This window comes from Aquarana catesbeiana, linkage group LG03 (genome assembly GCF_042186555.1).
Source record: "Aquarana catesbeiana isolate 2022-GZ linkage group LG03, ASM4218655v1, whole genome shotgun sequence".
NCBI classification, from domain to species: Eukaryota; Metazoa; Chordata; class Amphibia; order Anura; family Ranidae; genus Aquarana; species Aquarana catesbeiana.
In genome coordinates, this window is record NC_133326.1 from 590,363,907 (window position 1) to 590,652,264 (window position 288,358).

Here is a 288,358-nt window from a genome sequence, read left to right on the forward strand (position 1 = left end):
TGACCTGCGTGCTTTGGCCAATCACAGCACAATCTGCTGTGAGAGCCATGATTGGCCAAAGGCAGGGTGTATTTGCCCAATCATGGCTCAGGGGGCTAAGTCCATGCCCCACACTATATAAGGCTGCTTACGCGGCGGCCGTGCACAGTGTGATAATAATGTGGAGAGGAGAACTTGAGCTAGATTAGACAGGTTAGTTAGTGGCGTGCAGGCAGTTTAATATATATATATATATATATATATATATATATATATATATATATATATATATAGTGCAGAGTATATAATCGTGCATTGAAGTGGTTAAGGGGAACACTATCACAGAAATAAGAAAAAAAAACAGCATGGTGTCCACCCCCAAATTTATACCAGGCCCTTTGGATCGCTCATAGATTTTAAGGGGAGCTCCATGTCAAAATAAAAAAAAAAAAATTGGCGTGGGGCCCCTCCAAAATCCATACCAGACCCTTATCTGGGCAAGCAGCCTGGCAGTTAAGGAAAAGGGGGAACAAGCGAGCACCCCCCCTCCTGAACCAACAACCTGGCCAGATGGTTGTGGGGGTCTGCGGGCTGGGGGCTTATTGGAATCTGGAACCCCCCTTTAACAAGGCGGCCACCAGCCAGATCCCCCCATGTGAATGGGTATAGGGTACATTGTACCCCTATCCATTCACCAAAAAGTAAAAACCACAAAAGACAGTTTTTGACAATTCCTGTTTAAAAAAATTAATAAAATAAAAAGTGTCCAGCGATGTCCATAAATCTTCAATCACGCCGCCCGATGGACCTGAAAAATAGAAAAAAAAAAGCTCCGCCTTGATGGGAGGCCTCCCAGTGACTGCTGTCTCTTGGCTGTGACAGCTGTTATATAGGCAAGGGAGTGGCCACCCAGTGACGTAACTGAGTGACTCCGCCCCTTCTGACATCATGTGATGTCAGAGGGGGCGGGGTCATCCGGCTACATCAGCAGGTGGATCCACCTTTGCCTATATAACAGCAGTCACAGGCAAAAGACAGCAGTTGCCCTCCCATGGAGGAGGAGTTTTTTCGTTGCATGATTGAAAATGGATGGAGATTGCAGGGCACTTTTTATTTTTATTTTTTTATTTTTAATAAAGAAATTGTCAAAAGCTGTCTATTGTGGTTTTTACTTTTTGACACTTTTTTGGTGAATGGGTAGGGGTACAATGAACCCGATACCCATTTACATAGGGAAGGGGGGCCAGGATCTGGGGGCCCCCTTGTTAATGGTGGCTTCAAGAATCTGATAAGACCCTACCCGCAGACCCCCCACAACCACTGGGCCAGGGTTATTGGGATGAGGCCCTTTTCCCCATCAACATCAGGACAAGGTGCTTTGGGGGGGACCCCAAAGCGCCCTCCCCTTGTTAAGGGAAAATGGTCTGGTATGATTCAGGAGGGGGGGGCGCTCGCTCGTCCCCCCTTTACTGGCCTGCCAGGCTGCTTGCTTGGATAAGAATCTGGTATGGGTTTTGGAGGGGATCCCACGCCAATTTTTTGGGAACAATTTTTTCTTCAATTTTTCATCTATATTGCCAGGACATTTTTGACATTTTTTCCTTTAGAAATGTCATTTTTCTGTGGGACTGTTGTACACATCACACAAATACACCACTTTACAGGCAGATTAAGGGGACCCCCCAGGCACGATATTTAAAGGAATATTTCATTTTATTGTTCCACTTTAAAGGGGTTGTAAACCCTCGTGTTTTTTCACCTTAATGCATCCTCAGTGACTGGCTCCCCAGCCCCCCCTTTTACTCACCTGAGCCCCTTAATTCCTACGCCGGAGATGTGCTCTTCTCTTCTGCCCATTGTCTCAGCTCTTGATTGGATAGATTGATAGCAGCGCAGCCATTGGCTCCCACTGCTGTCAATCAAATCCAATGACTGGGGCGCCGGGGGTGGGGCCGAGTCCGGCATTCTGCGTCTATGGACGCAAATGCTGGACTCGGAAGCGCGCCCGCAAGGTAACCCCCCAGTAGTGCGCTTCTCCTAGGGGGTTATATGATGCGGGGAGGAGATAACAGTGCCCCTGGGGGACCCCAGAAGATGATTATCAAGGCCACTCTGACAAAACGAACTGCACAGTGTAGGTAAGTATGACATGTTTGTTATTTAAAAAAAAAAAAAAAAAAAAAGCTTTACAATCACTTTACGCATTATTAAAATCACTGCTCCTGAAACAACGGTTGTTTTAAAAACTTTTTTTTGCATTCATACATGTCCCCTGGGGCAGTACCCAGGTCCCCATATGCTTTTTATGGCAATAACTTGCATATAAGCCTTTAAAATTAGCACTTTTGATTTTTCATGTTCGTGTCCCATAGACTTTAATAGGGTCCGCATGTTCGCACAAAAAGTGCGAACTGAACCAGGGGGTGTTCGGTCCATCCCTATTTAGAGGCCAAGGTCAATGATTTTTCCAGAGGAATAAGACTTAGGAACCAATAGGAGAAACCCATAAGTCTTGCTCACAAAATGTACATAGATCTGAGCTAGGCAGGCTTTGTAAAAGGGGCTTACTGTATATGCCCATACAAATTACTGTACTTAGATTCCTCACTAAATATTTTAATTGGATGGAAGTTGAAATCCAATTAGTTGCCATGGGTAACATTTCTAGTTTTCCTTGGTTCAATTTTCTAGTCTTTATCCCCAAGTACACCAGAAACACCTCCCCTTTTAGAAAATGCTGAATCGGTCAATTTGCTAGTTTAGGCTTAAGTCACATTTTATTGCGCACTAAATAGTAAAAACAATAATGGAGGCTGGAAGTGGAGAAATCAGTGTGTTCATGGGGGTAAATAAAAAAGGAGAGATGTTGAACCTTATCTCCTCTGCTCCTAGAGAAGGTGCATTTCCTAAGGAGATTCTATCAAGAATGTTGGTCTCAATCAGAACTGTCCTTTTAAAGAAGAAAGTGAATACTCTCCTGCCATCCATGCTACTATACAGCACTCTGTTAATGAGAAATAACTAACTAGTTATTTCTTCAGAAACTGACACTTTCTATCAATCTTCCTGGTCTTCTTGTTCACTAGAACATTCAGTGGTTCCTCCTGTTGAACCTTACATCAACACTGTGACTAGTAATGTAGAGGTTGGCACAAGAGGTTAATACTCACTTTCATCTTTACAGGGACAGTTTTGATTGAGACTCTGTCTTTGTTGAGTCCTATTAAAGTAAAATTTAGATTTTAGTCAGTATTGCTCCAACATGCCTAGTTTACATATTCATCAATTTTGAAATAATTCCCCTCCCAAGTGGGTTGTATTTGTCCTACAATCGGAGCCAAAAAATAGGCTATATTTGCCAAAATGTTAGTATGTAAAAGCTAGATATATTCAATCTCTATTTCCTAAAATGTTAGTTTCAGTCCAAATAGAAATTATTACCTTATTTTTTTCCAAGCATAAACCTTGACTGCCATTTAAAGCCATAGAAATACCAAACAAAAAATGCATCAGTGCACAGTTAGAGCATTTTTTCTTTATTTCTGTTAATGCATCCAGAAATTAGAAGTCTTGTGGAAAGTCAAAATAACACATTACAAGGGCAATCCAAATGATCAATGGTATGATAAAGTATGTGAAAGGATGATGGAGAATGGAGCAGTGAGTTGGCCCTGTCATAACATAAATTTGGATCGGTCAAAATGGAGGTGTCCTTCAGCTGCAAGATGGCCCTGGCAGAGCAAACAGGTTGGATTTTTATGGCTGGCTGGAGATGCTAAAATCCGTCATCACAGGCAGTTGGGAAAACATAAATGATTTCATGTAAATATTTAACCACTTCAGCCCCGGATTTACCCCCTTCCTGACCAGGCCATTTTTTGCGATACGGCACTGCGTCGCTTTAACTGAAAATTGCGCAGTTGTGCAGCATTATACCCAAACAAAATTGATGTCCTTTTTTTCCCACAAATAGAGATTTCTTTTGGTGGTATTTGATCACCTCTGTGGTTTTTATTTTTTGCGCTATAAACAAAAACAAGCGACGATTTTGAAAAAAAAACAATATTTTTTACTCTGCTATAATACATATCCAAAAAAATATATATAAAAAACTAATTTATTCATTAGTTTAGGCCAATATGTATTCTGCTACATATTTTTGGTTAAAAAAAATTGCAATAAGCGTATATTGATTGGTTTGCGCAAAAGTTATAGCGTGTACAAACTATGGGAAAGATTTAGGGACTTTTTAAAATTGTTTTTACTGGTAATGGCGGCAATCTGTGATTTTTACAACTGTCATTTATGCCAATAAACACCCCCTCCTAAAAAATGGGTGCACTTGAAGGGAAACCTCAAAATTATATTAAAGTAACTCTTGTTGGTGTTGGAGCTTGCAGGCTCCATCCCATCGATTTAACCACTTGAAGACTGGTATTTTAAATCCAATTCCTGTTAGTAGACATGTGCAACCCGTTTTGGTCCGAATACAAATTTTGGGTTATTCAGGAATTCGGATGTATCTGAATCTCCAAATGAAATAGTATCTAATAGTAATGAATTTTGTGGAAATTCTTAAAAATGTGTTGAGTTTATTCGCTTTCTAACAAATGAAATGTAAACAAAACAATACCGGCAAAAGAAAAAAAAAAAAAAAAAACAGCATGGGCCCCCAATCCATACCTGGCCCTTTGGGTCTGGTATGGATTCTAAGGGGAACCCCAGGCCAAAATTAATTTAAAAGAAAAAACGGCATGGGTCCCCCCCAAAATCCATACCAGAGCCTTATCCGAACATGCAGCCCAGCAGGCCAGGAAAAGGGGGGCGAGCAAGCGCCCCCCCGATCCATACCAGGCCACATGCCCTCAACATGAGAAGTACTTTGGATCAGGGGGGCTCTGCCCCCCCACCCCAAAGCACCTTGTCCCCAGGGTTGTGGGGATGAGAGCCTCATCCCCACAACCCTGGGCTGTGGTTGTGGGGGTCTGCAGGCAGGGGGCTTATCGGAATCTGGAAGCCCCCTTTAACAAAGGGGGCCCCAAGATCACAGTCCCCCCAATGTGAATAAGTATAGGGTACATAGTACCCCAGGCTGTTTTTTTCAGAATTTTTTATTGCTGGCATTGTTTTGTTTACATTACAGCTGTCAGTGGGGAAGCCTGCTGAGGAGGCATCAGTTGTTGAGGGTGCAGCGGCTGGCTTCCTGGCCTGGCCGGCTTCCTGGCCCGCTGCTTAACCGGTTCCCAACTGGCGCACGCCGATGTACGTCGGCAGAATGGCACGGCTGGGCAAATGGGCGTACCTGTATGTCCCTTTGAATTTGCCGTTGTGCCATTGCATGCGCGCCGCCGGAGAGCTCCGTGAGTCGGGTCCCGGGTCCCGTGGACTGGAACGCCGTGGGGATACCCGCGATTGCCGCGAGCGGAGAGGACAAACGGGGAGATGCTAATGTAAACAAGCATCTCCTCATTCTGCCTAATGACAGTGTCACTGATCTCTGCTCCCTGTGATCGGGAGCAGAGATCAGTGATGTGTCACACGTAGCCACGCCCCCCACAGTTAGTAACACTCCCCAGGACATACTTAACCCCTCCCTAGCCCTCTAGTGGTTAACCCCTTCACTGCCAGTGTCATTTACACAGGAATCAGTGCATTTGTATAGCACGGATTACTGTATAAGTGACAATGGTCCCAAAAATGTGTCAAAAATGTCCGATGTGTCCGCCATAATGTCGCAGTCATGATAAAAATCACTGATCGCCGCCATCACTAGTAAAAAAAATGAATAATAAAAATGCCATAAAACTATCCCCTGTCTTGTAAACGCTATAACTTTTGCGCAAACCAATCGATAAACTCTTATTGGGATTTTTTTTTACTAAAAATATGTAGAAGAATATGTATCGACCTAAACTGAGGAAAAAAAATGTTTTTTTAAATAGTTTTTGGGGATATTTATTATAGCAAAAAGTAAAAAATAATGCAATTTTTTCAAAATTGGCTCTATTTTTTTTGTTTATAGCGCAACAAGTAAAAACCGCAGAGGTGATCAAATACCACCAAAAGAAAGCTCTATTTGTGAGAAAAAAAGAACGGCAATTTTGTTTGGGAGCCACATCGCACGACCACGCATTTGTCAGTTAAAGCGATGCAGTGCTGAATCGCAAAAAATGCACCGGTCAGGAAGGGGGTAAATTCTTCTGGGGCTGAAGTGGTTAACAACCAGCTTATCTTCACATGGAATTCTAATTGGTTTATCATTTTTCAGCCGATCCAAATTTGAATCATTCCGAAAATAAATATAAAATTAATAAAGGAAATTAAATTTAACAAAAACTAAACAAATTCCGAAACTACACTAAAAGAACTCTGAAACCAAATAAAATTAGTAACCTAATATAACCAAATATATCTGAAAAAAATACATTTTTCCGTTCCGTACTATCCAGGCCATTTTTCAATCAGTTTTCAGCGGTGTGATACTTAGCTGACTAAAGCCTCATACACACGATCGGATTTTCCACAGAAAAAACCTTATGCCGCGTACACACGGTCGGACTTTCCGGCGGACTTGGTCCGGCACACTTTCTGACGGACTTTGTCCGCCAGGTGCGCCGGACTTTAAAACGGACGGACTTGCCCACACACGACCGGACTTTTCCGGCGGGCTAGGTCCGCCCGTCTTTCCGACGGACTTTCGCCGGAGTTACGGCGGACTTTCAGAATGAACGGACTTGCCCACACACGGACAAGTCCGTTCATTTTGAACGTGACTCGGGTACGACGGGACTAGAAAAGGAATTCAATCTCGCCGCTTTTTTTGGCGAGATTGAAACCTTGCGAGCCCCGTCGCAGGCCCTTAGGTCTGGTATGGAACTTTAAGGGGAACCCCCTACGCCGAAAAACCGGCGTGGGGGTCCCCCCAAAATCCATACCAGACCCCGATCCGAGCACGCAGCCTGGCCGGTCAGGAAAGGGGGTGGGGACGAGCGAGCGCCCCCCCTCCTGAACCGTACCAGGCCGCATGCCCTCAACATGGGGGGTGGGTGCTTTGGGGGAGGGGGGCGCCCTGCTGGGCCCCCCACCCCAAAGCACCTTGTCCCCATGTTGATGAGGACAAGGGCCTCTTCCCGACAACCCTGGCCGTTGGTTGTCGGGGTCTGCGGGCGGGGGCTTATCGGAATCCGGGAGCCCCCTTTAATAAGAGGGCCCCCAGATCCCGCGCCCCCACCCTATGTGAATGAGTATGGGGTACATGGTACCCCTACCCATTCACCTAGGGAAAAAGTGTCAATAATAAAACACACTACACAGGTTTTTAAAATAATTTATTAAACAGCTCCGGGGGTCTTCCTCCGGCTTCGGGGGTTCCTCCGGTTGCTCTTCTCCCGGCGTCCGGTTGGTTCTTCTCCGCTCTCTTCTCCCGGTGTTCCAGTTCTTCGGCCGGCTCCTCTGCTGTCTTCAGGTAGCTCTCTTGCCAGCAAAGGTCCGGGCTTCTGGGCTTCTGGGCTTCTGGGCTGCTGGGCTTCTTCCCTCTTCTCTTCTCCAGATGTTGACACGACGCTCTCTCCGGCTGGACTGCTCCCTGAGGGCTCCGTTGTGACTTATATAGGCGGAGACCCCGCCCCCTAATGATGTCACAGTCCCTGGGCATGCTGGGACTGTGACGTTTTAGGGGGCGTGGTCACCGGGCGATGTTGACCACGCCCCCTAAAACGTCACAGTCCCAGCATGCCCAGGGACTGTGACATCATTAGGGGGCGGGGTCTCCGCCTATATAAGTCACAACGGAGCCCACAGGGAGCAGTCCAGCCGGAGAGAGCGTCGTGTCAACATCTGGAGAAGAGAAGAGGGAAGAAGCCCAGAAGCCCAGAAGCCCGGACCTCTGCTGGCAAGAGAGCTACCTGAAGACAGCAGAGGAGCCGGCCGAAGAACTGGAACACCGGGAGAAGAGAGCGGAGAAGAACCAACTGGACGCCGGGAGAAGAGGAACCGGAGGAACCCCCGAAGCCGGAGGAAGACCCCCGGAGCTGTTTAATAAATTATTTTAAAAACCTGTGTAGTGTGTTTTATTATTGACACTTTTTCCCTAGGTGAATGAGTAGGGGTACCATGTACCCCATACTCATTCACATACGGTGGGGGCGCGGGATCTGGGGGCCCTCTTATTAAAGGGGGCTCCCGGATTCCGATAAGCCCCCGCCCGCAGACCCCGACAACCAACGGCCAGGGTTGTCGGGAAGAGGCCCTTGTCCTCATCAACATGGGGATAAGGTGCTTTGGGGTGGGGGGCCCCGCAGGGCGCCCCCCTCCCCCAAAGCACCCACCCCCCATGTTGAGGGCACGCGGCCTGGTACGGTTCAGGAGGGGGGGGGGCGCTCGCTCGTCCCCACCCCCTTTCCTGACCGGCCAGGCTGCGTGCTCGGATCGGGGCCTGGTATGGATTTTAGGGGGGACCCCACGCCGGCTTTCCGGCGTAGGGGCTTCCCTTTAAAATCCTTACCAGACCTAAGGGCCTGGTATGCCCCGCGCTCGCCGCAATAGGAAAATTTGTTTTTCCTATTGCAGCGAGCGCGAGATGCAATACCCTGCCCTCGTGTTGTATCTGGTCCGTCGGACCAGCATACACACGTGCGGGCTTTCCGTCGGACCAGCACACAGACGAGCGGACTTTCCGCCCAAAACTGGGTCTGACGGGAAGATTTAAAACTTGTTTCAAATCTAGGTCCGGCGGACTTTGGGGAAAAAGTCCGCCGGAAAAGTCCGCTGGCACCTACACAGGGGCGGATTGTCCGGCACACTCTGGTCCGCCGGAAAGTCCGACCGTGTGTACGCGGCATTAGACTTTTGTCCGAAGGCGTGTGCCTGGATTTTTTTCTTGCATACAAACGGTAAACAATTGTCGGCCAACAAAAACACGAATATAGTGACGTACTAGACATACTACGAGCCAAAAAAGAGGAAGTTCAATTGTCAGGCGTCACCTTTTGTGCTACTTCTGCTAATTTCGTGTTAGTAGAAGTTTGGTGAGTGTTGATTCGCGCTTTTCATTTCACACTTTTCAGTTTGTTTCTGAACGGCTGTTCGTCAACCAGCCATGTTGCAGAATCGGAGGAGATACGGTGTTCTTTATTATTGGCCTTGGAGTTATTGCTTTGACCCAAGTCCAGTCCAGGAACAGGCGGAGGAGGATTTCTTGGACCAAAAATTGGTTGCTTTATTAATCGTGACCAATTATGTCATATGCCTTTGCTGCGGGACCTCCATGAGAATAATCCGGATGATTTTCGGAATTAACTCCGGATGATGGACCCCTGCTTTCCCCAACTCTTGGCATTGTTGACCCCCTATATTAAGAAGCAGGTCATATGCATGAGGCTTTTATTTTATTTTTTGGTTGAATAATGATTTGATATGGTATATTTTCTATGTTTTTGGATTCATAAGTTCTATTGACAGATAGCATGCCTAATTTTATTTGTTTTCTTTTTTTAATGCACAATAAAAAAATTGTGGAGAATAATACTTGGCTATGTGTTTTACTTCAAATGACAGTTTTGGAGTAGGCAGTTACATTTTAAAAAATACAATGTAAAATTAACAAGGGACACCAACATAGTTATTCTTTGATCGTAAAAAATACAGGATAATGGTGTTGTGGTAACTTGCACCAAAAAAAATAATAAGCATAATAATATTATTCTTAATATCACTAGAAAAAAAAAGCCTTTGAAAATTCGTTTGCAATATCTTCATCAGTATCACCAGCAAAGTAACTTCATTATTATCCCATTAAAGAGGAAGAGAATGTGCGCTGCATTTGGAGATTTCATAATTTGCCACATCACGAATGTTAATTCTCCATTACGAGCGCTAGTTTACAAGACCGACTGCTTCTGGCTCGTCCTTGCTTCCGAGCATGCGTGTTTGTACTTTGCACTTTTCTCCAACGGACTTGTGTACACACGCTCGGGAAATCTGACAACAGACATTTGTCCATGGAAAATTTTAAATCCTGCCATCCAACAATTGTCCACGGAAAATCCGACAACAATTGTCCGATGGAGCGTACAGCCTGTCATCAAATTTTCCGCCAACAGCCTGTCATCACACATTTCCCATCAGAAAATCTGATTGTGTGTATGTGGCTTAAGAGTTACTTGGTCATGCAACACTGCATTACACTGCATCGGTAGGCTGCATTAACTGACTTCTCTCAACCAGTTTAACCGGTTCAATACAGGGCAATTTCACCCCCTTCCTTCCCAGGCCAATTTTTAGTTTTCAGCGCTGTCGCACTTTAAAGGACAATTGCGCGGTCGTGCGACGTTGTACCCCAAAAAAATTGACGTCCTTTTTTCACCACAAATAGAGCTTTCTTTTGGTGGTATTTGATCGCCTCTGTGGTTTTTATTTTTTGCGCTATAAACAAAAGAAGAGCGACAATTTTGAAAAAAACACAATATTTTTTACTTTTTGCTATAATAAATATCCCAATTTTTTTTAAAAAAACAAATTTTTTCCTCAGTTTCGGCCGATACGTATTCTTCTACATATTTTTGGTAAAAAAAAAATCGCAATAAGCGTATATTGATTGGTTTGCACAAAAGTTATAGCGTCTACAAAATACGGGATAGATTTATGGCATTTTTAAAAAAAATATATTTATTTATTTTTTTAGCGGCGATCGCGATTTTTTTTCGTGACTGCGACCTTAATTCTCGGACACATCGGACACTTTTGACACATTTTTGGGACCATTCACATTTATACAGCGATCAATGCTATAAAATTGCATTGATTACTGTGTAAATGTGACAGGCAGTGAAGGGGTTAACCACTAGGGGGCGGGGAGGGGTTAAGTATGTTTCCTAGGGAATGATTCTAACTGAAGGGGGAGGGGACGTACAAGGGGAGGAGACCGATCAGTGTTCCTCCATTCTGGGAACACAGATCGCTCTCCTCAGAGCTGACAAGCTGTGGATCTGTGTGTTTACACACACAGATCCATATGCCGGCCCGGTTAACGGGCAATCGCGGGTGCCCGGTGGACATTGCGGCCGCTGGGCACACGCACCGGGTCCCGAGCAACGTGGCGGGCACGCGCGCGCTCCCGGTGGTGCGCGCGCGCCCCCTAGACGGCCGGGAATCCCAGGACGTCATATGACGTCCACCCAGGATGGGAGATCCCATCTGTGGACGTCATATGACTATGGGCGGGTAGTGAAGTGGTTAAACGCCATTGTTTCACCAGGTTCTCAACCTGGAAGTCACTTGTCTGGGCCATCACCTGACTAACCCACAAGGCATAATTAATAAAGCCATGCTGTGCCCGCTCCCCTCTTGTGGCCAACCCCTGAACAAGATTAAAAGTAGTCTGGGCTCTGAAAGTTATATTCACCAAATTCTGGTACAATCAAGAATAGGGAAAACAAGCCCTGCTCCAGGTTGGTCCACTGATCCATCACTACTACCACACTTAATAGTTTCTGGCCCAGCTCACAGCAGTCTTCACAAAGAAATAAGACATTTTGGTCGACTGCACATCTAAAATTATCTTTATTGTAGAATCTTCAGTAAAATCACATCACCACAAACACCGTAGGGGAGAACATCATATAACAGCTAGCACTTTTTGCGCTAATTTGGTGATTATTCCAAGCACTAAATTAGTGTGAAACGCGTTAGTATTATATGCTCTTCTCCAACACTGTATTTGTGGTGATGTGATTTTACTGAAGAGCCTACAAAATCTGGGCCGACCAAAATGAATTTTTGCTTTTTAAAGCCTAGTACAATCAAGTTTGCATTGTTTGTAGAAAGAGCTGCCAAATCTTTTGTAACCTGGACATACATAGCTGCTTCTGCCAAGCAACCAACACCTCAAATACTTGGACCAGCTCTGGGAAATCAATAGAGACAGATACAGTGGAGATCTCAGGTGGTGCTAACATAAAAACTTTATTGCAAATAGCAATTAAAATAAACCTGTCCTAAATCTGGACAATTTGAAATGGATCCTGTTGTTACCAGGGACACAAGCTTTTGGTGTGTTTGAAAAGATGTAACAGAAGGCAAAGAATGGCTAGCAAACAACATCTTTTGATCTTTTTTTATTCAGTCATCTCATGTGATTAGTCTGCGCATTGTCCCCAGGATGTTCTTGATATATGATCAGATTTCTTTGTTAAGTACATGAAATGAAATGAATGTTCAGGCTAAATAATTGTAGTTGCAAATTACCGTACTGATAAATCAGAATTCACAAATAGATGCCACCAAAAAGACAGCATCCAGACTTGTAATTTTCATCTTAAGACACTAAACATTTGTGTTGACTTTTTCTTTTATGCAAAATACAATTTAAAATGTGTTTGTGATATGATAGGAATTAACAGTTTACTGTACAACTAGATGTTAAAGTTGGACTCCAGGCAAACAGCTAAAAAAAAGGGAAGAAATACATAAATCTAAGACGTTTTACTTGCCAATTTATATTTATGTTTATCCAGTTCTAAAATTATGCAACTCTGCCTCACAGTACAATCCTGACTGGCAATCCTAACATATCTTTCAGTATACGTTCTGCTGTAGAGGGACAGCAAGAGGCTGACACCAGATTAAATTTAGGTATGTAAACTGCTTGCCTTTAAAAATAAATGTAAAGATGTATTAACGACTACAGAGCTGCATTAATTGTAAATGTATTATTTTTTTTAACCACTTTACATACAGAACTGCGTTATTTTAACTGACAATTGTACGGTCATGGGACACTGTAGCTAAATTAAATTTATGTCCTTTTGTCCTCACAAATAGAGCTTTCTTTTGGTTGTATTTGATCACCTCTGTGTTTTTTATATTTTGCGCTATAAACAAAAAAAGACTGACAAATTGGAAAAAAAAACAATTTTTTTTTCACAATAAAGTTTATTGTATAAGTAAAGATAGCTAATAAAAAAAATGAAAAAATCTAATTTCTTTATCAATTTAGGCCAATATGCATTCTCCTACATATTTTTGGTGAAAAAAAATCCCAATAAGTGTATATTGATCAGTTTGCGTAAAAGTTATAGCGTCTACAAACTATGGGATATTTTTATTTTATTTCAATTTTTTTACTAGTAATGGTGGCGATCATTGACTTATAGCGGAAATGCGATATTGTGACGGACATTGTGCTCATCAAATGCAGCCACTGTGCCCATCAAATGCAGCCACTTGTGCCCATCATACACAGTCATTGTGCCCATCATATGCAGCCATGTGTGCCCATCATGTGCAGCCATTTTGCCCATCATATGCAGCCACGTGTGCCCATCATGTGCAGCCATTTGTGCCCATCATATGCAGCCATTTGTGCCCATCATATGCAGCCACTTGTGCCCATCAAATGCAGCTACTTGTGCCCATCAAATGCAGCCATTTGTGCCCATCAATTACCCTCACTGTGCCCATCAATTGCTGCCACTATACCCATCAAATGCAGCCACTGTGCCATATCAAATGCTGCCAGTGTACCCCCCGCCCGCCGGCCTTCTGTCTGCACTTACCTGTCTCGATGGGACAGCTCCTCAATGTCTTCTCCCGTCCTCTGCTATGATTGGACGCCTGGCGTCCAATCACAGCACCTGTCGTTTCAGCCAATCAGGTGACGGGTAACAGATCTGAGCACCTGATTGGCGGAGAGGCGGTTTAGTGTTAGGAAAGCGAATATTCATTCGCTTTCCTAACACAGCTGAGTGACCTGAGAGCACCCAGCATGGCACTCGCAGGTCACCTTTTTTGATGCCTATCAGAGCCTACAGCTCTAATCAGGTGCTTCAAAACCACCCTCCGCCGCTGTAATTCAGACGCCCTGTGCCCGAAAAGGGTCATGCAATGCATGAATCTATCTATTGGTGCTAGAGGGGTGGTAGGAGAGAGGGGGCAGTGCCAGTGCGCCCTTATGGATGCACCGCCACTGGGAAGAGGTTAGCACCAGGGGCGGTTACTGTTTCTGTGTACTATGGGAGGTGCTGATCCATGTCCCTGCTTTGCGTACAGACACCTGCACTCTGTATATTACTCATATCGGTAAAGCTATTGAAACAGTTGTCAGGGATTTTTTTTATCCGATGCAGTCCATTTTAAAAGGCCATAGCACCAGAAAAGTGTCTTTTGGGGAATTATTGAATTCCCACGTCTGTTTCTGTGTTTATTTTTTAGAGAAATTGGGTATACGTTTGTGTTTGCATGCACTAATGATAATTTAGTGTATTTTTTACTGGAAATATAGCTTGGGTGGGGGTTAAAGCAATCTTTAGGCCTAAAATGTGCATTTTTCATGTGTGCAAAAATAAAAATAAAATGGCTCTGGTAGCAAAAAGGGCTGAAGAGTAACAAGTGTTACTAAACCCACAACAGTAAAATCAGTCTGTATATGCAATAAAGCATGCTTGTTATATTCACTGTGGAACCTAAAAGGCTATTTGATCCTGTCTTCTCTGACCCTATCCTTCTTCCAGAGTCCCCAATATATCTCCTGATAGTACAGAGGCTAGAGTACAAGCTGCACATGCTCAGTTTGATGTATATTTTTTTTCTTGAGAGAGTGCATGTGATCAGCACAGGGCCAATCAGCACTGTCCACACAGAGAATCAGGGGTCATGCATCCTTTAAGGACAATCATGGGAGAATGAAAACTCCTCCTTCAAGCTTTAACCAGACGCTGATAGAAGTCAAAAGACTGCTCTAATTGCTGATGAGAAAAGGTACTTAGCAGTTTATATTTACTAAAACTATTGCAGTTCCATGTTCTGTGTACTGTGAGAGACCAGAAATAGTGAATCCGGGGTCCTGGGTTTAGTAACTTGTAAACAAACAGGCAAAGAATCCTGTGTGACGCAATTTACCAATTATGACCACCACCAAGCATCCCTGGCTCCTTTCTTTATACAGAAGCTAGCTGGGGATCTGTCCTTTACAGTGGGAATAGCTGCAGGTGAATATTTTTAGCGCAGCTCGTCTTTGTTTTGGTGGGTCATTGTGCTGGACATGGCTCTACATTGCTGGACGACATGACTGACTTTGTATTTACATTGGGGGACATTGTTTATTATTTTTTTAATGAAGGATTTTTCTTTACAGTGTGGGTGTTTTTGTTTACAATTTACATTTTTTTTGTGAATGAGTAACAAGGGATACTATGTACCCTGTACACATTCAGCTGGGGTAGTCAAATATCTGGGTCTCCCTTAAGAGGACCTCCAGATTCTGATAAGTCCATCCAGATACCCACATGAGTTTTTTTTTTCAACAACAAAATAATTAATATAAACACTCGAACCATGGAAAAAAGTAATTTATTAGAAAATGAATAAACACACAATGTCCCATGATATAAATCTAATAGCAATCATGTTGTCCAGCTTGTACATCCACATCGATCACAATGATCCACTTACCCAACCCCTACTTACACAACAAACTTCACCTGCCGCTACTCCCATCACAAATGACCGACTGTTGTATGTCAACAAACAGACCTGTATGTCAACAAACAGACCTGGAATGCCAGGTGACATATTTGACCAAGAAGGGTCGTGACCCCAATCAGGTAATAACGTCACCCAGGATCCCCAGCCATTTTGCTTGCAAACAGAAACAATCCAGCATGGGGGCACTGTCATTTAGCATGGGTGGTACTCCTACCCTAACATTAGTGCTACTGCCAAGCTAATTCTGGTTCTACTTCCACTAACTACAGTTGTTTTTATCACAGAAATAGCACTAGTATCAGTGGCAAATGCCCAGCTTATTTCTATTTAGAAATAAAATGGCTGGGGACCCTGGGTGATGTCATTGATCAAATTTGGTTGTTAATATATTTGGTCATTGATGTCACCCAGCATCCCCAGCCAGTTTGTTGACATATAGCAGCCAGCCTGGGATCTGTCATTTATAATGGGAGTATTGACAAGGGGAAGACTGTTGAGCAAGGCAGGTTGTCATGTCTACAGGTCAACATCATCAGGTGAATTATGTGATTTTTTTTTTGCATTTATATTGGGGGTGGGGGGCATTGTTTCTTTTTTTCTAAGAAAGGACTTTTTAAACTGTGTGGGTGTTTTTATTTGGAGTTCAGCTTTAAAGAACATAACAAATCTTTACCTTTGTAACATTCGCTGTCTGCTGCAAAGTCTAAGATATTGCTGATTTGGTATGCCTTTAGAAAGAAGCAGTACTCCGTCATATAGACTGCAATAAAAAGATTCTTAAATGTCCTGACCTATCATGATTTATAACAATGGTGCACTATCACCACCACACGCTGAGTCCTGGCACTTGCTACTGTTTAGGACGCCAAGATCCTGTGTATCATATTAAACTGTCTATTCCAAGTGCTTGTAAATACTGTTGGCTTTAAGTGTTTGCTGTTTTTTTTATATAGAAAGCCACTTCAATGTTAATATAACCAAATGTGCTTTAATGTTTTTATTTGTGAGTTCTGAAACCAGGGTTTGACTCCACAGCCCACAACAGTCTGCTCACAAGAGTTATAAATATCACATGCAAAGATGTATCATCTAAATGAAACATACTGTTTAAAAAGTTTGGTTAATTAGATATAATACAATAGCAGGCTGAGATAGATACCCTCCTTAAAGGGAACCTGTCATGAAAAAAGTATTGGGGCTGCCATTGTGGGCCCTTATGAAAAGGATAGATGTCTAGCGTTAATACTTTTGAGTCACAGACCTGGAACAAGCATGCTATTAAGTGTCAGAATTTTCAGAATGCCTTATCTTTACATCTTTTCATCTTTTTAGAATCTCAGAAAGCATTAAAACCAAGTTATCAATATAAAATCCAGGAAACTAACATTCTCAAAGGGGATGTCAGCAATGGCAGCCCCTATACTTTTCTCATCACAGGGTCACTTTAAAGTGACATTAAATGATATCCTTATTCTCCAAAAGTAATCCATATACATCCACTACTTGGTTCTGTGATGAATTTTTTTCGTGACATTGTTCCTTACTTAATTTTACTGCCCCCTTGCAAAGTTCTCCATGAGTTCCCAAGCCTCTCCTTTTTCTCTTCACTTCCGCTTGTTTGTAATGAGCAGTGCACATTTGTTGTGGTCATGTGCACTGCTCTATGCACACTACACATCCCATAGTCTATAGTCCATAGTCCATAGTCAATAGTTCATAGTCCATCTCAGAACAAGAGGGTGGCTATGTTCCTACATACAGTGAGACCTTGGAGAACAAACTTAACAACCCTCCAACAGGAAGCTGGTGCACATCAGCAAAAAAAAAAAAAAAAATGGATTTGGAGATTTGGAGGAGGTTGGGAGCAATAGAAGTAGAAGTTACTTTTCTACGTTAGGAATATATAAATATAATATATATTTTTAAGCCAGAGTTTAGTGTCACTTTAATGGCTCTTAATGTAACATAATCTAAAGACATAGAGACTTAATTTAAGTTTAGAATAGTTTTTTCCCTTTTAAACAATGCAGTAAGTGTAAAACATAGATTCAGTAAAATCATTAATGTATTGACATGGGTGAGTTCTCAGGGGATGTTGCCAGTGAACTAAGGTTAGGTACAGGAAGCTGGGGGATAAACAGGGATGAAAGATGGGTGGTTGGTTTTATACTTAGGTTAATGAAGGTTACCTCACTGCATGACTAGCGGCAATTAAAAAGTATTGCATGCATTTTCTCTCTTGACTGCTCCACCAACTAGAGTCCAAATGAGTGACAACATGGCTCACTTATTAGCTGCCTAAAGCAAGGAATGGACAGAAGGGTAGAGAAATAGCTAACAGCCTTTGTGGTTTGCTTACCTGGCTCTCCAAATTCAGAGAGATTGTGCAGGTCCATGGCAAAGTGTTTGTGCCCTCTCCACCTCGTAGTCTCCCTTGGCTCACTGCCACATTGATTCTCCAGCTGAAGAGATGAGGGCAAGCAGTAGATAAAGCCTCATGGCCAGCAGAAGGAGACTGTATGACTGGGAGTAGGGATGAGCCGAACACCCCCCTGTTCGGTTCGCACCAGAACATGCGAACAGGAAAAAAGTTCGCTCGAACACGCAAACACCGTTAAAGTCTATGGGACACGAACATAAATAATCAAAAGTGCTAATTTTAAAGACTTATATGCAAGTTATTGTCATAAAAAATGTTTGGGGACCCGGGTCCTGCCCCAGGGGACATGGATCAATGCAAAAAAAAGTTTTAAAAACGGCCGTTTTTTCAGGAGCAGTGATTTTAATAATGCTTAAAGTCAAACAATAAAAGTGTAATATCCCTTTAAATTTCGTACCTGGGGGGTGTCTATAGTATGCCTGTAAAGGGGCGCATGTTTCCTGTGTTTAGAAAAGTCTGACAGCAAAATGACATTTCAAAGGAAAAATTCCATTTAAAACTACCCGCGGCTATTGCATTGCCGACAATACACATAGAAGTTCATTGATAAAAACGGCATGGGAATTCAACACAGGGAAACCCCGAACCAAAATTAAAAAAAAAAAATGACGTGGGAGTCCCCCTAAATTCCATACCAGGCCCCTCAGGTCTGGTATGGATATTAAGGGGAACCCCAGCCAAAATTTAAAAAAAAAATGACGTGGGGTTCCCCTTAAATTCCATGCCAGACCCTTCAGGTCTGGTATGGATTTTAAGGGTAACCCCGCACCAAAAAAAAAAAAAAAACGGCGTGGGGTCCCCCCAAAAATCCATACCAGACCCTTATCCGAGCACGCAACCTGGCAGGCTGCAGGAAAAGAGGGGGGGACGAGAGTGCGCCCCCCCCTCCTGAACCGTACCAGGCCACATGCCCTCAACATTGGGAGGGTGCTTTGGGGTAGCCCCCAAAACACCTTGTCCCCATGTTGATGAGGACAAGGGCCTCATCCCCACAACCCTGGCCGGTGGTTGTGGGGGTCTGCGGGTGGGGGGCTTATCGGAATCTGGAAGCCCCCTTTAACAAGGGGACCCCCAGATCCCGGCCCCCCTGTGTGAAATGGTATGGGGAAGAAGAGAAGAGGATGAAGAAGAAGATGAAGGGAAGAGCGGGAGCCTCCCCCCATGCATGGGTGCGGAGCGGCCCGAGGAGAAGAAGATAGAAGACGCCACGGAGGAGATGCTGGACGAGAACGCCGGAGGAAGAACCAGAAGAGCCAGAAGAACCAGAAGAAGATGAAGGAAGATAGAAGAAAGAAGAAGCATTTAAATAAAGGAATTGTCAAAAACGGTCTCTTGTCATTTTTAACACTTTGACAGCTTTTTAGTGAAATGGTAGGGGTAAGTACCCCCTTACCATTTCACACAGGGGGGGGCGGGATCTGGGGGTTTCCTTGTTAAAAGGGGCTTCCAGATTCCGATAAGCCCCCCACCCGCAGACCCCCACAACCACCGGCCAGGGTTGTGGGGATGAGGCCCTTGTCCTCATCAACATGGGGACAAGGTGTTTTGGGGGGCTACCCCAAAGCACCCTCCCAATGTTGAGGGCATGTGGCCTGGTACGGTTCAGGAGGGGGGGGCCTCACTCTCGTCCCCCCCTCTTTTCCTGCAGCCTGCCAGGTTGCGTGTTCGGATAAGGGTCTGGTATGGAATTTAGGGGGAACCCCACGTCATTTTTTTTTTTAATTTTGGCCGGGGTTCCCCTTAATATCCATACCAGACCTGAAGGGCCTGGTATGGAATTTAGGGGGACTCCCACGTCATTTTTTTTTTTAAATTTTGGTTCGGGGTTTCCCTGTGTTGAATTCCCATGCCGTTTTTATCAATGAACTTCTATGTGTATTGTCGGCAATGCAATAGCCGCGGGTAGTTTTAAATGGAATTTTTCCTTCAAAATGTCATTTTGCTGTCAGACTGTTCTAAACACGGGAAACATGCGCCCCTTTACAGGCATACTATAGACACCCCCCAGCTACGAAATTTAAAGGGATATTACACTTTTATTGTTTGACTTTAAGCATTATTAAAATCACTGCTCCGGAAAAAAACGGCCGTTTTTAAAACTTTTTTTTGCATTGATCCATGTCCCCTGGGGCAGGACCCGGGTCCCCAAACACTTTTTATGACAATAACTTGCATGTAAGCCTTTAAAATTAGCACTTTTGATTTCTCCCATAGACTTTTAAAGGGTGTTCTGCGGCATTCGAATTTGCCGCGAACACCCCAAATTGTTCGCTGTTCGGCGAACTTGCGAACAGCCAATGTTCGAGTCGAACATGAGTTTGACTCGAACTCGAAGCTCATCCCTAACTGGGAGTTACAGAGTTACAGGTATAGCGAGAGGGAAGGACTGGACCTGGCAAGACTGTGTTAAGCAGCAGGGATGAGCTGAATGTGCCTGTATTCAGTTCAGGGTGGGTTATTTGCACTAACATACAATTTTTCAGGACAAGCTTTTGGGGTATGTCCCCTTCTTCAAGGTCCAAGCAGTACTGATTCACAAATTTTTAAGCAGAATGTTACAGCTACAATCAAATCAAGTAGGGTGGGATTACCAAACATTACTGAAGTTCAGGTGTGAATCCATTGCCCATTGAAGTCAATTGAAGCCGAATGTTAAAAAAATCATAATGGCTATTTTCTAGGCTAAAGGTAACGAATTATGAAACAAATGGTATGGAGGGCTGGGCATTGCCTTGTGGAACCTGCACTAAACCCCTAGTTTTTTTTTATTTATGTTTGGTGGGGAGAAGCTATTTTATTTTATTAATGCTTAAGGGGCAAGAATAAAATGCAAGATTTATTTAAATAACATATCTGGGGCATGCCTTATTCTAGATGAGGGTCTGGTAAGATAATAATAGGGATCTGAAGTTCCAACTAAAATGACTGTACATACCAGGTCTCCAAGTTCATGAAAACATGGGCGTGTTAGCGCCTGAGGATATTAATGAGTTCCTAAACCAACTTCATTTCCCATGGACACATCCATAGAGATTAATCTGGCTTCACCATTGGAAGACAGGCGTCAGATGCCACCAGGTGACTGATAGACGTCATACATTATGCTGAGCCCAGAGTGAGAATGCATTCTCTGCTCCTCTCACTGGACGCAGAGAAGGCGTTCGACAGGATACATTGGGTGTACCTTCGGAAAGCCCTCCAGAAATATGGATTTAAAGGACAAATATTAAATGCCTTACTAGCCATATACTCCACCCCCTCAGCCCAAGTATTCTCAGCTGACATGCTGGCCCAAACATTTCGTATAACCAAGGGCACTAGGCAAGGCTGCCCATTATCCCCACTTATTTTTAATTTGCTTATGGAACCCCTAGCGGAACATATCAGACAAAAACCCAATATATCAGGATTTGAGATAGGCCAAATGTCCCATAAAATTAGTCTGTTTGCGGACAATGTTATTCTCATACTCACTAACCCGACTTCTTCCCTGGCAGAGGTACAAAAAATCCTCCATTGGTTCAGTAGAATATCTTACTATAAGGTAAACGCAACAAAATCGTATGTTCTATATTTAGGTATAAATGCCACAACCAGAAATTTACTCCAAGCCCAATACCCATACACTTGGGCAGAAAATGATATAACTTATCTAGGAGTACAATTAACAAAATCAAGGAAAAACCTTTTCACTTATAATTTCAAACCATTTATTACCAAACTCCAAAAAGATATCCAACACCTTGCAAAACACAAACAATCCTGGTCAGGCAGATTGGAAGCATTCAAAATGACACACCTACCACAACTAATCGACCTATTTAAAACCATCCCCATCCCGGTATCATATTTTAAATCTCTCCAAACCATACTTAACACATTTTTATGGCAAGGGAAGAAACCTAGTTGTGCTCAAACTAAACTCACTAAACATGAACTTGCAGGAGGGGTGGGATACATTGATTTTGAAGATTATTACTGGGCATCAATCCTGACCCAACTACAAGACTGGTTTCAACCACATCCCAGCATTTTATGGGGTTAAATAGAGGCAGCAACCTTTAAACACACTAATTTACGAAGATGGATATTAGGAACCCCTCTTGGCTACCCTATTCCAACAGCAATACCCCCCACAAAGAGAGCCTCTGCTCTAGCTTGGAAAAAACTAACTATCTTATATTGTTTTTTTATTGGTTCACTTAGCAATTATTCTTTTTGCAGTGTTAGCAGCTCATACTTTAGAGCAAGCGCAAATTTATCACTGTTTTGTTTGTATCTTAGGAACAGCACAACATAGCACCTTCTCCCCACCTCTCCCAATAGAAATAATTCACCAGCTCTCTATAGACCTATCTCTGGCTCACTGGGCAACAAAGGGCATCAAACACATACAGGACCTATTCCAGGGAATCAACCTATTGACATTTCCTCAAATACAAAAGAAATTCAACCTTCCCACCACAGACCTCTTCACCTACTTTTGAGTAAAATACCGCATCTCCCACATATCAACCCCACTATACACTCTACCTCCCAAGACATGGACATATCTGACCAACTCCAAAGTGAAAATTAAAGGCAGTTCCCTTTTCTTTAACACCTTTCACCAAAAACATGTATTCGATAAATCAAACTCACACCTACACTGGGAATCAGACGTGGACCATAACTTCACTGATACACAATAGCAGGTAGCATTCTGTTCTATCTACAAATCCACCCAATGCGCTACGCTTTGGGAACTCACCCAAAAAATATCCCTACGTTGGTACCTAACACCCAAAAAATTTGCATCATTTGGTAACGCTACTTCAAACACCTGCTGGAGATGTAGTACAGTGAAAGGAGACCTACTACACATTCTGTAGTCCATCCATACAAAACTATTGGACATCTATCTTTCACATCTTGTCGGATATCACACAAAACCAGATACCTCCTACACCAGCTCTAGGACTACTAAATCTGACGATAGAAACGATCACAACCCCCTCAGATGGGTGATAACTCATATTCTCCTAGCAGCTAGACTAAGCTTAACCAGACCCTGGAAAACTAGCCAACCACCAACTGTAGATAATACTCTTGACCTAGTTAACCTGCACTACAATTATGAACTAATGTTAGCTTCTAGCAAAGGCATGATTACTAAAGCAACATCAGAATGGCTCCCTTTACTCACAGTGGACTAGAGCAGCGGTATTCATATAAATCCTGTATATCTGATGGCAAAACCTGTACTATATACTTTTAAGAATGGACATGATTATTGAATTGTATTAAATGTTTTGATGTAATAAAAAATGTAACCCACTTTAACAGTATAGATCTTCCCCGTATTTCTGAGCGGAACTACTTGTTTTGAATTTATGAAAATTTGGAATGTAATCTCTATTTCATTCTTGTAACACAAGTAAAAAACCAATAAAAATATTGAGGAAAAAAAAAAAAGAAAATACCATTATTTAAAACAAATCATTTTTTATTTTGCTAATAAAAAATTGCCAGGGTTCTAAAAACATTGGCGTGTTAGAAACAGTTCCAAACAACACCCACATACCAGACTCTCAGCATGGATGTGGGGTGATGACTCTCTGCACGCCTGGGATCTGTTTGGGAATCTGATACAGAGCTGAAATTGACCTCTGCTTTAACAAAACCACTCTATTTTTCTGTCAGTCGGGGCAGCTGCGTCTGGGTGCTTTGGCTAGGTACAGAGAAATAGGGGTGAGAAGTAGAAGATTTCCTATGGGTAGAAGATGTCCTCTGGGATAATTCTGAATTTAATTTGTTGAGGGGCAACTGTTGGTACCATAGCAATATGGGTATAATCAGTGTCAACTCTGTCGTTGTATGCAGCTCCTGAAAATATTTGACTTGTATGGTAGATCAGGGGCCATGTGAGGGTAAAACTGCGGATGAGACCAGGATGGTCAGGAATTTATATAAGGGGGTTTTGACATTTTCTACAAAACCCTTTAGGATTGCATTTATAATTTGAGGTCTTGGAAAAGATTTTAAGTAGGCAGTATTTAGATACAGAATATTAATACTATCAAACCTTGAACAGTTCAACGTTGACAAATTAGCATATTTCAAAAAATATTTGAAAGAGTAAGACAAGGACAGAAGAAGGTTAGGTTAACATAACATACACTATATTACAAAAAAGTATTGGGTCATCTGCCTTTACATGCATATGAACTTTATTGGCATCCCAGTCTTTGTCTGTAGGGTTCAATATAGAGTTGGCCCACTCTTTGCAGCTATAACTGCTTCAACTCTTCTGGGAAGGCTGTCCACAAAGTTTAACAGTGTGTCTATGGGAATGTTTGACCATTCTTCCAGAAGCTCATTTGTGAGGTCAGGCACTTATGTGAAAGAGCAGGCCTGCCTCACAGTCTCCACTCAAATTCACCCCAAAGGTGTTCTATTGGGTTAAGGTCAGGACTCTGTGCAGGTCAGTCATGTTCCTCCACCCCAAACTCACTCACCCATGTCTTTATGGACCTTGTTTGTGCACTGGTGCTCAGTCATGTTGAAAAAGGAAGGGGCAATCCCCAAACTGTTCCCACAAAGTTGGGAGCATTAAATTGTCCAAAATGTCTTGGTATGCTGGCGCCTTAAGTGTTCCCTTCACTGGAAATAAGGGGCCAAGCCCAAACCCTGAAAAGCAACCCCATGTCATAACCCTCCCTCCACCAAATGATTTGGAGGGATGATTAAACACTTTTTGTCAATATAGTGTGGATGAGCGAGTTTGGGGTGGAGGAACTTGACTGGCCTGCACAGAGTCCTGGCCTCAACACCTTTGGGATTAATTAGGAGCGGAGACTGTGAGCCAGGCGTTCATGTCCAACATCAGTGCCTGACCTCACATATGCGCTTCTAGAAGAATGGTCGAACATTTATATAGACACACTTCTAAACCTTGTGGACAGCCTTGCAAGAAGAGTTGAAGCTGTTATAGCTACAAAGGGTGGGCCAACACAATATTGAACCCTACATACTAAGACTGGGATGCCATTAAAGGTCATGTGCGTGTAAAGGCAGGCGTTCCAATACTTTTGACAGTATAGGATATATACTGTATATATATACAGCATCTCACAAAAGTGAATACACCCCTCACATTTTTGTAAATATTTTATTCTAACTTTTCATGTGACAACACTGAAGAAATGACACTTTGATACAATGTAATGTAGTGAGTGTACAGCTTGTATGGCAGTGTAAATTTGCTGTCCCCTCAAAATAACTCAACACACAGCCATTAATGTCTAAACCGCTGACAACAAAAGTGAGTACTATATTTACAAAAATGTGAGGGGTTACTTACTTTTGTGAGATACTATATATATATATATATATATATATATATATATATATATATATATATATATATATATATATATATATATATTTTTTTTTTTTTTTTTTTTTTTTTTTTTTACACCCACACAGTATATTATATATTATTTTAGTAAATTATTTAATCTTGTTTTTTAAGTGTCTTTTATGTACGGGTGGTATTCTGAGTTGTCACAGCCAACTTTTTTAACCTTTTAATTTTAACAGGCCATAAAAGAGAGGTCACTTTCCTGCTGCCAGTGGTCACACTGCCGCAGACCTAGTGGGAAACTCTCCGTCTTTTCGGCTGTCAATGCAGATCTGCTAACAAATATATCAAAAGCAAATTGTTTTCCTATTTCTAGGGCAGGCACCTAGCTGAGCCTTTAATGATTATATCTTGGAGCAAATTAAACACTTCATGAGTTGTTGACACTTGCACACTCCCCTGTATTTTTTACCAAATCGTTTAAAGAACAGCCAGTTAACCTCTCTGTTACACACAAAAACAAAAAAAAATAGAGTTAAAAGGTGTCAAACATATTTAAATTTAATTTACACATTTTAATATATTATAGGACAGTAACTCTAGTCTAATGTTGGTTTCCATTATTAACATTGATACAAAGATCATTGTACGTTGATCCAAGACAAGTTAAACGTTCCAGCTATCCACTCTTTTTACTGTATACTGTATGTGTTTATACAGCAGTAATTTCTGAAATTGTATGATATATATATACATATATATATATATATATATACACACACACGATATTACCAAAAGTATTGTGACACCTGCCTTTAAATGCACATGAACTTTAATGGCATCCCATTCTAATGCCCCGTACACACGGTCGGATTTTCCGACGGAAAATGTGCGATCGGAGCATGTTGTCGGACATTCCGACCGTGTGTGGGCTCCATCGGACATTTTCCATCGGATTTTCCGACACACAAAGTTTGAGAGCAGGCTATAAAACAAAACAAAATCCAATCGCGTCAATTCTGACCGTGTGTGGCCAGTTCCGACGCACAAAGTGCCACGCATGCTCAGAAGAAATTCCGAGACGGAACAGCTCGGTCTGGTAAAATGAGCGTTCGGAATGGATACAGCACTTTCGTCACGCTGCAATGTTTTAAATAGTATAATACAGCGCACTCTCTTCTTCTTTATAATGTGAGAAGAATGAAGTAGTTTTGCTGCTCATATTCATACAGACTTCTCACAAACTTCTTTCTTTATTCTTTATCGGGATTCCCTCAATATATTTTGATTTGTCACATCTGACCAATTTTTTGTTTGGTTGTTTTTAATTTTTTTTTTTTAATTTTTCAAGGCTGTTTAATTTTTTTGGGGGGTTTGTATTTTTTTCAAGGCTGTTTTTTTTTCTTTTTTTTAGTTTTTACTCCAAAATATTTTTGTGTGTGTTTTGTGTGTCAAGTTACCACAACACCATTGATATCCTGTATTATTTAATCTCAATGAGATTATTTGGTGTTGGTGTCCCTTGTTAATTTCACATTGTATTTTGAAATGTACCTGCCTCCTCACCAACAAACTGTTTTTTTTAAGGAAAACATACATAGGCGAGTATAATTGAAACAAAAATTCCTTTATTAAGGGCTCAGAACCAAACAAAGAGGGAGGCAACGCTGGAGAAACAGCAGAACTTGGTGAAGCCTTTGGCCCCCGGGCAGACATCAATTATTTTACAGCAAAATTGGTGGCCTAAGGAGTCCATATCTAAGGGAGTGCAGTCTGGTCCAGAAGTCCCAGAAATCCGGAAAGCAGCAGATGACATCTGTGTCCCCAGGCTGTGGTCATACAAGAGTCTGCATCTTCTGACAGACCAGACTGAACCCAGGGCCATCACTCTCTGGTCTTCCTTCCACGCTTCCTTCCACGCTGTGGCTGTGGTGGTGGAGTTGTGGCAGCAGGAGGAGGAGGAGGGGGATGGGCCAACTCACTCAGGTGGGTATTGGGTGTGATTTTGCCACTCCCCCCCTTACTTAGGACTTTATACAGAAGGTCCTCACACAGCTTGCGTTGACCCTCCTGCATGGCCTGCAGTTTGGTGCCAGCCATGCAGGCAAAGGCCTCTTCAGGAGTGGGGGTGGCTCTGAGGGAAGCAGAAGCCTCCTGAATGAGCCTGAGCGCTGAATCCTGAACGTGACTCCCCTTCCTGGGTCTTTGGTATGGAAGGCGGAGGGGAGGAACCTGCGATTCGGTCAGGCTACGACTGGGCCCAGGCTTCTCCTGGCTGCCACTTAGCCCCACCTCCTCCTGGCTGCCACTAACCCCCGCCTCCTCCTGGCTGCCACATTCCGCAGCCTCCTCCTGTGTGGAACCTTCCACAGCCTCATCCTGGCTGAGGTCTTCCTGTGTATGAAAAAGGGACATCGTTTTAGTTTTTTATTCATCAATCACATACAATTTTCAGCTCATGATTGTTGCAAATTGAATGTTAACAAATATAACAGACTATCCTTCTGAGCCCAGCATTTTTCATTCTTGTCCCAATTATTTTTGGCCACTACTGTCTATTGATATGTAAAACACTTTCTTAAATCAGCAATTAGTGATCAATAATAACATCTAGTAAACATCATTTATTTATTGTCCAGAAATCTGTAGAACAATGCTATACCTGACTCCATCTGGGCTCCTCCACTTCTTCCTGGCTGGAAGTCCCAGGTTGGACATCGGAAGCCTCAGCTGGGGTGGAAGGAAGAGTGGAAGGAAGGGTTGAGAGGGATTCCCTGACTCCAGTCTGGTCTGACAGAAATCGCAGTCTCTCATAGTACCACAGTCTGGGGACATAAATGTCATCTGCTCCAGCTCCAGACCCCTGGGAATCCGTGACCTTCTTGCGCTCCCTAAGATAAGTGCTCCTCAGGCCACCAATTTTGGTTTTTAAATAGGGGATGGTTATCGTGGGGACCACCGGCTTCACAAACTCTAGCAGTTTCTCCAGCGCTGCCTGCCTCTTTTGTTTATGATTATAATGTGGATGTTTCACCTGCCACAGACAGGGCAGCTCCCTGTACTTGTCTATGAACGGGGGAGGAAGTTGTGGTCATTGAAGCCATCCATTTTATCTGCAAAACACAACATGAGACAAACCCTAATGTCAGGCAAAACTCTCCTAATCTTGTTACAATATAGGCCTCAATCTAGAAGCAGTATAGGCCCAAGTTTAGATCTTACCTTCGTTATCACGATCGGCGCCTCCGATACTCCTTCCTCCACTCACAGATCGTACGTACTACGCACGCGTGTTACGCTTTATACACACTGCGCATGCGTGTAACTCCGCCCGCCCCTGACGTTCTTTCTAGTCTATTCCCCGCCCCTTTTTGTTCGGCACAGTGGGGGAAGAGCACATGGTGGAGACACAGCAGGTGCGTGCTAATTATAGCAACGAGGAGGAGGGGGAGGAAAGTCCGGAGCCAGAAATGTCTGGATCCAGAAGGAGATTTAAGGCCACAAATATGTCCTTTGGGGAGATGTTGGAGATGGTCGACATCCTGAAGAAGGCCGACTATGATGGGAAATATGGACCTTACCCCAACCCCAATGTCAGAAAGGCCAAGATCGTGGCGAAAGTGGTCAAGAGCCTGCACCGGAATTTTGGGGTACGATGATCGAAAAATTAGCTCAGGAAATGGTGGTCGGACCTCAAATTAAGAGAGCATGAGCAGTACAGAAAGATCCGGAGAGTGCTGCAAAAAAGTAAGTAGTTGTGCTGTGTTCCGATTCTTTTTATGTTTATTACGTTCGTGCTGCTCCATGTGCTTTTCTTAACTGTTATCCATTTCTAAATGTGAACTTTCGTGTTCATGGGCACAATATTCGTTCAAACATTTTTCGTGCGGCCTAGAAAACACCATTGTTTTGGCCATATGCATTTGCCCACATTTTTTAGGGCCTACTTGTCTGAAACTAATTTGGTTGTGTAGATGTGTTTGTTACTAGAATGAAATGCAAACTAGATTCTGTGTAAGGAGAGGACACTCAGCAGCTGGTTACTAGGGATGAGCCGAACACCCCCCGGTTCGGTTCGCACCAGAACCTGCGAACGGACCAAAAATTTGCACGAACGTTAGAACCCCATTGACGTCTATGGGACTCGAACGTTCGAAATAAAAAGTGCTCATTTTAAAGGCTAATTTGCATGGTATTGTCCTAAAAAGGGTTTGGGGACCCGAGTCCTGCCCCAGGGGACATGTATCAATGCAAAAAAAACTTTTAAAAACGGCTGTTTTTTCGGGAGCAGTGATTTTAATGATGCTTAAAGTAAAAAAAAAGTGAAATACTCCTTTAAATATTGTACTTGGGGTGTGTCTATAGTATGCCTGTAAAGTGGCGCGTGTTTCCCGTGTTTAGAACAGTCCCTGCACAAAATGTCATTTTTAAAGGAAAAAATCTCATTTAAAACTGCTTGCGGGTTTAATGTAATGTAGGGTCCTGGCAATATGGATGAAAATCAGTGAGACAAACGGCATGGGTACCCCCCAGTCCATTACCAGGCCCTTTGGGTCTTGTATGGATATTAAGGGGAACCCCGCACCCAAATTAAAATAAGGAAAAGTGTGGGGCCACCAGGCCCTATATACTCTGAACAGCGGTATACAGGCGGTGCAAACAAGACAGGGACTGGAGGTTTGTTGTTAAGTAGAATCTGTTTGTAATTTTGAACTGGTACATTTTTAACGTGTTTAGCTCCAGACAAAAAATCTTTTTTAAGCTTTTTGGAAAACATAGGGAAGGGTTATCACCCCTGTGACATTTGTTTTGCTGTCTGTCCTCCTCTTCAGAAGATTTCACCCCACTTTTTGTCCCAATGACAAATGTTTTTTGAAAATTTTTTTTTTTTTGTGGAACAAGGATTGGAAATCATCAGTGAAAAGGAGAAATGTTTTTCCCATATTAACTCTTATGCCCCGTACACACGGTCGGACTTTGTTCGGACGTTCCGACAACAAAATCCTAGGATTTTTTCCGACGGATGTTGGCTCAAACTTGTCTTGCATACACACGGTCACACAAAGTTGTCGGAAAATCCGATCGTTCTAAACGCGGTGACGTAAAACACGTACGTCGGGACTATAAACGGGGCAGTGGCCAATAGCTTTCATCTCTTTATTTATTCTGAGCATGCGTGGCACTTTGTCCGTCGGATTTGTGTACACACGATCGGAATTTCCAACAACGGATTTTGTTGTCGGAAAATTTTATCTCCTGCTCTCCAACTTTGTGTGTCGGAAAATCCGATGGAAAATGTCCGATGGAGCCCACACACGGTCGGAATTTCCGACAACACGCTCCGATCGGACATTTTCCAACGGAAAATCCGACCGTGTGTACGGGGCATTACAGGAGAGAATTTCCCTTCCTAGGGGTAGATTTCATCTCACTTCCTGTTGTCTCCTTCCGTTTGCAAGTAGGAGTCGTTTGTAAGTTAGATGTTTGAAAGTAGGGGCCTGCCCTATATACTCAGCAGAAATTTGTGCCTTAGGTGTTGTTGTGGCCACAACACTGTAAGCCCTCACAGGGCCCTGCTGTGAAATATTAGATCAAGAATTGTAATTACATGCCCCTGTTGAGCAGGGGCAGAAAAATTGGGCCTTTGGTGCTGGTGGTGGTGCTGGTGCCACAACACTGTAAGTCCTCACTCGCTCTTGGTGGGCGCAGAAATGGGCCTTGCTGTGAAATATTAGATCAAGAATTGTAATTAAATGCCCCTGTTGAACAAAGACAGAAAAATTGGGCCTTTGGTGGTGGTGCTGGTGCCACAACACTGTAAGTCCTCACAGACACTCTAGTTGGAACACAGGAACGAGCCCTGCTGCAAAGTATTGCATCAAAAATTGTAATTACACGCCTCTGTTAAACAGGGGCTGAAAAATTGGGCCTTAGGCACTGGTGCTGGTGCCACAACACTGCAACCCCTCACAGATACTCTAGTTGGAACGCAGAAACGAGCCCTGCTGCAAAGTATTGCATCAAAAATTGTAATTACACACCCCTGTTAAACAGGGGCTGAAAAATTGGGCCTTAGGCACTGGTGCTGGTACCACAACACTGCAACCCCTCACAGATTCTCTAGTTGGAATGCAGAAACGAGCCCTGCTGCAAAGTATTGCATCAAAAATTGTAATTACACGCCCCTGTTAAACAGGGGCTGAAAAATTGGGCCTTAGGCACTGGTGCTGGTTCCACAACACTGCAACCCCTCACAATTACTCTAGTTGGAACGCAGAAACGAGCCCTGCTGCAAAGTATTGCATCAAAAATTGTAATTACACGCCCCTGTTAAACAGGGGCTGAAAAATTGGGCCTTAGGCACTGGTGCTGGTGCCACAACACTGCAACCCCTCACAGATACTCTAGTTGGAACGCAGAAACAAGCCCTGCTGCAAAGTATTGCATCAAAAATTGTAATTACACGCTCCTGTTAAACAGGGGCTGAAAAATTGGGCCTTAGGCACTGGTGGTGGCGCCCAGAACCAAAAATGTTCTTACAAGCTATCAGCGTGATCATTGAGGAGGAAGAGGATAATTACTCAGGGATAGTCACTCAGCATCAGCATAGGCAGTCTTTGAAGGGATCTGAAAAAAATTATTCGGTTACATCAGCATCAGGTGCTTGGTAGCTGGTGGTGATCCAAGACTGATTCATTTTTATGAAGGTCAGTCGATCGACCGAGTCGGTGGACAGACGCACCCTGTGATCGGTTACAAAGGCTCCAGCAGCACTGAATGTGCGTTCCAAAAGAACGCTGGATGCAGGACAGGCCAGTAGCTCAACTGCATACTGTGCAAGCTCTGGCCAGTGATCCATCCTCAAGACCCAGTAACCCAGAGGATTTTCGGTGGGAAAGGTGTCCAAGTCAGATCTTGCCCCTAGGTATTCCTGCACCATGTAAAACAGACGCTGCCGATGGTTGCTGGAACCAATCATACCTTGGGGCTGCGGACCAAAAAATTGTCTGAACGCATCGGTCAGACGGCCACCTTCTCCACCGCTCCTTCTTTGACTGACCGAAGCCTCAGCAACACGTTGTCCAGAAACAGGAGTTTGTAATCTCCCAGTCTCTGGGAACGCGTTGCACAGACCTTTCTGCAAGGCCTCCCGAAGATGTTTCATCCTCTGCTCCCTCTGCGATGGCAAGATAAGGTCCGCAACCTTACCCTTGTAACGTGGATCAAGGAGGGTTGCCAGCCAGTATTGGTCCTTCTCCTTGATACCACGAATACGAGGATCCTTACGCAGGCTTTGCAGGATCAGGGAGGCCATGCAGCGTAGGTTTGCTGAGGCATTCGGTCCGGAGTCCTCTGGGTCACTAAGGACGACATGGTCTGCAGCCACCTCCTCCCAGCCACGTACAAGTCCATGTGTTTCTTGGGACTGATCCCTTAAAGACTGCTGCTGATGCGGAGTGCCAGGCTCCACCTCCATGCTGACACAATCTTCCTCCTCCTCCTCCTCCTTCTCGTCCTCTTCCTGTATGATCGGCGGGCACGCAGGAACACTGTCTGGATAAAGGGGGCCTTGAGAGCTAAGGAAGTCCTCCTCTTCCTGCCTCTGTTCTGCCTCAAGTGCACTGTCCATTATTCCACGCAGCGTGTGCTCCAACAGGTGGACAAGGGGGACAGTGTCACTGATGCATGCACTGTCACTGCTCACCATACTCGTGGCCTCCTCAAATGGTGACAGGACAGTGCATGCATCCCTGATCATGGCCCACTGGCGTGGGGAAAAAAAAACAAGCTCCCCCGACCCTGTCCTGGTGCCATAGTCTCACAGGTACTCATTGATGGCCCTCTGCTGCGTGTGCAGCCGCTGCAGCATGGCCAACGTTGAGTTCCACCTGGTGGGCATGTCACAGATTAGGCGGTTCTTGGGTAGGTTAAACTCCTTTTGGAGGTCCGCCAGCCGAGCACTGGCATTATATGACCGGTGGAAATGCACACAGACTTTCCTGGCCTGCCTCAGGACATCCTGTAAGCCCGGGTACCTTCCCAAGAAGCGCTGCACCACCAAGTTAAGGACGTGAGCCAAACAGGGCACATGGGTCATTTGTCCCTGTCGGAGGGCAGAGAGGAGGTTGGTGCAATTGTCGCAAACCACCATTCCTGCCTTAAGTTGGCATGGCGTCAACCACCTCTGAACCTGCCCCTGCAGAGCTGACAGAACCTCTGCCCCAGTGTGGCTCCTGTCCCCAAAGCACACCAGCTCAAGCACCGCATGGCATCTTTTGGCCTGCGTACTTGCGTAGCCCCTTGAATGGCTACGGAGCACCGCTGGTTCCGAGGACAAGGCACAGGAAGAGGCCATGGAGGAAGAAGAAGAGGAGGGGGTGGAGGAGAGAGGTGTGTCACAATCATTAGTAGTGGCATTTTGGAGGTGTGGTGGCGGAACAACCTCCAACACTACTGCACCTAGTCCAGCATCCTTCCCAGCTGCCAGCAGAGTCACCCAATGCGCAGTGAAACTTAGGTAACGTCCATGTCCATGCCTACTGGACCATGAGTCAGCGGTAATATGCACCTTACTGCTGACCTCCCTGTCCAGCGAGGCATGGACATTGCTTCCACATGCCGGTAGAGAGCCGGAATCGCCTTCCGTGAGAAAAAGTGGCATTTGGGTACCTGCCACTGAGGAACCGCACATTCCACAAACTCACGGAAGGGGGCAGAGTCTACCAACTGAAAAGGCAGCAGTTGAAGTGCTAGCAATTTTGCCAAGCTAGCATTCAACCGCTGGGCATGTGGATGGCTGGGAGCGAACTTCTTTCAGCGGTGCAGCAGCTGGGGCAGGGAAATTTGCCTGGTACAATCTGATGTCGGTGTACCAAAAGCAGATTGCCCACAAGTACTTGGCTGTGACACACCTAATTCTACACCTTCATTCCTCTCAGTGCAGGTCTCAGAGAGGACTGAAGGTATAGTGGGGTTGGAGATCTCAGCTGATGAGGAGCAAGGAGAGGTCCTCTTTGTTCTTTGGTGTGGGTCTTTTAGATACGCTTGCCAACGAACTGCATGGCAGGTCAACATATGTCTGGTCAAGCATGTGGTACCCAAGCGGGAGATGTTTTGGCCATGTGTGATACGCTTGAGATATATGTTGCAAATAGCAGCGGTGCAATCTGATGCACTCATCTCAAAAAAGGCCCACACCAAAGAACTTTTTGAATAACGCGCAGAGACTGCAGCGCCCTGCATATGTGGAGCTTTGGGGTGTGATGCAGTCAATGTGCTGCCCTTAGGCTCGCCCCTGGAGGGCATCCTGCCTTGTTGGTGATGTGCCGCCTCCTCCTCCTCCTCTCTCCTATCAGGCACCCACGTTGAGTCAATGACCTCATCATCCCCTCCCTCCTCATCACTAGAGCAAACCTGGCAATATGCTGAAGCAGGGGGAGCATGACTGCCAGATTGCTGTCCTTCTTGGGCACCCCCTCTGTCCATGCTCATGTTACTGCCTTCATCTAGCTCAGTATCATCATCAGAGCCTTCCAAACACTGGACATCCTCCTGGAGCATGTACCCAACACTGTGGTCAAACAGTTCGAGGGACTCCTCGGGAGGACATGGTGGGGCTAGGGAAGGAGTCACTGATGACATTGAGCCGAGGGAAGAGGCCGCTGCTTTGCCAGACAAAGTACCCTGAGCATGGGTGAGAGAGGATGAGGAGGATGAGGACGGCTCTACCAAGTCTTCCGCATGTTGCGGCTCAACACGGCCAGCTGCCGAAAAAAGGGCCAAGCGTGTCCCACGGCCACGTGCTGATGAGGATGCACCGTCTCCACGACCAGCACTAGACACAGAGCCTGCTTGCCCTCTCTTATTGGCTTGTGACTGTCTACCTCTCCTTCTTGGCCTTCCAGACATACTAATGGCCTGTAGCTTCACTTAGCTGGGATATATATATATATGTACTGAGAACACCACCAACCTTCTACAGGTAGCTTTAGCTGAATACTGTGCAGAGCTCGCAAAAAAATAACTTGTAGGTTTAGCTGAACACTGTAAGGAGGACGCACCACACTAACTTGTAGTTTTAGATGAACACTGTGAGCAGGACGCACTACACTAACTTGTAGCTTTAGATGAACACTGTGCAGAATCTCGCAAAAAAATAACTTGTAGGTTTAGCTGAACACTGTGAGGAGGACGCACTGCACTAAGTTGTAGCTTTAGATGAACACTGTGCAGAGTTCTCACTACACTAACTTGTAGTTTTAGCTGAACACTGTGAGCAGGACGCACTGCACTAACTTGTAGCTTTAGCTGAAAACTGTGAGGAGGACGCACCACACTAACTTGTAGTTTTAGCTGAACACTGTGAGCAGGACGCACTACACTAACTTGTAGGTTTAGCTGAACACTGTGAGGAGGACGCACTGCACTAACTTGTAGCTTTTGATGAACACTGTGCAGAGTTCTCACTACACTAACTTGTAGTTTTAGCTGAACACTGTGAGCAGGACGCACTGCACTAACTTGTAGCTTTAGCTGAAAACTGTGAGGCGGACGCACCACACTAGTTTTAGCTGAACACTGTGAGCAGGACGCACTGCACTAACTTGTAGTTTTAGCTGAACACTGTGAGGAGGACGCACCACACTAACTTGTAGTTTTAGCTGAACACTGTGAGCAGGACGCACTACACTACTTGTAGTTTTAGCTGAACACTGTGAGCAGGACGCACTGCACTAACTTGTAGCTTTAGATGAACACTGTGCAGAGTTCTCACTACACTATCTTGTAGGTTTAGCTGAACACTGTGAGCAGGACGCACTGCACTAACTTGTAGCTTTAGATGAACACTGTGCAGAGGTCTCACTACACTAACTTGTAGTTTTAGCTGAACACTGTGAGCAGGACGCACTGCACTAACTTGTAGTTTTAGCTGAACACTGTGAGGAGGACGCACCACACTAACTTGTAGTTTTAGCTGAACACTGTGAGCAGGACGCACTACACTAACTTGTAGTTTTAGCTAAACACTGTGAGGAGGACGCACCACACTAACTTGTAGCTTTAGCTGAACACTGTGAGCAGGACGCACTGCACTAACTTGTAGCTTTAGATGAACACTGTGCAGAGTTCTCACTACACTAACTTGTAGTTTTAGCTGAACACTGTGAGCAGGACGCACTGCACTAACTTGTAGTTTTAGCTGAACACTGTGAGGAGGACGCACCACACTAACTTGTAGTTTTAGCTGAACACTGTGAGCAGGACGCACTACACTAACTTGTAGTTTTAGCTAAACACTGTGAGGAGGACGCACCACACTAACTTGTAGCTTTAGCTGAACACTGTGAGCAGGACGCACTGCACTAACTTGTAGCTTTAGATGAACACTGTGCAGAGCTCGCAAAAAAATAACTTGTAGGTTTAGCTGAACACTGTGAGGAGGACGCACTGCACTAACTTGTAGTTTTAGCTGAACACTGTGAGCAGGACGCACTGCACTAACTTGTAGCTTTAGATGAACACTGTGCAGAGGTCTCACTACACTAACTTGTAGTTTTAGCTGAACACTGTGAGCAGGACGCACTGCACTAACTTGTAGTTTTAGCTGAACACTGTGAGCAGGACGCACTGCACTAACTGTAAATAGTCTAGCTGCCTGACTGTGGTACTAATAGGATCAAAAGAACACCAGCAATTTTCTTCAGGTAGCTGTAAATACTGTAACAAGACAAGCCTGCCTGTCAGTAAGAAGATAACAGGAACGGATCTAGCTAAACTGAATACAGTGTATATATATATATATATATATATATATATATATATATATATATATATATATATATATGCAACACCTGGGATGCATATATATACACAATACACTGTAAGTGCAGCTAACTCACTGATTGTCCTGCCTAATCTATCTAACTCAAATGAAATGACACTGTCTCTCTCTCTATCTATCTCTCTTTCAACGCCGGAACACACACTACACAGGGCCACCGTGCAGGCGGCCTTATATAACTTGGGGCGTGTTCTAAACCCCCTGAGCCATAATTGTCCAAAGCCACCCTGGCTTTGGCCAATTACAGCTCTCTCTACTGACGGCACTGTGATTGGCCAAGCATTCGGGTTATAGTGAATGCTTGGCCAATCATCAGCCAGCAATGCACTGCGATGCCACAGTGAATTATGGGCCGTGATGCGCCACACGAATTTGTCGCGAACGGCCCATAACGTTCGGAATTCGGCGAACGACCGAACAGCCAATGTTCAAGTCGAACATGGGTTCGACTCGAACACGAAGCTCATCCCTACTGGTTACACATCTGGATGCTGGAGCACTAGTGTGGGACACAAGAACACCCTTTTTATTAGGGGTCCCACACAGGTGTTCCAGTGGATACTATAGGGGTGTCTCCATCTGTGAAGTTGTACAAAACAGGTAAAGTATTGAAGCTTGACAAAGGACAAGAAAAATGCAAGATCTTGGAACTCTGCCAAAACAGACAATTGTACCCCACTTCCAAGCAATGTTTCATATTTATAGTTCTGCCATCAAATATCTGTGTGCTAAGTATACCATTTTTTTTTTACATAGGGGAGAAAAGACTCAGAGGACACCCCTCATCCGAGGAGACCACAGACCCCCCACCTCTGGAAGAAGGGGAAATCCATCCAAGACAAACAGAGCAGGAGGAGGAAGACATGGTGGAAATTGGCACCACAACAGTTGAGTGTCTGCAACCACAGGCTCAGGTAAGAGATGGATGCCGGCATATTTATAATACATGTTTTTTTTTTTGGTTTCTATCTTTTTAGGTGATCGTGATGTTGTGGATCCAGATCCTTTCACCCCAGAAAGTGCACAGATCCTGATCGGGGAGATCATGGGGTTTAATAGGGACTTGAAAAACATCAAGAAAAACATCAATGATGTTATTCAAAAAAATAAAAACATCATTGATGTTTTGGGGAAAGTTTAAAACCCCTCAAAATCCCTTTGTTTTTTGGTGTGCTACAATTTTTTAACATTTTTTGTCAAATTGTAGAAAAGCCAAATTTTGAAGAGGCACACAGTGTGTCAACATGTGCTATCTGCCATCACGGGAGATCAATGGACGCGTTTTGGGGGTGCAACCCCTTCCTCAATAATAAAGTAGCTGAGAGGAAGGGGTTGCACACCCAAAACACGTCCCTTGATCCCCCGTGATGGCAGGTAGCACATGTTGACATTCGGCTATTTGTGTGCATCTTCAAAATTTGGCTTTTCCGGGGGTGACTTCACCCCATCTGAACGCAATATCAAACACAGTTTGTTAATCAAGAATGTGTGGATTATTGTCTCAATGCTCCAACACTTTTGTGGTGCTCTAATTGGTGTTTTCTGTGACAATGGGTGTTATTTCCTAAGGGCAAATCCACTTTGCACTACAAATGCAGTTTCAAGTGCACTTGTAGTGCAAAGTGTCTTTGCCTTTAGTAAATAACACCCAACAGTGCTTTGTAAGGTTATACAATCACGCCATTTTCAGGACTCACCACATTTCTGTCAGGGTCAGCTAAAACAAACACAAGTAGTAAATGTCACCAAAGATTTGCTTTTTTTTTTTAATTTGAAAAAGGTTTTACACATTGTCTGGCATATTGATAGCCCCCCTACCTGCAAAGAATTCAAGGTATCTTAGCCGGACATCACAGGCACTCAGGTGGGGCAAGCCAGGATGGCCACTTTCAAGCGCCGTCAGGGTTGGTTCATTTTGAATTCTGGCCTCAGGCCCAACTGAGCTAGCATAGTTGGCAGAATGTTGCCATAAAAAGTTGTGTAGAACACAGCACGCCAGGATAATGTGATTCAGTTTGTACTCCGCCATATGTATGGGTATAAGAAATAGGCGGAACCGGCTGGCCATGATTCCAAATGTGTTCTCCACCACTCTTCTGGCTCTGGCCAGCCGGTAATTAAAAACCCTCTGGTCCAGGGTGAGGGTCCTCATCGGGAATGGCCACATAAGATGGTCCCCCAGCCCAAAAGCTTCATCCGCAACGAAGACGAACGGGAGTCCTTCCACATTGTCTTCTGGAGGTGGCAAGTCCAAGCTGCCATTCTGGAGCCGACACCACCGCCAACATCACAATACTATTGAACCCCTTATAATTATAATAGTACGACCCCGAGTTGGGTGGTGGGATGATGTGGACGTGTTTCCCATCAATTGCCCCTCCACAGTTAGGAAAGTCCCACTTCTGGGCAAAGTGGGAGGCCACAGTCTGCCATTCCTGTGGCGTGGAAGGAAACTGTGGAGTAAAACAAAAGAAAATTAGTCTTTTTGCACATAATCATGGAAAGCAGATTAGACACAAACGTTCTTGGCCAACATCAAGATACCATTTATTTATGGGAATTTTTAAAGACCAAAGTATAAGGTACACCTATCAGATCCCCCCTCTCATGGGCCATTTCTAACATTATGGGGGGGGGGGGCTCTTGGACAGGTAACCCTCTCCACTTCATTGAGACATGAATGCCTATATAATGTGTATTACTTTGAACAGACCCTCCTTAGTTATACTATTGGCAGCCCACTGGACAGGTAAGAAGTGTCATAATACAAAGATATAAATAAACACTGTACACATTTTAGCACATTTGGACATTCTACTATTACCTATCAAGATAATAATAGGATACCAAAACTTTAAACAGTACCATTTGAAAGTATACAGGCAGGCCCTTGCACTACATGCTTTGGGGAATTCATCCATAAATCTGAGCACAGAAGAGATGGGTATAGTGTGTATGGGTTTGGCAAAGTCAGCAGATAGATGATTGAGGATAGATAGAGAATTGGTATCAGCTGACTTAGCAGTTGGGGGGAGGGAGGGTTCAAAATGATTTGGGGACCCACCAAAAAAAGCCTCTGGCACTCTGCCTGAATTTGAAGCACCAATCACATTTCAAAACATTTTAGGGGTGTTTGGGGTAAAGCACTACTATGGAGCTGATAAAATACATTGTTAAGTGACTACATGAGGTGAATATAGGGCAGGAGACCATGCTGGGGAGGTAGGTGAAGGCAAATATGTATGAAGGACAACAAAAATAATTACATAAAAATCCATCATGCATGAGGACAAAGGGAACATTCACAGAATATTACAATCATGGTAATTAGGGAATGAGGAAAGAAATACAATATATTAGCAAACATTATATACAATAAAATGTGATATTAAAGGATAAAAATCTTACCTTAATATACTCCTTCTGCAGGACCTGGATGATGGCAGAACAGGTCTCTGGGATAATGATCCCAGGAGCCTGGGGGGAGATGCCTGTCGAGAACTTCAAGTCCTGCAGGCTTCTCCCCGTCGCCAAGTACCGCAGGGTGGCTCCGGAGTGATGGCTTGCCTCATGCAGGTATCCTGCCTGCTAATATAGGGGGTCAGCAAAGCCAACAAACGGTGAAATACAGGGTCCGTCATCCGGAGAAAGTTCCTGAAATCATCAGGATTATTCTCACGGATCTCACGGAGCAAAGGCATATGACAGAACTGGTCACACTGAAGCAACCAATTCTTGGTCCATGAACTCCTCCCCACCCTGTTCATGGACTGGACTTGTGTCAAGGTCAGGACCCCAACACCACAACCACGCACGGCACGAACTCTACGAGGAGTACGTATACACAACATGGCTACAAAACGGTCGACTGCTCAGAACGAAGTAACAGAACGCACTGAAGAACAGCAAGGCCTGTGAAGAGCGACCTGAAAAACATTAATGAACGAACAAGAACACAATGACTCAGATAAGTCACGCGTAGCTTGCTTGCACGCACTGAAGAGCAGATACAAACCCACAAGCACAAACTGAATAGCAGAAAACGATCTGAAAACCACGAGTCTGAAAAATCACGAATCGTCTCTCACCAAACTTTTACTAACACGAGATTAGCAAAAGGAGCCCAAAGGGTGCTGCGCTTGGTTCTGAAATGGCCTTTTCTAGTCTCGTCGTCGTACGTGGTGTACGTCACCTCGTTCTTAGCGAGCGGAAATTCCGACAACTTTGTGCGACCATGTGTACGCAAAACAAGTTTGAGCCAAAATCCGTCGGAAAAAATCCATGGATTTTGTTGTCGGAATGTCCGGGCAATGTCCGATCGTGTGTAGGGGGCATTAGTTTTCCCACCCTCTGCAGCTATAACAGCTTCAACTCTTCTAGGAAGGCTTTCCACAAGGATTAGGAGTGTGTCTATGGGAATGTTTGACCATTCTTCCAGAAGTGCATTTGTGAGGTCAAGCACTACTGTGGACAAGAAGGCCTGCTTTACAGTCTGCTCCAATTCTTGCTTTGTGCACTGGTTAGAGGAGGGGGGATCATGGTGTGGGGTTATTTTACAGGGGGTGGACTTGGCCTCTTATTTCCAGTGAAAGGAACTCTTAACCACTTAAGGACCAGCCTTGTTTTGGAATTTAGTTGTTTACATGTTTAAAACAGTTTGTTTTGCTAGAAAATTTCGTAGAACCCCCAAACATTATATATTGTTTTTTTTCTAACACCCTAGAGAATAAAAAAACACACAGAAACTCCGCGCTTAGGGGTAAGAAAGAGAGAGAAAAAGGTATGCAGCCTCCCCTAATAACCCCACAAGCGGGCTAATCAGTATAAGTAAATAAAGGATGGGGTGAATGGCGCTCCCTTTTAGGGGGGTGTGTGAACTCAATGTGCAACAGCAATACTATTGAGATGATAAACAAATATTGTAAATGACCCCTAATAAAAATTCCTGGTGCAAACTAATCATACAGTGAAAAAATCATACGGTGAACAAAAATCAGCAATAAAACCAGTTGGAATTATTTAAACCATCAGTAAATAGTATATGACACCAGCATATATTCTGATGTGATCTGCAGTGCTAAACTATTGTGCAGTCCATACAAAAAAATTATGCGTATATAAAAAACTGTTATTGCAAGGAAAGTGAGAAAGTCTGCAATACTCCAAAGATTTGGTTTAGCAGAAAAAAATATGGCTCCCCACTCACCAGCTCCTTATACCCCCGCAGGGGTGACAGGCAATATGGAATATCATAGGAAGTTCTCCAGATAGTTCCCTATGGTCCATTTGGCAATAGCTCCTGGTACCACTATCCCAAGACTTTCGGATCGATCATCTGTTCATCACAGCCTCTGTTACCATATCCAGGGAAAGGATCTCCAGAGATAAGTCCTAATATGAAGAGATAACACTCCATAGTGTAGTATGTTTAAATAAAATGCTTTTATTAAAATACCCATAAAACAAAAGTACTTCCCAAAAGGGAATAACAGGATACCAGGAAAATCCGCCTTGCAGTGTGCGGTCCAGCTGTGTTTCAGGCTCCCTGGCTCCGTACCGGAAGTGACGTAAGTGCGTAGCCCCGTCTTACGCATTTCATCATCGACGTTTTCAAAGGTGGCGCCATCTTGCTACACCTCACAGTATATGTAGCGAGCGGACATGCAAGATCCTCCCTTCTTCCATTGCTGCGAAGGACATGATTGGATAATCAGGATGAACTGGAGCCTCCCCCAGAGATAAACCCTCTTAGAGAGTGGGGGAGCATAAGCGTCCATCTAAACTAAATGGGATGGGTTGAGTTTAGATTGTCACCAGATTTCTTGGAATTTTTTTGCAACATATTTTTTTCTGCTAAACCAAATCTTTGGAGTATTGCAGACTTTCTCACTTTCTATGCAATAACAGTTTTTTATATACGCATATTTTTTTTGTATGGACTGCACAATAGTTTAGCCCTGCAGATCACATCAGAATATATGCTGGTGTCAGTGAACTATTTACTGATGGTTTAAATAATTCCAACTGGTTTTATTGCTGATTTTTGTTCACCGTATGATTTTTTCACTGTATGATTAGTTTGCACCAGGCATTTTTATTAGGGGTCATTTACAATATGTGTTTATCATCTCAATAGTATTGCTGTTGCGGGGGCGTGGCCAGCAGCCGAGGTGAATGGCCGCAGTGTGAGAGAGCTCTGATACCCGCGGGCACACCGGAGCTCATAGAGCGACTCTAGAGCCTCTAAAAGCAGCGATTTTCGCCTCTACCAGGTCGGGCACACACTGGGAACATGTCCAGGAAGCGAAAAGATACCGGGAAGATCAGCAGAATGACGGACTTTTACATGCTTCCCCACAGCACACAGTCCCAAGATGGCGCCGGTAAGCATAACGGCGGAGAGCGTGGCAGGCTCTCCAGCTACAACAACAGCAACTCACAGCGCTCCATACCCCATTCTCACAAGGGACACAAGGAGAAATACACTAACTCCCAGACATCTTCCTCTTCGTCCAGCCCAGTCAAAGCAAAACAACAACACCTGCAGGGAGATAACATGGCTGAAGAAGAAACAGACACATCTCTTAATGACACCAGGGAGCTCCAGGACTCCATCCTGGAATTTCCTACCAAAAACCAGCCGGTCATTGACACAACCTTAAAGGACATGTTAGTGTCCCTCCGTAGCACCCTCCATGCGGACATATTAACCCTTACAAGCCATTTTAAGACAGAATTAAAAGCTGTCAACAATAGGGTTACTCATATAGAACACAAAATGGGAGAATTTGCGGGTGCTATAAATGAAGTGATTGATGCTCATAATGAAAAAGACGAAGAAATACACCAACTAAAGTCCAAAATGGCCGACCTCGAAGATCGTTCGAGGAGAAATAATATAAAAATCAGGGGGATACCCGAGACGGTAAAACCACCAGACCTAAACGCTTACTTTCAGAATATCCTGCAAGAAATGCTTCCTGACGCTACAATGACAGATCTATCTATAGACAGGATTCATAGACTGCCGAAACCTAAACATCTACCTGATCATCTACCAAGAGACACAATAGCAAGGATTCACTTCTATCAAACTAAAGAGAAGTTTCTTCAATGCATGAGAAATTCTGACAACGCACTACCATGCATCCAAGGCCTCTCCTTCTTTACTGATCTATCGGCATATACAATGCAAAGAAGGAAGAATCTGGCCACTATCACCAAACCGTTAAGGAATCACCACATCGCTTATAGATGGGCCTATCCAGCAAAGCTGCTCATTACAAAAGATGGGAAAACGTTCCCTATCCAGACAGTGGAAGATGGCATATGGTTACTGAAAGACTGGAACATCCTGGACAAGGCGGAGGATCCACCATCAAGTGCCTCATCTCCACGTCTACATTCTCACACCTGGCCACAAGATGCAACTGACTGAGGCTAAAATTACAAGTAACCACCAATTTACGAAGTTGTGCTCCGGTGCGCCCGTGGAACGTTATTCAGTTCTCCTTTCGCTCCTGAGAAGTTACGGGATAATATCCCACCAGATTCAGTTGAATCGTTACAGTTTTTCTTTGTTAAGAACTATTCTTTCTTTTTAATTTTAATTGGAGATTTTTCAATTTTGCCGTATTAATCTCTGAAAGAATACATTCACAGCTTCACAGCATTTGGACTCTGGCTCACTATTAAAAGAACTTTCGCACAAGCAATCTTACTGCAATACACATTTCAACAGGACAAACAACCCAAAAGGATTTCCTAAACCCACTTCTCAAGATTAACATCATGGGATTTAAAATCTCCTCGTTTAACGTTCGCGGACTGAACAGCCCTCAAAAGAGATCAATGCTTTGGAAAGAAGCCCGACTCCTACAGAGTGACATTCTTTGTCTTCAAGAGACCCACTTCTCGGCATCCAAACCTCCGAAATTCTCCCATCAGAACTTTCCCACTATCATCTGCTCCAATGCCCCAAAGAAGAAGAGAGGAGTGGCAATCCTCATCAAAGACACTATTTCCTTTCGTCAGATCTACAAGGATGTAGATGTAATGGGTAGATATATTATATTGGTTGGTGAGGTAAACAACACAATATACACTATAGTAAATGTCTACTTACCTAATGTGAAACAAATTTCCTTGTTGAACAGAATTTGGAAACGGGTACGTGAGGTGCGAGAGGGGTACACCATAATTTGTGGAGACTTCAATGCTATTCCAAACAAAACTCTAGATGTCTCGGCCGAGACCCCGAAAAGTCGGGAAAGAGTGACCCTTTCGCGCTTCATGGCCTCAGAAAGTCTACATGACGTGTGGAGATGTCAACACTCGACAGAGCGGGATTATTCCTACTTCTCGAGTGTACATCGCACATACTCAAGAATTGATTTCTTTTTGGTGGATAAATTTCTGTTACAAAATATTAGTATGTCCAGCGTACACAATATTACATGGTCAGACCATGCTCCGGTTTCCATTATGGTGGAGGGATCTCGCACTGAGACAAGAGCAAATAGATGGAGAAATGATACCTTTCTTTTTTCACATCCAGACCACAAACATACAATTAATAAAGAACTACACGAGTTCTTCAAAAATAACACCGGTTCAGTGCCAGATCCCTTTACGGTCTGGAATTGTCATAAAGCCTACATAAGAGGCATCCTCATGAAAATGAGCAGTGTAGCTAAAAAGCAAAGAAACAAAAAATTAAATGACCTACTCCTTCAAATAAAAAACCTAGAGTCAATAAACAAAAAAGCTCCAGATCCCAAAACCAGCTCACAATTAGACCAACTCAGACATGATCTCAGAATACTACTTATCTCCCAACACAAACATATAGTTAAAAAATGGAAAGCAAATTATTACAGTCAGGGAAATAAAGCAGGTAAATTACTAGCAAATCAAGTAAAGGAAAAAACCATCAAACAAAAAATTCCATTTATCTTCCACCCAAACACAGGCATTAGGTTATCCAATCCAAAAGATATTGCTAATGCTTTTAGAGATTACTATAATAATCTATACAATCTGAAAGACGACACTACAAACCACCAACCATCCCCTGAGATGATCCAGAAATTTTTGGATTCTATATCATTGCCCAAATTGAATTTAGACCAATTACAATATATTAACGCACCAATCTCTATGTCCGAATTAAATAAAACAATTCTATCCCTCCCTAACAACAAATCGCCAGGCCCAGACGGTTTTTCAGCAGAATATTATCGGACATTTCACTCCATACTAGGCCCACACCTAATTAATATATATGCAACAGCCATTTCTACATCCTCATTCCCCCCAGAAATGTTAACCGCCACAATTGTGACTCTACCCAAACCTGGGAAATCTCTTGACACCCCACAAAACTTCAGGCCTATATCCTTGCTAAATGTAGACCTGAAGATATACGCAAAGATCATAGCCAACAGATTGGCACAATTCCTGCCCACATTAGTTAAACATGATCAAGTTGGGTTTATCCCAGGCCGTCAGGCACCAGATGCAACACGCAGAATTATTAACCTACTTCACGCAGCGGAATCCTCGGGTACGCCTTCTCTGCTTCTATCATTAGATGCAGAGAAGGCCTTTGATAGGATCCACTGGGGATATCTGAGACTTGTTTTGGACAAGTTTGGCTTCTCAGGGGAAATAAATTCAGCCATTCTAGCACTATATACCAACCCCTCTGCGATGGTATACACAGAAGGAATGTTCTCAGATAGTTTTAATATCACCAACGGGACAAGACAGGGCTGCCCTTTATCCCCCATCATTTTTGCTTTATTAATGGAACCCCTAGCCGAAAAAATTAGATCACACCCAGAAATTTCAGGTATCAAAATCTCCAAAGAGGCGCACACCATATCACTTTTCGCGGATGATGTGATTCTATCTCTTTCTAATCCCAGCACCTCTTTACAAACAGTACACAATATTTTAAACCACTTTAATCAAATTTCATACTACAAAGTTAACGCTTCCAAATCCAACCTACTTGCCATGAACATAGAAGAGAAACTACGTAATTCCCTATCATCACGCTTTCCGTATCCATGGGCAGACAAACCTATCCAATACTTAGGGATCCAATTGACGACACCAAGCAGCAACCTATTTAAAGTGAATCTAGCTCCATTCATTTCCTCCATCCAACCAGAACTAAATAGATTAAAGTCCTTTTGTTTGTCTTGGATGGGAAGACTGGCAGCATATAAAATGCTTATTCTACCAAGAATACTGTATTATTTTAGAGCTCTTCCAATCTCTATACCAGCAAAATTCTTTACAACAGCCCAATCGCAACTACATAAATTTGTATGGGCAGACAAAAAACCGAGATGCTCGCGGTCTTATCTTTCGAAACATAAAAAGGCAGGTGGAATGGGACTCCCAATTTTAAGAGACTACTTCGCTGCTTCCATACTAGATCAAACAAAATATTGGTTTCAAACACAGTCCTCTAAACATTGGGCCACTATAGAACAAGCCTGGATGAACCCAAATTCTCTGAGATCCACATTACTAGCATACTCTTTTTCAAACACTTGCCTCAAATCTAATTACCCTACCATACAATTAGTACTAAATACATGGAAGAAATTCTGTTCTGAAGTAAGACACAATACAGACCTTACAGAAATTCCCACCCCGCTTAACTCATTATGCACACATATTACAGATTTAAATACAAAACAATGGGAACATAAAGGAATAACCCTAATCTCAGATATGTACGACCGAGAAAAATTAATTCCCTTCAACACTCTAGCCCAAAAATACTCTCTTCCTACATCTGACTATTACATGTACATAAGAATCACAACATTCCTAAAATCTCACCAGATGCAACCTATTAAAATTCCACATAAGGCATGGGCATACTGGAACGACAAATCTATCCCAAGAAAAGGAATTTCCTTATTCTATACTTTAATACAACAAAAAGAATCATACATTAAATTGCCAGCACATCAAAAATGGGAGTCAGAACTCTCTATGTCCTTCTCAGAAAAACAATGGCTAGAAGCTATTAAATCCAATAACAGTTTCACGAGATCTACAGCATACTGGGAGACAACCCAAAAACTACTACTTAGATGGTACTACACCCCCTATCTAACTGCAAAATTCTCCAATATCGGCTCCAACGAATGCTGGAGAGGATGCGGTAGAGTGGGTACCCTTCTTCACATGATATGGGAATGCCCAAACTTGCGGAGCTTCTGGAGAGCAATATTCAAATTAATATCAAAAATTACAGGCTTTATAAGGAAAGGTGAAGCAGAATTAGCCATTTTAAGCATACACATAGACCAATACCCTCCTGCTCTCAGACCAATAGTGATACAAATTCTGATGGCAGCTAGATTGACAATCACTAGCAAATGGAAATCTAACAGCTCACCGAATATTAGTGATGTTACTAGGAAAATTGATGAGGCTTTCAAATACGAACAAATTATGGCAAATACACAGGGAAACACAAACCGTTTTTACAAACAATGGGATCCTTGGATTAGTTTCAGGAAAATTACATAGAAAAAGTCTATGTGTACTCCCTTTCCCCTTGCTCTTTTTTTTTTTTTTTTTTTTTTCACGACTATGCAACAGGAGCCAGAGTCCTAACCTCCTTTGTTAATATTGTATTCTTTTCTGTTATCCCTTTTATTTTTTTTTATTATTTCTCATATATAATTTGAGATAAATAGTCTCCAATCTATTACTACATTGAGTGTTAATATGGTTGTTTGATTATAATCAATCTACGATTGTTTAGACATAAGCTGTGGTTTTAATTTAAAAGCTTATGGAGATATGTTAATAATCTTGCAGAACTGTGATAATATTTTTTGAAAATACCTTGCATGGTATAATATTGTGAATTATTTTCTTGAAAAACCTTCAATAAAAAAGATATTATAAATAGTATTGCTGTTGCACGTTGAGTTCACACACCCCCCTAAAAGGGAGCGCCATTCACCCCATCCTTTATTTACCCTAGAGAATAAAATGGCGGTCATTGCAATACTTTTTTTCACACCGTATTTGCGCAACGGTCTTATAAGTGCGCTTTTTTGGGAAAAAAATTAACTTTTTTGAATAAAAAAATAAGACAACAGTAAAGTTAGCCCAATTTTTTTATATTGTGAAAGGTAATGTTACGCCGAGTAAATTGATACCCAACATGTCGCGCTTCAAAATTTCACCCGCTCGTGGAATGGCATCAAAATTTTACCCTCAAAAATCTCCATAGGCGACATTTACAAAATTCTACAGGTTGCATGTTTTGCCTTACAGAGGAGGTCTAGGGCTAGAATTATTGCTCTCGCTCTAACGATCGCAGCGATACCTCACATGTGTGGTTTGACCACCGTTTTCATATGCGGCACTACTCACATATGTGTTCACTTCTGCGTGCGAGCTCGTCGGGCAGGGCTTTTTAAACATTTTTTTTTTTTAATTTTACATGATTATATTTATTTTTACACTGTTTAAAAAAAAAAAAAATGTGCCACTTTTATTCCTATTACAAGGAATATAAACATCCCTTGTAATAGAAAAAAGCAGGACAGGTCCTCTTAAATATGAGATCTGGGGTCAAAAAGACCTCAGATCTCATATTTACACTAAAATGCAATAAAAAAAGAAAAGACATTGAAAAAAATGTGCCTTTAAGATGTATGGGTGGAAGTGACGATTTGACGTCGCTTCCGCCCTGCAGTGTCATGGAGACACTGGCTAGGCAACAGGCGCAATCGCCTCCGCCGCTGCCGACGGCTCCGGTAAGCAGCAAAGGGCACTGGATCGCGGCGGGAGGGGGGGCACCCTCTCCCACCACCGATAAAAGTGATCTCGCGGCAAATCTGCCACAGAGACCACTTTTATCTTGTAGCCGACCGCCGGCCGAAAACGGGGATACCAGGGTTATGGCAGTTAGCTGCTGCCATAACAACGATATCCGTCCCCAAATAAGGGACGTACATCAGAGTGCGGAGGTCGGTAAGTGGTTAAGGAGTCAGCATACTAAGTCATTTTGGACAATTTCATACTCCCAGCTTTGTGGGAACAGTTTGGGGATGACCCCTTCCTGTTCCAACATAGCTGCCCACCAGTGCACAAAGCAAGGTCCATAAAGACATGGATGAGCGAGTTTGGGATGGAGGAACTTGACTGGCCTGTACAGATTCCTGACCTCAGCCCAATAGAACACCTTTGGCATGAATTAGAGCAGGGACCGTGAGCCAGGCCTTCTTGTCCACATCAGTGCCTGACCTCACAAATGCGCTTCTGGAAGAATGGTCAAACATTCCCATAGACACACTCCTAAACCTTGTGGACAGCCTTCCCAGAAGAGTTGAAGCTATTATAGCTGCAAAGGGTGGGCCAACTCAATATTGAACCCCATGGACTAAGACTGGGATTCCATTAAAGTTTATGTGTGATGTGTGTTTAAAGGCAGGTGGTAATACATTTGGCAATATAGTGTGTATGTATATATATATATATATATATATATATATATATATATATATATACACACAGTATCTCACAAATGTGAGTACACCCCTCACATTTTTGTAAATATTTTATTATATCTTTTCATGTGGCAACACTGAAGAAATTATACTTTGCTACAATGTAAAGTAGTGAGTGTACAGCTAACAGGGTAAATTTGCTGTCACAACACACAGCCATTAATGTCTAAACCACTGGCAACAAAAGTGAGTACACCCCTAAGTGAAAATGTCCAAATTGGGCCCAATTAGCTATTTTACCTCCCGGTGTCATGTGACTCAGGTGTGAATGGGGAGCAGGTGTGTTAAATTTGGTATTATCACTCTCAATCTCTCATACTGGTCACTGGAAGTTCAACATGGCCCCTCATGGCAAAGAACTCTCTGAGGAGCTGAAAAAAAGAATTGTTGCTCTACATAAAGATGACCTAGGCTATAAGAAGACTACCAAGACCCTGAAACTGAGCTGCAGCACGGTGGCCAAGACCATACAGCGGTTTAACAGGACAGGTTCCACTCAGCACAGGCCTCGCCATGGTCAACCAAAGAAGTTGAGTGCACATGCTCAGCGTCAAACACACCTCCAAGATGACCACCTTGCTAAAGAAGCTGAGGGTAAAGGTGATTGACTGGCCAAGCATGTCTCCAGACCTAAACCCTATTGAGCATCTGTGGGGCATCCTCAAATGGAAGGTGGAGGAGTGCAAGGTCTCTAACATCCACCAGCTCAGTATTGTCATCATGGAGGAGTGGAAGAGGACTCCAATGCCAACCTGTGAAGCTCTGGTGAACTCCATGCCCAAGAGGGTTATGGCAGTGCTGGAAAATAATGGTGGCCACACAAAATATTGACACTTTGTGCCCAATTTGGACATTTTCGCTTAGGGGTGTACTCACTTTTGTTGCCAGCGGTTTAGACATCAATGGCTGTGTGTTGTTATTTTGAGGGAACAGCAAATTTATGCTGTTATACAAGATGTACACTCACTACTTTACATTGTAGCAAAGTGTCATTCCTTCAGTGTTGTCACATGAAAGCTATAATAAAATATTTACAAAAATATGAGGGGTGTAATCACACACACACACACACATACATATATATATATCTATATATATATATAGATATATATATCTATATATATATACAATTTAAAAAAATAACTTGCATAAACAAATTATATATACATATACCTGTATCTATCTATCTATCTATCTATATATATTTGACCTGAAAATGTAACTCAAAGGTAGAGGTTAATATCTTGTTTATTCATTGCACATGTGCTAGGCAGTTTCCGTTAATGGGCTCCCATACAGTATCCCATGGACCAACTGAAGGCAGTCTTTCAGAAGTCTATACAGCAGACAAAAGTAGGCACAGTATTGTGGGTACATAGTTGCCAACATTGCAAAAAAAATATGTGGGACACTTTTTTGGCTGTAGGCGGAGCCGTGCAATAATTAGGGGGCGGGGCATTCGCTTGTAGGCGTGACCTAGCAAAAAATGACAAGTGCGGCGCGCGAAGCGCGCAGCAGTGAAAAATGGGCGTGGCTCACGCGTAAAAGTGGGCGTGGCTTAAATGGGCGTGGCACAAGAGGGTGTGGTTAGAGTCTGAGATGAATGAGGGATGGAGAGGGAAAGGGGGAGAAGGAGAGGGGGAGAGGGGGAGAGGGGGAATGACGGGACAGCAACCCCAGATCCTACACAATAGAAATATGTGTATTCTAGAAAGTTTAACAATCAGCAGATAAAGATACTCCAAACGCCAGGTGTTAACGCTTCAATCATCCCGGCACCATGGTTGTTATGGTGTCAGGATGATTGAAGCGCATTATTTCTATTATTACATTGTAATATAAAATTAAATCATTCAACTCACCATAATGCCGAATCAGTGGGATCCCTGAGCGTGTCACTAGCCACGTCGTCTGCCACCAGCAGAGTCTGTCCTTGCATCAGGTGCCCCCGGCAGAGTCTGTCCTTGCATCAGGTGCCCCCGGCAGAGTCTGTATAGACCCCCTCAGTGCAGACCCCCTCCATCAGTGCAGACCCCCTCCATCAGTGCAGACCCCCTCCATCAGTGCAGATCCCCTCCATCAGTGCAGACCCCCTCCATCAGTGCAGACCCCCTCCATCAGTGCAGATCCCCTCCATCAGTGCAGATCCCCTCCATCAGTGCAGACCCCCTCCATCAGTGCAGATCCCCTCCATCAGTGCAGACCCCCTCCATCAGTGCAGACTCCACCTCTATTAGTGCAGACCCCCCCTCTATTAGTGCAGCCCCCCTCTATTAGTGCAGCCCCCTCCTCTATTAGTGCAGCCCCCCTCTCAGTGCAGCCCCCCTCTATTAGTGCAGCCCCCCTCAATTAGTGCAGCCCCCTCAATTAGTGCAGCCCCCCCTCTAAAAGTGCAGACCCCCCCCTCAATGCAGCCCCCCTCTATAAGTGCAGACCCCCTTCAATGCAGCCCCCCCTCTATAAGTGCAGACCCCCCTCAATGCAGCCCCCCCTCAGTTAGTGCAACCACCCCTCAATTAGTGCAGCCCCCCCTCTATAAGTGCAGACCCTCCCCTCAATGCAGCCCCCCTCTATAAGTGCAGACCCCCCCTCAATTAGTGCAGCCACCCCCCCGTCAATGCAGCCCCCCCTCTATAAGTGCAGACCCTCCCCTCAATGCAGCCCCCCCTCTATAAGTGCAGACCCCCCCTCAATGCAGCCCCCCTCTATAAGTGCAGACCCCCCTCAATGCAGCCCCCCTCAATTAGTGCAGCCACCCCCCCTCAATGCAGCCCCCCCTCTATAAGTGCAGACCCCCCCTCAATGCAGCCCCCCCTCTATAAGTGCAGACCCCCCTCACTCCCCGCTCACCCCACTTCAGTGCAGGTGCGGCCGGCCAGTGTTCTGCCTGCCGAGAAAGTTCCCCTCAGCAAATATGGACCCCCTGTACTGCGCAGGCACAGCGCTTGCGCAGTACTGGGCAGGGGAACTTAGTTTCGGCAAGACACGCCGCGCCGTCGCAGTTGTCTTCTCCTTCAGTGGAGAGGGGAGGGGCCGTGCAGCCGCTTCATTGGCTGCACGGATCGAGCCCCCTTCCTCTCTCCACTACACAAGACAGTTACTAGGGGGAAGATAGAGCGGTGGCGCCGGCCGCCATTTTGCTGGAGCCAGCTGTTCCAAAACAAAAAAAAACATTCCCGATTTTCCTTATGGAAAATCCCGATTCGGGACACCCTCCATCCGGGACGAGGGTCCCAAAATCGGGATTGTCCCGGGAAAATCGGGACTGTTGGCAACTATGTGGGTAGGCACTGTACTGTAATCAGCTATTTCAGAAAAAGAGGATGTAAACAAAACAGGAGCATTGTGGGTCGGTAGCTACAAGTATCAAAATTCATATCGGAGTCATATTTGATTTATTTTTATCTCTAGATGTTGGAGAGGGTATGGGGGCTTATACAAAAATGTTTAATTCCACTTTGACGATTACTTCTCTTACATTTGCTGGTAAAGGTTCATTCTCACATAAACTATTGAAAACAGATCCTTACCAGTGTGTGATAAATCCTTGGAATGGTATGTATGTATAATCTTGTAAAACATCTCCATTGCACAAGAATCTGTATACCACTTGCTATCTTCCCCTGCCCTCGTTTGTTCAAAGAATCATTGTTGCTGAGCCTAGCCAAGCAGGCTTTCGAAAAATGATTTTACCAAAAATAAATAAGGAAAATAAAATCTGCAGCTGCAGTGTTCATCAAAACAAATAGCTAATGGGTTTGTACCTTTCATGAGTTTATAGCAGAGAGATAAAGGTTGAACTCCTTTTTTACACATCGTGAGATTTCCTTGTAAATTTAAGACATGCTTGGGGCCGTTATTTCGTTGAATAAATGTTGTCATTTGCTTGTCATCTTCACAGCCTTTCCTGAAGATTAGTGTGAGATTTTATAGCTCCGATGGAACGTGCTGTTCTGTGTGTGCATGTATATGTTTTTTTTCCCCTTCTTTACTTCTCGTGCGTTTGCAAGAAGCTTGTAATCGAGTGGATTAAAAACATAATTGGAAACTAGGTAGAGATAAGCAAGTGATGAACTATATGGCTGTGGTGTGCCAAAGCAGCACCACAGCACACAAAACACAGTCTTAGATTGTAAATCCATCCTACATTAATGACCGCTGAGAGGACTGGAAGGTACATCTTCGGGCTGGAATTGATTTCAAACAGAAAAATCACGCGACTGCTGATATTAATCACAGGACAGTGGAGTGCTTTTATCCTGCAGAAATAGTTGCCGATTCAAACTGGCCTAAAACTTTATACGATTTCCGATCCATCAGTGTCTGCCAGTGTATACAGGCTCATATTTAGCCAGAAGTCTTCTGCTGTAAAACACCTTCAACTTGTTGTGGGATTTCATAGAAGTCTTAGAGGTGTAATGAGGATTTAAATATAAACTACAACATATTTATGAACCGGGAACATCATCGCTGTATTTCCATTTAAGGCTGTATTCACAACTGAGCAGAGCGATTTTCTGGTGTTTTTATTTGAGAGTTCTGAAAACATATACAAGCATTTTACAAGTGTATTACAAGTGTTTTACATGTGTGTTCAAGCTTCACTTGTTTTTATTTTAGCCAATAGAAAGCACTAGGGGGAGAAGATTAGTGGTAGAGAGGTGCTGTTTGCCTGGAAAATGTGCAACACTTGTAAAATACTAATGCCGCACAATTTCAGGTGTTTCCATTGAACTCTATGGGGCCAAAAATGCTCCAGTTTGCCTGAAAAGAAGCTCAGGTACTTTTTAAATGACAGGCATTTTGCTACAGGCAACATTCTATTCAATTCTAGTCTCAGCTGATCAGAACATCTTTTTCCAAGTGGCTTCTTCAAGGCGCGTTTAAGGTGGTCAGATGAGACTAAAATTTTATTATTTGGCCTCAACACCAAACGATATGTCTAATGGAAATCTAATACAGCTCACCATCCAAATAACACTATTCTTACAGTAAAGCATTGGGGTGGTAATATCCTGTTATGAGGGGGTTTCTCTGCAGCAGGGACTGGAGCACTTGTCAGGATAGAAGAAACATGGATGGGGCAAAATACCATCAAATTCTTGTGGAAAATCTGCTGCCCTCTGCCACAAAGTTGTCAATGGGAAGAAGGATTATCTTCCAACATGACAATGACCCAGAGCACACAGCAAAAATTTCCACACAGTGGTTAACCAGTTCAGATCTGTGCTATAGCCGAATGACAGCTACATCGCGGACCTGCTTTGCAGTGCGCTCTGTGATCAGCGAGTCTATGTGACTCGCTGGATCACAGATCGGAATAAGAGGTTGATCCCGACCCCTTACCACGTGATCAGCTGCCAATGGCATCATCATGTGATGTCAACAAAGGCGGTAATCGGCTATTTTTTTCTCCTCGTGCTGACAGCGTGAGGAGAAAAAAAAAGCTGATCACCGGCGGCTGTGAGAGGGACATCAGTCCCAATCACGGTGAGCTGCCGCCAGATCATCTGTGCCCCCTGCCAGTGTCACCTAGCAACAGTGCTGCCTACCAGTGCCCACCAGCGCCACCCATCAGTGCCCACATTGCCACCCATCAGTGCCCACAGTGCCACCCATCAGTGCCCACAATCAGTGCCTCAACAACAGTGCTGCACATCAGTGCCACCTATCAGTGCCCATCAGTGTCACCTACCAGTGCCCATCAGTGCCACCCATCAGTGCCCATCAGTGCCACCTATCAGTGCCACCTATCAGTGTCCATTAATGCCATTTATCAGTGGTACCTATCAGTGCCCATCAGTGCCACCCATCCGTGCCCCCCATCAGTGCACCCATCCGTGCCACCCATCAGGGCCCATCAGTGCCATCTTATCAGTGGCCATCAGTGCCACCTTATCTGTGCCCATCAGTACTGCCTTATCTGTGCCCATCAGTGCCACCTTATCTGTGCCTATCAGTGCTGCCTTAACTGTGCCTTAACTGTGCCTATCAGTGCCCACCAGTGCAGCCTATCAGTGCCCACCAGTGCAGCCTTTCAGTGCCCACCAGTGCAGCCTATCAGTGCCCACCAGTGCTGCCTCATTAGCGCATATCAATGAAAGAGAAAAATTACTTGTTTGCAAAATTTTATATCAAACTATTAAACATGCTTTTTTTTTCAAAAGTTTCCATCTTTTTTTGTTTGTTTAGTAAAAAATAAAAATCCCAGCTGTGATTTAATACCACCAAAAGAAAGCTCTATTTGTGGGGAAAAAAATGATAAAAATTTCATTTGGGTACAGTGTTGTATGACCGCGCAATTGTCATTTAAAGTGCGTCAGCACTGAAAACTGAAAGCTGAAAGCAAGAGGTTAAAGGAGAAAGGGTGAATGTCCTTCCATGGCATAGTCAGAGCCCAGACTTAAACCACATTGAAAATCTGTGGAATGACTTGAAGACTGCAATCCATAAACGGTCACCATCAAATTTAACTGAACTTGAGCAGTTCTGCAAAGAAGAGTGGGCAAATATTGCAAAGTCTAGATGTGCAAAGTTAGTAGAGACATATCCCAACAGACTAAAGGCTGTAATTAAATCAAAAGGTGGTTCCACAAAATACTGACATAAGGGGGTGATCCTTTTTCCAAATAGTGATTTTTTTTTCTGACATGTTGATGTTGTATCTTTCACTTGGATGTTATAAGTTGCACTGAGTACATACAGCTGGATAAAACAAAAACGGTGTCTGTCTTCATTTCAGACTGCAAAGCAACAAAATGTAATTATTTTAAAAGGGGGGGGGGTTCTTTTCTATACCCACTGTACTTTTTATTGGGACTCTTACAACCCCGGGAGCACTGAAGAAGGCAGTAATTGGCTGGAAATGTATATATGCACAAAACAATGACTATAGAATTATTCTGTTCAGCTTTTTTTGTTCTTACCTGCAATATCTCCATACTATTTTCTCTCCCTACATTTTGCTATTATTTTCATTGATCTAGCAACATAGCATCCCTTCATTGTTTTATCTCTTTTCTCTCTCCTTTGTAACCTAATTAATTTTTTCCTCCATTCCCTAGTCATATCATATTCACACCTTTGTGCTTTTTTATTTGTTGCCATGGCTCTCTCACTCACTGCTGGATTATTTATAGTTTCCCCAAATTTTAGCATCATTACAATATAAAGTAAGCTTTCTCACCCCTCCACTGACCCTGTTTAGTTGCCATCAGTCCTATATTTATATCTAACCTAGGTGTTTATTAAAAACTGATGTTTTTCTACAGAAAATGGCACTTGGAGTATAGATATAGGGGTTTAATTGGGAAATATGACAAATGAAGCCTTCGACACTATTCATTATTGTGAATCAGGTGAATGTGGCAGCCAGTGAACAGTCATTGAATATCACAAGTGCAGTATCCTAAATTAAATAAAAAAGCTCTGTTAGATTACAGTCAGGAAGCAAACTTTGAAGATGGGCCTTGCCTGGCAGTGTGACTTCTTGTACCCTTGCAAACTTATGCAACAAAAAACTATTTTTTTTAACATAAATTGCTAAAACAGTTTGAGCATTTTTGTGTTCTGACTAAATGGTAAGTGTACTGCTACATTTTTTGTATTATATAGTTTATGCACCTCTATTGCTAGTTATACTATACATCAAGTGCCATTTGTACAAATAAAACAGTCAAAACAGCTTTTAAGCCAGCACACCAATTTCCCAGCTGGAGCTGTCCACGGTGCTAAAATGTTGTTTTTACAAAATTTTTTGCATTGGAGGAGTTAACTGTCAGTTTGTTTATTATGATTATTATACAGGATTTATAGAGAGCCAACAGTTTGCACAGTGCTTTACAACATAGGGGTGACAATACAATTCAGGAGGAATCAAAGGGCCTTGCTAGTTAGAACTTACAATCTAAAAGGGAAGGTCAAATGATACAAAAGGCAATAACTGTGGGGGATGAGCTGATAGAGATAAATATTCAAACAAACAAACAAAAAAAAAAAACAGGCCTGTCTCCACCTACATAAGTTGTAGGTATGGCTTTCCTTCTTTATATGGTTTAAGTACCAATCATCTGGTTGTATGTTTGTTGGTCTGGATCTGCTGTAAAATGTGCAATTGTCTCCAAGCTGGTGTGATATGGGTGGGAGCCTATGATTGCAGATTATGCAAATAAAGTGAGTTATTGTAAAGTGCCTTCAAAATACCTTGGGTCCAATGAAAATCATGCTGAACTATGTTAAATATTTTTATTCTACATGCAGTGTAATGTGCCCACACTGCATGGGTTAACTGTAAGATCAATTTTGCCTAGGGGAGAAGAGTGTGGAGATAAGATATACTTACCTAATCGGTTGCTCCTCCGAGTGCAAGACTGATCCCGGCCGCTCCTGCCCCCCCGACGCCAGCAGTCTTTTGCATGGACTGTTTCTGAGTCTGACATCATCATGCCCTTAGACCAGCTCTGGATGTGAGGAGGACAGGAACAGTCCACTACTGGATGGGGGGGGAGAGCTGTTTTCCGGAGGATCAAAGGATTAAGTAAGTGTAGCCTTTTGGTGCACCCCTGGACAAAACAAGCAGTTAACCCATGCAGTGGGGCTACAGCCCCACTGCATAAACAAAAAATAAATAAATCCCAGAGTTCTTCTTTAAACTGTATTTTTTGTGTTAATAAAAAAGCTTATTTTGTCAATAGACTCCATTTACATATGATATGGTTGCTTAAGGGACCAGGTAAGGGGCAGGGCCGGATTAGCATAGGAGCTATTGGAGCTGCAGCTCCAGGCCTCTTACCTTAAAATAGACCCATTTGCCCAAACCCCCCCCCAAAAAAAACAATCAACTTCAAGGGTCGTGGCTTGGCAACATGGTGGGAGACCTACCCCACCACTGGTCAAAATTTGGGGCTCCTGTCATCTATGGTTCCAGAGATATGGGGCTCCTTGCACAGCCTGTCAGAAGTTACATACAGAGCTGCCAGTTTAAATACAAGCTGGCACACTCTGCAGCAGACTGAGAGGATGAGCTCACAGTGCCTCTCACTTCTTGTCAGAGGCACTGAGCTCAATGAACAGCTTGGAGCCTGCAGAGTTTGACAGGCATCACCACCTGTCAAACTCACCTTTTTATTTCAATGGGGCCACTCTGCAACTGTAAGCCAAACTTGCTCGCAGTAGCAGCACAGTCCAACAATGTAAAACTACCATTCAGCAATGTAGAAAAAAAAACAAAAAAACAAGGAGGCGGCAGTAGCACCTCTTGAACGCCTGTCAGCTGCTGCTATACCACTTGTTGAAAAGCAATCCACCACAGATCACTTTTCAGAGGACAGTAAGCTTACCACAAATGCGAAAGAAACTTGAAACACATCATCCATTTCACACTCCCCACCAATCAGGTCACTCCCCAGCCACTCCCCATGTTAGCCACCTCCCTTCAACTTATATCACAGGTGACCATTTCCCAACCTGCAGATGACAGACCCTACTCCAAAAGATATCACTCCCAGTTACTTCCCCCACCCTCTGATTGATATCCCTCCATGACCACCTCATGCCTTCCTGCTGAAAGACCTCTCTCCCCAGCCTGTCCCCACACACCCTCTCACCTGCTGACCTGTGGATGAGGGAATCACTCCCGTAGTGTTATTGTGTTCTGCCAGTGGGGAGTCTTCCCTACCCACAGAATACAATGATCAGTGTTGCTAACTATAGCTGGCAGCACTGATTGTTTTGGGAAAAACCTGACAGGCTGGTTGTACTCAAGTCGATCAATAGATTGACTTGTGTACAACCAGCTAGCCCATACATGGATTGACTATGGCTGGTCTCTACTTAATCGGCTTAATTTCAATCCACGTATGGCCCACTTAACCACTACGCAGTCTCTAAACATCCTTCCACAAACCTTTACATTTTTCTTTCCCAGAATCCTTCATCCTCCTCACCTGTACACAGTGCCCGCTGTCATACCCTCCACACTCCTCTCTTATACATAGTGCCCACTGTCATACCCTCCACACTTTTCTCCTGTACATACTGCCCCCTGTCATACCCCCCATAATCCTCTCCGTACATACTGCCCACTGTCATACACTTCTCTCCTGTACATACTGCTCACTGTCATACCCTCCACACTTCTCTCTTATACATAGTGCCCACTGTCATACCCTCCACACTTCTCTCCTATACGTAGTGCCCACTGTCATACCCTTCACACTTTTCTCCTGTACATACTGCCCCCTGTCACACCCCCCATAATCCTCTCCATACATACTGCCCACTGTCATACACTTCTCCCCTGTACATACTGCCCACTGTCATACCCTCCACACTCTTCTCCTATACATACTGCTCACTGTCATACTCTCCACATTCCTCTCCTGTACATAGTGCTCACTGTCACACCCTCCACATTCCTTCCTGTACATACTGTCCACTGTCATACCCTCCACACTCCTCTCCTGTACATACCGCTCACTGTCATACCCTCCACACTCCTTTCCTGTACATACTGCCCACTGTCATATCCTTCACACTCTTCTCCTGTACATACTGCCCACTGTCTTACCCTCCACACTCGTCTCCTGTACATACTGCTCAGTATCATACCGTCCACACTCCTTTCCTGTACATACTGCCCACTGTCATACCCTTCACACTCCTCTCCTGTACATACTGCCCACTTTCATAAACTCCTCTACTGTACATAGTGCTGGCTGTCATACCCTCTACCCTCTTCTGTGCATACTGCCCACTATCATACCGTCCACACTCCTCTCCTGTACATACTGCCAACTGTCATACCCTCCACACTCCTCTCCTGTACATACTGCGTACTATCTTCCTCTTCACACTCCTCTCCTGTACATACTGCCCCCATAATACCTTTCACACTCCTCTCCTGTACATACTGTCCCCATCATACCCTCCACACTCCTCCCCTGTACATACTGCCCACTGGCATACCCTCCACACTCCTCTCCTGTACATAGTGCCCCCTGTCAACCCTCCACACTCCTCTGCTGTGCATACTGCCCACTGTCATACCCCCCACTCCTCTCCTGTACATAGTGCCCACTGACATACCCTCCACACTCCTCTCCTGTACATAGTGCCCACTGCCACACCCTCCACACTTCTCTCTTGTACATAGTGCACACTGTTATACCCTCCATACTTCTCCCCTATGCCTCTTACCCACAAAAACAGTTCTTCAAAATCATATTAAATATCCTCAATGTTACCAGCTCTAGAATGGGTACACTTTTGTTAGTTCAACTAAAGGAAATCTTCTCAGTCCTTATATTTGTTCTGCCCATTATTAGTACTCATTTACTTTTGTGATTACTACTGTGATGTATAGAGAAACATAGGGGATGTCAGCTACACTAAATATACCACTGGTAAAAAAGTGTCCCTGAAAATATTTTTGAAATGTTGGCAACTATGCACTTGGGCACTGCCCAAAGGCCACCGGGTCAGTAGGGGGCCCCATGAGAGGCTCATGGGATCCTGTGATATTAAAGTGGTAGTAAACGTCACTAACATTACTACTTTTTAGAGGCCCTGAGGTAGGTTATGCCATAATGTACTAGTATGCACAGCATATTAGCACATTAGGGTACACTTACCTTTCAGACTGAGCCCTCCAGTGCTGCGCTATATTCAATCTGGCAGGTCCCAGGTGCTTCCATCTTCACCCGGTCTTCCTTTGGGGTCTGTGCCTTCGGTCACTTGCCTTGGCCGGGCTGCATTGCTGTCACTCCCGCGCATGCTCATGCGCATCCTCTCTCTCTCTCTTCCCCCCTGTCTCATCCTTCCTCCCTTACCCCTCACCCCTCTCTCATCCCCTTTCTCCCTCTCTCATCCTCCCTTTCTGTTTAATTTAATTTGTTATAACAAAAAATGGTTTGCATTTTTATTTTTTTATTATTTTATAAAAGCCCCACCAAAATCCTCAGCACAAGGCCCATGAAGTTCCTAATCCAGCCCTGGTCAGGGGTCAGACAGAATAATGTTTAATATTCTAGATAAGATGCTAAACAAATAAATCACACAAAATATGATCTCTATTAGTCAAAACGTCTTAACTGTAGGACGTACAGGTTGTCATTTTTATTTGTAAGGCTGTACATTCACTACAAGTAGAATATATATATATATATAATAAATAATAATGAATATGAATAATAATAATAAAGCATACACAAGAAAAATGGGAGAGGCCCAAAAGTTATTCATCAAAGAGGACAGACCGGTGAAAACTAAATATCTTTATTGATAATCCACAAATAGACCTGTAATAAATATATACAGTGTTTGTATACTACACCCACCTCCAACACATATGTTAAAATTAAGACCAAAGTCTTACTGGGACACAGGTTGCCATCACACCCGATACAAACACCTCATACACACCTCACGTACAAACACTTGAATAACCCTGAACCAGATCTGGAACTAATTAATATAGTAGTCAATTGTTACTAATTCACAAAGTGAAATATGAAATGAAAGGTTCCATAATAAGACTGGGTTGAGCGCTCAACTAAATACTCCAATGTGGATATAAAGTGCTTGTCCTTCTTGAGGTATGGAGAAGTTTCCCTCGAATGTCAGGTAAGCAAATGATACAATAGTTCTTAGCCAACGGGATATATATCAGAGGACAGATGTAAGAGGGGATCAGTGGTCATGGACTAATAAACATAAAGGTGACACCAAACAAGGGAAACAAACAAAATATGCTATGAGTGAAGCTCCCCTTCTGATGCATGGGGTTGGATACAGCTCACCGTTTGATGTCTTGTGTATGGAGTCGTTTCCCTGTTTGAATCAAGTCCATGTAACTATAGAAATGAAAAGAGTAGTGGACCCGCGCAGTGGAGAAGGTGAAGATGTGATTGTAAACACTTTGGAACTGCTGCCACCCAACATGCAGTCACCATAAATGGGGACAGCTGGATTAATTAATAAAGTAGAAGGGTATGGCGCTGTTCCTTTATCCAAATTGTGATTTCCTATCTATGTGCTATATACTTCATAAAATAAAACCTAAAAGTATCAAATTCCATACATGGTGTTGCTGTACATATCATATATTCCAAATGGCACCTTGTGGACGTGCATACCAGTGTGAAAGAGGTGATCGGAGGTGGGGGAAGGGGGAAAGGGGGAGGGGAAAAAGGTGGTGGAAGGGGGGGGGGAAGGGGGGTGTGGAGAGGTAAAAAGTTAATGAAAAAATCCACTAAGTATCCAAAAAACAATCTAGTATAGTGAGAACATGCTGTCAAAATCATAAAAAAGTCCTTATTTGTGCAATAACTTGGCACATGTGATGTTCGTGTTTGTAATCCTTCTGCTGTTAAAAATCCGTACTCTAAATGTGCAGCCACTCACCAGCTCACTTCACCCCTGCAGGGGTATCAGGCAGTCACAGTTTAAGCCACTGTGCGGCAATCTCTGGCAGACTCAGGATCGTAGTGTGTCATAAAAAGAGAGAAGGGGTGCCCATAGTGTAAAATCGTTTTTTTTAAAAAAGATTTATTTAAACAAGTGGAGAGGTACTCACAATTTAAAAGTATGTATCAGGTAAAACAGACAAAAATCACGGTTAACCATCAGCTGTTGCGAGCAAGTTGTTTTGGGAAGCACAGATTAGGCCACGCCCTACGCGTTTCATCATCAGGACGTCTACGGGAGCGTGACCTGTACTGTGCCTCCCCACCTTTATATAGCGTGCGGTGTCCCCTTGTTAATTCTTTAATTGGCATCCATTTTGCCTGTGATTCCGCGGACCGGAAACCGTCCGCGGTCATTTTGCCTATGATAATGCAGACCGGAGCCTAATTTCCTGTGTGGGAGAATGTAAATACATCGGCGTCCATTTTCCCTGTGTTTCTATGGGACGGTTTTTTTCTTTTTTCTTGTGGCCATTTTGCCTGAGATCCTGCAGACCGAAGCCAATTTCACATGTGTTCTGCCTATGTATGCATAACCTCAGAGATGCTAGCGGCCATTTTACCTAAGATTCTATGGACAGGGGAGACCACAGTGTTATATACCTTGTAATTGATTTACCTTTGGTTCGTTTCAAAGGTGACACTAATCCAATAGTGCTATTTTCAATCCCGGTGTCGCCCCTGTTCCCTATCCAGGTATTTTAAATTGGGTGTCCCGCATGTTATAACCAGGTGGAAATTTTACATAGCTTCCAGCTTGCGCATATCCCAATAAAATCAACTACAGCATATTTAAAATAACCAACATGTATAAATATATGCCTATTTCAATAAAATCAACTACAGCATATTTAAAATATACGTGTAACCATCTAGAACAAACCGACATGTATAAATATACGTTTATGAAAAAGAGTGGGATAAAAATTATAATGCAGATAAATTATTGTGCTATTCCACATTAAATGTATATACCAAAAATAAAATATAAAATATAGAATGTGTGCATGTTTGTATATATGGGTATGGGGAAAAAAAAAAAAAAAAAAAAAAAAAAAGAAAGAGGGGAGGGGGGTACTTTTTATATTCTTATAGGGACAGTGAACTTCTTATGTCATGGTCATCTGTATATATATCAACTAATGAACTGTTAATCTGTATATGTTCACTATATATCCATTTGTTACTGATGTTATAAGTCACTATTTCTATAGTGCTCAAAGAAAGAAGAAGAAGAGGGGTGTATGTAATACAACCCTTCTACTTGGGGTAGGTATTCATCTTTATATGTTTTAAAATTATTTGGACCTATGTCAAAACTGTTAAAAATATTTGAGATTAAAAAATAAGATTAAAAAATATTTAAAATTAAAAGAGAGAATGAAAGATTACCTAATTGGTCTGAGTGCAAGATTCATATCCCCTGTATTGTGAACCTATAAATCCATATTACAAATATATATTTGAAGGAGGTATCTAATCACGTATGAACTGCACAATATAGTTTTCCCTTAGATACCTCCTTCAAATATATATTTGTAATATGGATTTATAGGTTCACAATACAGGGGATATGAATCTTGCACTCAGACCAATTAGGTAATCTTTCATTCTCTCTTTTAATCTTATTTTTTAATCTCAAATATTTTTAACAGTTTTGACATAGGTCCAAATAATTTTAAAACATATAAAGATGAATACCTACCCCAAGTAGAAGGGTTGTATTACATACACCCCTCTTCTTCTTCTTTCTTGGAGCACTATAGAAATAGTGACTTATAACATCAGTAACAAATGGATATATAGTGAACATATACAGATTGACAGTTCATTAGTTGATATATATACAGATGACCATGACATAAGAAGTTCACTGTCCCTATAAGAATATAAAAAGAACCCTCCTCCCCTCTTTCTTTTTTTTTTTTTTTCCCCATACCCATATATACAAACATGCACACATTCTATATTTTATATTTTATTTTTGGTATATACATTTAATGTGGAATAGCACAATAATTTATCTGCATTATAATTTTTATCCCACTCTTTTTCATAAACGTATATTTATACATGTCGGTTTGTTCTAGATGGTTACACGTATATTTTAAATATGCTGTAGTTGATTTTATTGAAATAGGCATATATTTATACATGTTGGTTATTTTAAATATGCTGTAGTTGATTTTATTGGGATATGCGCAAGCTGGAAGCTATGTAAAATTTCCACCTGGTTATAACATGCGGGACACCCAATTTAAAATACCTGGATGGGGAACAGGGGCGATACCAGACCATCAACATTTGCTGTGTGCTATGTTGGTGATCCCATGAAGTCAGTCATTCATGTCCTACTGACACCATCCCCAGTATTTTTGTTTTTGTTTTTGTTTTGTTTTTGTTTTAAGGGCCATTTTTTGGACTGGCGGGTGTTGGTGGTGCCTCCTCTCCCTTCTTGGGGTGAGTCTGACCCCTCGCGGCTTCCCGGCAGGAAAAAGGGGGGGGGCATGCGAATTCCTTTGCGTGCCCCCTTTTTTGCTCACCGCTGCAGTTAAGGTGAGCTCTATCCTGCCGGCGGCGTCCCGTGTTCATCTCCGGACGTTTGACGGAGTGCGACAAAAACGCACAACGTCATGACGTCACGCGCATTGCGGCGGAGATGACGACAGTGGTCGGGGCCTGTAGGCCTTCCGGGACGCCGAGGGAGCCACACAGGGGCCGCTCCATCAGCGGTTCCAGCGCCAATCCCTCCGGGTTTTTTTTTTTTTTTTTTTTTTTTTTTTTTTTCTTGGGGGCGGTGTGGGTGGGGGGTTTGCACCTGCACATGATTATCCCATTTGCCTGAATTTTGATATAAAGGGAGACTGGAGGCCTGATAATTAGATCATGATCTCCTACAGGCCAGGATGAATGCTACTGCTGCCAGGTTCTTTCTACACTAGAGCCCTTATTTTTGCATGATCGCCACCAAGCTTATCACATTGAACCTATCAACAAGTCCAACATTACCTTCAGCCTACACGATTTATACAACTGATAAGGTAAACTTTTGGTTATTTCACCTTCATTCCACACAGCACTCTCCACCATCCTACACACACACTTTCACATTTTGATTGGCTTTTCACTTTTTTAGTTCACTTTTCATTTTTGTTTTCACACAGCAGGCACCAAACAAGCACCATGTCATGTTACCACACCATGCACCACCTCATTCACACCATTCTCCACCACACAATGCACTCCTCTCCATTTAGGCCATCGTTGTTGCTGTGTTTTTTTTGTTTTTTTGTTTTTTTTTTTTCACACACACATCTTTTTCCCTCTTTTTCACCCATTTTATCCTTCTTATTTACCTATCCATTACAATAGTATAACAGACCTACCATACCACTGCATTGTTGGATCACACGATCATTAAATCTTATCGATTACATCCATGGAATGGAATTAACATTTCAATATATTTACATAGTAAAAATCCTATCCAACGCCAGTCTCCACATAGACAAATTGGAAACACTCAGTACATTACCAAGTTAATTATCAAACTTCCTCTAACTAATACATGGCTATTCTTGGGTTTCTGTTGCAGGTGTGGGCTCCTCCCCCTCATCTCCCCTTCCCCCCCCCCCTCCCGGGGGGCGCGCTAAGTGTGGCTCCTTGTAAGCCCCCTGAGGCTGGCTCTCCTGGGAGAGTGAGGGTGGCCCCCCGAGCCCTCCGGTGTTTCCATTGGCCCTCAGCACATATCCTGGACTAGAGAACACCCATTCCACCATTTAGCAGTAAAGACTCATTATCTTGGTCTAATCCAAGTGATGCACAATAATATATATATTTATCTATTTGAATTTAATTGATGTAATTCTTTTTTAGATCCAACTGTCCCCCTGAAGAGACCATATACAGGTCGAAACGCGGCGGGGCTTGCTATTTATGTAACATTATGTAACCTAATTATGTGTATTAATATGTGTTTGTTACTGCACTGGGGAATAAGATGTGTGTTACTGTACCAGATGATTCTCTATACTGTACTTCAAACCATGATATTGGATAAAACTTCTTATACATCTATTAAGAACTTCCTTTCATTATGTGCATTGCTGTTTTAAAGCCCCATGGGGAAAATTATTTTTCTTTAATCCAATTTTCGGGGTGCGCAGCCTTTCTTATCTCTTTTTTATGTGTGTCTTCCTTTTTTCATCTCTCTTTTAATCTTATTTTTTAATCTCAAATATTTTTAACAGTTTTGACATAGGTCCAAATAATTTTAAAACATATAAAGATGAATACCCACCCCAAGTAGAAGGGTTGTATTACATACACCCCTCTTCTTCTTCTTTCTTGGAGCACTGTAGAAATAGTGACTTATAACATCAGTAACAAATGGATATATAGTGAACATATACAGATTGACAGTTCATTAGTTGATATATATACAGATGACCATGACATAAGAAGTTCACTGTCCCTATAAGAATATAAAAAGAACCCTCCTCCCCTCTTTCTTTTTTTTTTTTTTTTTTTTTTTTTTTCCCCATACCCATATATACAAACATGCACACATTCTATATTTTATATTTTATTTTTGGTATATACATTTAATGTGGAATAGCACAATAATTTATCTGCATTATAATTTTTATCCCACTCTTTTTCATAAACGTATATTTATACATGTCGGTTTGTTCTAGATGGTTACACGTATATTTTAAATATGCTGTAGTTGATTTTATTGAAATAGGCATATATTTATACATGTTGGTTATTTTAAATATGCTGTAGTTGATTTTATTGGGATATGCGCAAGCTGGAAGCTATGTAAAATTTCCACCTGGTTATAACATGCGGGACACCCAATTTAAAATACCTGGATAGGGAACAGGGGCGACACCGGGATTGAAAATAGCACTATTGGATTAGTGTCACCTTTGAAACGAACCAAAGGTAAATCAATTACGAGGTATATAACACTGTGGTCTCCCCTGTCCATAGAATCTTAGGTAAAATGGCCGCTAGCATCTCTGAGGTTATGCATACATAGGCAGAACACATGTGAAATTGGCTTCGGTCTGCAGGATCTCAGGCAAAATGGCCACAAGAAAAAAGAAAAAAACCGTCCCATAGAAACACAGGGAAAATGGACGCCGATGTATTTACATTCTCCCACACAGGAAATTAGGCTCCGGTCTGCATTATCATAGGCAAAATGGCCGCGGACGGTTTCCGGTCCGCGGAATCACAGGCAAAATGGAATTAAAGATTAAAGAATTAACAAGGGGACACCGCACGCTACATAAAGGTGGGGAGGCACAGTACAGGTCACGCTCCCGTAGACGTCCTGATGATGAAACGCGTAGGGCGTGGCCTAATCTGTGCTTCCCAAAACAACTTGCTCGCAACAGCTGATGGTTAACCGTGATTTTTGTCTGTTTTACCTGATACATACTTTTAAATTGTGAGTACCTCTCCACTTGTTTAACCACTTCCCGCCCGGTCAATAGCATATTGACGTCCGGGAAGTGGTTGCGTTATCCTGACTGGACGTCATATGACGTCCAGCAGGATAACATGCCGGCGCGTGCCCGCGGGAGCGCGCAGCGCGGCGATCGGCGGCGGCGCGTGTCCCTCGGACACAGCGCTTCCCGGATCTAGGTAAACAGCCAGTTCTATTGGCTGTTTACCCCGTGATCGGCTGTGTCAAAGTCACAGCCGATCACCTGTCACAATAAACAAAGCATCCAGTGTAGTGATCGAGGAAGGCGAGTGTCCCTTGGACACAGCGCTTCCCCGATCGGTAAACAGCCAATGAAATTGGCTGTTTACCAGGTGACCGGCTGTGTCCAATCACAGCCTGTCACAAATGTAAACAAAAAAGTTGCTGTTACTATCTGATCCCTGCTCTCTCCTCACACACCGATCGTGAGAGGAGAGAGCAGAGATCAGTGAGTGAATCAGTGTCTGTCTGACATTACTGTTATTACTGTACTGTGCACAACACGGCCCCCCCAATAAAGAGGACCTGTCACACAGCCCAGCCAATCAGCCCATCTGTCAATCAGCCCATCTGTCAATCAACCCATCTGTCAACCAGCCCATCTGTCACAGGCCCACCGCCATCGGTACCGCCACACAGGCTACCAGTACCGCCATCGGTACCGCCACACAGGCTACCAGTACCGCCATCGGTACCACCACCAGTAACGCCACTAGTACCTCCATCAGGCCCACCATCTATACTGCCACACAGGCCGCTACCAGTATCGCCACTAGTGCCGCCATCGGTACCACCACCACCCGTACCACCGTCAGTACCGCTATCGGTGCCACCACCACCCATACCGCCACCTGTACCGCCATCACCACCTGTACCGCCATTGGTACCGCCACCACCTGTACCGCCACCGGTACCGCCACCGGTACCGCCACCACCACCTGTACCGCCACCACCACCTGTACCGCCACCACCACCCGTACCGCCACCGGTACTGCCACCACCACCTGTACCGCCACCGGTACCACAATCACCACCTGTACCGCCACCACCACCTGTACCGCCATCGGTACCACCACCACCCGTACCGCCACCGGTACCGCCACCACCACCACCACCACCACCACCCATACCTCCATCGGTACCACCACCCATACCGCCATCTGTACCACCACACAGGCCCGAAAATAAGAATTGCCATAATGTCACAAAGGGTTTACACACCTGAGGAGGCATATGAGATTCTTGCCATGTCGGATGATGGGAGCAGTGGGGAGCTCACATCATCTGGTTTGGAATACGAGCCAGTGGAGGATAGTGGATCAGAGTCCGAGTCCGCGGAGGAAACCGTCCCTCCCAAAAGATTGAGATCAGGACCAAGATCAGGAGATCTGCCCACCACCAGCAGCGCCAGACCCCAGGAAGAGGAAGAGGAGCCCAGTACAAGCACTGGAATTACCACCAGCAGCGCCAGACCCCAGGAAGAGGAAGAGGAGCCCAGTACAAGCACTGAATTACCCGCCCAACCCGAAGAACCCCGCCCCAGTCCTACCTTCCCGATGCCCTGGCAAACCCCTTATGGTTGCCTGCCAACTCAAGACCTGCTATCATCCCCCCTTTCACCGCACAGCCAGGTGTGCAGCCCGACACTACAAATTTTTCTGAATTTGATTATTTTTCTTTATTTTTCCCCCAAGATTTTCTACAGGATATGGTGGATCAAACTAATTTATATGCATCCCAATTTATTGCTGCCAACCCCAATTCTTCCTACGCCCGCATGTTCCAGTGGCGATGTGTCACACTGGATGAATTTAAAATGTTTTTGGGCCTAACATTCAATATGGGGCTTACAAAAAAGAATGAAGCCCATGCATATTGGTCCACCCACCCCATCCAACACATGCCCATATATTCCGCTGTCATGTCCAGGACAAGATACGACATGATTATGCGTTTTCTCCACTTCAGTGACAATTCCCAGTGCCCTCCCCGAGATCATCCCAACCATGACAAATTGTTCAAGATACGTCCCCTAATCAATTCCTTTTCCCAGCGATTCAGAGAAGTTTTCATCCCAGACCAAAAAATTTGTGTGGACGAGTCCCTCATACATTTCACTGGCCGACTGCACTTCAAGCAGTATATACCAAGCAAGAGATCCAGGTATGGGGTGAAGTTAAATAAATTATGCGATCGAGCCACTGGATATGTCTTCACATTCCAGATCTACGAAGGCAAAGATTCCCAGCTCCAGCCCCATGATTGCCCCACATATATTGAAACCAGGGGAAAAATTGTCTGGGAGCTGGCATACCCCCTATTCAACAAAGGATACCATTTATATGTCGACAACTACTATACCAGCCTGCCCCTTTTTCGTCACCTTTATAATAAAAAAACCCTGGCCTGTGGTACCTTCAAAAAAAACCGTAAGGGATTCCCAAAAAATCTGCTAGCAAAAAAATTAAGAAAGGGAGAATCGGCATTCATGAGGAACGAGGAGGTGTTGGCCATGAAGTGGAGGGACAAGAAAGATGTCCACATGCTCTCTACCATCCACAATGACACCGTGGTGGAGATCCAAAGAAGACGCGGCCCCATTGTAAAGCCCGAATGTGTCCACGACTACAATATGTATATGGGGGGGGTGGATTTAAACGATCAGATGCTACAGCCCTACTTATCAAACAGAAAGTCCCGTTACTGGTACAAGAAAGTTGCCTTTCACCTTTTTCACATGGCCCTTTTTAATTCGTTTGTCTGCTACCAAAAAGCAACTCAAAACCAAGTCACCTACCTCAAGTATTTTGAATCGATCGTCACTGCCCTCATTTACCCACAAGGTCCCGCCCCAGGAAGCATTCGCTCGGATGCTGTGAGTAGACTTCACGAGCAACACCTTCCCTATAGCATTCCCCCCACAGAATCTGGAAGAAGACGCCAAAAAAAATGCCGTGTATGCAGCAGAGGAGGAGTAAGAAGAGATTCCAGCTATTATTGTCCCCAATGTCCCTCCCAACCTGGCCTGTGCATCGGAGATTGCTTCAAAAATTATCATGCATTCATCCAATATTAGTTCCCTGTATTATTACCAGACTGCCATTTCCCCATTTGCCTGCTACCATGTTAATTAACTGACCCTGGCCTGTTTACCGACGATGTCTTTGCTTGCCGTTTCTGCACGTTTCTGACTTGCATGTGTACCAACCTCAGCCTGTTTACCGACGATGCCTCTGCCTGCCGATTTAAACCACGTTTCTGACTTCCACGTGTACCGACCTTGGCCTGTTAATCGGCCTGTATACCTGTGCGTGCCAGCGTGCGCCTAAGGTGCGCCAGCATGTGCTGGCATGCACGTTAGCGCTGTGTGGCGCCAGTCGGCCTTAAAAAAGAACTGCAGCTGCACCTGTGTGGCACTGTTTGATCTGCAGCTCTGTGCTTGAAAAACCCGTGTTCTGTTTGCTGATCTTCTGTACGGACCCAGCTCTGATTGACCTACCTGCTCTCTCTAAACCCAACCTCGGCTCGCCTGACCTTGCTTAAACCTCCTGCTTGTTTACCTGCTGCTAGACCTCTGCCTGTTATCTGATTCTGCCTCAGCCTGCTGCATTACCTGCCTGATTACCTGCTTGACCCGGCTTGTCTGCCTCCTCTGTTGCCTGTTGCCTAGCTCTGTGTGTTTGCTGTGTTACCAGCTTATTTCATCCAGTTCCAGTTGCCGCTGTTCCTGCATCCATCAGCTCTTCAAGTCGCTGACCTGCTACTGTTCCTGCTGTCATCTGCAGTTCTAGCCATCCGTGGAGGATCTTCACCCTGCTGCGGTGCCAGCTGCTACAACTACCACAGGCACTCCTATCCCGCTGTGCTCACAAGACCACTGTTCCCATTCCGGTGGCTCCTGAACCAGAGCTGTAAGAGAGGTCTCCTCCTACAAGTCAGGCTCTACTACAAGGTACCTAACAGATACAGTATAACTTTTAATCATCCCAAGCAATACAAGTTTCATTTGTGGTGAGATACTCTCTAAGGCCTACTTGCTGTTAAAAGGATGCAGAGACAGAAGCATTCTGGTAAGGACATGGTGAATAAAACAGCTTTTTTTCAAAACAAATTTTTCACAACAAATTTTGCTAAAATCTTTGGAGTGCATATAGATCACATATATTGTGTTTTTTCCCTAAACAACAGAAGTTATATTTTATTTACACTCAAGAAAGTTCCCACAGGTGAAGAAACAGATATATTTGGCTGTAAAAGTTTTCATTAATCCAGGTTATTGTATGCAACTGGACTTGTTCATAACACCTTCCCACTCTGCCTATAGCAGATTGATGGCCAGGCCTTTCATTCTTCTGAGTGGACGTCATATGGGTGCAGTGTCAACCAGACACAGCTGATGACTGATCACTATACTGGCCCGCTGCTAGCATCATGTGATCGCTGTGACCAATCACAGCAGATCAAATGACAATTGTAAACAATGGATGTGTCAGGAAAGGCACTGTCAGGAGAGGCACATTCCTGTGCACAGAATGCCAAGAAGCTTGATCCTTGGCCAATTCACAGGTCCGCATGCACGGGCGCACGCACCTGTGCAAACAGGTGCGTGGCCGAACAAGTGCATCAACAAGTGCATAAGCATGCACAAACACAAGGCGGGCTATTTAAGTTGCACCATGGCCTTTGGTCTTTACCGTTTGGTCTACTACGTTTCCTGAATATCTGCTACCTGTTCCTGTGTTTACTTCCGGTTACCGACTTGATCTGTTCCTGTACCAGCCCCTGGCTTGTCTTTGTATTTTTCGGCTCTGCCTGCTCCTTCTGCTAAGCCGCCCATCTGCCTGCTGTTACTGAACCTGTCCTGACCTCTGAGTACTCTTCTGCCTGCTGCATTGTACTTGATCTGCTAACCAGTTGCTAACCAGGACTGCCTGACCTTGCTTACAGATTATTTCCCTGCAGGGTCTGCTGATCTGTGTCTCCTGCTCCAGTCTATCTACCAGTACTTTCTTCCTGCCACTCTGGGATGCAGGGCCTGCTCTTCAGCAATGCACAGCCTGCTCTTTAGCAATGCACAGCCTGCTCATCAGCATCCTGCAACAGAAGACCAGCCAGGCACTTGTGCCCACTTTGTGCTCTGGCTCTCCTGTCGACTTACCCAGGGCTCCTGAGCCAGAAGTAGAAGAGAAGCATGCCTCAATACATTACCACCAGGTATGTTACAGGATGGCTTTTTTTCATGCCATCCATTGTGTTGCTAGCCGTGATTGGTCACAGTAATCACATGGTATAGACAGGGCCAATCACAGTCTATACACGCAATGTGATTAGTTTTGGCCAATCACAACTAACCACAACAAAAGTCACTGAATTAATCAGTTTCATTCAGTAAAAATTGTTGCTTTTTATGCCAAAGAAATTGTAAATGTGTAACAAGGGGTATCAAGTAAATTATACTTGGGGGATGCAGATATCCTGACCCCCCTACATTAAAGGAGACTTTCAGATTCTGATAAGCCCACCCACCACAGTTCCCCAAATATTTTTTGGGGACATGATGTGGGGAAAAGGCTTTGACCCCATCAACATTTATATAAGGTGCAGGGGGAGGGGACTGGTTGAGAGGACTAGCAATGTACTGCCCCTAAAAATCCATACCAGCCCTTTATCCCAGCATGCAGCTTGGGTGGCCAGAAAAGGGAACCAGCATGTGCAAAGCCACCATCCCTCCTGAACTATGCCAGGCCACATGCCCTCAACATTAGGAAGGTACCTTGCAAGACAGAACGACAAAGCATCCCCACCTCTTGCAAGTCACCTTGTCTCCCTGTTGATGGGGACAAGGTCCTTATCCTCACATTCTATCCCCAAAAAGGGCTGTGAGAGTCTGCGGGGGATTGGGTGACTTATTATAATCTGGAAGCCTTCTTTAGAACAAGGGGACCCCCCAGTCATCCATCCTCCACTAAGGGCTACATATTACCACTGTTTTATCATGCAAAAAAAAACAAAAAAAAACAAAACACAGACACAGTAAAAAAAAAGTCCTTAATTTAACCTTTTGTGGACTGGCCACCATACATATAGGGCCAGCATGCTCACCTATTGTGCCAGAAGGATGTACCAGTATGTCTATGTTCCTGCGATTGCGCAGGTTCACAGTGGATCACAGACAAAGGATACAGAAACAAAGGGAGTGGCTCTGTACTAAGTGATTCCTGTGACCAATCACAGAATGTTAACACAGTCTGCAGCTAGCAGCCATGTGCCATTTGCTGGTTCATGATCGGGCAGCACATTTTGTATTCACACCTTGATTGGTGTGTAAGAGCAAAGACAGACTCCTGACCACCAGTCAGCATTAATTCAATGCAGTACTGTGCAAGCAATAATAAGTCCTACCCCATTATAAACCCCACTCCTGTATATGTCAGCCCCATCCTGCTTCTGATGTGACAGGAACGTCAGTTGCAGCCACTACCACGCCAGGTGGATCAAGTCAAAAATCTGCAATCTTGGGGGCCTCTCATCTCGGAAGGACCAGCTGTTAACCCGCTGTGCTTTAACGGCCAAGGTGACGCCAAGACGTGCCAGGATTTCCTGCTTGACCTTCTCGTATTCTCTTGTATCCGCAGACTCCAAATCGTAATAGGCCTTCTATGACTCCCCAGTAAGTAAGGGGGTGACCCAGTCCTGCCCACTGGGTTTTGGATCAGCATTCCCTCTCAGCTGTTCTCGCAAAAGTAACCATAAGGCCTCTGGGTCATCCTGGACAAGAAGCGACCCACATGGATGGCTGAGGAGCTGTCTCCAACACATTCGGCTTTAGCGGGATACTTTTGTGCGAGCCTCTGCACCACCTCAGTCAGCGCCTTTCTGTCCATTTCCACAGCACTGGCCATTTTTTCAAACATCCATTGTGTTTGTTTTTGTGCAGCACCAATCAGTTGTTGAAGTAAAGAGTTTGAGGGGAAAAGGCTTTGACCCCATCAACATTTATATAAGATGCAGGGGGAGGGGACTGGGGGAGAGGACTAGCAATGTACTGCCCCTAAAAATCCATACCAGCCCTTTATCCCAGCATGCAGCTTGGGTGGCCAGAAAAGGGAACCAGCATGTGCAAAGCCACCATCCCTCCTGAACTATGCCAGGCCATATGCCCTCAACATTAGGAAGGTACCTTGCAAGACAGAACGACAAAGCATCCCCACCTCTTGCAAGTCACCTTGTCTCCCTGTTGATGGGGACAAGGTCCTTATCCTCACATTCTATCCCCAAAAAGTGCTGTGAGAGTCTGCGGGGGATTGGGTGACTTATTATAATCTGGAAGCCTTCTTTAGAAAAAGGGGACCCCCAGTCATCCATCCTCCACTAAGGGCTACATATTACCACTGTTTTATCATGCAAAAAAAAAAAAAAACACAGACACAGTAAAAAAAAAGTCCTTAATTTAACCTTTTGTGGACTGGCCACCATAAATATAGGGCCAGCATGCTCACCTATTGTGCCAGAAGGATGTACCAGTATGTCTATGTTCCTGCGATTGCACAGGATCACAGTGGATCACAGACAAAGGATACAGAAACAAAGGGAGTGGCTCTGTACTAAGTGATTCCTGTGACCAATCACAGAATGTTAACACAGTCTGCAGCTAGCAGCCATGTGCCATTTGCTGGTTCATGATCGGGCAGCACATTTTGTATTCACACCCTGACTGGTGTGTAAGAGGAAAGACAGACTCCTGACCACCAGTCAGCATTAATTCAATGCAGTACTGTGCAAGCAATAATAAGTCCTACCCCATTATAAACCCCACTCCTGTATATGTCAGCCCCATCCTGCTTCTGATGTGACAGAAACGTCAGTTGCAGCCACTACCACACCAGGTGGATCAAGTCAAAAATCTGCAATCTTGGGGGCCTCTCATCTCGGAAGGACCAGCTGTTAACCCGCTGCGCTTTAACGGCCAAGGTGACGCCAAGACGTGCCAAGATTTCCTGCTTGACCTTCACGTATTCTCTTGTATCCGCAGACTCCAAATCGTAATAGGCCTTCTATGACTCCCCAGTAAGTAAGGGGGTGACCCAGTCCTGCCCACTGGGTTTTGGATCAGCATTCCCTCTCAGCTGTTCTCGCAAAAGTAACCATAAGGCCTCTGGGTCATCCTGGACAAGAAGCGACCCACATGGATGGCTGAGGAGCTGTCTCCAACACATTCGGCTTTAGCGGGATACTTTTGTGCGAGCGTGTGCACCACCTCAGTCAGTGCCTTTCTGTCCATTTCCACAGCACTGGCCATTTTTTCAAACATCCATTGTGTTTGTTCTTGTGCAGCACCAATCAGTTGTTGAAGTAAAGAGTTTGCTTGCTGCTGTGCAGCGTTAGACAGCACCAACTGTTTCAGGATGTCCTCCATGTTCAGTCACTCCAGGTACTGGCCCTTTACGTAGTAACTTACTATAGCTGCCCTCAGGCCTTTACCATATGTAAATGGGGAACAGGTAGCAGGTACCATGGCCCCTTGGATAAGCAGTCTCTTAGGCACAGATACCAAATCCAAGGGGGTAGTGACTAAACAGTGCATTGTTTATTTGTGATATTTACAAGTCTATATACAGGTGCTGTACAATGTTTTAAAAAAATAAGTAAATAGGACAAAAAACTTCCAAACAAAATCCTAGCTGTCTCTGGTGAATAGGGATGAGCTTCGAGTTCAAGTCAAATGTAAGTTTGACTCGAACATCGGCTGTTCGACCGTTCGTCGAATTACGAACATTATGGGCCATTCGCGCCAAATTCGAGTGGCACGTCACGGCTCATAATTCACTGTGGCATCGCAGTGCATTGCTGGCTGATGATTGGCCAAGCATGCACTATGACCCGCATCCTTTGGCCAATCACAGCGTGGTAAGAACGGACAGCCATAATTGGCCAAAGGCAGGGTGGCTTTGGCCAATTATGCCTCAGGGGATTTAGTACACGCCCCACACTATATAAGGAGGCCTGGAAGTCAGCCTTGTGTAGTGTGTTCCGGCGTGCTGAGAGACAGAGAGAGAGAGATACAGTGTCATTTCATTTGAGTTAGATAGAGCAGGCAGGCGAGTCAGTTAGCTGCAGTCAGTGTATTTAGTATATATATGTATCCCAGGTGTTGTATATATATATATATATATATATATATATATATATGTACACTGTATTCAGTTTAGCTAGATCCGTTCCTGTTATTCTTTTCCTAATATACTTACAGGCAGGCAGCTGCAGTATTTTCAGTCAGTGTACTGTATCCTGTTCACAGTGTGCAACTAAAGCTAACTGCAGACAATTGCTGGTGTTCTCTTCCTAATAATACCACAGGCAGGCAGTTGATTCAGCTAGCTGCAGTGTATTAGTGTACTGTATACTGGGCACAGTGTGCATCTAAAGCTCACTGCAGACAATTCATGTTGTTTTCTTCCTAATAATATTACAGGCAGGCAGGCGATTCAGCTAGCTGCAGTATAATCAGTATATATATACATCCCAGCTTTGTGCAGCTACATCTCACTGCAGGCCATTCCTTGTGTACCTATTCCAATACATCAAAGACAGTATGTCTGGAAGGCCAACAAGGAGAGGCAGACAGTCACAGGCCAATAAAAGAGGGCAAGCAGGCTCTGTGTCTAGAGGCAACAGTGCTGGTCGTGGACACGGTGCATCCTCATCAGCACGTGGCCGTGGGGCATGCTTGTCCTTTTTCTCAGCAGCTGGCCGCGTTGAGCCATAACATGCCGAAGAGTTGGTAGAGTGGATGACCAAGCCCTCCTCATCCTCCTCATCCTCTGTCACCCAGGCTACCTTGGCTGCCAATGCAGGTGCCAAAGCGGCCTATTCCTTGGACTCAAGGTCATCATCAGTTACTCTTTCCCTAGCCCCACCGGAGGAGTCCCCCGAATTGTTTGACCACAGTGTTGGGTACATGCTGCAGGAGGATGCGCAGCGTTTTGAAGGCTTCGATGATGGTACCCAGCTTGAGGAAGGCAGTAACGTGAGCCCAGAAAGAGGGGTTGCCTGAGAAGGACAACAAACTGGCAGTCATGTTACCCCAGCTGCAGCATACTGCCAGGTTTGCTCCAGTGACGAGGAGGGAGGGGATGATGAGCTCACTGACTCTACGTGGGTGCCTGATAGGAGAGAGGAGGAGGAGGCGGAGGAGGAGGAGGCACATCTCCAACAAGGCAGGATGCCCTCCAGGGGCCAGCTTAAGGGCAGCCAACTGACTGCATCACACCGCAGAGCTCCACAAGTGCAGGGTGCTGGTGACTCTGCGCATTATTCCAAAAGTTCTTTGGTGTGGGCCTTCTTTGAGACGTGTGTAGGAGATCGCACCGTTGCTATTTGCAACATATGTCTGAAGCGTATCAAGCATGGACTAGACAGCAAGCGCTTGGGCACCACATGCTTAATCAGACATATGTTGAGCTCCCATGCAGCCTGTTGGCAACACTACCTAAAAGACCCACACCAAAGAACAAGGCGGACCTCTCCTTGCGCCTCCTCATCAGCTGGGATCTCCAACCCCACTATACTTTTAGTCCTCTCAGAAACCTGCACTGAGAGGAATGAAGGTGTAGAAACAGGTGTGCCACTGCCAAGTACTTGCGGGAAATCTGCTATCAGTACACCAACGTCCAATTCTAGCAGGCAGATTTCCCTACCCCAGTTGCTCCACCGACAAAAAAAGTTTGCTCCCAGCCATCCACATGCCCAGCGGTTGAATGCTAGCTTGGATAAATTGCTAGCATTTCAACTGCTGCCTTTTCAGTTGGTAAACTCTGCCCTCTTCTGTGAGTTTGTGGAATATGTGGTACTTCAGTGGCAGGTTCCCAAACGCCACTTTTCCGATTCCGGCTCTGTACTGGCATGTGGAAGGCAATGTCCATGCCTCGCTGGACAGGGCAGTCAGCAGTAAGGTGCATATTACCGCTGACTCATGGTCCAGCAGGCATGGACAGGAATGTTACCTATCTTTCACCACGCACTTGGTGACTCTGCTGGCACCTGGGAAGGATGCAGGACAGGGTGCAGTAGTGTTGGAGGTTGTTCTGCCACCACGCCTCCAAAATTGTACTAGTGGTGATTCTGCCACACTTCTCTCCTACACCCCCTCCTCTTCTTCTTCTTCCATGGCCTCTTCCTGTGCTGATTTGTCCTCGGAACCAGCGGTGCTCCGTAGGCGTTCAAGGGGCTATGCAAGCACGCAGGCAAAAAGATGTCATGCTTGAACTGGTGTGTTTGGGGGACAGGAGCCACACTGGGGCAGATATTCTGTCAGTTCTGCAGGGGCAGGTTCAGAGGTGGTTGACGCCATGCCAGCTTAAGCCAGGAATGGTGGTTTGTGATAATGGCACCAAGCTCCTCTCCACCCTCCGACAGGGACAACTGACCCATGTGCCGTTTGGCTCACGTCCTTAACTTGGTGGTGCAGCGGTTCTTGGGCAGGTACCCGGCCTTACAGGATGTCCTGAGGCAGGCCAGAAAAGTTAGTGTGCATTTCCGCCGGTCATATAATGCCAGTACTCGGCTGGCTTACCTCCAAAAGGAATTTAACCTGCCCAAGAACCGCCTAATCTGTGACATGCCCACCGGGTGGAACTCAATGTTGGCCATGCTGCAGCGGCTGCACACACAGCAGAGGGCCATCAATGAGTACCTGTGCGACTATGGCACCAGGACAGGGTCAGGGGAGCTTTTTTTTTTTCCCTATGCCAGTGGGCCATGATCAGAGATACATGCACTGTCCTATCACCATTTGAGGAGGCCACGAGGATGGTGAGCAGTGACACTGTCCCTCTTGTCTACCTGTTTGAGCACACGCTGCGTGGAATAATGAATAGGGCACTTGAGGCAGAACAGAGGCAGGAAGAGGAGGACTTCCTTACCTCTCAAGGCCCCCTTTATCCAGACAGTGTTCCTGCGTGCCCGCCGATCCCACAGGAAGAGGAGGAGGATTGTGTCAGCATGAGGTAGAGCCTAGCACTCAGCATCAGCAGCAGTCTTCAAGGTATCATTTACAGTCCAAAGAAACCCATGGACTTGTATGTGGCTGGGAGGAGGTGGCTCCGGATCATGTCGTCCTTAGAGGACTCCAGACCGAATGCCTCAGCAAACCTACACTGCATGGCCTCCCTGATCAAAGCCTGCAGAAGGATCCTCGTATTCCTGGTATCAAGGAGAGGAATCATTACTGGCTGGCTACCCTCCTTGATCCACGTTACAAGGGTAAGGCTGAGGACCTTATCTTGCAGTCGCAGAGGGAGCAGAGGATGAAACATCTTCGGGAGGCCTTGCAGAAAGATTTGTGCAATGTGTTTTCAGAGCCTGGGAGGTTACAATCTCCTGGTCCTCCTGGACAACGTGTTGCTGAGGCTTCGGTCAGTCACAGAAGGAGTGGTGGAGAAGGTGGCCCTCTGACCGATGCGTTCAGACAATTTTTTAGTTCGCAGCCCCAAGGTATGATCAGTTCCAGCAACCATCGCCAGCGTCTGTTTCACATGGTGCAGGAACACCTAGGGGCAAGACCAGACTTGGACACCTTTCCCACCAAAAATCCTCTGGGTTACTGGGTCTTGAGGATGGATCACTGGCCAGAGCTTGCACAGTATGCAATTGAGCTACTGGCCTGTCCTGCATCCAGCGTTCTTTCGGAACGCACATTCAGTGCTGCTGGAGGCTTTGTAACCAATCACAGGGTGCACCTGTCCACCGAATTGGTCGATCGGCTGACCTTCATAAAAATGAATCAGTCTTGGATCACCAGCTACCAAGCACCTGATGCTGATGTAACTGAATTAGCCGATAGCTTGTAAGAACATTTTTGGTTCTGGGCACCGCCACCAGTGGCTAAGGCCCAATTTTTCTGCCCCTGTTTAACAGGGACGTGTAATTACAATTTTTGATGCAGTACTTTGCAGCAGGGCTCATTCCTGTGCTCCAAGTAGAGTATCTGTGAGGGGTTGCAGTGTTGTGGCACCAGCACCAGTGCCTAAGGCCCAATTTTTCAGCCCCTGTTTAACAGGGGCGTGTACTGTATTTATTGGTGGATAACACTCACTTTTTCACCATGAAAATTGGGTGCAAATAGCGTGTGTGTGTTATACGCCAATACTTCAATTTCAGCTGCCTTGGAGGCACCGGGGGGGGGGGGATGATTGCCCTCAGATTGCATACAGTGAGAATTTCCTGTTTACTTGGCGGCCTCTGTAATAGGAAGTCAATAGATATATGCCGATAAATACCGTAATTACAATTTTTGATGCAATACTTTGCAGTAGGGCTCATTCCTGTGCTCCAACTAGAGTATATGTGAGGGGTTGCAGTGTTTTGGCACCAGCACCAGTGCCTGAGGCCCAATTTTTCAGCCCCTGTTGAACTGGGGTGTGTAATTACAATTTTTGATGCACTACTTTGCAGCAGGGCTCATTCCTGCGCTCCAGCTAGAGTATCTGTGAGGGGTTGCAGTGTTGTAGCACAAGCACCATTGCCTAAGGCCCAATTTTTCAGCCCCTGTTTAACAGGGGCGTGTAATTACAATTTTTGATGCAATACTTTGCAGCAGGGCTCATTCCTGCGCTCCAACTAGAGTATCTGTGAGGGGTTGCAGTGTTGTGGCACCAGCACCAGTGCTTAAAGCCCAATTTTTCTGCCCCTGTTTAACAGGGGCGTGTAATTACAATTTTTGATGCAATACTTTGCAGCAAGGCTCATTCCTGCACTCCAACTAGAGTATCTGTGAGGGGTTGCAGTGTTGTGGCACCAGAACCAGTGCTTAAAGCCCAATTTTTCTGCCCCTGTTTAACAGGGGCGTGTAATTACAATTTTTGATGCAATACTTTGCAGCGGGGCTCATTCCTGCGCTCCAACTAGAGTATCTGAGAGGGGTTGCAGTGTTGTGGCACCAGCACCAGTGCCTAAGGCCCAATTTTTCAGCCCCTGTTTAACAGGGGTGTGTAATTACAATTTTTGATGCAATACTTTGCCGCAGGGCTCATTCCTGTGCTCCAACTAGAGTATCTGTGAGGGGTTGCAGTGTTGTGGCACCAGAACCAGTGCTTAAAGCCCAATTTTTCTGCCCCTGTTTAACAGGGGCGTGTAATTACAATTTTTGATGCAATACTTTGCAGCGGGGCTCATTCCTGCGCTCCAACTAGAGTATCTGTGAGGGGTTGCAGTGTTGTGGCACCAGCACCAGTGCCTAAGGCCCAATTTTTCAGCCCCTGTTTAACAGGGGTGTGTAATTACAATTTTTGATGCAATACTTTGCCGCAGGGCTCATTCCTGTGCTCCAACTAGAGTATCTGTGAGGGGTTGCAGTGTTGTGGCACCAGCACCAGTGCCTAAGGCCCAATTTTTCAGCCCCTGTTTAACAGGGGTGTGTAATTACAATTTTTGATTCAATACTTTGCCGCAGGGCTCATTCCTGCACTCCAACTACAGTATCTGTGAGGGGTTGCAGTGTTGTGGCACCAGCACCAGTGCCTAAGGCCCAATTTTTAAGCCCCTGTTTAACAGGGGCCCGTAATTACAATTCTTGATCTAACATTTCACAGCAGGGCCCATTCCTGAGCCCACCAAGTATAACTGTGAGGCCTTACAGTGTTGTGCCAACACCACCACAACGTCCACCACCAAAGGCCCAATTTTTCTGACCCTGTTCAACAGGGGCATGTAATCACTATTCTTGATCTAATATTTCACAGCAGGGCCCGTTCCTGTGCCCACCAAGAGTAACTGTGAGGGCTTACAGTGTTGTGGCAACAGCAACACCTAAGGCCCAAATTTCTGCAGAGTATATAAGGCAGGCCCCTACTTTCAAACATCCAACTTACAAACGACTCCTACTTGCAAATGAAAGGAGACGACAGGAAGTGAAAGGAAATCTGCCCCTAGGAAGGGAAATTCTCTCCTGTAAGAGTTCTTTGTTTCACTAAAAACCCCAAATTTTCAAAATCCAATTGTCATTGGGACAGAAACTGAGGTGAAATCTTCTGAACAGGTGCACAGACAGCAAAACAAATGTTACAGGGGTGATAATCCTTCCCTATGTTTTCCAAAAATCTTAAAAATAGATTTTTTGGCTGAAGCTACACGTAAAAAATGTACCAGTTCAAAATTACAAACAGATTCTACTTAAGAACAAACCTACAGTCCCTGTCTTGTTTGCACCGCCTGTACACTGCTGTTTGGAGTATATAGGGCCTGGGGGCGGCTCCACGCCTTTCCTTTTTTTTTATTTGGGTGTGGGGTTCCCCTTAATACCCATACAAGACCCAAAAGGGCTGGTAATGGGCTGGGGGGTTCTCAATGATTTTCATCTATATTGCCGGGACCAGACATGACATTAAAGCCGCAAGCAGTTTTAAATGACTTTTTTTCCTTTAGAAATGTCATTTTGAGCAGGGACTGTTCTAAACACGGGAAACACGCGCCACTTTACAGGCATACTATAGACACCCCCCAGGCATGATATTTGAAGGAATATTTCACTTTTATTTTTTCACTTTAAGCATCATTAAAATCACTGCTCCCGAAAAAACGTCCGTTTATAAAACTTTTTTATGCATTGATACATGTACCCTGGGGCAGGACCCGGGTCCCCAAATCCTATTAAGGACAACAACTTGCATATTAGCCTTTAAAATTCGCCCTTTTGATTTCTCACTTTCGAGTCCCATAGGCTTTAACAGGGTTCGAAAATTTGCACAATCTTTCGATCCGTTCAAATGTTCTGATGGAAACCGAACTGGGGGGTGTTCAGCCCATTCCCACTGGTGAATATAAATTGACCAAGGGGAGAGGACCAAGACCGGAACTAGATCATGGATCAGAGTAGACATGTGCAGAATGAAAAAATTTGTTTTGTTTCGATTCGTTACTTACATAAATTAGTTTAGTTAACCACTTGCCGACCAGCCCCCATCATTATACTGCCGCAGGTCGGCGCGTTCCTGTGAACCATCACCCTTTGAACGTTCCCCGTGAGCCCCCTGCAGGGCGCATGCGGCACACGCTGTGATCACCGAGTCACTGAGACTCGGGTCATCACAGATCCGAGTAGGGGGCCGATCCCGGCCCCTTACTCGGGGGTTTACCCCTCATGTGGTAAGGGGCCAATCCCGGCCCCTTACCACGTGATCAGCTGTAAGCCATTGACAGCTGATCACGTGTGTAAACAAAAGTTCGGTAATCGTTTTTTTTTCTCCTCACGCTGATAGCGTGAGGAGAAAAAAAAGCCGATCACCGGCTTATTTGCAAGGGACATCGATCCCGAAGAGGAAGGAGGCACATCTGCCTCATCTTTGCCAATCAGTACTCCCTGTCAGTGCCACCTGCCATTGCCACCTGCCAGTGCCCACCAGTGCCACCTATCAATGCCCATGAGTGCCACCTATCAATGCCCACAAGTGCCACCTAACAATGCCCACCAGTGGTGCCAATCAGTGCCTCATCAGTGCCACCTAGCAGTGCTGCCTATTAGTGTAACCTACCAGTGTTGATCAGTGCCCATTACTGCCACCCATCAGTGCCCATCACTGCCACCCATCAGTGCCCATCACTGCCAGCTATCAGTGCCACCTATCAGTGCCACCTACTTAGTGCCACTTCTCAGTGCCCACCAGTGCCACCTATAATGCCCTTCAGTGCCACCCATCAGTGCCACCTCTCAGTGTCACCTCTCAGTGCATACCAGTGCTGCCTATAAGTGCCCACCAGTGCTGCCTATCAGTGCACACCAGTGCCACCTTATCGGTGCCCATCAGTGAAGCCCATCGGTGCCCATCAGTGCAGCCCATCGGTGCCCATCAGTGTAGCCTCATCAGCGTACATCAATGAAGGAGAAAAATTACAAAATTTGCAAAATTTTAGAACAAAATATTAAAAAATATCATTTTTTTTTTAAATTTGGTCTTTTTAAATTTTTTTAACAAAAAATAAAAACTGCAGAGGTGATCAAATACCACCAAAAGAAAGCTCTATTTGTGGGAAAAAATGATAAAAATTTAATTTGGGTACAGTGTTGTATGACTGTGCAATTGTCATTCAAAGTGTGACAGCAAGAAAGCTGAACATTGGACTGGGCAGGAGTGGGGTTTAAGTTCCCAGTAAGCAAGTGGTTAAGCGATGACTGCCGGCCACGCACAATCGTGATCTCGAGCACGAGAGCCAGAACAGGGACGTGTGTGTGTAAACACACAAATCCCTGTTCTGTGAGGAGAGAAGAGACAGATCTACTGTTCCTACTAGCTAAGAACAACGACCTGTCATCTCCTCTACTCAGTCCCATCCCCCTACAGTTAGAACACACACAAGGGAACACAGTTAACCCCTTGATCGCCCCCCAGTGTTAACCCCTTTTCTGCCAGTGACATTTACACAGTAATCAGTGCATTTTTATAGCAATGATCGCTGTATAATTGTCAATGGTCCCAAAAATATGTCAAACGTGTCCAATCTGTCTGCCTTAATGTTGCAGTCCCAATAAAAATCGCTGATCACCGCCATTACTAGTAAAAAAAATATTAATAATAATAATAATGCCATAAATCTTTCCCCTATTTTGTAGACGCTATAACTTTTGCGCAAACCAATCAATATATGCTTTTTGCGATTTTTATTACCAAAAATATGTAGAAGAATACATATCGGCCTAAACTGAGGAAAAAATTAGCTTTTAAAAAAAAAAAAAAATTGGGGATATTTATTATAGCAAAAAGTACAACATATTGTGTTTTTTTCAAAATTGTCTCTTTTTTTGTTTATAGCGCAAAAAAAAAATAATCTCAGAGATGATCAAATACCACCAAAAGAAAGCTCTATTTGTGGGAAAAAAAATGACGTCACTTTTGTTTGGGTACAACATTGCACGACCACGCAATTGTCAGTTAAAGGGACGCAGTGCCGTATTGCAAAAAATGGCCTGGTCATTGAGCAGCCAAATTTTATGGGGCTGAAGTGGTTAATTAGTTTAACAGTTTGATTCATTTTCGGAATTCGTTTTGTTTATTCTTATTTGAATCGGTTTGAATTTTCAAATTCAAATTCGGATTGATTCAAAAAGTTTTCAAATCAATTTCGAATAGTTTTCCAAATTGAAAAGTTTTCGGATTCAAATAGTTTTTGAATTTGAATAGGTTTCCAATTTCCAAAGAGAATAAAATACAATAGAAAATAAAGAAATAGGGGGGCAGGAGGCGGAGCCTAGCGGAGCAGACATGCATTGTTAGAGCTCCACACTGCTGAGGAGAGAAGAGAAGGACAAAGCGGAGCCTGCAGGCTCAAAAGGTATCCATTTGAACCTTTTTGCCCCAGGGAACAAACTGTGAAAGTTTGGGCAGGAAATATGGTACTGGGAGGAAACCGTGGCAGAAATAAAAATCACCTCACAAAGAGCTCACAGGCACTCACTGCAGCTGCAGCAGCTCCAGTCACCTCACAAGATACAGCATCAGGGCGCTCTCACAGACAGAAAATGTCACAGCAAGACTCTCCATTTGAGTCAGATACAGAACAAATCCTCTCACAAACTTCTCCACAAGACTCCTCAGCATCCCCAGTAATATTATTACAATTTGAAAAGATGCTTCATAAGGCTTTAAAACAAACCTCAGACCAAATAACAAAAAGCCTAACCAAAGAAATAAGAGAGCTGGGAAACCGCACCGCAGCCTTAGAAATAAAAATGGATGAAATTGAAATTACAACCCAAGAAAATATAACAGAATTGGAACAATTAAAAAAAGAGAATTTAATACTTCAAACTAAGCTTGAAGATTACGAAAATAGAGCCAGACGTTCAAACTTGCGCATAAGGGGAATACCTGAAACTGTGACAGACCTGCAATCTACTATTACTGCTCTATTACAAGAACTAAAGCCAGATATCCCTATTGAACGTTTAGAACTGGACAGAGTACACAGAGCCCACACAGCCAAAAAGAAAGATGGACCCCCACGTGATATAATCACAAAATTTCATTATTACAGAACGAAAGAACAAATACTAATTGCTGCAAGAGAAGAAAAGGAACTTCATTTTCAAGGACACAATTATCAAATTTTTGCTGACCTATCCCAACTTACTATTACTAAAAGACGATCCATGAAACCCCAACTAATGGAACTGCAACGCCACAACATTATGTATCAATGGGGCTTCCCCTTTTCAGTCAGATTTAACTACCAAGGTACAATTTACAGAAGCAGATCAGCAGATGAACTACAACAAACCCTTTTAAAATTAAATCTGACAGAACCCACAAGCAGCAACACTCCCACACGCAGAAGAATGGCATCATCTTCACCTTCAGGCAGCACCCAGAAAATTTCAGAACAAAATGGGAATCATCATTCTCACAAAAGAGGCCGTTATGCCACATCATCCATGGACCAAGAAGATTCAATGGACTGACATCCTAATTCCTGATATCTCTTCATTTATTATACTAAGAGATGGTTCTCTATAAAAAACCTATATTTATAACTGAATGTAACTGCATTCTGATAGTCACACACTGTGTGGGATCATGTTACATTCCAGTTATATTTCTTATTACTTCTGATTCATATAGCCTTAGAATATATAAGTGAAATAAGGAAATTCTTGTTCAGTTATATATTATCAGGTAATAACAATAGATTTATTACTTTTTAGGACAAATATGTTCAATAACCCAGAAGTAATGGAAGCTTTTTCTTTCTTTTCTTAAAACAAATATATTATTACCTAACTAGTTCCTAGAATTATGTTTTTGTTTATTCTAATCTGAAGCAATGCAACCTCAATTTTATGAGTTAACATATCTAAACAGTTACATATGAATAAAATATGTAATTGTTTACTCTAAAAGGGTTAAAATCCCAAAATAATTCAAACTATCTTCATCAATACCAAAGTTATTAACAATACCTTTCTAACTGAATTATTTAGCCTAGGGCAAGACTAACCATATACAACCACCCTGGAATAAATAATTTCAACAAAAACTATATTCTGCACTCCAATTAATGAAACATCATTTTGATGTCTTTTGACATAGCACTTCTCTCCTGTAAGCGGAAGATCCGTGTACCCCCATTAGCCCTCCTCATTCTCCCAACCATATTATGTGGGAGTGTGACGAAGGCACTTATTCCCCTGAGAGAGATATTTATTCTCTTTCACGGGTAAATTGTGATTACTTGCAAAAAATAATTTATACAATGTATCATCTAATCTCATATGTTTTTTGTTTACTCTTTACTCCAGAATTCACTGGTTTCTTTTCTATCTATTCATCTCTTCAGTCCACACAGGTTGATCTGCGCAGTCAGCTCTGCATAACAAAAAGTAAGTCAAAACTATTTGATCTATTGCCATGGCACCACTGAATATACTTTCCCTGAATGTTCAGGGAATAAATGTCCCTCAAAAAAGGACCAAAGCCTTCCGTACTTTCCATAACAAGAAGGCTCACATAGTATGCCTCCAAGAAACACACTTCACCAAAGATTCTACTCCAAAATATATTTCTCCTTTTTATCAACAAATTTACACGGCTTCTGCCTGTACCAAGCAAAGAGGAACTCTAATTGCATTTCACCGATCCACACCATTCACCTTATCATCAGAAATTAAAGACCCAGAAGGTAGATACCTGATACTCATGGGTTATATAATGGATACAGCAATCACGGTGATTTCCTACTACGCTCCTAACAAACAACCTACACCATTCCTCTCACATATATTACAAGTGATTAATACACACAAAATAGGAACAGTGATAATGTGTGGGGATTCGAACCAGGTCCTCCTCCCATTTCTAGATAAATCACCTTTTACACCATCCAAAATAACCTCTAGATTACCTTTTTCTCAACTTCTTTCCAAATACAATCTGGTAGATTCGTGGAGAGAAAGTAACCCAATGAAAAAGAAATTCACTTATTTCTCGCACCCTCATCAAACCTTCACCAGAATAGATCATATTTTTCTAACAATAGGAATGATACCAGAAATTATTGCATCATATATAATTCCGATTCCGTGGTCTGACCATAATGCAGTATACACTACTATAGCCTCAGCCATACCAAAAGCGCATGACCCAACGTGGTACTTACCGGACATAATGCTCAAACACCCACTACATCAGATGGCCATTGAACAAGCTTTAAAGGAATACATATCAATTAATAATACAACAGACATCTCCCCAATAACACTGTGGGAAGCTCATAAGCCTGTCTTGCGTGGTACAATACAAAGACAAATGGCACTATTTAAACGGGAACGCAAAAATCTAGCAAAAAAACTAGAACTCAATTTTAATGCAGCCTACATATCATTTCAAGATAATCCATCTCAGAGTACAAAATCTCATCTGGAAAAATCTAGATTGGAATACGATCTATTTCTCACTGAGTCAGTTGATAAATCCCTCAAACGCTCCAAACACAATTTCTACATGAATACAAACAAACCAGGTACATATTTGGCTCGGGCATTAAATTCAACTAACAAATCTTTCAAACCAATACGTTTGAAATTATCAAAAAATGTTTACACTTGTAATCCAGTTAAAATAGTCCATGAATTTCACTCACATCTCGCAACTTTATACAAGACAAACAATGAATTTAATCCTACAGAGGCTGAATCCTTCTTCTCAAAAATAACCTTACCTGAGTTATCTCAGAATCAAAAAAGCAGTTTGGATGAGCCTATAACTATAGATGAAGTTGCTAACGCCATAAAAGACCTAAAACTTAACAAAAGACCAGGCCCAGACGGCTACTCGGCTTTATACTATAAAACATTCTCAGAAATACTCTCTCCCATTCTCACTGAAACTTTTAACAAACTTCTAGATGGACATTCTTTTCGGCAAGAAACACTAATGGCAATTGTTTGTATGATCCCAAAACCCCTTTCTGATGATACTTCCTGTGTGAATTATCGGTCTATCTCTCTGTTAAACCTCGATATTAAATTATTAGCAAAAATAATAGCAAAACGCCTCAATAGCATTATAGGAAAATTAATACATAGAGATCAAGTAGGCTTCATGCCAAATAGACAGGCAGGCGATAATATACGCAGGGCAGTGTTATTGGCACATATTGCTAAAAAACGGAAACTATCTCTCGATATTAAGAGGGCATTTGACACAGTATCCTGGCAATATATGCAATATTCATTACAAAAATGGGGTTTTGGACCCCACTTTTTAACATGGATCAAAGCATTATATAATAAACCCAAAGCCTATATAAAATATGCTGGATACAAATCTGAAGCCTTTAATATCGAAAGAGGTACCTGACCGGGGTTGCCCATTATCTCCCTTATTATTTGCCCTTATACTCGAACCCATGGCCCAATACATCAGAACAAACCAAACTATAACTGGCATTGAAGTAGGAGGTATTACACACAAATTATGTATATTTGCAGACGATATATTACTTTTTCTATCATCACCACAGGTCTCTGTTCCTAACTTAATACCAGCTCTTGATGGATTTTCAGCCCTATCCGGCCTTATGATTAATCCTAAGAAATGGCTAGTGCTTAATATTTCACTCACAAACATGGAATTGATCCCGGCTAGGGCTGCACTCTCATTCACATGGGCAGAAAAATCAATCCCATATCTTGGAATTCATTTAACAGCATCTCATTCTGACTTATTCTCAACCAATTATCCTCCTGTATTAAGACAGATCACAAATCTAATAAAACAATGGTCGCAACTTCCTTTATCCTAAATAGGGAAGATTAATGCAATCAAAATGACTATTCTACCCAAATTGCTTTATCTATTCAGAGTCCTCCCTATTCCAATTCCTTCCTATTTTTTGAGAATAGTACAAAAAAGAGCAACTTCGTTTATATGGGGCTCTTCTAAACCACGTATACCTATACACACACTACATCTTCCCAAAAATAAAGGAGGCCTGGGATACCCTAATTTTACTAACTACTACAGAGCAGCACATTTAGCCAGTCTGTCCAAATACCATGCAAAACAGGAAATCCCATTATGGGTATTTATAGAGGCTTCAGAAAATGACCCTCTATTAATATCAAATTTATTATGGCTTGATCCTAAAGACCGCTTTAAAATTCATAATCCCATAACTAAACACTTCTTATCTCTCTGGGATAAACTAAAAACCAAATATCAGTTACAATCTCCACACAATCCTCTCCTTTCTTTTATCTGAAATCCGGCCTTTTATCCGGCATGGATCTACCCAAATTCTTTTAAAGCTTGGACAACATCAGGCATTCAGACACTAAATGACTTCAGCATCTAAATCATTCCTTTCATTCCCATTGCTTAAAGAAAAATATGATCTACCAAACTCTGAGATATTTAGATATCTCCAAATCAAAAATTTCTATACACCATTCCTAAAGGGGGATACACCATTATCCCAATTATCCATTTTTGAATCAATCTGTACAAAAGATCCATTTGCTAAAGGTACAATTTCATCACTTTATAATCAATTATATGGAGTAGCAAATGTTAATAGACCCTCTTACGTTCAGAGGTGGGAGGAGGACCTGGAACGAACTTTAGAAGACACGGACTGGTCTAACATATGGCTCACATCTAAGTCATCTTCACCCAACATCTTAGCACTGGAGACAAATTATAAAGTCCTAACTCGCTGGTACCTTGTACCCCCTAGAGTGGCAAAATATTCACCTAATACCTCAGCTCTTTGTTTTCGAGGATGCCCAGAAATAGGCACATATTTACACATATGGTGGACGTGCCCAGTAATCCAAACCTTCTGGAAGGAAGTCTTCGTGATTGCATCTAAAATATTTAAAAAAATAATACAACCAGATCCATATTTAACTTTACTCAATCTAAAACCGGAATGGTTAACACTCTCTCAATTCAAACTTATGATCCAACTAATAACGGCTGCAAAACAAACAGTGGCCAAGGCATGGAAATCTCCTACATTGGTACTAGCAGAAACAATTCACAGAATGAATAATACAATGTCCCATGCTAAGATGGTAGCCATAGATCAAAATCAAATTCCAAAATTTGAAAAACTTTGGCATCCTTGGATAAAACAACAGTTCCTGTCAAAGTTCAATGACTCTGTCCTGTTGCCATGGTAACAGATTAAATGACTTACAGAGACACCCATTCTAAGGCTTCAAAGAGAACTAAAAAGAATAATAAACTGACGAGCGGGACAACCTTGTGGACCATACCTCTACCTTTCAACCCTTTTTCTTCTTTCTCTTTCCTTTTCTCCACCTTACGATTAAAGCTCATTATCAGAATTTATTTGACCTATATACACTCTACTTGTAAACAATATGTATATTAGGTATAACTCATTTAAATACCTACAAAAGTAACTAAGGAAATTATATATATCTTTAATTTAGGTTTACGTGAACCCAATGTTTAATATTTGAAATTTCATGATATTTACCTATATAAACCCTACTGTAAAACAATGAGCTTACTTTATAGATCCTTGTAAACTTACTTTATGTATCTTTATAACATTGTATACTCAATAAACTTCTTTTGACAAGGAAAATAAAGAAATAGAATAGAAAAAATAGAATAGAATAGAAAAGAATATAACAGAAAATAAAAGAATAGAATATAATAGCGTAAAACAGCGGCGCCGCGCATCCTCGCCTCGGGGGGTTTTCATGAGGCTTCCCAGCTGACGGGCTCCGTAACACAGCTGAGCACCATTATGGCGCCAGCTGATTGGAGCCTGTCTACCATTTAAACCGGCCCCACTCATTCCCAGATAAGGCGCTTCAAATGCCGGATGCTGGGATGCGTGGCTAGCCGAATTTACAAACTACTAACTCCAGGTATTCACTTGTTACTTTCAAACCTTTAGATTCGGGGATATGGCTATACCCTCCCTTTGTCTTTTCTATTTTTACATCTAAGAGATTTATATCCCTACTTGCTGCTACCTCTCTGCTGCTTTCTAGACTGCAATATCTGTGTCTCTTGAAAGTCAGATCCAGCATATATTGCTAATCCAGCACTAGATACACCTCCTATACACCTTCCACATTCTCCTTAACCCTGCACTATTTCTTTACATGTTATTTTTGTTTGGTAGCAGTACTATTATGCTAAACGAGTTAATACCAATTAAAGGTTCTAAATATTGAATTATATAGCTCTTGACAGGCCTTATAAAATTTATACTCATTGGCATATATTAAGTATATTCCCTCTGCAATGAGCCTTTAAAAGTATTATATACATAAAATACTCTGATTATTTATTTCATTATCTAAGTACCCCCCATACTAGCCTGTCCCCTAATTCTTTTCAAGGCATATAAAATGGATCCTTTTTTTACTTATGGTACCTTAACTTTTTGTTTTTAGGTACATCGCTTTGGCCTATGCGCATCCGGGTCGGGCAGGGTAGGTGAATCTGTATACCTCCTTGTGGAGACATGTTGCTCATCAACACCTAGCTTTAACCACCTAAGAACAGCACCCGTACCCACAACAATACAGCTGCTCACCATCCCTTCTAACACATCTTGCCTTTTCATGTGGTCTTTTAAAACCTCTTTCAGAGTAACCAATGAAATTCTTTCAGGTAGGTGATCAATTGATCATTCAACCTTCAAATGGCTATCCATTGGTAGTTTTTTACAACATCTGATTTATGTACTACTTTTTTTAATTAATCTAGATGAACCCCTCTTTTCAATCATGCCCCTGAAGAAGGACTGAAAAAATATTAAGCACCCCGAAACACGTCGGGCTTGAAAAGCGTTTCTCTGTATACCTTATCATTGCTTACTGTTTTTATGTAAACTATGCTAACTATGTAATATGTTTTTGCTACCTAGGATATCCACAATGTTTTTAGCAAATGTATTTCTTCATTAAATAAAAATATCCTTTTATACTTTATATTAGTTTGTACTTTCCTATATATTCTACTTTTTTGCAAGTACCAGGAAAGTCCACTTAGGGGAACCTTTTTCTTTTTTCTGTTATCGATTTATTGGATGTGGCACGGCTTTTCCCTCTTTCCTAGGAGAGTTGGTCGCTCTTCTGCTATAATAGCATAAAACAGAACAAAATAGGATAGAAAATAAAAGAACAAAATACAATGGAATAGAATAGAATAGAAAGGAATAGAATAGAATAAAAAAGAATAGAATTAAATAGAAAGATTATAACCATCTTCTGAAATTTGAAATAGAATAGAAAAGAATAGAATTAAAAAAACAATAGAATGGAATAGAAATAATATAACCATTTTCCAAAATTCAAATAGAATCAATTCAAAATTTGAATAGAATAGAAAAGAATAGAGTCAAATAGAAAATAACACAATAATATAGAAAAAAACAATAGAATAGAATGAATATAACTATCTTCCTATTCTAATCTAATCTTTTCTATTCTATTCTATTATATTCTATTCAGATTCAAATTGATTTTATTTGAAGTTTGGGAAATGGTTATATTATTTCTATTCTATTTTTCTATTTGTTTATTCTATTCTTTTCTCTTCTTTTATTTTAAATTCTATTCTATTCTTTTCTTTTCTATTCTATTCTTTTCTATTCAAATTTATTATATTCGAAATTCAAATTTCGGACAATGGCTATATATGGTTATTTTCTTTCTATTCTATTCTATTGCTTTTATAATTTATTCTTTACTATTATAGTCTATTCTATCCTTTTTTTCCTATTCTATTCTTTTCTTATGTATTCAAATTCAAATTTATTCTATTTGAAATTTGAATTTCAGAAAATGGTTATATTCTTTATATATATTCTTTCTATTCAATTCTATTCTATTCTATTCGTTGCTATTATATTCTCGTCTATTCTGTTCTTTTATTTTCTATTCTATTTTGTTCTATTTTACTCTATTATATTCTATTTGTTTATTTTATGTTGTATTCATTTCTATTCTATTCCTTTATTTTCGATTCTATTTTATTCTCTTTGGAAATTGGAAAACTATTCGAATTTGAAATCTATTTAAATTCTTTTTCGAAAACTTTGAATTTGAAAACTATTCAAAAATGATTCAAAAACTATTCGAATTCGAATTTTGGCCTAATTTTTTTGTTATTTTGGATTCGTTTAAATTCTGTACTTTTGTAATTTTGAAATTTGGATACATATGAATTTCCAAAAAATTAATATTCGTTCGAATTTAAATTTGGAACAAAACAAACCGTGCGTGTCTAGATCAGAGATCCCTAAATGTATAGGGACAAAGGAATAAAAACGTTTGGGACTTTATATGAGGCATAGGACAATTTAAGATCCTAGTCTCCATCCCTAAATTGCGAAACTAACTGAAGGGGAGAAACATTGGGACTTCATGTGAAGCATGCGGTGTAAATGGATACCAAATATGTCTGGCAAATATCTCATAGTAGTAAAAAAAACTATATCATATAATACAGTATAAGCAAGGAACTATTTTATATAGAATAAAATATTTTATTCCATACATGTAATTAGGGATGAGCCCGATGTTCAAGTCGAATGTAAGTTCGACTCGAACATCGGGTGTTTGCCTGTTCGCTGAACAGCGAACAATATGCAACGTTCGTGGCAAATTCGAAAGCTGCCGGAACACCGTTAAAGTCTATGGGACACTAACATGAAAAATAAAAAGTTCTGATTTATATGCAAGTTATTGTCATAAAAAGTGTTTGGGGACCTGGGTCCTGTCCCAGGGTACATGTATCAATGCATTTTTTTTTTTTAAAAAGGCAGTTTTTTCAGGAGCAGTGATTTTTTTTTTTTTTTTTTTTTAAATATTTTTTTTTTTATTGAACATTGTACAAGGTATGATACATACAATTGTGTATTGTTGATTTTCTTTTCATAGTACTATAACATTCTACACATTTTTCTCGTTTCAATAACTGTATCTTACGTTATGTTAAGTATATGTAATATTCCTGTTGTGGTATGTATTCATGGCCTCTCCATCTTTGGACTGAGCGATCTCTCATTATGGTCGCATCCTCCGACTTGAGGCCACGTTTGCTTCATCTTACTGTTAGTGCTTTTAGCGGTTACAAATACCTGACTGATTGTATTGGTAAGTTAGTATTTTCTTGTACCTTTATAGATAGAGTACCTCTAGACTTAATATTTATTTAAGGTAACTTATAGAAAAATAAGGAAGAGAAATAAAATTAACAAAAAAAAAAAAAAACAAGTAAGCAAATAAAACTTGACCCAACAGACTCATTGCTTCCCCTAGGTAGATGGTTCAATTCAACTTATTCTTACTCTCAGTAAATCAATCGCCTTGAGTACCATGAGTTCCATGGAGCCCATAGTTTGAATACCTTCTCATAATTCCCCATAGCTGATGCGTGTAAAACTTCATATGTACCGTAATTGTGGACTGTGGTTATTACTTCTGATATGGATGGGGGTTCTATTTCCATCCAGTGTCTAAGAATTGTAAGCCTGGTTACCAACAATATGTGTGAGATTATTGTTCTGAATTGGTTTGGAATTGAATCTAGGTTCATTGATAGTATTGCCATTGATAAGCTTAAAGGTGGGGTTTGTTGCGAAAAATTTCTTATTAAACTTTCTATTTGCCTCCATAGTGGTTTTATTTTAGGGCAGTTCCATAGTATGTGGGATAACGTACCGCACTCCCCACATAGTCTCCAACATTCAGGAGAGGAGTTGTGATAGATTTTTGATATACGACTGGGTGTGAGGTACCACTTATGGAATATTTTTTGCTGCATTTCCCTTAGGTTGGTGCTTTTAGTGGAGTTGTATATATTGTTGAAAGTTATTTCCCATTTTTTTGCCGGGTAACATTGTCCCATTTCTGTTTCCCAAGCTATTATGTTTGGGGATTTTGTGCAAACCTTTTTTTCTTGGAGACCCAAATAAAGGGTTGATATCCCTTTTAATTTCGTTGTGGTTTGTGATAGAAATTGGAGTATCTTTGTTGGCAGGTTGGTAAATATGTTGGGGTGTTTTTTCAGGAGTTGAGTGATCTGTGTATATTTGTAATATTCTGTGTGTGGTATGCCAAATTCCTCCTGTAACGTGTTGAATGCTTTGATGGAATTGCCCTCTACTAGATCTTCAATATGTTGTATACCCTTCATCTTCCATATCTTTAAGTTAATATCTGGAATGATATGGCTGAGTGCGGAAATCTGAAGCTTGAGTGGGGCCACCGCTCCCGTCCAATCTGAATGATTTCTAAGGTAACCCCACGCTCTTATCGTTGCTAGTATGGTTGGGGATAGCTTTGCATCTAGGGAGAAGTTCATATGGGCTGTCATGAGAAAGTCTTTCAATGATTTATTTTTTATTTGGATTTTTTCTGTCTCTGCCCACAATGTAGACAGATCCGTCTCCGGTGTCATCCAATTTCTTGTTTGCGCTAGTATGGTTGCAAAGTAATAGTCCTGCATGTGTACATGTCCCACTCCTCCTGCTGTCCTATGTTTTATTAGCTTGGTGAAAGCACATCTTGCTTTCTTCCCTTGCCATATGTATCTGTTTATTATAGGTTGAAGGGACTTAAAGAAAGAGTTTGGTAATGGGATTGGGAGGGACCTAAATAGGTAGAGTATCTGTGGTAGAATTTGCATCTTGAAAGCTGCAAGTCTGCCCAGCCACGAGAGTTCAGTTTTAGCTAGTTTTTTTAGTTTGTCGGGAAGTTGTTTCAGAAAGGGGGTGTAATTGGCTGACAATAGATCTCCAGATTTAGGAGTTAGTATAATGCCCAAGTATTTTATTCCCTCTTTTTTCCATATGTATGGGAAATTTTGTTCTAATTTATGACTAACCTGTGGTGTTATTCCTAGGTTTAAGATATAGGACTTAGATTCGTTTACTTTATAATACGATACTCTATTGAATGTTTGTAGGGCTCTGTGGACTGATGGTAGGGAGGTTTCTGCATTTGTGAGCATCAGTATGATGTCATCTGCGAATAGGCTGATAATATGGTTTCTCTGGCCTATCTGTACCCCGGAGATGTTTTGGTGTGTTCGTAGGTGGGTTGCCAATGGTTCCATTAATAAGTTAAAGATCAGGGGGGAAAGGGGGCACCCCTGTCTCGTCCCATTAGTAATCTGAAACGGGGCAGAAAGCGCTCCTGCTACGAGTACTTGTGCTGATGGATGAGTGTATAGGGCCATAATGGCAGAGTATACTGTACCCTCAAACCCAAATTTTGCTAATACCCGGGAGAGAAACTGCCAATGAATTCTATCAAACGCCTTCTCTGCGTCCAAAGCGAGGAGCAGAGAAGGCGTTCTACATCTGTCCGCAATATGGATTACGTTGATCAGTCTTCTAGTGGCATCTGAAGTTTGCCTGCCCTTTGTGAATCCTGATTGATCTATGTGAATAATTTCAGGAAGAATGTGCATCAACCTATTCGCTAGTAGTTTTGCATAAGTCTTAATATCCATATTTAATAGGGAGATAGGTCTGAAATTCTGTGGGGAATCAGGAGCCTTCCCTGCTTTAGGTAATGCTATTATGGTTGCTTTCAACATCTCCTGAGGGAATGACGAGGAGGCAACAGCAGCACCGAACATCTCTGTCATATGTGGGGTTAGTATACTACTAAATGCCTTATAATACTCCCCTGAGAAGCCATCTGGACCTGGGGACTTGTTTATAGGTAGTAACTGAATGGTAAGACTGACTTCCGATTCTGTTATAGGGGAGTTCAATGTATGAAGGTGTTCTGCGGTGAGTTTAGGTAAATGTATAGTTTGTAGGAATGTTTCTATATTTTCTATATTAGGTTGCGGTATTGTGGAGTCATTTTTAAGATTATATAGGGAGCCGTAATAGTGGCTAAAGGCATCGGCTATTTCTTGTGGATGTTGGTGCTTGATTTGTGTTTTTGGATGGGTGATATATGGTATGTGTGTTTTATGTCTGTGACCTTTTAATTGATTGGCAAGTAGTTTCCCTGCTCTATTACCACTAGTGTAGTATGTCAATTTTAGCTTCCTGGAGGCCTTTTCGAAGTCCTCCAATAGAGTTAGCCTAAGCTCTGTACGAAGCGTATTTAGTTGGTCTATTAATTCTTGAGAGATAAGTGTCATATTTTGCTTCTCTAAAATTTCAATTTGGTTTATGATTTTCGTTGTCCGCTGTTGCCTCATCCTCCTTAACCTCGCCTCTTGTTGCATCAACACCCCCCTTACAAATGCCTTGTGGGTATTCCACAAGGTGAATGGATCTGAGACCGACCCCTTATTAAGTGAAAAAAATTCCTTCATCTGCTGCTCTATGTGCAGCTTGGTCGGGCCATGCTGGAACAGCCTGGGGTTGGCTCTCCATATGTAAGTGCTTTTAATTGTAGAAGGTTTCCCCACTTGTAGTTCCACTGGGGCATGATCCGACCAAGTCACACTATGTATTTTAGCATTCCTACATTTAAACAGCAATCGCTTATCAACCAGAAATAAATCTATTCTACTGTAAGATTTATGGCAGTGGGAAAAAAAAGAGTAGTCTCTTTCATTAGCGTTGAGGCATCTCCATGCATCATACAATGAATACTTGCGAAGTATTGGTTGTAGGGTTGGTGGAGATCTTTTAGGATTGGATGTTGAGTCCAGAACAGAGTCAGGCACCATGTTGAAGTCTCCGCATATCACTGTTGCTTCTTGGCGTATCTGTTCAATTTTCTTGAGGACTGAGTGCAGGAATTTGGTTTGCCCTGCATTTGGGGCATAAATGTTTGCCAAAGTGAAAGTTTCAGAGTTAATGTCACACACCATAATTATGTAGCGGCCATGTGGATCCAGTAAGATCTTATGTAGGATGAATGTGATAGTGTCCTTAATTGCTATCATCACCCCCTTCGTTTTGTTCTTTGCGTTTGCGCAGAAAATATGGGGGAATCTCGGATGGGAGCATTTAGGTGGTGAGTCAATATGAAAGTGGGTTTCTTGTGCGCATAGAATGTCGCTGTTTTTTTTGTATCGCTTCCTTCCATAAGGACTTTCGCTTGGCCGGGTGGTTTAGTCCCTTTGCATTAATGGTCAGGAAATTCACTGCCATGTATTTGGTTTATGTGATGGTGTGAATGGTTTATAATATAAGTTGCACTTACTTCACTTAGATGCCTGATCTGTATGTTGGTTTTTTGCTGGGCTTGGAGATTTTCTATAGATGTCTGTTCTTGATTGATGCGACATCCTCCCCGGTGTGAAGCAATGGTCTGGATTGTCAGGGTGAGAAGAGAAAAAAAAGGAAAAAAGAGGAGAAAAACAAAAAAAAACTTGTAGGAACCGAGGTTCAACATTCGTGGCTACGTGCCAACTAGTAAGTTCGTTAAAGTGTGACTCTGAGTCACTCAGGTATTAACTTGTGGGTAATAAGTTTAAACAAACTTAACGGAACGGAAATGTGTACTCCAACGCGGGTCGTTGGTAATGTGATTTGCCCATGCTGGTATTAGTGGTGAGTGCGGGCATTCCTACGATCGACCGTACGCCATTCTGGACCCGGGCTTGTGTTGGGGCTTCTTGCCCTAGGGGGTGACTGTTTGTCTGATATTATCCCCCAGGCGCTGAGTAATGCCATGCCTTTAGCTAGGGAGTCCATCACATACTCCTTACCTTCTTTGGTTACGATCAATTTGGTTGGGAATCCCCATCTGTACCCAATCTTATGGTTTCTGAGTGCTTTAGTTAGGGTTGTCATATTTCTCCTTTTTTGAAGCGTGTATTGTGATAAGTCTGCGTAGAATTGCAGGTTTGAGTATGGCGATGGAATCGCTTCCTTCTGTCTTGCAGCCGCCATTATTCTTTCCTTAGTTTGATAGAAGTGTAGGCGCAGGATCACGTCCCTCGGTACATCATCCCCTAGGTAGGCGGGTTTAGGTAACCTGTGAATCCTGTCCACTGTGAGGTCTAATGTTGTTAGATCTGGTAGGATGGCTGTAAATAGCTGGGTGGCATAGTCCCTCAAATCTTGTTGTTTAACTGTTTCTGGGACCCCTCTGATCTTCATATTATTTCTTCTGGATCTGTCCTCAATGTCCGCCATTTTGGCTTTGATCCCTTCTAAGTCTTCATCTCTAGCTTCATTTGCATCTACCAGGTTATTTATTGTTGTGGCGTATTCCCCCATTTTATGTTCTATATGGGTCACTTTGTTAGTTACTGATTTGATCTCAGTGCTGAATTTGTGCATACAGGAGATCGTGTCTGAATGTAGCGATCCTCTCAGTGATACTAACATTTCTTTTAACATAGTGTCTATGACAGGCTGGCCGTTTGTAGGGAATGAGTCAATGGAGTCAGGTAGCTCCCTGGTATCATCACCTGAGTCAGGGGGAGAGCTCACCTCAGTGCTGTCATCCATGGCATCCGCCTTGAATCTGGACTTCTCTGGGCTCCCTGTTGATGGGGTAGCTGGGGGAGACCTTGAGTCTTTAGGAGGGCTGCTTCTTTTTTGGGATTTCATCTGTTTGCTGTTGTTATTAGCCGCGGATGTCGGCGTGGATGTTGGGCCGGCGCCATCTTGCCTGGCCTCATAGGAGTAAAACTCCGTCAGTCTCATCGGCCGATTCCCTTCCTTTTTTCTCCTGGTCATGGTATCGGTGTGTTCCCCGGGATCTTGCGGACCGGAACGCCGTGGTTTGGGCTTGGTATCGGTCCCAGGCAAGGTGCTGTGAGCCGCGTTGTTCCCGCTGGTGTTGTAGCTCTGCTCTTACACGTCCATCTTGGACTCCGGCTGGCTCCGCCCAGCAGTGATTTTTTTAATGCTTAAGGTGAAACAATAAAAGTGAAATATTCCTTTAAATATCGTGCCTGGGGGGTGTCTATAGTATGCCTGTAAAGTGGCACATTTTCCCCATGTTTAGAACAGTACCACAGCAAAATGATATTTCTAAAGGAAAAATTGTCGTTTAAAAATGATCGCTGCTGTAATGAATTGTCGGTCTCGGCAATATAGATAAAACTAATTTTTAAAAAAGAGCATGGGTTACCCCCCCAGTCCATTACCAGGCCCTTTGGGTCTGTTATGAATATTAAGGGGAACCCCAAACCAAAATTTAAAAAAAAAATGCATGGGGGTCCCCCTAAAATCCATATCAGGCCCTTCAGGTCTGATATGGAAATTAAGGGGAACCCTGTGCCAAATTTTTTTTTAAAGATGGCATAAGGGCCCCTCCAGATCCATACCAGACCCTTTAGGTCTGGTATTGATTTTAAGGGGAACCTTGCACCAAAATTTTTAAAAAATGGTGTAGGGGTCACCCACAAAATCCATACCAGACCCTTATCCGAGAACGCAACCTAGATATAGATAATTGAAAAAAAGAGCATGGAATCCCCCCTCAATTACCAGGCCCTTTGGGTCTGGCATGAATAATAAGGGGAACCCCGAATCAAATTTTTTTTTTAAATTGCGTGGGGGTCCCCCTAAAATCCATACCAGGCTCTTTAGGTCTGATATGGATTTTAAGGGGAACCTTGTGCCAAAATTAAAAAAAACTGGCGTAGGGGTCACCCCCAAAATCCATACCAGATCCTTATCCGAGCACACAACCTAGATATAGTTAATTGAAAAAAAGAGCATGGAATCCCCCCCTCCATTACCAGGCCCTTTGGGTCTGGTATAAATAATAAGGGGAACCCCGAATCAAAATTTTTTAAAAAATTGCGTGGGGTCCCCCTAAAATCCATACCAGGCCCTTCATGTCTGATATGGAAATTAAAGGGAATCCTGAACCAAATTTAAAAAAAAATGGTGTAGGGGGTCCCCCTCAAAATCTATACCAGACCCTTATCTGAGCGCGCAACCTGGCAGGCCGCAGTAAAAGGGGGGGACGAGAGAGCGCCCCCCCTCCTGAACCGTACCAGGTCACATTCCCTCAAAATGGGGAGGGTGCTTTGGAGTAGCCCCCCAAAGCACCTTGTCCCCATGTTGTTGGTGACAAGGGCCTCATCCCCACAACCCTTGCCTGGTGTTTGGGGGGGTCTGCGGGCAAGGGGACACGAAGATCCTGGCGTCCCCCTGTGTGAATTGATAACGGGGTATAAATGTACCCCTACCATTTCACATAAAAATTGTTAAAATGGTAAAAAAGACAAGAAACAGCTTGAGACAAGTACTTTATTAAAAAATAAAAAAATAAAAATGTCCCACGAAGTAAGTTCACGCCTCCCAACAGACCGAAAAAAAAAGCCGCAACCGAGGGAGGGGGGATGTCCTCGCCTATGCGGACTTCCACTAGGCGCTTGGCACCAAACCCCCTCACAAGGAAGCACAGATGGAAAAACTCAATGCCGACACAATGACACCAGCGAAGCTGACGTCATGTGTAGGATGCTGGGGGCGTGGCGTCAATGCACAGAGGAACAACTGCACCGAACCCACGCGTCCATAGAAGCAAAAGGGGAGGGGAAAGTGTCTGGAGTGCCTCGCAGCTCCCGAGATGTGAAGAGTAGCCATTGTACAACTGCGCACATCATTAAGACAGCCATCACAAGACCCTAGGCATAGGGGGGCTAGGTATATCAACATAGATAATACTCTCCTAAACCTATTCCATGCTGATGGACCAAAGGCCAAAGGCAAAGGGGCTGATGAATATTCCGGGTGGCCTCCAGCCTCCGTCGCTCTATTCACAGACTCCTACCTGTTCCCTAGTAGGGTGGGTTCTTTTCATTACCCTCTCCCTTTACTATCCCCCTCTCTTATGCTGATACCAATTGCTAATTATTATTATCTATTAACCGCTTCAGCCCCAGAAGATTTTACCCCATTCCTGACCACTTTTTGCGATTCGGCACTGCGTCGGTTTAAATGACAATTGCGCAGTTGTGCTACGTTGCACCCAAACAAAATTGGTGTCCTTTTTTTCCCAAAAATAGAGCTTTCTTTTGGTGATATTTGATCACCTCTGTGGTTTTTATTTTTTTTTTGTAAACAAAAAAAGAGCGACAATTTTGAAAAAAAACGCATTATTTTTTACTTTTTACTATAATAAATATCCCCCAAAAATATATAAAAAAATATATTTTTTTCCTCAGTTTAGGCCGATATATATTCTTCTACATATTTTTGGTAAAAAAAAAAATCGCAATAAGTGTATATTGATTGGTTTGCGCAAAAGTTATAGCGTCTACAAAATAGGGCATAGTCTTATGGCATTTTTATTATCAATTTTTTTTATTAGTAATAGCGATGATTTGCAATTTTTATTGGGACTGCGACATTATGGCAGACATGTCAGACAATTTTGACACATTTTTGGGACCATTGGCATTTTTACAACGATCAGTGCTATAAAAATGCATTGATTACTGTAAAAATGTCACTGGCAGTTAAGGGGTTAACCACTAGGGGGCAATCAAGGGGTTAATGTGTTCCCTATTGTGTGTTCTAACTGAAGGTGGGAGGGAACTGTGTAGGGAAAGAGATAGATCGCTGTTCATACTCTGTATGAACAGACGATCTGTCACTTCTCCCCTCAGAGAACCGTTCTCCGTGTGCCCCGAGCGATTGCGGGAGCCCAGCGGTGATTGCAACCGCCGGGCACTCACATCAGCTCTGTGGGAAAGCAGGGGGGTGCGCACATGCCTCCTAGTGGCCACAGCTCTGTGGGCAAGCAGGGGGTGCGCACATGCCTCCTAGTGGTCACAGGGCGAAGCAGCATTACATAATGTTGTTTCGCCCAGCTGTGCCATTCTGCCACAGTACAACTGCGGTGGATGGTTGGCAAGTGGTTAATATCTTTAGATACTATATTGCATCTGCTCCTGATGAGTTTAAATATTCCATGAAACACGTTGAGATAATTGATGCCACATACGTGTTTACATACAAGGAACAATTCAATTATATATTGTACTATGCTGTTACCACTGTAGATGTTTTATATTTATGCTACTCATATGGACCATAAGAGTCTGGCAATACCATGTATTACTATGTTACTATGCTATGATGTATTGCATGTATGGAATAAAATACTTTATTTTATATAAAATAGTTCCTTGCTTATACTGTATTATGATATAGCGTTTTTTACTACTAAGAGATATTTGCCAGACATATTTGGTGTCCATTTACACCGCATGCTTCACACAAAGTCCCAATCTTTCTCCCGTCTAGTTAGTTTCCTAAATGTATATGGCAGGAGCCTGGGAGATGTGTAAACCACGAACAGGACTTTTCCCAGCTCTCTCTGGGACGCTCTGCTACATACCCAATAGTAGTGCTATAAAAAAGAAAAAAGGCACCAAACCAGGTAGTAAGGGCAGACTTGATATATATATATATATATATTGATACCCAGTATGGTTGGTAGCTAGGCAAGCATTACATGAATTAATATTGGTAATAACACATACAAAGTGATTAACAGTAAGGATTAGGCATAAGGTGATACTTGACATTAGGGATGAGCTTCGAGTTCGAGTCAAACTCATGTTTGACTCGAACATTGGCTGTTCACCTCGAACATCAGCTGTTCGCCAGTTCGCTGAACAGCAAACAATTTGGGGTGTTTGCGGCAAATTCGAAAGCCGCAGAACACCCTTTAAAAGTCTATGGGAGAAATCAAAAGTGCTAATTTTAAAAGGCTTATATGCAAGTTATTGTCATAAAAAGTGTTTGGGGACCTGGGTCCTGCCCCAGGAGACATGGATCAATGCAAAATAAAGTTTTAAAAGCGGACGTTTTTTCAGGAGCAGTGATTTTAATAATGTTTAAAGTGAAACAATAAAAGTGTAACATCCCTTTAAATTTCATACCTGGGGGGTGTCTATAGTATGCCTGTAAAGCGGAGCATGTTTCCCGTGTTTAGAACAGTCTGACAGCAAAATGACATTTCAAAGGAAAAAAAGTCATTTAAAACTAGTGTAAGGAGTCTATTCAGCTCATTATATGGCTGTCATAGACACTTATGGTCTTGCTTGGTCTTAGCTCTCCTCCTGATTTTCCAGAGGAGAATGGTACAGCATAACATCAGTATTTTAGTAGAGGGAGAGAAAAAAAACAAGTCAATAGGGATGATTTACTAAAACCGAAGAGTGAAAAATATGGTGCAGCTGTATATAGAAACCAATCAGCTTCCAGGTTTTATTGCCAAAGCTTAATTAAACAAGCTGAAATCAGAAGCTGACTGGCTACCATGCACAGCCGTACCAGATTTTGAACTCTTCAGTTTTGGTAAATCAACCCCAATGTATCCTTCTTCATATTTCTGTAGCCTAGTACCTAGCTACAAGAAATAGCAAGAGAAGTGAAGGGAGAACAGAAAGAATGAATATAGTAGGATCAGGGTGGTCCTTGCCCTGCAGGTTTTCAGATACAGGTATTTTTCCAGCTTTTCCAACTTCTTTTCCAGCTGGAAAAGTGACATCACCAAATCTCACTTCAACTCTCATGAGTGTAGCAGTCAAGACACAGGAAGTGCGGGTTGAAGACACAAGAGTTGCACTGCTATTACAGACACAGTAAGCATATGTAAAACTTTCACAGTACTGCTTAGGTACATTTAACATTTATGGATGTTCCCTACAGGATAGAAAATTCAAATTTATGAGTTCATGTCCACTTTGAACTTGCAGTTCAACTGTAATAATTCCTTACACACACCTGTGGTTATTGCTATTGGGCAAGTGTGCACATAGGCATTGCTAATGTGTGCTGTATTTGTACTTATCTGTCTCTGTCCTTAGTTGCACCCTTTGCCCCTAATCAGTTATTTGAACAGCATGCATTATCACCCCATTGTGCAAATTTTGTATCTGCCTTCCAGACTATTCTTTCATGTCCTATTTTGGGATGTTCTTGCCACAACTAAAAAAGATCATTGTAATTTTGATAGAAATTACAATACTAGCCCATTTGCCTGTCTCTTCAAAATTGCCTGTATCTAAAGAGTACATCTATAAATAACACCTGACATATATTACTCACAGAAAAAAATCAAGGTTATCACTCAGGCAAATTAGACTTTTAAATTTCATTGTACCAATTTCGTACTACAAATCCCCTTCGTGACATCTCTCACATACGACACCCCCCCATCACTGAATGTTAAAATTCCAAAGGAAGGAGCACAGGTCTAACACTTGTGCAACCTTGCTAAGTCAATTCATTTTTCTGCCTGTCAGCTACAACAAAATTAAATTAAACCTCTGGTATACATTTTGAAGGCTAAAATTTTACAACTGCAGAAATGCCTTGTTGTTAGAAATTATTTCTATGAGCCCCGTGTATGCATACAGGCGTCTCTAATAGAAACCTAAATGGTAATTTACAGGAAACCTGGCCCAGTAGGAACAGAAACCATCTGCTTGTTGGATGGAATTTTGTGACTTCAGGCTGCCATTCCCTCTCCCCATGTCCAACCAATGAAACCCTCTAGTTGCAAAGGATTCTGGGTAATTGGCATTGTGGCTAGGATTCTGCACATGTAATTGTAACAAGACATGAGGTCTTTTTGGCAGCCTTCCTGTACTTTCTGTGCCATCTGGTGAGCATAAACACATACATAATACAGACAATGGAGGCAATCCAGCTAGCTAACTGTTGGTGTTCTTTGAAAAAAAAACTGGTTTCAGTCAAGCAGGAGAATTGGTTAGTTAACCTTTTAAATGGTTAGACCACCTCAGAACAGACTAAAATATGTTCACATTTATGGAAGCATTCTTCATGTTTCATGATAGCTTTTATCTACTACTATTCTACTATTACTATTCATACATATGTATGTAACAAGAATAATGCCCCGTACACATGATCGGACATTGATCGGACATTCCGACAACAAAATCCATGGATTTTTTCCGACGGATGTTGGCTCAAACTTGTTTTACATACACACGGTCGCACAAAGTTGTCGGAATTTCCGCTCGCAAAGAACGTGGTGATGTACACCACGTACGACGAGACTAGAAAAGGCCATTTCAGAACCAAGCGCGGCACCCTTTGGGCTCCTTTTGCTAATCTCGTGTTAGTAAAAGTTTGGTGAGAGACGATTCGCACTTTTTCAGACTCGTGGTTTTCTGATCGTTTTCTGCTGTTCAATTTGTGCTTGTGGGTTTGTATCTGCTCTTCAGTGCGTGCAGCAAGCTACACGTGACTCAGTCATTGTGTTCTTGTGCGTTCGTTACTGTTTTTCAGGTCGCTCTTCACAGGCCTTGCTGTTCTTCAGTGCATTCTGTTACTTCGTTCTGAGCAGCCGACCATTTTCTAGCCATGTTGCGTATACGTACTCTCGTAGAGTTCATGCTGTGCGGGGGCTTGGTGTTGGGGTCCTTACCTTGACACAAGTCCAGTCCATGAACAGGGTGGGGAGGAGTTCATGGACCAAGAATTGGTTGCTTCAGCGTGACCAGTTCTGTCATATGCCTTTGCTCTGTGAGATCCGTGAGAATAATCCTGATGATTTCAGGAACTTTCTCTGGATGACGGACCCCGTATTTCACCGTTTGTTGGCTTTGCTGACCCCTTATATTAGCAGGCAGGATACCTGCATGAGGCAAGCCATCACTCCGGAGCAGAGGCTTGTCGCCACCCTGCAGTACTTGGCGACGAGGAGAAGCCTGCAGGACTTCTCGACAGGCATCTCCCCCCCAGGCTCTGGGGATCATTATCCCAGAGACCTGTTCTGCCATCATCCAGGTCCTGCAGAAGGAGTATATTAAGGTAAGATTTTTCTTGTTTAATATCACATTTTATTGTATATAATGTTTGCTAATATTTTGTATTTCTTTCCTCATTCCCTAATTACCATGATTGTAATATGCTGTGAATGTCCCCTTTGTCCTCATTCATGCTGGATTGTTATGTAATTATTTTTTTGTCCTTCATACATATTTGCCTTCACTTACCTCCCCAGCATGGTCTCCTGGCCCTATATTAACCTCATTTGGTCACTTAACAATGTATTTTATCAGCTCCATAGTAGTGCTTTACCCCAAACACCCCCTAAAATGTTTTTAAATGTGATTTGTGCTTTAAATTCAGGCAGAGTGCCAGAGGTTTTTTTTTGGGGTTCCCCAAATCATTTGGAACCCTCCCTCCCCCAACTGCTAACTCAGCTGATACCAATTCTCTATCTATCCTCAATCATCTATCTGCTGACTTTGCCAAGCCCATACACACTATACCCATCTCTTTTGTGGTCATATTTATGGATGAATTTCCCAAAGCATGTAGTGCAAGGGCCTGCCTGTATACTTTCAAATGGTACTGTTTAAAGTTTTTGTATCCTATTATTATCTTGATAGGTAATAGCAGAATTTCCAAATGTGCTCAAATGTGTACAGTGTGTATTTATATCTTTGTCTTATGACACTTCTTACCTGTCCAGTGGGCTGTCAATAGTGTAACTAAGGAGGGGCTGGCCAAAGTGATACCCATTATTTAGGCATTCATCTCAATGAAGTGGAGAGGGTTACCTGTCCAAGAGCTCCCCCCACCTATAATGTTAGAAATGGCCCATGGGGGGGTGAATATGATAGGTGTACCTTATACTATGGTCTTTAAAAACTCCCTCAAATAAATGTTATCTTGATGTTGGCCAAGAATGTTTGTGTCTAATCTGCTTTCCCTGTTTATGTGCAAAATGACTAATGTTGTTTTTTGTTTTGACTCCACAGTTTCCTTCCACGCCACAGGAATGGCAGACTGTGGCCTCCTACTTTGCCCAGCGGTGGGACTTTCCTAACTGCGGAGGGGCAATTGATGGGTCGTCCCATCACCCAACTCGGGGTCGTACTATTATAATTATAAGGGGTTCAATAGTATTGTGATGTTGGCGGTGGTGTTGGCTACTTATGAGCTCCTGTATGTGGACATGGGGAAGAATGGCCGGATGTCCGATGGTGGAGTCATCGCCCAGGCGGAGTTCTACAGGCGTCTCCAGAATGGCAGCTTCGACTTGCCACCTCCAAAAGACAATGTGGAAGGACTGCCATTCGTCTTTGTTGCGGATGAAGCATTTGCGCTGGGGACCATCTTATGCGGCCATTCCCGATGAGGACCCTCACTCCAGACCAGAGGGTTTTTAATTACCGGCTGGCCAGAGCCAGAAGAGTGGTGGAGAACACGTTTGGAATCATGGCCAGCCAGTTTCACCTATTTCTTACACCCATACATATGGCGGAGTATAAACTGAATCATATAATCCTAACGTGCTACACAACTTTTTACGGCAACATTCTGCCAACTATGCTGGCTCAGTTGGGCCTGAGGCTGTAATTCCAAATGAACCGACCCTGACGGCGCTTGAAAGTGGCCGTCCTAGCTTGCCCCCCCTGAGTGCCTGTGATGTCCGGCTAAGATACTTTGAATTCTTTGCGGGTAGGGGGGCTATCAATATGCCAGACAATGTCTAAAACCTTTTTCAAATTTAAAAAAAACTCAAATCTTTGGTGACATTTACTGCTTGTGTTTGTTTTAGCTGACCCTGGCAGAAATGTGGTGAGTCCTAAAAACGGCATGATTGTGTAACCTTACAAAACACTGGTGGGTGTTATTTACTAAAGGCAAAGACACTTTGCACTACAAGTGCACTTGAGACTGCACTGAAACTGCACTTGTAGTGCAAAGTGGATTTGCCCTTAGGAAATAACCCCCATTGTCACAGAAAACAGCAGTTAGAGCACCACAAAAGTGTTGTAGCGTTGAGACAATAATCCACACATTCTTGATTACCAATCTTTTTAATACCAGCACAATCACATGTGCATTTAGAAAAGGTTTTTTAAAACAAACCAACATGTTTGTTGTATAACAATTTTTGGGGTCACATTTGAAAAAGTATAAATGTCCATTTAAGATAAAACAGGCATGTTTAAAATCAACAAGAAAGACACAAATCTTGAACTTACAAAGTTCACATTTGGTAGAACTTGAAGGCAATATCAGACATGAGTATTTACAAACTGTGTTTGATATTGCGTTCAGATGGGGTGAAGTCATCCCTAAAAAAGCCAAATTTTAAAGATGCACACAAATTTACGAATGTCAACATGTGCTACCTGCCATCACGGGGGATCAAGGGACGTGTTTTGGGGGTGCAACCCCTTCCTCACAGCTGCTTTATTATTGAGGAAGGGGTTGCACCCCCAAAACGCGTCCATTTTATCTCCCATGATGGCAGATAGCACATGTTGACACACTGTGTGCCTCTTCAAAATTTGGCTTTTCTCCAATTTGTCAAAAAATGTAAAAAATTTGTAGCACAAAAAAACAAAGGGATTTGGAGGGGTTTTAAACTCTCCCTAAAACATTAATGATGTTCTTCATTTTTTGAAGAACATCATTGATGTTTTTCTTGATGTTTTCCAAGTCCCTATTACACCCCATGATCTCCCCAATCAGGATCTGTGCACTTTCCGAGGTGAAAGGATCTGGATCCAAAACATCACAATCATCTAAAAAGATAGAAACCAAAAAACACCATGTATTATAAATATGCCGGCATCCATCTCTTACCTGAGCCTATGGTCACAGACACTCACCTGTTGTGGTGCCAGTTTCCACCACGTCTTCTTCCTCCTGCTCTGCGTTGCTTGGGTGGATTTCCCTTTCTTCTAGAGGTGAGGGGTCTGTGGTCTCCTCGGATGAGGGGTGTCCTCCGAGTCTTTTCTCCCCTATGTAAAAAAAAATTGGTATACTTAGCACACAGATATTTCATGGCAGAACTATAAATATGAAACATTGTTTGGAAGTGGGGTACAATTTTATATTTTGGCAGAGTTCCAAGATGTAGAATTTTTAGTGTCCTTTGTCAAGCTTCAATACTTTACCTGTTTTGTACAAGCTTCACTGATGGAGACACCCCTATAGTATACACTGGAGCACCTGTGTGGGCCCCCTAATAAAAAGGGTGTTCTTGTGTCAAACACTAGTGCTCCAGCGTCCAGATGTGTAACCAGCTGCTGAGTGTCCTCTCCTTACACAGAATCTAGTTTGCATTTCATTCTAGTAACAAACCCATCTACACAACCAAATTAGTTTCAGACAAGTAGGCCCTAAAAAAATGTGGGCAAATGCATATGGGCAAAACAATGGTGTTTTCTACGCCGAACGAACAATGTTTTATACGAACGAATAATGTGCCCATGAACATGAAAGTTGCCTTTTGAAACTGGATAACAGTTAAGAAAAGCACATGGAGCAGCACGAACGTAATAAACATAAAAAGAATAGGAACACAGGACAACGACTTACTTTTTTGCAGCACTCTCCGAATCTTTCGGTACTGCTCATGCTCTCTTAATTTCAGGTCCGACCACTGCTTCCTGAGCTGATCTTTTGATCGTCGTACCCCGAAATTCCGGTGCAGACTCTTGACCACTTTCGCCATGATCTTGGCCTTTCTGACATTGGGGTTGGGGTAAGGTCCATACTTCCCGTCATAGTCAGCCTTCTTCAGGATGTCGACCATCTCCAACATCTCCCCAAAGGACATATTCGATGCCTTAAATCTTCTCCTTCTGGATCCAGACGTTTCAGGCTCTGAGCTTTCCTCCCCCTCCTCCTCGTTGCTGTAATTAGCACGCACCTGCTGTGTCTCCACCATGTGCTCTTCCCCCACTGCGCCGAACGAAAATGGGTGGGGAATAGACTAGAAAGAATGTCAGGGGCGGGCGGAGTTACACGCATGCTCAGTGTGTATAAAGCGTAACACGTGTGCATAGTACGTACGGTCTGTGAGCGGAGGAAGGAGTATCGTGATAACGAAGGTAAGATCTAAACTTGGGCCTATACTGCTTCTAGATTGAGGCCGATATTGTAACAAGATTAGGAGAGTTTTGCCTGACATTAGGGTTTGTCTCATGTTGTGTCTTGCAGATAAAATGGATGGCTTCAATGACCACAACTTCCTCCCCCCTGTTCATAGTCAAATACAGGGAGCTGCCCTATCTGTGGCTGGTGAAGCATCCACATTATAATCATAAACAGAAGAGGCAGGCAGCGCTGGAGAAACTGCTGGAGTTGGTGAAGCCGGTGGTCCCCACAGCAAACATCCCCTATTTAAAAGCCAAAATTGGTGGCCTGAGGAGCACTTATCTAAGGGAGCGCAAGAAGGTCACGGATTCCCAGAGATCCGGAGCTGCAGCAGATGACATTTATGTCCCCAGGCTGTGGTACTATGAGAGACTGCGATTTCTGTCAGACCAGACTGGAGTCAGGGAATCCCTCTCCACTCTTCCTTCCACACTTCCTTCCACCCCAGCTGAGGCTTCCGATGTCCAACCTGGGACTTCCAGCCAGGAAGAAGTGGAGGAGCCCAGATGGAGTCATGTACAGCATTCTTCTACAGATTTCTGGTCAATAAAGAAATTATGTTTACTAGATGTTATTATTGATCACTAATTGCTGATTTAATAAAGTGTTTTACATATCAATAGACAGTAGTTTAAAAAAATAATTGGGACAAGAATGAAAAATGCTGGGCTCAGAATGATAGTATTTTATATTTGTTAACATTCAATTTGCAACAGTGATGAGGTGAAAATTGTGTGTGATTGATGAATAAAAAAATAAAACTCTGTCCCTTTTTCATACACAGAAAGACCTCAGCCAGGAGGAGGCTGTGGAATGTGGCAGCCAGGAGGAGGCTGTGGAATGTGGCAGCCAGGAGGAGGTGGGGGTTAGTGGCATCCAGGAGGAGGCGGGGCTAAGTGGCAGCCAGGAGAAGCCTGGGACCAGTAGGAGCCTGACCGAATTGCAGGTTCCTCCCCTCCGCCTTCCAAACAAAGGACCCAGGAAGGGGAGTCACGTTCAGGATTCTGCGCTCAGGCTCATTCAGGAGGCTTCTGCATCCCTCACAGCCTTACCCACGCCTGAAGAAGCCTTTGCCTGCATGGCTGCAGCCAAACTGAAGGGCATGCTGGAGAGTCAACGCCTCATGTGTGAGAAACTTCTTTATAAAGTCCTAACTAAGGGGGTGAGTGGCGAAATCGAACCCAATACTGACATGATTGAGTTGGACCATCCTCCTCCTCCTGCCAGAACTCCACCACCAGAACCACAGCGTGGAAGGAAGCATGGAAGGAAGACCAGAAAGTGATGGCCCTGGGTTCAGTCTGGTCTGACCAAAGATGCAGTCTCTTGTATGACCACAGCCTGGGGACACAGATGTCATCTGCTGCTTTCATGATCTCTGGGACTTCTGGACCAGACTGCACTCCCTTAGATATGGACTCCTCAGTAGGGATGAGCCGAACACCCCCCGGTTCGGTTCGCACCAGAACCTGCGAACGGACCGAAAGTTCGCACGAACGTTAGAACCCCATTGACGTCTATTGGACTCGAACGTTCGAAATCAAAAGTGCTAATTTTAAAGGCTAATTTGCATGGTATTGTCCTAAAAAGGGTTTGGGGACCCGGGTCCTACCCCAGGGGACATGTATCAATGCAAAAAAAACTTTTAAAAACGGCCGTTTTTTCGGGAGCAGTGATTTTAATGATGCTTAAAGTAAAAAAAAAAAAAGTGAAATATTCCTTTAAATATCGTACCTGGGGGGTGTCTATAGTATGCCTGTAAAGTGGCGCGTGTTTCTCGTGTTTAGAACAGTCCCTGCACAAAATGTCATTTTTAAAGGAAAAAATCTCATTTAAAACTGCTTGCGGGTTTAATGTAATGTCGGGTCCTGGCAATATGGATGAAAATCAGTGAGACAAACGGCATGGGTACCCCCCAGTCCATTACCAGGCCCTTTGGGTCTTGTATGGATATTAAGGGGAACCCCGCACCCAAATTAAAATAAGGAAAAGTGTGGGGCCACCAGGCCCTATATACTCTGAACAGCGGTATACAGGCGGTGCAAACAAGACAGGGACTGGAGGTTTGTTGTTAAGTAGAATCTGTTTGTCATTTTGAACGGGTACATTTTTAACGTGTTTAGCTCCAGCCAAAATATCTTTTTTAAGCTTTTTGGAAAACATAGGGAAGGGTTATCACCCCTGTGACATTTGTTTTGCTGTCTTTCCTCCTCTTTAGAAGATTTCACCTCACTTTTTGTCCCAATGACAAATGTTTTTTGAGAATTTGGGGTTTTTTGTGGAACAAGGATTGGAAAGCATCAGTGGAAAGGAGAAATGTTTTTCCCATATTAACTCTTACAGGAGAGAATTTCCCTTCCTAGGGGTAGATTTCATCTCACTTCCTGTTGTCTCCTTCCGTTTGCAAGTAGGAGTCCTTTGTAAGTTAGATGTTTGAAAGTAGGGGCCTGCCCTATATACTCAGCAGAAATTTGGGCCTTAGGTGTTGTTGTGGCCACAACAACGTAAGCCCTCACAGGGCCCTGCTGTGAAATATTAGATCAAGAATTGTAATTACATGCCCCTGTTGAACAGGGGCAGAAAAACTGGGCCTTTGGTGGTGGTGGTGCTGGTGCCACAACACTGTAAGTCCTCACTCGCTCTTGGTGGGTGCAGAAATGGTCCCTGCTGTGAAATATTAGATCAAGAATTGTAATTACATGCCCCTGTCGAACAGGGGCAGAAAAATTGGGCCTTTGGTGGTGGTGGTGGTGGTGCTGGTGCCACAACACTGCAACCCCTCACAGACACTCTAGTTGGAATGCAGGAACGAGCCCTGCTGCAAAGTATTGCATCAAAAATTGTAATTACACGCCCCTGTTAAACAGGGGCAGAAAAATTGGGCCTTAGGCACTGGTGCTGGTGCCACAACACTGCAACCCCTCACAGACACTCTAGTTGGAACGCAGGAATGAGCCCTGCTGCAAAGTATTGCATCAAAAATTGTAATTACACTCCCCTGTTGAACAGGGGCAGAAAAATTGGGCCTTAGGCACTGGTGCTGGTGCCACAACACTGCATCCCCTCACAGACACTCTAGTTGGAACGCAGGACGAGCCCTGCTGCAAAGTATTGCATCAAAAATTGTAATTACACGCCCCTGTTAAACAGGGGCTGAAAAATTGTGCCTTAGGCACTGGTGGTGGCGCCCAGAACCAAAAATGTTCTTACAAGCTATCAGCGTGATGATTGAGGAGGAAGAGGATAATTACTCAGGGATAGTCACTCAGCATCAGCATAGGCAATCTTTGAAGGGATCTGAGATTTCAAAAAAAATTATTCGGTTACATCAGCATCAGGTGCTTGGTAGCTGGTGGTGATCCAAGACTGATTCATTTTTATGAAGGTCAGTCGATCGACCGAGTCGGTGGACAGACGCACCCTGTGATCGGTTACCACGCCTCCAGCAGCACTGAATGTGCGTTGGCTCTGGCCAGTGATCCATCCTCAAGACCCAGTAACCCAGAGGATTTTCGGTGGGAAAGGTGTCCAAGTCTGATCTTGCCCCTAGGTATTCCTGCACCATGTAAAACAGACGCTGGCGATGGTTGCTGGAACCGATCATAGCTTGGGGCTGCGGACCAAAAAGTTGTCTGAACGCATAGGTCAGACGGCCACCTTCTCCACCGCTCCTTCTTTGACTGCCTGAAGCCTCAGCAACACGTTGTCCAGAAACAGGAGTTTGTAACCTCCCAGTCTCTGGGAACGCGTTGCACAGACCTTTCTGCAAGGCCTCCCGAAGATGTTTCATCCTCTGCTCCCTCTGCGATGGCAAGATAAGGTCCGCAACCTTACCCTTGTAATGTGGATCAAGGAGGGTTGCCAGCCAGTATTGGTCCTTCTCCTTGATACCACGAATACGAGGATCCTTACACAGGCTTTGCAGGATCAGGGGGGCCATGCACCGTAGGTTTGCTGAGGCATTTGGTCCGGAGTCCTCTGGGTCACTAAGGATGACATGGTCTGCAGCCACCTCCTCCTAGCCACGTACAAGTCCATGTGTTTCTTGGGACTGATCCCTTAAAGACTGCTGCTGATGCTGAGTGCCAGGCTCCACCTCCATACTGACACAATCTTCCTCCTCCTCCTCGTCCTCTTCCTGTGTGATCGGCGGGCACGCAGGAACACTGTCTGGATAAAGGGGCCTTGAGAGCTAAGGAAGTCCTCCTGTTCCTGCCTCTGTTCTGCCTCAAGTGCCCTGTCCATTATTCCACGCAGCGTGTGCTCCAACAGGTGGACAAGGGGGACAGTGTCACTGATGCATGCACTGTCACTGCTCACCATCCTCGTGGCCTCCTCAAATGGTGACAGGACAGTGCATGCATCCCTGATCATGGCCCACTGGCGTGGGGAAAAAAAAACAAACTCCCCTGACCCTGTCCTGGTGCCATAGTCGCACAGGTACTCATTGATGGCCCTCTGCTGCGTGTGCAGCCGCTGCAGCATGGCAAACGTTGAGTTCCACCTGGTGGGCATGTCACAGATTAGGCGGTTCTTGGGCAGGTCAAACTCCTTTTGGAGGTCCGTCAGCCGAGCACTGGCATTATATGACCGGCGGAAATGCACACAGATTTTCCTGGCCTGCCTCAGGACATCCTGTAAGCCCGGGTACCTGCCCAAGAACCGCTGCACCACCAATTTAAGGATGTGAGCCAAACAGGGCACATGGGTCATTTGTCCCTGTCGGAGGGCAGAGAGGAGGTTGGTGCCATTGTCGCAAATCACCATTCCTGCCTTAAGTTGGCGTGGCATCAACCACCTCTGAACCTGCCCCTGCAGAGCTAACAGAACCTCTGCCCCAGTGTGGCTCCTGTCCCCCAAGCACACCAGCTCAAGCACCGCATGGCATCTTTTGGCCTGCGTACTTGTGTAGCCCCTTGAACGGCTACGGAGCACCGCTGGTTCCGAGGACAAAGCACAGGAAGAGGCCATGGAGGAAGAAGAAGAGGAGGGGGTGGAGGAGAGAGGTGTGTCACAATCATTAGCATTTTGGAGGTGTGGTGGCGGAACAACCTCCAACACTACTGCACCTTGTCCTGCATCCTTCCCAGCTGCCAGCAGAGTCACCCAATGCGCCGTGAAACTTAGGTAACGTCCCTGTCCATGCCTGCTGGACCATGAGTCAGTGGTAATATGCACCTTACCGCTGACCGCCCTGTCCAGCGAGGCATGGACATTGCCTTCCACATGCCGGTAGAGAGCCGGAATCGCCTTCCGTGAGAAAAAGTGGCGTTTGGGTACCTGCCACTGAGGAACCGCACATTCCACAAACTCACGGAAGGGGGCAGAGTCTACCAACTGAAAAGGCAGCAGTTGAAGTGCTAGCAATTTTGCCAAGCTAGCATTCAACCGCTGGGCATGTGGATGGCTGGGAGCGAACTTCTTTCGGCGGTGCAGCAGCTGGGGCAGGGAAATTTGCCTGGTACAATCTGACGTCGGTGTACCAAAAGCAGATTGCCCACAAGTACTTGGCTGTGACACACCTAATTCTACACCTTCATTCCTCTCAGTGCAGGTCTCAGAGAGGACTGAAGGTATAGTGGGGTTGGAAATCTCAGCTGATGAGGAGCAAGGAGGAGGAGCAAGGTCCTCTTTGTTCTTTGGTGTGGGTCTTTTAGATGCGCTTGCCAACGAACTGCATGGCAGGTCAACATATGTCTGGTCAAGCATGTGGTACCCAAGCGGGAGATGTTTTGGCCATGCGAGATACGCTTGAGACATATGTTGCAAATAGCAGCGGTGCGATCTGATGCACTCGTCTCAAAAAAGGCCCACACCAAAGAACTTTTTGAATAACGTGCAGAGACTGCAGCACCCTGCACATGTGGAGCTTTGGGGTGTGATGCAGTCAATGTGCTGCCCTTATGATGTGCCACCTCCTCCTCCTCTCTCCTATCAGGAACCCACGTTGAGTCAGTGACCTCATCATCCCCTCCCTCCTCATCACTGGAGCAAACCTGGCAGTATGCTGCAGCAGAGGGAGCATGACTGCCAGATTGCTGTCCTTCTTGGGCACCCCCTCTGTCTGTGCTCATGTTACTGCCTTCATCAAGCTCAGTATCATCATCAGAGCCTTCCAAACGCTGGGCATCCTCCTGGAGCATGTACCCAACACTGTGGTCAAACAGTTCGAGGGACTCCTCAGGAGGACATGGTGGGGCTAGGGAAGGAGTCACTGATGACATTGAGCCGAGGTAAGAGGCCGCTGCTTTGCCAGACAAAGTACCCTGGGCATGGGTGAGAGAGAATGAGGAGGATGAGGACGGCTTGGTCATCCACTCGACCAAGTTTTCCGCATGTTGCAGCTCAACACGGCCAGCTGCCGAAAAAAAGGCCAAGCGTGTCCCACGGCCACGTGCTGATGAGGATGCACCGTCTCCATGACCAGCACTAGACACAGAGCCTGCTTGCCCTCTCTTATTGGCTTGTGACTGTCTGCCTCTCCTTCTCGGCCTTCCAGACATACTAATGGCCTGTAGCTGCACTAAGCTGGGATATATATATATATATATATATATATATATATATGTACTGATACTGCAGCTAGCAAAATCAGCTGCCTGCCTGTAGTATGAGAACACCACCAACCTTCTACAGGTAGCTTTAGCTGAACACTGTGAGGTGGACGCACCCCACTAACTTCTGGGTTTAGCTGAGCACTGTGAACAGGACGCACCCCACTAACTTGTAGGTTTAGCTGAACACTGTGAGCAGGATGCACCCCACTAACTTGTAGGTTTAGCTGAACACTCTGAGCAGGACGCACCCCACTAACTTGTAGGTTTAGCTGAACACTGTGAGGTGGACGCACCACACTAACTTGTAGGTTTAGCTGAACACTGTGAGCAGGACGCACCCCACTAACTTGTAGGTTTAGCTGAACACTGTGATCAGGACGCACCCCACTAACTCGTAGGTTTAGCTGAACACTGTGAGCAGGACGCACCCCACTAACTTGTAGGTTTAGCTGAACACTGTGAGCAGGACGCACCGCACTAACTTGTAGGTTTAGCTGAACACTGTGAGCAGGATGCACCCCACTAACTTGTAGGTTTAGCTGAACACTGTGAGCAGGACGCACCCCACTAACTTGTAGGTTTAGCTGAACACTGTGAGCAGGACGCACCCCACTAACTTGTAGGTTTAGCTGAACACTGTGAGCAGGATGCACCGCACTAACTTGTAGGTTTAGCTGAACACTGTGAGCAGGACACACCCCACTACCTTGTAGGTTTAGCTGAACACTGTGAGCAGGACGCACCCCACTAACTTGTAGCTTTAGCTGAAAACTGTGAGCAGGACGCACCCCACTAACTTGTAGGTTTAGCTGAACACTCTGAGCAGGACGCACCCCACTAACTTGTAGGTTTAGCTGAACACTGTGAGGTGGATGCACCACACTAACTTGTAGGTTTAGCTGAACACTGTGAGGTGGACGCACCACACTAACTTGTAGGTTTAGCTGAACACTGTGAGCAGGACGCACCCCACTAACTTGTAGGTTTAGCTGAACACTGTGAGCAGGATGCACTGCACTAACTGTAAATAGTCTAGCTGCCTGACTGTGGTACTAATAGGATCAAAAGAACACCAGTAATTTTCTTCAGGTAGCTGTATATACTGTAACAAGACAAGCCTGCCTGTCAGTAAAAAGATAACAAGAACGGATCTAGCTGAACACTGTGAGCAGGACGCACTGTACTAACTTGTAGGTTTAGCTGAACACTGTGAGGTGGACGCACCCCACTAACTTGTAGGTTTAGCTGAACACTGTGAGCAGGACGCACTGCACTAACTGGTAATAGTCTAGCTGCCTGACTGTGGTACTAATAGGATCAAAAAAACACCAGTAATTTTCTTCAGGTAGCTGTATATACTGTAACAAGACAAGCCTGCCTGTCAGTAAGAAGATAACAGGAACGGATCTAGCTGAACACTGTGAGCAGGACGCACCCTACTAACTTGTAGGTTTAGCTGAACCCTGTGAGCAGGACGCACCCCACTAACTTGTAGGTTTAGCTGAACACTGTGAGGTGGACGCACCACACTAACTTGTAGGTTTAGCTGAACACTGTGAGCAGGACGCACCCCACTAACTTGTAGGTTTAGCTGAACACTGTGATCAGGACGCACCCCACTAACTTGTAGGTTTAGCTGAACACTGTGAGCAGGATGCACCCCACTAACTTGTAGGTTTAGCTGAACACTGTGAGCAGGATGCACCACACTAAGTTGTAGGTTTAGCTGAACACTGTGAGCAGGATGCACCCCACTAACTTGTAGGTTTAGCTGAACACTGTGAGCAGGACGCACTGCACTAACTGTAAATAGTCTAGCTGCCTGACTGTGGTACTAATAGGATCAAAAGAACACCAGCAATTTTCTTCAGGTAGCTGTATATACTGTAACAAGACAAGCCTGCCTGTCAGTAAGAACATAACAGGAACGGATCTAGCTGAACACTGTGAGCAGGACACACTGCACTAACTTGTAGGTTTAGCTGAACACTGTGAGGTGGACACACCCCACTAACTTGTAGGTTTAGCTGAACACTGTGAGCAGGGCGCACTGCACTAACTGTAAATAGTCTAGCTGCCTGACTGTGGTACTAATAGGATAAAAAAAACACCAGTAATTCTCTTCAGGTAGCTGTATATACTGTAACAAGACAAGCCTGCCTGTCAGTAAGAAGATAACAGGAATGGATCTAGCTGAACACTGTGAGCAGGACGCACCCCACTAACTTGTAGGTTTAGCTGAACACTGTGAGCAGGACGCACCCCACTAACTTGTAGGTTTAGCTGAACACCGTGAGCAGGACGCACCCCACTAACTTTTTTTTTTTTTATCATTTCGTTTTATTGAAAATGAAAGTATAAACATACAAAGCAACAGAGATGAATTGCTTGACAAGTAAGTTACAATAGTAAGTAATTATTTAAAGCACTAGGTGAAATTACAGTGATTTCTGAGTAATTATCGTCAGTATACCGTTACTTATGTAATATAGTCTGAGAAACTAAATTAAAAGTTAACTGAGTTTTTTCATTCTGTATGTTAGTTATGGTACAAACATGTGAACCCATGCTATAACCTAAGGAGAGGTAATTACCGCTCTTTTGTAACCAAACAACATACATTGTAACAATCTTCAATGCAAACTTGGTTTGTCATCTTATGTAAACATCACTTTCATCTTAATATGGAAGATTATAAGAATAAAGAGGAGAAGAGGAGAAGAGAAGAAGAAAAGAATTTTATATCTACGAGACACAGTAGGGATCTAGGGCTGGATCCTCTAGGAAGTAAAACAGAAAAAAAAAAAAAATCATGGTTAGTCAGGAGTAGTCAAACCGGGTTTTGTGCCATGACTGCATTGAAGTCTTGTGATTATTTAAAGGTGAACCAAGGTTGCCAAGTTTTGTGGAACCGTTCAATGTGGCCCCTGTCCTGTGCCAGCGTGTCCTCCATCTCGCAAACATCCCCTACTCTATTCAGCCATTCTGCTGTAGAAGGGACTCTCACTGAATTTCAGTATAGTGGCCGCATTTAGAAGGTGCTTAGTCAGAGAGTGCTTGTACCGTTTAAATGAGAAATTTGTTACGTGTAAAAGGCAGCAAGCTGCCGTAAGATTTATTCTGGTTTCAGTGATTTTTTTAATCAGATTCCTTATTGTAGACCAGAAATTTGCGATGGGAGGACAGTGCCACCATATATGGGCCAATGTACCTAACTCACCCTGACATCTCCAACAAGATTCTGACTTCTGGGGGTTCCATTTATGCAGTTTGTCTGGTGTGTTGTACCAATGCATCAGCAGTTTGTAACTCGTCTCCTGTGATTTAGCGTTTAGGCTGGGTTCACACTGCTGCGGTGCGGGAACGCAGCGAATTTACTGCGGGTTCCCACATCGCACCAACTCACACGGCAGTTCACACTGCCATATGCGAACTGCTGGGGAGTGTCATACAATGTTAATGACACCCCCAGTTCAGCCCGCATATCGCAATGCGAACTGACAATTCGGACATTTTCGGATCGCATAGGTGTGAACACCCATGCGATCCGATTTTGGTCCGAACAAAAAAAAGGGTCCTGTGCGAGTTTGGACCGAATGCGGTGCGATATCAGCCATACTATCTGTATGGCTGATATCGCACAGCACAGACATCGCATGTGATGTGAACAGCTCAGTAAAGAGTAGAAAAAGATAAACGATAAGTAAATAAAAAGGGAGAGTAGATTGAGGGAGCAAATAAAGTACTGGGGGGTCCCTCACCAGGGAGTGCTCTCACCGCCCTAGAGGGGGAGCCCACTGGGTATAATAGTGAGCCCTGAGACCCATAATCAGGCTATTGGGTCACTTTGTGGGGGAAGTGGGAGTCATCAACGACTAAGTGGGGACACACTATCTAAATAAGTAGATGTATAAAATCGAGTTTGAGAGAGAACTCTTTTGAGTCACACACAGCCTTAATGAAATTAACTTAATAAAAACTAAAAGAAAAACTGAACCACTGTATACCCAACCCTAGTAGTAATCTAAAATTCGGGTTGAGGTGGTAGGAGGTTTTATAAAGCATGGACTGAGTCCAGACAAGAATTTTCCAAACTAAGACTAAAGCCCTCCATGTACAGACAGAGAGAATTCGAGTGAGGTACTAAAGGTATTATTGTCCTTTTTAGAGGATCGTTGCTTCCGCCCTGTGAGAACAGCCGTTCTTCGATTATAACTTAAGGTGAACAAGTAGGATAATAACAACTGCATAACTTTGGGGCTGCACATCCGTGCAGTGGGTCTCAAAGTTTAAGGGTGAGGGAGGAAGTCGAAAGTCCTCGAGGCAGATCCATACGAGAGTTATCAAGTTCAAGATTTCTGCAAAGCGCACGTGAACTAATTAACTGTGAAAACGTTAGTGTGCACTAACAACAAATTGGGGTACGGATGTCACATCATTCATCTTCCTGGATTCTGGCATCTTCTGCGGATCTTCTCAGGGTTCCCATTTTGGGGTTTCCAGATCTGCTGTATTTGGATTTCTTGGACAATCTCTTGTCAGGTGAGGAGAATGGTGAGCTCGGTGGGCTTCTTTCAATTGGTGTCCGTAGGAAATCAGCGTACCACTCTGGCAGGTCAATCTGATCCAAATCAAGAGCGCGGCAAAATTCAGGGAGGTCAGCAGGGGTGCGCAGGGTGTGTTGGTGCCCGTTGTTTGAGACCATCAGAGCAAAAGGGAATCGCCATGAGTATCTGAGATCTTTTTCCCGTATTTTCTCCAGCAGAGGGCGCAAGGCGCGTCTATTTTGTAGTGTAATCTGAGATAAGTCTTGAAATAGCATGATCGTTGCTCCATTAAAGACAATTCTCTCATTTCTCCTTGCTTTCCGCATTATTTCGTCTTTTAGCACAAAACTTTGCAGGCAGCAGATAATATCCCTTGGTGGGGCTGTGTCTGGGCCTTTCGGTCTAAGGGCTCTATGAGCTCTGACAAAGTCAATCTCCATGTCCTCAGGTCTATCTAATAAACTGTTGAACACCCTCTGGAGTGCTGGGGCTATTTGATCATGTTCCACCGATTCAGGGATCCCTCTCACCCTGATATTGCACCTTCTGCCTCTATTGTCGAGGTCTTCAATATGTCTGTTCATGTTTATTAGGTGCTGGGATTGCGTCAGTGAGGCCTTTTCAAGCCTGCCTATGGCCTTGCCCTGTGTCTTCCCGCGGCCTCCACCGCCGACATTTTCTCATTAATGACCAGCATGCTAGTCTTTAGGTCTGTGATGGCAGCTGAGAAAGTGGCTTTGATGTCTGCAGCTATCAGAGACATGTCGGCGTATGTTAAGGGGTGATCTGGCCGAGACTTACCCCTGTCTGAGTCCTCCGGGGCCGACTGGGAGTCTTCACTGTACTCCTCTTCGTTGTGAGCCGGCGCCATCTTGGATCTCGTTTTGCTGCCGCTGGCAAGCTGTTTAGCTTTAAAGATATCCGGGATGGTAGAAGCCGAGTGGGGCACCGATCCACGTATCGAGCGGGATTTGGGTGTGTAATGTAGCTTCTTACCCGGCATCTGGTGGCTCTGGGTCGGGTATTAGGTTGCGAGCGGCTGTGTGTGCTGCGGAGCTCTGTTAGTGTGCGGCCATCCTCGTCGCGCGCCAAGCCACGCCCTGCACCCCACTAATTTGTAGGTTTAGCTGAACACTGTGAGCAGGACGCACCCCACTAACTTGTAGTTTTAGCTGAACACTGTGAGCAGGACGCACTGCACTAACTGTAAATAGTCTAGCTGCCTGACTGTGGTACTAATAGGATCAAAAGAACACCAGCAATTTTCTTCAGGTAGCTGTATATACTGTAACAAGACAAGCTTGCCTGTCAGTAAGAAGATAACAGGAACGGATCTAGCTGAACACTGTGAGCAGGACGCACTGCACTAACTGTAAATAGTCTAGCTGCCTGACTGTGGTACTAATAGGATCAAAAGAACACAAGCAATTTTCTTCAGGTAGCTGTATATACTGTAACAAGACAAGCCTGCCTGTCAGTAAGAAGATAGCAGGAACGGATCTAGCTGAACACTGTGAGCGGGACACACTGCACTAACTGTAAATAGTCTAGCTGCCTGACTGTGGTACTAATAGGATCAAAAGAACACCAGTAATATTCTTCAGGTAGCTGTAAATACTGTAACAAGACAAGCCTGCCTGTCAGTAGGAAGATAACAAGAACGGATCTAGCTAAACTGAATACAGTGTGTATATATATATATATATATGCAACACCTGGGATGCATATATATGCACAATACACTGTAAGTGCAGCTAACTGACTGACTGTTCTGCCTAATCTATCTAACTCAAATCAAATGTCACTGTCTGTCTTTCTCTCTCTCTCAATGAACGCCGGAACACACACTACACAGGGCCGCCGTGCAGGCGGCCTTATATAGTGTGGGGCATGTACTAAATCCCCTGAGCCATAATTGGCCAAAGCCTCCTTGGCTTTGGCCAATTACGGCTCTCTGTTCAGGCGGCGCTGTGATTGGCCAAGCATGCGGGTCATAGTGCATGCTTGGCCAATCATCAGCCAGCAATGCACTACGCAATTCGGCGAACGGGCGAACAGACGATGTTCGAGTCGAACATGGGTTCGACTCGAACACGAAGCTCATCCCTACTCCTCAGGCCACCAATTTTGATGTAAAATCATTGATGTGTGCCCTGGGGACCAAAGGCTTCACCAATTTCTGCTGTTTCTCCAGCGTTGCCTCCCTCTTTGTTTGGTTGTGAGCCCTTAATAAAGGAATTTTTTGTTTCAGTTATACTTGCCTATGTGTGCTTTCCTTCAAAAAGGACAGTTTGTTGGTGAGTAGGCAGGTACATTTCAAATATACAATGTGAAATTAACAAGGGACACCAACACCAAGCAATCTCCTTGAGATTAAATAATACAAGATACCAATGGTGTTGTGGTAACTTGACACACAAAACTCACGCAAAAATATTCTGGAGTAAAACCCAAAGAAACACAAAATAAAAACAGCCTTGAAAAAAATACAAACCCCCCAAAAAATAAAAACAGCCTTGAAAAAAATACAAACCCAAAAAAAAAAAAAAAACAGCCTTGAAAAAAATACAAAACAAAAATAAAACAACAAAAAATAAATTTGGTCAGATGTGCCAAATCAAAATATGTTGAGGGAATCCCACTAAATAATAAAGAAATTAGTTTGTGAGATGTCTGCGTGAATATGACCAGCAAAAGTACTTCATTCTTCTCACATTATAAAGAAGAAGAGAGTGCCCTGTATTAAACAATTTTTGACATTGCAGCGTGACGAAAGTGCTGTATCCATTCCGAACGCTAATTTTACCAGACCGAGCTGTTCCATCTTGGAATTTCTTCTGAGCACGCGTGGCACTTTGTGCGTCGGAATTGTCCACACACAGTCGGAATTGATGCGATCGGATTTTGTTGTCGGAAAATTTTATAGCCTGCTCTCAAACTTTGTGTGTCAGAAAATCCGATGGAAAAAGTCCAATGGAGCCCAAACACGGTCGCACATTTTCTGTCTGAAAATCGGACCGTGTGTACGGGGCATATGAGTGATGTACAGTAACCCACAGAACTCATAAATAATATTTCATCTTTCAGTCTGATCTGAGCCCATAAAATTGAAATCTGTTTGGTCAGTATGTGTGCAGCAATGGTGGAGTGAGTGTCACACTATTTGTAAGTGATCAGGGAGGAGAATATCGTGACACATATATTTTTTGTTGCTAGCTCCATCAAGCACTACTCACACAGTATGGCTACCCTGTAATATCTCCTTCTTAACCATTTGATCTCCAAGAAGATTTACCCCCTTCATGGCCAGACCATTTTTTGTGATACGCCACTGTGTTACTTTAAGTGAAAAATGCATGGTCGTGCAACACTGTACCCAAATAAACTTTATGCATTTTATTCCCACAAATAGAGCTTTCTTTTGGCGGTATTTGATCGCCTCTGCGTTTTTTATTTTGTGCGCTATAAACAAAAAAGGCCGACAATTTAAAAAAAAAAAAAAAATATATATATATATATATATATATATATATATATATATATATATATATATATATATATATATATATATATATATATATATATATATATGTATATTTTACTTTCTGCTTTAAAACATTTACAACAATTGTTTTTTAAAAAAAATCAAATTTCGTCATACATTTAGGCAAATATGTATTCTACTACATGTTTTTGGTAAAAAAAATCCTGATAAGCATATATTGATTGGTTTACGCAAACATTATAGTGTCTCTAAACTATGGGATATATTTATGGAATTTTTATTTATTTATTTATTTTATACTAGTAATGGCCGTGATTTGCGAGTTATAGCAGCGGGACTGCGATATTGCAGGGGACATTCTAACAATAACTGACACTTTGCCTGGAACTAGTGACACTAATACAGTGATCAGTGCTAAAAATATCTACTGCCACTGTACTAATGACACTGGCTGGAAAGGGTTTACCATCTAGGGTAATCAAGCAGTTAACTGTGTGCCTAACCAGTATTTGTGTGTCAACTGTGTGCTGCTTTTACTAGGGAAAGTAATTGATTTTAGTCACTGCTTTGCAGGAACACAGAATCCATTCCTTCCCCCGGTCAAACTGAGATATGCCTTGTTTACATAGACATATCTTAGTTCTCTGTGTATTGCCAATGATCAGTGGGTGCCAGAGGACATCAAGTACCTTGCACCCATTGATCGGCTTCTGCTGTGAATTAGCACAGTAGAAGCAGCCAGCGGCGTGTGTGTGCCCCCTGCAGGCTGAAGTCTGGAATCATGTATATATTTATGCTCTACCCGCTGTGCTCTATGGGTGGCTGGCTGTAAATGGACTCCGCTGTCCATTTACATAAGGATACCTCAGATTCAGTCTACCAAAATGGAAAATGACAGTGGCAGTCCTTTAGCCTTTTTTTTTTTTCGCCAACCTGGTCGGATCCAGAGGTAGGCGGGTGTAAACAGACACAAGTCTACTTACACCCATCTGTCCATAGGGCTGCATGGAGCTTCTGACACAATTTTGCTGTGAAAGGATAGATGTAGTGGGCTGTTATATAGGTTTATAATAAAGGTAGCTGCATGGTGTGAAATGTGTAAAACATAAATGTGAAAAGCTTTTCCTATCACTTATTTCTGTTCTCACTCCCTATAAAAACTCTAGCCTTTATTCAAACTGTTCTGTTTACTTTCACATTTTTCCATGCCAAGTCCTTGACCTCTGAACCAGCCATGGATAGGGTAATGGTAAAGGCAGCTATTCCTCCAGGGGATAGATTAATGGCAGCAAGATGACTTACAGCAGTGTCTGTGACTGAAAGAGCAGTGGCTCTTGTGAGAAAAAACCTTGATTCATAAGTCAACATAACTTACATTTGGATGCCCTCATCTTTCCTTGATCTTCCTTTGACCCACTTCAAGACTAAAAAGCTAACTGAAAATTCGGGCATCCACTCATTGCATTGTTTTTTAAGATATTAATTGCATTTAAAGACATAACTTTGCAAGCCAGGATTGGACTATAACTTCTTCATATCAGCTGGGGACTACAACCAGTAGCTGTTACAAAGTTGTTCAGCATAATGTAATGTACAACATAACATGTAAAGTTTTGGGGGTCAGGACTATGTATTGTAAAACATAAAGTACATTGTCAAGTGCAATGGTCAAGAGTATGTAATGTACAACATAGGTTATAGAGATGTAATATACAACACAGCATAGACATTGCAGCTATGAGGACAATGTAACATAAAAGATGGCTCATATAGTGCAGTGGTCAGGACTATTTAACATAGAAATTTGCATATACAATGCAAGGGTTAAAGTGCAGGGTTGGGACTTTAAAGAGCAGTAGTAAATTTCCCTCATACCTTGGTGTTCAGTGGTCTGTTCCCCCTTAATATATTGGTGTTCAGTGATCTGTGCCCTCTTAATACATTGGTGTTCAGTGGTCTGTACCCTCTTACTACATTGATGTTCAGTGGTCTGTGCCACAAAGTATATGTAAACCCTGACCTTATAAAACAAACCCATCCAATTTAAAATAGAAATGAATGGCAAAACATGTGTGTATAGATATAAAAACATTATAAATACTTTTTCCCCCTTTTATAAGTGATCATACCCTCTGTTCTCAGCTGCATAAGAAGCTGGAGGAGGAGAAAAAGTAGTACACTAACCTTCCCAGTGAATGGCAGTGTAGGGAGGGCATGCCAGGACAAATCTTATCATTGGAGGGGAGCAGGGTAAATTCCTAGCATATCTAGAGAACTGACGATGTTGTGCCCTCATGCCTGGTGTGGTCAAATTTTAAGGGGAAAGCAGAGTGACTGGCAGGAACACCAAGGATTTCACACAAAGGAAGCAATACAAAGAGAACAAGAGAATTTTTCATACAAGTACATGGTACTGCCGGCACATATCAGGAATATCAAATTTTTGGTTTTGATATTCTTTAAGTGCATTGATGGTCAGTGGGTAGTGTACATACTGTAAGTGTTCAGTGATCAGTGTCCCCATAATATTAGTGGTCAATGGTCAGAATTCCCTTATATCACTGGCAGCTTTGTAGGTATAAATGCTGACTTCTAGAGTTCATCACGCTGCACCTTCAACAGTAAATTAAATTACTTACATATCAAATATTTAACTGTATTCAAGCACCTAATTTATAAAGGCTTGGAAAGAAAAAAGGAATCTATTTTTTTCTGGCCTTTGGGAAGGTTTTGCTGACTTATGGGTGGGGGGGGGGCTTTTGTGTGTACTAAAGCAGTGCATTTCCAAGTTACAATTCTTGCAGTTGTGTACATTTAAAGGACAAGTTCACCTTCACCATAAACTACACTAATCCACCCTCCCTATCCCCTTAAACTAACCTTCAACCTAAGGTCTCATGCAGACTGGACGTTTTTGGCTGTAGACGTTTTTTTCTACAGTCGTTAAACTCTCCATCATGTTATCCTATGTGTCCATGCACACCTAGGCTGTTATCAGCAGTTTTGGGCAGTGGGTTTTGAGAGACGTTTTTCAGCTGTAAAAACGCTCTAATGCCCCGTACACACGATCGGACATTGATCGGACATTCCGACAACAAAATCCTAGGATTTTTTCCGACGGATGTTGGCTCAAACTTGTTTTGCGTACACACGGTCGCACAAAGTTGTCGGAATTTCCGATTGCCAACAACGCGGTGACGTCAAGCACGTATGATGAGACTAGAAAAGGCCAGTTCAGAACCAAGCGCGGCACCCTTTGGGCTCCTTTTGCTAATCTCGTGTTAGTAAAAGTTTGGTGAAAGACGATTCGTGCTTTTTCAGACTCGTGGCTTTCAGATCGTTTTCTGTGGTTCAGTTTGTGCATGTGGGTTTGTATCTGCTCTTCAGTGCGTGCAAGCAAGTTCCGCGTGACTTTAATTAGTCATTGTGTTCTTGTTCGTTCGTTACTGTTTTTCAGGTCGCTCTTCACAGGCCTTGCTGTTCTTCAGTGCGTTCTGTTACTTCGTTCTGAGCAGCCGACCGTTCTCTAGCCATGTTTCGTATATGTACTCCTTGTAGAGTTCGTGCTGTGCGGGGGCTTGGTGTTGGGGTCCTGACCTTGACACAAGTCCAGTCCATGAACAGGGTGGGGAGGAGTTCATGGACCAAGAATTGGTTGCTTCAGCGTGACCAGTTCTCTCACATGCCTTTGCTCTGTGAGATCCGTGAGAATAATCCTGATGATTTCAGGAACTTTCTCAGGATGACGGACTCCGTATTTCACCATTTGTTGGCTTCGCTGACCCCCATATCAGCAGGCAGGATACCTGTATGAGGCAAGCCTTCACTCCGGAGCAGAGGCTCGTCGCTACCCTGCGGTACTTGACAACAGGGAGAAGTCTGCAGGACTTGAAGTTCTCAACAGGCATCTCCCCCAGGCTCTGGGGATCATAATCCCGGAGACCTGTTCTGCCATCATCCAGGTCCTGCAGAAGGAGTATATGAAGGTAAGTTTTTTATCCTTTAATATCACATTTTATTGTATATAATGTTTGCTAATGTAATGTACTTCTTTCCTCATTCCCTAATTACCATGATTGTAATATGCTGTGAATGTCCTCTTTGTCCTCATGCATGCTGGATTTTTCTGTAATTATTTTTTTTGTCCTTCATACATATTTGCCTTCACTAACCTCCCCAGCATGGTCTACAGGCCCTATATTCACCTCATGTAGTCACTTAACAATGTATTTTATCAGCTCCATAGTAGTGTTTTACCCCAAACACCCCTAAAATGTTTTGAAATGTGATTTGTGGTTTAAATTCAGGCAGAGTGCCAGAGGCATTTTTTTTGTGGTGTCCCCAAATCATTTTTATTAACCCTCCCTCCCCCCAACTGCTAAGTCAGCTGATCCCAATTCTCTATCTATCCTCAATCATCTATCTGATGATTTTGCCAAACCCATGCCCACACACCATACCCATCTCTTTTGTGGTCAGATGTATGGATGAATTACCCAAAGCATGTAGTGCAAGGGCCTCCCTGTATACTTTTAAATGGTGCTGTTGAAAGTTTTTGTATCCTATTATTATCTTGATAGGTAATAGCAGAATGTCCAAATGTGCTCAAATGTGTACAGTGTGTATTTATATCTTTGTATTATGACACTTCTTACCTGTCCAGTGGGCTGCCAATAGTGTAACTAAGAAGGGGCTGTTCCAAGTAATACCCTGTATTTAGGCATTCATCTCTAAATGAAGTGGAGAGGGTTACCTGTCCAAGATCCCCCCCTATAATGTTAGAAATGGCCCATGAGAGTGGGGGGGAGGGGGAATATGATAGGTGCACCTTATACTTTGGTGTTGTAAAATTCCCCTTAATAAATGTTATCTGGATGTTGGCCAAGAATGTTTGTGTCTAATCTGCTTGCCATGTTTATGTGCAAAAATACAAATTTTTTTGTTTTCCTCAACAGTTTCCTTCCATGCCACAGGAATGGCAGACTGTGACCTCCCACTTTGCCCAGCGGTGGGACTTTCCTAACTGCGGAGGGGCAATTGATGGGAAACACGTCCACATCATCCCACCACCCAACTCGGGGTCATACTATTATAATTACAAGGGGTTCAATAGTATTGTGATGTTGGCGGTGGTGTCGGCTAATTACGACTTCTTGTATGTGGACGTGGGGAGGAATGGCCGGATGTCCGATGGTGGAGTCATCGCCCATACGGAGTTTTACAGGCATCTCCAGAATGGCAGCTTGGACTTGCCACCTCCAGAAGGCAATGTGGAAGGACTCCCATTCGTCTTCGTTGTGGATGAAGCATTTGCGCTGGGGGACCATCTTATGTGGCCATTCCCGATGAGGACCCTCACCCCGGAACAGAGGGTTTTTAATTACCGGCTGGCCAGAGCCAGAAGAGTGGTGGAGAACACATTTGAAATCATGGCCAGCCGGTTCCGCCTATTTCTGACACCCATCCATATGGCGGAGTATAAACTTAATCATATAATCCTGGCGTGCTGTGTTCTACATAACTTTTTACGCCAACATTCTGCCAACTATGCTGGCTCAGTTGGGCCTGAGGCCGGAATTCTACATGAAACAACCCTGACGGTGCTTGAAAGTGGCCGTCCTGGCTTTCCCTCCCTGAGTGCCCGTGATGTCCGGTTAAGATACCTTGAGTTCTTTGCGGGTAGGGGGGCCATCAATATGCCAGACAATTTTTGAAGCCTTTATCAAATAAAAAAAAAAGCTAATCTTTGGTGACATTTACTGCTTGTGTTTGTTTTAGCTGACCCTGACAGCAATGTGAGGAGTCCTGAAAATGGCATGATTGTGTAACCTTATACAAAGCACTGTTGGGTGTTATTTACTAAAGGCGTAGACACTTTGCACTACAAGTGCACTTGAGACTGCACTGAAACTGTAGTTGTAGTGCAAAGAGGATTTGCCCTTAGGAAATAACCACCATTTTCACAGAAATCAGGAATTACATCACCACAAAAGTGTTGTAGCGTTGAGACAATAATCCACACATTCTTGATTAACAATCTTTTTAATACCTGCACAATCACATGTGCATTTAGAAAAGGTTTTTAAAACAAACCAACATGTTTGTTGTATAACAATTTTTGGGGTGGCATTATCAAAAATAGAAATGTCCATTTAAGATAAAACAGGCATGGGTAAAACCAACAAGAAAGACAAAAATCTTGAACTTACAAAGTTCACATATGGTAAAACTTGAAGGCAATATCAGACATGAGTATTTAGGAACTGTGTTTGATATTGCGTTCAGATGGGGTGAAGTCACCCCTTGAAAAGCCAAATTTGGAAGATGCACACCAATTTACGAATGTCAACATGTGCTAGCTGCCATCACGGGGGATCAAGGGACGTGTTTTGGGGGAGCAACCCCTTCCACACAGCTACTTTATTATTGAGGAAGGGGTTGCACCCCCAAAACGCGTCCATTGATCTCCCGTGATGGCAGATAGCACATGTTGGCACACTGTGTGCATCCTCCAAATTTGGCTTTTCTAAACATCGCTAAAACATTTTTAAGACTGTAGCGTACAAAAAAACAAAGTGATTTTATGGGGTTTTAAATTCGCCCCAAAACATCAATGATGTTATTATTTTTTTGAATAACATCATTGATTTTTTGCTTGAGGTTTTCCAATTCTAAATTACACCCCATGATCTCCCCGATCAGGATCTGGGCACTTTCTGATGTGAAAGGATCTCGATCCACAACATCACGATCACCTAAAAAGAGAGAAACCAAACAAAAACAGGTATCAAAAATCTGCCGGCATCCATCTCTTACCTGAGCCTGTGGTCGCAGACACTCACCTGTTGTGGTGACTAGTTCCACCACGTCTTCTTCCTCCTGCTCTTCTTGAGTTGGGGGTATTTCCCCTTCTTCCCGAAGTGGGGGGTCTCTGGCCTCCTCGGATGAGGGGTGTCCTCCGAGTCTTTTCTCCCCTATGTAAAACAAAAATGGTATAATTAGCACACAGATTTTTGATGGCCGAAATATAAAGATGAAACTTTGCTTGGAAGTGTGGTACAATTGTCTATTTGGACAGAGTTCCAAGATGTAGCATTTTTATTGTCCGTTGTCAAGCTTCAATACTTTACCTGTTTTGTACAAGCTTCACAGATGGAGACCCCCTGTAGTATGCACTGGAACACCTGTGTGGGCCCCCTAATAAAAAGGGTGTTCTTGTGTCCCGCACTAGTGCTCCAGCATCCAGATGTGAAAACAGCTGCTGAGTGTCCTCTCCTTACAAAGAATCTAGTTTGCATTTCATTCTAGTAACAAACCCATCTACACAACCAAATATTTTTCATACAAGTAGGCCCTAAAAAATGTTGGCAAATGCATATGGCCTAAACAATGGTGTTTTATAGGCCGAAAGAAAAATGTTTGATACGAATGAATAATGGGCCCATGAACATTACATTTGCCATTTTAAACTGTACAACACTTAAGAAAAGCATATGGAGCAGCACGAACGTAATAAAGACAAAAAGAATAGGAACACAGCACAACTATTACTTTTTTGCAGCACTCTCCGGATCTTTCTGTACTGCTCGGGCTCTCTTAATTTCAAGTCCGACCACCGCTTCCTGAGCTGATCTTTCGATCAACGTACCCTGAAATTCCGGTGCAGACTCTTGACCACTTTTGCCATGATCTTGGCCTTACTGATATTGGGGTTGGGGTAAGGTCCATACTTTCCATCATAGTCGGCCTTCTTCAGGATGTCCACCATCTCCAACATCTCCCCAAAGGACATATTTGTGGCCTAAAATCGTCTCCTTCTGGATTGGGATGTTTCCGGATCCGGGCTTTCCTCCTCCTCGTTGCTATAATTAGCTTGCACCTGCTCTGACTCCGCCATGTGCTCTTCACCCACTGCGCAGAACGAAAAGGGGCGGGAAATAAACTAGAAAGAACGTCAGGGGTGGGCGGAGTTACACGCATGCGCAGTGTGTATAAAGCTTAACACACGTGCGTATTACGTACGATCTGTGAGCGGAGGAAGGAGCATTGGAGGCGCCGATCGTAATAACGAAGGTAAGAGACAAACTTGGGCCTATACTGCTTCTAGATTGAGGCCTATATTGTAACAAGATTAGGAGAGTTTTGCCTGACATTAGGGTTTGTCTTGTGTTGTGTCTTGCAGTTAAAATGGATATCTTGAATGATACAGACTTCATGGCAAACTTCATTGACATGTTCAGGGATCTGCCTTGTCTGTGGGAGATCAACCACCCACATTATAGGAACCAAACAAAGAGGAAGGCAGCGCTGGATCAATTGTTGGAAATTGTGAAGCAGGTGATCCCCACGGCAGACATCACATATTTGAAGATCCTAATTGGTGGCCTAAGGAGCACATATGTAAGGGAGCACCAGAAAGTCCAGGATTCGCAGAGATCCGGAGCCTCAGATGACATCTATGTCCCCAGGATGTGGTACTATGTGAGGCTGCATTTTCTGTCAGGTCAGACTGAACCCAGGCCATTGCTCTCCAGTCTTCCTTCCACGCTTCCTTCCCCCCAGCTGAGGCTTCTGATGCCCAACCTGGGCCTTCCAGGCAGCAACATGTGGAGGAGCCCAGATTGAGCCAGGTATAGCATTCCTCTAAATATTGCAGGTTGTCCAATCAATGATGTTAACTAGATGTTAGTTTGGAGTACTAATTTATGATTGTGATTGATGATGCAAAACATTAAACCATGTCCCTTTTTCATACACAGGGAATTCTCAGCCAGGAGGTGGCCGGGCCGAGCAGGCTGCCTGATATGCCGGTCCCCCCCCTACACCTGCAAAGAAAAAGTGGCAGGAAGAGGAGTACCCTAGAGGAGGCTGCCATAGGCCTCTTTTGGAAGGCTACAGAGGCCCTGGGAGCACCACACACTGTGGAGGAGGACTTTGCTGCCATAATTGCCTGTAAAATGCAGCGGATGGAGGAGGGCCAACAACTCATGTGTGAGTCATTCATTTTGGAGGCTCTCAATAAGGGGTTGAGGGCCCAAATAACATCTGATACCCACCTTTGTGACCTCACACATGGTCCTCCTCCTCCTCCAGGTCCTCCTCCTCCTTCTCCTCCAGGTCCTACTAGTCCTCCTCCTCCTCCAGGTCCTACTCCTCCTCCTGCCACATCTCCAACAGCAAAGCCACAGCCAGGAAGGAAGCGTGGAAGGAAGACCAGAAAGTGATGGCCATGGGTTCAGTCTGGTCGGCCAAAAGATGCAGCCTCTTGTGGTACCACAGCCTGGGGACACAGATGTCATCTGCTGCTTTCCCGATCTCTGGGACTTCTGGACCAGACTGCACTCCCTTACATATGGACTCCTCAGGCCACCAATTTTGATGTTCAAGAATTGATGTCTGCCCTGGGGTCCAAGGCTTCGCTAATTTCTCCTGTTTATCCAGCGTTGCCTCCCTCTTTGTTTGGTTCTGATCCCTTAATAAAGGATTTTTGGTTTCAATTATACTTGCCTATGTGTGTTTTCCTTCTAAAAGGACAGTTTGTTCGTGAGGATTCAGGTACATTTCAAAAATACAATGTGAAATTAACAAGGGACACCAACAGCAAACAATCTCCTTGAGATTAAATAATACAGGATAATAATGGTGTTGTGGTAACTTGACACACAAAACACACAAAAATATTCTGGAGTAAAACTAAAAATAAACTAACACAAAGATCAGCCTTTGAAAAAATACAAACCTAAAATAAAAAAAAAAAACAACACAAACATATTTTTGTCAGATGTGACAAATCAAAATATATTAAGGGAATCCCGATAAATAATAAAGAAATAAGTTTGTGAGAAGTCTGTGTGAATATGAGCAGCAAAACTACTTAATTCTTCTCACATTATAAAGAAGAAGAGAGTGCACTGTATTAAAACATTTTTTACATTGCACCGTGACGAAAGTGCTGTATCCATTGCGAACGCTAGGTTTACCAGACCGAGCTGTTCCGTGTCGAAATTTCTTCTGAGCATGCGTGGCCCTTTGTGAGTCGGAACAGGCCACACACGGTCGGAATTGATGCGATCGGATTTTGTTGTCGGAAAATGTTATAGCCTGCTCTCAAACTTTGTATGTCGGAAAATCCGATGGAAAATGTCCGATGGAGCCCACACGGTCGGAATTTCCGACAACACGCTCCGATCGGACATTTTCCATCGGAAAATCCGACCGTGTGTACGGGGCATAACGCTGATAAACGCTGATAAACCTCAATAAACGCTCAAAAACGTTGATCACCAGCGTTTTTTAATGTTTTTGATCCATTAAAAGAAAAAAAAATAATATTTTTTTAATGTCCAGTGTGCATGAGGCCTTAATGTGTACCTTCATTTGGCATCTACACTGGTGTCTGCACCAAAGACTTGAATAAAGCAGTACTGAAGGTGTCTCTGTACCTTTTCAGAGCCAAGTCTCAATTAATTTGAGATATCTACATTTGTCTGATTTATATGTGTACCATCAGGGAAAGAGAGACTATGCAAAAAATACCACTGGCTTAATTTGGTCCTGTGAATTGAGCCCCACCAACAACATTTATCACTTTGTTCATGAATATGAAATCTAAACATAAAGCGTTGGGCTACAGATACAAAAACAAAACAATAATTTCACTTCAATATAACAAAAAAAAGCACTCAGTGTAATAAATGTCTGTGACAAAATGAAAAATGGTGATTTCTTTATCCACAATGGGAAGTGCCTAGAGATCCACACCCTTCAACTAAAGTGATATGGTAAAGGCTCACCAGATGAAAATGACCCTCTAATAAAAAGAAGTCATGTAATCAAAGCCTCAATCAGGTAGATGTCACTGGTGCACCTCTGTTATGATATTTAGATTTGTGTATTTAAGATTATATCCCTTATTGTGTTTACTGCTTAAAGAGGAGCTCCAGGCTCCCCCAAAAAAGTTAAAAGTCAGCAGCTACAAATATTGTAGTTGATGATTATTAATGTAAGAACGTTCACCTGTCCAGGGATCCAGCCATGTCCTCACCCGAGCCAATTGTTCAATCTGCATTGGGTGCTTGCGCTGGCATCTCTAGTAAGGGAAACAGGAAGTTAAGCCTTGCAGCTTCACAGACAGTATGCTACTGCTCATGCGCAAGCTGCGCTGCGCCTTGTGAATAGTCCCAATCTTCTGGGACCTATGATGTGTCCCAGAAGACTGTGAGGGAAGGAGGGGGGCTGAGCAATCTGAGCCGGAAGTAGGAGCGGGTATCTGTTAAAACCAGGTATCCACTCCCCCCCCAAAAGTGCCAAATGTGAAGTGTGGCAGTGGAGGGGGGATGCAAACAAGTGGAACTTACCCTTTTGGGTGAAGTTCCGCTTTAATGTTGTTTACTTATTTTTGATTTATACACTTGCATGGTTTTCTATTTATTTATTTTAATTTAATAATATAAAATGTAAAGTGTATGTAAATGTTAACAATGAGCATATTTGATTTGCTCCCTTTTGTTCTGTTAATGATACAATTTGAAAGTGTTTTGTTATATTTGTTTAAAAAATATCTATTAACCATGCCAGAATTCTAGAGAAGCTGTAATTTCCTGTGCTGCACTCCTATTAGTTACATTGTTTCCAGCTGTCTCTGAGGACTACAGAACATTCCCTCTATGGTATGTAGAAAAGGGGGGGCTTATGTATTCCTGATCTATGGTGACAACACTGCTTTATATGTAAAGTACAGTGAGTGAGCGGTGTCATCTTCGGACAGGAAATTTGGTAATGGCAGGATCACTGGACAGAATTACTGGAAAAAAAGCGTGATTCAATGTCTCATGAGTACAAGGGATCAGCATAGTAGCGAAGCACCTCGCATTTTGACAAGTAGGTGGCATTCTTTGTACTTCTGTCATGACAAGTTTTTTGAATCACAATAAATATTTTATGTTTTATAAGTATTTTATCTAAATAATAAATCAGCATTAATATATTTCCTAGATTTCAGCTGTAAATCCTGAAATCCATTAGTAAGTGTTTATTTGATGCTTGGAATGCCTGTTGAAGAACAAAAAAACTAGTATAAACAAACCATTTCCATTGGATATTAAATATTTTAGAAAGCCCTTTTAGGCATATGGGTGCATACATTCTTGTAAGAAAGGAAAAAAAGAAGAATAACAGCCCATTTATTATGCTCATACAGCTTGGTTATGTGATTTGACATGCGTGAATGGGCCAGCATCTCTAAGACATATCATGAAAGTGTCAGATCCATCTGATATACACAAGAATGTTCTGGTTATGACAACTTCCTTCAGGGAAGCCATATGGGGCAAGTATTTGTCTTTCTTTCTAGAGTATGATGGATTATACCCATTCCACTAAAGACCAGCATGTCTTGAGTATCAAGTAGTAAAGTACACCACGAACATAGTGATTTATTGATGGCCCATTGGTCAAGATCTCAAGTAAAAGTTAAACTGGCTTCTGGGTAAGAACTTTAATTTAAATCTAATTTTTACATACAAGATTTGAAAGCAGAAATATTGGGGTGTAGCCTCTGGCTTAACATCTGTTGTAATATCCTCTTGATGAGCAACAAGCTTGACTGTTTATCTCATCGACATGTGTACAATAGAAATTCAAGTACATGTGTAGAATTTTATGTGATGTAGTCCCTAAATACCACCTAGCCCTTAATTATTGCTGTGCAGTGATTTGGTATTTTGAAGTAAAGTATTTAACAAAATATTCCCTAAAAATCAGTCATACTATTTTATTACTTTCTAAAGATTGCACATCAAGAACTGATTCATCTTGGATTTCTTAACAACTTCAGCCCCGGAAGAATTTACCCCCTTCCTGACCAGAGCACTTTTTACAATTTGGCACTACATCACTTTAACTGACAATTGCGCGGTCATGCAATGCTGTACCCAAACGAAATTAACGTCCTTTTTTTCCCACAAATAGAGCTTTCTTTTGGTGGTATTTGATCACTTCTGCTGCAAATTTCTTCATCAGTTTAGGCCAATATATATTCTTCTACATATTTTTGGTATAAAAATTGCAATAAGCATATATTGATTGGTTTTTTCAAAAGTTATAATGTCTGCAAACTATGGAAAAGATTTATGGCATTTTTATTATTATTTTTTTTTTACTAGTAATGGTAGCGATCTGTGAATTTTTGTGGTACTGCGACATTGCAACGGACAGATCGGACACCTTTGACACATTTTTGGGACCATTGACATTCATACAGCAATCAGTACTATAAAAATGCACTGATTACTGTGTAAATGTCGCTGGTAGTGAAGTGATTAACACTAGGGTCGATCAAGGGGTTAAATGTGTGTTCCCTCAGTGTGTTCTAACTGTATAGGGATAGGACTGAGTAGGAGAGGCGACTTATCACTGTTCCTACTTACTAGGAACCAACGACATGTCTCCTCTCCTCTGACAGCACGGGGATTTGTGTGTTTACACACACAAATCCCTGTGCTGGCGCATGTGCATGTGATCACGCGTGGTTGGCGGCGATCGTGCCAGCTTGCCACATGCATCGGGTCCCCCACCATAGGGCTGGCCTCTGGTGGCCACAAAAGGGAAGGACGTACCCGTACTGTATTTCGCCCAGGAGAGCCATTGTGCCACAGTATATCTGCGTGAGCAAGTGAGGAACCTGTTAAAGCAACCCTGGCAGGTGACGGACTTTAAGATGATAGCTCACTGCATCAAAGAGCTTCTGTACCCTCTGCTCCAGTAGCCCATGTCTCATTCCGTCCCTTTGTCCCCCCATTCTATTCCTGTAATTTCCCTTAGGATCTTTGGTATTTAGCACCATCACCCATGTGCCTTGGGTTATACACTAAATGGCTAGAATGCAAAAGGCATTGGTTTAAAATGGTTGTAAACCTCAGACATGAAATATGAACAAATAATATCCCTCTATAGCAGTGGTTCTCAACCTCAGTCCTCAAGTACCCACAACGAGCCATGTTTTGGGAACTTCACTTACAGTAGATAAAATAGCTCTTATCAATACCATGTAAAGCAGCTTTGCAAAGGAAAAGGAATACCTGAAAACATGACCCATTGGGGTACTTGAGGACTGAGGTTAAGAACCACTGCTCTATAGTGTGTACTTGTCTCAATTAAGAGAACAAAGTATAATTTCAAACAGGTAAAATTACTGCGCTATCCCAAAAACAAATCTATATAAAAACAGTGAATAATGTGAAAAATGTATAGCTGCAACTAAAAATGTGAGACACATCCAAAGCAAAAATAGCTGCGCTGCAACTTATGAATAGAAATGCAAATTAAAACAATGTGATCACCTTAGTGCATACAGATTGTACACCCATATAATGTGGATCAACAGTGAAAAGAAAATTTGATTGTCATCATAAATCAAATGTAATGAAATGACCCATAAATCAATGAACATGTACAGTCCAATTCGAAGGTGAATAGAGTAAAAAGTTCACTGGCAGAGTAATCTTTCAAAGGAGGAATTAACAGTCATCCAAGCGGTGTGAGACATGCGTCTTTATCACCTGGAAGAGCGTTATGACAGAAAAAGTTCCTCCACCTTTAAAAACACTGCCCCTTACCAGCTCCTTTGATCTCTTGTTAGGTAGATCGTATAAGCGTGTGGCTATCTACCCCAGCCTCGGGTCTTTACTGAGAACTCACAAAGAATCCTCTAGATGATGGATGGACACTCGTTCCCCATGAAAGTATATACAAAAGAGGCTTCCATAACGTAACACGTTTTAACAATTTTATTAAAAAAATAGAGAAATACACTTACAATGTCGTAGTAAAAAACTCGTATAAAACCAAATGCCGGCTGGCTTCAGACTGCTGCCCGTTGCTTCCGGGACCAGCGAGGATAGTTGTGATGTCAGCACGCTGCTCCTCCCTATGCCGTTTCGTCACAACTGACGTCTTCCAGAGGCATGGGTGGCGTGCTGACTCACCAGCTATAAGTATCCTACCAACTAGCCGGAACTCCCCCCTCTGAGATCAAGGTGTCCCGTAATTTGTGTCGCCATCTTAGGAAAGGGCAAAGGCCCTTCCCCAAAGGAGACTTGTGTGTTATTGTGGTAAATCAATGAAGATACCTTCAGTGTACTTTAGAACACGTAATAACCGTTTGAAAATGTTAATCAAAAAAATCCATAAAAAGGGTTTACTAAAAAGCAACCTTCCCCGTCACCCCATATATGGGCGATAGAGATTAATGATCAAAAATATATCCATAAAGCCCAAACTATTACATAACGGTCCAGGTATTCTAACAACCACAGACCCACAATGGCTAAATACCTCACGGTACTCCGTGCTATCACAATGTGTATACTGATAAAACAGGGGGCACAGCACATGTAATTGGGGGCCTCACCGTACTCTCAAACAATATTAAATGCATATACAGCAGATCCCAAATTACTTAATGGATGCGAAATAGTTTTTTTAAAAAGATTAATAGTTCATCATCGCCCAAAATTGTATAGCAACTTGGGGTCGCCAAAAACCCAGAAAATTCTGTGTGTAGCATTATATTAACAGAAAAAACTTTCTTAATGATAGTGATTCTGATAGGCATAAATGATCAATTTATTAGTCCTATCTCTAATCGTAAAAATGGGTGCGAGAGATCCCCCCATATGTTCCCTTACAATGATGTTATTAATGTAAAAAAAGTTTTGTATTGTTATCTCAAAAAGGTTGTAAATAACCAAATACCCATGGGGTTGGGACCCAACTGTCACATTGGCATAAGTAATCACCCAATGTGAACATGATAGGATGGGATCCTACTACCCCATTACCGCAAGTGTTCCCCCAATTTATACCTTTAAATGAAGGACCCAATACTAAATTAAACTCCTAAAACAGGTCAGCCATGAGCTCAGAGTGGGGCCAAGTCCGCCTGGGGGAACACATCACTAACATTAAAAATGGCTTTCAATTCCACTCTGTGTCCAAACACTATGTTTTATATCATAATCACAACCCTGAAAGTTTTTTTCTGTTAATATAATGCTACACACAGAATTTTCTGGGTTGCTTTTTAGTAAACCTTTTTTATGGATTTTTTTGATTAACATTTTCAAACGGTTATTATGCGGTCTAAAGTACACTTGTTAAAACGTGTTACGCTATGGAAGCCTCTTTTGTATATACTTTCATGGGGAACAAGTGTCCATCCATCATCTAGAGGATTCTTTGTGAGGAGACACATTTGTGATCCGTTCTCAGTAAAGACCCGAGGCTGGGGTAGATAGCCACACGCTTATATGATCTCCCTAACAAGAGATCAAAGGAGCTGGTAAGGGGCAGTGTTTTTAAAGGAGGAGGAACTTTTCTGTCATCACGCTCTTCCGGGTGATAAAGTCGCATGTCTCACACCGCTTGGATGACTGTTAATTCCTCTTTTGAAAGATTACTCTGCCAGTGAACTTTTTACTCTATTCACCTTCGAATTGGACTGTACATGTTCATTGATTTATGGGTCATTTCATTACATTTGATTTATGATGACAATCAAATTTTCTTTTCACTGTTGATCCACATTATATGGGTGTACAATCTGTATGTACTAAGGTGATCACATTGTTTTAATTTTCATTTCTATTCATAAGTTGCAGCGCAGCTATTTTTGCTTTTAAAGTGTAATTTCTGTCTGCTGCTTCATTCCTCTGCTATCAGCATGAGTCACTTCTGAGAAGGGTTCCTAACACCAAGAGGAAAATGGTGACAGGAGAGGGAGCTCAAGCTGAGTGACAGCCTCAGCTCTGTTCCCGTGTGTTGTGTGAAAGGGGGTGTGTCCCTTCCCTCCAATCAGCTCTCAGAGCCTTCCTCACTGAGCTCCGCAGAGTGTAACTTCAGCTCTCAATGCCCTTGTTCCAGACAAGCTTTATAAATTCTGCACTTTGAATAGCTGTAGAGAAGAGAAGACGGCAGAAAGAAATGTAAAATGTTATTTAGGATGATTTATTTAAAACCACTTCAGCCCCGAAAGATTTGGCTGCTCAATGACCAGGCCATTTTTTGTGATACGGCACTAGATCGCTTTAACTGACAATTGCACGGTCATTCGATGCTGTACCCAAACAAAATTGACGTCTTTTTTTTCCCCACAAATAGAGCTTTTTTTGGTGGTATTTGATCATCTCTGCGGTTTTAATTTTTTGCGCTATAAACAAAAGAAGAGCGACAATTTTGAAAAAAAAGCAAGATCTTTTACTTTTTGCTAAAATAAATATCCCACGTTTTTTATAAAAAAAACACAATTTTTTTTCCTCAGTTTAGGCCGATATGTATTCTTCTACAAATTTTTGGTAAAAAAAATGCAATAAGTGTATATTGATTGGTTTGCGCAAAAGTTATAGCGTCTACAAAATAGGGGATAGATTTATGGCATTTTTATTATTATTATTATTAGTAGTAGTATTTATTATGTCACTGGCAGGTAAGGGGTTAACACTAGGGGGCGATCAAGGGGTTAACTGTGTTCCCTAGGTGTGTTCTAACTCTAGGGGGATGGGACTGTCTAGGAGGAGAGAGAGATCGGTGTTCATACTTAGTATGAACACACAATCTGTCTTTACTCCCCTGAAAGAACCAGGATTTGTGTGTTTACACACAGAGATCCAGGTTCTCGCTCTGTCACAAGTGATCGTGGGTGCAGTCATCGCGCCCGCCAGGCATTTGCATCGGCTCTGGGCACACACTGCGTGTGCGCGCCCCTAGTGGCCAAAAGGCGAAGTGGCATAAGGTAACGTTGTTTCGCCCAGCCGTGCCATTCTGCCGCAGTAAAACTGGTCGGCAAACAGTTAATCTCTGTGTAGCACCTGAGACCAGTCACTTCACTGGGTATATGTGAGGTTTTACTACTGCTTCAGGGCTGCAGTCCTGGAATGGAGAAAAGACAGGCCATATACAGTACATGTGGACTAAAAGAGATGTGAGTACAGATGCTCGTCTGTTGCAAGGAATTTCCATCTCTATTTTGTTATCAGAAGATGGAGTTACCTTAATGTATTCACACAATGAATTTGTAGCACATTTATTGCTACCTGATAATGATTTATGGTAATTATCTCTTTACCTTACAAAACAAAACAAAAAATCATTGATGCTGCTGACAGGTCTACCTTTCCTAAAGGTACATAATATAACTGATACTAACATTTATAGGTAAAGTTGATCCAGGGAGTATCCGGTTGCCTCTTGGGGGTTCAGAAAGGATTATTTTCCCCTGCTGGAGCAAATTGGATCATGCTTTGCTTTGAATCCAAAACACAGGGAGCTTTCTAAGGTTTAACTCATCCAAGCACTAGCCGATCTCCTTACCCTTGGATGGAACATTTCTGTTGTGGTTGGCAGATCATTTCTGGGATGAAGAGGACTGGAGTGACATCACAACAGCACAATTTCTGGTGCTGGAAGTAATGTCACACCAGCCAGGGGAACAGGTGGGTTTTCTGTATTTTGAGAGCCATTTTGGTACTATGATGCCTTACTATTGGCAGATGGGATCAGATTTGATAAAGGGGTTGTGTTACCCCAAAATGGTGTCTCTTGTACCCATCTCTATCTGGCATCATGGTGCCTGCATACTGTACAGTATCCCTACAGTTTGCTAGATTATCATCACAGGTATACAGTAAATGTGTGATCTCTTTTCTCATTCACTTTATTATTAACTATATTATTATTATTTATTTATTTGTTTATGTATTTATGTATTATAAAACCTTTGAAAAAAGCTGTGTTTCTGTCCAGAAAAGTTAATGTGGGTTTGAGATCCTCTGTACATAAATCTGTATAGTTATATAAGCTTGTTTGACTATTATGCTCATAATATATTATAACATTTAAAGAGCATAAACCTGATGTTCTGACTCTAATGCCCTGTACACACGGTCGGATTTTCTGATGGAAAAAGTGCGATCGGATTGTGTTGTCGGAAATTCCGATCGTGTGTGGGCTCCAGCGGAATTTTTCCATCAGAATTTCCGACACACAAAGTTTGAGAGCAGGATATAAAATTTTCCGACAACAAATTCTGATCGGTTAAATTCGGATCGTGTGTACACGAATCCGACGCACAAAGTGCCACTCATGCTCAGAATAAATTAAGAGATGAAAGCTATTGGCTACTGCCCCGTTTATAGTCCCGTCGTACGTGTTTTATGTCACCGCGTTCAGAACGATCGGATTTTCCGACAACTTTGTGCGACCGTGTGTATGCAAGACAAGTTTGGCCCAAAGTCCATCAGAAAAAATCTGATGGATTTTGTGGTCAGAATGTCCCATCAATGTCCGATCGTGTGTGCGGGGCATTATTCAATTACTATATATCATACCCTTTTTCCCAGTAGGACAGTAACAGTAAACAGACATAGCCCCAGTGTGATACCTACTTATTGTAATGTTAACCCTATGGCTTTTCCAATAAACTTTTAATTTATCAGAAAATCATTCAGTGTCCTTGTTTACGTAGCATCTGATAGTTTTATGATTTCTGCACCCCAAATTGAGAATGGGGATACACATAGTGTCATTCTCATTGTTCGAATGAAAGAGCAAATTATCATAAATTTCATCAACACAGCTCAAGCTGGAGACATGCAGGATATTATAAATCCCAATAAACTTCATTACCAAACTATCATAACATTCTAACATTACCATAAATCCTGCTCAGCCAGAATCTACACAGCCTGTCAATGAGCCTAGTTTTAAATGATTAGTTGGATGCCATAAAACTCGTTAGCAGGATGTCTCTTAATCCAGGCCAAATAAAAGGGGCCATAAATACCTATCTGATATTTGGTTATATAATACACATATGTTAAACTGGGGTTAATAACCTATGCTAATCAACATCAGAAGAATTCCAATGCTCAGCTGTAGACAAAAACACCCACATGCTAACCTATAGAGGAGCTGCCCAGAGGTACAGTAAGCTTAATTCATTTCCATAAATAAGGCCATGACTAAATAAGTTAAAGCGTTAGTAAACCCATAGATTTAAGAGTTTCAATAAACAGTTACATTTCCGGCACATGCCGGGGATGTAGCTATCACATTGGCTGTGCTCTCAACAAAACTGTCAAATCATCCAATGCTGGTGTCATAACTGATCACATGTGCAGCATTATGGCCAGGGACGGCTCCAGCCCAAATTTTTTGGGGGTGCTGTGCAGGTGCTGAAAAAAAAAGCGAGGGTGCTGATGTGGCACGTGCCGCAAAATTTGCATGTGTGGGCGTGGCCAAAGGGTGGGTGTGGCTAAAATGTGTATGGCCAAATGTCAGTGATTCTTCCTGATCTATAGCTTGTAGTGCTCCACCTTTCCCTCTTTGTATAGGCTAAAAAGAGTCTGGAGGTACACTGAAGAGATTGTGAAGTAAAATAAGTTCCATTGAGGCACATACACGATGCAGAGATCAGGAGTGCACTACGCACATGATGCAGGAATCAGCAGTGCGCTATGTACACAATGCGGGGATCAGGAGTGCACTACGAACACAATGCGGGGATCAAGAGTGTACTACGGACACAATGCGGGGATCAAGAGTGCGCTACGCACAATGCAGGGATCAGGAGTGCGCTATGCACACAATTCGGGGATCAAGAATGTGCTACGCACACAATGCGGGGTTCAGGAGTGCGCTACACACAATGCAGGGTTCAGGAGTGCGCTACGCACACAATGCAGGGTTTGGGAAAGAGATGCATAGACAGCGCAGAGATCAGGAGTGCACAGCATATGCAATGCAGAGATCAGCAGTGTGCCACCTATGCAATGTAGAGTTTAGGAGTGCACTACGCAGACAATGCAGAGATCAGGAGTGCCCTACGTACACAATGCAGAGATTAGGAGTGCCTTACATACACAATGCAGAGATCAGGAGTGTCTTACATACATGATGCAGAGATCAGGAGTGCACTACGCACATGATGCAGGAATCAGCAGTGCGCTATGTACACAATGCGGGGATCAGGAGTGCGCTACGAACACAATGCGGGGATCAAGAGTGTGCTACGGACACAATGCAGGGATCAAGAGTGCGCTACGCACAATGCGGGGATCAGGAGTGCGCTATGCACACAATGCAGGGATCAGGAATGTGCTACGCACACAATGCAGGGATCAGGAGTGCGCTACGCACACAAATCGGGGATCAGGAATGTGCTAAGCACACAATGCGGGGTTCAGGAGTGCGCTACACACAATGCAGGGTTCAGGAGTGCGCTACGCACACAATGCAGGGCTCAGGAAAGAGATGCGTAGACAGCGCAGAGATCAGGAGTGCACTGCGTATGCAATGCAGAGATCAGCAGTGTGCCACCTACGCAATGTAGAGTTCAGGAGTGCACTACGCACACAATGCAGAGATCAGGAGTGCCCTACTCACACAATGCAGAGATTAGGAGTGCCTTTACATACACAATGCAGAGATCAGGACTGCACTATGCACACGATGCAGAGATCAGGAGTGCCTTACATACACGATGCAGAGATAGGAGTGTCTTACATACACGATGCAGGAATCAGCAGTGCGCTATGTACACAATGCTGGGATTGGGAGTGCGCTACGGACACAATGCGGGGATCAGGAGTGTGCTATATGCACAACGCGGGGATCAGGAGTGCGCTATGCACACAATGCGGGTATCAGGAGTGTGCTACGCACACAATGCGGGGATCAGGAGTGCGCTACGCAAACAATGCGGGGATCAGGAGTGCGATACAGACACAATGCAGGGATCAAAATTGTACTATGCACACAATGCGGGGATCAGGAGTGTGCTCTCTTCACAATGCGGGGATCAGGAATGTGCACTACGCACACAATGCAGGGTTCAGGAGTGCACTCTCTTCACAATGCAGGGATCAGGAGTGTGCTCTCTTCACAATGCAGGGATCAGGAGTGCGCTTTTTTCACAATGCAGTGATCAGGAGTGCGCTCTCTTCACAATGCAGGGATCAGGAGTGCGCTCTCTTCACAATGCAGGGATCAGGAGTGCGCTCTCTTCACAATGCAGGGATCAGGAGTGGCTCTCTCCACAATACGGGGATCAGAAGTGCGCTCTCTACACAATGCGGGGATCAGAAGTACACTCTCTATATAATGCGGGGATCAGAAGTACACTCTCTATATAATGCAGGGATCAGAAGTACGCTCTCTATATAATGCGGGGATCAGAAGTACGCTCTCTCCACAATGTGGGGATCAGAAGTGCGCTCTCTACACAATGCAGGGATCAGAAGTGCACTCTCTACACAATGCAGGGATCAGAAGTATGCTCTCTACACAATGCGGGGATCAGAAGTGCGCTCTCTACACAATGCGGGGATCAGGAGTGCGCTCTCTGCACAATGCAGAAATCAGAAGTGCGCTCTCTACACAATGCGGGGATCAGAAGTGCGCTCTCTACACAATGCGGTGATCAGAAGTGCCCTATGCACACAATGCAGAGATTAGGAGTGCCTTTACATACACAATGCAGAGATCAGGAGTGCACTATGCACATGATGTAGAGATCAGGAGTGCCTTACATACACGATGCAGAGATAGGAGTGTCTTACATACACAATGCAGGAATCAGCTGTGCGCTATGTACACAATGCGGGGATCGGGAGTGCGCTACGGACACAATGCGGGGATCAGGAGTGCGCTATACGCACAATGCGGGGATCAAGAGTGCGCTATGCACACAATGCGGGGATCAGGAGTGTGTAAGAAATTATCAAAAAACTACATTTTCATGAATAGTAATACATGTAACAGTAAACACATGAACTCCCAGGTTAACCACTGGCCGACCAGCCACCGTCATTATACTGTGGCAGGTTGGCTCGTTCACGCAAATCGCTGTAGGTGTACGTCGGCTCCTTTAAGAGCCATAGCAGTCAGGGGACCCGATGCACATGGCCCGTGGGAAAGAGAGCCAGAATGGGGATCTGTCAATGTAAACAGACAGATGCCCATTCTGACAGGGGAGGGGAGAGATCTGCTGTTCCTAGTGATTAGGAACAGCGATCTCTCCTCCTCCAGTCAGTCCCATCCCCCCACAGTTAGAAACACCTTCCATGGAACACATTCAACCCCTGAACACCCCCCCAGTGTTAACCCATTTCCTGCCAGTGACATTTCAGATTTGTCACTCTTTTTTTGTTTATAGCGCAAAAAATAAAAACCGCAGAGGTGATCAAATACCACCAAAAGGAAGCTCTATTTGTGAGAAAAAAGGACATCAATTTTGTTTGGGTACAGCGTTGCACGACCGCGCAATTGTCAGTTAAAGCGACGAAGTGCCGTATCGCAAAAAATGGCTTGGTCATTAAGGGGAAATTCTTCCGGTCTGTAAGTGGTTAAAGAACAATCAATGACCTTTTGCAATACATTCAAAGCAGGAGCCTAAAGTCTTTGAAATTTAATATTATAATAATATAAACTAAAATCAGCAAACTATTTTTTGTTCATAAACATTTTATTGAATATAGTTTGAAAATTGTAAATTAGAGCAAGTACAGTACAGCTAATCATCTTGCCATTTTGACATGCAAATAAATAAAGTTTGTGGGATGTAATAAAAGAACAACTGTATCAATAATATCCCATGTATCTAGGATTGTACCCTAAAAAACATATCTCAGTTAACTAGTGAAGAGAAAGAACATAGAACAACGGAGTCCCAATGAGATGGTCCAGCATAAAGTCGCTGGGGGTATGAGAGGAGAGACCGGTGATTTCCACCGATCCCTGATCCCATAACCCATCTCAGCTAAACTGAATGTAAGGGGGGGGAGTAAAAGAAAAAAAAAAACACAGACAAGGGCATACAAAAGATAAAGCGAGGGGAGGGGGTGAAAAAAAAACATCTACCCTCCCCATCTATGCCTGGGTAAAGCATAATGTATAGGCCAAAGGCAAACAGGTGATTATTTCAAACACTTATCTCAGTTGCCCTCCTGTACTAAATCTTGATATAATTGTGATTTTTGAAATGCTGTCCAGGATTCTGACGTGTCCGAGTATTGGGAAATTTTGTCAAGGGTAGTATATATCAGCTCCTTCATCGCTGCGATATTATTGATCCGACAGGCCCACTCTTTCATAGAAGGGAAGTTGTGGATCTCCAGTGGAAATCATCAAACTATTTAAGCATCTTTTAGACTGTTATCTGATAAATAAACTTGCCACCTCACATGGATTGTTGAATAATGCGGGTACAAAGAATAATGAAAGTAGAACTATAGACAAACTTTTGTTCATTTTGAAGTAGGGCAGGGTCATAACCCCTGTCAGTTTATTATTTTTTTCCATCTGTGTCCCATTGGGGAGATTTATCTTTACTTCCTGTCCAATAGCCAAAACAGGAAGTGAAAGGAAATCCCTTGGGTACCTACAGGTCCCAATTGCAAGATTTCCCCTCTATTACTTCTCTAGGGACAATCCAAAATGTGTGATTTTCCTTTACATCCACTTTCAATGATAATGGCAAACAGGACAAATAGAGAGGGTGAATCTCCCCAATAAGGACACAGACAGCAACAAAAACCTAACAAAGAATTATAATGAAGGATGCCTACTTCTAGTGTAGTTTATACTTCTTTTAATATCTTTTTTCATCAGTCTGTCCTTTTAGTGGCTGTTTTATTGATGATTTCTGTGTTAGCATTCCTGCCTGCATGTTATATCTCCCTTCTTTCAAAATAATACGCAAAAACATTTAGATACATTTACCAAGAAAGATAAGGGCTATATTTAAAAAGAAGTAATTGTGACTTTCACCAAACATTCACTGGTGGTAAATCAACAATTGGCATTTAAAACTCATGCACCAGGAAGATTCTCCTGTGATGAATGCTTAAGATCAAGCACTTCTCTAGTGTGACACATCTTAACATAGTGATCATTTTGTATTTGAGACATCTCCAACTTTGCAATAGAGTTTTGCCATATCAGTGTGGGTTGGTCCATCTGCTGCATGTCTTTTGAACAGCTTTTGCCTTGTCTCTATCCAGAGGTGCCTGTCTGAGAGGCCTATTTCATGCACCATAGCTGATTCAGACATCAGCTTTCATTGTTCATAAACTGCTTCCTGGGATCTTACAACATCTGTTGCTTTGCTTAGAGTAAGATCTGCTACTTAACATATTTAAAATATATCTAAAGTCAGCATTTTTCTTTCAGTTTTCGTGGTAACTAGACATGTGCAGCTCATTACATTCCGAAGTGAAATTTGGACAAATTTTTCATTTTTTTTTTCCTGAAATTCGGATGTATCCAAATTTTGGAATTACAATAGTATAAATTCAAAATAACAAGAAAAAAAAAAAAACATTCGGACAAAATTAGATTTCAAAACGGTTTGAATAGTTTTCAAATCAGTTTTGAATAGTTTTAGAGTTTTAGAATTTGAATCGTTTTCAAATTAGAATATGAATAGTTCTTAAATTGTTTTCCAATTTCCAAAGAGAATAAAATAGAAAAGAAAATAAAGGAATAGAAGAAACAAAAAATATATATATAATAGAATAGAATAAAACAGAAAATAAAAGAATAGAATATAATAGAGTAAAACAGAACAAATAGAATAGAAAGTAAAAGAACAGAATAGAATAGAATAGAAACAAATAGAATAAAAAAGAATAGAAAAAAAATAGAAAGAATATATATCACAATATGGGTTCAAAAATACGATCTATAGGTCAAGTTTAATATATGATTTTATGTATGTGCATCGCTTTAATTATGTAGAATGCACAGTATACGCTTTTTGATATGGCAGGGTGCATGGCGCTGTTTGATAACCTACCGTTCCAGAGATGGATGGTGGGGATCTCACAGTGCCGAATGATGTATCCAAACTGTGTTGTGTAATTTACTGTATAGAACAGCGGGGGTTTGTGCTCACGGGGACACCCGTAGAGCGCAGACGCTGAAGTGTTTTACACGCATGCGCATTGGGGAATCTTTGATTGGCGGACGGCCGAGGGAAGGTGGCGCGCGCGCACTAAGACACCTTCATTTGGATTGGAGAGGGGAGGGAATATAAGGAATGATGGATGTACAGGACGGCCTATCCCATGAATAAGGTACAGGCGTACCGAAACATGTTGGGGGCGTGGCCGTAAGAAGGTTAACACCACGTACTAGTGACAAAGGAAGCGAACTGAACGGTGAACCAAGAGAGGGGGGACAGCGTTACCCATTTGTTCAGCAGGCGGTGAGAGGGTGAGAGACACTGTATGCGCTCTGCATTAGAGGGTCCGCCGTGACCGCATACCCCCTATGAGGTTGATCTCAGATGCTGTGTGTTATTGGACGGATTTCTGTGGATTTTACTGTGCTATAAGATTTTTTACACAATGTGAGTGAAATAGTTGAAGTGTTATTTTGCAGTGTGTTTTATTAAAGTGTTTGATGTTATTACACTATTGGGAGTGTCTTTCTATTTTATATGGAACGAGTCTCCTGGATTCACATGCTTTAACCCTTGCTGGTTACAACAGCTGATCTATGCCTGTCAGCCTCACACGAGAGTGGAGGCATGAGGAGCTGGTGAGTGGCTGTCCATAGGGAGAGTGATCACTGAACACTAAGGTGTGGTGGAAGAGTATATCAAAAGACCTCACATTTCTTCAACAGAAAGGACTTGCTGTGGCACTATATATGCTGGTTTTTTGATCACCATCACGGACACTATTTTTTGCACTTTCATTTGTAGACTGTATAGTTGTATTTTATTTATTTTTTCCATAAGGGAAGTAAGAGCTATTCTTGATGAGCAAATTTTGAGTCATTCAACACTGAGTCACGTCATGTATTAAGGTGTATATATTCAATACGTATGCAGATTATTGTGTGGAGATATTAGTAAGGGAGTGGTTGCACACATTCTCACATTATTTATTTGGGTGTAGGGTGGAGTATACCACATGAAGATACACACCAGTTAAAAGGTGGTTAGGTTCTCTTTTGTTATTAATAAAACATTTTTTTGAACGTACAATCTATTTCTCACCATGAGGGGTGAATTAGATGTATTGTAATTAGCGCCACAATTTAATTTTGTCACGGGAGGTGATCTTTATTCATCACTTAGTACAGATTTAAATTCCATTGTAGAATTGTCCTGATTGTTAAGTGGCAGCTATAGGTAGGTGGTGTTGTACTGGATGTTGATTAGCATCTAGGTGCAGAATCCAAGGCGCGGTGGGGGTTAACCTAGTTTAGGCTGGGTTATATCTAGGATTAACCACATATTTAAAAGAATATAACCACCCTCAGAAAAAATAATAGAAAATAAAATAATATAATGGAAAAGAATAGAATAGAATAAACAAATAGAAAAAGAATAGAATGAAAAAAACAATGGAATAGAATATAAAGAATATAACCATTTCCCAAAATTCAAATAGAATCAATTTGAATTTGAATAGAATAGAAAATAATAGAATAAAACATGAAGATAGTTATATTCTTTCTATCCTATTCTATTCTATTGTTTTTTCTATACTATTCAGTTATTTTTTATTCTATTCTAATCTATTCTTTTCTATTATGTTCAAATTTGAATTGATTCTATTTGAATTTTGGGAAATGGTTATATTCTTTCTATTCTATTCCATTCTATTACAGGTATATATTTTTTTTAAATTCTATTCTTTTCTATTCTATTATCTTCTATTCAGATTTCAGAAGATGGTTGTGTTGTTTCTATTTTATTATATTCTTTTTTATGCTATTCTATTCTATTTGTTTCTATCCTATTCTATTCTGGTCTTTTATTTTCTTTTTTTTTTCTATTCTAATTTTTTATTTTCTATTCTATTTTGTTCTGTTTTACTCTGTTATATGTTATTCTGTTATTTTCTGTTGTATTCTTTTCTATTTTATTATATATTTTTTTTCCATTCTGTTCCTTTATTTTGTATTCTATTTTATTCTCTTTGGAAATTGGAGAACACATCAAAAACTATTTGAATTCAAAATTGATTTGAATTCAGAAATTTTTAATCGGTTTGAATATAAATAAACAAATTCTGAAAACGAATTAAACAGATTAAACAAATGTAACTAAACTAATTTATGTAAATACCTAATTGAATTGAAACAAATGTTTTCATTCTGCACATGCCTAGTGGTAAGAGGTAGTGATGAGCAAACCTACCTGGGTTCAATTTGTGGGAAAATTGTGCAAACTAACCATAAAATTAGCAAATTGCAAACTTTATTGCAAACCCCACTGAAGCCAATGGAAGGCGAATCTTGAAAATCAGTTTTGACAATTTTTGAGGCTAATAATAAAGGGATTGACAAACAAAGGGCATGAGAAGCCAAGCACTGTCATGGGGGACAGGAACTAATGCAAAAAAAAAATAATAAATATCATTAGACAGGGAGAGGGCTCTCCGTCTTATGCAACGTCTAGGGTCACATGGAAAAAAAATTCATTCATTTTTTTTCAAATTATATGCTTCAAAGATGCAAGAGACATGAGGCAGAAATATAACAGAGACATGCTGCACATCATATACATTTTTATTTTAAGAGAGAGAGCTGAGGCATTTTTGATCCAGAAATAAAAATTACAGTAGATTATTACAGATACCCAAAGCATAAATATTACAGAAACATGCTGCACATCATGTAACATTTTTAGTAAGCTGAATTTGAAGAGGGAGAGAGAAGTCACTTTGTATCCAGAAATAACAATTACAGTGGATAATGTCAGAGACACAAAGCAGAACAATTGTGCAGTCAGTATTGAATCTGTTGGAATAGGATGCAGTTTGAGAGGAACATGCACAGTTTTATCTTTAAAATTCTTATCTAAGTGAATATAGGACATAGAATTTTAAGATCACCACAAAGAAGGCAGCTGTTCAGGCCAAATATACACTATATTACCAAAAGTATTGGGACACCTGCCTTTACACGCACATGAACTTTAATGGCATCCCAGTCTTATGCCCCGTACACACGGTTGGATTTTCCAATGGATGAAATGTCCGATCGGAGCGTGTTGTCGGAAATTCCGACTGTGTGTGGGCTCCATCGGACATTTTCCATCGGATTTTCCGACACACAAAGTTGGAGAGCAGTAGATAAAATTTTCCGACAACAAGATCCGATCGCGTCAATTCCGACCGTGTGTGGCCTGTTCCGACGCACAAAGTGCCATGCATGCTCAGAAGAAATTTTGACACGGAACAGCTCGGTCAGGTAAAATTAGCGTTCGCAAAGGATAAAGCACTTTCGTCACGCTGCAATGTTAAAAATGGTTTAATACAGTGCACTCTCTTCTTCTTTATAATGTGACAAGAATTAAGTAGTTTTGCGGCTCATATTCACACACACTTCTCACAAACTTATTTTTTTGTTTTTTTCTTTGGATTCCCTGAATATATTGTTATTTGTCACATCTGACATAATTTTTTTTTTTTGTTTTATTTTTTTTTTTATTTAAAGCCATTTTTCGTTTAGATTTTATGTTTGTATTTTTTCCAAGGCTGATCTTTGTTTAATGTTATTTTAAGTTTTACTCCAGACTATTTTTGTGTGTGTTTTGTGTGTCAAGTTACCACAACATCATTGATATCTTTTATTATTTAATCTCAAGGAGATTGTTTGGTGTTGGTGTCCCTTGTTAATTTCACATTGTATTTTTGAAATGTACCTGAATCCTCACAAACCAACTGTCATTTTTGAAGTAAAACACACATAAGCAAGTATAATTCAAAACAAAAATCCTTTATTAAGGGCTCAGAACCAAACAAAGAGGGAGGCAATGCTGGATCAACAGGAGAAATTAGCGAGGCCTGGGACCCCCAGGGCAGACATCAATTCTTGAACATCAAAATTGGTGGCCTGAGGAGTCCATATGTAAGGGAGGCTAGTCTGGTCCAGAAGTCCCAGAGATCCGGAAAGCAGCAGATGACATCTGTGTCCCCAGGCTGTGGTACCACAAGAGGCTGCATTTTTTGGCCGACCAGACTGGATCCAGGGTCCTCACTTTCTGGTCTTCCTTCCACGCTTCATTCCGGGCTGTGGCTGTGCTGTTGGAGATGTGGCAGGAGGAGGAGTAGGACCTGGAGGAGGACTGGGAGGACCTGGAGGAGAAGGAGGAGGAGGAGGAGGACCTGCAGGAGGAGGAGGAGGGCCATGTATGAGTTTGCAAAGGTGTGTCTCAGATGTAATTTGGGCCCTCATACCTTTATTAAGAGCCTCCAATATGAGCGACTCACACATGAGTCGTTGTCCCTCCTCCATCCTCTGCATTTTAGAGGCAATGATGGCAGCAAAGTCATCCTCCACGGTGTGTGGTGCTCCCAGGGCCTCCTCTAGGGCACTCCTCCTCCTGCCACTTTCTCTTTCCAGGGGGAGGGGAGGGACCTGCAGATCAGGCAGCCGGCTCGGCCCAGCCACCTCCTGGCTGAGACTTCCCTGTGTATGAAAAAGGGACATGGTTTTAGTTTTTGCTTCATCAATCACAATCAGAAATTAGTACTCCAAACTAACATCTAGTTAACATCATTGATTGGACAACCTGAAATATTTAGAGGAATGCTATACCTGGCTCAAGCTGGGCTCCTCCACATGTTGCTACCTGGAAGGCCCAGGTTGGGCGTCAGAAGCCTCAGCTGGGGGGAAGGAAGCATGGAAGGAAGACTGGAGAGGGATGACCTGGGTTCAGTCTGGCCTGCCAGAAAATGCAGCCTGTCATAGTACCACATCCTGGGGATATAGATGTCATCTGCTGCTCCGGATCTCTGCGAATCCTGGACTTTCTGGCGCTCCCTTATATATGTGCTCCTCAGGCCACCAATTAAGATCTTCAAATATGTGATGTCTGCCGTGGGGATCACCTGCTTCACAATTTCCAACAATTGATCCAGCGCTGCCTTCCTCTTTGTTTGGTTCCTGTAATGTGGGTGGTTGATCTCCCACAGACAGGGCAGCTCCCTGAACATGTCAATGAATATTGACATGAAGTCATTATCTTGTAATAAGATATCCATGTTCACTGCAAGACACAACACAAGACAAAGCCTAATGTCAGACCAAACTCTCCTAATCTTGTTACAATATAGGCCTCAATCTAGAAGCAGTATAGGCACAAGTATGTCTCTTACCTTCGTTCTTACGATCGGCGCGTCCAGTGCTCCTTCCTCCACTCACAAATCGTACGTAATACGCACGTGTATTACGCTTTATACACACTGCGCATGCGTGTAACTCCGCCCGCCCCTGACGTTCTTTCTAGTCTATTCCCCGCACCTTTTCGTTCGGCGCAGTGGGTGAAGAGCACATGGCAGAGTCACAGCAGGTGTGTGCTAATTACAGGAACGAGGAGGAGGAGGAGGAAAGCCCGGATCCAGACACGTCCCAATCCAGAAGGAGAAGATTTAAGGCCACAAATATGTCCTTTGGGGAGATGTTGGAGATGGTCGACATCCTGAAGAAGGCCGACTATGACGGAAAGTATGGGCCTTACCCCAACCCCAATATCAGAAAGGCCAAGATCATTGCGAAAGTGGTCAAAAGTCTGCACAGGAATTTCGGGGTACGACGATCGAAAGATCAGCTCAGGAAGCGGTGGTCGGACCTGAAATTAAGAGAGCCCGAGCAGTACCAAAAGATCCGGAGAGTGCTACAAAAAAGTAAGTAGTTGTGCTGTGTTCCTATTCTTTTTGTCTTTATTACATTCGTGCTGCTCCATATGCTTTTCTTAATTGTTGTACAGTTTAAAATGTCAATTTTAATGTTCATGGGCCCATTATTCGTTCGTATCAAACATTTTTTTTCTGCCTCTAAAAAACCATTGTTTAGGCCATATACATTTTCCTACATTTTTTAGGGCCTACTTGGATGCAAAATATTTGGTTGTGTAGATGGCTTTGTTACTAGAATGAAATGCAAACTAGATTTTGTGTAAGGAGAGGACACTGAGCAGCTGTTTTCATATCTGGACACTGGAGCACTAGTGTGGGACACAAGAACACCCTTTTTAGTAGGGGGCCACACAGGTGCTCCAGTGTATACTATAGGGGGGCTCCATCTATGAAGCTTGTACAAAACAGGTAAAGTATTGCAGGTTGACAAAGGACACTAAAAAAGCGACATCTTGGAAATCTGCTAAAATTGACAATGGTACACCACTTCCAAGCAATGTTTCCTATTTATAGTTCTGCCATCAAATATCTGTGTGCTAATTATACCATTTTTGTTTTACATAGGGGAGGAAAGACTCGGAGGACACCCCTCATCCGAGGAGACCAGAGACCCCCCACCTCTGGAAGAAGGTGAAGTACCCCCAACACAAGTGGAGCAGGAGGAGGAAGAAGATGTGGTGGAAATTGGCACCACAACAGGTGAGTGTCTGCGACCACAGGCTCAGGTAAGAGATGGATGCTGGCAGATTTTTGATACCTGTTTTTGTTTGGTTTCTCTCTTTTTAGGTGATCGTGAGGTTATGGATCGAGATCCTCTCACATCAGAAAGTGCCCAGATCCTGATCGGGGAGATCATGGGGTGTAATTTAGAATTGGAAAACATCAAGAAAAAAATCAATGATGTGATTCAAAAAAATAATAACATCATTGATGTTTTGGGGCGAATTTAAAACCCCACAAAATCTCTTTTTTTTGTGTGGTACAATCTTTTAAACTTTTTAGTGATGTTTCGAAATGCCAAATTTGGAGGATGCACAGAGTGTGCCAACATGTGCTATCTGCCATCACGGGAGATCAATGGACGCGTTTTGGGGGTGCAACCCCTTCCTCAATAATAAAGTAGCGGTGAGGAAGGGGTTGCTCCCACAAAACACATCCCTTGATCCCCCGTGATGGCAGCTAGCACATGTTGACATTCCTAAATTGGTGTGCATCTTCCAAATTTGGCTTTTCAAGGGGTGACTTCACCCCATCTGAACGCAATATCAAACACAGTTCCTAAATACTCATGTCTGATATTGCCTTCAAGTTTTACCATATGTGAACTTTGTAAGTTCAAGATTGTTGTGTTTCTTGTTGGTTTTACACAGGCCTGTTTTATCGTAAATGGACATTTCTATTTTTGATAATGCCACCCAAAAAATTGTTATACAACAAACATGTTGGTTTGTTTTAAAAACCATTTCTAAATGCACATGTGATTGTGCAGGTATTAAAAAGTTTGTTAATCAAGAATGTGTGGATTATTGTCTCAACGCTACAACACTTTTGTGGTGATGTAATTGCTGTTTTCTGAGAAAATGGTGGTTATTTCCTAAGGGCAAATCCTCTTTGCACTACAAGAGCATTTTCAGTGCAGTTTCAAGAGCACTTGTAGTATAAAAAGTGTATACGCCTTTAGTAAATAACAGCCAACAGTGCTTTGTATAAGGTTACACAATCACGCCATTTTCAGGACTCCACACATTGCTGTCAGGGTCAGCTAAAACAAACACAAGCAGTAAATGTCACCAAAGATTAAATTTGCTTTTTTTTTATTTGACAAATGCTTCACAAATTGTCTGGCATATTGATGGCCCCTCTACCCGCAAAGAACTCAAGGTATCTTAACCGGACATCATGGGCACTCATGGAGGGCAAGCCAGGACGGCCACTTTCAAGCGCCGTCAGGGTTGTATCATGTAGATTTCCGGCCTCAGGCCCAACTGAGCCAGCATAGTTGGCAGAATGTTGGCGTAAAAAGTTATGGAGAACACAGCACGCCAGGATTAGATGATTAAGTTTATACTCCGCCATATGGATGGGTGTCAGAAATAGGCGGAACTGGCTGGCCATGATTCCAAATGTGTTCTCCACCACTCTTCTGGCTCTGGCCAGCCGCTAATTAAAAACCCTCTGTTCCGGGGTGAGGGTCCTCATCGGGAATGGCCGCATAAGATGGTCCCCCAGCGCAAATGCTTCATCCGCAACGAAGACGAATGGGAGTCCTTCCACATTGTCTTCGGGAGGTGGCAAGTCCAAGCTGCCATTCTGGAGATGCCTGTAGAACTCCGTCTAGGCGATGACTCCACCATCGGACATCCGGCCATTCTTCCCCACTTCCACATACAAGAAGTCGTAATTAGCCGACACCACCGCCAACATCACAATACTATTGAACCCCTTATAGTTGAAATAGTACGACCCCGAGTTGGGTGGTGGGACGATGTGGACGTGTTTCCCATCAATTGCCCCTCCACAGTTAGGAAAGTCCCACCGCTGGGCAAAGTGGGAGGCCACAGTCTGCCATTCCTGTGGCGTGGAAGGAAACTGTTGAGGAAAACAAAAATAATTTACTATTTTTGCACATAAACATGGCAAGCAGATTAGGCACAAACATTCTTGGCCAACCTCCAGATAGCATTTATTAAGGGGAAATTAACACCAAAGTATAAGGTACACCTATCATATTCAACCCCCCCCCTCTCATGGGCCATTTCTAACATTATAGGGGGGGGATCGTGGACAGGTAACCCTCTTCACTTCATTGAGAGATGAATGCCTAAATACAGGGTATTACTTGTAACAGCCCCTCCTTAGTTACACTATTGGCAGCCCACTGGACAGGTAAGAAGTGTCATAATACAAAGATATAAATACACACTGTACACATTTGAGGACATTTGGACATTCTGATATTACCTATCAAGATAATAATAGAATACAAAAACTTTAAACAGTACCATTGGAAAGTATACAGGCAGGCCCTTGCACTACATGCTTTGGGGAATTCATCCATAAATCTGACCAGTAAAGAGATGGGTATAGTGTGTATGGGTTTGGCAAAGTCAGCAGATAGATGATTGAGGATAGATTGAGAATTGGGATCAGCTGACTTAGCAGTTGGGGGGAGGGAGGGTTTAGAAAAATGATTTGGGGACACTACAAAAAAAGCCTCTGGCACTCTGCCTGAATTTAAAGCACAAATCAAATTTCTAAACATTTAGGGGGTGTTTGGGGTAAAGCACTACTATGGAGCTGATAAAATACATTGTTAATTGACTACATGAGGTGAATATAGGGGCAGGAGAGCATGTTGGGGAGGTTATTGAAGGCAGATATGTATGAAGGACTTAAAAAATAAATACCTAAAAAACCAGCAGGGGTGAGGACAAAGGGGACATTCACAGCATATTCCAATCATGGTAATTAGGGAATGAGGAAAGAAATACAATATATTAGCAAACATTCAATACAATAAAATGTGATATTAAAGGATAAAAATCTTACCTTCATATACTCCTTCTGCAGGACCTGGATGATGGCAGAACAGGTCTCTGGGATAATGATACCCAGAGCCTGGGGGGAGATGCCTGTCGAGAACTTGAGGTCCTGCAGGCTTCTCCCTGTCGCCAAGTACCACAGGGTAGTGACCAGCCTCTGCTCCGGAGTGATGGCTTGCCTCATACAGGTATCCTGCCTGATGATATAGGGGGTCAGCAAAGCCAGCAGATGGTGAAATACGGGGTCCGTCATCCTGAGAAAGTTCCTGAAATCATCAGGATTATTCTCACGGATCTCACGGAGCAAAGGCATATGAGAGAACTGGTCACGCTGAAGCAACCAATTCTTGGTCCATGAACTCCTCCCCACCCTGTTCATGGACTGGACTTGTGTCAAGGTCAGGACCCCAACACCAAGCCCCCGCACAGCACGAACTCTACGAGGAGTACGTATACGAAACATGGCTAGAAAACGGTCGGCTGCTCAGAACGAAGTAACAGAACGCACTGAAGAACAGCAAGGCCTGTGAAGAGCGACCTGAAAAACAGTAACGAACGAACAAGAACACAATGACTACTTAAGGTCACGCGGAACTTGCTTGCACGCACTGAAGAGCAGATACAAACCCACAAGCACAAACTGAACGGCAGAAAACGATCTGAAAGCCACGAGTCTGAAAAAGCGCGAATCGTCTCTCACCAAACTTTTACTAACACGAGATTAGCAAAAGGAGCCCAAAGGGTGCCGCGCTTGGTTCTGAACTGGCCTTTTCTAGTCTCGTCGTACGTGCTTGACGTCACCGCGTTCTTGGCGATCGGAAATTCCGACAACTTTGTGCGACCGTTTGTACGCAAAACAAGTTTGAGCCAACATCCGTCGGAAAAAAAAACCTAGGATTTTGTTGTCGGAATGTCCGAACAAAGTCTGACTGTGTATACGGGGCATTAGTCCGTAGGGTTCAATATTGAGTTGGCCCACCCTTTGTAACTTTAACAGACTTAACTCTTCTGGGAAGGCTGTCCACAAGAATTAGGAGTGTGTCTATGGGAATATTTGACCATTCTTCCAGAAGCGCATTTGTGAGGTCAGGCACTGATGTTTATGAGAAGGCCTAGCTCACAGTCTCTGCTCTCATTCACCCCAAGGGTGTTCTATCGGGTTGAGGTCAGGACTCTGTGCATGCCAGTCAAGTTCTCCAACCCCAAACTTGCGCATCCATGTCTTTATGGACTTTGCTTTGTGCCCTGGTCCAATTATTTGGTGGAGGGGGGATTATGGTGTGGGGTTGTTTTTTAGGGGTTGGGCTTGGCCCCGTAGTTCCAGTGAAGGGAACTCTTAAGGTATCAGCATACCAAGACATTTTGGACAATTTCATGCTCCCAACTTCCTGTTCCCACATGACTGCACACCAGTGCACAAACAAGGTCCATAAAGACATAGATGAGCGAGTTTGAGGTGGAGGAACTTGACTGGCCTGCACAGAGTCCTTGGGAAGAATTAGAGCAGAGACTGCGAGCCAGTCCTTTAGGTCCACATCAGTGCCTGACCCCACAAATGCGCTTCTGGAAGAATGGTCAAACATTCCCATAGACACACTCCTAAATCTTGTGGACAGCCTTCCCAGAAGAGTTGAAGCTGTTATAGCTGCAAAGGGTGGGCCAACTCAGTATTGAACCCTACAGACAAAGACTGGGATGCCATTAAAGTTCATGTGCGTGTAAAGGCAGGCGTCCCAATACTTTTGGTAATATAGTGTATACAAAAAGAGTGTTTTCACACTACATAAAGGAAGGACTATTGTGTGCAGGTATTATTTCTACCATTTCTGATGAGCCCAACGTATTTTTTTAAGACTACAGAAAAGTAATTACACACAATATACTTAATATTCCCAAAATTTATTTTAGACCAGATTGGTTAAATCACACCCACATTTATCTTGTGAGGGCCTATTAGAGAGTATGATGTACAATATATATTCCCAATAAATACCTAAATCGTCCGGACCCCCTGATGAAGAAGGGTCACAGCCTTTAAAACACACTGGGTTTTTGGTTGGAACATGTGCAAAGGAAATATTTACATTTGGTTATCTATCTTTGGGTGCCAGCCTTGGACAGGACTTTATACTGGATGTACATCCCTTTGAATGCTTGCAAACTAGTGCCTTTGTATGTAGGATTGTATCTTTCTAATAAAAAGGTGTTTCTTATATTGCACAAGAAGAATGCTTATTTTTTTGTGAGGAAAGTGGTGACCCCTACGTTAAGGTTGAACAGCAGTAAAGGAGCATTAGCCTGAGGGTGAAAGGAATTTTGAGGGTAGGAGCTGATTGCAAGATGGAGCAGCCCTTTGAGAGAGAAAGAAGGAACAACGTTGCCAGGGAGACAACACTGGGATCTGGGCTGCCCTGAAAGTATGGAAGAGAGAGGGTTTACCACTGTCCCCGTGTTTTAGGTGTCGGTGGCTGATTTAGGTATTATTTGGTAGAATATTCACAGAAGTGGTGTGGACTTGCTGGCTGCTGGGAGATCCAATGTGTGGAGACATTGTTTACAATGGAGCAATACATCACCAATGGAAATAATATGCCACACACAGCATATGTAATATTTCTACAATTTTTTGTAGCCCACATTGACTAAACCACATCCCCATTTCTCTTTGGAGCAATAAAAAAGTGTAATACTTCTTTTTTTCTGATTCCGATAGAAGTAAGATGACACACACAGCATACACAATCATTCTACAATATGTTTTTAGACCTCATTCTCTAAACCACATCCTCATTTAGTTTTGGGGTGCCCAAAAAAATGTTATTATTAAAATGCAAGAGATAGGTTACACACTGTATGAGTGTAATTTTAAACAATTTCTGGGAAGCCAAATTTGAAAAAACATCTCATGCAGCTTTTGAGGACAAAGAACTTAATAAAGTGTGTTTCTTTTTACAAAAAAGAGGAACATTGTACATACTACATAGACAGTATAACAAAATTAATTGAAGTGTTTGTTACCCCAAAATTTCATATTCCTGATATGTGTCTGCTGTACCATGTGTCTGCTGTGCCATGCAAAAAAAAGTATTCTGTTCTCTTTGTATTGCTTCCTTTGTGTGAAATCCCTGGTGTTCCTGCCAGTCCCTATGCTTTCCTATTAAAAGCTGACTACACTAAGCAGGAGAGCACAGGGTGGTCAGTTCTCTAGCTATGCTGGGAATTCAGCCTACTCTCCTCCAATGACATGCCTCCCCTGTACAGCCTTTCACTGGGGAGCTCAGTGTTCTGCCCCCCCCCCCAGTTCTTATACAGCTGAGAACAGAGCCTTTCATTTTTATTTTAAACTGAAAAGGGTGTTTTACAAGGTGATCACTTACAATCACTTTAAGGCCCCAATTTGGAAATGACAGAACATGTGCATTTCTGCAGGCTACAAAAAGAAAAAAAAATCACATTTAAGTGTATATAATGCCTGTGGAAAAAGAATGCTTTAATTACTCCATAGACAGTATTTTGGTTGTTCTGTTAGGCTGTATTTTCAACAAAAGGGACTGAGGTGAGCTGTTATTTTAAAAGTCAATTTTAGAGTAAATTTTTTCCCCGGAAAAAAAGCAAAATATTGTACTGACCCATTAAACATTAAAAGAAGTAATTGCCCACATTTTCCTTGTCAAAAGAAGTTTATTGAGTATACAATGTTATAAAGATACATAAAGTAAGTTTACAAGGATCTATAAAGTAAGCTCATTGTTTTACAGTAGGGTTTATATAGGTAAATATCATGAAATTTCAAATATTAAACATTGGGTTCACGTAAACCTAAATTAAAGATATATATAATTTCCTTAGTTACTTTTGTAGGTATTTAAATGATTTATACCTACTATACATATTGTTTACAAGTAGAGTGTATATAGGTCAAATAAATTCTGATAATGAGCTTTAATCGTAAGGTGGAGAAAAGGAAAGAGAAAGAAGAAAAAGGGTTGAAAGGTAGAGGTATGGTCCACAAGGTTGTCCCGCTCGTCAGTTTATTATTCTTTTTAGTTCTCTTTGAAGCCTTAGAATGGGTGTCTCTGTAAGTCATTTAATCTGTTACCATGGCAACAGGACAGAGTCATTGAAGTTTGACAGGAACTGTTGTTTTATCCAAGGATGCCAAAGTTTTTCAAATTTTGGAATTTGATTTTGATCGATGGCTACCATCTTAGCATGGGACATTGTATTATTCATTCTGTGAATTGTTTCTGCTAGTACCAATGTAGGAGATTTCCATGCCTTGGCCACTGTTTGTTTTGCAGCTGTTATTAGTTGGATCATTAGTTTGAATTGAGAGAGTGTTAACCATTCCGGTTTTAGATTAAGTAAAGTTAAATATGGATCTGGTTGTATTATTTTTTTAAATATTTTAGATGCAATCACGAAGACTTCCTTCCAGAAGGTTTGGATTACTGGGCACGTCCACCATATGTGTAAATATGTGCCTATTTCTGGGCATCCTCGAAAACAAAGAGCTGAGGTATTAGGTGAATATTTTGCCACTCTAGCGGGTACAAGGTACCAGCGAGTTAGGACTTTATAATTTGTCTAAGATGTTGGGTGAAGATGACTTAGATGTGAGCCATATGTTAGACCAGTCCGTGTCTTCTAAAGTTCGTCCCAGGTCCTCCTCCCACCTCTGAACGTAAGAGGGTCTATTAAGATTTGCTACTCCATATAATTGATTATAAAGTGATGAAATTGTACCTTTAACAAATGGATCTTTTGTACAGATTGATTCAAAAATGGATAATTGGGATAATGGTGTATCCCCCTTTAGGAATGGTGTATAGAAATTTTTGATTTGGAGATATCTAAATATCTCAGAGTTTGGTAGATCATATTTTTCTCTAAGCGATGGGAATGAAAGGAATGATTTAGATGCCATGAAGTCATTTAGTGTCTGAATGCCTGATGTTGTCCAAGCTTTAAAAGAATTTGGGTAGATCCATGCCGGATAAAAGGCCTGATTTCTGATAAAAGAAAGGAGAGGATTGTGTGGAGATTGTAACTGATATTTGGTTTTTAGTTTATCCCAGAGAGATAAGAAGTGTTTAGTTATGGGATTATGAATTTTAAAGCGGTCTTTAGGATCAAGCCATAATAAATTTGATATTAATAGAGGGTCATTTTCTGAAGCTTCTATAAATACCCATAATGGGATTTCCTGTTTTGCATGGTATTTGGACAGACTGGCCAAATGTGCTGCTCTGTAGTAGTTAGTAAAATTAGGGTATCCCAGGCCTCCTTTATTTTTGGGAAGATGTAGTGTGTGTATAGGTATACGTGGTTTAGAAGAGCCCCATATAAACGAAGTTGCTCTTTTTTGTGCTATTCTCAAAAAATAGGAAGGAATTGGAATAGGGAGGACTCTGAATAGATAAAGCAATTTGGGTAGAATAGTCATTTTGATTGCATTAATCTTCCCCATCCAGGATAAAGGAAGTTGCGACCATTGTTTTATTAGATTTGTGATCTGTCTTAATACAGGAGGATAATTGGTTGAGAATAAGTCAGAATGAGATGCTGTTAAATGAATTCCAAGATATGGGATTGATTTTTCTGCCCATGTGAATGGGAGTGCAGCCCTAGCCGGGATCAATTCCATGTTTGTGAGTGAAATATTAAGCACTAGGCATTTCTTAGGATTAATCATAAGGCCGGATAGGGCTGCAAATCCATCAAGAGCTGGTATTAAGTTAGGACAAGAGACCTGTGGTGATGATAGAAAAAGTAATATATCGTCTGCAAATATACATAATTTGTGTGTAATACCTCCTACTTCAATGCCAGTTATAGTTTGGTTTGTTCTGATGTATTGGGCCATGGGTTCGAGTATAAGGGCAAATAATAAGGGAGATAATGGGCAACCCTGTCGGGTACCTCTTTCGATATTAAAGGCTTCAGATTTGTATCCAGAATATTTTATATAGGCTTTGGGTTTATTATATAATCCTTTGATCCATGTTAAAAAGTGGGGTCCAAAACCCCATTTTTGTAATGAATATTGCATATATTGCCAGGATACTGTGTCAAATGCCCTCTTAATATCGAGAGATAGAAAACATAAAGGGAGTTTCCGTTTTTTAGCAATATGTGCCAATAACACTGCCCTGCGTATATTACCGCCTGCCTGTCTATTTGGCATGAAGCTTACTTGATCTCTATGTATTAATTTTCCTATAATGCTATTGAGGCGTTTTGCTATTATTTTTGCTAATAATTTAATATCAAGGTTTAACAGAGAGATAGGCCGATAATTCACACAGGAAGTATCATCAGAAAGGGGTTTTGGGATCATACAAACAATTGCCATTAGTGTTTCTTGCCGAAAAGAATGTCCATCTAGAAGTTTGTTAAAAGTTTCAGTGAGAATGGGAGAGAGTATTTCTGAGAATGTTTTATAGTATAAAGCCGAGTAGCCGTCTGGGCCTGGTCTTTTGTTAAGTTTTAGGTCTTTTATGGCGTTAGCAACTTCATCTATAGTTATAGGCTCATCCAAACTGCTTTTTTGATTCTGAGATAACTCAGGTAAGGTTATTTTTGAGAAGAAGGATTCAGCCTCTGTAGGATTAAATTCATTGTTTGTCTTGTATAAAGTTGCGAGATGTGAGTGAAATTTATGGACTATTTTAACTGGATTACAAGTGTAAACATTTTTTGATAATTTCAAACGTATTGGTTTGAAAGATTTGTTAGTTGAATTTAATGCCCGAGCCAAATATGTACCTGGTTTGTTTGTATTCATGTAGAAATTGCGTTTGGAGCGTTTGAGGGATTTATCAACTGACTCAGTGAGAAATAGATCGTATTCCAATCTAGATTTTTCCAGATGAGATTTTGTACTCTGAGATGGATTATCTTGAAATGATATGTAGGCTGCATTAAAATTGAGTTCTAGTTTTTTTGCTAGATTTTTGCGTTCCCGTTTAAATATTGCCATTTGTCTTTGTATTGTACCACGCAAGACAGGCTTATGAGCTTCCCACAGTGTTATTGGGGAGATGTCTGTTGTATTATTAATTGATATGTATTCCTTTAAAGCTTGTTCAATGGCCATCTGATGTAGTGGGTGTTTGAGCATTATGTCCGGTAAGTACCACGTTGGGTCATGCGCTTTTGGTATGGCTGAGGCTATAGTAGTGTATACTGCATTATGGTCAGACCACGGAATCGGAATTATATCTGATGCAATAATTTCTGGTATCATTCCTATTGTTAGAAAAATATGATCTATTCTGGTGAAGGTTTGATGAGGGTGCGAGAAATAAGTGAATTTCTTTTTCATTGGGTTACTTTCTCTCCACGAATCTACCAGATTGTATTTGGAAAGAAGTTGAGAAAAAGGTAATCTAGAGGTTATTTTGGATGGTGTAAAAGGTGATTTATCTAGAAATGGGAGGAGGACCTGGTTCGAATCCCCACACATTATCACTGTTCCTATTTTGTGTGTATTAATCACTTGTAATATATGTGAGAGGAATGGTGTAGGTTGTTTGTTAGGAGCGTAGTAGGAAATCACCGTGATTGCTGTATCCATTATATAACCCATGAGTATCAGGTATCTACCTTCTGGGTCTTTAATTTCTGATGATAAGGTGAATGGTGTGGATCGGTGAAATGCAATTAGAGTTCCCCTTTGCTTGGTACAGGCAGAAGCCGTGTAAATTTGTTGATAAAAAGGAGAAATATATTTTGGAGTAGAATCTTTGGTGAAGTGTGTTTCTTGGAGGCATACTATGTGAGCCTTCTTGTTATGGAAAGTACGGAAGGCTTTGGTCCTTTTTTGAGGGACATTTATTCCCTGAACATTCAGGGAAAGTATATTCAGTGGTGCCATGGCAATAGATCAAATAGTTTTGACTTACTTTTTGTTATGCAGAGCTGACTGCGCAGATCAACCTGTGTGGACTGAAGAGATGAATAGATAGAAAAGAAACCAGTGAATTCTGGAGTAAAGAGTAAACAAAAAACATATGAGATTAGATGATACATTGTATAAATTATTTTTTGCAAGTAATCACAATTTACCCGTGAAAGAGAATAAATATCTCTCTCAGGGGAATAAGTGCCTTCGTCACATTCCCACATAATATGGTTGGGAGAATGAGGAGGGCTAATGGGGGTACACGGATCTTCCGCTTACAGGAGAGAAGTGCTATGTCAAAAGACATCAAAATGATGTTTCATTAATTGGAGTGCAGAATATAGTTTTTGTTGAAATTATTTATTCCAGGGTGGTTGTATATGGTTAGTCTTGCCCTAGGCTAAATAATTCAGTTAGAAAGGTACTGTTAATAACTTTGGCATTGATGAAGATAGTTTGAATTATTTTGGGATTTTAACCCTTTTAGAGTAAACAATTACATATTTTATTCATATGTAACTGTTTAGATATGTTAACTCATAAAATTGAGGTTGTATTGCTTCAGATTAGAATAAACAAAAACATAATTCTAGGAACTAGTTAGGTAATAATATATTTGTTTTAAGAAAAGAAAGAAAAAGCTTCCATTACTTCTGGATTATTGAACATATTTGTCCTAAAAAGTAATAAATCTATTGTTATTACCTGATAATATATAACTGAACAAGAATTTCCTTATTTCACTTATATATTCAAAGGCTATATGAATCAGAAGTAATAAGAAATATAACTGGAATGTAACATGATCCCACACAGTGTGTGACTATCAGAATGCAGTTACATTCAGTTATAAATACAGGTTTTTTTATAGAGAACCATCTCTTAGTATAATAAATGAAGAGATATCAGGAATTAGGATGTCAGTCCATTGAATCTTCTTGGTCCATGGATGATGTGGCATAACGGCCTCTTTTGTGAGAATGATGATTCCCATTTTGTTCTGAAATTTTCTGGGTGCTGCCTGAAGGTGAAGATGATGCCATTCTTCTGCGTGTGGGGGTGTTGCTGCTTGTGGGTTCTGTCAGATTTAATTTTAAAAGGGTTTGTTGTAGTTCATCTGCTGATCTGCTTCTGTAAATTGTACCTTGGTAGTTAAATCTGACTGAAAAGGGGAAGCCCCATTGATACATAATGTTGTGGCGTTGCAGTTCCATTAGTTGGGGTTTCATGGATCGTTTTTTAGTAATAGTAAGTTGGGATAGGTCAGCAAAAATTTGATAATTGTGTCCTTGAAAATTAAGTTCCTTTTTTTCTCTTGCAGCAATTAGTATTTGTTCTTTCGTTCTGTAATAATGAAATTTTGTGATTATATCACGTGAGGGTCCATCTTTCTTTTTGGCTGTGAGGGCTCTGTGTACTCTGTCCAGTTCTAAACGTTCAATAGGGATATCTGGCTTTAGTTCTTGTAATAGAGCAGTAATAGTAGATTGCAGGTCTGTCACAGTTTCAGGTATTCCCCTTATGCGCAAGTTTGAACGTCTGGCTCTATTTTCGTAATCTTCGAGCTTAGTTTGAAGTATTAAATTCTCTTCTTTTAATTGTTCCAATTCTGTTATATTTTCTTGGGTTGTAATTTCAATTTCATCCATTTTTATTTCTAAGGCTGCGGTGCGGTTTCCCAGCTCTCTTATTTCTTTGGTTAGGCTTTTTGTTATTTGGTCTGAGGTTTGTTTTAAAGCCTTATGAAGCATCTTTTCAAATTGTAATAATATTACTGGGGATACTGAGGAGGCTTGTGGAGAAGTTTGTGAGAGGATTTGTTCTGTATCTGACTCAAATGGAGAGTCTTGCTGTGACATTTTCTGTCTGTGAGAGCGCCCTGATGCTGTATCTTGTGAGGTGACTGGAGCTGCTTCAGCTGCAGTGAGTGCCTGTGAGCTCTTTGTGAGGTGATTTTTATTTCTGCCACGGTTTCCTCCCAGTACCATATTTCCTGCCCAAACTTTCACAGTTTGTTCCCAGGGGCAAACAGGTTCAAATGGATACCTTTTGAGTCTGCAGGCTCCGCTTTGTCCTTCTCTTCTCTCCTCAGCGGTGTGGAGCTCTAGCAATGCATGTCTGCTCCGCTAGGCTCCGCCTCCTGCCCCCCCTGCCCACATTTTCAACAACACGCAGTCAGCTTGAAATCAAAATATTTATTTCTACATTGGTATTACAATGCATTATGTAACCAAACACAAGCCAGCAAAATATTTCTCAAACTCCATGTGCAGTATTTAAGCACTTTCATCAGCCTGCAGTTTACAGAGAAACCAGGCATGTTTTAAGGAAAACATTGACCATACAATCTCTGCACAATTGACTTTTGATCTGCATCTACCAAAACTAGGTCATATGAAGACCTACCTATCTAACTATCCAACAAATCTGAATAAAATCAGGCAGGCCCTTGCATTAAATACTTGTTGGTAGATCCACTACTACTACGGAGATTGTACCATCAGATTGTAACATGTGTGGTTAGTTTAAAAGGACACAAATTCTGAGAGACAATAGCCATAAATATTCTGAATTATTGAAGCAAGTAATAGGCTGAAAATGGGAGAAAATTAGCATGATTCAGCCTGAATAAAATACTATACCTTTTAGAACTAAAGACGAGCTCTATAAACATTAGGTGTGGCAAGTTGGCATTGCTGGAGCAACATAATACACTGAAAACATTGAGGCGGTAAGCAGGAATGACCCTGTATAAAAATGTCTCAAATTTGGCAGTTAAGGAGCAACTGCATAAACATTAGGTGTGACACCCTGATATTGCTAGAACACCATAATACACAGCAAACATTTAGACACAATGGATAAATGACCCTGCATAAAAAAAACTTCCCAAATTTTGCGAGGAGCCGAGACGAGGAGCAACTGGGGCACTCTTACAGTTTTGAAGAACCAAAATAGAGCTGTAGAAGTAGTATGAGTTGTAATGCTGGCAAACTTGCAGTGGTGAAAGGAGATGGTAATGGTGATTGGAGATGGTAATGGAAGGCAGGCCATCAGCAGTGGCAGGAGATGGGAATGGAAGGTAGGTCATCAGCAGTGACAGGGGATGGTAATGGAAGGCAGGCCATTTGCAATGGTAGGAGATGGTAATGGTGGCAGGCCAGCAGCAGCTGTGGAAAGAGATGTAATGCTGTATGGTATAATAATACTTTTGGGGTCAGATTCAAATACAAATGTAATCCTTAACAGCTGTGGGGTTGGGTTCTCATTGTAGTTCCAGAACTCTATCATTTTTATATAAGGGCATTAGCCAACTCTGGCTGGGATAGATTCTATTTTCTGTCTCAAAACTGCCAGTTGCACTAAATGCAGGTCCTGAAAGAACAGTTGGCGTAGTAGTCAAGTGGGTTATCTGTATTCAGTGTGCACACATCTGCCTCTGAGCCCATGTAATCATTGAAAAGGATGAAAAGAATTTACCTGGGTTTGGTTTAAATTGGGTTTGGCAAACATTACTGAAGTTTGGGTGGCAAAAGCATAGAATTCCTCCTAAAAAAAATGGACTGTTATCTTTGGTATGGATTTCAAGAGGAACCCCATGCAAAAATAAAAAATAAATAAAATGGTGTGGGGTCCTTTCTAAAATCCAAACCCATTGGGTGTAGTTTGGATTTTAAGGGGGAATACCATGCAAAAACAAGAAATAAAAAGCATGAGGTTGTTTGCCCAAAAATCCACACCGGACTCTAATCTGAGCATGTAACTTGGCTCATCAGGAAAGGGGGAGACAATCATGCACTACCCCTCTTTAACCATACCAAGCCTAATGCCCTCAACATTGCAAATACCTTGCCAGGGGCAACCACCTTGGCAAAGCAGCTTGTCTCTGTGATGATGAGGGCATGGGCTTCTTCACCACAACCCTGTCCTAGTGGTTGTGGGGTTCTGTAGATGAGACTCTGGAAAGTTAAGAGGACCCCCAGATACAGGCTTATTTCTCCATGTAAATGAGTAAGAGACACCTTTCTGGTCCTTGACTATATAGCTGGAAATTGCAGGGTGGAGTTAGGATTCTTTGAGAATACAAGAAGCTTTTTTAGGCATGGTCTCATGCTGACCCTCTTCACTGTTTGATATGCCATAAGCTTTGTCTCTCAAATCTCTTTTCAGACTTCCATCACTATTGCTTAAGGCCTTTAGATATACTAGCAAATGCAGATGTAGAATCCTGTTGAGTGGTGGAAGAGATGGTAATGAAGGGGCAGAAAGGAGAATGATTGTGACCCTTTGTCTGGTAGCCAGTATCATTCATGTGCTGCTCCTACAGAGCTTTGTATTGAACAGTCATGTGTCTCCACATGCATGTGGAAACAAAATGACTGGTAGATTTACCATGCTTGATTATCTTCAGGCAGACGCTGAAAACCACTATGGTGCCATCTACAGCACATGTTTAGAAAAAGGACCACACTTCTAAACCCTGTGGAGTGGAACTAGGATTTCTGGTGGCCTGCAATCATGGAGCAGTGCGATCTGGTGGAATGTGGCAGCTGTTCCCACCACTCTCACATTGACATTGTACTATGCTGATGTTGTGCCTCTCCCTCAATTTACTCTTCTACACTCTCAGATATCTAGGTACAGTTTGTCACCTCATCATTCCCATCCTCCTTATCACTCAAACTCACTTGACCATAAGCTGCAGGAACATTGCTGGCATTTGATTCCTCATGACTGTTATCCTTTTAATCATGTTACAAATGCAGCATCTGCTTGGCTTTGATCATTTTGTCCCAAAATCACTCTGTAGGTAGGGGATGCTCTATGTCCCACCCTTCTTCTTCATGCTTTAGCCTCCATTCATCACATGCACTGTATTCTACTAAAGCTAGAGAAAGTATGATTTCTTTCTCGAACATCACGGGACACAGAGCCACAGTAATTACTGATGGGTTATATAGGTATCACTGGTGATTGGACACTGGCACACCCTATCAGGAAGTTCAACCCCCTATATAATCCCTCCCCCTTGCAGGGATACCTCAGTGTCTTAGGTGATGGACGTGCAAAGATGTCCTGTGCTGAGCTCCAAAGGGAATATCCTAAGATCCTATACTGGGGCAAGCCAGGCGAACCGGATCCATTCAAAGTGTCTTTTCATGGCCGAATTGAATGGTACCCGGGCCTCGTGTCCGAAGAAACGAGGTTTTACCCGTAATGCTTCTCTTTTTAGAGAGCTGGACCCCGCAGATCAGAAAATGGTTTTAAACTTCCTAATTTCTGGCGAGGTGCTTTACAGTCCCAGAACTGTTGGATCCCCCTACTGATGGGGGCCCCAGTCTCTGACGGTTTTTTCAAACGGAGCCCACCGTGAGAGGTGAAGATTGGGTCTGTGTAAACAGCACCCAGCGGCTGGATAAGGTAAGAGGAGATTCCACAGAATTTTTGAGTTCTAGTGGCTTTTCTCCTTTAAGGTAAATGCATGCTATGCCTATTGTGACCACCGGGGGTTGCCAAGAGCACAAACCTACACATGCTGACTGACTGTCTCAGGTGTTCAGTGCTGATTATGTCCCAGCATCTCAAAGCAGGCTGCAAGCAGGTAAGGTGGAAAGGGGGATTTCTCATGTTTGAATGTTCCCCCCGGGCTAGAGAGGGGCCACAGGGGTCTAGAAAGTGGTTATACCACCCGGGCTCTGCGGCCTAATGGCCACCATCTCTGAAGATAGCCGTTCAGGCAGATCTTGTTACCAGTCTCCCTCCTTCCCCCCCCCATCCCCAGCCTTTTCTCCAGAAGCATGACAGGAGAGTCGGCAGTGCGGGAAGCTCTCGTTTTTTTCAAAACTCGAGGGGGGGGGCGGTAGAGGAGGGGGCGGGATGTCAGCACAGAGTGTTTAGACTCCCACTCAGGCCAGCTGCAGGCTATTAAAGGCACTCTGTACAGGTGCACTCAGCCTTCTGAGAGACAAAGAGCTGACGGTCGCATGTAAGGTGGGACACAGGCATTCTCCTAGGCAGCATTTACTGAAGTAACACCAGACTGAGCATTGGGTAGCAAGGCTTTTAGCCAGACTACATCGCTCAGCGGGCAGTGTTCATTTGTATACCTCACACCTTGTTGCTTTGCACTATGGGTAGAAGAGGTTCAAGCACCCCAGGAACCAGAGACACTAGGGGATCTCGTTCAGGTTCTGAGGGCCCCCTGTCGGCAGCATCCTCCCCCCCTAAAGATGGGCCAGGGACGGCTAGCCAGGGAGAGCCATCGGGGTCAGGGGCTACACCTGCTTCTGGCACTTCAGCCCCTGTATATATTACACAAGAGGTTTTTTCCTCAACCATTAATGGTCTAGAGGAAAGATTAATGGCCGTGATTACGTCTTCACTCAGTGGAAGAAAACGCACTAGGCTTTCCTCTGTTCCCCAAGACCCTCAGACAGAGGAGCTCTGGGATAAAGGAGATGAATCCCTTTCAGAGGATCGGGATGGGATGGATGATTCCTCTTCGGAGGATTCAGGTGGAGAGGGACCCTCTGCGACTTCCCAAGAGGAGAAAGTCTTAGTGCAGATCCTCACTGGATTGGTCCGCTCCACATTTAAGTTGCCCATACCTGAAACTGCTAAAGAATCCTCTTCTGCTTTGGGGTCACTGAAACCTTTCCAAGCAGCACATGCTTTTCCTGTTCATACTTTACTTGAAAAGCTTATTTATTCTGAGTGGGATCACCCAGAAAAACGTTTTTTTCCACCAAGAAAGTTTTCAACACTTTATCCGATGGAAGAAAAGTTTATTAAAATGTGGGGAATACCGGCTATAGATGCCGCCATTTCCTCCGTAAATAATAGCCTGACTTGTCGTGTAGACAATGCTCAGATGCTCAGGGATCCTGTAGATAAAAGGATGGAATCCCTATTGAAGGATGTTTTCTCCTTAGCAGGATCAGTGGCCCAACCTGCAGTAGCAGCGATTGGAGTCTGTCAATACTTAAGAGACCATGTTAAGCAGGTCTTCAAAGTATTACCTGAACAGCAGGCCCAGGGGTTTGCTAACCTTCCAGCGGCCTTATGCTTTGTGGTTGACGCCATTAGAGATTCTATCGTGCAAACCTCCCGTCTTTCACTGGGGTTGGTGCATATACGTAGAATCCTATGGTTGAAAAATTGGTCAGCCGAAGCACCATGTAAGAAGCTACTGGCTGGGTTTCCATTTCGTGGTGCAAGGTTGTTTGGAGAGGACTTGGATAACTATATCAAGAGAATCTCTTGTGGGAAAAGCACTCTCTTACCTGTCAAGAAGAAGAGTAAGCGTCCCTCTTTCAAACGGACTCTTTCCCCAGCGCCGGGGGCTTCAGCCTCCAGGCAGTCTCGACGGCCGCCTCCATCGGGGTCCAGAGACAAGAGTCAACCCCAGGGACAAAAAAAGTCCTGGGGAAAGAAGCCTACTAGGCAAAACACTAAGACCTCTGCATGAGGGGGCGCCCCCGCTCACTCGAGTGGGGAGAAGACTGCGACAGTTCTCAGAGCTCTGGCACGAGGACTTCCAGGACAGATGGGTAGTCTCCACGGTAACCTTAGGGTACAAGCTGGAGTTTCAGGAATTCCCTTCTCCTTGGTTCCTCAGATCAAATGTTCCCAGAGACCCAGAGAAGAAGCAGTCGCTCCTTCTAGCGTTAGAGCGACTTTTGTCGCAGGAGGTCATTATGATAGTTCCCGCAAAGGACCAGGGATTGGGCTTCTATTCCAACCTTTTTACGGTCCAAAAGCCAAATGGGGATGTCAGGCCCATTTTGGACTTAAGGGATCTGAACCGATTCCTAAGGATTCAATCCTTCCGCATGGAATCAATTCGAACAGTAGTTCCCACCCTGCAGGGAGGAGAATTTCTGGCATCAATAGACATCAGAGATGCATATCTGCATGTGCCCACTTTTCCTGCTCATCAGAAGTTTCTGCGCTTCGAGGTAGGAGGGCGCCATTTCCAGTTTGTGGCTCTGCCTTTTGGGATAGCCACTGCACCTCGAGTGTTCTCAAAGATCTTGGCTCCTCCTCTGGCCAGATTAAGGGCTCAGGGTATAGCTGTCATAGCATAGCTAGACGACCTGCTCTTGATAGACCGGTCGGTAGCCTCTTTGAATGGAAACTTGAGGACCACGGTCAGGTATCTAGAACACCTGGGTTGGATCCTCAACTTAGAAAAGTCTTTCCTAATACCAGTAAGAAGACTGGAGTATTTAGGTCTGATTATAGATACAAGCCAGGAGAAAATATTTCTACCCCAGGCAAAGATCACTGCTTTGAGAGAGCTGATTCTGACAGTAAGGACCAAGAAGGGTCCCTCAGTCCGCCTTTGTATGAGGCTACTAGGGAAGATGGTGTCTTCATTTGAAGCAGTTCCCTATGCTCAATTTCACTCAAGAATGCTGCAACACAGTATTCTGTCGACCTGGAACAAGAAGGTTCAGGCATTAGACTTTCCGATGCACCTGTCGCATGCGGTGCGTCAGAGCCTCAATTGGTGGCTCATACCCGAAAACCTGCATAAGGGCAAATCCTTTCTACCGGTTACCTGGACGGTGGTAACAACAGATGCCAGTCTGTCAGGTGGGGAGCAGTTCTGGAACAGGCTGCGGTCCAAGGGGTATGGTCCAAGACAGAGAGGACCTTACCCATCAACATTCTGGAGATCCAGGCGATACATCTAGCTCTAAAAGCCTGGACTATCAGGCTACAGGGTTGTCCGGTCAGGATCCAGTCCGACAATGCCACAGCAGTGGCTTATGTCAATCATCAGGGAGGCACCCGGAGCCGAGCTGCTCAAAAAGAGGTGAACCAGATCTTAGTCTGGGCAGAGATGCATGTGCCATGCATATCGGCAGTTTTCATCCCGGGAATAGAGAATTGTTAGGCGAACTATCTAAGTCGCCAGCAGTTACTTCCAGGGGAATGGTCTCTGCATCCCGATGTCTTTTGGGCCATATGCCAAAGATGGGGGGTTCCAGATGTAGATCTCTTTGCATCCCGATTCAGCAAAAAGATAGACAGATTTGTGGCAAGGACAAAAGATCCTCTTGCATGCGGGACGGATGCGTTGGTGATTCCGTGGCATCGGTTCTCACTGATTTACGCATTCCCGCCTATTCTGCTACTACCACGACTCCTTCGCAGGATCAGGCAGGAAAGGAAGTCGGTACTTCTGGTGGCCCCCGCTTGGCCCAGAAGGACTTGGTATGCAGAAATAGTAAGGATGACGGTGGGTTCCCCATGGACCCTACCGGTACGCCCAGACCTGTTATCTCAGGGTCCAGTGTTCCATCCTGCCTTACAAACGCTAAATTTGACGGTTTGGCTATTGAGACCCACGTTCTGAAGAGTCGTGGGCTCTCAGGTCCTGTCATATCTACCTTGATTAATGCAAGGAAGCCAGCTTCCAGGATGATTTATCATAGAGTCTGGAAGGCTTATATAACCTGGTGTGAATCCAGAGGTTGGCATCCCAGGAAATATGTCATAGGTAGAATCCTTGATTTTCTACAGATGGGATTAGAGATGAAGCTGGCCTTGAGTACCATCAAGGGCCAGGTTTCTGCTTTATCAGTATTATTTCAGCGGCCACTTTCTTCGCATTCTTTGGTCCGAAACTTTATGCAGGGGGTGATGCGTCTTAATCCTCCGGTTAAAGCGCCCCTAAACCCCTGGGACTTGAATTTGGTCCTGGCTGTGTTACAGAAACAGCCTTTTGAACCAATAAGTCAGATTCCTTTGGTCTTGTTGACAAGGAAATAAATTTTTCTGGTGGCCATCTCTTCTGCTAGAAGAGTATCAGAATTAGCAGCTCTTTCCTGTAAGGAGCCTTATTTGATTATACACAAGGATAGAGTGGTACTACGCCCTCATCCTAGTTTTTTACCGAAGGTGGTTTCTGATTTTCATTTAAACCAAGACATTGTTCTACCTTCCTTTTTTCCAGATCCCTGTTCTCCGGAAGAGAGATCTCTACATTCGTTGGATGTAGTAAGAGCAGTTAAGGCCTATCTAGGGGCAACTACTCAGATCCGCAAGACGGATGTTTTGTTTGTGCTGCCAGAGGGTCCCAATAGAGGACAGGCAGCGTCAAAAGCTACCATTTCTAAATGGATTTGACAGTTGATCATTCAAGCTTACGGTTTGAAACAGAAGATTCCTCCGTTTCAGATCAGGGCACATTCCACAAGGGCTATTGGTGCTTTTTGGGCAGTGCATCACCGGGCCTCTATGGCTCAAATCTGCAAGGCCACAACCTGGTCTTCCATTCATACATTCACCAGATTCTATCAGGTGGATGTGAGAAGGCATGAGGATATCGCCTTTGGGCGTAGTGTGCTGCAGGCAGCGGTACAGGGTCCTCAGGTCTGATTGCACCCTACTTGGTCGTGGTTTCCCCCCCCTCAGGTAGCATTGCTCTGGGACATCCCATCAGTAATTACTGTGGCTCTGTGTCCCGTGATGTTCGAGAAAGAAAATAGGATTTTTTAAAACAGCTTACCTGTAAAATCCTTTTCTTTCGAAGGACATCACGGGACACAGAGGTCCCGCCCCTCTTCTAATACACTATATTGCTTGGCTACAAAACTGAGGTATCCCTGCAAGGGGGAAGGATTATATAGGGGGTTGAACTTCCTGATAGGGTGTGCCAGTGTCCAATCACCAGTGATACCTATATAACCCATCAGTAATTACTGTGGCTCTGTGTCCCGTGATGTCCTTCGAAAGAAAAGGATTTTACAGGTAAGCTGTTTTAAAAAATCCTATTTTTTTTACCTATCTAATGTTCATTTGTTTTGGGTTAAAGTTTTTTACAATCTGCAAGATGTCATTTGGATTGAGTCACTGTCTGCTAAACTACTGAGATTGTAAATTAAGCTATCTCACCACAACTGGATCAGCTGTAGAGCTTACATGTTCAGTGTTTAGATTGTGTAAGCAGAACACTCTCCCTTTTTGCTACATATATCTTCCTTAACATCTGATGAAATTATTTGCTGCTGACTGATGGTGTGTTAAAATAATTCAACTGCCAGTATGTAGGGATTTGACTGGATTAGAGGAGGAAGAAGAAAATGTATTTGCAGCTGTTGAAGACAGTACACTAGTCAGTGCCTGATAGACATAGTTGTAGGATGAGGAAGGATTTGTTTTCTACTCCACCACCTCCTCTTTGTGCTCTGACTGCAAACCCACATTAAATGAGGTTTTCCGGGTCATTATGTAGGCATTATTAAGGATGTCATAATAGGGACCCGACTGGCACTATATTTTTTCAATTGATAAATATGTACCTCACTAGAGAGGAAGTTCTGTTAAAAGAGAGATATCCAAACTAGAGACACGTTGTATATATGATCTTAACACTTAAACCATATGGCCTCAATGTTGAGTGGAGTATAAACAGTTTCTTAAAAAAATAGTTCCTATTCTATTTTTTATATGTTTTATTCATATTTATTTTTTGTATAATTTTTACATTTTTTAATGTTTTTTAAACTTTTGTGAAGTGTGAGAATCGGATCTTCTCTAGGCGTTGTCCTATTTCTCTGATTTATATTTGTGCTGCAGTGTTTGCGATCTGTCACAAGATGGCGTTGTGTATTTTCTAGGCTTTTTTTGTTGCCAAGCAATTGGTTTATTTTGGTGCCACTCATTCATGTGTGCGCACGCTCCAATTCTCCTCTTTCCACTTCCTGGTTACTATAAATAGAGTGTTGCGTGATGCCGTCTTTTAGTCACTCCCCTTGATGATGTCAGCTATAATGAAATGAGTTGGGTGGGCCCTGCGGTAGTGACGCCATCACCGAGGTTCGAACTTGGTAGTGGGCTTTATCGAGTGCTCGGAGGATCGCATGCCCATACAGCGATACATGTGTTACTGCTCATTGATTGTTTTGGCTTTGTAAGTGCATTTTAATCTTTTTTTAAACAAATATTATTGGGGTTTACTGCACTATGAGGAGCTCTTTTCTTTCTGTATGGTTTCCATTGCTGGAGTGTTTCATATGCATAGAACGGATGAAGACCACCAGATACCCTGTTTGATGTCAACAACTTTAGCGTTATTTGACGTTTACTTGATTGGAGGTCATACACATTTAGTAAGGTTTATGGACACACCGATGTGAATGTGAAGGTATCTTTCTTTTTCCTCATTGGTGGAAGATCTTTGGCTGAAGATTGCACTGTTCCCTTTTTGGAAGCGTTATCAAAAGTTGTTGTTTGCACTTCTTATTTTATTTTACTTTAGACATTTTTCACTTGGATTTGTGTATTAATGATGGGCATTTTTTAATTATTCATATTTATAATTATTTATTGCTTTTTTAATAATATATGTATTTGAGAACTACACCTTTTTCACAATAAAAAGGAATTGCCTGATTTTACTAGCAGCTATAGCAATGGGGATAGAGGTTGTGGTGCTTTAGTGCACCTGACACTGTGGTGACTTGCAGCAATAAAGTGGACCACAATAGTGTGTGGTGATGTGCTGCTAACAAAGGGCAGCATTGATCGCATTAGTAACAAATTCATTTTGCTGGTCCTGAATTTTTTTTTAATTACCGAAAATACCCCTGTACACCACAAACCAAAATCCCTTTTTAATTCATTTGTAATATTCAAAGCAAATTCACCCATCCATCCATGTCGCCAAGCTTTATTTAGTTTAGAAATCACTTTAACCCCCCCTCTTTTCCCCCAGCTTTTTTAGCTGTGGTCATGTTGAGTAAGGACAGATGATTCATGTAACATTTACTTCTTGGAATCAATTTGCCTTTAGCTCAGACATGCAGGCAGAAGGGTGTGCTTAGCTCAGCCAATAACCCCCCCCCCCCCCAAAAGAAAGGAAAATAAATGTGGGACCACCAGCAGCTAAACAAGAAAAGGTAGTCCTAAAATGGACTGTTGGGTCTATTCAGTGAGAATACAATGAGTGGTACTCACAGAGCACTGAACAACACAGGGAAGTGGGTTAACACCACTCTGTAGCCCACCACACTTCAATTCACTGTGATGTAGCAGTGGCAATATACAGCACAGAATATAGCACTGTATAGCTCTGCAGATAGTACACTAGCACTGTACAGTCAGTGCTGGGACAAGGCCATTTGGTGCCCAGGGCGAAGATGGCAAACTGCGCCCCCCGCCCCCCCCTCCGTTTTTAAGAAAGAATCAATGTCATTTCAAAACAACAAAACAAGAATATACTTAAAACAATAAAAATTCAATTAGGTTTAATGTAATAGAAACAGAGTTTACTCACACATCACAGCACCCCTTTACATCAGGTGTTCCCATCACAGTGTCCCTTTACATTAGGTGTCCCTGTCACAGTGCCCCTTTACATCAGGTGTCTCCGTCACAGTGCCCCTTTACATCAGGTGTCCCATCACAGTGCTCCTTTACATCAGGCATTTCCATCAGAGTGCCTCCTTACATCAGATGTCCCCATCAGAGTCCCCCTTAACATAAAATGTGCCCATCAGCGTGCCCCTTAACATAAAATAAGGGTCACTCTGATGGGTACATTTTATGTTAAGGGACACTCTAATGGGCAAATTTTATGTTAAGGGGCACCCTGATGGGCATATTTTATATTAAGGGGCACTCTGATGGGCAAAAAAAAGTGCCCCTTAACATAAAATCTGCCCATCAGAGTGCCCCTTAACATAAAATATGTCCAACAGCGTGCCCCTTAACATAACATTTGCCCATCAGAGTGCCCCTTAACATAAAATTTGCCCATCAGAGTGCCCCTTAACAGAAAATATGCCCATCAGAGTGTCCCTTACCATAAAATGTGCCCATCAAAGTGCCCCTTAACATAAAATTTGCCCATCAGAGTGCCCCTTAACAGAAAATATGCACATCAGAGTGCCCCTTACCATAAAATTTGCCCATCACAGTGCCCCTTATCATAAAATTTGCCCATCAGAGTGCCCCTTAACATAAAATATGTCCAACTGCGTGTCCCTTAACATAAGATTTGCCCATCTTATGCCCATTTTATATTAAGGGACACTCAGATGGGCAAATTGTATGTTAACCACTTCAAAACAGGGCACTTAAACACCTTCCCGTCCAGACCAATTTTCAGCTTTCAGTACTCTCACACTTTGAATGACAATTACTCTGTCATGCTACACTGTATCCAAATAAAATTTTTATAATTTTTTTCTCACAATTAGAGCTTTCTTTTGGTGGTATTTAATCACCACTGGGTTTTTTCTTTTTTGCGATATAAGTGAAAAAAGTGTGAAAATTTTGAAAAAAAACACTTTTTTTTAGTTTCTATTGTAAAATTTTGCAAATAAGTCATTTTTCTTCATTAATTTGGCCCAAAATGTATACTGCTACATATATTTGGTAAAAATAACCCAAATTAGTGGACATTATTTAGTCTGTGTGAAAGTTATAGAGTCTACAAGTTAGGGTGCAAATCACTGAAAATTGATCACATCTGATCACACCTGATGTACTGAAGGCCTATCTCATTTCTTGAGACACTAACAATTAGGGAAAGTACAAATACCCCCCAAATGACCCCTTTTTGGAAAGTAGACAGTCCAAGGTATTTAGTAAGAGGCCTGGTGAGTTTTTTTAAGTTGTAATTTTTTCCCCACAATTCTTGGGAAAATGAAGACTTTTTTTTTTTTTTTTTTTTACACAAACTTATTGTATTGACAGGTTATTTCTTGAACACAGCATGCGCATACTTGCAACCACACCCAAAAATACATTCTGCTACGCCTCCTGAGTATGGCGATACCTCATGTGTGAGACTTTTACACAGCCTGGCTACATACAGAGGCCCAACATGCAGGGAGCACCTCCAGGCATTCTAGGAGCAAAATTACACATATAATTTCATGACGACCTATCTTCCTTTTGAAGGCCCTGGAGTACCAGGACAATGGAAATGCCCACAAAATGACCCCATTTTGGAAAGCAATCACCCCAACGTATAATCTATGAGGCATAATGAGTCTTTTGAACGGTTCATTTTTTTTCAGAAGTTTTCGTGGGAAAAAAAACGTGGGAAAAAAAATGAAAACGCATTTTTTTTACACAAAGTTGTCCATTTATAAGATATTTCCAACACATAGCATGTACATAGCAAAAATGGCACCCCAAAATACATTCTACTACTCCTGAGTATGGCGATACCACATGTGTGAGACTTTTACACAGCCTGGCCACATACAGAGGCCTAACATCCAAGTAGCACCTCAAGGCATTCTAGGAGCAAAATTACACATATAATTTCATGACGACCTATCTCCCTTTTGAAGGCCCTGGAGCACCAGGACAATGGAAACGCCCACAAAATGACCCCATTTTGGAAAGCAAACACCCCAATGTATAATCTATGAGGCATAATGAGTCTTTTGAATAGTTAATTTTTTTCCAGAAGTTTTTGGAAAACGTGAGGAAAAAATGAAAACGCTTTTTTTTACACAAAGTTGTCGATTTATAAGATTTTTTAACACATAGCATGTACATAGCAAAAATGACACCCCAAAATACATTCTGCTACTCCTCCTGAGTTTAACGATACCACATGTGTGACACTTTTACACAGCCTGGCCACATACAGAGGCCCAACATCCAAATAGCACATCCAGTTGTTCTAGGAGCATAAATTACACATATAATTTCATGACTACCAATCATATTTTTGACGGCCCTTCATATTTCAAACACATAACATGTACATACCAAATAACAAAAGATTACCTGTGGTTTTAGTAGTGTAGTGGTCCACAGAGGAGAGCATTGGTCCAGGCAGTGGGCAGGGATGTGGTCAGCGACAGCAAAAGCAATCGTTCAGGCAGCAATATTGTCCATAGTTAATTCAGGCAGAGATACTGTCAGCACAGCCAAAGCATTGGTCCAAGTAGCAGGCAGAGATGTCCAGGCAGAAATACTGTCTATAGTCAGTAGAGGCAGGAGGCCGAGATATGGTCAACACAGCCAAAGTATTGGTCCAGGCAGCAGAAATAAACACAGTCCACAAAGTCCTGGGTCATTACAGGCAGCAATATGGTCAGCACAGCCAAAGTATTGGTCCAGGCAGCAGGAAGGACCATCAATCTTAGGGCCAGGGGGACAGGGGTAGAGGCTTCTCCCACCTAAAGTTCTTTGAAGCCTCTGGGCAACCAGACTCTGTTTTGGGAACACAGAAAACCAAAAACTGATTTTCTCTACTCAGAACGCTATTCTGAAGCCCCTCACATATGTGAGACCCCTGTGTACTGAAGTAGAAGGGCAAAAGATCAGTCCAAGTGGCAGGCAAAAACATGGTCGATTTAACAGGCCGAGGTCGGTGCACATGTCAGAAACGTGGTTAAAACGGCAAGCAAAGGCATCGTTGATAAACAGGCTGAGGTTGGTGCATGTGGAAGTCAGAAACCTGGTTAAAATGACAGGCAAATGCATCGTCGATAAACAGGCTGAGGTTGATGCACGTGGAAGTCAGAAACGTGGTTAAAACGGCAGGCAAAGACATTGTCGGTAAACAGGCCAGGGTCAGTTAACATGGAAGGTAGAAACATGGTGGCAGGCAAATGATGCACATAGGTAATTGAAATGGGAAAATGGCATTCTGTTACTAATAAGGGGAACTAATATCTGACTGATGTGTGATAATTTTTGAAGCAATCACCAATACACAGGCCAGGTTGGGAGGGACATTGGGGACAATAATAACTTGTATCTCTTCTAGCTCCTCTACTTGAGCATACACAACATTTCTTTTGGCGTCTTCTTCTGGATTCTGCAGGGGGAATGTTATAGGGAAAATGTTGCTCATGAAGTCAACTCACACTATCAGAGCGAATGCTTCCTGGGGAGGGTTCTTGCTGGTAAATAAGGGCAGTAACAATGTTTTCAATATATTTGAGGTAGGTGATGGATTGGTTTTCAGGTGATTTTTGATAGCAGACAAATGAATTGAACATGGCCATATGAAACATATGAAATGCAACTTTTTTATACCAATAATTGGAGTTGCGGGTTGACAAATATAGTTGCAGCATCTGATCATTTAAATCCACCCCCCATATACAGATTGTAGTCATGGACACTTTCAGGCTTTACTACAGGGCCACGTCTTCTCTGAACCTCCACCAAGGTGTCATTGTAAATGGTAGTCATCATGTGAACATCCTTCTTGTCCCGCCACTTCATGGCCAACACCTACTCATTCCTCATGAATGCGGCTTCCCCCTTTTGTAGCCATTTTGATGGTAAATTCTGTGGGAAGCCCATCCTATTTTTTCGGAGGGTTCTGCAGGCCAGGGTTTTTTCACTATACAGGTGACGGAAAAGGGGCAAGCTGCTGTAGTAATTATCTACATATAAGTGGTAACCTTTTTTGAACAGGGGGTATGCAAGGTCCCACACAATTTTACCACTGGTTCCTATGTATGTGGGGCACTCACAGGGCTGGAGCTGGGAGTCTTTGCCCTCATAAATACAAAATGAGTACACATATCCAGTGGCTCGGTCACATAATTTATTCAATTTCACCCCGTACCTGGCTCTCTTACTTTGGATATACTGCTTGATATTTAACCGGCCAGTAAAGTGGATAAGGGATTCGCCTACACAAATATTTTGGTCAGGGATAAAGACTTAAGAAAATCATTTTCTAGGGGCGAAGCTTATATAATTTGTTGTGGTTGGGATGATCTTGGGGAGGGCACTGTGAATTGTCATTGAAATGTAGTAAACGCATAATTATATTGTACCGTGTCCTGGACATAACAGAAGAATATATGGGCATGTGGTGGATGGGGTGGGTGGACCAGTAGGCATGCAGTTCGTTTTTCTTTGTAAGCCCCATATTAAAAGTAAGGCCCAAGAACAATTTGAATTTGTGTAGTGTGTGATGTCACCAATGGAACATACGGGCGTAGGACGAACTGGGGTTGGCAGCAATAAATTGCTCTGCATAGAGATTTGTTTGGTGCACCATGCACTGCAACAAATCTTCCGGGAAAAACAAATAGAAATAGTCCAAATATGAAAAATTCGAAGTGCTGGGCTGCACACCTGGCTGTGCAGTGAAAGTGGGGATTGTAGCGGATCCTGAGTTGGCAGGCAACTATAAGGGGTTTGCCAGGGCATTGGGAAGGTAGGACTGGGCCCAGATTCTTTGGGCTGGATGTGCAATTCCAGTACTTGTACTGGGCTCCTCTTCCTGGGGTCTGGCACTGCTGGTGGTAGGCAGGTGTTCTGATCTTGGTCCTGATCTTACTCTTTTAGGAGGGGTAGTTTCCTCCGCTGACTCGGACTCTGATTCACTTCCCTCCACTGGCTCGTATTCTGAACCAGAATCGGATAATGAGAGCTCCCCGCTGCTCATGCGACATGGTAAGGATGTTATATGCCTCCTCAGCTGTGTAAACTCTTTGGGACATGATGGTGGTACTTTTGGTGGGCCTGTGTGATGGAACTGGTGGTGCTACTGACATCTCACTGATGGTGGGCCTGTGTGATGGTACTGACAGGTTACTGATGGCTAGGGATGAGCCGAACACCCCCCTGTTCGGTTTGCACCAGAACATGCGAACAGGAAAAAAGTTTGTTCGAACACGCGAACACCGTTAAAGTCTATGGGACACGAACATGAATAATCAAAAGTGCTAATTTTAAAGGCTTATATGCAAGTTATTGTCATAAAAAGTGTTTGGGGACCTGGGTCCTGCCCCAGGGGACATGGATCAATGCAAAAAAAAGTTTTAAAAACGGCCGTTTTTTCAGGAGCAGTGATTTTAATAATGCTTAAAGTCAAACAATAAAAGTGTAATATCCCTTTAGATTTATTAGCTGGGGGGTGTCTATAGTATGCCTGTAAAGGGCTGCATGTTTCCTGTGTTTAGAACAGTCTGACAGCAAAATGACATTTCGAAGGAAAAAACCCATTTAAGACTACTTGCGGGCGGCTATTGCATTGCCGGTCCGACAATACACATAGAAGTTCATTGATAAAAACGGCATAGGAATTCCCCACAGGGGAACCCCGAACCAAAATTAAAAAAAAAAAAATGACGTGGGGGTCCCCCTAAATTCCATACCAGGCCCTTCAGGTCTGGTATGGATATTAAGGGGAACCCCGGCCAAAATTTAAAAAAAAATGATGTGGGGGTCCCCCTAAATTCCATACCAGACCCTTTAGATCTGGTACGGATTTTAAGGGGAACCCCCCCGCCAAAAAAAAAAAAAAAACGGCGTGGGGGTCCCCCCAAAAATCCATCCAGACCCTTATCCGAGCATGCAACCTGGCAGGCCGCAGGAAAAGAGGGGGGGACAAGAGAGCGCCCCCCCTCCTGAACCGTACCAGGCCACATGCCCTCAACATTGGGAGGGTGCTTTGGGGTAGCCCCCCAAAACACCTTGTCCCCATGTTGATGAGGACAAGGGCCTCATCCCCACAACCCTGGCCGGTGGTTGTGTGGGTCTGCGGGCGGGGGGCTTATCGGAATCTGGAAGCCCCCTTTAACAAGGGGACTCCCAGATCCCGGCCCTCCCCCCTGTGTGAAATGGTAAGGGGGTACTTACCCCTACCATTTCACTAAAAAACTGTCAAAAATGTTAAGAATGACAAGAGACAGTTTTTGACAATTCCTTCATTTAAATGCTTCTTCTTTCTTCTATCTTCCTTCATCTTCTTCTTCTGGTTCTTCTGGCTCTTCTGGTTGTTCCTCCGGCGTTCTCGTCCAGCATCTCCTCCGCGGCGTCTTCTATCTTCTTCTCCTCGGGCCGCTCCGCACCCATGGCATGGGGGGAGGCTCCCGCTCTTCTCTTCATCTTCTTCATCTTCTTCTCTTCTTCTTTTCTTCTCTTCTTCTCTTCTTCATTTTCTTCTCCAGTCCGCTCCGCATCCATGCTGGCATGGAGGGAGGCTCCCGCTGTGTGATGGCGTCTCCTCGTCTGACGGTTCTTAAATAATGGGGGGCGGGGCCACCCGGTGACCCCGCCCTCTGACGCACGGTGACTTGATGGGACTTCCCTGTGACATCACGGGGAATGCCACAGGGAAGTCCCGTCATGTCCCGTGGGGGGCCGGGGTCACCGGGTGGCCCCGCCCCCGTTATTTAAGAACTGTCAGACGAGGAGACGCCGTCACACAGCGGGAGCCTTCCTCCATGCCAGCATGGATGCGGAGCGGCCCGGAGAAGAAAATGAAGAAGAGAAGAAGATGAAGAAGATGAAGAGAAGAGCGGGAGCCTCCCCCCATGCCATGGGTGCAGAGCGGCCCGAGGAGAAGAAGATAGAAGATGCCGTGGAGGAGATGCTGGATGAGAATGCCGAAGGAAGAACCAGAAGAACCAGAAGAAGAAGAAGATGAAGGAAGATAGAAGAAAGAAGAAGCATTTAAATAAATGAATTGTCAAAAACTGTCTCTTGTCATTTTTAACATTTTTGACACAGGGGGGGCCGGGATCTGGGCGTCCCCTTGTTAAAGGGGGCTTCCAGATTCCGATAAGCCCCCCGCCCGCAGACCCACACAACCACCGGCCAGGGTTGTGGGGATGAGGCCCTTGTCCTCATCAACATGGGGACAAGGTGTTTTGGGGGGCTACCCCAAAGCACCCTCCCAATGTTGAGGGCATGTGGCCTGGTACGGTTCAGGAGGGGGGGCCGCACTCTCGTCCCCCCCTCTTTTCCTGCGGCCTGCCAGGTTGCGTGCTCGGATAAGGGTCTGGTATGGATTTTTGAGGGGACCCCACGCCTTTTTTTTTCTTTTTTGGCATGGGGTTCCCCTTAAAATCCATACCAGACCTGAAGGGTGTGGTATGGAATTTAGGGGGACCCCACGTAATTTTTTTTTAAAATTTTGGCCGGGGTTCCCCTTAATATCCATACAAGACCTGAAGGGCCTGGTATGGAATTTAGGGGGACCCCCACGTGATTTTTTTTTTTTTAATTTTGGTTCGGGGTTCCCCTGTGGGGAATTCCCATGCCGTTTTTATCAATGAACTTCTATGTGTATTGTCTGACCGGCAATGCAATAGCCGCAAGCAGTTTTAAATGGGTTTTTTCCTTCGAAATGTCATTTTGCTGTCAGACTGTTCTAAACACGGGAAACATGCGCCCCTTTACAGGCATACTATAGACACCCCCCAGCTACGAAATTTAAAGGGAAATTACACTTTTATTGTTTGACTTTAAGCATTATTAAAATCACTGCTCCTGAAAAAACGGCCGTTTTTAAAACTTTTTTTTGCATTGATCCATGTCCCCTGGGGCAGGACCCAGGTCCCCAAATACTTTTTATGACAATAACTTGCATATAAGCCTTTAAAATTAGCACTTTTGATTTCTCCCATAGACTTTTAAAGGGTGTTCCGCCGCATTCAAATTTGTCGCGAACACCCCAAATTGTTCGCTGTTCGGCGAACTTGCGAACAGCCAATGTTCGAGTTGAACATGAGTTCGACTCGAACTCGAAGCTCATCCCTACTGATGGCCTGTGTGATGGTACTTATGGAGGAACTGTGAGGCGGTAGTGATGATGGGCCTGTGTGACAGATGGGCTATGACAGATGGGCTGTTAGATCCAGACGGTACTGATGGTGGTACTGATGGCAGTACTAATAGCGGTACCGTTAGTGGTACTGATGGTGGCCTGTGTGACAGATGGGCTGTCAGATCCAGATGGTACCGATGGCAGTGCTGATGGGGGTGGCTGTGCTGATGGCGGTGCTGATAGCGGTGCTGATGGCTGTGCTGATGGCAGTGGTGGTGCTGATGGCGGTGGCTGTGCTGATGGTGGTGCTGATGGCGGTGGCTGTGCTGATAGCGGTGGCTGTGCTGATGGCGATGGCGGTGCTGATGGCGGGCTGTGACAGGTTCTGATGGGCTGTGACAGGTTCTGATGGGCTGTGACAGATCCTGATGGGCTGTGACAGATCCTGATGGGCTGTGACAGGTTCTGATGGGCTGTGACAGGTTCTCTTTATTGGTGGGGGGGTGCATGTTGTGCAGACAGTAGATGTGTAATAAAAAGTGTTTCACTGATCAGATCTCTCCTTCTCTCTCCTCACACGATCGGTGTGTGAGGAGAGAGGAGAGATCCCTGGAAACCGCTACTATGTTTATACTTGTGACCGGCTGTGATTGGACACAGCCGATCACGTGTGTAAACAGCCATTTCATTGGCTGTTTACTCTGATCGGGATGGGGCTATGTCCAAGGGACACTTGCCATCTCCGATCAGCACGCTGCGCGCCCCCGGCGGCGCGCATTGCGTGCGCGCCCGATTTGTTTTGACATGTGACCAGCTATTATTGGACACAGCCGATCATATGGTAAACAGCCAATTTCATTGGCTTTTTACCCTGATAGGGGATGCGCTTTGTCCGAGGGACAAGCGTCATCCCCGATCGCCGTGGTGCGCGCCCCCAGGGGCGCGCAATAGCAGTGCATCCTGAGGATGTCATATGACGCCCAGTCAGGATTTTCAAACCACTTTGCTGCCGTCATTTTGTAATAGGGTGGGCGGCAAGTGGTTAGGGGCACCCTAATGAGCACATTTTATATTAAGGGGCACTCTGATGGGCACAACAAAACGTGCCCCTTAACGTAAAATCTGCCCATCAGAGTGTCCCTTAATACAAAATGTGCCCATCAGCGTTGCTCTTAAAATAAAATATGCCCATCAGAGTGACCCTTAACATAAAATGTGCCCATCAGCGTGACTCTTATTTTATGTTAAGGGGCACGCTGATGGGCACATTTTATGTTAGTCCATACACATTTTATGTTAAGGGGCACTCTGATGGGCACCTTTTTTTACGGTAAGGGGCACTCTGATGGGTATATTTTTAATGTGCATGCTGATGGGCACATTTTATGTTAAGGGGCACTCATATGGGCACAACAAAATGTGTCCATCAGTGTGCCTCTTAAGAAAATATGCCCATCAGTTTGCACATTAAAAATATACCCATCAGCGTGCCTCTTAAAATAAAATTTGTCCATCAGAGTGCCCCTTAACATAAAAAAAGGTGCCCATCAGCATGACCTTTAACAAAATATGCCCAGAAGTGTGCACAATAAAAATATGCTCATTAGTGATCACTAGTTGGCCCACATACCTTGAATGCAGGAGGGCACGCCGTACAATTGAAATACTGAAGGGGTGGAAGCTGCGAGATATGGAAAGCCAGGACCCGGGAACCACGAGTAGCAGGGGGCAGGGTGCGGGGTGCGCTACTCGCGGCCCATGAGTGCAAGCTCGTCTTCTCTCAACTCGTCTCCGAGACCTGCGGTGAGGAGCAGGGGGCGGGCAAACGCACGCAGCGTCACTGGTTGATGGGGAAACCCAGGAATCCCAGCAAACTAGTGACGGCAAAGGACAGGACACTTCACTGCGCCCCCCCCCCCCCACTCCCAATAAATTGTACTGCCCAGGGTATCCGTCTCTTCCGCCCCCCCCCCTTTTACCGACTCTGTGTACAGTTCAACTATTTATCCCTCACCCCAAAAAGGTGTCAGCTGTCCCTTGCTAATCCAACTCCAGCACACACTGACAAAAGGCTGATAGGAGAGCTCATATTTATAGAGAAGGGTGGGCACATTTTCAAAGCCCTCTTTTTGGCCATACTTTTCCACCAGACTACAGTTTGCAGGTCAGGCAAAGCATTATGGGGGTTTATTTTGGAGCCTGGAAGCATGCACCCAAAAGTTTTCTGTTCTGGCAAATAAAGAACATGAAAAATTAACTACAAAAGCAACATGGCAGCGAACCCCAGTCCCATCTCTAGAAAGCCAATCAGGCTTTATTGCTGTCTGTGTCCCTGTTAGTGAGATCTAGTCCCTCGATTTGTTTTGGTGACCATTTGTAAAATCCACAGCTTTCATTCATCAACAGAATGGAAACAGAGGGGAAATCTTTCAATACTTCTTGTGGTGACAATTGTCTAAGATGGTATTTCTGTCATAATAACAATAGTAACTGATAATGATTTCCCTACTCCATCCAAAATGAAAAGAAAAAGTTTTGGCTATAGATACAGTTGTGCTCATAAGTTTACATACCCTGGCAGAATTTATGATTTCTTGGCTATATTTCAGAGAGTATGAACGGTAACACAAAAACTTTTCTTTCACTCATGGTTAGTGTTTGGCTGAAGCCATTTATTATCAATCAACTGTGATTACTCTTTTTAAAGCAGAACTCCGGGATTTAAAAAAAAAAAACATTAGTACACGCCCCACACAAAAACACTAAGCAGTTATCAAATTTGTGAAATTTCTTACCGTTTAAGAGATATGACTGATTTAATTTTCAGGAAGTCAGTTTCGTGATTCAAAAAATGCATTATCTTTTTTGGCATGTAGGAGGTGTTAGAACAGTAATTGCATCATATCCTCTTCTGTCTCTCTGACTGTAATCAGCCTACATTTCCCATGAATCCTTGGAATGGGAGTGAATGTGGGAGGTACACTAGGCTTGTACATGTAAATGTGAACTCGCCCACTTCAACATAAATTACACCCCTCTTTCTGCAGCCAGCAAGCCATATATAACACACGATATGATAGGTTACAGCCTTATAAATGCAAACCAGTGCAACGTGCCAGTGTCCACCAGTGCCATATCTCAGGGACCACCAGAGCCGAATGTCAGGGACTATCAGAGCCAAATGTCAGGGACCACCAGAGCCAAATGTCAGGGACCACCACCAGTGCCGAATGTCAGGGACCACCAGAGCCAAATGTCAGGGACCACCACCAGTGCCGAATGTCAGGGACCACCAGAGCTAAATGTCAGGGACCACCAGAGCTGAATGTCAGGGACCACCACCAGTGCCAAAATGTCAGGGACCACCAGAGCCAAATGTCAAGAACCACCTAAGCCAAATGTCAGGGACCACCAGTGCCAAATGTCAGGGACCACCTTAGCCAAATGTTAGGGACCACCATAGCCGAATGTCAGGGACCACCAGTGCCAAATGTCAGGGACCACCAGAGCCAAATGTCAGGGACCACAGGAGCCGAATGTCAAGGACCACCAGAGCCAAATGTCAGGGACCACCAGAGCCAAATGTCAGGGACCACCAGAGCCAAATGTCAGGGACCACAAGTGCAACATGTCTGTTCCACCAGTGCAGCTTGTCAGGGACCATCACTAGTGCAGAGATTATTTTTAGAAATCACTTGTATAACACAGCAAGGATCTTGCACTGTGTCAGGTATTGTATATCAGAACACCGAACGCTGATGTCCCGCCTCCCAGTATTGTAATTGACAGCGCACTGTTCCTATACAGGAGGGAGGTGGGACATCAGCGATCAGTGTTCTGATAAACTATACCTGACACAGCGGGGCATCCCGCTGTGTTATACAACTGATTGCTAATAATAATCCATGGTCTGCAAAGAGATAGCAGGCGGGGGGCGGGCGACTGTGGGGGGGGTGATGCGGCGGGGGGGTGGATTGCTGGCAGGGAGGAGGAGGAGGGAGGAGAGAGGAGAAGGAGGACACCTCCTCCATGGGTGGCACAGACAGGGGCTGTGAGACCCTATCCACCCACAACATGTCTGCTTCCTCCCTGCTCAGCTTTCAGAGGACTACAAGGGGGCGTGCCAGACCGCTGGCTGAGCTGAGGAGAGGGATAGCAGCCAGCGGTCTTACAAACAGGATGTCAGTAGGCAATAAAGGTTTTTCAGCAAGTTCAGCAGTCTATTACAGAGGAGTTACAGAGCTCAGAAGAACGTGGATGGCAAACTTGGTGAAGGTAGGAGATCAGCAACAAAGACATGGAAAAAAAATTTTGCCCGGAGTTCTGCTTTAAATCATAATGACAACAGAACTACCCAAATGACCCTGATTATAAGTTTACATACCCCAGTTCTTAATACCGTGTATTACCCCCATTAACATCAATGACAGCTTGAGAACTTTTGTGGTATTTGTGGATGAGGCTCTTTATCTTCTCAGATGGTAAAGCTGCTCATTCCTCTTGGCAAAAAGCCTCCAGTTCCTGTAAATTATTGAGCTGTCTTGCATGAACTGCACGTTTGAGATCTCCCCAGAGTGGTTCAATGATATTGAGGTCAGGAGACTGAGATGGGCACTCCAGAACCTTCACTTAATTCTGCTGTAGCCAATGACAGGTCGACTTGGCCTTGTGCTTTGGATCATTGTTATTGGAATGTCCAAGAATGTCCCACATGCAGCTTCCTGGCTGATGAATGCAAATGTTCCCCCAGTATTTTTTGATAACATGCTGCATTCAACTTGCCATCAATTTTGACCAAATTTCCTGTGCCTTTGTAGCTCACACATCCCTAAGACATCAGCGATCCACCTCCGTGTTTCACAGTAGGAATGGTGTACCTTTCATCATAGGGCTTGTCGACTCCTCTCCAAATGTAGAGTTTATGGTTGTGGCCAAAAAGCTCAATTTTGGTCTCATCACTCCAAATGACTTTGTGCCAGAAGGTTTGAGGCTTGTCTCTGTGCTGTTTGGCATATTGTAAGGGGGATACTTTGTGGCATTTGTGCAGTAATGGCTTTCTTCTGGTGACTCGACCAGGCAGCCCATCTTTCTTCAAGTGCCTCCTTATTGTGCATCTTGAAACAGCCACATATTTGCAGAGAGTCCTGTATTTCATCTGAAGTCATTGGTGGGTTTTTCTTTGCATCCGGAACAATTTTCCTGGCAATTGTGGCTGAAATTCTAGTTGGTCTACCTGACAGTTTTTGGTTTCAACAGAACCCCTCATTTTCCACTTCTTGATTAGAGTTTGAACACTACTGATTATCATTATCATTATTATTGGCATTATCAATGCCTTGGATATCTTTTTATATGCCTTTTCTGTTTTATACAGTTCAACTACCTTTTCCTGCAAATATGGAGTATTGCCTGAATCTAGTTAAATCTGAAAGTGGGGGCGGGTACCATCATCTTTTGTAGTAGGATATTAGAAAGGGGGTGCCTGGGGCTGCTCCAAACATGCCCCATGGCACTATGAGAGTTGAGGACTATCTCGGTATCCAAGGATTAGGCCATGAATAGTTATTTCTAACTGTGCATAATTGGTATAGATGGTTCACAGAGAACAGGTAAACCCCACAGGTGATGTGAGGAGTTAAGATGTATATCCTGATTAGGGATGAGCCGAACACCCCCCTGTTCGGTTCGCACCAGAACATGCGAACAGGAAAAAAGTTTGTTTGAACACGCGAACACCATTAAAGTCTATGGGACACGAACATGAATAATCAAAAGTGCTAATTTTAAAAGCTTATATGCAAGTTATTGTCATAAAAAGTGTTTGGGGACCTGGGTCCTGCCCCAGGGGACATGGATCATTGCAAAAAATTTTTTAAAAACGGCCGTTTTTTCAGGAGCAGTGATTTTAATAATGCTTAAAGTCAAACAATAAAAGTGTAATATCCCTTTAAATTTCGTAGCTGGGGGGTGTCTCTAGTATGCCTGTAAAGGGGCGCATGTTTCCCATGTTTAGAACAGTCTGACAGCAAAATGACATTTCAAAGGAAAAAAGTCATTTAAAACTACTCGCGGCTATTGCAATACACATAAAAGTTCATTGATAAAAACGGCATGGGAATTCCCCACAGGGGAACCCCAAACCAAAATTTAAAAAAAAAATGACGTGGGGGTCCCCTAAATTCCATACCAGGCCATTCAGGTCTGGTACGGATTTTAAGGAGAACCCCCCGCCAAAAGAAAAAAAAAAATGGCGTGGGGTCCCCCCAAAAATCCATACCAGACCCTTATCCGAGCACGCAACCTGGCAGGCCGCAGGAAAAGAGGGGGGGACGAGAGAGCACCCCCCCTCCTGAACCGTACCAGGCCACATGCCCTCAACATTGGGAAGTGCTTTGGGGTAGCCCCCCAAAACACCTTGTCCCCATGTTGATGAGGACAAGGGCCTCATCCCACAACCCTGGCCGGTGGTTGTGGGGGTCTGCGGGCGGGGGGCTTATCGGAATCTGGAAGCCCCCTTTAACAAGGGGACCCCCAGATCCCAGCCCCCCTGTGTGAAATGGTAAGGGGGTACAAAAGTACCCCTATCATTTCACTAAAAAACTGTCAAAAATGTTAAAAATGACAAGAGACAGTTTTTGACAATTCCTTTATTTAAATGCTTCTTCTTTCTTCTATCTTCCTTCATCTTCTTCTTCTTCTTCTTCTGGTTCTTCTGGCTCTTCTGGTTCTTCCTCCGGTGTTCTCATCCAGCATCTCCTCTGAGGCGTCTTCTATCTTCTTCTCCTCGGGCCGCTCCGCACCCATGGTATGGGGGGAGGCTCCCGCTCTTCTCTTCATCTTCTTCTCTTCTTCATCTTCTTCTCTTCTTCATCTTCTTCTCCGGGCCGCTCCGCATCCATGCTGGCATGGAGGGAGGCTCCCGCTGTGTGACTCGTCTCCTCTTCCGACGGTTCTCAAATAATGGGGGCGGGGCCACACGGTGACCCCGCCCCCCTCTGACGCACCGTGACTTGACGGGCCTTCCCTGTGACGTCATGGGGAATGCCACAGGGAAGTCCCGTTATGTCCTGTGCATCAGAGGGGGGTGGGGTCACCGGGTGGCCCCGCCCCCCATTATTTAAGAACCGTCAGAAGAGGAGACGCGTCACACAGCGAGAGCCTCCCTCCATGCCAGCATGGATGCGGAGCGGCCCGGAGAAGAAGATGAAGAAGAGAAGAAGATGAAGAAGAGAAGAAGATGAAGAGAAGAGCGGGAGCCTCCCCCCATGCCATGGGTGCGGAGCGGCCCGAGGAGAAGAAGATAGAAGACACCGCGGAGGAGATGCTGGACGAGAACACCGGAGGAAGAACCAGGAGAGCCAGAAGAACCAGAAGAAGAAGAAGAAGATGAAGGAAGATAGAAGAAAGAAGAAGCATTTAAATAAAGGAATTGTCAAAAACTGTCTCTTGTCATTTTTAACATTTTTGACAGTTTTTTAGTGAAATGGTAGGGTAAGTACCCCCTTACCATTTCATACAGGGGGGCCGGGATCTGGGGGCGGGATCTGGGGGTCCCCTTGTTAAAGGGGGCTTCCAGATTCTGATAAGCCCCCCGCAAGCAGACCCCCACAACCACCGGCCAGGCTTGTGGGGATGAGGCCCTTGTCCGCATCAACATGGGGACAAGGTGTTTTGGGGGCTACCCCAAAGCACCCTCCCAATGTTGAGGGCATGTGGTCTGGTACGGTTCAGGGGGGGCGCTCTCTCATCCCCCCCTCTTTCCCTCTTTTCCTGCGGCCTGCCAGGTTGCGTGCTCGTTTTTTTTTTTAATTTGGCGCGGGGTTCCCCTTAAAATCCATACCAGACCTGAAGGGTCTGGTATGGAATTTAGGGGGACCCCCACGTCATTCTTTTTTTTTAAATTTTGGTTCGGGGTTCCTCTGTGGGGAATTCCCATGCCGTTTTTATCAATGAACTTTTATGTGTATTGTCGGACCGGCAAATGAAATGTCATTTGCCGCGAACACCCCAAATTGTTTGCTGTTCGGCGAACTTGCGAACAGCCGATGTTCAACTCGAACATGAGTTCGACTCGAACTCGAAGCTCATCCCTAATCCTTATGTGATCCTCTACATGTTTCATGGCTATAACCACTTCTTCAGGAGGAATCAACCATAAACATCTACAAAATAAATACAGTCTCATAGTTACATAGTCAAAATGATGTTAAACAGAAAATTAGAAAAAACAGGTTTAGTACAGTAAATATAGTAATATTGGAGATTTATGTAAGGTCATGCATAGCTTACCAGTGGAGGCCTGATGGAACACCAAGCAGCACAAAAAGAGGCACCCAAAAATGGTAGTCCCCCCGGTGGCAGACACAGAAGACACTTGGTAGTACAATAGCTATAACTGAGAGATATTCTAATAGTGGGTATATATGGTAGTCTGTGGACAAGGACAAACAGCAAAAGACAACAAAGAAAAAAAGGAGAAAAAAAAGGGGGAAAAAAAGGAAATGGAAGAAGGGTGTGTAAGATAAGGAAAAGAGAAAAAGAGAAAGGTGAAAAATAGGGGGGGAAATAGAGAAAAAAAGGGGAGGGGGGAGAAGAGGAGACGGGGGATGGGAAAGGAAAAGAGGGTGGAGAAGAAAGCAAAAGGATTGGGGGTGGGTGGGGGGGGGTGAAGAGGGGGAGAGAAGAGGGGAAAAAGGAGGGAGAAAGGGAAAAGGAGGGGGAGGGGGGGGAAGGGGGATGGGAAAATAGGGGAACAAAAAGGAGGGAAAAAAAACGGGAGGAGAAGAGGAAAATGGGGAAGCAAAAAGGAGGTAAATAAAATGGAAAGAGAAAGGACAGGGAGGGGAAAAACAAAAAACAGAAAAGGGTGGAAAAAAGAAAAAAATTTAATTTTATGATGAAAAAGTATATGTACAAAGACTGGAAGGAAGAGGGAAGACAGGAGCACAGAAAAAGGAGTCTGTAGAAACATATAAACATGTCCAACATAAGTTAACCAAATTGATCATGTTAGTGAGTATAGAACACCCGGGGGTCAGAGGCAGAGGACTGAGGGCAGTGGTATCCGAGAGGTAAAAGACAGGTTTATGATTATGAATGGAAGCAGTGTTCAAGGATCGATCACAGCCAGCAACAGATCCCCCGTAAAAATAGAATGGTGGAAAATATGAGCAATAGAGTCATGCACACACAGGGACAGTAAGTCCAGGGCACAGACAGAAATACACTGAGTGCCGCATCTGCAGCAGCCAGCCTCTTATGCAATAGCAGGTGCCAATGGCAGGTGCAAACAGCTCCCATAGGGAAGATATAGTGTAGCACTGTATAATGATAAATCGACCTTACCATAAAGCACCTCTGGGCTTGCTTGCCCCCGGGTTGCAGCCATCTGAATAGGGGCTGCTGTGTGCACCCTTTTGAGCATCTCCAACACGGCCCACTCCACCACGTCGGCTGATGCCGGCGTCTGACATCACCGGGTCCGTCTCTCCGCACTGCGCATGCACGGGACCCAAGCACACACGTGACCATAGAAGGGAGGCAGCCAGGATGCCCGTCACCCATGTAGGAGGGGAGAGAGTTCCCCAGATCACTTTCAGACCCTCTTCCATCCTGGCCTTTCTTAATAAATTGTTGTTTTATTCTTACTTTGAGTACCGAGATAATCTTCAACTCTCATAGTGCCGCAGGGCATGTTCGGAGCAGACCCAGGCACCCCCTTTCCAATACCTTCTCCCGCAGATCCTTTGACAATTCTTTTGCTTTCCCCATGACTCAGAATCCAGAAACATCAGTGCAGCACTGGATGAAAGATGCAAAGGTCTGTCCGGAGTCCAGAAACTCATTGAAACTCATTAACCAGGTGAGGATGGTTACCTTTAATAGCCATTCAAACCCCTTTGTGTCAACTTGTGTGCATGTTATCAGGCCAAAATCACCAGGGTATGTAAACTTTTGATCAGGGTTATTTGGGTAGTTTCTGTTGTGATTATGATTTAAAAAGAGTAAACATAGTTGATTGATAATAAATGGCTTTAGCCAAACACTAACCATGAGTGAAAGAAATGTTTTTGTGTTATCATTCATATTTTCTGAAAAATGGCCAAGAAATCATAAATTCTGCCAGGGTATATAAACTTATGAGCACAACCGTATACTTTTCTTGTAGTTTAGGGAAGATTGTTTCAAACACAAATCAATATATCAATAATAGTGTCTGCCCAATCTCTGTTGGGTAGCTTCAGGTCTGCCAAAAACCATTCAGCTGGTTTACTACTTTGCACTGTAGTAGAATATGTATGTATATAGCAAAAATCAAGTGTGAATTTAATGCAACAAAAGTGTTTTGCAATTAGCACCGTCTTCCCAATGTTGCTGCTTTCTCCTGAAAACATAATAGGCTTTAGGTAGTAGAGCAACAAGTTAAAAGGGTAACTCCACTTTTGTTAAAATGATTGATACTACACATATTCTGTAATTGTACATTTCCAAGCAATTTTGTAATTTAATGTTATTAAAAATGACCTTACAATTTCAATCGACAGCCAGTTTTGATGTAACTATAGCAATCATGATAACAATGTCAACAAACTATGTATGGGACTTCCTCATAAATGTATTTATCTGCTAAGCAAATAGCCATCTGGTTTTCTCAATAATTCCATTTGATTTTAACACTGAGACTGTTCTGGTAGCCAATGCTGTCAGATTCCACCTAGCAAGGTAGCTGTTCTTGTAGAAGGTAGGAAGTGAGTGGATTCATGTGTACATCTAAAAAGATGAAGCAGTAGGTGAAACTGCAATCTTTGCCAGAATTTTTGCAATGCATACAATTGAACAGGATTTTTTTTCCATACTTATTTTCATTTTCAAGAAATATGGCCAAAGAATTTTTGGCTGTACTTCTCTTTAGGGTCACAGGGGTACATTTACTTTTTTTCTCGTATGACCCAGAGTCAGCTGATAGCGAACCATTGCCCACTATCAGCTGATGGTCCAAGATCAGGAAGGATCCTGAAAATACTGCCAGGGTCCACCTAGCTTTCTGATTAACAGTTGGTTCCTCTTTCTAGCACGTGGCTGAGAGCTGGAATTAGACATGTGCACTGCTGAAAAATGCACGTTTTCACTTTCGTTTAATTCGTTTTTTGTTTTTTTTTCCGGGTCATTCATTATGATCGCAATTCATAAATTTGTAAATTCGTAATTTTGTAAATTCGTAAATTCAAAAATCCAAAATTCGAAAGAACGAAATCAGAAAATTCTAAATAATAACTAACTAATAATAGCTAACTATTAAATTATAGGTATTGGAATTTCCTTTCAAATTTGTCTGTTAGTGAACGTAACGAATACGAATTTATCTGAAGTTACGAATTAAACGGAACTAATTAATAATAAATTTGTAATAATAATACAAAGTTTTAATTAATATTATTATTATTGTTATTTATTATTATTAATGTGTTACATTACATTCATTTAGATACCGCATTCATTATTTCGGATAATTCGTAGCTTCAGATAAATTCATATTCGTTACGTTCACTAACAGCCAAATTTGAAAGGAAGTCCTAATACCTATAATTTAATAGTTAGTTATTATTTCAGATTTTCGAATTTGCAAATTTACAAATTTACAAATTTCGAATTTATGAATTTACGAATTTACGAATTTTCAAATATATAACTTAACGAATTTATGAATTTTTGAATATTTGGAAAAATGTGTTAAATGGGTTTACATTAATTCAGATGTTTCTGAATGAATACATTTGTTGAAATTTGTTAAGAAACTAATTTGGAACTAAATGAATAGCACATGTCTAGCCGGAATCAGCCACTCCCATGCACTCCCCAGCCTGGTGCTCCAGTGAGAGTTGGAGAAGCACAGCATAGAGCCACTGCTCTCTGCTGCCAGCAGACTGAGCGATCGTTTCTTTGTCTTAAAGCTGGCATGGGAAAGCTGCAGTGTCACCCCAATGGTCTTTATGACATTGCCGCTGCACCTCTTCACCTCATCCAATCAGGGAACACTTTTCATTCATTCAGGAAATTCAAGGCTTTCTCTGAATGGCACCCGTGCTGAGCGGCCGACTTCGTGCGTTCAGAATGCATTAGGCCAGCCACTCAGCACGGGATAGCTTAGGAAGTAGAGATCACTGGAGTAGCTGTGTCTACTTAATTTATTTCCAGCTTCTAGAAGATCGGACAGGTATGGTAAATGCATTATTACAGTACATTGGTCCAAGTTGGAACAACAAAACTATGTTGTACGGGGAGGTTTTGGATTTTATTGAAATTTCAGAGACCTGGTTCCACAGCTCTCATGATTGGCTGGCAACCATTCAAGGGTATATCGCAGTGGTAGAGAGGGTAAAAAAGGGGGGTATGCCTATATATCAAGAATAATATGCAAATGAATGTGAGAGATGACATCACTAAGGGAGCTAGGGAGGAGGTGGAATCCTTATGGGTAGAGCTCCAAAGGGATGAAGCTGAGGGGAAAATACTGGGAGTATTCTATAGGCCCCCTAACCTGAGGGAGGAGGGTGGGAATGATCTCCTATCATATTTTGGAATAGCAGCAAGGATGGGAAGTGTTATCATAATGGCAGATTTTAATTATCCAGACATAGACTGGGTGGAGGGAACCACGCATTCGTCTAAGGCTCACCAGTTCCTAAATGTCTTGCAGGACAATTTCATGGTTCAGATGGTAGACGCAACTAGAAATAAAACATTACTGGATCTACTGATTACCAACAATACAGACCTGATCACAGATGTGGAAATTCGGGGCAATTTAGAAAACAGCAATCACAGGTCAATTGGCTTCAGTATAAATCACACAAATAGGAAACATAAGGGGAATACAAAGACACTGAATTTCAAAAGAGCCAACTTCCCTAAACTTCGAACCTTGCTAGAAGGCATAAACTGGGATAAAATCTCAGGAACAAAGAACACAGAGGAGAGATGGGTTTGCTTTAAGAGAATATTAAAAAAGGACATTAGCCAATGCATCCCATTGGGTAATAAATTTAAAAGAGTGAATACAAGTCCTGAATGCCTTAACTCCAATGTAAAGATGCATATAAAAGCAAAGGAGAAGGCTTTCAAAAAATACTGGGTTGAGGGATCATCATCAACATTCAGACTTTAAAAGAATACAACAAAAAATATAAGGGTGCAATTAGGGCGCCTAAGATAGAACACGAAAGACACATAGCGGAGGAAAGCAAAAAAATCCCAAGAAATTCTTTATGTATGTAAACAGTAAACAAGGGAGGACAGACCATATTGGCCCCATAAAGAATGAGGAAGGACATCTGGTTACAAAGGACGAGTTGGCGAAGGTATTGAATTTATTCTAATTTATTCTTCTCCTCATTCTTCATGAGGGAATCGGGGCGCTTCAGTAACCAAAACTGCAGTGTTTATCCTCATGACACATGTCGTGAATAATAAGTAGTAATAAGTTGTGCCTTTTTAAGGACAGGTTTCCTGCACAGTAATTATTATTGAGTCATTTTTAACGAAGATATTTTTAAGATACAAAATCAATCTATATGACACAGTCTATGCATGTGAAACTTATTCACGGAGACGTGTGACCATACAAAACAGTCATTTTATTGGTTGACAAAAACAAATAATCACATGAAATTAAGATACCGATTGCATTACATGAACGTCTTGAAAATCAATAAAAACACTTGCAAAAATGGGCGTACCGTCCCTTTGACATAATACCACTATGATAACTTCTCTGTAGAATCAATAACCTTGTGAACTTGACAATTAAACAGAACGTTAGTATTTCACACGTCCAACCATTACTATACTGCAGGTAAGTAAGTGGTTAACAATGTGAAATAAATTAGACATTTGTTTTGTCAATAAATGTGGCAACTATGCAAAAAGAAAAATATAATGAAAAATCTGAATCTTTAGAGAAAAATCTACAAGGCTGTTATTGATTCGGGAGAATGATTATCAATTGTATAATATTCAATACATCAATATTTGAGAGAACATATCAATATTTGAGAGAGCATACAAGATAAAATCAACATGACATAATTACCCATTCCAGGATGGCTACTGTTCCTATTGGCTGGTTACCAGAATTAAGATGGCTGCCGTAGTTTGAAAATGGATACTCTTAAAGAGGATTTACTTCTTGTGACCTCCGAGTTCTAAGTATTAGGTGTTGAGGAATTTTCATGAATGTAAAGATATGTATTCATGCATGGTGCATGAGTGTCAGTCTGGGAGTGTGTGTGTCCCCCCTCAGGGTGGATCCCTGAGCTTCCTTTTGAGCTCTCCCCCTGAGCTCACTTCCTCTCCATTTTTTTTTTCTCTCTTTCTCCTCTCCCTTTTCCTGGCATCTTACCTGCCTCTAAATACCATTTCAGATAATAAGACCATAAAAATTATAATGGCTCTGCCCAAAAGGATGTGGCTTCTTTCTATCGGTTATAAACTTCATCATTTACCTTTCTCGTAAATTTAGTGAGTTCAAATAACACCACCTTCAACCACCAGGTGTCTCACATGTGTTTTGAGTCTATCCTTTTAAGTTAATATGTTCTATTTTCATAATGTGTATAATGGTAGGGATAGTATATACCTTTAAATATTCTGGTAATCGGTCTAATATAAAATACACTCAGTATAAGTTTGATTAGTCACCATTACATAACTTGGTTATATATATGTATCTCTATACATGTATGTCTATCAAAACTGGTCTAGCTATGAAATACACACGTTGTTATATATATTAATCAAAACTACCTAAAAAATTATTATCTATATGTATACCTGTATAATTCTGGAATCTCCAATGAATATTCGTTTATCTAAGCATAGGCTACAGTCTTATATAGTTATAATCATAATTATATGTTTTTCCTAATACTAATTAGTTTCTTAAAACACTTCTACTTATAAAATCACACTTTCATATATATTTTCTTCATACCTAAGTTGTTGGGTCCGCAGATGCTAAAATTATAATATGTTTCTGTGACCTACAATGTCATAGATAGTTTGAAATGACTTATAATAGCCTTATAGATACTTTTAAAATATGTTTGACTTGCACCAACTTCAAATCTTTCCCACTGGATGTTTAGAGATGACTTGTTTGTCTAAACAGTTCCTAAAAATTCACACAATGGGTTTTGTTAGCCAAGGTGTTAGCTATTTAAACAGTCCCTCACTTGAACACAATAGGTTTAGGCCAGGTGAGGTTATTTCTATGTGAGAATAGTCTGTATAACCTTGTTTTCCTATGGCTGTAAGGGTAGTTTTAGTTTATTCACTAATACCATGTAAATATCTCCTTGTTTTGTGACGAGAGCAGCCATTGTTCCATCGAGTTTTCCTCACAATACATGCTTGTAAAAGTCTTCAATATTTGAAGTAGTAGAAAAACTTGGAAAAACATGAGAACGTCTATTTTGTCCTAAAGGTCTCCAAAAGGGCAACAGTTCAATTATTGCAACATCACAGTTCATCTACTTTTTGAGGCCTAAGCATCTCTCATGTTTCTGCCAGTAAATATAAAATATATCTCTTCATGAATTCACAACACACATCAGCCGTCCATGGTTAACAGAGGACAGAATTGAAATTAGACTTGGGAAACTTAACATTAATAAATCACCGGGATCAGATGGCTTGCACCTGAGGGTATTAGGGAAGTCAAGTTATTGCCAGATCATTGTTCCTAATTTGTACTGACAGTCTACTGACTGGAATGGTACCAGTTGATTGGAGAAAAGCCAATGTAGCACCAATATTTAACCACTTAAGCCCCGGACCATTTGGCTGGCAAAAGACCAGAGCGTTTTTTGCGATATGGCACTGCGTCGCTTTAACTGACAATTGCGCGGTCGTGCGACGTGGCTCCTTTTTTCCCCACAAATAGAGATTTTTTTGGTGGTATTTGATCACCTCTGCGGTTTTTATTTTTTGCGCTATAAACAAAAAAATAGCGAAATTTTTGAAAAAACACATTATTTTTTACTTTTTGCTATAATAAATATCCCCAAAAAATATATAAAAAAACATTTTTTTCCTCAGTTTAGGCCGATACATATTCTTTTACATATTATTGGTAAAAAAAATTGCAATAAGCGTTTATTGATTGGTTTGCGCAAAAGTTATAGTGTCTACAAAATAGGGGATAGTTTTATGGCATTTTTATTAATATTTCTTTTTTTTACTAGTAATGACGGTGATCAGCAATTTTTATCATGACTGCAACATTATGGCAGACAGATCGAACACTTTTGGCGCTATTTTGGGACCATTCACATTTATACAGCGATCAGTGCGATTAAAAATGCATTGATTACTGCGTAAATGTGACTGGCAGTGAAGGGGTTAAACACTAGGGGGCGCTGTAGGGGTTAAGTGTGTCCTAGAGAGTGATTCTAACTGTGGGGGTGCTGGGCTATGTGTGACATGACACTGATCACCGCTCCCGATTACAGGGAGCGGTGATCAGTGTCCTGTCACTAGGCAAAACAGGGAAACGCTTGTTTACATCAGCATTTCCCCGTTCTTCCTCTCCATAAAACGATCGTGGGTATCCCCACGGACATCGAGTCCGCGGGACCCGCGATCACTAGGGATGAGCCGAACACCCCCCGGTTCATTTCGCAGCAGAACATGCGAACAGGCAAACACGCAAACAGCGTTAAAGTCTATGAGACACAAACGTGAACAATCAAAAGTGCTAATTTTAAGGGTTATATGCTAGTTATTTTCATAAAAAGTGTTTGGGGGCCTGGGTCCTGCCCCAAGGGACATGTATCAATGCAAAAAAAAGTTTTAAAAATGGCCCCTTGGGTCTGGTATGAATATTAAGGGGAACCCTGCGCCAAATTTGGCGTAGGGGTCCCCCTCAAAATCCATATCAGACCTGAAGGGTCTGGTATGGATTTTGAGGGGGACCCTGCGCCAAAATTTTAAAAAAAATCCATACCAGACCCTTATCCGAGCACGCAACCTGGCAGGCTGCAGGAAAAGAGGGGGGACGAGAGAGCACCCACCTCCTGAACCGTATCAGGCCACATGCCCTCAACATGGGGAGGGTGCTTTGGGGTAGGCCCCCAAAGCACCTTGTCCCCATGTTGACGGGGACAAGGGCCTCATCCCCACAACCCTTGTCCGGTGGTTGTGGGGGTCTGCGGGCGACGGGCTTATCGGAATTGGAAACCCCCTTTAACAAGGGGACCCCCAGATCCCACCCCCCTGTTTGAAATGGTAACGGGTACATTGTACCCCTACCATTTGACAAAAAAGTGTCAAAATGTTAAAAAACCACAAGACACATCTTGGTAGTCCTTTATTAAAAAAAAAAAAATGTCCCACGAAGTCCATTAATCTTCTTCTCTTGCTGCGACGATGGACCGGAAAAAAAAATTAAAAAAGATCTGCCTCCATGGGAGGCACCCGCCTTATGACGCTTCAGAGCGATGACAGTTCTTTTATAACTGAGGGCGGGGCCAAACAGTGATGTACCCGGGTGACCCCACCCCCCTCTGTTGCACGGGGACTTCCCAATGGTGTCAGAGGGGGCGGGGCCACCCGTTTACATACCTGGGTGACACCGCTCCCTCTGACACACAGGGACTTCCCAATTGCTTCCCCGTGGCGTCAGAGGGGGCGGGCCACCCGGGTACATAAAAGGGTGGCCCCCTGCCCCCTCTGATGCCACGGGGAAGCCATTGAGAAGTCCCGTGCGCCAGAGCGGGTGGGGTCACCCGGGTACATCACCGTGTGGCCCCGCCCTCAGTTATAAAAGAACTGTCATCACGCTGAAGGTGGGTGCCTCCCATGGAGGTGGATCTTTTTTATTTTTTTTTTACAATCCGTCTGTGAAGAGAGAGAAGAAGATGAATGGAATTCATGGGACATTTTTATTTTTTTATTTTTTAATAAAGGTCTTGTCCCAAGATGTGTCTTGTGGTTTTTTAACATTCTGACACTTTTTTTGTGAAATGGTAGGGGTACAATGTACCCATTACCATTTCAAACAGGGGGGTGCCAGATCTGGGGGTCCCCTTGTTAAAGGGGGCTTCCAGATTCCGATAAGCCCCCTGCCCGCAGACCCCCAAAAACACCGGGCAAGGGTTGTGGGGATGAGGACCAAAAGCAACCCCAAAGCAACCTCCCCACGTTGAGGGCATGTGGCCTGGTACGGTTCAGGAGGGGGGGCGCTCTCTGCCAGGTTGTGTGCTCGGATAAGGGTCTGGTATGAATTTTTGGGGGACCCCACGCCATTTTTTTTAAATTTTGGCGCAGGGTTCCCCTTAATATTCATACCAGACCCAAAGGGCCTGGTGTGGATTATTGGGGGGACCCCTTTGCCATTTTTTCAATTACTTTTATCTGTATTGCCGAGACCCAACAATTCATTGTAGCCACAAATAGTTTTAAATGACTTTTTTTCCTTTACAAATGTCATTTTGTGAAGGGACTGTTCTAAACACGGGAAACATGTGCCACTTTACAGGCATACTATAGACACCCCCCAGGTATGAAATTTAAAAGAATATTTCACTTTTATCGTTTCACTTTAAGCATTTAATAATGCTTAAAGTGAAACGATAAAAGTGAAATATTCTTTTAAATTTCATACCTGGGGGGTGTCTATAGTATGCCTGTAAAGTGGCGCATGTTTCCCTGCTCCCAAAAAAAACGGCCGTTTTTAAAACTTTTTTTTGCATTGATACATGTCGCCTGGGGCAGGACCCAGGTTCCCAAACAATTTTTATGACAATACCATGCATATAAGCCTTTAAAATTAGCACTTTTGATTTCTCACATAGACAATTCTTTATAGCCGCGAGTAGTTTTAAATTACTTTTTTTCTTTTAGAAATGTCATTTTGTGCAGGGACTGTTCTAAACACGGGAAAAATGCGCCACTTTACAGGAATACTATAGACACCCCTCAGGTACGAAATTTAAAGGAATGTTTCACTTTTATTGTTTCACTTTAAGCATTATTATAATCACTGCTCCCAAAAAAATGGCCATTTTTAAAACTTTTTTTTTGCATTGACACATGTCCCCTGGGGCAGGACCCAGGTCCCCAACACTTTTTATGACAATACCAAGCATATAAGCCTTTAAAATTAGCACTTTTGATTTCTCCCATAGACTTTTAAAGGGTGTTCCTTGGCTTTCGAATTTGCCGCGAACACCTCAAATTGTTTGCTATTCGGTGAACAGGCGAACACCCAATGTTCGAGTCAAACTTACATTCGACTTGAACATTGGGCTCATCCCTAGCGATCACACTCACACGATCACACTCACGGAGGTCACGGCGGGCGCAAACCACTTCTTAAAGGGCAACGTACAGGTACGTTAATCTGCCTGTACGTGCCCTTCTGCCAACGTATATCGGCGTGAGCCGGTCGGCAAGCGGTTAAAAAGGGCCCAAAATACATCCCTGGGAATTACAGACCAGTTAGCCTAACATCAATAGTATGCAAGCTCTTGGAGAGGATGATAAGGGACTATATACAAGATTTTAGTAATGAGAATGGTATCATTAGCAGTAATCAGCATGGAAACCAATCTATTAACCTTCTATGAGGAGGTGAGTTGCCATCTAGATAAAGGAGTACATGGTATGGACCAAAGGGTGAGTACATGGATTGAAAACTGGCTACAAGGGCGAGTTCAGAGGGGGGTGATAAAGGGGAGTACTCGGAGTAGTCAGGGGTGTGTATTGGGTTCCCCCGGGGTTCTGTGCTGGGACCAATCCTATTTAATTTGTTCATAAACGACCTGGAGGATGGGGTAAACAGTTCAATCTCTGTATTTGCCGACTATACTAAGCTAAGCAGGGCAATAACTTCTCCGCAGGATGTGGAAACCTTGCAAAAAGATCTGAATAAATTAATGTGGTGGGCAACTACATGGAAAATGAGGTTTAATGTAGAAAAATGTGAAATAATGCATTTGGGTGGCAAAAATATGAATGCAATCTATACACTGGGGGGAGAACCTCTGGGGAATCTAGGATGGAAAAGGACCTGGGGGTCCTAGTAGATGATAGGCTCAACAATGGCATGCAATGCCAAGCTGCTGCTAACAAAGCAAACAGAATATTGGCATGCATTGAAAAAGGGATCAACTCTAGAGATAAAATGATAATTCTCCCGCTCTACAAGACTCTGGTCAGGCCAAACATAGAGTATGCTGTCCAGTTCTGGGCACCAGTCCTCAGGAAGGATGTACTGGAAATAGAGCGAGTACAAAGAAGGGAAACAAAGCTAATAAAGGGTCTGAAGGATATTACTTATGAGGAAAGGTTGCAAGCACTGAACTTATTCTCTCTGGAGAAGAGACGCTTGAGAGGGGATATGTGGTGACCCCATAATAGGGATAAAATTTTTTTGCAGAAGGGAGTTTAACAAGACGCATGGCCACTCATTAAAATTAGAAGAAAAGAGGTTTAACCTTAAACTACGTAGGGGGTTCTTTACTGTAAGAGCTGCAAGGATGTGGAATTCCCTTCCACAGGCGGTGGTATCAGCAGGGAGCATCAATAGTTTAAAAAAACTATTAGATAAGCACCTGAATGACCACAATATACAGGGATATACAATGTAATACTGATATATAATCACACACATACTGGGCGTGGCCTGACATGGCATGAAGAAGGTCGCTTGATCCCTGTGCTCCAGCCGCCACAGGAGAAAGCTACCGAACACCGAAGGTGTTTACACTACCGACGTAACTAAAACGATGGGGACAGCCTCCCGGACCTCGTCTACCTCCCGTTCTCGCTCTCCCAGGGCACTCTCAGGGACACAGAGCCAAAACATCCCGGAGATGTTCCGGACTGGCAGGGGCATAATGGCATCCTCTCATCACGAACCCTCCCGCTCCCATACACAGCCGCTGCCAATGACTGATCCATCGCTCTCATCCCCTCCACCTATTCTCCCTCATGGAGGGGGAATCTGTCTTGAGCCTGGTCCCCAACCCCCTCTAAACCTACAAGACCTCCGCTCCATTGCGGACGACATTAAAACCACCCTTTCCGCAGCCATCTCAGAGCTGAGGCTCGACTTACGCGACCTTAATGACAGGGTGCACAAAGTAGAGAAGGTGTCAGACCACCATGAATTGACCCTCTGTACTACCACCTCCCGCATTGACTCGCACACACAGCAAATGCGAGACATGCAGAGGCACATCGAAGACCTCGATAACCGAGGTAGCTGGAGTCAATAGAGGGCGATCAAATCCCACATGCAGTCATGGATCTCTTCAACAACCTACTCCGCAGGCCCTCTCAGACTCCCATAAACATGGAAAGAATACATCGTGCCCTGCGCCCTAAAGGCAGAGGGAGCGACCCCCCATGAGACATCATATGCTGTCTGGTAGATTTCCAGCTAAAGGAAGAAATAATTTGTCAAGCCAGAGGAAAACAACAAATTCTCCATAACGGCACACCCATTTAAATTTACCAAGATTTATCTGGCATTACGCTGCAGCATAGAAGAGACCTTAAACCCCTACTGGATGCCCTGCGGGAGAGGAACATCCCATATAAATGGAAGTTTCCATTCTGCCTTTCCGCCTCCATACATGACCACACTGCCCTCCTAAAGGTGCCCGAGGACTTACCACACTTTTGTGGCTTACTTGGCATACCACTGATACCAGTTCCTAACTGGTATGCAGCGTTCTGCCCAATGACAACCAGCAAGGGCACAATGCGGGAAGAACCCATGGAAACTCAAGCCACCAGATTTCGTAGGAGACGCTCCCCCTCCGCCCTAAGAGGCCAAACCAATCCACATAATGGCTCCAGGGACCCATCTCTCCAGAGTCGCCTCGGTCCAGGAGAGCCCGCAGGGACCGCTGATATGTTTGTGCTGTGAATCAGCTTGTACTTTCAGTTAGCCCCGTTGGGCCCTTTTGAAAGGCACACTTTCTGGACTTCCTTAGAACTGTTCCAGCCTATTTGATGCCTCCAGATTTTGTTTTTTTTTTCTTTTCCCTTTTTTTTCCTTTTATTCTATTACTTCATAAAATCTGCACAATGGACGATCGGGATCCCCCCCTCCCCTCAGTACTGCTTCTCCTCATATCTCTCTGGTATCTATAGCAGTATACAAGATGGCTGAACTCATCCTCCCCAACCTCTCGGCATGGACTACTGCTTTACCACAGATCACTTTCCCTATTCAATGCATTATCAACTCTTACAAGTACGCTGCTGAAATCTGCCCGACAACACGCCTTTAGATCTCTACTACAAATACCAGAACCCCAGGCGGCATGTATCTCCGCCCCCTGCAGACATGACGACAGGCTAGGCTCCACCCTTCGCTTCAAGAAACAATGCTTAACTCCACTCGAACCTGCGTGACAACTCTACAGTCAGCACGGACCATTCAAAAGGCTGTATCCTGCCCTTCTCTAATATCTGGCCATCTCCACCGCACGATTGTGACTCTAGCCGCCACGACACCTCTCGAACCGACTATGAAGCTGGACCCGACATCTATAGCCGAACTGTCGACACCACAATATGGTTCCTGACAGGAGTCCGGAACTGCAACTCTTTCTGCATGACGGCCAACCTACACCTCTGATCGGTTTATTGCAGAGATCGACAGAACAGGTACCTGCTGTCTGAGGAACTCTTATGGCCTGACATAGACACTACCCACTCCTCATGTGTTTCCCTCCCCCACTTAACTATGACATTAATAGGATCTCATAGTATGGTTCTCGTTATCAGTGGTTTATTACCTTATAGCATTGAATGATTTTGTTGTCACCTTCAATTGGACATTTTAATGCCCATACTAGCACGATGCCTCCTCTGGCTTCTAGGGCTTCATACCTTTGATACGCCTTTCCACTACATTATAATTGTTAATGTTGTAATGGTTTCCCTGTCGTGACACCAGCTCTTGGCCCATGCACTGACAATCACCATTTCTGGCTCCTTTGGTTATACCTGGGGAGCTGACTTGGTGGGTAAAATACCGGCCCACTCAGGCTGCGGCTGACAGCTGGCCTCACAAGTTACTGGTTACCTGTTTTATAATTTACTTACCTACACCTTACCTACCCTGACACCATGCTTCAGCCTGCTCACCCCCAACATACACATTTAACGCTTACCTTCCTCAATACTATCTACCATCCTGTGGCGGCGGAGTTTGGAATCTACTTTATTCTTTTTTAGTTTCTTATCATTGTTTTACTTTTGTACCCTCTTCACTGCCTCGTGTTAGACCAACTCCCACACAGGTACGGGTTGGAGCGCTATACCTTTTAAAGGGACGCGCATACCGTCCACGTCCTGTACCCCACCGATACACAATATCTATGAGGTTTATGGACTCCCCTCTCCACACCTCATCGGTTTCCTTCCAGTGGCCAGCACACCTCATTTCCAATATCCACACCCTCCAGAGACACCTCCCCCTTAATATATCCCTAATCTCACCCTCCGACTCCAAGACATGGCAGTCACAAATCAAACCAACCCCCAGAAGAAAGACACACAACCCCACATGAACTCCCTCAAATTATGCTCACTCAATGTTAGGGGTCTCAACACTCCTGAAAAGAGGACCAAACTTATTTACTGCCTATGACAATCAAAAACCCAGATAGCACTTATACAAGAGACGCACTTCCGAACAGACACTATCCCTAAACTACAGAACAACCACTTCCCCACGGTTTATCACTCCTCCAACAATGAGGCGAAATCAAAGGGTGTATCCATTTTAATTTCCAAAAACTGCCCCATTGTGGTTACGGAAGTTCAAAGAGACACATATGGCAGATTCCTCTTTATTAAGGGCTCATTATACGGTAAACCACTCACAATTGCCAACATATACGCCCCTAACACCAAGCAAGTGGCCTTCTTCCACTCCACACTCCACCATCTTACCAGTTTCCAAACTGGAACACTAATAGTTGGAGGTGATTTTAATGTGGCTCTTAACCCTTCCATGGACACCTCAAACGGAACCTCATCATTGACATACAGGGCACTCCTGGCCATTAAACTGCAACTTAATAACTTACTACTCCATGACACGTGGCGCACACTGCATCCTAAAGTGAAGGACTTCACTTTCTTTTCGGCCCCACATGGTAAATATACAAGACTGGACCATTTCTTTATTTCCCAGAAAGACCTGACTTTTCTCTCCAAAGCTACCATTGACCCTGCTCTACTCTTTGACCATAACCCCATATCTATGACCCTACTCCTGCCTACAGCGCCTCCCAAGACCCACATATGGCGGCTTGACAGCTCCTTACTGACTGACCCCACTAACATGCAACGGATAACCAAATGCCTCTCTAACTTTTTCACCGAAAACTCCTCAGAAACTGTTGCACTATCGGTCACATGGGCCGCACACAAATGCATTGTGCGGGGTGAATTGCTGTCCATAGCAGCGCAACGGAACAAATACAGGAATGCGCGCATTACCGAACTGACTACACTCATTCGCACATTACAACAAGCACACAAGGCGTCCCTAGCGACATCCTCCTTGACAGAGAAAAAAGAAAATGACTCCTGCGCACAAGTGGTCAACCAGATATATGGAAAAATATCACAGGCCTTGCTGCCCTCAAGGATGGGGAATCCTAGCAAACAAAGACATAAAAAGAGAGAGGGGCGCACCGACCATGTGCATTATCTTTTGTAAAACATTTATTGAATAAAATAATAAAAGAAATTACTCACAAGCAGTAGTACAATCAGGTGCCACAAAACTCGAGCAGCAACAAGCAGCAAGTAGTTATAGTGATGAGCGAAGCTTTCCAAAGGTCTTAGAGGAACATACAGGCATTACTACTAGCTAACGCATTTCGAAGGGCACGTCCCTTCTTCATCAGAGCTCAGCAGTGAACCCTTCTTCAGTGGTCCCTGTATATATAGTGTATGTGCCAAAAAAGCACAGCCAGTGGAGTAGACCTGTGGAAAGCTTCGCTCATCACTATAACTACTTGCTGCTTGTTGCTGCTCGAGTTTTATGGCACCTGATTGTACTACTGCTTGTGAGTAATTTCTTTTATTATTTTATTCAATAAATGTTTTACAAAAGATAATGCACATGGCCGGTGCGCCCCTCTCTCTTTTTATGTCTTTATCCTCCTTGACAGACCTTACTATGGCGAGGGAGGAACTCCTAGAAACACTCAACAGTAATCTAAAACGCAAATTTGCACTGACGCAAAAGCTATATTATGAATTTAGCAACAAAGCAGGCAAACTCCTGGCGAGAGCTCTCCAAACCAAGAGGGCCGCCCAGACGATCCACAAACTACACCGCCCTTCAGGTGATGCAGCAGTTACCAATGAGGACATCTCGGACCAATTTGTACAATATTTTTCTGAACTTTACAACCTCCCAATTGCACACACCATTGAAAACAACGTAGACCGTAAGACAGCTATCACAGACTTTTTAGCACAATACAGCCCAACCCCCCTCTCTGTGGACGACTCTCAAGGGTTAGACCGACCTCACTCCACGGAAGAAATCCTTCTCGCCCTAAAACAAATGAAAACAGGCAAGAGCCCTGGTCCGGATGGCCTGTCGGTCAGCTACTATAAATCATTCCCATCTATTCTTGTCCCCCATTTCACCAAAGCCCTCAACAACCTCACACCCGATTCGGCAGCCCACAAAGATATTCTTGAAGCACATATTACTCTTATCCCCAAACCTGGCAAGGACCCCATGTTAGTATCAAACTATCGCCCAATATCATTGCTTAATGTAGACCTAAAAATTTACGTCAAAACCTTAGCGAACCATATTCTACCCCTCATCCCGAACCTCATATCATTAGACCAGGCTGGCTTTGTCCCAGGCAGAGAGACTTGGCACAACACCACAAAGGCTTTGAACATCCATCACTGGCTCTCTAAAACCTCCACTCCAGGGTTTTTCCTTTCCCTCGATGCAGAGAAGGCGTTTGACAGGGTGGCCTGGGATTACATGGAAGCCTCGCTACGGGCGATAGATCTACCACCCTGCATGCTACAAATGATCCTGGCCCTCTACTCATCTCCAACGGCGAGAATCAGAATTAATGGTAACCTGTTAAACGCCTTCTCTGTTTCCAATGGAACCCAGCAGGGCTGCCCCCTATCCCCACTAATTTTTATCTTGACCATGGAACCCATGCTCCGAAAACTCAGAGATAACCCCTCCATTAAAGGAGTAGAAATTAATCGTAAACAATACAAAATGGCCGCATACGCAGACGACATCTTACTTTTCCTTACTGATCCCATCACCACCATCCCTAATCTGCTGACAGACTTCTCACATTTCAAATCTCTATCCAACCTTAAAATTAATTTTGAAAAATCAAAAGCTCTCAATATTACACTGCCGACTGCCACGGTGTCCCAATGTAAACTTAACTTCCCTTTTGGTTGGGAACGGTATGCCATATCCTATCTAGTAGGGATGAGCCGAACACCCCCCTGTTCGGTTAGCACCAGAACATGCGAACAGGAAAAAAGTTCGTTCGAACATGCGAACACCGTTAAAGTCTATGGGACACGAACATGAATAATCAAAAGTGCTAATTTTCAAGGCTTATATGCAAGTTATTGTCATAAAAAGTGTTTGGGGACCTGGGTCCTGCCCCAGGGGACATGGATCAATGCAAAAAAAAGTTTTAAAAACGGCCGTTTTTTCAGGAGCAGTGATTTTAATAATGCTTAAAGTCAAACAATAAAAGTGTAATATCCCTTTAAATTTCGTACCTGGGGGGTGTCTATAGTGTGCCTGTAAAGGGGCGCATGTTTCCTGTGTTTAGAACAGTCTGACAGCAAAATGACATTTTGAAGGAAAAAACTCATTTAAAACTACCCGCGGCTATTGCATTGCCGACAATACACATAGAAGTTCATTGATAAAAACGGCATGGGAATTCCCCAAAGGGGAACCCCGAACCAAAATTAAAAAAAAAAAATGACGTGGGGGTCCCCCTAAATTCCATACCAGGCCCTTCAGGTCTGGTATGGATATTAAGGGGAACCCCGGCCAAAATTTAAAAAAAAAAATGACGTGGGGTTCCCCCTAAATTCCATACCAGACCCTTCAGGTCTGGTATGGATTTTAAGGGGAACCCCGCGCCAAAAAAAAAAAAAAACGGCGTGGGGTCCCCCCAAAAATCCATACCAGACCCTTATCCGAGCACGCAACCTGGCAGGCCGCAGGAAAAGAGGGGGGGACAAGAGTGCGGCCCCCCCTCCCTCCTGAACCGTACCAGGCCACATGCCCTCAACATTGGGAGGGTGCTTTGGGGTAGCCCCCCAAAACACCTTGTCCCCATGTTGATGAGGACAAGGGCCTCATCCCCACAACCCTGGCCGGTGGTTGTGGGGGTCTGCGGGCGGGGGGCTTATCGGAATCTGGAAGCCCCCTTTAACAAGGTGACCCCCAGATCCCGGCCCCCCCCCCTGTGTGAAATGGTAAGGGGGGTACATAAGTACCCCTACCATTTCACGAAAAAAGTGTCAAAAATGTTAAAAATGACAAGAGACAGTTTTTGACAATTCCTTTATTTAAATGCTTCTTCTTTCTTCTATCTTGCTTCATCTTCTGGTTCTTCTGGCTCTTCTGGTTCTTCTGGTTCTTCCTCCGGCGTTCTCGTCCAGCATCTCCTCCGCGGTGTCTTCTGTCTTCTTCTCCTCGGGCCGCTCCGCACCCATGGCATGGGGGGGAGGCTCCCGCTCTTCTCTTCTTCTCTTCTTCTTTTCTTCTTTTCTTCTTTTCTTCTCTTCTTCTCTTCTTCTTCATTTTCTTCTCCGGGCCGCTCCGCAATCCATGCTGGCATGGAGGGAGGCTCCCGCTGTGTGACGGCGCTCCTCGTCTGACAGTTCTTAAATAACGGGGGGCGGGGCCACCCGGTGACCCCGCCCCCCTCTGACGCACGGTGACTTGACGGGACTTCCCTGTGACGTCACGGGGAATGCCACAGGGAAGTCCCGTCAAGTCACCGTGCGTCAGAGGGGGGCGGGGTCACCGGGTGGCCCCCCCCCCGTTATTTAAGAACTGTCAGACGAGGAGCGCCGTCACACAGCGGGAGCCTCCCTCCATGCCAGCATGGATTGCGGAGCGGCCCGGAGAAGAAAATGAAGAAGAAGAGAAGAAGAGAAGAAAAGAAGAAAAGAAGAAAAGAAGAAGAGAAGAAGAGAAGAGCGGGAGCCTCCCCCCCATGCCATGGGTGCGGAGCGGCCCGAGGAGAAGAAGACAGAAGACGCCGCGGAGGAGATGCTGGACGAGAACGCCGGAGGAAGAACCAGAAGAACCAGAAGAGCCAGAAGAACCAGAAGATGAAGCAAGATAGAAGAAAGAAGAAGCATTTAAATAAAGGAATTGTCAAAAACTGTCTCTTGTCATTTTTAACATTTTTGACACTTTTTTCGTGAAATGGTAGGGGTACTTATGTACCCCCTTACCATTTCACACAGGGGGGGGGCCGGGATCTGGGGGTCACCTTGTTAAAGGGGGCTTCCAGATTCCGATAAGCCCCCCGCCCGCAGACCCCCACAACCACCGGCCAGGGTTGTGGGGATGAGGCCCTTGTCCTCATCAACATGGGGACAAGGTGTTTTGGGGGGCTACCCCAAAGCACCCTCCCAATGTTGAGGGCATGTGGCCTGGTACGGTTCAGGAGGGAGGGGGGGCCGCACTCTTGTCCCCCCCTCTTTTCCTGCGGCCTGCCAGGTTGCGTGCTCGGATAAGGGTCTGGTATGGATTTTTGGGGGGACCCCACGCCGTTTTTTTTTTTTTTTTTTTGGCGCGGGGTTCCCCTTAAAATCCATACCAGACCTGAAGGGTCTGGTATGGAATTTAGGGGGAACCCCACGTCATTTTTTTTTTAAATTTTGGCCGGGGTTCCCCTTAATATCCATACCAGACCTGAAGGGCCTGGTATGGAATTTAGGGGGACCCCCACATCATTTTTTTTTTTTAATATTGGTTCGGGGTTCCCCTTTGGGGAATTCCCATGCCGTTTTTATCAATGAACTTCTATGTGTATTGTCGGCAATGCAATAGCCGCGGGTAGTTTTAAATGAGTTTTTTCCTTCAAAATGTCATTTTGCTGTCAGACTGTTCTAAACACAGGAAACATGCGCCCCTTTACAGGCACACTATAGACACCCCCCAGGTACGAAATTTAAAGGGATATTACACTTTTATTGATTGACTTTAAGTATTATTAAAATCACTGCTCCTGAAAAAACGGCCGTTTTTAAAACTTTTTTTTGCATTGATCCATGTCCCCTGGGGCAGGACCCAGGTCCCCAAACACTTTTTATGACAATAACTTGCATATTAGCCTTTAAAATTAGCACTTTTGATTTCTCCCATAGACTTTTAAAGGGTGTTCCGCGGCATTCGAATTTGCCGCGAACACCCCAAATTGTTCGCTGTTCGGTGAACTTGCGAACAGCCAATGTTCGAGTCGAACATGAGTTCGACTCGAACTCGAAGCTCATCCCTACTATCTAGGAATTAAGATCCCATCCTATTTAAATGACCTTTATGCCAGCAATTTTCCACCGATGCTCTTATCAATCCAAGGTGATTTACAGAAATGGCATCTGGGATCCTTTTCCTGGATGGGCAGAATCGCCATAATCAAGATGAACATCTTACCCAGACTTCTTTACCTCTTTCAAGCAATTCCCATCAAATTACCATCCTCTTTCTTTAAGTCATACAAACATATGTTCAGAATCTTCATTTGGGCTTCCAAGACCCCACGTCTAAGCTGGGATAGGCTGGTCTTACCCAAACCTCTGGGAGGCTTAGGCCTCCCAGACATACAAAAATATCACTGGGCCTGCCACCTGACAAGGGTGGTAGACTGGCACGTACACTGTCTAACCAAGGATTGGATAACTTTAGAAGACTCCTTTGCCAATCTACCAATAACAAACTCACCGTGGATCAAAATCACATCTACACCCAAGGAATACACGTCACACCCACTCATTGGAGCCACTCTTTCCATTTTTCAAACAGCTAGTAAAACACTTACTATCACCCCTTCCATTGGTCCCATGACACTCCTAGAAAATAACCCAGAATTCCCTCCAGGACTTACACTTAAAGACCAAACTCGTGATGCACGCACCTCACATGCCAGAGCACAGCGCTTTTTCTGAAATGGGTCACTCCTACCACACCACGAGCTTTCCAGAATACAATATCCCCTTTTATAAATACCTCCAATTATGACACTTCTTTACCTCTTCTAAACTTACCACTCAATGGCACAAAAATTACTCACCTTTTGAACTCCTCTGCATCAGCACGGAACCTCAGGGCCACCTAATCTCCTCCATATACTCTCTCTTACACTCGGGACATAAAGTTAAGGAAGATAAAATAGTAAGACAATAGGAGACAGACCTCTCTCTAGATCTCACTCCCACTGAATGGAAAAAGGTCTTTACTCTCCTACACAAAGGCTCAATAAATGTCTCAACACAGGAAATAGATACAAACTGTTTTCAAAATGGTATAGGACTCCCGACAAAGTTCACCATTTCCACCCAACCGTACCACCAACTTGTTGGAGATGCAACGCAGCACGCGGCACCTTACTTCACATTTGGTGGGACTGTCCCATGATTCAACCTTTCTGGTCAGAGATCCACCAACTAATCTCGCAAATAACCACATACAAACCAGCCTTTTCTCCCGCTCATTATCTCTTACACCACACCCTGACTCCCCTTGGTGCCTATAAAAAATCACTTTCACTGCACCTCATCAATGCAGCCAACCTCTGCGTTCCACTCCTTTGGAGAACTACTACCCCACCAATGGTGAATGACTGGATCCGTCAGGTAGACAGAATAGCAGACATGGAAAAACTCATAAGTCAGGCTCATGATAACCCGACCAAATTCAACACCACGTGGGCATGCTGGTTCCACTACAAACACTCCATGACTCAGAATACACCTCCTGCCACCTCACCGACTATGCCATAAGAACTCTTAACCCACACTCACTACTCTCTCATATGCCCACCCCTATATCATCCACGCTACCCACACCCTGCTCGCACCCCAATGTTTCCCCACTGGCCACTAACCCCTCTCTCAGCGACCGCCGATGAAACCTACCCACTTTATCTCTGAACCCCCCGGTCATCTAGCATGGACAAGCCTCTGTTAGGTCACTGGTTCCCCCCCTCACCTTCCTTCCTTCGTCAAAGCACTTTTACAATGGTGCCCCCTCATGAGACTAACCGCTCCTACCACACCGTTCTATATTTGACACTGATCTACCGACATCCAGAAGCCCCCCCCATCCACAGAAAGTTCCCTTCTAGGGGTGGATGGTTCTTGGGCCAACCTCTGACGGTGTGGACCTAACATAACATTCATGCTTACCCCAATTCCCATGTTAAAATCCTAATCTTATATTGCGCAACATCAACTGTCGGAGATGTGAAACACGTCACTCTCCATTTCTCTCACCTAGTATACTAAAAGTGTTCCATAATGTTAACGTGCACCTAAGGATTTCAATTCAAATTTACACCTCTGCCTATTCATTCCTCTACCGATGAGACACATATTCCTGTTATTTCATGTTGGGCCAATCCGCCTTTAAAATGTCTCTGCCTTTTTGATTCTTGTGTAATGTATATTGACATGTATAATGATCAACCCCTGTATTCCTGAAAAATTTAATAAAACTTCTTTGAGAAAAAAATAATCACACACATAGGTTGGACTTGATGGACTTGTGTCTTTTTTCAACCTCACCTACTATGTAACTATATGTCACTATGTATAAAATAGTAAATAATTGGAATTCATCTTTAACCACTTGCGGACCAGCCGCCGCAGCTGTTCTGGTTCAACATGGTTCGGCTGCGCGAATTGCCATCATGTTACATTGCTTCTATTTGTGGCCACTAGGGGCCCTCTGCTCGCCCCTGGAACCGATGCAAGTGCCCGGTGGTCGCGATGACTGCTATGCTCCCGCGATGGCTCGTGACATGTTAAGAACCGGGATCTCTGTGTCTAAACACAGAGATCATGGTTCTCTGAGGGGAGAAGAAAGTGATTGTGTCTATCAATTCCCCTAGCTAGTCCCATCCCCCCTTCAGTTAGAACATAGAGAGGGAACACAGTTAACCCCTTGATTGCCCCCTAGTGTTAACCCCTTCCCTGCCAGTGACATTTTTACATTATTCAATGCATTTTTACAGCACTGATTGCTGTATAAATGCCAATGGTCCCAAAAATGTGTCAAAATTGTCTGATGTGTCTATTATAGTGTAGCAGTCACGATAAATATTGCAGATCGCCACTATTACTAGTAAAAATAACAAAATAATCATAAAAATGCTATAAATCTATTCCCTATTTTGTAGCCGCTATAACTTTTGCGCAAACCAATCAATATAAGCTTTTTGCGATTTTTATTACCAAAAATATGTAGAAGAATACATGTCGGCCTAAACTGAGGAAAAAATATGCTTTTTTAAAAAAAAATGGGGATATTTATTATAGCAAAAAGTACAAGATATTGTGTTTCTTTAAAATTGATGCTCTTTTTTTGTTTATAGCGCAAAAAATAAAAAACGCAAAGATGATCAAATACCAGCAAAAGAAGGCTCTATTTGTGGTGAAAAAAGGACGTTAATTTTGTTTGGGTGCAGCGCCGCACGACTGCGCAATTGTCAGTTAAAGTGACGCAGTGCCGAATTGCAAAAAATGGCCTGGCCATTCAGCAGCCAAATCTTCCGGGGGCTAAAGTGGTTAATGAATACTGGACCTGTGCACTGCCAAAAAATGTGTTAGTTTTCTTTTCATTTTTTTTTTTTTTTTTCCCTGTTTTTCGGGTAATTCATTATGACCGAAATCCAAAAATTTGGAAATTCGAAATCCGAAATTCGTAAATTAGGAAATTCAAAAATTTGAAAATTCGTAAATCCAAAAATGTTAAAATCCAAAAATAGGAAAGAAAATACGAAAATCCGAAAGAACAAAAATCACAAAATTCGAAAGTCACAAAATTTGAAAATCTGAAATAATAATTAATAATAACTGACTATTAAATTATAGGTATTGGAATTTCCTTTCAAATGTGGCTGTTAGTGAACATAAGTAACTAATATGAATTTATCTGAAGTTACAAATTATCCAAAATAACAAATGCCACATCTAAATGAATGGAACGTAATGAATTAATAATAAATAATGATAATAATAATAATAATAATAAAGAGTTTTTATTATTATTATTAATATTTATTATTATTAATTCATTACATGCCATTCGTTTAGATGCAACATTCATTAATCCGTAACTTTGGATTAAATTGGTATTTGTTACGTTCAGTAACAGCCAAATTTGAAAGGAAATTCCAATACCTATAATTTAATAGTTAGTAATCATTATTAATAGTTAGTTATTATTTAGAATTTTTGGGTTTTCAAATTATCGGATTTTCATAATTATTTTTGTATTTTCGAATTTTCGAAATGTAAAAAATTAAAAATTTTTGAATTTCTGCAATATGGCACTGTGTTAATTTAACTGAAAATTGCGACACTTGAAGCCCTGTGCAGTGAACAGCGGCTCCCGTGTGCATGCGCGGGTGTGATGATATCACGGCTCCGCCCCCTCACAGCGCCGGACCCCGCAAACCCAGAAGAAACTCTAGCAGAGATGTCAGCCATATCATCAGTGTGCAGACGCCACTGGAAGGCTTCGTCCTAAGGTAAGTATTTCATAATGAGCTAGTATGCGTTTCATATTAGCTCATTATGCCTTTGTCTTACAGGTTTTGTTTTTTTTTTTCTTTTTTTTTTTTTTTACAGAGTTTACAACCACTTTAAGCTTTGACAAAAAAAAACTGGAAGCTGATTGGTTTCCATGCAGAGTTGCACTAGATTGCGCACTCTCTAGTTTTAGAAAATCAACCCCATTGTGAATCAGCATGGCTGCTGCTAATTAGGATGAGCCAAACACCCCCCCGGTTCGGTTTGCACCAGAACATGCGAACAGTCAAAAAATGCTTAAAGTGAAACAATAAAAATTAAATATTCCTTTAAATATTAAATATTGTGCCTGGGGGGGGGTCCCCTTAGTCTGTCTGTAAAGTGGCACATCTGTGTGATGTGTATTACAGTGCCCCAGCAAAATTAGGTTTCTAAAGGAAAAAATGTCATTTAAAATTGCTCGTGCTGTAATAAAAATCAAGGAAAAAATCAGGTCTGGTGTGGATTTTAAGGGGAACTCCACACCAAAATGAAAAAAAAAATTGGTGTGGGGGTTCCCCCCAAAATCCATTCCAGACCCTTATCTGAGCATGCAGCCTGGACGACAGGATAGGGGGAGGGGGTGAGCGAGCGCCTGGGGCCACCCGCTGATTTAACCAGATGACCCTGTCCCCCTCTGACATCACATGACATCAGAAGGGGTGGGGTCACTCAATTACGTCATCGGGGGACCCCGCCCTTACCTGTATAACAGCTGTCACAACCAAGAGACAGCAGTCAGCAGGATGCCTCCCAGCGGAGCTTTTTTTCTATTTTTCGGGTCCATCGGGCAGCGTGATTGAAGATGAATGGACATTGCGGGACACTTTTTTTTCTTTTTTAACCACTTGACCACTGGGCACTTAAACGCCCTTCCTAACCAGACCAATTTTCAGCTTTCGGTACTCTCACATTTTGAATGACAATTACTCAGTCATGCAACACTGTACCTATATGAAATTTTTGTCCTTTTTTTCACAAAAATAGAGCTTTCTCTTGGTGATATTTAATCACCGCTGGGGTTTTTATTTTTTGCACTATAAAAGAAAAAAGACCGAAAATTCTGTAAAATATGCATTTTTCTTCGTTTCTGTTATAAAATTTTGCAAATTAGTAATTTTTCTTCATATATTTTGGCCAAAATTTATACCGCTACATATCTTTGGTAAAAATAACCAAAATCGGTGTATATTATTTGGTCTTTGTGAACGTTATAGAGTCCACAAGCTATGGTGCCAATCTCTGAAAATTGATCACACCTGAAGTACTGACTTCTCATTTCTTGAGACCCTAACAAGCCAGGAAAGTACAAATACCCCAAAAATGACCCATTTTTGGAATGTAGACATTCCAAGGTATTTAGCAAGAGGCATGGTGAGTTTTTTGAAGTTGTAATTTTTTTCTTTGCAAAATCAAGATTTTTTTTTCCTTTTTTTTCACAAAATTGTTATATTAGCAGGTTATTTCTCTCACACAGCATATGCATAGCACAAATTACACCCCAAAACACATACTGCTACTCCTCCTGAGTATGACAATACCACATGTGTGAGACTTTTACACAGCGTGGCCACATACGGAGGCCCAACATGCAGGGAGCGCCATCAGGCGTTCTTGGAGCATAAATTACACATATAATTTCTTGACTACCTCTTATGCCCCGTACACACGGTCGGATTTTCCGATGGAAAATGTCCGATCGGAGCGTGTTGTCGGACATTCCGACCGTGTGTGGGCTCCATTGGACATTCTCCATCGGATTTTCCGACACACAAAGTTTGAGAGCAGGCTATAAAATTTTCCGACAACAAAATCCGATTGCGTCAATTCCGACCGTGTGTGGCCTGTTCCAACGCACAAAGTGCCACGCATGCTCAGAAGAAATTCCGAGACGGAACAGCTCAGTCGGGTAAAATTAGCGTTCACAATGGATACAAAATGGTTTAATACAGCGCACTCTCTTCTTCTTTATAATGTGAGAAGAATGAAGTAGTTTTGCTGCTCATATTCACACAGACTTCTCACAAACGTATTTCTTTATTATTTATCGGGATTCCCTTAATATATTTTGATTTGTCACATCTGACAAAAATATTTTTATTTTAGTTATTTTTTTTTTTAAAGGCAGATTTTTTTTTATATTTTAGGTTTGTATTTTTTCCAAGGCTGATCTTTGTTTTATTTTATTTTTAGTTTTACTCCAGAATATTTTTGTGTGTGTTTTATGTGTCAGGTTACCACAACACCATTGATAGCTTATATTATTTAATCTCAAGGAGATTGTTTGGTGTTGGTGTCTCTTGTTAATTTCACATTTTATTTTTGAAATGTACCTGAATCCTCACAAACAAACTGTCCTTTTTGAAGGAAAACACACATAGGCAAGTATAATTGAAACCAAAAATCCTTTATTAAGGGCTCAGAACCAAACAGAGAGGGAGGCAACACTGGATAAACAGCAGAAATTAGTGAAGCCTTTGACCCCCAGGGCAGACATGAATTCTTGAACATCAAAATTGGTGGCCTGAGGAGTCCTTATCTAAGGGAGTGCAGTCTGGTCCAGAAGTCCCAGAGATCCAGAAAGCAGCAGATGACATCTGTGTCCCCAGGCTGTGGTACCACAAGAGGCTGCATCTTTTGCCAGACCAGACTGGATCCAGGGTCATCACTTTCTGGTCTTCCTTCCACGCTTCATTCCCGGCTGTGGCTCTGCTGTTAGAGATGTGGCAGGAGGAGGAGTAGGACCTGGAGGAGGAGAAGGACTAGTAGGACCTGGAGGATGAGGAGGAGGAGAAGTAGAAGGACCTGGAGGAGGAGGAGGAGGACCATGTGTGAGGTCACAAATGTGGGTATCAGATCAGAGTTATTTGGCCCCTCAACCCCTTATTGAGAGCTTCCAAAATTAATGACTCACACATGAGTTGTTGGCCCTCCTCCATCCGCTGCATTTTACACGCAATTATGGCAGCAAAGTCATCCTCCACAGTGTGTGGTGCTCCCAGGGCCTCTGTAGCCTTCCAAAAGAGGCCTATGGCAGCCTCCTCTAGGGTACTCCTCTTCCTGCCACTTTCTCTTTGCGGGTGTAGGGGAGGGACCTGCATATCAGGCAGCCTGCTCGGCCCGGCCACCTCCTGGCTGAGACTTCCCTGTGTATGAAAAAGGGACATGGTTTTAATTTTTGCATCATCAATCACAATCAGAAATTAGTACTCCAAACTAACATCTAGTTAACATCATTGATTGGACAACCTGAACTATTTAGAGGAATGCTATACCTGGCTCAAGCTGGGCTTCTCCACATGTTGCTGCCTGGAAGGCCCAGGTTGGGCGTCAGAAGCCTCAGCTGGGGGGGAAGGAAGCATGGAAGGAAGACTGGAGAGTGATGACCTGGGTTCAGTCTGGCCTGCCAGAAAATGCAGCCTGTCATAGTACCACATCCTGGGGACATAGATGTCATCTGCTGCTCCGGATCTCTGCGAATCCTGGACTTTCTTGCGCTGCCTTAGATATGTACTCCTCAGGCCACCAATTAGGATCTTCAAATAGGTCATGTCTGCCGTGGGGATCACCTGCTTCACAATTTCAAACAATTGATCCAGCGCTGCCTTCCTCTTTGTTTGGTTATTATAATGTGGGTGGTTGATCTCCCAAAGACAAGGCAGCTCCCTGAACATGTCAATGAAGATTGCCATGAAGTCGGTATCGTTCAAGATATCCATTTTCACTGCAAGACACAACACAAGACAAACCCTAATGTCAGCCAAAACTCTCCTAATCTAGTTACAATAGGCCTCAATCTAGAAGCAGTATAGGCCCAAGTTTGGCTCCTACCTTCATTATCACGATCGGCACCTCCGCTCACAGATCGTACGTACTACGCACACGTGTTACGCTTTATACACACTGCGCATGCGTGTAACTCCGCCCACCCCTGACGTTCTTTCTAGTCTATTCCCCGCCCCTTTTCGTTCGGCGCAGTGGGTGAAGAGCACATGGAGGAGTCAGAGCAGGTGCGTGCTAAATATAGCAACGAGGAGGAGGAAAGCCCGGATCCGGAAACGTCCTGAACCAGAAGGAGACGATTTAAGGCCTCAAATATGTCCTTTGGGGAGATGTTGGAGATGGTCGACATCCTGAAGAAGGCCGACTATGACGGGAAGTATGGACCTTACCCCAACCCCAATATCAGAAAGGCCAAGATCATGGCGAAAGTGGTCAAAAGTCTGCACCGGAATTTCGGGGTACGTCGATTGAAAGATAAGCTCAGGAAGCGGTGGTCGGACCTGAAATTAAGAGAGCCCGAGCAGTACCGAAAGATCCGGAGAGTGCTGCAAAAAAGTAAGTAGTTGTGTTGTGTTCCTATTCTTTTTGTCTTTATTATGTTCGTGCTGCTCCATATGCTTTTCTTAAGTGTTGTACAGTTTAAAATGGCAACTTTCATGTTCATGGGCCCATTATTCGTTCGTATCAAACATTTTTCTTTCGGCCTATAAAACACCATTGTTTAGGCCATATGCATTTGCCAACATTTTTTAGGGCCTACTTGTATGAAAAATATTTGGTTGTGTAGATGGGTTTGTTTTACTAGAATGAAATGCAAACTAGATTCTGTGTAAGGAGAGGACACTCAGCAGCTGTTTTCACATCTGGACGCTGGAGCACTAGTGTGGGACACAAGAACACCCTTTTTATTAGGGGGGCAACACAGGTGCTCCAGTGTATACTATAGGGGGGTCTCCATCTGTGAAGCTTGTACAAAACAGGTAAAGTCTTGAAGCTTGACAACGGACAATAAAAATGCTACATCTTGGAACTCAGCCAAAATAGACAATTGTACACCACTTCCAAGCAATGTTTCATCTTTATATTTCGGCCATCAAATATCTGTGTGCTAAGTATACCATTTTTGTTTTACATAGGGGAGAAAAGACTCGGAGGACAACCCTCATCCGAGGAGACCACAGACCCCCCACCTCGGGAAGAAGGGGAAATACCCCCAACCCAAGCAGAGCAGGAGGAGGAAGAAGATGTGGTGGAAATTGGCACCACAACAGGTGAGTGTCTGCGACCACATGCTCAGGTAAGAGATGGATGCCGGCATATTTTTGATACCTGTTTTTGTTTGGTTTCTCTCTTTTTAGGTGATCATGATGTTGTGGATCCAGATCCTTTCACATCAGAAAGTGCCCAGATCCTGATCGGGGAGATCATGGGGTGTAATTTAGAATTGGAAAACCTCAAGAAAAAAATCAATGATGTTATTCAAAAAAATAATAACATCATTGATGTTTTGGGGCGAGTTTAAAACCCCTCCAAATCACTTTGTTTTTTTGTGTGCTACAATCTTAAAAATGTTTTAGCGATGTTTAGAAAACCCAAATTTTACGGATGCACACAGTGTGCCAACATGTGCTATCTGCCATCACGGGAGATCAATGGACACGTTTTGGGGGTGCAACCCCTTCCTCAATAATAAAGTAGCTGTGAGGAAGGGGTTGCTCCCCCAAAACACATCCCTTGATCCCCCGTGATGGCAGCTAGCACATGTTGACATTCCTAAATTGGTGTGCATCTTCAAAATTTGTCTTTTCCAGGGGTGACTTCACCCCATCTGAAGGCAATATCAAACACAGTTCCTAAATACTCATGTCTGATATTGCCTACAAGTTTTACCATATGTGAACTTTCTAAGTTCAAGATTTGTGTCTTTTTTGTTGGTTTTACACATGCCTGTTTTATCTTAAATGGACATTTCTATTTTTGATAATGCCACCCCAAAAATTGTTATACAACAAACATGTTGGTTTGTTTTAAAAACCTTTTCTAAATGCACATGTGATTGTGCAGGTATTAAAAAGATTGTTATCAAGAATTTGTGGATTATTGTCTCAACGCTACAACACTTTTGTGGTGATGTAATTGCTGCTTTCTGTGAAATGGGGGTTATTTCCTAAGGTCAAATCCTCTTTGCACTACAAGTGCAGTTTCAGCGCAGTTTCAAGTGCACTTGTAGTGCAAAGTGTCTACGCCTTTAGTAAATAACACCCAACGGTGCTTTGTATAAGGTTACACAATCACGCCATTTTCAGGACTCCCCACATTGCTGTCAGGGTCAGCTAAAACAAACACAAGCAGTAAATGTCACCAAAGATTAGCTTTTTTTTTTATTTGATAAAGGCTTCACAAATTGTCTGGCATATTGATGGCCCCCCTACCCGCAAAGAACTCAAGGTATCTTAACCGGACATCACGGGCACTCAGGGAGGACAAGCCAGAACATCCACTTTCAAGCGCCGTCAGGGTTGTTTCATGTAGAATTCCGGCCTCAGGCCCAACTGAGCCAGCATAGTTGGCAGAATGTTGGCGTAAAAAGTTATGTAGAATACAGCACGCCAGGATAATAATATTATTTTTTATTATTTTTCATTCATTTTATTATTATTTTTATTCATTATTTCACCCTGGTTATATGCACATATTTTTCAGGGTTTATATTATCGCTATATTAGACTGAGAACTTCCTCCTTTTTTCTCTGTAATATCCGATATATTCTTTTTAAATTTTATATTTTGTATTGGTCTATGAAGGTTTTTATATTGTTGATGTATAATAACATTTGATTAATCATTTTATAGTTATGTAGCTGCTGATGTGTTACACGTATGTGCCTTGATTGCTATTTCCGGTTCGGGTGTCACTCACCTTCCGGATGCTGTTACGGCACATGTGCAGTCCCTTATTGTTTTTTCCCCTTTTGGCTGGCGGTGACTTTGTTCCGCCCATCATGGGGAGAACACATTTGGGCTGGTTTAGGCTGTTGTTTTTTGCCTTGCACAGCTTAATTTCACATATATGGTTCATGTTTTATTTTCTCCTTCCCCTTCCTTTTTTTTTTTTTTCCCCCTGGTTCTATTGTTCCATGCATGAAATAACTCCTGGTTAGTAAGATCGTACCGCGCATGCGCGGTCGAGTCGTTCATACCAACCAGCAAGGACGGCATTAATCAGGTCTTCCCATCCTTTATAATGAATGGATGTGCTGGCTGGTTTTGTCTTCCTGTTGCGCTGGGACACGCGGCCGTACTGCGCATGTGCGGCTGGCTGGTTTTGTTTTCCTGCCACGCTGGAACGCACGGCCGTACTGCGCATGTGCAGCCGATCGTGACTGTCCTGGCACTTCCTAGTTTAAAGACAGCACGGCCGTAGTGCGCAGGTGCTGCCGATCGTGACTGTCCTGGCACTTCCTAGTTTAAAGACAGCACGGCCGTAGTGCGCAGGTGCTGCCGGAATGTGCTATTAAAAACAGCTGTTGTATGTGTCATGCTGTCCTATCAGGGGTCAGCATGACTTAAGAAGTGCACTATATATTTGAGCGTGCTTGCATCATTGGCCACGCCTCTGATGATATCCACATAGGATGAAACATGTCAGGCTGGTCAATGCAAGTACGCTGAGAACCGCGGATTGTTCCTGTTTTCTGTGATGATTTTTACTTCATACCTGTAAGTAGACTACAATAAACTACTACTGTTTTACCTTACGGGCTTCACTATTTGTTGCTTTCTGTTTGCTGGTTTGTTCCTGCTGATGACTGCACCAACCTGTCCATCGTTAATACGAGTCCTGAGCTTTCTGATATGTGGTGACCTGATTGTTTCCATGCTGTGCCTGCCCATGATGGAGTGTGCCATTTGGATTTGCTGCTGACCCTCTGCAATATATGAGTACATCGCCTATTTTTTATATCTTTCTGGTAAGCAGACTGATAGCACGTGGGTGTGGTGTGCTTTCCTTTTACACACTGAAGCTTGGTGGAGGTTTCACATCATCTTTTATTGCTGATTGAGTTCTATGGACTATTATCATTATTTGGACATTTATTTTATTTTAGCGCTGCATTTGGACTTTTATACTTATGTTTGATGCAATCTACAAACTATGCTAGCTGCTTTTTGTGTTCTTTTCAGTTAGCGCAGATATTTACTTGTTTTTTCACTGTGTATTATTTGATTTGCCTAATATCAGCTGCTTACTCTTTATTCGTTTATTTACTTTTTATTCATTTTTTTTATTATTCACTTTTTGCACTATTATGGATGTTTTTGATTTTCGCAAATCACGATCTTTGAACCTTAAAGATGCTTTCAGTAGTGTGGAGGTTCAGCAGAACCTAGATATGGGAGGTCTTTTCGTGCGATTAAAAAATCTAATGGTTGCTGAAGTCCATGGACATTGGGATATTGCTCTGTTAGAGAAGTATCTAGATGATAACATGGTACCGAGGAGCCTAAGATTTGAGATCACTCCTCAGGAAGACGAAATTGACCTCCCAGGTTGGTATAAATACTTCAATGATGTAGGTCTTGATTTGCTGCGATTTTTGATTGCCAGAAAAAGGCGCAAACTAAATAAACTTGATGAGGAAATATCAGAAGTTAAAGAAAAACTAACACTATATAGAGAGTCAGAAGAATATAAGAACAAATCTGACAACCTTAGAAAAACCCTTGAGAAAGAGGACTTAGACCAGAAAGTTAAAAAGAAGAAAAAATATATGAGGGACATGGAGGACTATAAATCTAACCAGGTGTTCAAATGGCAGGTCAGGTGGGCGACTCCCATTGAAGGAGGAACGGTGCCTCCCCCCGGGCCAGCCACAAGAATAAAGTCCTCGGTCCCACCTACCATTCAGGGCAATAATAGAGAAACCAATAATGCCCATACTCCCAAAGGAGGTTGGAGGAGGGTTGTAAACAATAAAAAACCCCCTCCTTCCAGGAACCCTCAATATAAGGGGGCACCCCATAAAAAACAGAATAATAGTGATTATGCACAATATGACCACCCATCTTATGCACAACCGGAGGACATCCCTGTGTATAATCGCTATGCACCCCTTGAAGAACACCATGATGGTTATAGAGAGTATAATGATCGTGGCTACGATGATAGATATATTGTCCAACATCCATCTCTCTCTACTCCAGGTAATGCTTATCAGGAGTATGGACGATCAGGTTGGGACAGTCCTGGATTCTATCCCCCGAGAAGATCCCAGTACTATAATCAAGGCCCTCCGCACCACTCTGGCCCATCTACCTCCGCTTCCTCTTTTTTTCCCAAGGCCCCACAGAAAAACAAGAGGGGGGGAGAACCAAGAGAGGGACCAGAGGGGGGAGGAGGAACCGATCGAAAAAGGCGAAGAGTGTAAGAGATGCTGGGATTTTTAATCTCAGTAGTAGCACACTCACAGACAACGAGAAATTTGTCCTTGACCATGGACTCAAGTTTGCCCCGGATAAACCCCTGAGCAAATTTGGAGCCTTTATGGATGTACAAAAATACATCAGAAAGGTCAATATTAAAAGATATTTTTTGTCTCAAGCTACCACCACCTCTCTTATAGAGACTGATGGAGTAAGACACTCCGGCCTTAGGAATGCCTCTCTTTTCAACCCGCCAGGGTTTATGCCACCCTCTATATCCGTATTTAAGGAACTAGTTTTAAAAGATCTTGATAAGTTAAAGATAAGGAAGTATTATAAAGATACGAGGTTCCATGAAGGGTTAGAATCCTTGAAACAGAGGAGTGATATTATTATCCGGCCCGCGGATAAAGGGGGAGGAATAGTGGTGATGGACAAGAGTTCATATGTTTCAGAAATGAATAGAATCTTGTCCGACACTGATACTTACATACCATTAAGCCATGATCCCATCTTTAAATACAAAAAGGAACTCACTGGGCTTATTGAAGTAGGTTTCCGTAACAAACTGCTTAACAAGAAGGAAAAAGATTTTTTGATCCCACTGGCGCCTAGGAAACCAATTATATATTTTTTGCCGAAGGTACATAAATGTCTGGTTAACCCTCCGGGAAGGCCCATCATAAGCGGGTTGGACTCTATTACCTCCAGAATCGGTAAATATATCGATGGTTTTCTACAACCTCTTGTATCTGGCACCCCTTCCTACATTAAAGATTCTGCACAAGTAGTTCGCACTTTTGAAAATTTAGAATGGAAAGAGGGATACATCATGGCCACTGCTGATGTGGCATCCCTCTACACCATTATCTCCCATCTAGACGGGCTAGAAGCGGTGGAACAGTTTTTGAATAGAGATGCTGAATTGATCCCTGCCCAACGGGATTTTATCCTGGATTTACTGAGATACGCCATGACTCATAACTATTTCTGGTTTGGAGGAGTTCACTACCTCCAGAACAGAGGTGTTGCCATGGGTGCAAAATTTGCACCAAGCATGGCCAATCTGTTCATGGCTAAATGGGAGGAGGATGTCGTCTATTCCAACAGACGATCGGAATTGATCTTCTGGGGGAGATATATAGACGACATCCTCCTCCTGTGGGATGGCGACATGACGTCGCTTACTACCTTCATGCATCAACTCAATGATAATCCATTGGGTATTGTTTTACAGTTTGAGAGCAGCACCAGCAGAATTAATTTCTTGGACCTAACTATACAAGTCAAAGATGGTGCATTTAATATGTCTACCTTTTTTAAGAGTACCGATAGGAACGGATATATTGGGCAGGGTAGCTGTCATCACCCTTCGTGGCTCAAATCGGTACCTAGGAGTCAATTCCTCCGTCTACGGCGGAACTGTACCCTTAAAGAAGACTTTTTTATACAGGCTGCCACTTTGAAAGAAAGGTTCATTGAAAAGGGGTATTCACCTGATGAGTTGAGTACAGTTATCAATGAGGTGGGCGCTACAGATCGAGCTTCGATCTTACAGATCAAAGAAAAATCCTCGTCAAGTGAGATTGATTATAATTTTTCAATGGTCACGACCTATTCTAAGCAACACTCTGAGATTAAAAAGATTCTAACTAAACATTGGGGAGTCCTCAAAAATGATAAGGTGTTGGGTCCGGTACTTCCTGATCGGCCACAAGTCATATTTAAAGGTGTTCCCCCTCTTAAACTCCAAGTAGCACCCAACATTTTAGACGCCCCTAATAGAGTGTCCTTTTTTCAAAAATCTAAAGGCTATCATCCTTGCCGCTGTTGTAACGTTTGTGCTATCAATAAGAACAAGAGCAGGAAAATATGCCAGTTTAAATCTCATGCCACGGGTAGAGTCTTTGATGTTAACACCTTCATTACTTGCACCTCGCTTAACGTGGTATACTTATTGATTTGCCCCTGCGGTATACAATATGTGGGCCGTACAACACGGGCTATGCATGTTAGGGTAAATGAGCACATCGCCAATATTAAGAAGGGATTCCCGAAACACACTGTCTCCCGGCACTACTTGGAATACCACAATAAGAACCCTATGGGAACGACCTTTGTGGCCATCGATAGGTTTAACCCTCACTGGCGTGGGAGTTCGTCCAAACGGGAAATTTCCAAATTAGAGACCCGCTGGATATACGACTTAAAATGCTATACCCCTTTCGGCATGAACGTCGACTGGGATGTAAATTGTTTTATTAATAATAGCTAATATATACTTTTTTTTAGTACATGTATTTTTGTTTATACATGTATATGTTTTGACACTTGGGGGCAGTGTCTATATTTATATTGCTATTATTTTTTATATTTTTTATTATTTTTTATTATTTTTCATTCATTTTATTATTATTTTTATTCATTATTTCACCCTGGTTATATGCACATATTTTTCAGGGTTTATATTATCGCTATATTAGACTGAGAACTTCCTCCTTTTTTCTCTGTAATATCCGATATATTCTTTTTAAATTTTATATTTTGTATTGGTCTATGAAGGTTTTTATATTGTTGATGTATAATAACATTTGATTAATCATTTTATAGTTATGTAGCTGCTGATGTGTTACACGTATGTGCCTTGATTGCTATTTCCGGTTCGGGTGTCACTCACCTTCCGGATGCTGTTACGGCACATGTGCAGTCCCTTATTGTTTTTTCCCCTTTTGGCTGGCGGTGACTTTGTTCCGCCCATCATGGGGAGAACACATTTGGGCTGGTTTAGGCTGTTGTTTTTTGCCTTGCACAGCTTAATTTCACATATATGGTTCATGTTTTATTTTCTCCTTCCCCTTCCTTTTTTTTTTTTTTTTCCCCCTGGTTCTATTGTTCCATGCATGAAATAACTCCTGGTTAGTAAGATCGTACCGCGCATGCGCGGTCGAGTCGTTCATACCAACCAGCAAGGACGGCATTAATCAGGTCTTCCCATCCTTTATAATGAATGGATGTGCTGGCTGGTTTTGTCTTCCTGTTGCGCTGGGACACGCGGCCGTACTGCGCATGTGCGGCTGGCTGGTTTTGTTTTCCTGCCACGCTGGAACGCACGGCCGTACTGCGCATGTGCAGCCGATCGTGACTGTCCTGGCACTTCCTAGTTTAAAGACAGCACGGCCGTAGTGCGCAGGTGCTGCCGATCGTGACTGTCCTGGCACTTCCTAGTTTAAAGACAGCACGGCCGTAGTGCGCAGGTGCTGCCGGAATGTGCTATTAAAAACAGCTGTTGTATGTGTCATGCTGTCCTATCAGGGGTCAGCATGACTTAAGAAGTGCACTATATATTTGAGCGTGCTTGCATCATTGGCCACGCCTCTGATGATATCCACATAGGATGAAACATGTCAGGCTGGTCAATGCAAGTACGCTGAGAACCGCGGATTGTTCCTGTTTTCTGTGATGATTTTTACTTCATACCTGTAAGTAGACTACAATAAACTACTACTGTTTTACCTTACGGGCTTCACTATTTGTTGCTTTCTGTTTGCTGGTTTGTTCCTGCTGATGACTGCACCAACCTGTCCATCGTTAATACGAGTCCTGAGCTTTCTGATATGTGGTGACCTGATTGTTTCCATGCTGTGCCTGCCCATGATGGAGTGTGCCATTTGGATTTGCTGCTGACCCTCTGCAATATATGAGTACATCGCCTATTTTTTATATCTTTCTGGTAAGCAGACTGATAGCACGTGGGTGTGGTGTGCTTTCCTTTTACACACTGAAGCTTGGTGGAGGTTTCACATCATCTTTTATTGCTGATTGAGTTCTATGGACTATTATCATTATTTGGACATTTATTTTATTTTAGCGCTGCATTTGGACTTTTATATGATTAAGTTTATACTCCGCCATATGGATGGGTGTCAGAAATAGGCGGAACCGGCTGGCCATGATTCCAAATGTGTTCTCCACCACTCTTCTGGCTCTGGCCAGTCGGTAATTAAAAACCCTCTGTTCCGGGGTGAGGGTCCTCATCGGGAATGGCCGCATAAGATGGTCCCCCAGCGCAAATGCTTCATCCGCAACGAAGACGAATGGGAGTCCTTCCACATTGTCTTCGGGAGGTGGCAAGTCCAAGCTGCCATTCTGGAGACGCCTGTAAAATTCCGTCTGGGCGATGACTCCACCATCGGACATCCGGCCATTCTTCCCCACGTCCACATACAGGAAGTCATAATTAGCCGACACCACTGCCAACATCACAATACTATTGAACCCCTTGTAATTATAATAGTACGACCCCGAGTTGGGTGGTGGGACGATGTGGACGTGTTTCCCATTAATTGCCCCTCCGCAGTTAGGAAAGTCCCACCGCTGGGCAAAGTGGGAGGCCACAGTCTGCCATTCCTGTGGCGTGGAAGGAAACTGTTGAGGAAAACAAAAAAAACGTAGTATTTTTGCACATAAACATGGAAAGCAGATTAGACACAAACATTCTTGGCCAACATCCAAATAACATTTATTAAGGGGAATTTTACAACACCAAAGTATAAGGTACACCTATCATATTCCCCCTCCCCCCCTCTCATGGGCCATTCCTAACATTATAGGGGGGGATCTTGGACAGGTAACCCTCTTCACTTCATTGAGAGATAAATGCCTAAATAATGGGTATTACTTTGAACAGACCCTCCTTAGATACACTATTGGCAGCCCATTGGACAGGTAAGAAGTGTCATAATACAAAGATATAAATACACACTGTACACATTTGAGCACATTTGGACATTCTGCTATTACCTATCAAGATAATAATAGTATACAAAAACTTTAAACATTACCATTTGAAAGTATACAGGCAGGCCCTTGCACTACATGCTTTGGGGAATTCATCCATAAATCTGACCACAAAAGAGATGGGTATAGTGTGTATAGGTTTGGCAAAGTCAGCAGATAGATGATTGAGGATAGATAAAGAATTGGGATCAGCTGACTTAGCAGTTGGGGGGAGGGAGGGTTAATAAAAATGATTTGGGGACACCACAAAAAAAAGCCTCTGGCACTCTGCCTGAATTTAAAGCACAAATCACATTTCTAAACATTTTAGGGGTTGTTTGGGTTAAAACACTACTATGGAGCTGACAAAATACATTGTTAAGTGACTACATGAGGTGAATATAGGGGCAGGAGAGCATGCTGGGGAGGTAAGTGAAGGCAAATATGTATGAAGGACTAAAAAATAATTACATAAAAATCCAGCATGCATGAGAACAAAGGGGACATTCACAGCATATTACAATCATGGTAATTAGGGAATGAGGAAAGAAATACAATATATTAGCAAACATTCAATACAATAAAATGTGATGTTAAAGGATAAAAATCTTACCTTCATATACTCCTTCTGCAGGACCTGAATGATGGCAGAACAGGTCTCTGGGATAATGATACCCAGAGCCTGGGGGGAGATGCCTGTTGAGAACTTGAGGTCCTGCAGGCTTCTCCCCGTCGCCAAGTATCGCAGGGTAGCGACGAGCCTCTGCTCCGCAGTGATGGCTTGCCTCATGCAGGTATCCTGCCTGCTGATATGGGGGTCAGCAAAGCCAACAAACGGTGAAATACGGGGTCCGTGTTCCGGAGAAAGTTCCTGAAATCATCAGGATTATTCTCACGGATCTCACGGAGCAAAGGCATATGAGAGAACTGGTCACGCTGAAGCAACCAATTCTTGGTCCATGAACTCCTCCCCACCCTGTTCATGGACTGGACTTGTGTCAAGGTCAGGACCCCAACACCAAGCCCCCGCACAGCACGAACTCTACAAGGAGTACGTATACGCAACATGGCTAGAAAACGGTTGGCTGCTCAGAACAGAGTAACAGAACGCACTGAAGAACAGCAAGGCCTGTGAAGATCGACCTGAAAAACAGTAACGAACGAACAAGAACACAATGACAAGTCACGCGTAGCTTGCTTGCATGCACTGAAGAGAAAACGATCTGAAAACCACGAGTCTGAAAAAGCGCAAATCGTCTCTCACCAAACTTTTACTAACATGAGATTAGCAAAGGGAGCCCAAAGGGTGCCGCGCTTGGTTCTGAACTGACCTTTCCTAGTCTCGTCGTACGGGGTTGACGTCACCGTGTTGTTGGCGATCGGAAATTCCGACAACTTTGTGCGACCGTGTGTATGCAAAACAAGTTTGAGCCAACATCCGTCAGAAAAAATCCTAGGATTTTGTTGTCAGAATGTCCGATCAATGTCCGACCGTGTGTACGGGGCATTACAATTTTGAAGGCCCTGGAGAATCAGGACAATGGAAACGCCCCAAAACTGACCCCATTTTGGAAAGAAAACAACCCAATGTATAATCTATGAGTCATATCAAGTCTTTTGAACATGTCATTTTTTTCTACAAGTTTTTGGAAAATGTGTAAAGAAAATGAAAACGCATTTTTTTTTACACAACGTCGTCCATTTACACAATATTTCTAACACTCAGCATGTACATACCAAAAATTACAAACCAAAATAGATTTTCCTACTCCTCCTGAGTACGGTGATACCACATGTGTGAGATTTTTACACAGCCTGGCCACATACAGAGGACCAACATGCAGGGGGCACCATCAGGTCTTCTAGGGACATAAGTTTCAAATCTAATTTGACTACCTATTACACTTTTGTGAGGCACTGTAGTGGCATGGATGTGGCATGGCTGAGCACGGCTGAGTACAGATGGGTATGGCTGGGTATAGATGGTACGGCTGGGTACGGTTGAGTATGGCTGGATATGGCTGAATATTGCTGAATATGGATGGATATTGCTAATTATGGATGGGGGTGGATGGGATGGCTGAGCATGGATGGATGGATGAGTATTGCTGAGGATGGATGGATGGCTGAGCATGGATGGATGGATGAGTATGCTGAGTATGGATGAGGATGGATGGATGAGTATGCTGAGTATGGATAAGTGAGCATGGATGGATGGATGAGTATGCTGAGTATGGATGGGTGAGCATGGATGGATGGATGAGTATGCTGAGTATGGATAGGTATGCAGAGTATGGATGGGTATGCCGAGCATGGATGGGTTTGCCGAGTATGGATGGGTATGCCGAGTATGGATGGATGGATGGATGGATGGGTATGCAGAGTATGGATAAGTATGCAGAGTATGGATGGGTATGCCGAGTATGGATGGGTTTGCCGAGTATGGATGGGTATGACGAGTATGGATGGGTATGCCAAGTATGGATGGGTATCCCGAGTATAGATGGATGGATGGGTATGCAGAGTATGGATGAGTATGCAGAGTATGGATGGATGGATAGATGGGTATGCAGAGTATGGATGGGTATGCAGAGTATGGATGTGTATGCTGAGTATGGATGGATAGATGGATGGGTATGCAGAGTATGGATGGGTATGCAGAGTATGGGTGAGTATGCTGAGTATGGATGGATGGATGGGTATGCAGAGTATGGATGGGTATGCTGAGTATGAATGGATGGGTATGCCGAGTATGGATGGATGGATGGATGGGTATGCAGAGTATGGATAAGTATGCAGAGTATGGATGGGTTTGCCGAGTATGGATGGGTATGACGAGTATGGATGGGTATGCCAAGTATGGATGGGTATGCCGAGTATAGATGGATGGATGGATGGATGGGTATGCAGAGTATGGATGGGTATGCAGAGAGTATGGATGGGTATGCTGAGTATGGATGGATGGATGGGTATGCAGAGTATGGATGGGTATGCAGAGTATGGATGGATGGATAGATGGGTATGCAGAGTATGGATGGGTATGCAGAGTATGGATGTGTATGCTGAGTATGGATGGATAGATGGATGGGTATGCAGAGTATGGATGGGTATGCAGAGTATGGATGAGTATGCTGAGTATGGATGGATGGATGGGTATGCATAGTATGGATGGGTATGCTGAATATGGATGGATGGGTATGCAGAGTATGGATGGGTATGCAGAGTATGGATGGGTATGCTGAGTATGGATGGATGAATGGATGGGTATGCAGAGTATGGATGGGTATGCTGAGTATGGATGGATGGATGAGTATGCTGAGTATGGATGGGTATGCAGAGTATGGATGGGTATGCTGAGTATGGATGGGTTTGTCGAGTATGGATGAGTATGCCGAGTATGGATCGATGGATGGATGGATAGGTATGCACAGTATGGATGGGTATGCTGAGTATGGATGGATGGGTATGCAGAGTATGGATGAGTATGCAGAGTATGGATGGGTATGCATAGCTGAGTATGCAGAGTATGGATGGGTATGCATGGCTGAGAATGGATGGATGGATTTGTCACTGAGCAGCGCTGTGGGCACTACACATCCAGCCCACAGTGCTACTGCCACCGATCTCTCCCCTCTCCACTCACACTGAATGGAGAGAGGAAAGAGGAACCGGATATCACGCCAGTTTGTTTACATGTGATCGCTCCGTCATTTGACAGAGCGATCACATGATAAACGGCCGCGATGAGCGGCCGTTTACGGTGATCCGATGTGTTCGGGTGCGCGCCCCAGGGGATTCTGGGAGGACGTCACTGTACGCCCTCCTAGAGTTATGCAACCGCCCTGTAGCCGTCATTCAGCTATGGGCCGGTTGTTAAGTGGTTAATAAAGGAATTGTCATATACTGTCTTTTGTGGTTTTTACTTTTTGACACTTTTTGTTGGTGAATGGGTAGGGGTACAATGTACCCGATATCCATTCACATAGGGGGGCCCAGGATCTGGGGACCCCCTTTTTAAAGGGGGCTTCCAGATTCTGATAAGCCCCCCGGCCGCAGACCCCGACAACCAATGGCCAGGGTTGTCGGGATGAGGCCCTTGTTGAGGGCAAGCGGCCTGGCATGGTTCGGGGGGGTGCTTGCTCCCCCCTTTCCTAGCCTGCCAGGCTGCTTGCTCAGATAAGGGTCTGGTATGGATTTTGGAGGGGACCCCACGCCAATTTTTTTTTAAGTTTTGGTGCGGAGTTTCCCTTAAAATCTATGCCAGACCCAAAGGCCATATAAAAGTTCCAGTTCATAAGATTAAAACCAATCCAAAAGGTTAAAAACGGAATACCACACAGAGGTGTGACACTAGACAGACATAAGTTGTCCTCCTCAATGGTGACCAGAGTGTTCAGAAAGAAAGGTCCTCTATGTGCATCCGTACCAGTGCCTCCACCACAGACAATGCGGGCCGCTCACCTCAGATCGTGGACCCATGAATTAACAGACATTTCCACTCAAGTAGGTAAAAAGGTTGTTGCCTTTAAAGGATCCAGGGATTAGACTCATACATTTCCACAGCAGTGGCAGAATGGCACACTCATCAATACCAGATGGGAGATGTGGTAATCATCCAAAATCAATGAAAGGTACATAGAGCTATCTGGCTGGCTTGAAACATCATTCATTTAACCACTTCAATACCAGGCACTTTTGCTCCTTCTTGCCCAGGACAATTGTGAGCTTTCAGTGCTGTCGCACTTCGAATGACAATTGCACGGTCATATAACACTGTACCCAAACTAAATTTTTATAATTTTCTTCACATAAATAGAGCTTTCTTTTGGTGGTATTTGATCACCTCTGTGGTTTTTATTTTTTACTAAACAAGCTAAAAAAGACCGACATTTTTGAAAAAAAAAGTTTTTCTTTGTTTCTGTTATAAAATTTTGTTTTCTCCTTCACTGACGGGCACTGATGAGTCGGCACTGATGGGCGCTGATGAGGCGGCACCGATGGGCACTGATGAGTTGGCACTGATAGGGTGGCACTGATGGGCACTGATGAGGAGGCACTGATATATAGAATTGAGCACTGATAGGCGGCACTGATATGCAGCACTGATGGGCACTGATAGGTGGCACTGATATGCAGCACTGATGGGCACTGACAGGCGGCACTGATGGGCACTGACAGGTGGCACTGATGGGCACTGATAGGCGGCATTGATGGGCACTGACCGGCGGCACTGATCAGCACTGATAGGGGCACTGATTAGCACTGACAGGTGGCATTGATGGACACTAATAGATGGCACTGATGCGCAGCACTGATTGGGCAGGTACTGACAGGTATTAATGCTGGGCACTGCTTGACACTGTGATGGACACTGATTGGCACTGTGGTGGGCTCTGATTGGCACTGTAATGGGCACTGATTGGCACTGTGGTGGGCACTGGCAGACTTTATTATTGGGGCACTGCTGGGCACTGATTGGCAGCTGATTGGCACATCTGATGGGGCTGTGCTGATAATCAATGTGCTGATTATCAGCACAGACCCCCTGTCAGGGGCATGTCAGTAGCCGTCGGGCGAATCTGCGTGCACGCAGGTGCACGAGAGGTCTTTCTAGGACATTTCAGCTCAATTCCCCACCAGGGGGCGCCGGAGCGCTCCCACGTGTGCCCGTACGCGCGTTCGCGGGTACGCGCGCGTGCCCGTTCGCGCTAGCGTTGTTTTGGCGCCAAGGTCCCTTTAAAAGAGTGACAGGTGCTCATGTCAGGTGCTGTTCGTCTGCAGCTCTGCACCTGAAGTTCCTGTATCTGCCTATCTGTTATTTTGCTAGTGACCCGGCTACGTCTGACCATTCTCCAGTCTCCTATCCGACCCGGCTTGCCTGACCTTGCTTATTCTGTTACCTGTTGCCGAACTCCTGCCTGCCTGAATATCCTTGGATCATCCCTCCTGTCTATACCTGCCTGATCTCCTGCCAAAACGGACTGTCTGACCTTGTTTGCCTGTGTCCTGTGACGCTGTTCCCAGCCTGCTTGTTTTGCATCCAGCTGCTGTCTTCGCATCTGTCTGCCTGCCTCCTGGCCTGCACCAGCTTGCCTGCATCCGCAGCTCAACCATCCCTGAGGGACATCCTTCCAGTTCCGGTATCTGCTTCTGCTTGACCCTGCATCAGGCTCTCCTACCCACTGCGCTCAGGAGACCACTGTTCCCACTTCCAGCGGCTCCTGAACCAGCGTTTAAGAGAGGTCTCCTTCTACCAGTCAGGCTCAACTACCAAGTACCTAACAGTACGAACAGCCATGACTGAGTCTGCAGGAGAGACCTCTCCCATCAAGGAGATCTGCACGCACTTAGCAGCCCTCACCCAAGCAGTAAAGACCTTACAGGACAGTTACAACAGACTGGAGGGTCAAGTGTTAAACCTCAGTGGCCCCAGTGGTGTGGCTCCTGCTACCGCAGCCGCTCCAGTACAGGCTGCTGCACCACCCTCTGTGGTCATGCTTCCACCGGAGCCAAGAGTCCCTGTTCCTGAAAAGTTCTCTGGTGACCGTACCAAGTTTTTGGCTTTCCGCAGCGCTTGTCAACTTTACTTTGGCTTACAGCCATGGACTTTCTCCTTGGAAGCTACCAAAGTGGGATTTGTCATATCCCTCCTCCAGAGGGAACCCCAGACCTGGGCCCACCACCTGCTTGAAACCAACGCTATACAGATTCAGTCTTTACCCGCCTTTTTTGAAGCCATGGCCCAGCTATATGAGGGCCCTCAGCGAGCTGCCACCGCTGAGGCAGCTTTGTTCGCGCTCCAGCAAGGCCGTAGGCCGGCCGAGGACTATGTTATGGACTTTCGACGCTGGAGCACAGACACTCAATGGAACAACTCAGCCCTGCACCACCAGTTCCGCATGGGGCCTGCGGGTCTTAAGGATGAACTTGCCCGGGTAGGAATGCCTGACACCTTGGAGGAGCTCATTGCTATTACCATCCAAATTGATCGACGCCTTCGTGAGTGCCGGTCTGAACGATCTTCTCAACAAACACGGCCTATGTGGATGACCGCAAGAGCCCCGCTGCCTGCCTCCTGGTATCTACCTTCTGCCGGTCCAAGTTCAGTCAACCAAACAACTGATGCTCCTGAACCTATGCAACTGGGACTTATGCGTACTACTCTGACCCCTGAAGAACGGGCCCGCAGGCGCCAACTGAATCTTTGTCTCTATTGTGGCGGGACGGGCCACTATGTGAACAACTGCCCAGTAAAGATCTGTAAGTGTTTTTCTTCGACTCCAACCAGTTTATCCGCTTTAACAGCCAATGCCACTCAACTTGTTCTCCCTCTCTCATTACAGCTCCAGGGAAGAACAATTCAAGTCAACGCCATTGTTGATTCTGGGGCATGTAGCTGCTTTGTTGACTCTGTTTTTGCTACCCAACAAGATCTTCCTTTAAAGAATAAAACACACAGACTTTCAATTTTTCTGGCCGATGGGTCCCATATAAGATCTGGACAGGTCTCTCAAGAAACCCTTCCTCTGTCTGCTACCTGCTCATCTCAGCACCGAGAAATCCTAGTCCTGGACGTTATTTCATCCCCTCTTTTCCCAATCATGTTGGGTATGCCCTGGCTCCAGGCCCACAATCCTCTTGTTAACTGGGCCACGGGCGAGATCAAGTTTCAGTCACCCTATTGCCAAAGACATTGTCTACCTGAACCCGTTAACTCTGCGGCTACCTTACATTGTATGGACATTGACCCAGATCTGCCTCAAGACGTACCAGAGGTCTATCAGGAATTTGCAGATGTGTTCAGCAAGAAGGGAGCAGACTCTCTGCCACCCCATCGTCCCTATGATTGTCCAATTGAGTTGCTCCCTGGAGCTGAGATTCCTTTTGGGCGCATCTTTCCGCTTTCTGAAAAAGAACAAGAAGCACTTAAAGTTTACATAAACGAAAATCTTGAAAAAGGCTTCATCCGACAGTCCACTTCACCAGCTGGTGCGGGAATATTTTTTGTCTCCAAAAAAGATCAAACGCTTCGCCCTTGTGTGGATTATCGGGAGCTAAACAAAGTTACGGTCAAAAACCGTTATCCGTTGCCTCTAATACCTGAACTGTTCCAAAAATTAAGGTCTGCCATCATCTTTACCAAATTAGATCTGAGAGGGGCCTACAATCTGGTCTGCATTCGGGCCGGGGATGAATGGAAGACGGCTTTCCGGACCCGTTTCGGACACTATGAATACCTAGTCATGCCCTTCGGCCTTTGCAATGCTCCTGCCACGTTTCAGCATCTGGTCAATGATGTGTTTAAAGATTTCCTGGACATCTTTCTAATCATCTACTTGGACGATATTCTAATCTTCTCCAGTTCACTCGAGCAACATAGGGAACATGTTCGTAAAGTCCTGTCCCGACTCCGCCTGCACAGATTGTATGCTAAGGCGGAGAAGTGCGAATTTGAACAAGAGGAGATTCAGTTCCTGGGGTTAGTGATCTCCCCAACCGGCATCAAAATGGATCCTCAGAAGGTGTCTGCTGTGTTAGAATGGCCAGCACCCATGGACAAGAAGGGCGTACAACGCTTCGTTGGGTTTGCAAACTTTTATAGGAAGTTTATCAGGGGGTTCCCTGCCATCATCTCCCCCATCACGCAGCTAACTAAGCAGAATCTTCGTTTCCACTGGAACCCGGAGGCTCAGGGGGCCTTTGAAGAGTTAAAGAGACGTTTCACGTCAGCTCCGATTCTTAGCCATCCTGACCCATCCTTGCCCTTTATTCTGGAGGTTGATGCTTCCGAAGTAGCCGTGGGTGCTATTATTTCCCAACGGCAAGGCAACAAGGACCTGATGCATCCCGTAGAGTTCTTTTCTAGGAAACTTTCACCGGCTGAGCGGAACTATGATGTGGGGGACCGGGAGCTACTTGCTATCAAAACAGCTTTGGAGGAATGGAGGTATTTGCTTGAAGGCGCAGTCCACCCAGTACTGATTTATATGGATCACAAAAATCTTGAATATTTAAGATCTGCTAAGAGACTAAAACCCAGACAGGCCCGTTGGGCTCTATTCTTTACACGGTTTTGTTTCCATATCACCTACCGGCCGGGATCCAAAAATGTAAAGCCAGACGTGCTGTCGCGCATGTTTGATAATCCTAAAGACTTTTCTGTGCCTGACACTATCCTGCCGGCAAATAGTTTTCTTCTCCTTCAAACAGATCTTCTGTCCATGATCAGAGAAGCATCCCCAGAACCTTCAAGTCTCCAGGGGTCCTCTTTAACATCTCGAGATGGACTATTATGGAGGGGAAGTCAAATTTTTGTACCAGAGAGCGTCCGAGTCAAGGTGCTGACACTTTTGCATGACCATCCACTTGCAGGACATTTCGGGGTCCGTAAGACCCTTGAGCTGGTGCAGCGCACCTTTTGGTGGCCTAACTTGAAGGAATTTTGCAGAAAAGATGTCAACTCCTGTTCTGTCTGCATTCAGAATAAAACTCCCAGGAACAGAGCTTGGGGACTGCTAAGACCATTGCCTATACCAGATAGGCCCTGGAGGATGATAGCAATGGACTTTATAGTTGAATTGCCATGTTCTGAGGGATGTTCGGCGATCCTTGTGGTCGTTGACCGGCTATCCAAAATGGCCCACTTTGTGCCACTAAAAGGAACACCTTCTGCTGTGGAGACGGCCCGTGTGTTCATCAGGGAAATTGTCAGGTTACACGGAATCCCCGCAAATATAGTGTCCGATAGGGGGGTACAGTTTACTTCACGCTTTTGGAGAGCCCTTTGTGAAAATCTGAAAATTGAACTAGCCCTGTCCTCAGCATACCATCCCCAAACAAATGGGCAAACTGAAAGGACAAATCAGACTCTGGAGCAATACATTAGGTGTTTTACATCTTTTGTGCAAGATGATTGGGTGTCCTTGCTGCCCCTAGCAGAATTCGCTTACAATAATGCCAGCCACTCTGCCACCGGTCAATCCCCTTTCTTTGCCAATTATGGGTTTCATGCATCTTTTTTACCAGATTTTCTTTCAGAATCATCAGTTCTAGCGGTCCAGGACACAGTGCAGTTCCTCAGTCGTAATAACCGGATCTTGCAGGAAGCGGTATCCAAGGCCCAAGCGGACAATAAGAGGTTCTTTGATCAGAAAAGAAGAGGAGATCTAAACCTTCAGCTTGGTGACAAGGTATGGTTGTCTACCAATAATATTAGATTGACATGTCCTTCCAAGAAGCTTGCCCCTAAATTTATTGGGCCTTTCCCTGTGAAAAGGAAGATTAACGAGGTGTCTTATGAATTATGCTTACCTGACTTTCACGTATCACTCTTGAAGCCTGCTGTAGATGATCCTTTTCCTGATAGGGGCACCAGAGTCCCTGAACCAGTTCTGGTGGACGGCAATGAGGAGTATGAAGTGGAAGCCATCCTTGACTGCAGAAAGAGGTCTGGGCAAGTACAGTTTTTAATTAAGTGGAAGGGGTATGATCTCCTGCCAAAACGGACTGTCTGACCTTGTTTGCCTGTGTCCTGTGACGCTGTTCCCAGCCTGCTTGTTTTGCATCCAGCTGCTGTCTTCTCATCTGTCTGCCTGCCTCCCGGCCTGCACCAGCTTACCTGCATCCGCAGCTCAGCCATCCCTGAGGGACATCCTTCCAGTTCCGGTATCTGCTTCTGCTGGACCCTGCATCAGGCCCTCCTACCCACTGCGCTCAGGAGACCACTGTTCCCACTTCCAGCGGCTCCTGAACCAGCGTTTAAGAGAGGTCTCCTTCTACCAGTCAGGCTCAACTACCAGGTACCTAACACCCCCTCTGACAGGGAGAGCCATCGATCATTTACCGGCACTTCCTGGTTCTCGCGATGATCAGCTGTGATTGGTCACAGCTGATCACGTGGTAAGAAGCCTCTGTCAGAGGCTTCTTATCACGATCAGAGATGAGGCATGTCAGACTTACACGCCGCACTCGCCATCGCCACGCTGCGCGCCCCCGCGGGGGCGCGCCGGCATGTTGTCCTGCTGGATGTTATATGATGCCCAATCAGGATAACAGAACCACTTCCCAGCCATCATTCTGTTAAAAGCCGGGTGGGAAGTGGCTAAGTAAAAAGTTCACTTACATACAAAGCACTAATATCCCAGTGCTTGGATGCGAAGCATACAGCGAGCGCCTCAACGAGACAATGAAAGGTGGCTGTGGATGACATCATAGAGTCCTCCTGCATGCGTATCATCCCAGTGGGCGGGACTTCTTCAGTGAGGAAATAAAATGATCAAATTAATGATGTTTCGCGGGGCATGGTCTGCCAGCGCCGAGAATGGACGCTTAGACACTGAGCTCGTCAGCCAAGGGAGAGCACCGGAACCACGCAGGCCCTTACTACTGGACAATCCATGGCCATCCAACCTCCCCACAGCCCGCACACCCGTACTAGCCATGTCACGGAAGCGGAAGACGGAGCACTACCCGCAGAAGCTGACGGCCTTCTTCAAGCCTCCAGATAAGGTCAGTCAGAGCCAAAATGGCACCGGTGTGGCCGCGACTTCGGTGGCCTATACTGATCTCTCAGATGAAATCCCGGATAATCCAGACCCCCTATGTACACCCAAGTCTCCTACACACAAAACGGGAGAAAATCCCATCACAGGCAGCCCAGCGAAAGCCTGCATGCAGACAGAGACACCGCCGCCACCGTCACCAGCACAAATAGAGGCCCAGGCTTTCAGCCCCTTCCAAGCGAACCAGGCCCTACAATCATCCATGGCCTCTTTCCCCACTACAGGGCAGCCTGTGATCGACACCACACTAAAGGACATGCTTTTATCACTCCAATCCTCGCTGATGACAGACCTCTCATCTCTCTTCACCAAAATAAACACAGACATGCATGTCATAGATGAAAGAGTGTCCCACTTAGAAAACAGAATGGAGGAATGCACCACAACTGTAAATGATTTAATTGACACCTATGCTGAAGTGAAGGAAGAACAATCCTGGGTCACGGCCAAGCTGGCTGATTTAGAAGACCGATCCAGGAGGAACAATGTCAAACTGAGAGGGGTTCCTGAAATTGAGGTCATGTGCCAGGCATGGCACATGTTTCAACTTTCCCAGTCTAAGGGCAATCAGGAGGTTTGAGCCATTATCAGACACCACCATTCCTGGCTCCAGCTGGAGTGGTGTGAACCACCTCTGAGCCTGTCCCTGCAGAGCTGCAAGAATCTCTGCTCCGGTATGGTTCCTGTCCCCTAAACACACCAGGTGAAGCACTGCATGGCACCTGACTCTGGGAATAGCCCTTTGAATGCTTAGGGGCTACCTGATGTTCATAGGACAATTCTGCAGAGGAGGGCATGGAGGTGGCAGAGGAGGAGGAGGAGGGGGTAGAGCTCACAGGTCTGGCATCATCATCACCAGCTGTATGGAGACGTGGGGGCACAACAAGCTGCAGCACCGAGCCCTGTCCTGCATCTTTTCGAGTTACAAGCAGCGTTAACCAGTGTGCTGTGAACGAAATATATCGTCCCTGCCCATGCTTGCTGAACCACATGTCAGCAGTAAGGTGAATTTTATAGCTGACTGCCTTGCCCAATGATGCAAGAACATTCCATTCTACATGATGGAAGAGAGATGGAATGCCTTACATGAAAAGTAGTAGCGACTGGGAACCTGCCATTGTGGTACAACACATTGTGTGAATTCACAGAAGGGGCAGAATCAACCAGGCTGAAAGGCAGAAGTTGGAGAGCCAACAGCTTTGACAAGCTTTCATTCAGACGCTGGGCATGTGGGTGGCAGGGGCTGTATTTTTTTTTCCGCTGCAGCAGATGAGGCAGAGAAATTTGCCGGCTACAGTCTACAGCTGGTGGTATGCTGCTCGCAGATGTGCTGCTAGGACCTGGGACACCCTGTGCTATACCATCATCCCTGTCAGTGGAGGCTGCTGAAAGGTAATGACTCGGTATTGCAGGGGCAGACTGAAGTGGGTAAGGAGGAGGAGGAGGGATGGATTTGTGCCCATTTTGTGTGGCTTTTAGGTGCTCTTGCCAATGGGCTGAGTGGTTGGATGTTAAATGCCTTATTAGGCATGTGGTACCCAAATGGTTGGTGTTTTTGCCACGTTTGATGTGCCTGAGACACAGTTTGCAGATAGCAACAGTGCGATCTGCTGCAGATGTGCTGCTGAAAAAGGCCCAGACAGCTGAGCTTTGGAGAGTGGGCCGGGAGATAACAGCTGCAGAATGTGATGGAATAGGGTGGCTGCTCTCTACTCTTTCTTGATGTCGGCCTCCTTGGGGTTGTGCCACCTCACCTTCAGTTTCCTCCTCTGCTCTATCTGGCACCCAAGTTGCATCAGTGACCTCATCATCATCATCTCCATCGCCTCCATCTTCATAATTACCACTGGAGACAACTTGGCAATATGCTGCGGCTTGGGGAACATGAATGCCAATTTGTCTACCGGTGTTACTCCCTCTCTCTAGGCTCATGTTCCTGTCATCCTCAACCCCATAACCAACATCTGAATCCAGTAATGGCTGGGCATCATCAAGGAGCCAGTGGCTGACACTATGGTCAAATAACTCAGCTGACTCCTCAATGGCTGATGTTGGGGCTATGGCGGGAATAGATGTGGACAAGGAGGCAGGTTTATGCACTCTGGCAACTGCATACTTGTCTCTGCTTGCATGACAGAGGATGAGGAGGACGAGGAAGGTTTAGTAAGCCAGTCCACTACCTCCTCTGCATGCTGTGGCTGGATAGCATGGGCAAACTCACTAAACAGAGGAAATGATGCCCTGCCTGAGGACTGACCACCTCGTCCACTTTTGCCTGTGGACACATTTGTTGCTGGCCCCCTTACAGGGCCAAGGGAACGTCTACCTTTCTTTGTTGTCCTCCCAGACATTATTGGGAGGGAGGGGGCAGTGCTTATAAGCAAATGTAAAGAAGAATTTGAAATCTGTACATAGATGCACTTTAATCAATGTAAAGTGGTGTTTGGTGCGCTTTAATTTGAGTACTCACATTACACAGACACACTCCACAGATACACTATAATATTCTACAATATAATGCGCCAAACGTACAGTGATGCTAAGAACTATATGGCGTTAAACTGGCAGTAACGCACACAGAAGTAAATGGCATTACACTGGCAGTAATGCACACAGAACTATATGGTGTTAAACTGGCAGTAACGCACACAGAAGTAAATGGCGTTAAACTGGCAGTAATGCACACAAAACTATATGGCGTTAAACTGGCAGTAACGCACACAGAACTATATGGTGTTAAACTGGCAGTAACGCACGCAAAACTATATGGCGTTAAACTGGCAGTAACGCACACAGAAGTAAATGGCGTTAAACTGGCAGTAATGCACACAGAACTATATGGTGTTAAACTGGCAGTAACACACGCCAAACTGTATGGCGTTAAACTGGCAGTAATGCACGCAAAACTATATGGCGTTAAACTGGCAGTAATGCACGCAAAACTATATGGCGTTAAACTGGCAGTAATGCACACAGAACTATATGGTGTTAAACTGGCAGTAATGCACGCAAAACTATATGGCGTTAAACTGGCAGTAACGCACACAAAACTATATGGCGTTAAACTGGCAGTAACACACACAGAAGTAAATGGCATTAAACTGGCAGTAACGCACACAGAACTATATGGTGTTAAACTGGCAGTAATGCACGCAAAACTATATGGCGTTAAACTGACAGTAATGCACACAGAAGTAAATGGCGTTAAACTGGCAGTAACGCATGCAAAACTATATGGCGTTAAACTGGCAGTAACACACATAGAAGTAAATGGCATTAAACTGGCAGTAACGCACACATAACTATATGGCCTTAAACTGGCAGTAACGCACGCAAAACTATATGGCCTTAAACTTGCAGTAACACACACAAAACGATATGGCATTAAATTGGCAGTAACGCACGCAAACCTATATGGCATTAAACTGGTAGTAACGCACGCAGAACTATATGGCATTAAACTGCCAATAATGCACACAGAAGTAAATGGCGTTAAACTGGCAGTAAAACACGCTAAACTATATGGCATTAAACTGGCAGTAACGCACACAGAAGTAAATGGCGTTAAACTGGCAGTAATGCACACATAACTATATGACGTTAAATTGGCAGTAACGCACGCAAAACTATATGGCCTTAAACTAGCAGTAAGACACACAAGATATGGCGTTAAACTGGCAGTAACGCACGCAAAACTATATGGCATTAAACTGGCAGTAACTCACACAGAAGTAAATGGCGTTAAACTAGCAGTAACGCAATTAAATAGACAGTGTTCAACCCTCACTACACTGACGCTATCTGAACTGTCCCTACTCTACAGTAGCTGTACACTAATGTAAAGAATACTGACATGGTCTCACTACACTACACTGGAATACCAAAAAAAAAAAGAAAGGAGAAAGCGGGACTTTAATGAGACGTGTCAACACATAATTATTAATAGATTGGCCAGGCACATATAGAATTGGCCTGTATCCAATATAAGTATGATCCGGACATAATATTTTATAACCAGGGAGACACTGGGCGTAATCACAAAGGATTTACAACAATATTCCTATAAAACATCGTTTAATACTTCATTAGACATAAAGAGAATTGTTAAAAATCAATCAATGGTATGGTGGATACAAGGCGTATACAGTTACAGTACAGATAGTTGTTAGATTGTAGGCATCCTTAAGTTGTTAACTCTACGCGTTTCTTGGCTTACAACCAATCATCAGGAGTTCAGATGCATAATAACTAGAAAATAATAAAGCAGCCATTAATCTAATGATTGACAAAACATATCGAGAAAGCAAAAAATACAATAGTACTCACAAGTAAAATGGATAGATGATAAAATGAGAAGGTGGTCCGGCCTGTGAAGTCTCACCCGGGGTTGAGGCAAGGACCAGCCCCCCAGAGGTAACCCAGAGGTAACATTTCTTTTTCTCCCCCCATAGCACTCCACATGCGCTTGCCAGGTTCCCCCTTCTCGTTGGGTCATACTGTGTGGGGTGTCCTGGTTTTGATGGCAGCCTCCTCCCCTTTGGGGGTTACCTCTGGGGGGCTGGTCCTTGCCTCAACCCCGGGTGAGACTTCACAGGCCGGACCACCTTCTCATTTTATCATCTATCCATTTTACTTGTGAGTACTATTGTATTTTTTGCTTTCTCGATATGTTTTGTCAATCATTAGATTAATGGCTGCTTTATTATTTTCTAGTTATTATGCATCTGAACTCCTGATGATTGGTTGTAAGCCAAGAAACGCGTAGAGTTAACAACTTAAGGATGCCTACAATCTAACAACTATCTGTACTGTAACTGTATACGCCTTGTATCCACCATACCATTGATTGATTTTTAACAATTCTCTTTATGTCTAATGAAGTATTAAACGATGTTTTATAGGAATATTGTTGTAAATCCTTTGTGATTACGCCCAGTGTCTCCCTGGTTATAAAATATTATGTCCGGATCATACTTATATTGGATACAGGCCAATTCTATATGTGCCTGGCCAATCTATTAATAATTATGCGTTGACACGTCTCATTAAAGTCCCGCTTTCTCCTTTCTTTTTTTTTTTTTTTTTGGTACTACTAATTGGGATGGAGACATGTCAACGTTCATAATGCTGGTATGGACAGGTCACAAACCCCCCCTTTATGTGCATAATTAAATTTAGGGTGGAAAACACCCATTTCCGTGACCTGACCAACCATATTCCAGAACTCATTGTATCATCTCTGTTATTTATTTTTCAAATTTATTATATCTTTCGGCTTCTTTTTCTTGTTTTTTTCTTTTCATCAGCTAAACATTTGCTGACCACTATATGCAACTTTGATTCTGATTTAATTCAGTGCATACTTTTCCACTCCTTTACTTGTACTACCCCATTATGTGTGCTTTTTACCACTCACTGTAATATAGGTACTGGGAGGTTGGTCTTTGGTCTGCCCGTGTCTCATCCCCGGGGTTGTGATGCGCCCAGTTTGCGGCCCCTCACCCGCCCTAGACCACGGTGGGGGCGGACCGTGACCTCGACGCATCAGCGTCATGGGTTTGCGCCCTTGGTGCGGCATCTCACGATGCCGCACTGCGGGCGTCTTTGTTCCATTCCTTGGGAGTCATGGCAACAGGGGGAGGGCACTCCGCCCAGATCACATGATCGGGAGTGGACCTTCCCTCCTCCTTGTGTGCCGTACTGATGTCCCCTCATGACGCTGGCGGGGACACGCCCCCTGCCTGGGGTATATGGCGGCGGCCTCTGACTAGCCCACTCCACATGCTATCCCGGCGTGTATAGGGATGACCGGCACACGCTACACTCGCACATCACAGGTAATCTCCCTCACTGATCAAAGCCATCCATGTTTTCACATTCTTAATATTCATATTCTCCTCACTATTCATCATCCCTCCACTCCCCTTTGTGTTCCACGTTTTTTGCTATACCCCCCTGTCACTTTCATCTGTCCATTAATGGATGGTTTTCCCACTTCACTCTCACTTCCACTCACATTTCTTTTTCTCCCCCCATAGCACTCCACATGCGCTTGCCAGGTTCCCCCTTCTCGTTGGGTCATACTGTGTGGGGTGTCCTGGTTTTGATGGCAGCCTCCTCCCCTTTGGGGGTTACCTCTGGGGGGCTGGTCCTTGCCTCAACCCCGGGTGAGACTTCACAGGCCGGACCACCTTCTCATTTTATCATCTATCCATTTTACTTGTGAGTACTATTGTATTTTTTGCTTTCTCGATATGTTTTGTCAATCATTAGATTAATGGCTGCTTTATTATTTTCTAGTTATTATGCATCTGAACTCCTGATGATTGGCTGTAAGCCAAGAAACGCGTAGAGTTAACAACTTAAGGATGCCTACAATCTAACAACTATCTGTACTGTAACTGTATACGCCTTGTATCCACCATACCATTGATTGATTTTTAACAATTCTCTTTATGTCTAATGAAGTATTAAACGATGTTTTATAGGAATATTGTTGTAAATCCTTTGTGATTACGCCCAGTGTCTCCCTGGTTATAAAATATTATGTCCGGATCATACTTATATTGGATACAGGCCAATTCTATATGTGCCTGGCCAATCTATTAATAATTATGCGTTGACATGTCTCATTAAAGTCCCGCTTTCTCCTTTTTTTTTTTTTTTTTTTTTTGGTACTACTAATTGGGATGGAGACATGTCAACGTTCATAATGCTGGTATGGACAGGTCACAAACCCCCCCTTTATGTACACTACACTGGAACTAAATGAGCGGCCCCTACTCTACACTACAGTAAAACTATCTGAGCTGTCCCTACTCTGGCTGCACACTATGCAAAGCTGAATGATGGTCCTCCTCACTACACTCACACTATCCCTAAACTGACACAAAAATAATATTCTACACTGGCAATTGAAACAAAATAGCACAGTATAACACACTAACTAACTAATAGCACTGAACAGAGCCCTGTTCTATCTCTCTCCACGCCAAAATCACACTGAAAATGGCTGCCATTGAAAGAATACTTTTATACTGTGGGACGAGAATGAGCCATGATTGGATAAAGTCATGATGACAGTGTCGAATCATGACTCTAACAGTGCTCTGTGCCCTGATTGGCTGAAGCTTTCACTGATTCAGCCAATCAGGGCTTGCAATGCACTGTTCAGCGCCGCAATGCATTGTGGCCGGTTCGGGGGGCGAACAAACGGTCGAACGACCCGTTTGTTCGGCTGTTCACCAAACAACCGAACAACGAAAGTTTGGCCCAAGCTTATGCTTGGGCCGAATCATTCGCCCATCCCTAACTACCATGTCTCCGATCTGGTATTGATGAGTGTGCCATTCTGCCACTGCTGTGGAAGTGTATGAGTCCAATCCATGGATCCTTTAAAGGCAACAACTTTTTTACCTACTTGAGTGGGAATGCTTAACTGACCTGTCTGTTAATTCAGGGGTCCATGATCTGAGGTGAGTGGCCTGCATTGTCTGTGGTGGAGGCACTGGCAGGGATGCACATAGAGGACTTTTCTTTCTGTGCACTCTGGTCACCATTGAGGAGGACAACTTATGTCTGTCTAGCATCACACCTCTGTGTGGTATTCCGTTTTCAACTTTTGGATTGGTTTTAATCTTATGAACTGGGACTTTTATATGGCCTCTTGCAATAAATTATTTTTATTACTTTTAATGTAGATTTGTTTTTAGCGCTGCGCTGTATTCTTTTTATATATTAATACACTGCCTGCAATATACTGTATATATAGGCTACTGTCAGAGAGGTTACCTGGTTGGGCGCCGGTGCGCGCCGGAGCGCGTTGGTGCCCGTGTCTCCGTGCGTGCTGGGGCGCGTGTTCTGGGGGGCGCTGGCGTGTGTGGTCTGACCGGCCGTGGCGTGCAGGGTGGCGTCCGGGCGGATGTGCGTACGCGCGTTCGCGCTAAAGCGCGTCCGCGCTAGCGCGCATTCGCCTATGGGCATTACCGCAGGCGTGCCCGGTGGAGTTGGCGTGCACGCCGGCATCAGGAACGCGCTTGGGCGTGTGCGGAGGCGCGCGGCGCTTTGGCGAATCGGCGTACGCACGTGCGCGGCGTTTTGGCGCCAATCAGCTTATTTAAGTCTGCCTCTGTCCCTGTTCGGTGCTGCCTGATCAAACAGCTCCGTGTCTTGTTCCGTGATCATCTTGTGTTCCTGTATCTCCGTAGTGTTTACCCGTTGTGACCCGGCTTGCCTTTGGACCTCCCTTGATTGCTGCCTGAACCTGACCCCGGCTTGTCTGACCTTGTTTCTGCCTTCTCCCTTGTACCGTTGCTGCCAGCCCGTTGCCGACCTCTGCCTGTGCGTGACCAGCCTGATTAGCTCCTGCTCAGCATCTGCTCCATCCAGCCCTGAAGCTCTACCGGTTGCTTGCCAGACCATCTTGCTCCAGGACCCTAGCTTCAGGCCCTCATACCATTCCGCACTCGTGGGCCTCCTGTCTACTCTACCAGGGGCCCCGAATCGGATACGTAAGGGAGCCTACCCTCTGCCCAAGCGGACTCATCTGTCTGGTAAGTGTGGGACCTGACAGTATCAGGCAGCCATGACTGAGTCTGGGCAGGGGGCCTCCCCCATGGATGAACTGTGCAGACATCTATCGGGTCTTACCCAAGCTGTCAAAAGCCTACAGGAGGGCTATACCAGACTGGAAGGACAGGTCCAGGCCCTCTCGGCCCCTCCTCCGGGAACAGTATCTGCTAATCCTGCCTCAGCACCTTCTGTAGTTATGCTTCCACCAGAGCCCCGGGTGCCTACACCCGAAAAGTTTTCCGGAGATCGTAGCAAGTTGCGGGCGTTCCGTAACGCATGTGAACTATACTTTGCACTACAACCCCGTACGTTCTCCTTGGAGGCTACCAAAGTGGGGTTCGTCATATCCTTGTTAACCGGCGAGCCTCAGACCTGGGCCCACCATCTGCTGGAGCAAAAGGCCCAATCTCTAGATTCTCTGAGTGACTTTTTCTTAGCCATGTCTCAGCTGTATGAGGACCCTCAGCTAACAGCCACGGCAGAAACCGCCTTGCATTCCCTTCAACAAGGCCGCAGAGCGGCCGAAGATTGCGCTGTGGAATTTAGGCGTTGGAGCTCCGATACGGAGTGGAATGACGCAGCCTTGCGTCACCAATATCGGCTGGGGCTGTCGGATCCCCTAAAGGATGAATTAGCACGGAAGGGGGTACCTCAGACACTTGAAGAATTAATCAACTTGTCAATCCAGATTGACCGCCGCCTCAGAGAGAGACGCTCTGAGAGATCTGCTGGCCACCCACGCCTCACCTGGATGTTGCCCAGGGTCCCTAGTGCCCCGAACCAAGCTCCGCTCGTCTCGTCTACTCCAGCCCAGGAAGCCCCTGAGCCCATGCAGTTGGGACTGCTCCGTCCCTCTCTGACCCCAGAGGAAAAGACACGCAGACGCACACTCAATCTGTGCCTGTACTGTGGGGAGCCTGGACACTTTGCAAAAGCATGCCCCAATAAAAGACGTAAGTGCCTGCCGTCCTCCTCGTTGTGTGCACCTGTCTTACCCAGTGTCGGTAACCACCTAACATTTTCCATTGTATTACAGTTACCTGGAAGGAGCATCCCAGTACCGGTCATCATTGATTCGGGAGCATGTAGTGGATTCATTGACCGGACCTTCGTCGAAAACCATCACATCCCTACTCAAACTAAAGCCCAGGGACTGGCAGTTTTCTTAGCGGACGGCTCCACCCTCCGCTCTGGACCTGTTACCCAAGAAACGGTTCCCCTATTGGCCACCATTGGCCTGGAACATCAGGAACTTTTACGCCTAGATGTCTTCTCCTCTCCCCTCTTCCCAATTATCCTAGGAATACCTTGGCTACAGGCCCACAATCCTAGTATTAACTGGTCTACGGGCAAGATCCAGTTCTCTTCTGAATATTGCAAACAACATTGCTTACGAGGGACTCCTTTAACATCCTCCCAATGCCTGTGCATGGACTCAGAAACTACGTCCAACCAAGATCTTCCCGAACCTTACCGGGATTTCCTGGATGTGTTCAGTAAAAAGGGGGCAGAAACCCTTCCAGTACATAGACCCTATGATTGCCCAATAGAACTTTTACCGGGTACTGAAGTCCCTTTCGGGAGGATTTTCCCTCTAACTGAGCAGGAGCTGGGCACCTTGAAAACCTATATAGATGAAAACCTGAAGAAAGGGGTCATCCGTCCTTCCACATCACCAGCTGGGGCAGGCATCTTTTTCGTGGAAAAAAAGGATCACTCTTTACGTCCCTGTATTGATTACCGGGAGCTTAATAAGATCACTATAAAGAACAGATATCCACTACCTTTGGTTCCTGAATTATTTCAGAGACTAGGATCTGCTACCATCTTCACTAAGCTAGACCTCCGTGGAGCCTATAATTTGATACGCATAAGAGAGGGGGGCGAATGGAAGACGGCCTTTCGTACTCGATTCGGACATTACGAGTACCTCGTCATGCCCTTTGGTCTGTGCAACGCACCGGCTACGTTCCAGCATTTTATCAACGATATCTTTCATGACCTCCTGGACTTATACGTCATCGTTTACCTGGACGATATCCTGGTTTTCTCTGCTTCTCTGATGGAACACCGCCAACACGTACGAAACATACTCACCCGGCTTAGACAACATGGGCTTTACGCCAAACTTGAAAAATGCGAGTTTGAGCTCCAATCTATCCAGTTCCTAGGCCTGATCATTTCCCCTGACGGCATTAAAATGGATCCACAAAAAGTATCCACTATCCTGGACTGGCCTGCACCTATATACAAGGAGGGAGTACAGCGTTTTATTGGCTTTGCCAATTTCTATAGGAAATTTATTAAGGGATTCTCTTCGATCATAACTCCCATTACAGAACTTATTAAACAAGGAAGCCGGTTCTGCTGGACCCCTAAGGCACAAGAGGCCTTTGAAAAACTCAAAGCGCTGTTCATGTCAGCCACTATTCTCAAGCATCCCAACCCTGCCTTGCCCTTCGTTCTGGAAGTGGATGCTTCCGAAGTTGCAGTTGGAGCTGTGCTCTCACAGAGACAAGGCGCCAAAGCACTCCTGTACCCTGTGGGATTCTTCTCACGTAAACTCTCCTCTTCTGAGAAAAATTACGACGTGGGAGATCGGGAACTTCTAGCCATTAAAGCAGCCCTGGAGGAATGGCGTTATCTCCTGGAAGGTGCAGCGCACCCCATTTTGGTCTACACAGACCACAAAAACTTAGAATATCTAAGAACGGCCAAGAGATTGAAACCACGGCAGGCCAGATGGGCACTTTTTTTTTCCCGATTTATTTTCCATATCACCTATAGACCCGGATCCAAGAATGTCAAATCCGACGCCCTTTCCCGAATGTTTCCCGATTCTGAGAAGACCCTGTCTCCAGACACCATCTTGCCCTCTGGAAATGTCCTAATCCTACAGGAAGATCTAATCTCCCAAATCAGACGAGCCTCTATGGGAATGTCTCCACCTGCTGAAGCTTGTGCCAAAGATGGGCTGTTCTGGTTCAAGAATAAAATTGTGGTCCCTGAGGAGCTAAGAGTACGGGTGTTAAACCTGTGCCATGATCACAAACTTGCTGGTCACTTTGGCACACGGAAGACAACTGACCTTGTCCAACGCACCTTTTGGTGGCCTCACCTTACTAAGGACTGCAAGGAATATGTGGAGTCTTGTAACACGTGTGCCAGAAACAAGACTAGCCGGACAAGAGCATGGGGTCTGTTGAGACCATTACCAGTCCCAGAGAGACCATGGGCCATGATTTCAATGGACTTTATCGTTGAACTCCCCCCATCAGAAGGCTTTTCATCCATTTTTGTTGTGGTGGACAGACTGTCGAAAATGGCCCATTTTCTCCCCATGAAGGGCACCCCTTCGGCCATGGAGACCGCTTCCATCTTTATTAAGGAGATCGTCAGACTGCATGGGGTTCCGACCAATATAGTCTCAGACAGGGGCGTCCAATTTACCTCCAGATTCTGGAAGGCCCTTTGTGGCGCCCTTGAAATCGAATTGTCCTTTTCCTCGGCCTACCACCCTCAGTCAAATGGACAAACCGAGAGGACGAATCAAACCCTGGAGCAATACATCCGCTGTTTTTCTGCATTCTCCCAGGATGACTGGGCTTCCCTGCTTCCCATCGCAGAGTTCGCCTACAATAACTCACTACACTCAGCTACTAATCAGTCTCCGTTTTATGCCAATTATGGTTTTCACCCATCCTTCTTGCCTGGACCATTTCCTGAGTGCCCTGTTCCTGCGGTATCCGAAACTTTGTATTTTTTTTTAAACAACAACAAATTGCTGCAGGAAACCATGACCAAGGCTCAGGAAGACTACAAGAAAATCTTTGACAGGAAAAGACGGGGAGAACTTGTCCTGGAACCCGGCAATTCTGTCTGGTTGTCTACCGCTAACCTCAAGTTGGCCTGCCCGTCCAGAAAACTGGGCCCCAAATACCTGGGTCCGTTCTTGATCAAAAGGAAAATCAACAATGTGGCATACGAACTTGACCTTCCTAACTCCCTGAGGATACACCCAGTCTTCCACGTGTCCCTCTTGAAGCCGGTTACCCCCAACTCTTTTTCTGGCCGTAGTATTGGGCCACCCAAATCTATCTTGGTTAACGGCGAGGAGGAGGTGGAGGCAATTTTAGATTGCAGAAGAAGACGCAATCAGATTCAATATCTGGTAAAATGGAGGGGCTATGGACCCGAAGACAATTCATGGGAGCCAGAAAGTAACCTGCATGCCAGAGAACTTCTTCAGTCCTTTAAAACTTCTCATGCCACAAAGATGGCCCAGCTGGGCATCCGGAGTCTGCCCTTGAGGAGGGGGCACTGTCAGAGAGCTTACCTGGTTGGGCGCCGGTGCGCGCCGGGGCGCGTTGGTGCCCGTGTCTCCGTGCGTGCTGGGGCACGTGTTCCGGGGGGGCGCTGGCGTGTCTGGTCTGACCGGCCGTGGCGTGCAGGGTGGCGTCCGGGCGGATGTGCGTTTGCGCGCGTTTGCCTATGGGCGTTACCGCAGGCGTGCCCGGTGGCGTTGGCGTGCATGCCGGCATCGGGAACGCGCTCGGGCGTGTGCGGGGGCGCGCGGCGATTTGGTGAATCGGCGTACGCATGTGCGCGGCGTTTTGGCGCCAATCAGCTTATTTAAGTCTGCCTCTGTCCCTGTTTGGTGCTGCCTGATCAAACAGCTCCGTGTCTTGTTCCGTGATCATCTTGTGTTCCTGTATCTCCGTAGTGTTTACCCGTTGTGACCCGGCTTGCCTTTGGACCTCCCTTGATTGCTGCCTGAACCCGACCCCGGCTTGTCTGACCTTGTTTCTGCCTTCTCCCTTGTACCGTTGCTGCCAGCCCGTTGCCGACCTCTGCCTGTGCGTGACCAGCCTGATTAGCTCCTGCTCAGCATCTGCTCCATCCAGCCCTGAAGCTCTACCGGTTGCTTGCCAGACCATCTTGCTCCAGGACCCTAGCTTCAGGCCCTCATACCATTCCGCACTCGTGGGCCTCCTGTCTACTCTACCAGGGGCCCCGAATCGGATACGTAAGGGAGCCTACCCTCTGCCCAAGCGGACTCATCTGTCTGGTAAGTGTGGGACCTGACAGCTACACTACATTGACTACACTGTATATATATATATATATATCCTAAACTGCCTGCACGCCACTAACCAACCTGGCTCTAGCTAACGTTCTCTCAAGCATAACACTATATACGACCGCCGTGTAAGCAGCCTTATATAGTGTGGGGCGTGGATTTAGCCCCCTGAGCCACGATTGGCTAAGGGAACCCTGCCTTTGTCCAATCATGGCTCTCACAGCAGAGCGCGCTGTGATTGGCCAAAGCATGTAGGTCAGGTTCATGCCTTGGCCAATCAGCAGCGGTCAATGCACTGCAATCTCGCAGTGCATTATGAGGCACTCCACAGTGCTCGAATTTGTGAACTTTTGTTAAAGCTCAGCTTATGTTGAGCAAAAAATAAATCAATGGATATCTAATAGCTCCTAAAGAAAAAAAAATCAGATCTAGTTGATATACACATCCAGCTTCACTCAACCCACTTTCGCTGAGCCTGAGGCTCCCCCACCCAATGCTCTGGGCTCACAGGAGAATGCCCTGGCCCATCCCTACCTCTATTTTTGTCTAGGACCAGTGCCTCCTGGAATAAGAACTTCAAATATCCCAGGAGGCATGCAGAAGGATGGGCATAACACTGGCAGTGGGCTGTTCACCTAAACTAGGAAGAGACAGGTGGCTCCTGAGGATTTCAGAGAGGAATATAGAGACACAGGCTTTGGATTGGCACATTACATTAGATCAACACTGGATTTGCTGGCCATGTGCATATGTTTATTGAGTTTACCCCAGTAAAAATAGTAGGAGGGGGATGAAAAAAAAAGGAAAAAAACTAAATTGGGTGTGAAGTTCCTCTTTAAAGCGGAGTTCCACCCATTTAAAAGTCAGCAGCTACAAAAAGTGTGGCTGTTTGCTTTTAGTAATCAGACACTCACCTGTCCCACAGTCCAGCCATGTGGGCTCACAAAGCCCCACTCCTCTCCCCCTTCTCTCAGAGGCACTGACATTCTAACTGTGGGCGCTCGGCTGTGACTTCACAGCCGGGCGCACACTGCGCTTGCGTGAGCCGCGCTTCACGCTGTGAATGGTCGGGCAATCTTCTGGGACCTGTGACATGTCCCAGAAGATTGCAGGGAGGGAGGGGGAGAGGTGAACTTCCTTTTCGGTGCCACGGAGCCCAGGGAGGAAGTGGGAGCTGGGTGCCCTTAAAAACTTGGTATCCGTCCCCCCCCAAAAAAATGACATACCAAATGTGGCATGTCAGGGGGTCACCATTACTTAAAGCAGAAGTTCCATTTTTGGGTGGAACTCCGCTTTAAGCTCATTATTAAACCAGTCGAAAATCAGGTTTCAGTTAAAATTGAGCTTATCCTTTAAAGTATACTATATGGGCACCTAGATTGTATAATCCTTCAAGTAAGGAACAGAAATACATCCTGTTCTTCAGATTCCTGTATTCAGGACAAGTAGCCACCTGCCAGAAGTGAAATAAACAAGTTGGAAAAGGTATAACTAATAGACCAACAAACCAGAGAACCTTTTCCTTATTTCATTTTTTAGCCTCCAATTTTTCTTTGCCTGCCTGTCTTTATTTTCCTGGCCATTTTCCTTGCACTCTATATTTTCTCTTCTCTCATGCAGTGTTCTGCAGGCTGTTCCATGGTTTCATAATATCTGTTGTCAGAGCGATGGAAAGATAGCGCCCGCCTGATGTGTTACTTCTAAATGGAAGACAGCAACTCATATGCCATATGTCACAGTGTCAAACTTATATGAGTAAACTTTTTCTCTCATTTGCTGCAGACAGGACCTAATTGAACACAGAGCTATGGGCGCGTTTCTGGATATTTGTCAAACATTGCATAGCCGGCAGACTCATTGATCCTTGGCTGAGTGGATGTCTGGGACAGAGAAAAGCGCTGACGCAGACTTAAACCAGTCCATTCTACTATTCACAATCTGTCCTCTTCCCCTTTAGGACTTAGCTAAAGGCATTGGATCAACATCAAATCGTATCTCTGGTAGGCTGTGCTGCATGTTCATGAGGTTTCCGCAGACTGCTACTACTTGACTTTTTTCTAGAATTTATAACATTCTGCTAAATGTTTATAAATGAATGACAAAAAGATTTTCTTTTAAAGGGCAACTTCACAATGTATTATTAAAGTATTGGTGATTTAGTGTGTTTTGTAAATTACATGCATACCACTGCTCTAGTAATTTATTTGTAACCACCATACAGAAGCACTTTTTTTTTTTTTTTTTTTTACTTTGCAAAGCATATATCTCGTATAATAATAATAATAATAATAATCTTTACCTTGTACATGGCAAAGTTCTTTATCATTTCACAGACTATCTGTGTGCCACCAGAGTACAATCACTTTCCAATCAGCTTGCCTGAAAAGAGTTCATTGACTTCAGACTATTCCAAAATGTCCACCTCAATTTATCTGTATGGGACAGCAACTGAAAGGAGAGACACACATGCCTGCAGTGAGTGACATTAGAGGGAGGAATGTTCTGCAGGGAAGCCTGGTAAGAAGAAGATCCAAAAAGAGAAATTTTTGGAGGAACAGCCAAACAGGAGGAACCTCATACTGGATTCCTTGACTTCCGGTCAGATTCCTGCTTATAAAATGCCTAGAAGACAGTGCAGACAAGCTGGAAATGATTCAAATTGTTTCTTCTGTCTGCCTAAGAGGGCCGAGGAGAGCTGACAACTGCACTGAAAGTGCCACATGGTCTCTACAAAGAAGTTTCTTGTGTTACAGTGACCATCCCTCAGTTTCCAGAAGTTACGTTACTTTGTTCCATTATAGTACTACCATATCTGTTGGAATACAATTTTCATTTGTATTTTATACAACTACATCAATATCAGTATTTATTAGAGATATATTCTTCAACCAGTAGATGGCAGTATTTATAAGTTTGTAGCTACATTTATGGATAAACTGTTTGTATTCTCTCTGTAATCAAAGTTCCTGTTTCCTGTCTCCAGTTAAAACGCAGTTCCACCCAGAAATGAAACTTCCATTGATTGGATTCCCCCCCCCCCTCTGATGTCACATTTGGCACCTTTCAAGGGGGAGCAGATACCTGTCTAACCCAGGTATTTGCTCCCACTTCTGGGCATAGATCGCCGCAGGCTCCGCGCTGATCTACGCCATGTCCGGCCCCTCCTCTCACCCCCCCACTGTCTTTCGAGAGACACACAGGTCCCAGAAGACATCAGAGACCAGTGAAGACGCACAGCGCAACTCGCGCATGCGCAGTAGGGAACCAGGCTTTGAAGCCACAAGGCTTACCGAAAATGGTGGCGCCTCCACCTGAGAGCCGAGAAACAGATCGGCTTCGGGTGAAGACATTGCGGGTGCCCTGGACAGGTAAGTGTCCATATTTTAAAAGTCAGCAGCTGCAGTATTTATAGCTGCTGACTTTAAAAAAAAAAAAAAAATTGGCAGAACTCTGCTTTAAGCAGCAAAGCCCATGTGGGCTATAAAAAGAACGTCTAACAATATCTTTAGATGTTTGTTCATCTCATCATAAGTTAGTGTGATAGACTGTACTGCAAAGTTGAAGAAAGACTGTCAGCTAAATGCAGAAAATAAATAAGAGACTTTCTTCAGGGTGGATCATCTTACAAGGACTTCCCCAATGTCCCATCTTTCAATGTGTATTACCATGAGCTCATGCAAATGGCTGCAAGGGGGCAATACAGTACAGAGGAACTTTACTAAAACTTCCCCAGGAGCCACAGCTGCTGCATACACTGACTTAATACAGCCACCCACAGAAAACAATTACAGGATGCTGTTGTTTGTGGGTATATGTTGATACCAACGTAAACACACACATGGATGTGCACATGCATATGTTTATGCAAATAGCAAGCTATACCCATGTACATTAAAATTGCATCCTGTAGCTGTTTTCTTGCAAGCTGTATGGCCCACTTGCACCTGTGTACATGAGCCCTCCATAGGACAATCAGTAGGTTACTACCCTGTTGTCTTGGAAGCACATCTGTTACTATGCTATTGTTCAAACCCCCAGTGTAGACCCATGTGCTCACCAAAAGATAAACTTGTATAATAGTTAGCTTAGCTAGATAGGGGAAGTGAACCATTTTTGTCACATTTTTTGATGTTCTAAAGACAGTTCTTTGATCCCACTTTTAATTACTGAACTTGTTGCGCTTCTTGCACTATTTTTTATCATTTTCAGCATGCAGCTGACCCTGAATAAAGTTACATATTGTTTATAAATGTCTGTCCCACTGTGTCATGAGATTTTTAGGTTGTCAACAGTTTCAGGTAGGAGCTGTAATCGGATATTTATCAAAATGAACACCTATGCTACAGGAGGTCTGAAAATCTTGAAGCACTTTTACCAACAACAGTCTGTTCCTCATGCGTGTTAGGTATTTAAAATTTCCTAGTGGACATCTTTACCTGGAGCCAAGTAAAAGAGAGATGAGAGTGAAAGAATGAAAGTGTGGATCAAAGAAGCCTTCCAGGGCCAGGACTTTAAAGTATCAGGTCAGAGGGATGGACACAAATATGGATGTAATTTGCACATAACACCTACCTCTTTCCCTTCCACTGCTTCATTGATCCAAATTTCATAATGTTCTCGTTAAAATTATGGGTCTGCAAGCACCAACACATGATAACCCCCCAATTTTATGGACTAAACAGGGTGATTTATAATCTTAATAAGTGATTGCTAGTGTAGCGCACCCCCTTAGGAGCCGCAAGTAACTGGGATCCCCCACCCTGCACAGCCAGGCACACCACATTATCAAAGTCACTTCAGAGTCAGAGAACAATCCTGTACTTTGTTTTTGTTTTTTTATTGAGGGATTAGAACTTAAATGGGGATTGGGAATTATGGGACGTCCACTTGACTCCAAACAAACTTCAGGGATGACTTCTCTTACATATATGCAGTCTATATACACTCTTCTGCTTCCTCCAGCACTCACTTGCTTGCAGAACTCAGTTATGTCACCCTGTAGAAATTTTGTAGCTCAGACCCATTACAGGCAGAGACTCGCAGCCCCTATACTTGGAAAACTGTGTAGTCATGGCTCTTGTACAGGAATTTGTTGTGACCACTTGCCCCTCCAATGGACGGCTGGATGTCGGGGCGAGTGGCCACAAAAAATTCCTGTACAAGAGGCGTGACTACACGTTTTTTCATCTGCTTCATCTTTCATGTAGAAATTACTCTACCATCAAGAGGGTTTCCCACTTTTCCTGACCCCAGTGTGTCTCCAGGCCTCCCCTGCCCCCTCTGCTTGGGTATCCCTCCCTTCACAGAAGAGGGGTTTTTTTTGGTCAGCGGCGGGCCTCTTCCCAGGTCTGCACACAGTTACGCCATTGGGGGTCTCTTGAATGGAAAATTGAGAGGCATACATACTCTCACATGCTTTTAAAGATGCAATTTTTGGAATGTTAACCACACTGTTACAACACCTAAATATGGTTTCTTCTTGCTTACACCCCTGAGGAAGGAGACCACTTAGTGCTCTGAAATGCGTTGGGTGCAAGAAATCTGTATTGTATACTTCTGTATTAACGGTGTAAAATTGCAGATGTGTCAAAACATTCCATGTTTTTATCCTATATACATACCGTTCTATATATTTTCTAAATAAATGTTTTTTTGAAACTATCACAATACTCAACTAAAAATCTTTTGTAAAATTGGCGTGCCTTAAAAGTCCACCATATAGGAGATCCCCTTTTTTTTCTGCTGTCCACTGATTAGAGTTATAGAATTTTTCAGCAGAGTCTGCTGAAAAATTCGATATAAGCTTATGGTCTTTGAAGTGACCATAAGCTTATAGGAGATGACGGTATGAGGTCCGTACACCGTACTGACTTGGCCACCTGCGGGCACTTCTGTAGATCCATACGGCGTACGGACTTGGCAGTGAAAGGGTTAAAGGAATATTTAATTTTTATTGTTTCACTATAAGCATTTAAACTTTTTTTTGCATTGATATATGTCCCCTAGGGCAGTAGCCGGGTCCCCATACACTTTTTATGGCAATAACTTGCATATTAGCCTTTAAAATAAGGACTTTTGATTTTCTTGTTCGTGTCCCTCAGACTTTAATAGGGTTTGCATGTTCACTAGAACTTTTTGCCTGTACGAGGTGTTCTGGTGCGAACCGAACCAGGGGTTGTTCGGCCCATCACTACTGAAAAAAAAAAGATCTTGGAAAAGCAAGGCAGCTGAGCTAACACCCTGTCAATATGTTAAAAATAACTGAGAAAATAGCATCCTCGGGAAGAAGAAGTTGAATACCTACTTGTCTGGTGGACAGTGAGTTAAATCTTTTTTCTTCGACAGCTCAGTGCAAGGGTGTGTCAGAAAGCATGTACGCGCTGGTCACTGTAGTTCCTCCCACTGGCTGCTACTGCAGTACATTCTGTATTGACATAGCTGGGCAAACAACACAACAGTACCCAGCAAATGACTAGGTATCCAACACAGAGAGCCAGGTAGTAACAGTGCCTACTGAAACATAAGGGTGTGACTTGCTGCCTGCCAGACAGGTGGTTATTCTTTCACAAGGTGCTCCATGCTCAAAAGTTTTAACATAGCGACAGAGTCGTTCTAAGGGGCGTATTAAAAGGGGGGATGGGGGTTTAACGGTGAACTTCATGCAGATGTAAAAGATACAAATGCAGGCAGTTCCGTATTCATCAGTACATCATTAAATGTATTTTCAAATGACAGCAGTGCAAGTATCCGCATTTGAATTGGTATCAGCCTCTTGCAGTCCCTGTATAATAGAGCTTAGCATGGGATAGGAAAAATCAGCACAAAGATCCAATTACTTAATGTGCTGACCAGTGGCGGGACAAGGTCATCCGATGCCCAGGGCGGAGATGGCAAACTGCGTCCCCCCCCACGGTCTCCCCTGCTGATCTGTTGTGTTCTGACAGGGGGGCCCCCCCTGCCAGAACACTCTGATCAGCGCTCTCTGACCGAATAGCTGGCTTCTGTCGGACAGACCGACATACACACAAGTCGAATATTAGTCAGTTTTTTTTAAACTGCCCGTTGTCTCCCGGCATTTGGCCCATGTGCACATGGTTTAACTGACACTTTGTGGGAGCTGACTAGCTGCCACATCACCAGTGACACTAATACAGTGCTCAGTGCTAATAATATGCACTATCACTGCACTAATGACACTGGCTGGGAGGGGCTTAACATCTAAGGAAAATCAAGGGGTTAATTATGTGCCTAACAATGTGTAATGTGTGCTGCTTTTTACTACAGATTGATCTGTTTATTTTCCCTGCTTTGCAGGGAAAAGAAAAAAAAGCGACCATTCTCTCTGTAAAAGAGCCCTGTATTCATTGTCAACACAGGGCTCTGGGCTGTGATTTGACACAGTGGATCAGCAGGTCCCGGCCATGAATCATTGGCTGGGATCTGCTGACAGTCTCCTGCTGTGTCAAATCACAGGGGAGCAGGTGAGTGGAGGAAACCCTGAAACAGCCAGCGACGTACGCCTGTAGCTGCCACTCCTTTATAGTATATGCACTGTGATAGGTGCAAGATGATTAAAGTCATTGGGCGCTAGGCACTTCTTGAATGCAAAAGAGAGTTTATTTCTCTTAACAAACTTTTTGGGGAAAGAAGGTTAGGGCCAGGACACCCTTAGGTAGTTGCAAGTTCAATTGGCAGACTCCAAGACTTCAATAGGAGGACAGCCATACAGGTAAAGGCATCCAGCAAGATGCCAAAGCTGCATGTGCAAGAATGCTGTCTCTTATGGCAACAGTCTTTAACAGTTCCTAACACAAAGCGTAACAGTTCCTTCACTTCCACTACAATCACTCCTCGTAGTTCTTCAGCCCACTGAGCTCCCGGTCTCTCACTAGACCCTTTAGCGTCACCCCACCTCTCTGCTCGGTCCGTAGCTTGGCACTCAAGATACCTCTCAAGCTTCACCCCACTGGCCTGTGGGGTGTCCCTGGCTTGACACACAAGGCTGCTCTGCAAGCGTCACCTCCACTGGCTGGGTCCCTGGCTTGATACCCACTGTTCCGGATTTTTCCCCATCCCCGGTTGGTGAGAATGCTGCTCCAGTACTTGCTTCCGTTACTCACTGTGGTCCCTGGTAATAAGGTGATTGGTCCCTTAGTGGCCACAGCTTCCCTTCTACCTCCGACCATGACAGGTTCTCCGGGTGGCAGAACCGTCACTTTTGGTTGGACTGCAAGCCACATGCAATAAACATAGGAATCAAATAGACATACAAGAAGTTATGATGGGTCATGTAAGACAATAAAGTATCAAAAATATCTATGTACAATTTTAAAGGCAGGCCTAAGCAACAGCCTTAATTCTTCACTATCTATCTAAAATATATATACATATATACAGTGATAATATAGAAATGGGTTAGTGTTGATGGAAGGTTAGATCCCTGTCTCTCCTTAGCCAAGGAAGACGCACCAACACAGCAACACCTTAAAGAGAGAATCAACAGCAATGCAAATGCATCCTATCCTAGAGTAACAAGGTGCAGTATATACATACATGATTAAACAGGTTTCAATTGTCCTCAGCCGAAGACAGCATAGCAGTGTAAATACACCCTATGGAATCTTGCATTATTTACATGTTTGGAAGCAGGCCCCATCCTCAACAGAGAATGCCACCTCCTTCTCACTGATCAACAAACTTACACTTGTAAGTGTAATATATAAGTGTAAAATATTTATTCATAATGTGAATAAAATTTATGTAGTTTTTTTCCGACTGAAGGTAGACACCTAAAATTACGCACCTCATCTCAAGAAATCGTTTATTCAAAAAAGGAGAAGGTTTGGGAAGGGACTATAACGGTGCTTTACAGATAATAATGGCAACCAGACAGATATATATATATAAAAAATACAAAATGTTTTTATTACAGACAAATACTAAAACCAATAACAGGACATGGTAAGTCGTTGGGTTTTATAGAATATCTCCTTTATGGTGATTAAGCATAGAGGTTTTTCAGTTGAACAAAGGTTGAATAGTCGTATGTTATCCCGACATGTTTCACCTTATGGCTTCATCAGGGGATAAATGCATTAACCATGGATTAACAAACAAACTATACAAAAAAGGAATACATGAGAAAATGCATCACAGATAGACTCATCAAAATTACAAAGACATAAGAGAGACACAAAAGCACGTTGGCCAAAATTCACAGAAAAAAAGGACAGAAAATCACCACCTCAAAGCCTCCTCCCTAGCAAGAGGGGAAAAGAGGGGTCAACCATGATGTAGAGATCACCACGGTCAGAGGGCACTATGCGGCCATAGTGAGCACACAATGACCAGGCTAACAAGAAAAAGTAGGATAAATAGATCTAATGGTTTGTTGATATCAGAAAACACAAACAAACAATTGCAAAAAGAATGCAACCCACAAAAAGTTGCATAAAGGGTAGGCCTCAATGATATAATTAAAGAGTTCCCAAAGGAAATACATACTAAAAGCAAGAAAACTCAGAACTTAAAGATGAAGGGGGAGGGTGCCTGTTTAAAGAAAACCATAGGTCCGGTAAGAACACAATGCTAAGAGCTGTAACTGGGCAAAATAAATAAATAAAATAAATGAAAAGGGAAAATATATATAACAATAATTCTAAAATCCTAACATATTTCGTTTGAATTAAACTGTACATACATCACTGTACTGCAGTATCATATAGCAATGAGTTATTTTTTAATAAATGCAAAGATGCAAATGCAAAGACAAAAATATATTCATCAATCAATTCAAATTGATGATTCAGTGCTGTTAAGCACATGGGACCAAAGTCTCACTATATCATGAAAAACTAGTATGGAGGATATCAAGATTATACAACAAACAAATAAGGGGCAAAACGGAAGTTAAAATGAGACATAGAAATCTGAGACATATAGCCCAGACCTCCAACTCACAGCAATGTATAAGGGACATATATGGAAGGAGGATATGTTTCATAGCAGGTACAAATATATGGCATCCAAAGAAGCACTTGATGATCCAGACATCTGACAAAGTTGCAAATAGCGCTTCTTACCTAAAGAGCAGGCAAATCTAGCTTACAGGTCGCCCTCAGTCTCTAGCTGCTGTGATGCCTAAGACACCGGCGTCTGACGTCACTGGCTGAATGCGGACGTGATGGCGCCACTGCGCATGCGCCCAACACCGGGAGAGCTTTCAAAACTACATTGACCAAGAGGCCGAGCGGCAGACATGGGGGAAGGGGGCATGATCATCGTTGCAGATAGGGAAGATGAAGTACACTAATCATCGCACCGGATCGCCTCCCATAATGCAGGTCAATCACAACGGACTGTTGGTTAAGAAGAGAAAGAAAAACACTACAAGCACAGGGCTTGTGTCGGAACCCAGATAAACACCACGTGATGGTGCCATCACGTGGGAGGGGGCAGGGGCAGTACAGAGACGCAGAACGGGCACTGACTGGGGTAGGAATCCCCTCAATGCCCTTGGCGTCCATATGGTCGCAAAAACACACCCAACAACCCCGGGCAATCCACAAAATAGGGCCCTCATAGAGGCAAAGGGTGGAGTCGTTCTGACAAGCACTGCGGGACCAATGACCACAAAAGGATAACCCGCGGATCATGGTGAACAAGACAAATGAGCTTAAGTATACAAAAATAGAAATAAACAATTATTAAGCAAATATACACATACAGTAAACAGAGTATCTATAATAATATAAAAATAACATTATTATTATTATTATAGTATTTATATACTATAAACATACTTTTGTTTATAGAGAACATAATGAGTAAAAGAAAGAAGAAGAGCACAAACAAGAACAAATACGAAAAACAATATAGAAAAATACCCTGAATTATTGGAAATAGCACAAAAAAAATTATTTTTTTTTTGGAAAGACATTAATAGCCATAGAGACCAATAGGAGGGCGTATCAAATGCATATAAGAAGGCTATAAAAAGGGTTTGAAAGTAAGAGTTTCATTGAAACCAGGATACTCAGAAGCTTTCAAATGATAAATCCATCGGGCCTCAAGTTGTAGTAGTGTTTTATCAATTTATTCTTCTCCTCAGTCTTCACGAGTGAATCGGGGGGCTTCAGTAACCAAAACTGCAGAGTTTATCCTCATGACACAACACAGGAAGCACCTCCATGGTTAACAGAGGACAGAATTAAAATTAGGCTTGAGAAACTTAACATTAATAAATCACCCAGACCAGATGGCTTGCATCCAAGGGTACTTAGGGAACTCAGTCAAGTGATTGCCAGACCGTTGTTCCTAATTTTTACTGACAGTCTACTGACTGGAATGGTACCAGCTGATTGGAAAAAAGCCAATGTAGCACCAATATTTAAAAAGGGCCCAATTACAGACCAGTTAGCCTAACATCAATCGTATGTAAACTCTTGGAGGGGATGATAAGGGACTATATATATATATACAAGATTTTAGTAATGAGAAAGGTATCATTAGCAGTAATCAGCATGGATTCATGAAGAATCGTTCTTTCCAAACAAATCTACTAACCTTCTATGAGGAGGTGAGTTGCCATCTAGATAAAGGAAGGCCCGTAGACGTGGTGTATCTGGATTTTGCAAAAGCATTTGACAAAGTTCCCCATAAACGTTTACTGTACAAATTAAGGTCCATTGGCATGGACCATAGGGTGAGTACATGGATTGAAAACTGGCTACAAGGGCGAGTTCAGAGGGTGGTGATAAATGGGGAGTACTCGGAATGGTCAGGGGTGGGTAGTGGGGTTCCCCAGGGTTCTGTGCTGGGACCAATCCTATTTAATTTGTTCATAAATGACCTGGAGGATGGGACAAACAGTTCAATCTCTGTATTTTCAGACGATACTAAGCTAAGCAGGGCAATAACTTCTTCGCAGGATTATCTGAACAAATTAATGGGGTGGGCAACTACATGGCAAATGAGGTTCAATGTAAAAAAATGTAAAATAATGCATTTGGGTGGCAAAAATATGAATGCAATCTATACACTGGGGGGAGAACCTCTGGGGGAATCTAGGATGGAAAAGGACCTGGGGGTCCTAGTAAATGATAGGCTCAGCAATGGCATGCAATGCCAAGCTGCTGCTAACAAAGCAAACAGAATATTGGCATGCATTAAAAAGGGGATCAACTCCAGAGATAAAACAATAATTCTCCCACTCTACAAGACTCTGGTCCGGCCGCACCTAGAGTATGCTGTCCAGTTCTGGGCACCAGTCCTCAGGAAGGATGTACTGGAAATGGAGCGAGTACAAAGAAGGGCAACAAAGCTAATAAAGGGTCTGGAGGATCTTAGTTATGAGGATAGGTTACGAGCACTGAACTTATTCTCTCTGGAGAAGAGACGCTTGAGAGGGGATATGATTTCAATATACAAATACCGTACTGGTGACCCTACAGAAATAAAACAGAAGAGAGTTTAACAAGACTCGTGGCCACTCATTAAAATTAGAGGAAAAGAGGTTTAACCTTAAACTACGTAGAGGGTTCTTTACTGTAAGAGCGGCAAGGATGTGGAATTCCCTTCCACAGGCGGTGGTCTCAGCGGGGAGGATCGATAGCTTCAAGAAACTATTAGATAAGCACCTGAATGACCACAACATACAGGGATATACAATGTAATACTGACACATAATCACACATAGGTTGGACTTGCTGGACTTGTGTCTTTTTTCAACCTCACCTACTATGTAACTATGTAACTATGTAATGTTACCCCCTCTCACATGTATGGGTATGTGTTCCAAGGCCATGAACTTAATCATGTTTGGTTTAAGAATGTGGTATGTACCCACATGTCGACTGACAGCTGTCTCCATCCTACATTTGTGTATAGGTTTAATGTATTCTCAAATAAGTTCAAAAAAAGGATGCTTGGTTTTTCCTATATAGAAGCCTCCGCAGAGGCAACTAGCCAGGTAAACCACTTCAGGAGTTTGGAAAGTAATTCTATATTTCAAAGAGTGAGTACGACCATCAGGAAGAACAAAGTTGGCACTATTAATTAAAAAAGGACAGACATCGCAATGCCCACATGCAAAAGTACCTGGAATAATAGATTCATCAGGATTGGAGATCTCCAAATGACTGTGAACAAAATAATCTTTAAGGGATGGTGCTCGTTTATATGTAATTTTGGGATAGTCCCTAACATATTTTTTATGGCAGGATCAGCTGACAGCAATAGCCAACATTTTTGTAAATTTTTCTAATCTCCTGATGTTCAGTAGAATATTCACGATCTAGCATAAGCTGATGGTCCTCAACTCTCCTTCCTCCTTCCCAAGAATGTCCTTAATGACCGCAGAGGAACGCTCAAGACAGTGAAGTAACAGGATCCCTTGAAAGCTTAAGCACTCCAGCAAGTAAACCATGTTGAAGAAAAAAGGGGGATTCCCATAGTGTAGATTGCAAAAAATAGATTTATGTAAAAAAAAACTGTATACAAGACTCGTTTGCAAGATAAAAAAACAGCAGAAATCCACTCAGGAATAAAAAAGGCTGTTCGCCGTTTAAAATTGAATCGCGCATGCACGATGCGAGTTCACGTTGTGACCCTACGGCCGTTTCGTCACAACTGATGTCATCAGGGGTACGTAATCACGTACGCGCATGCGCATTAAATAGCCAAACGGTGCTGCATGAAGAGCTGCTATTGGCTAAGATAACCCAGGTAAAAAATGCAATGAGTCATCTAAGAGGCTAATCGCAGCCTATCTAATAAAATAAGAGAAAAAACAAGGCCTTTAATTGACCGCTATGGGTACTGTTCAGCAGGCAATATAACCTACTCATGAGGCAAATGTCATCTAGTGGCATTTAGAGGTAGAACATACATTATAGCAAATGAATAGACATTACACTCCATCTCAGAGCTATTGATGTTCTTAGCAGCCAAAGCAAAAAATATATCCTCTATCTCTAATTCAGAAAAACGAAAAAATCACTTCATCAAAATATGAATAGACCATAAATATATGCAATAAATAGAAATTCGACATAACGTATAGAAACATATGTGGAGAATATATAAAAATAATTTTTTAAAATATATGGAAACATATATGGAAATATAGTCATTATAACATAATCCCAACAAAGCAAAGCACATATGGTATAATAGCCTCTCATTTATAGGGACAACCACCGTAACAGCAAAAACAGTTGAGATCACCCTCAGGGACATCAACTGTTATTAATAAAACAGTTGATATCCCATTCGATGTTCAAACCATTGGGGGCATGAGAGCCAAGTTTGTATATCCAGGGGGTCTCGGATCTAGAAATGGCTCTCTTGCCATTACTGCCACGCCAATGGGGGACGTATTTCTCAATACCAATAAAGGTGGTGCCCGTGGGATCTCTGTTGTGCACAAGATCATAGTGTCTGGAGACACTATGCTTGTCGAAACCTTGTTTGATGTTGGTGATGTGTTCACCTAATCTCACTTGCAACCTCCTAATGGTGCGTCCAACATATTCTAGCCCACAGGGACACCTAAGTAAGTATACCACACACTTAGTGGTGCAAGTAATAAGCGTTTTGATAGGTATGTGAGGCCCGTATTTGCTGAGGTAAATTCAGTCAACCTCCTCTCGTTTAATGTATTAACCCTACAAACATTGCACCTCCTACATGGGGAAAACCCTTTAAGATCCCCAAAAAAACTGGGACGAGTGGGGGGGTCCGGTACATTAGGAGCCAAAATATGTCTGAAGCTGGTAGCTCCTCTAAACAAAACACAAGGTTTATCTGCCAATAAGGGTTCCAAGACCCGATCATTCTTGATAACTGGCCAGTGTTTTCTGATGATCCTTTTAATGGCCCAGTGTTGGCTTGAATAGGTGGTTAGGAAGGCCAGTCCAAAGTCCTCCTGGTTTTCCACTTGGGGAGGTTTATCGACTAATAAGTCCCTACGGTCTCTGTTCCCTATCTCACAGATCAAGGAATCAAGGACTGCCTCATCATAACCTTTACTCATAAACCTCGATTTCAAGGTAGAGGCTTCATTATAAAACTGATCTGGATCCGAGCAATTCCGCCTAAGGCGCAAAAATTGGCCCTTAGGGACAGCAGATAGCCAGGAACTATGGTGACAGGAATCAAGAGGGATGAAGCTGTTCCTATCAGTAGATTTAAAAAAAGTGGAGGTGGTAATCCTATCATTAACAATTTTTATAGCTAGATCAAGAAAGTGAATTTGAGTTGAGCTAGCCTCATAGGTAAACACTATACCTCTATCGTTATTATTTAGAGAGGAAAGAAAGGTGGCCACAGATTCCAAGCTGCCATCCCAGATGAAGAGCACATCATCAATATATCTTCTCCACATGATCAGTTGAGAGGGCCTGTCATGCAGAACCTCTTCCTCTTCCCACTTTGCCATGAAGAGGTTGGCCATACTGGGAGCAAATTTAGCTCCCATGGCCACCCCCTTTATCTGTAAATAGTGGGCACCACTGAACCAAAAATGATTATGCTCCATCGAGAAGTTCAGTAGCTCCATCACAAAATTACATTGTGTGACGGGGATACTGGAGTCCCGATAGAGGAAGTGTCACACCGCCTCATGTCCTAGTTGGTGAGATATCGAAGTGTAAAGCGATGTGACATGCGCAGTCACTAACGTATAACTAGCCTTCCATTCAATCTCACTCAGTATGTTAAGGACATGTTTCGTGTCCCTAAGAAAGGAGGGGGTGCCCATCACCAGTGGTTGTAAGTAAAAATTAATATATTTACCAGGAATTGTAGGAAGCCCACCCCTGCCTCATTAAAGTACTTGAACCATTCTGCCTATCTAGAGGAGTATATAAAGGAAAACATGGTTCCCAGGAGTCTAAGGTGGGAGGTCAACCCCCAGAAAGAGGACAATGAACTGGCAGAATGGAGGAAACTTCACCCCAAAAAGGAGGAGAATTTAGATGCTAATGGCATTATTAACTTGAGCACCAAACAATTTTCAGAAGAAGAACTATCCACTCTTAATAAGGGCCTGAAATTTGTCCCACCTCATAATCTTGACAAATTTCAAACATTTGTTGATGTTCAAAAATATGCACGTAAGCTGAATATTAAAAGATATATTCTAAGTAATACTTCGAGACAACTTAATAGGGAGGCATCTGTGGTGGTCCATTCAGGGCTTTCCAATGCTTCGCTCTTCAAACCCCACGGGAATTCGGCACCGAACATCACAATATTTCGGGATTTGGTGCTGAATGACCTAACCAGGTTGAGGGTTAGACCAGTGCAGTCACAACAAAGCATCAGAGTGGGTATAGATGCTCTGTGTAATAGGAATGACATAATCATACGCCCCGCTGACAAAGGCGGGGCTATTGTTATTATGGATAAAGACTCCTACAATAATGAGATTCATAGGATCCTCTCGGACACTGATACCTATTCCCCTTTACCAGCGGACCCAACTTTTACATATAAACGTGAGTTGAGCAATTTGATTGACAAGGGATTTAACATGGGGATCCTCAATAAAAAAGAGAAGGAACATCTAGTTCCTTTAGCCCCTCGTTTGCCTGTCATGTACATTTTACCAAAAGTACATAAGACTCTGTTCAACCCTCCGGGTAGGCCCATCATCAGTGGTATAGATTCCATCACCTCACGGGTTGGTAAATATATTTATTTTAACCTACAACCACTGGTGATGGGCACCCCCTTCTTTCTTAGGGACACGAAACATGTGCTTAACATACTGAGTGAGATTGAATGGAAGGCTAGTTATACGTTAGTGACTGCGCATGTCACATCGCTTTACACTTCGATATCTCACCAACTAGGACATGAGGCGGTGCGACACTTCCTCTATCGGGACTCCAGTATCCCCGTCACACAATGTAATTTTGTGATGGAGCTACTGGACTTCTCGATGGAGCATAATCATTTTTGGTTCAGTGGTGCCCACTATTTACAGATAAAAGGGGGTGGCCATGGGAGCTAAATTTGCTCCCTGTATGGCCAAACTCTTCATGGCAAAGTGGGAAGAGGAAGAGGTTCTGCATGACAGGCCCTCTCAACTGATCATGTGGAGAAGATATATTGATGATGTGCTCTTCATCTGGGATGGAATCTTGGAATCTGTGGCCACCTTTCTTTCCTCTCTAAATAATAACGATAGAGGTATAGTGTTTACCTATGAGGCTAGCTCAACTCAATTTCACTTTCTTGATCTAGCTATAAAAATTGTTAATGATAGGATTACCACCTCCACTTTTTTTAAATCTACTGATAGGAACAGCTTCATCCCTCTTGATTCCTGTCACCATAGTTCCTGGCTATCTGCTGTCCCTAAGGGCCAATTTTTGCGCCTTAGGCGGAATTGCTCGGATCCAGATCAGTTTTATAATGAAGCCTCTACCTTGAAATCGAGGTTTATGAGTAAAGGTTATGATGAGGCAGTCCTTGATTTCTTGATCTGTGAGATAGGGAACAGGGACCGTAGGGACTTATTAGTCGATAAACCTCCCCAAGTGGAAAACCGGGAGGACTTTGGACTGGCCTTCCTAACCATCTATTCAAGCCAACACTGGGCCATTAAAAGGACCATCAGAAAACACTGGCCAGTTATCAAGAATGATCGGGTCTTGGGACCCTTATTGGCAGATAAACCTCGCGTTTTGTTTAGAGGAGCTATCAGCTTCAGACATATTTTGGCTCCTAATGTACCGGACCCCCCCCCACTCGTCCCAGTTTTTTGGGGGATCTTAAAGGGTTTTCCCCATGTAGGAGGTGCAATGTTTGTAGGGTTAATACATTAAACGAGAGGAGGTTGACTGAATTTACCTCAGCAAATACGGGCCTCACATACCCTATCAAATCGCTTATTACTTGCACCACTAAGTGTGTGGTATACTTACTTAGGTGTCCCTGTGGGCTAGAATATGTTGGACGCACCATTAGGAGGTTGCAAGTGAGATTAGGTGAACACATCACCTACATCAGACAAGGTTTCGACAAGCATAGTTTCTCCAGACACTATGATCTTGTGTACAACAGAGATCCCACGGGCACCACCTTTATTGGTATTGAGAAATACATCCCCCATTGGCGTGGCAGTAATGGCAAGAGAGCCATTTCTAGATCCGAGACCCACTGGATATACAAACTTGGCTCTCATGCCCCCAATGGTTTGAACATCGAATTGGACATCAACTGTTTTATTAATAACAGTTGATGTCCCTGAGGGTGATCTCAACTGTTTTTGCTGTTACGGTGGTTGTCCCTATAAATGAGAGGCTATTATACCATATGTGCTTTGCTTTGTTGGGGTTATGTTATAATGACTATATTTCCATATATGTTTCCATATATTTTAAAAAATTATTTTTATATATTCTCCACATATGTTTCTATACGTTATGTCGAATTTCTATTTATTGCATATATTTATGGTCTATTCATATTTTGATGAAGTGATTTTTTCCTTTTTCTGAATTAGAGATAGAGGATATATTTTTTGCTTTGGCTGCTAAGAACATCAATAGCTCTGAGATGGAGTGTAATGTCTATTCATTTGCTATAATGTATGTTCTACCTCTAAATGCCCACTAGATGGCATTTGCCTCATGAGTAGGTTATATTGCCTGCTGAACAGTACCCATAGCGGTCAATTAAAGGCCTTGTTTTTTCTCTTATTTTATTAGATAGGCTGCGATTAGCCTCTTAGATGACTCATTGCATTTTTTACTTGGGTTATCTTAGCCAATAGCGGCGCCTCATGCAGCGCCGTCTGGCCATTTAATGCGCATGCGCATATGTGATTACGTACCCCTGATTACGTCAGTTGTGACGAAATGGCCGTAGGGTCACAACGTGAACTCGTATCGTGCATGCGCAATTCAATTTTAAACGGCAAACAGCCTTTTTTATTCCTGAGTGGATTTCTGCTGTTTTTTATCTTGCAAACGAGTCTTGTATACAGTTTTTTTTAAATAAATCTATTTTTTGCAATCTACACTATGGGAATCCCCCTTTTTTCTTCAACGTGGTTTACTTGCTGGAGTGCTTAAGCTTTCAAGGGATCCTGTTACTTCACTGTCTGGAGCGTTCCTCTGCGGTCATTAAGGACATTCTTGGGAAGGAGGAAGGAGAGTTGAGGACCATCAGCTTATGCTAGATCGTGAAGTTCTACTAAGCCTGTATTGACCCCCCTGAGTAAGGGCAGTCGCAGGCTTTTTGGTAAGCCTACATTTTTCTTACACCTGGTGACGGGCTGCACTATTTCAGTTGGAATATTGTATTGGGATCCTTTAATACGCCCTTCATATATGCGATCAACTTTGGATTTCTTTTGGACTTTTCACATTTGTGGACTTTTCACTGTTTTGAATCACTTTCATTATAATTTTTTTTGGTAATTTAAAGTAACACGTTATTGTATGCTGTGTTGATTTTTATCATTTCACTTACACTGTATTTATTCATTTTTGACAACAACTTATTTATCTGGTCCAGCGCTGCACTTTATTTATATACACATATTGCTTTTTGCCCTCATATCGGGGTTATAGTGCCCAGCAGCAGGACATCCATCACGGTAGAATTTATTCACAACATTTACTGAGTTTTTACAGCACGTGCACCTAGCGCAATTCTCTTCTGTATATATTTTCAGTAGAATATTGTGTAATTATTCTAAAAGTTTCAGATTTCTTTTGAGGTCTGGTAGAGAAGATGAGTGAACTTCTTTCTTTCTTGATAACCCTATTGTACGCCCTCTTTAAACAAGCATGACTATAACCTCTATTTTTAAGTCTATGATATAAGTCATTAGGATCTCTCTGAAAATCATCATTTCTGCTGCAATTTCATCTAATTCGTAGATACTGACTGTAGGGTATGCTTTTGAGAAGTGGTTCAGGATGGGAACTAGTTGCATGTAAAATTGTGTTCCCTGCTGAGGGTTTTCTATAAAGAGAAGAATTCATTGTACCATCATCATCTAGAAATATTTCCACATCCAGAAAGCTGATCTGTCAGGGCTGGGCTCAGCCCTTCCTTTTCTGAGCTGGCCGCTCAGCTGTCGGCTAATTGCCAGCTCCTATCTGTCCACAGTTACTCAGCTGTTGATGATATCCTGATCGTCAGTCCTGCCTACTTAAGCCGTCCAGTCCAGAGGATCTCTGCCTCTGCCTTGGTCAACATCACATCTCCTGCGATCCTGTTCAAGTCTTACTTTGCTGACATCCCGTCTAGCTCCAGATCCTGCTTGCTGTCCCACTACATTGATCCCTGACTTCTGGCTGACTCCTCATTGACTCCAGACTCAGAGAAAGACTCTCTTTTAAGGAGTGCTTGTGGAAGCTTACTGTATGTTTGTCTCCGAGCTTTGCAGTCCCACCCATGCCTCTCTCACCTCCCATGCCTCCTGGTTCCGAGTCGGTCAGTAAAGGTGAACCCATGCACTTGGGTTTCACGCGTCTCTCTGTGGATGAGAGAACCTTTAGGAGGAGGGAGAGATTGTGCCTTTATTGTGGCCAGGCAGGTCACTTTTTGAAGTCTTGTCCTACCCGTCCAGGGAACACCCGAACCTTGAGGACAGACCTTATGTGGCGTTGTTTCATCCCCAGTTATCCAGAAGGATAAGCCCCTGGTTTTGGTCTCCCTTTCTTGAGTCGTCCGTCAAGATACAGGCTCTAATCGACTCTGAGGCTGCAGGCCTGTTCATTGAAGCTGCCTTTGTATCGAAGCACTCAATTCCACTGCAGCTGCGTGACACTCCACTTGCCATTGAGGCTCTTGACGGGAGACCTCTACAGCCTGCCCATGTGACTTATGAGATGGTTCCATTGTCCATGGCTGTAGGGGCTCTTCACCATGAGATAATTCAATTCCAAGTCATTTCCTCGCCTAAGTTTCCACTGGTTATTGGTTATCCTTGGTTACAGAGGCACAACCCCTCTTTTGATTGGCTCCGTGCTGAGGTTCTCTTCTGGTCACCACAATGCAGTAAGACATGCTTCCAGAAGGTAGCCAAGGTCCTGTGCACCTCTTCACTCCTCCCTGCCGGAGGAGTATCGCAATTTTAGCAATGTCTTTGACAAAGGTTAAGCTGGTAGTTTGCCTCCACACCGGCCGTATTATTGTGCAATTGACCTTCAGTCTGGTGCCATAACCCCTTGGGGCTGGGTTTATGGAGTATGTTGCAGATGCACTTTCTCGAGGTTTCATCCACAAATCCCCATCTCCTACTGGTGCTGGTTTCTTCTTTGTGAAGAAGAGTGGTGAACTGAGACTTTGTACTGATTATAGGGGCCTCAATCATTTCACAATTAAGAATGCCTTTACCGTTTATTACGGGGTTTTTTGACTGCCTCAAGGGAGCAACGGTTTTCATGAAGCTTGATTTGAGAGGGACATACAATCTCATGATGATTAAGGAGGGCAATGAGTGGAAAACTGCGTTTAATACCAGAACAGGCCATTATGAGTACCTTGTAATGCATTTTGGCCTTTGTAACACCCCGGCTAACCCCTTGGCTTTGTAACACCCCGGGAATTTATTAACGATGTCCTCCGAGATTTGTT